This window comes from Psittacula echo (genome assembly GCF_963264785.1).
Source record: "Psittacula echo genome assembly, chromosome: 1".
Classification (NCBI taxonomy): Eukaryota; Metazoa; Chordata; class Aves; order Psittaciformes; family Psittacidae; genus Psittacula; species Psittacula echo.
In genome coordinates, this window is record NC_137735.1 from 136,209,112 (window position 1) to 136,497,469 (window position 288,358).

At 43.0% G+C, this 288,358-nt stretch overlaps 1 protein-coding gene across 1 annotated transcript; it reads left to right on the forward strand.

Annotated features, from left to right (window-relative positions):
- Positions 1-7,211: 7,211 nt before the first annotated feature.
- On the forward strand, positions 7,212-187,313 carry LHFPL3 (LHFPL tetraspan subfamily member 3; the record flags this gene model as incomplete). The annotated part of the gene is made up of 4 exons (XM_080610263.1): positions 7,212-7,680; positions 180,563-180,799; positions 182,318-182,564; positions 187,256-187,313. 4 exons carry the CDS (start codon positions 7,212-7,214, stop codon positions 187,311-187,313), a joined length of 1,011 nt encoding a protein of 336 aa, XP_080466389.1.
- Positions 187,314-288,358: the final 101,045 nt, after the last annotated feature.

Genomic DNA, 288,358 nt, shown 5'->3' on the forward strand with positions numbered 1-288,358 from the left:
CAGAAGGTTCTTCTCTTGCTACATCCTCACTGGTCTGTTGTTTTACCTTTCAGGAAGAAATATCTGGAAATAAATGTAACATATATTTAATTGAATTAGAATGTTAATCTATTAGAGCTTCATTTTTTAACCAGTGTGAGGTATTTTCAGTCATTCTCCACTATGAAAAAAATTAACTGAAAACATCGTAAGTCACATCCTGACTGCAGTAATATTACCTTGTTAAGGGCAACGAAGGGACTCAAGCATTGGCAGGTACAATTTTGAAAGCCTCATCAATGTTATGATTATCAGCATAGAGTCCTTATTCAAATGATTGATGTTCATGGTAGTAAAGTTGCAGCCACCTGCACAATGCCTGGGGCTCTGGAGAGAAACACCTAAAATGCATCTTATTGGCAGAAGAGTTTATCTACTTAAACTATCTAGAGAAATATATATAGGTCTTTCACCATGTGAATTTCAGTCTAGGAGACATATCTTAACTAAACTTTTATTATACGAAAAGCATGACTAGACACCAGCCTTAACTGTACAGGTATCTTTGACGATGTACAGTATATAGCCTGCAGCACACTATTTCACAGTTCCTTTTGTATTGAATCTACTGACCCTCTGGCAAACAGCTGCCACAGCAAGAGAGGCGAAATCTCCATCACTTCAGGAGTCTCTGATGGTGTCTCTGAATGGCACAACACAGCAAGCCACCTGAAAGCTCTGTCTGAGCTAATTAGCAGCACTGACAAGCAGGCTATGCTACTGAGGCAGAGAGCTGCACAGTGTGCTGTTGGGAGCGAGATCACTTGCTCAGAGAAGCCCTAAATACTGCCATGCAGAAGGCTCTTGGCATTGTAAAATAGCTTAGCAGGCCCCAAGAGGCAGCATTTCTTGGTGGGCTGGGACTGGAAAGTTTAGGTCCCAAGCTCCCAAGAGGCCCATTAAATGCTTTAGTTTAGCCAATGTATTTCAGAGTTCTTCTGCAACAACTCCAAGTTGGAGAGGCTGAGGAAAGAAAGCTGAAGGAGGTCTTAGCCGAGTTGTATGTCAGAGTGCACAAAGACTTTTTCTCCACCATGGATCTTAATAGCTATGTTCCCACTTTCCCTGTACTTGCTTCATCAGGTTCATCTGTGCTCCCACCTGCTTTATCCTTCAACTGCCACTGTTCATCCCACTTCTTTACAGGGAAGCCTATCCTGGATTATGAAGTCCAATCTTCTGCTGTCACTAGGACCCCTGCTACTTAATCCCTTTCCCATGCTTTTCTTTCTTTTAAAGGCCGATGGGATCTTTTCTTCCTTTCAATCTTTGCTTCCACATACATCCCAGGTACTTCTCACCTGCCTCACATCCTTTCCCCTTCACTGTAGCCATGACTCCTTGCCTGACCACCAGTCTCCCACTATCCCCCTCTCTGTTTACTGAAGTAGACTTTTGTCACTTGCAGCCAGCTGCCTTGGTTCAGGGTACATTTTGGAATATGTGACTTTTACCTGATGATTGCAGGAGGATATCGACTCCTGCAGCCTGCTTGTGATGCAGCTCCAGCAGGGACATGCTGTGCTTCCTGGCTCTGCCCTGCTTTATGGGTGTCCTGCAGGACTCCTCCTCTGCTGTCACCAGTAGGAGCAGGACTAAATTCAAGAGAAGTAGGGCAAATATTCTATATTAATCACAATTTAAGGTAAGCCTAAATCAGACCATTTCTGGCTGAAACACTGACAGCAGCAGCAGTTTTTCTGACACTGATAACAGTAATTCTAACCATCCCTTTGCTATGGCTCTTCCACAGTTGTAAACACTACAGAAATAGAAAGAAATGCCATTTCCCCCTCCCCAGAAAGGAACATTTCACCAGTGCAGCTGGGCCCTAGGGGGCAAGAAAGCCAAAGTGTGCAGAAACTATACTAAAAAAGACATCATGTAAAAATTAATGCGTTTTGATAGACAGCAAGAGCTCATCAGTGGTGAGGCAGTCGGTTGCCACGGCGACAGGGCTGCACACCAGGGTTGCCCGTGCTCCCCGCGCTCCCACCAAAAGGTCTCGAACAGGGAATCACTCCCTTGCTCAGGAATCACTCCCCTGCTCCAGGAGAACACACCCGCAGCTGCTTGCAGCCAGCTCCTGAGACAAGGGAAAAACTGATTTGGACTGACACATGTTTAAGATGCTACCTACCAGTGCTGGCACCCGGTGAAGCTGTAATGAAGCCCAAAACATGCTTAGGTTACGTTGGTCATCAGTGAAATGGCACAAAAAATCCTACTTGGCCTTTAGCATTGTCCTAGCTTCAGCTCATACTGAGTGCAGGAAAGGGGGGAGTGGAGATTTTCTCCTTCTTCAGCTTTTGCTTTGGATGCCTGGGTGCCCTTGAACACCTCAAGACTACCATGACTTTGCCTTCCTACTCTTCCAGCCTGAGGACTGAGGTCTGTCCAAATTAGAGGACTTTGTTCTTTGGACATATCCATATCAGTTGTATTAAATGGTTATAATAGTTGTACGTAGCTATTTAAGTAGACTCAGAGTGAAATTCCTAGTTGTTGGCAGGCATTGAGTGAACGTGATAGCCAGTGAGTGATACCCCAGAAACCTGGGAGGAAAGTCCCAGAGAGCCCATTCTTCCGTGCAGTTACAGACGTGGTAGCCAGATCCGTTAACAGGAAGGTGGGAAAAAAAGCCCCCAAGGCAGAGCTGCATTTTATGAGGGCTGGATGGGGGAAACTGCTCAGAGGGGGAGCAGGATGCAGCTGTGTGCCTGAAAGGGGCATCTCCCCCAAGTTTCCCTGAGTCTGTGACTTGGTGCATGAGAACATAGAATCATAGAATATTTAGGGCTGGAAGGGACCTTAAGATCATCTAGTTCCAACCCCCCTGCCACAGGCAGGCACACCTGGCACTAAACCATGTCACCCAAGGCTGCATCCAACCTGGCCTTGAACACTGACAGGGATGGAACATTCACAATTTCCTTGGGCAACCCATTCCAGTGCCTCACCACCTGCACAGTGAAGAATTCCTTCCTTCTAGCTACCTTGAACTTCCTCCACTTCACTTTAAGCCCATCACCCCTTGTCCTCTTGCTACAGTCCCTAATGAATAGTCCCTCCCCAGCATCCTTGTAGGCCCCCTTCAGATACTGGAAGGCTGCTATGAGGTCTCCACGCAGCCTTCTCTTCTCCAGGCTGAACAGCCCCAACTTTCTCAGCCTGTCTTCATGCAGGAGCTGCTCCAACCCCCTTATCGTCCTTGTAGCCCTCCTCTGGACTTGCTCCAACAAGTCTTAACTCCCCACAAAGTTCTGTGTAAGCATGTTCTCATGTATTCTGTTTTTTTCCCAGTTCCCTCAACTGTCACCCTAACAGGGTCCAGCCCCACCAAAACTGATCATTCATTGCCACACACCTTTATTGTTATTTATTCATTAGTACATAACTTCTTACTACCCCATTTCCTCCGCACAGGCATCCTTCTCTTTTGGGTAAGTCCTCTTTTTCTAGCTCTTCTCCAGCCATGCACTTACTCCTTCTTCCTTCTCTCTTTCTCTTAATTTCCCACCACATGAATGCCCAGATGTGCATTTCTTGCCAGACATTGCCCATGGCCCAGCAAATGCATTTGTCTGTTGTTCTAACCCACCATATCCAAAGGTTTTCCCAGTACAACACACAATCCTTCCCTGTAGCTCTCCAAACAAAATGTTTAAGCAGTTCTCCACCACTGCAAGTAATTGACTAGTTCCAAGGAGAAATGCTGTGATTAGAAACATTAACCAAATAATAAGCTTTTATTTTGTGCTTTGCATGATAATCTATATATATAACAAATGAGCACATTTGTTGTCAGATAAAATGATCAATAATACGTTCCAAGCTAATTTGGGGCACAAAGTATACTTTTAAATATTTTATAAAATCTCTTTAAACTTGCTTATTTTAGCTACACACACAAATGTTTTTAAAAACAGTATTACGGATGTAAAATTCAGCATGGAAGAGGATGGGACAAAAAAAGAGCTGTCTGCCACTTGATTTACATCCCTTTTGTTCTGTGTTGCATGCTCACATGCTAACTGCTACACAGGATCCTGCCTTATCAGGCACCTGAGAGAGCATCTGCTGCCCAGAAAGATCAGGATGAGGAGAATCCTGTTTCACCTGTTGAAGAAGCCTTTGGCAAAAATCCTGCCGTAAGACCTGGATTTTTTTAGATGAGACTAGACTGCAGCCACAGGGCTGTGCCACAGTTAATGTCCAGAGGGAAAAATAGTAGAGGTACAACACAGTTGTTGGAGAGAAAGGATAATTTCCCGAGGATTAAGATGATGAAAGCTGTCCTGAAGAGCTGGAGACTATCCCTGTTTGTGCGACAGAATTCTTCTGTGGTGCCAGGCAAGATGCTTAAAACTTTTTATAGATGAGCAGCAACTCAGTACAGCTCCTTCTGAGGCTTCATCTGCAGAACCGCTGCAACCAAAATCCATGGGAGTTCTGCTTTGAAGAATGAGGTCCCAGCTGCCTTTTAAGTGTTCTGTCCAGAATATACTCACCTTCTATCTCATAGAGACATGGTATTTTCTAATACTATAAAGCACACATGTAATTGTGATAAGAACCATAAAAACACATCCTGAGCCTGTCTTTGGGCATTCTCAAGAAATCTGGTACCAAAGAGTGAGACTAGAGGATTCAAAGCTCGAGAGGTATGCAACTGGAGTGATTCATGTGTCCCCCAAAACAGGCATCTAGTACCACTTTTCCATTTTCATTGCACTAAACTGAAGGACTAGTGGGCATCACTTAGAGAAATCTGTGCCCCTTTGGCATCAGGCCAGAAAGGACATCCTAGGACAACCAAACCAGCCACTGCCTGGACACAGGCAACTGTGTCTTCTTTGTCACACGCTTTTACTCAGCTTGTCAGAAGAATCCTAGTTTCTCCTCTACTTCTGGCCTTTCCCTTTCTTGCTCCCACATTTCCATATCCCAGACTTGACTCTCTTTCCCTGGCTTCTCCTCCAATCTCACTATTTCATCCTTCTCAGGCCCATTTCTTCTTTCTCCTCTCCTGGCTCCTTCCCAGGTCCGTATATTTTACTCCTGCCATACTAATTCCAGGTTTCATCTTCTTTGTGTGCACATTCACAGACCCATCATCCCTAAACCGGCCACTTGGCCCAAACCCCTTCCCCACTACCTCCCTTTTTCTCTCAGAACTTCTTGCCAAAGAAGTTGGCACTTCACTCCAACATCCATCCCTATATTGTTTGTCTTGGGCAACTTAAGGCCTCCTCCTGCCTTCTAGGTCTGGCTTGTATTGTCTTTACCTCCACATTCAATGCCCCTTAGAGGACAGGGAAGACAGGCAGCAGCCATGGGGCACAGCTAGCCTCTGCCAGGAGAAAACAGGATGGCGCATGGAAGGGAAAGGCCATCACTGCTGTGCTGCTTGAGGCTAGAACAAGTTCAGTTGCTCTCTGAAGACAGCGTATGAGCAGTCTGGTCACGTGCAGCAACTGCAGTAGGAGCACGGTGAGGCAGTGGAACATACACAGGCACCTCTGTCAGCAATGGACAAAGCACACTTGGTGGGTGCCAGATCTCCAGGAATTTTAGCTGTAGTTTGCACGCTTGGACCCACCTCCCTAAGAAAGTGAGGCAAATGTGAGTACTGGGGGCACACAGTGCCCTCACTCCCTGTGCCCGAGCAAGCCCATGCCATGTGTGCCACCGTACTGCCCTCCAAGAGGGGAGCGTTCTCACATGCGGGGCAGTAACCACATCGCTGGACCGAGGCAGCTCCCTTGCGCTCCCACCCTTCAGCAGCTGCTTTCAAAGCTCTGACTCTGTTCCAGATATGAGTATGGGGTCCCAAAACCTGTTGTCGGGTGCTGCCCCTTCCTAGCCCCTCTGCGGTGCACTAGGGGAGGGCTCGCCGCGTTGGGCTGTGCCTGGTTTTTGGCAGAAATCCAACTTGGTGAGAAATAGATGGAATTTTATTTTCGATAGTGGTTTCCACAGGAATCTCCCTCCTCGCAGCCCCTGACGAGCACTAATATTCAATTGAGTGCAGCCCTCTGCCGGCACCGAGCAGAGCCTGCTGCGGCCGACGTGGCTGCTCGCTCTCCGGAACCTCCCTCTGCTCCATTCCGGGTGAGGACAAGCCTGAGAGCACTGTGTGTATGTGCCACCGATTACCCCTGTTAACTCAGTCTCAGCGCATAGGTCGGGGACTGCAAATCCAAGTGTCACTGGCATAGGAATTATTATTACCAGATGCTAATTGCTCATTAATATATGCTAATCACTGCTGCATGCCAAAACGCTCACCGCGTCGAGTGCCAGGAGGCCAAAGTCACTGGGCTGGAGCGGAGCTGCCGTTCTCCACCAGTGCCACCTCACGCACCCTCAACAAGAGCCTCATGGTGGTCTTCTCCATGGCCGCCATCCCACCTCCTGAGGTGAGGAGCAGCCCCTGAAGATTTCTGCTCCCCAGGCTCAGGACTTTGCCCCCGCGCGGTTTGCTTCAGCAAAGACAAGATTCTCATGGCCCGGGGCAGGAGGCGCTGCTCAGCGCGGGCAGCAGAAGCAGCCCCCGGCTGAGGACGGGTCGCTGTTTTGTGAGGGAACAGAAAACCACACACACAGGTTTTAAACTTGAGAATGCGCTGCGTGAACACTGCCTCCCAGGACACACAGCATGCGCAGCGCCGGGACCAGCTCCACCGCCCAGCCGCTGCCCGAGCCGGGAGCCCGCCGGCCGATGGGCTGAGGGGAGGCCACGGCTGCAGCAATCCCGCCGCCACGGGCTCGCCTTTCCCGCCCCTCGCCCCTTCCTCTCCTCAGGGACGGCGCCTCAGCCGTGCCCCCCTCACCCCTGCGTTGCTGCTCGCGGCGGCCCCGCAGCTGCCGCTGTGGCGGCTGTCGCTCGGCGCGGAGCCGCGGGCGGCGGCAGGAGGGCGGGCTGCGGGGCGGGCGGTGCGCGGTGGCCGGCAGCGCTGCGCCCCGATAGGCGGCGGCGGGCCGTGGTGGTGCTGCCGCTGCCGGTGCTGCTGCTGGCGCGGAGCCGCTGAAGCCCGGCGGAGGGGCTCGCTGGCTCTCGCACCCAGCGGCGGAGAGCGTCGCGTAGAGCGGAGGCAGCGGGGAGGAGGAGAAGGAGGAGGAGAGGAGGAGGAGGAGGAGGAAGGGGAGGGGGGATCTTCTCGGTGAGGATGCCCGGAGCAGCTGCAGGGACGGCGGCGACAGGAGCAGGCTCGTCAGGAGCGGCAGCAGCGGGGATGCTCCCAGCTCAGGAGGCGGCCAAGATCTACCACACCAACTACGTGCGGAACTCGCGGGCCATCGGCGTGCTCTGGGCCATCTTCACCATCTGCTTTGCCATCGTCAACGTGGTGTGCTTCATCCAGCCCTACTGGATCGGGGACGGCGTGGACACCCCGCAGGCGGGCTACTTCGGGCTCTTCCACTACTGCATCGGCAACGGCTTCAGCCGGGAACTCACCTGCCGGGGCAGCTTCACGGACTTCTCCAGCCTGCCCTCGGGAGCCTTCAAAGCCGCTTCCTTCTTCATCGGGCTCTCTATGATGCTCATCATCGCCTGCATCGTCTGCTTCATCCTCTTCTTCTTCTGCAACACAGCCACCGTCTACAAGATCTGTGCCTGGATGCAGCTGACCTCGGGTGAGTGGAGGCAGCGGCTTCGTGGAGGGGGGCTCCGTGCCGCTCTGCCCTGCCCTGCCCGGCTCTGCCCAGCCTGGCCCCACGGGGATACAGGCGGCGCTGGGGAAACTTGCGGACGCCCGCGCCGGCAGGGGACAGGGGGAGCGGCAGGGCGGGAGGCGCGTTCCCGGGTGCCCCGCCGGGGCGGTGATGCTCGGGGGGGAGCGGGGAGCATCAGCGGCGTTGAGGAGCGGTGCCGGTCCCCGCCCCCACCCACCCGCGGGGGTATCGGGCGTGGGCCACGGTCAGGCTCATCCCTCAGCCCCCGAGGAGCCGGGGTGCCCGGAGAAACTGTCCGGTTTCGGCCTGCCAACCGACCCGTGAGCACCAAAAGGCTCCAGGAAGGGCTGGCGGGCAGCGGCAGTCCCAGGCTGTCCTCCAGCGCTTGGGATGGAGCTTAAAGGTGAGGAGAAAATGGCAGTGGGGGCCGTGGGGACGCTCCGAGCAGGTGATGGTGGGTGAAGGCAATTGCCAGCCTGTTGAAGGTTAGTGCTGAGCCCAGGTTTCCACCTGGTCAAGGCAGAACCCACTTCGGTTCAATGGGAGGGCATGGAGAGGTCTTTTGCTGGCCAACTGGAAGGGCAGGTGAGGTCATTGGATGTTACATGCATGAGTTTTGGCTGGGGTCTGTTCCCCCAGTTGACAGGCAATTTTTTCATCTGTACGTTAGGAGTTTAAAGAAAACAAAATTCATTTCAGTTTCTGGTTTTGACTCAGAGGTTTCCTGATTTCATTTGCCTTTCCCCATCGCATCCAGTGTCTCCCTGGGGGAAGCTGATGATAAGGAAGAGGGAGAACACCAGGACATCCCTTTTTGCATTTCCAACACAGCTTTCCCTCCGAGTTAGTACAGAACTGGTGATTTGTGTGCAGCTGGGAGACAGAGGAGGAGAAAAGAACCGTCTGTAGACTTGAGATAGTAATAAAATCAGCTGTAGTGTGATAGAAAATATTAATTCTTCAGTAATTTGAGAAAAAAAAAAGTCTAAAATCAAATCATACCTTCTACTTGTCCTCATGATAAAACCCTGAAATTGAGAAGTTTTGGCTTTGCAAAAACAAGCTATTTGGGAAACAGAGAAAAATGTCTCCTAAATAGTCTCACAATCACTTTTTCAGTCCCCTTAATTGATCTACATTCATTTCAGTTTCTGAGCAATAATTCTTCTGAGTTGTTTGCTGAGCATCTTCGGTGTTCTTCAGTTTGCCACCTAGTCCATGAGGCTCAGTGGAAATTTCTGGTTTGTATGAAACAGCTTTAACTGCTTTTCTCTGTGATGCTGTTTTTAAGTGTGTTACATATAATTTCATGCTGTTTCTGTCACTTAAGTTTCTATATGGTTTCTTTCTTTATCACTTGGGAGTTGATCTGCAGTCACCTGAGGTTGATAGATTTTTCCCTGACTCCAGCAATAGTAGCTTTGGGCTCTTCATCTCTGCATTGGGAATTCTCTTTGGTACTGGTGGCTATTTTGTCTGCTGAGTAACATGCATTCTGATATGGTCTTATTCATTGTACGCTGTCCTGTCACTTGGCTCCAGGCAGAGTAAACTCTTCCATGTTTGCACCACTGATGTCTTCTCTGCTCCATTAAGGACTTCTGCTTTCAGCTGTTTCCTCTCCTTATGGCTCTGCTGGTTAAAAGTGGCATGAATATTCACTGGTTTGGTGTATCCTCAGCCTGGTTTGTTCATGTCCAGAATGCAGTGGAACAACGCAATTTCCAAATCCCTTACACCTTCCAACATCAGAGATAATGGTGTTTTATTTATATGGTTCCACTGCTTCATGCCAACAGACATGCAAGGTAGATAAAAATGAACCAGATTCCTTTACTGCATTTCTGCACGGGTGAAGAATAATGTTTAGAAACCATTGCATGCAGCTGATCTACAGGAGCCCAGCCAGTCCACACCATGCTGCATGTGTGCAGGTGTGACACTGAAGATATGTTTTCAGGCAAAATAACACAGAATTTTTGTCATCTCCAAAGCTGGTGGATGCACTGTTGATATTAAAAGTCAACAAAAGAGTTTTACATCAGGAAGGAATCACTTTTCAGGCTGCTTACCTCCAAAATTAAAATATTAGGGGAATACATGTATAGCCAAGTGGTTACTGGCTATCTTTTCTGGTTTGTACATGAATGCCCTGCAAGAACTGGAGCAACATTGGGTGTTGAAAGAGGCTGACTTCGTTGTTTACTGAATGTTGTACCTTAATTCAGCATTTACCTGACTCTTCATTTCTGTACTAGCCAAAAAACCCCACGTTTCCTCAAAGGAAGAAAAAGCTATCAGAAAATCCATGTTGGTTTGGGTTGCATCCTTTGAAGAAGAAAGCAAAGGTGGTGGGACAGAAGGAAAACTTAGAATAGACTGTGCAGGGCAGGAGAGTTATAATGAGTTCTGACACCTTTTCTAAGAGCTATATGACCTACATCCGTTATTATTTTACTGTTCTTAGTGTATTAAGTAATAAGCTTAAGATGCTTATCTCATAGATAACAATATAGTAATGTCATCTACATATGCATATAGATCTGTGTTCAGTTCTGTGAACTTGAAGTTGTAAAATAAACAAGTATGTTAGTATAGCTTTGATTTTGCTTATTATTAGTAGTGTTAGCATTCTGTTAGATCATATAAGAATACTTCAGATTGATGTGATTTAAATCTCCGTATAAGCAGTTTTTCGCTGTGGGATCGTGCTTGGTTTAAGATTGCAAATAAAAGCTTAGGAACTAATTTCTTTTCAAAAAGGCTTTGATCACATTCTGTCCTGCATGAGTCATTATAAATTGTCAGCATGATACAGCTCTTGTTTTGAAGAGGTGTTTTTTAAATAAGGAAATTATGAACAGTATCTCGGACACATGCATTTTCAATCTTTGTTGCTGTCTAATCATGTCTATGACATGATTAAGCAGAAAAATCCTCAGAAAAAAAGCTATTTCCTTTGTGTATGTAAGGCCAGCATACATTAGACTCCCTTATGATTTTGCCATGGCTTAGGCTGCTTTTCTTGGTCCTTGTGCATAATGCTGTAAGGGTGCACTTTGTATCTTGAGGGGTAGTGTTGGCAGTCTTGTTCTCCATCCCCTAGCCTCCCCTTCCTCAGTTCAAAATGATATGTATGAACACTTACCTGATCTGAGCAGCTGCATGAACACAAACACTTGGTGACAGCATTAGAAATGAGGTATTATTGCTCTTTACTGCCCTACATCTAGTTTGCAAGAAACCTCACAAATAAAGATATTGCTTGAGATTTATTCCTTTTGTAAGTTAAATAAAGGTTTCAGTTCTGTCATTGTGATTTTTTTCATTTTCAGACATTTATCATTACTTATTTCCTTTACTAGGACATTGCAAGTTACAGTAAATAGAAAAGCAGAGAAAGCAAAAGGAAGGCATAGAGGTGTCCCATGGACAAGTAGAATGAAACCCCTGTACATGTTTTTCAGGAGATGCCTGAGTCCCTGCCCACAATAAGAGGACAGTTGAAGAAACACCAACATAAAACCTTGTACTTTGTCAAACCAGAGGCCCATCTAGTCCTGTGATGTCAAGCAGTGGTCTGTAATGTGCGCCCATGAAGTATCAGAGCAGTAAAAGGACATTTTGCCCTCAGTACTCTCTCTCCTCCAGCGTTTCTGTTCAGGGACTTCTGAGATAACTCCTGGCATTTAAAAGCTCTTGCTGAAATTTCTTTTTTATTACTTTGGTCACTTTTTGAACCCATGTAAACTTTTAGGGGTTACAGTGCCCCAGAGCAAGGAGTTCCACAGCTTTATACGTGTTGTGTGAAGATTCGGTAGGAATTTTTGTGTTTTAAACCTGCCCATCTCATTTGATTCCCCACCACCTCATGTGTTAGAAGAGACTGTATACAGAGGACTCCCAGACACCTTCCCTGTGCTGGTCCTGATTACACCTTCACTGTATCCCCTCAGCTATCTGCTTTTGAGACCTGATGAATCTTTGGCTTCTTAATCATTCCTTAGTTGTTAGGTTTTACCATAAATGTGATTATCCCTGCTGCCCTGCCTACAGCCATGTCCAGTCTACTGTATCCTTTCAGAGGCAGTGGGACCAGAACTACATGCAGCATTCAAGACAGACAAACTAGCCATTTATACAGTGGCATAATACTCTCTCATTCTTTACTTTCCAAGTAATTTCTAATACTCACTTTTTCACTGTTAGTAAACAGTAGAATAATGTTTTCATAAAACTATCTATTACAACACTAAGGTCTCAGTCCTGAAGTAGTAATAGTCACCTTGGAGCACATCATTTTGTTAGGTATTTTCCCCTCAAAGAAATTACTTCATATTTGTTTATCTACACTGACTTTAATTTGCCTTTTTATTGCCTAGTCACTCAGTATTGTGAAGTCTTTCGCCATAGTCAGCCCTTATCTTAGCTACCCTGAATGAATATCAGCAGCAAAGTTTGTCACCTCACCATTTATCCTATTTTCCAGCTCATTTATAAATAAGTGAGCAGCTCCCAGGTTCCAGCACAGATCCCTGCAGGACTCCGCCATTGACCTCTCTCCACTTGAAAAATTGACAGTATTTTCCTACCATCTGTTTCTAATTATTTATCCTTGCAAGGACATTTATTTTTGTCCTCTGGGAGTTTAGTTTTTTTAAGGCTTATGAATGACAGATTCATCAAATGTCATTTGGAAATCCAACAAAACTTTGTTAATGAAAATTTCCATGGTATGCATTACTTTTTACTTCTTTGGAGTTTTGTGGAAAATGACTTGAAATATATGTGTTGGTCCAACCTTACTCACTTCCTTTCATCACACAAACATGCCGTGTTTGTGCATGTGATGGCATACTCTGTGTGTTGCCTTTCATAGTTCTTACCAATTTATGTGGTACAGGTACCAGTCTTTCTGTGATTCCCCAGGTTTTCCCTGGACCTGTTTTAAACTAGTTTTAAAAACTGGTTTCATATTACTCAGTTGCTAGTTCTTTGGAGCCAAAGCAGCCTTAAGAAAGAGGTTACTAGATGTCACAGTTAAAAGTTCATTTGAAACAAGGAACTGTTTCAGAATGAAAAGGTGAAATTCTTCATGGCAGCTGTGTGCTGTGTTGTTTGCCTTTACACTTGAAATCAGTCTGCAGGACCAGGTGACTTTTATATAAGAGTCTTAAAAGGCTTGACCTTGATGCTCTCAGAGCCTTTGTTGCTGCTGTTTGTTAGATCTTGCTATAGGGGTAAATTCCGGAAGGCTAGAAAAAAAAGAAGTCTTGTGCCAGTGTTTGAGTAGGGTGTATACTGGAGTCAGGCAAGGATCTTGTTTGTAGCCTTGGTATCCCTAACTGTTAGTTGGGAGGGTGATATGCATTTATGGCTGCTGAACTTTGCAGGTGGCACAGAAATAATTTGTTTAATAAATTATAGTAAGAATAGCTAATTCCATAGACTGATTTGGATATCATAATAATCTGGGCTTGCTTCAACAGCCTGTATTTTTTAATACACCCAATGCAGAATATGACTTCTGGGGATCAAAGTGTAGGAGGTGTCCTACTGATGGGAGAATTATGGAAATTACGTGTTATGGAAAACTGTTATTTAGAAGAGAAATTAGAAGCTGTGGTAGATGGGCATCTGATGTGAGCTCTCACTGCAGTGCTGCATTTAAGCCTAATATGGTCCCTAAGTATGTATGTGAAAAATGGGACTGTCGTTGCCCACAGTGGTTCCCGTTCTGTCCAGGTCAAACATCTGTCAAGACTCCCTTTCAAGTATAAAGTAGAAAGGATTTCAGGACTGATTTAGATAAATGAAAGCAGAAGAACTAAAAGGATGAATTTTCTTGCTATTCAAAAGAAGATTAAAAATTGACAGATTATGGCATATGAGGACCTACAGGGGGAGATTTCAAGTCATGCAGTGCTCCTTAACTTGACAAATGCTGTGTTTGGAAGCTGAAGTTACACAAATTTGCATTAGCTATGAGGTATATACATTTGTAACCTGTTAAGTTACATTTGTTAATTTTCTTTACAGTGGTTTCTTCTTCACTTGAAGTCTTTATGTGAGATTGAGTGCCTCTTTCTAGGAGGCATGGCCTGACTCCCCAGAAGCAAAGGACCTTAACCCATGCTGCTGCCAGCTTTTGTTTCCACCATGTACCCCGGCAGTAAAGTGAGAGGCACACGGGAGGCCAAAGGGAGAGGAAGGGAAGTCCAGGAACATTGAGCAGGTTTTTGAACTGGGTGTCAGCATTGATGCTGACTTTAATAAGAGCATTAACACCCCCACCCCATAGCAGGGTGATGTGACTGAGGTCTGTGAGCAGTGGTGGGTATCAGATCCCAGGCAGAAAATTCTGAAAACTCAGAGATACTGGGGGCTCTGACCATGGTAAAATGCAGATTGCCTTCACGTCTTTGTGAAATGGAGTGCTTGGAGCTGTGCAGGCAGACAGGGAGCAGGGAAATTGCTGAGTGCTGTGCTTGTCAGTGTACTGACTGCCTCATCCAGCCTATAAGGACTCTCCTAATTCAGGAGGGCCTGGTGCAGGTGCTGCTTTTTCCCAGAGGAGAAATCATGCTGCCAATATGATTTTCTCTGTTCAGATCCAGAAGAAAGTTTCCCATAGGGCTTAATAGAGATCTCCAGGGCTTCCCTCATTTGTGAGCTGGGAGTACCCCATGGTAGCCTCTGCTCTGCTGCTGCCATGCTGGCTGAGATGAGTATTGCTATACTGGTTTGGGAAGTGCTCGTGTCCTAATGTGAGTTGGAAGGGTAGCTGGGTAGGTTGGAAAGGTGAAGAACTGAAGGCTTTATCTGGGAGTTGTGTGTGAAAAAAGTGATGGGGCTGTGGAGCCTTTTCAGTGTCATGACATTGTTTGAAGTAAACATTTTCATATATTTCATGCTTTGGCTATAAAAATGAAAGTAAAAGGTATATCCTGTGAACAGTGGAAATGAGGAAAGAATGCTGTGCCCCAGACTCCCCCCTCCAAGTCATTACTTTCCCTAAATACCCTGTGGCCACAATACCGAAAGTCCTCTCCTGCATCCCGTCATCCCTTGCCTTCAGTAGCTAAACTGTCTGACTCCTCACAGGCTCTTCATCTGTGTAGCTGACAGGGACACATTGTGTATTATAGCTGGCAGAAAGCTATTTGTGTGTTGATTTGATGTCCTCAAGTTGCCACTTAGATTTGTTAAAGAATAAACTATCCCTGTCTTTCCACTGGTGGGAATTTGGGATACTTTCTGCTTTGCCCAGGCACCAGCTTTTTCACAAAACTTGCAGGAGTTTAGTATCTTGGAGCCTTGTGGTATCAGTCAAATGTGGTTGAGATTGGTCATCAGGCTCAAAATGACACAGCAACATCAGTCTTGATCCCCAAGGGAACCTGGCTAAAATGTATCATGTAAGAAGCGTATATCATTTATTTGTATGATTGATTTGAGATTTTGATAGCAAAACTTATTTTTGAAGGATAAAGGTGTTTTGGGAATGGAGAAGAGATATTTTATTTTGCTTTAGAGTGTAATAAAAATTTCACCATATTCTAACTCTCCCAATTGCCTTTTATGAACATCCTGGGGGATGTGGTCCACTGTTTGAAAAACACTTAAGATACCAGAATAGTTAGGTATAAAAGGAAATGCATGAAGTTATCCAGGGAATTTGAGGACGAATTCCATTTCATTGGAAATAAAAAAAATGTATGGGAGGGAAGAAAAGAGGGGACAAAGAAACTAGGAGAGACTGTAAATGAGGAGAGTATCACCTATTGAAATGTGAGGAGCTGAGAACGTGAATGCTGTTGGGAAAGAGAAATGGGAGTGGGATTTGGAAAGCAGCTGGTGTTGGTGCAGCTCTGCTTTCTTGCACCTGAAGGAGCTTCACATAGGGATATGGCTGCTGCTGAGTTCTTTCGAAAAGTTTGAGAAAGAAAATTCCTACATGGGAAAATGAAGCCAGGAAGAGGAAAAACATGTGGATATTACCAGCAGTAGAAGTCACAGAATAAAAGAAGGCTAGATTTCAAACACAAAGGTTATTTTACCTTTTGAGAAGTGAACTTTTTTAGCACTGTGGTATAAACAGCATTAGCTTTGATCTTGCAAACACAAAGACAGCAAACATATTAGAACAGAAAATCTGTGGTGTGATCAGACAGTGCGGACTCAATATTTGAAAACTAACAAGATCTAGCTGTGCAGAATGGCAGGGTCACAGTAGTGAGGCATCACAAAGGAAAAAATAAAAACATTTCTGCTCAGAAATGGTGAAATGAAAACAAGAAATGAACAAGCCTGAGAAGTCTTCAGAATTTGATAACATCGGTCGCTATCAGCAGTGTTAAAAATGCAGTGGCAGCATGACAGAATGAGTAGCTGGAATATGCATTGCTCTGTGGAACAGTGTGCAAATCCCAATTACTAAGAGAGAATTACAGCTAGAATCCTTAAGAAGGGGAATATAATAGACTTCAGGATCTGTCTATTCTAAGAAAGATATTATGTGTCTTCACGTTGGCATTCGGAGGTGCAGAAGACTTGAAACAAGCTGGCCTTGGAAAGAGAAGGTCACATGTACCGGGGGAAAAGGTTCCTTTATTTTCTTCTTGAGAAGAGAGATGCAAATTTATGAATTTCATTGATTTTAAAAGGTGGCTGATGGCCTTGGTGGAGAGCCTCTTTGACACAAGCACATCATGTGCTATTTCGGAGAATATTATTCAATCAAGTAATTGAGACTGCATCAGAAGAAGAGAGCTGCTGAATAAATGGTTTGAAATAAATTATTACAAACAGTTGATGGATTGTCACACATTCCACTTATTTGTCTGGTTATCTTTCAGATAGGAAAAATTTATAGAGAAGAAAGCTAGACGTGCTGTACTTGCAAGGTCAAATATTCTGAGTTGAGAGGTTTAGAAAACTCTACTTGTGAAACCTTGTCAGGTTCTTTTGTTTATTGCTAAAAGTCAAAAGTCGTGCACCTTACTTGTAGAAGTTCATTGAATAAGGTGAATGATCTCCTGTGATTAACATAGCCAGAATGTGGCTGGTACTGCCATGCTAGACTGTATCTCTGCAACCTCCACCCTGCAGTACTTTATTTGTCATGATGAACTTTATGTGCAGCTGAAGTGTGAGTAAAATAGGACAAGGTCTCTTAAGATCAGGGAAGATTTTAGCAGGAAGGAGAGGAGGGCTGTCTATGAGCAGTGTATTTTCCTCCTGTCTGACCTGCCTCTTCCTCTGCAATAGCAGGCTTCTGGAGTGGCTGCAGAAAAGCAAATGCTCCTCTGCTGTTTGTAACACAGAGTCTCTTGATGTGGGCAAGAGGAGTCTTGGAGAGTGTTGTTTTGCAACAGCCCAGATCGTAGAATCATAGAATTGTTTGGGTCGGAAAGGACCTTAAGATCACCTAGTTCCAACCCCCTGCCATGGGCAGGGACACCCCACACTAAACCATGTCACCCAAGGCTCTGTGCAACCTGGCCTTGAACACTGCCAGAGATGGAGCAGCCACAGCTTCTTTGGGCAACCCCTTCCAGTGCCTCATCACCCTCACGGTAAAGAACTTCTTCCTTATATCTAACCTGAACTTCCCCTGTTTAAGTTTAAACCTGTTACCCCTTGTCCTATCACTACAGTCCCTGATGAATTGGCCCTCTCTGGCATCCTTGTAGGCCCCCTTCAGATACTGGAAGGCTGCTATGAGGTCTCCACGTAACCTTCTCTTCTCCAGGCTGAACAGCCCCAACTTTCTCAGCCTGTCTTCATACAGGAGGTGCTCCAGTCCTCTGATCATCCTCGTGGTGTCCTCTGCATTTGCTCATGTCCTTCTTAAGTTAAGGGCACTAGAACTACACACAGGACTCCAAGTGGGGTCTCACAAGGGCAGAGGGGCAGGATTACAGATGACAACATGTAAGCCTGAAACGTCTACATAAATAATCTTGTGCTTCTTGGAGACTAACAATCTTCAAAGTTAGGCTCAGACATTTCTGTTTCAAGTTATCTCCTCAGCTTGCCAGGGCCCAACAGAGGGATGCAGTGTCTGTGCCTGTACCTGCAAATTAAGTGTGTCCAAAACCACCCTCTGGTATAGTCAGCTGACACACTGGCCAATGTCCATACTATTACATTCTTTTTACCATTTAAAACTGGGTCACCGGACTCATACTGCCTATTGGGAACCATTCCTGGCATGTCCTAACTTGCAAACTGTGCCCTGGCGATATTTTGGAAGATGGTTATTTTGGAACAGACTAAAACCACTCCTGTGACACATGCTGTGGGACAATTCTAATGATTTAATAGTGTTGAGTTTCAGTACATGGGAATACTCCCTGGCACTGCTTCATTTTAGCTATTTACATAACCAACATGTAGCAAAGTCTCAAAATGAGGCGCTCCAGAATTATCTCTTCAAGGAAGTTAAGGTGATGTGGGATTTAGTCCTTTAATTTAAACTAGTCTATAACTGAAAGTGCCGTACTATTCATTTCTGATTTTCTTTGTTTAAATTAACAATAAAAAATCTGGATGAAAAATTTGCATGAAGCATAATTAGCTTTGAAACTAGACTTAGCAATGACCTTGAAAAAGAAAGATGTTTGCAACCTTTGGCTAGAGGAAGAAGTGATCAAAAACATAGGACAAGCTACAAAAAGTGTTTTTCACATACAGATTGTGGGAGAATGTTACCTGTGAGCCTAAGAATCATAAATGAATCTTCTCTCTTATGCAGACTTTGTGTTTCAAAATCAGATTTCCCCCCAGTGTCTTCAGTTTGGCTAATACATCTTTGAACACTATCAAACTGTTATGCATTGAGTTTTTACTTGAGAGATGTTCAGTGTAGCTTCAAAAAGAGTTAATTTCAAAGTGTTAAGATTAATTCCATGAGAGAAGTCTTAGACTTTCCATGAAATGAAGTTATTCATCCTTGTAGCTTTATGTTCCGCTAAAGAAAGTTAATTATTACTTAGTTGCTGTGTCTTAGTATTTAGCCTTCCTATTACTGGTGAAGTTATATTAGAACATCAGTAAAATAAAAAGCTTGAAATTGCAATTCATGGTCATTATACTAGGAAAATGGAGTCTAAAATAGTCCAAACTTGCTGATGGCTCACCAGTCACAATTGCTTGCATTTAGTTCATGTCAGGCATTTGTATTTTATCAAATTCATCATTTAGTGTGGCATCATCACCTGGCTCACCAGCAATCACTTCCAAGCCACCACTTCACTACTGTCAGCCTTGAGGAGTGAGGTGGTGGTGGTAAGTACTCACTGGTGCACTGGAAGGCCACGCAGCTGAGGATGGATAACAAGGAGTGAAGTGAGGACCTTGACGTATCTGTTCACCAAAGAATGGCAACGGGATGTCAGTGTAATGTGGCTGTGAAGAGGCTATACATGATCCTTGCATGTATTTTGTTAAGTATTTCCAGCTGATTTAGGGTAATGTTAGTGTCATTACGTGATGCACTGTGACATTTCTTGTGGGATTCTGGACACCAATGTCCAGTGCTGCCTGAGACAGTAGCAGCTGCTATAAGGAAAACCAGTGAGTGGTGGCATTTCTCACAAGGAGAAAACCAGGGAAGCCCTGGTTAGTTTAATATAGAAAAAGGAAGGTTGATAAAATTGCTGTCTAAAAACTCATGGAAGGGATGAAAAACAAGAGGAAGGGAAAAAACCCCATTTAAGCCAGTGATTTTCACTTTGATTTGATTCGATTTTCGTTTGGAAAACGTGTAGCTTTCCAAAGATGATGGTACATGCTGTGTACCATTGTTAGAGCAAATTGAAGCCTGTTAGGCGTACTCAGAAGTAGTAATCTCAGAAGTAGGTTATGAACCCATGGATCCTAGAGTGAAAACTAAGAATTGTAAACTCGTGGTTGACAGTGGGATAAGAACAAATGGATATTATCTGCATATAAATCACTTCAGCCTAGAAATTTAAAGAAGGTTTCTAGCTATTAGAGCAGCAAGGTTCTGCAACAGCTTTCTAAAGGGAGGAGATTTTGTAAAGTACTGAGCTGTACACTGGAAACAGATGAATGTCTGACAGAGATTACAGAATGTTTGTAACAGCATAACTTGTTACCCTCTTTCCCATTTCTCAGAACTAATTCATCTGAGTGAATGCTCTTTTCTATTTTACTCCGATTTGTTCCTTTTTTTTTAAACAGTATCAATCCTATCTCAGTGCCTTCTAGGATTAGAAACAGACAGTGACTAAGATCTGTAGATCTGTCAAGTGGGGCTCCACTCCTGCCTGGCATTCTGACCAAACAAGCAAGGGTTTTCCTTAAATTCCCAGCAAAATTGTAAAACTGTGTGAACAACAGCTGCTGCAGGAATGTGCTTTACAGTTTGTAGTCAACATTTTCATGTGACTTGGATATTTAATTTCCTTTAAGAAAATTTAATGTATGTCAGCTAACTACGGATGCTTAAAAGTTAAAGTAGTTGAAAAATACATCTTTAAAATACCGAAAAATGCCAGGTTTTAGGGAAAATAATTTACAAATTATGAGTTTTGTAACTAACCTGAGATCTAGTTTTGCTGAGGATCTTTTCTTGAGAAGTTGTCCCTTGTTACCTTTTCATGCACCTAATTATTTTATGATGCCATGCTGCTTCGTAAATGATCTTCCTAAATAGCTAAGAAACATGTAAAATCTCTTCATCTTTTTGAAGATGATCATGTTGACATGCCACTGGATGCTTCATTGTTTGTGTGAATAGGTTTGTGTTGAACGCATTGGATATTGTAGAAAGAATGGGCTTATCAAGTGGTCCTTGCTCATGCAGGACAGAAAATGGAGCAATGCAGAGTTCCCTGCTCGGTCCTTGCTGCCTTCTTTCCTGCCTTCTGTGGCAGCTTGAGAGGGAGAGAGATGAGGGAGCATTTTGTCAATGGGATAAACAAGTATTCGGTGCATCAAACAACTGTATATAAGGCACACCCTGAGCTTCAAATGAAACACTTTTGATCTTGTACATTGCATGTAGTGTGCATACTTAAAAAAATCTGTTTGGGATTTTATATCCTTAGGGACAGATCTGCAGATACAAGTATCTGGGTTTAAATTTAGCCTTACTGACTTCAGTGCGTGCCTGTGTGAACCTAAGATGGTATATTTAATAGCTGAGAGTTCAACATATTGCACAACATTTTGTTTAGTTTTAGTTGTTTGGTATTGTGAAGGAATTGTGCCAAGGCAGAAGTGAGGTTGACTGGGAAATTTTAACTGCATTTTTGTCTCTTCCCCAGAGATGTAATATTTTTTATTCCCTGGGGTTGCTTCTTCCCAAATCATGTCTGAACCAAATGCAAAATACGCTTCTACAGACAGCTCCATTTTACTTTATGTTACAGCAGGTGCTGTGCAAGCATAGATACAACAGCAGGGATGTGCCAGAGAACATGCCGTGAAATACCTGACTACAGAGCTGGCTTAGCTGGTCAGACTGCAGTAGGGTGGTATCACCGTTGACCTTGGCAGACTTAACATGGCTCTGACAAGGCCAATCAAGTGTTCTGCAGTGAATCTAGGAGTGTTCAGGGTCTTAGGATATATCTTAGTCTGTGGAAGCTGACCCGTCAAGTAGTTGCCTACATCTAGGTGTCCATGGTTAAAATGCTTCAAGGATCCTGTCTGACATCTAACTGCTTTTCCAGAAACACACAGGTCTTCTACAGGTTCTCTGACATCTACACATGGATATCTCATAAGCAGTAAAACAGTGTAAGCAGCATTAAGTGCCAACGTGCTGGCAAGTGAATCAAACCCTTGCTTCTACTCTTGAACTTGCCTGTAGAACACATTCATTCAGGTTTCTCAGTCTGGAGCTGAATCCCGCCCACTGTGGTTATGAATCCAGCCTGATCTCAGGCACCTAGCTAGCCCTGGATATGAGCTGTTCTGAAAAGAGACAACATGCATGGGTGGCATGGCTGTTCTGTCATCTGGAGAAGCCGTCAGAGATGCTGGAGTTGACTGAGTGCCTCTACAGCCAGCTAAAACTGCCTGCCTTGGCCAGTGGTCTGCCGCAGACCATTGATGGGACTGACTGTAAGGGTGTTTTAGTTTTGGTGAGTGCCTTTCTAAAGTTAATATTGCAGTTGTCCCAACTTACTTTAATTTGATTCACATTGTGGAGCAGTCTTGGGATAGGCAAACTGTGTTTCTTTCTAAATAAATTGAACCAGATGTCCTTCAGGATTACACCTGATGTACCTGATGGCCCAAGACAGCCCCTGCCCTGTAGCTGTCGCACAGAGGTAAGGGACCAAAAAGACGATGAAGGCTGGAAGCAAGTTCCAGTTCGGAGTCGTGGGCAACCTTCCTCCCTTCCTGCCCTGCTTCCCCAGGTGCCCCTCTGTAATAGGTTTGAGGCCCTGGATCTTGATGGAGAGGTAGGTGAGGATGTGATGCAAGGCCGGCCTACAAGGTCACATAGGAAAAGGCGGTCGACTTCGCACCTCAAGACCGCCTCTGATAAGAAAGAAAGAAAGGACATTGTCGTAGGGGATTCCCTTCTGAGAGGAACAGAGGGCCCGATATGCAGAGTTGACCCTCATCATAGGGAAGTGTGTAGTCTGCCTGGAGCCCGGATCAGGGATATCACCAGGGCGCTCCCCAGCCTGGTGCACCCGACAGACTACTACCCGCTGCTGGTCTTCCAGACAGGTGGGGGGGAAGCTGCTTCCCGCAGTCTGAGGGGGATGAAGAAAGACTACAGGGCCTTGGGGCGGATGGTGAAAGAGTCTGGGGCTCAAGTGATCTTCTCCTCACTTCTTCCATCTTCCGGTGATGATGTGGGACTGAATGGGAAAATTCAGTCTATAAACAATTGGCTACGAGACTGGTGCTGCAGGCAGGGCTTTGGATTCTTTGATAACAGCTGATTTTATAAGGCTCCAGTCCAGATGATGGCATGTGGGAAAGGTTTAACCCACAGAGGCAAAAGGATGCTGGGGCATGAATTAGCAGGGCTCATTTGGAGAGCTTTAAACTAGATTCGAAGGGGGATGGGGTTGTAACTGGGCTTGCCCCAGTGGGGCAGCACTCTAGAATTGATGAAGACTGGGAGGCCTCCTATAATCCTAGGAAGAAATCGGTGAGCTCAGCTCCCTCCTTGAAATGCCTATACACCAATGCGTGCAGCATGGGAAATAAGCAGGAGGAGTTAGAGACCTGTGTTAAATCAGGAGATTATGATCTGGGGGCAATTACAGACGTGGTGGGACAGCTCACATGACTGGAATATACTCATGGAGGGCTATGTCCTCTTCAGGAAAGACAGGCCAGCCAGGCGGGGTGGTGGGGTTGCTCTTTATGTGCGAGAGCAGCTGCAATGTACTGAGTTCTGTCCAGGGACAGAGGACGAGCGAGTTGAGAGTCTGTGGGTGAGAATTAAGGGGCAGGCTGGCAGGGGTGATACTGTTGTGGGTGTCTGTTACAGGCCACCAGATCAGGGTGAGGAAGTTGACAAGGCCTTCTACAGGCAGCTGAGAGTGGCCTCACAGTCACAGGCTGTGGTCGTCATGGGGGATTTTAACTTCCCTGATGTTTGCTGGAAGGACTACTCAGCAACCCAGCCACCGTCCAGGAGGTTCCTCCAGTGTATGGATGATAACTTCCTCAGGCAAATGGTGGATGAGCCAACCAGGAGAGGAGTGCTGCTGGATCTCATCCTCACTAACAAGGAGGGTCTGGTCGAAGCAGTAAAGGTTGAGGGCTGCCTTGATTGCAGCGACCACGAGATGGTGGAATTCAGGATCTTGTGTGGTAGGACCAGTACAATAGCAAGTAGAATTGCAACCCTGGACTTTAGCAGGGCAAACTTTGGCCTTTTCAGGCAATTGCTAGGGGAAATCCCATGGGCAAGGCTGCTTGAAGGTAAAGGGGCCCAAGATAGTTGGTTGGCATTCAAGGATTGCTTATTCCGAGCTCAAGAGCAGATCATCCCGACACGTAGGAAATCAAGGAAGAGGGCCAGGAGACCTGCGTGGCTAAATAAGGAACTGCTGGGTATGCTCAAGTGGAAGAGGAGAATTTACAGGTCATGTAAGGAGGGGCTGGCCACTTGGGAGGAATATAAGGCTGCTGCTAGAGGATGTAGGAAGGCAGCTAGGATGGCTAAGGCCTCCTTAGAATTAAATCTGGCCAGAGGGGTCAAGGACAGCAGAAAGAGCTTTTTCAAATACATGGCTGATAAAACTAACACCAGAGGCAAGGTAGGCCCACTGGTGAACAGGATGGGTGCCCTGGTGACAGAAGATACAGAGATGGCAGAGTTATTGAATGCCTTCTTTGTCTCTGTCTACTCTGCCGGAGGCAGTCCTGAAGAGCCCTGTACTCCTGAGACCTCAGATGAAGTCAGGTCAATGGAGCGGTTTGCCTTAGTCGATGAGGAATGGGTTAGAGACCAGCTGAGCAATCTGGACATCCATAAATCCATGGGTCCAGATGGGATGCACCCGCGGGTGCTGAGGGAACTGGCAGAAGTCATTGCTAGACCACTCTCCATCATCTTTACCAAGTCTTGGGAAACAGGAGAGGTGCCTGAGGACTGGAGGAAAGCAAATGTCACTCCAGTCTTCAAAAAGGGCAAGAAGGAGGACCCGGGTAACTACAGACCGGTCAGCCTCACCTCCATCCCTGGGAAAGTGATGGAACACCTTATTCTTGATGCCATCTTAAGGCATGTCAAGGATAAGAGGGTTATGAGGGGCAGTCAACATGGCTTTACCAAGGGGAAGTCATGCTTGACCAACCTCATAGCCTTTTATGAGGAAATAACATGGTGGATGGATGATGGCAGAGTGGTGGATGTGGTCTACCTTGACTTCAGCAAAGCATTTGACACAGTCTCCCACAGCATCCTCATAGCTAAACTGAGGAAGTGTGGTCTGAATGATCAGGTAGTGAGGTGGACCGCGAACTGGCTGAAGGAGAGAAGCCAGAGAGTTGTAGTCTATGGGGCGGAGTCTAGTTGGAGGCCTGTATCTAGTGGAGTGCCTCAAGGGTCAGTACTGGGACCAGTATTATTTAATATATTCATCAATGATTTAGATGAGGGAATTGAGTGTACTGTCAGCAAGTTTGCTGATGACACTAAGCTGGGAGGAGTGGCTGACACGCCAGAAGGCTGTGCTGCCATCCAGCGGGACCTGGACAGGCTGGAGAGTTGGGCAGGGAGAAACTTGATGAAATATAACAAGGGGAAGTGTAGAGTCCTGCATCTGGGCAGGAACAACCCCAGGTTCCAGTATAGGTTGGGGAACAACCTGTTAGAGAGCAGTGTAGGGGAGAGGGACCTGGGAGTCCTAGTGGACGGCAGGATGACCATGAGCCAACACTGTGCCCTTGTGGCCAAGAAGGCCAATGGCATCCTGGGGTGTATTAGAAGGGGGGTGGTCAGTAGGTCGAGAGAGGTCCTCCTTCCCCTCTACTCTGCCCTGGTGAGACTGCATCTGGAATATTGTGCCCAGTTCTGGGCCCCTCAGTTCAAGAAGGACAGGGACCTGCTGGAGAGAGTCCAGCGCAGGGCAACTAAGATGTTTAAGGGAGTGGAGCATCTCCCTTATGAGGAAAGGCTGAGGGAGCTGGGTCTCTATAGTTTGGAGAAGAGGAGACTGAGGGGTGACCTTATTAGTGTATATAAATATATAAAGGGGGAGTGTCACGAGGATGGAGCCAGGCTCTTCTCAGTGGCAAACAATGATAGGACAAGGGGTAATGGGTACAAACTGGAACACAAGAGGTTCCACTTAAACTTGAGAAGAAACTTCTTCTCAGTGAGGGTGACGGAACACTGGAACAGGCTGCCCAGGGGGGTTGTGGAGTCTCCTTCTCTGGAGGCATTCAAAACCCGCCTGGACACATTCCTGTGTAACCTTATCTAGGTATTCCTGCTCCGGCAGGGGGATTGGACTAGATGATCTTCTGAGGTCCCTTCCAATCTCTAACATACTGTGATACTGTGATACTGTGATACTTGGACCGCAAATGTGTGTGCCTACCACTGGACCAGACTATGGCTGGTCCAGAGTGAAACCTGATATGTTGTGGATATTAGGTCCTAAGTGCTGTTTCACTTTTTAGATCCATTTTGTTGCAATACACAACTTGCTAATGTAGATACAGGCTTTTACATATTGTATTTTATAAAATTAGGCTTGGCTATCTCTTCGATTTATAAAGTTGGGTTTAAGGATGATTAAACAAGTATTCTGTTCTAAGTTAGCATTATACTGTCAGTCATAGTTCCTTCTTAATGTGTTTTTGCAGGGATTAAAATAAAGCCACAGTGTCATAAATGCAAGTATCAGAAATACGATAAAGGAATTTGAATTTCCTGATGCTGAAGGAGACTACTGGATACTGTATGAAGAGCTTCAAAATAGGTTTTGACAATTGCTAAACAAAGCAGTTGTTATTTATTGCTTCCATTTAACATAGTACTACTAAAAGTCAGGTTCTAATCATGTAAGTGAATACCTCATCTCTCTTGAGCTTCAGACATACCCATCAAAGAAGAATAAATGCAGGTAGTAATGTGTACCTAACATCATTTTCTGAAAAATTTTAATAGTCTAAAATGAAATTGCATTTATATTTTTTACATAAGTTATGCAGTACCTCAGTTTTTGATGCTGTATCCTCAGCAGACATTGTGATAGTTCATTAATTTGTATGTGGATTTAGCCAGTTGAGAATAGGCACAAGGAAAGTAGTTGTAAATAAACGTTTTCTTTTGTTCTGTAAAATAATGTGTTTAAATTGTGATTTCTCAAGCTGTTTTGGAGTACAGTATGGTGTTATTGTGCTGATCTAGAATCTGTTTGTGTCACTGAAAAACTGCCTGTTTGTTTCAACAGAATCCATCAGCTGGGCAAAGGATTAAGCACATGCTTTGATGGGTTGGAAACATATTTTAAATGCTTGGCTTAACTGAAATCCAGAAAAAGTACTCAGACACCTGAGGTTACGGGTGTCAATCAAATATTTCCTGAATATTCTTTTCCGTTATTTATACAAATATGTGCATTATAATAAATAATGAGGCAGCAGATCCATACCAGAAAACTAAAGGGTTAACTTCTAAGTACCATTCAGCAGTCCTGACTTGGTACTGAGCTGTCTTACTTTTGCAAATGATCCTATTGTGTCTATGCCATTCAGTATACAGAGGTGCTATTAATTCTTCTATTATACCCAGTTGTCTTTTCATTGCTACATGCTCATTTCGTACATAACATGGCTAGCATGGAGACATATTAGGGTGCAGTAAGGTGGGAGTTAATACATATATTACACTACTGCAGAGCTTAGTGAAAGTTAGCATGAGTGAAAGGATTGCATTACTTATAGCTAGTATACCAAATTGTCATGTGTTGTAAAATGTATAAGCACATATTGTATAAAAAGGTCTACAGCAAGAATTGTCCTAGCAGTAGATTAGGGAGGGAGCCGTAAGATTAAGTATAATATCATTCTTTAGAAAGTACAGTGTAATGTAAGTATGGGGTTAATGCAGTGTGAGTCAGTCCCCTAAAGAGTGAATAGTAGGATCCAGTTGCTGTCTGGTGGTGTAATCAAAGAACATAGGAGTGAAAGTAAAGCGTTTGTGCAATTAAGATTATGAAGATAAACTGCTACTTAAGCAACTAGACAGGTGGTTGTCAGTAATGCACTTACGTTTCTTATCCACCTAAATAATTTAAGCTTCCAAACTTCATAGTTAGCAAAACAATATGAAACCTTACATTCAGGTTGCTGCCTTCTGTCCCTCCTTCCCTCCCTTTCCTTTGCATTTTGTGTTCCCCCAGCATTATGTCCCTACTGAGTGCGAGCCCCATGGAGCAGGGTCTGGATTTGATTTGACGTTTGAACAGAGCCCAGCACAAGCTGAATCCTGACTGTGGCCTCCAGCCTTGACTGCTGTACAAATTGCAGTGAAAATAGCAATTACTGTTTGGATTTTGAGTGGTGTGAGTAGCATGAGCTTGATTAGCTACCCAGTTTGCAAGAGTAGTAACTATGTACTGAAGAGAGCCTGCTGTGTGACCTTAGGTAAGTCATTTCACTTTTCAGAGTTTTCCCGGCTGTAAAATGATAGTGAGATAACTCCCTAAAAGATGCTCTGCATGGGCTTTTACTGCTGCAGAGAAGTGATTGCATGTGGGTTCTGGGTCTGCTTTGTGCAACATAGCCCCTGACCCTTAGAAAAACTCAGAGAACCCTAGGCAATCTTAGCAGTAGTCAGTGTAAACAAGGAAAAGTGGTAATTTCCTAGAATAGGAAAAAGCAAAATTAAACATATTTGTGGATGTACAGCACTGTGAGCAACCATCTGTAGGATGATAAATAGTGGCATACATATATAAACATACTGGGTTGTCATTCCAAACAACATATTCTGTGTGTTTATCTCTGCATTAATGAAGTACTCAGCTTGGTTTTGACATCTGTCACTTTGCAGTCATGGCAGTGCAGTTCTGAACTTGAGAACAAAATTCATGAGGATTATTTTAGCTTTTCATTCCGTGCACTGCAAGTACATGTGATGCAACACATTTGGCCAAACCAGGTTTTCCCCTTGGATGACAAAACCAAAATGACTGCATAACATAAGCAGATGACATAGCTTGAAATGCGTCAATTCAGGAACCCAAACAAGTACTGAAGCCCTGATCACCATGGGCAGGCTTGAGAGGACTGCTTTCAGAGGGGGAGGAATGACTGACAGATAAGCAATATTTAAGCTAATCCTATTTATTTGGTCACTCACTTCAGCATTCAGCAGAGTGCTATGCTTCCTTTTTGACTTGCATTTTCTTTCAGGGAAGAACTGCAGCATATCCAGATATATAGCTCATGGCTCATTTACTCACAGTGCCAGCAAGTGCCACCACAGTGATGCTGTTTTGAACTTACATGACAGATTGTTCAGACCACTGGTTCTCAGCATCCCCAGCACACTGGCATGCAGAATGGTTTTCTGTTGGCAAGAATTGCTGCAGGGAACAGAAGTACAGTTGATACCCAAGGAGTTACCAGAGATATTCAAGCCACATCCTGGGACCATGCAGATGACTGCATTAGCTTTAGGTTCCCACAAGACTTAGCACTGCACTTTTTCCTTTTTCCTGTACGTGTTCTGGTTGTTCAGTTATGACTGCTTTGAGTAGATAGCTGGTGACAGGCAGGAAAGACAGCATGCATAGAGAAGTGGATCTGCTTTAGGGGTGACTTAAAAAAACAGCAGACAACACTGATTTTCTTCAACTGGCTGGAGAGGGGCAACCTCACCTTGATCAGAAGGACCAAATCTTGGAGACTTTCAGTGCTTTTCACTATAAATCAGAATTCAGTTTAGTTCTCAATAAAGAACTTTTTCCTTCTTCACTATTGGCTCCATTTACTGAAGTATTTTTCTTAGAAATATTTTTGCCCTTTTTGAAAACAGTCTGTGCCACTGAGCCCATTCTTGCATAAGGCATGCTTGTGAAGAAATGCAGGTAGCACAGAGTTACAGGAATGGGTAATTAAGCACCCTTGTGCAGTCATGGTTGATGGCTGCCTAAGTGGGTTCCACTGTAACATTTTAAAAGCAAATGGGTAGTCAGTTGTGGTGCATTGCTGCGAGCTGGATTCCTGGTGTGTGAAGAATAGAGAAAAACCTGCAAATTGTCTCCTGGAAATTCTCAAAGGCTGTTCTTGCTGTGTGTGCTCTGGTTGTCACTTTACTTGTGCTTCTGACAGAAAAACTGGTAGGAGCCTGGAAGTAGAGGGATAATAGTGAAACCCCAGGTAAATAATCCTTTCTATTGTACTGCAAGTATATCTGTTTGTTCTCTAATGCTAACACCTCATCTGGGAAGACTTTCCTTCCAAAAAAGCACGAAAGCAATAAGAAGATAACAGTTTTCACCCAAGGGTAGTAATCCAGCAATGATCTGGCTATGGATCCTGAGCTGTGAGTTTTAGTGCTACCTGCAGAGATGGTGGATAGATAATTTCAGTATCAAACACTTAGAGAAGTCTGACGTGAGGCACCATTCAAGGGAAAGCACAAGGAGTTTTTGGGTGGTACTTACCTTGTGCACTGAGAACCCCCGATGGATTAATTCTTGAGCCACATTTTGTTGAAACCGCTGCTCCAAAGCCAGAGAATGTTTCTGGCTGGGGGGAAAAACATTCCATAGTGTTGGCAGCAAATTTTATGACATATTGGGTGATGTCATTAAGGGAGCTGTTAGCAATCTGTCATTCAAGGAACAGCTTTGGTTAGTCCAATGTAAGGCAGGTGATTTAATTTCATGTCTGCTTGGATTTCTCATATATAATCAGTGGAGACCCAGGAGAATTAGGAGGCACAGCATGATACTTTCCTGATTACTCTGCTGCCATTTCCAATTTACGGTCTAAAATGCATGAGAATAAAGTGTTCATGCCTATAGGAGCTCATGAGGGCTTGTTACAGGGTGCTCCCCCAGTTCATTTAGCTATGGTGACTGCACAGGGTAAGCACTCATGCACAAGGAGTAACTGGGATGACTTCAGCATCTAGCTCAGGTTATGCAAACATAGTTGCTGAAAGATGCCAGGGGTGAGAGAACTCTGCAGGAGTGTCCATGAAGAGGTACATGAGGAAGTTCTTCCTGGTGGAGGGCTGGCGGCACATTAACCCAGCTTGTGCTCATCCCCTGAAGTTTACAGTGACTGTTATAGCTCTCTATAAGCCTTCATTTCATCTCCAGGTGACTGATCTTGTCATCTGTGGTTTTTCCCATGATGTGGGGAAGTGAAGGTATGGATGTCCTATAGGGAGGACAGCTTACTAGAAATGAAAGCAGGGCATGTTCTTATACTGCCTCTTTGAAAGTGCTTCACCTCTTTAGTTCAATATTCTGTTTCTGTTGGTTACTTGTGTTTTAAGTCAGAGAACAGAACAGCAGAAAATTGTCCCAGATTGTGGTTTGGACATGCTGCATAGCACATCCAGCCTCCTCCTGCTTTTACACAGAAAGCTGATTTGGGAGTGCCACCATCAGGAACCAAGCTGGTCCTTCTCCCCATCCCTGCAGGGTGCAGAACACTATGCTGTGATGCTGGTGTGGAGATACAGGCTGATAGTTCCAGTTTGTTGCCAAAGCATGTGGAAAGCAGAAGCACCAGTTGCTTCAGGAAAGGATTAGACAATTAAGAGAGAAGGGATCCAGTGATGGCTACTGAATTTACTGGTCTGCATGTTAGTCACTGATTCACCCTCTGGGGAGCAGACTGGTGGGAATAAGGAAGGTGTGATAAGGGAAGAACACTTCATATTCATCTTTCTTCAAACGTTCTGATACTGTCTGCTGTTGGGAATGTCACTCCAGGTTAGATGAACCTTTAGTGCCACCAGATGTATTTATTGTTGCCTATTAATTGCTCCTTTGCAAGTAGGTTTAACAGAGATTATTTGTTCTTTCTGTGAACCGTAGCATATTCCAGCATGAAGTGCCAGTCAGAGGATTGCCTGACCATAAGCATCCTGGTTTGAATCTTGAAAGTGTTTCAGGAGTCTTTTTCTCTTCATAAAATAAATCCACAGATCTACAGACTTTAAGGCTGAACAGGTCCATTAGTTAGCTTTACCTGGATAACACACCCCACAGAGTTCTACCAAGCTCTTTCTGTACAGAGCCCAAGTATGCTAATATTTGTTCCTTTACTCTGCTAGAAACTGTAACGAGATGAGTGAGTGTTTGCTGCCAGAGTCAGGATAATTTTTTTCCCTTCCCAGGAGATGGCTACTGAATTTATCTTCTCCAGATACCCTGTGATTTAAAAAATACAGTTGTGGCTGATTTAGTAAATGGTTTGTGCATAATGTCTGTGAATGAAAAAGTATCCTGAAGTAGGAGCAGTATCTAACAGTATGTAGTTAGCATTTATATAGTGGCTTTCAACCAACTATTTCAGAATATTTTGTACAGAAGGATTGGCATGATTATCACTTTCCCAGTTTTTTCAGTCTCAGCAACTGAGGAAAAAACCACTTTGCTGTCTGCCCATTCTTGTGTTGTACATCAGTAACAGAGCCCAGAATAGAATCTGGCCACTTCTTCTGCTCTGTTGTCGTCTGGGTCTAATCAAACTTGTACAATTCAGACACAGCCTTCTTATAGGGCCGGTGGTTCTGCAAGTGGTTGAGCTTGGCAGGATTGGAGGACCATAGATAGCTTCAGTGACTCAACTGCCATGGCAGATAAGCCCTTCTGAAATGCAGCTGAGTCAACTAACCATGAGTCGTCATGAGTCAAGACCCTCTCAAATCAAAAGTCTGCATAAAAACCCCAATATCACAAAACCCAATCACATTTTGTAAGGACTAATTGCCATTTAGAGTCATACTCATTCAGATTCTAGAGTTTGGTCTACAACTCCAAAGGTTCACATGACATTCTTGTGTACTCATAGTTCTCCAATGACTGTCTCTTTGATAAATCACAAGATATCTGAGATATTTGGTGAAATACTGAGGTGAGCAATACTGGGGACAAAATAACAAAGACTAGAAACTGCAGGCTAAGCATCAGTGGCAAACAATTCCAAAGGTACTTTTTGGGGAAGGAAGAATGTTTTTTAACCTAAGTAGGAAAACTGGTTAGTGACACAAAAATGTGGAAATCTAGGTAAGATGGTAGGGCTGGATGATGATCCTCTTTGAAAAAAAGGGTTTATGTGGAGGACGGAAAAATGGCAGAAAGGGTAAATGTGTCTATGGTAGAATTTATGACAGTTAAGTGCTAGCATGGAGGGGAGTGTTAGAAAGTGGAAGAACCCCTGCCCAAGAGAGATAAAATGGGCTATGCAATGATTGTAAAAGCAAAGTTTAGTACAAAAAGATCAGCTTTTGTGGGTTTTTAAAATCTTAATTGTGTAATTTCTAGTAAGCTTCAAGGCTTACATCCTTATCATGAAATTCCTCTAAGCAGGAATTTAAAGAAAAAAAAGAAAAGTCAGAATGAGATTTTGAGTTTCCAAAAATAGTTTGCCAAGAGTGGAGGTTTTTTTCTCCTTCTGATTGCAAGAGAAAGCACTCTGCAGTGTTTTATTGAAGAACAAGAGTTATTGAGTAAAAGAATAATTGATAAGTGATTTTTCTCCCTTTCTGTTCTCTAAGCTGGATTGTGTTGTGCTGTGTAGATGAAATATTCACAATGGCACTGACCCCTTTCTTGTGCAATTTGTCCAATGTTTACTTAGAGATGTTCAGAAGTAGTGGAGCAGAAAATCCCTAGCTACAGCCAGCATTTGCTGGGGATTACTCTTCACACTGGTATATGTTGAAGGAGATTCAGTGGATGAAGTGATGAAACGGCTGTATGGCTTCCAGACTAGAAATCTTTTGTGAGTGTGATCCAGGATCTGGCCAAACACCCTGCCCAAGGATGGGAAGCTGTGTTCTGTTTTTATGAAAGGAGCGAAGATACAGAAGATGTTGAATGGTTCTTTCAAGCATGCACATTTGAGCTTCTGATTAATGACAGAAGTGAAGACAGTGCTGCTTCTTTGCTTTTCAATTCCTATGAAGAATACGTTTGGGGTTGACTGGGGTTCCCCATTTCCTGAAGTAATGCTGAATATTTGCTGGTGCATTGCATTTGACAGTGCTGATTTTGCTGCATTGCCATTGTGAGGGACATTCCTAAGCATGGGGCAGTTAATTGAACTTTCAGAATAAGTTCATGTAGAAATACATGTCTTGCAGAGTGACCAAGGGATTTGTGTTCTCTCTTTTGATAAATGGCCAATTTTGCTATAACTCAGCCTTGGGAGCTCGTTAGAACAGTGACTTCTGATTTCTGAGAAGCACATGCTTGTTTTTGTGTACTCAGAGTCATACTTCAAAGGAAACTGCAACCAGAACACTTAATTACTTACTAACTTCTCCTGCCTTCATAGCCTGTCTCTATTACTGTATTGTCACCTTTTGCTCATTACAGACAGCTGACAATGGCTGACAGCATAGCAGGAGTGACCTGCAGCATGAGCGAGCCCCTTGCCTGCTCTATTCTGTGTGGGATGTGCTACAATGGCCACCTTAATCCAGCACTGGTGTTCTGGGAGCTGGAAATGGCCCAGCATTACCCCTTCCAGCCTAAGCAGCTGTGTCAGAAAGGCAGCAAGGACAGCATCTCATATCCCGCTTCCTCCCTGAACTTCTGTTGTGTTCCCTCATGCCATTTTTATTCCTCTGTACAAGCCTTCCCAAAAAGTCTTGTCTATTTTTTGACTCTGTTCTGCCAATTGGTCAAAAGGATTTGTGGCAAACACCTGAGGGGGATGAATTAGCACTAGTTACAGGAACTTACTGCCTGTCAGGATAAAGAATGTTTCCTGAGGAGAAGGGTACCCTTTTGGTGATGGTGGAGGTCAGGGAAGCTTTCAGTCATAGGCTTGCACCCTGCACTCGTCCTGGGACTGTAGGCAGGTAATGTTCTGAATTTCACTTCTTACAGTCAGCCAAAGAGTAGAGGGTGTTACTCTGGCAAACTCTCCATTATGCCAGGTAGCGGGGAGGTTGTTGAGATAACCTGGATGATGCAAAAATACACATGGTATCAAACATGCAAATAGGGCAGTAGGAACATGCGTGTGGAGGAAATGCAGGCCTGTGATGTTGTTGGTTGCATGGTGGAGCAGTCCCTAGGCAATCTCAGGGTAAGTACATAGAGCATGGTGCTGTGTGAATGTGGCTGTACTGTTCCTTTGTGGGATACCCATGGTATGCAGAAGGCATCCAGTTGGGATCTGAGACCTGTTGTGCTGAGCTCTGTCCAGAAGGAGGTATGGAGAGACCACTGTGTCCCCAAAAGTTCCATGTTCAGATCAGGCAAGGCAGGAAGGGAAGCAGTGGCAGAGGGAGTGGAGATGACTTTAGCACAGTGCCCTGAAGAGCCAGGAGCACAGCCTCCATCTCCTAACCTGTGTTCCTGCCCCAGCCACTAAGCACCACTGGATGAAAGCGGTCTTGGGAGGGCTCTTTGGGCTTATGTCCATGGACTTTGCTGAAGTGTTTGTAAATAATGTTGTACCAAACTTTGCTGAGAGGTATTAGTGGTAATAACACACCATCTTGCTCTGCAGTCCTCATTTCTAATTGCTTGGTCTCTTTCTCGATGTAACTATACTGCAGCTTGTCTCTGTGTCTAGTCCATCTCTGCTCCACTGTATTCAAGCCTGCTAAAAGTTCTTATACTGAATAGCTGCCATAAATGTACAGTATCAGCTTTCCTAACCTGGTTAGCTCAGAATTTTTTTCATTATTTGGTTATTACAATATCAAAAGGTCTCAGTGCCTTTACAGAGCGATGACTAGAGAATATATTTTTGTGAAAAGGATCTCTTTTTTAGTTAGGAAGCACTTCTAAAAAAGCTTGAAAAATCTTTAATGGTATTTATTTTACCCATCTGACCTAAAAATAGCAAAAGCAATTTGAGTAGGAATGAAAAATCGCTTGCATGTGGAGTTTCAGCTCTAAGTGGAAGGCAACCCACTCTCAGATCAAATAGTGAGGTGAAAGATTTCCTAGGTTAGAATCGCAGTTTTGATACTTTGCAGAAGTACTTCTTGTGGCTTTGAGCACATCAAACAGTTTCTCCTTTAATGCACCTGTGCAAATTACTTAACTACCTAGGTCTGTTGTAGAAATGTGATAGTTAACATTTCTAAAAGTGCTTAGTAAACCATGGCATGCTACTTTATAGTTGAGATGTGTTTGGCTATAACCCATAGCTTCATTTCGTGTAAATCACACCATGTTGGTTTGGTTTTCTTGGGAATTATTGTTGGAGAACAACAGGTGAATATGTAACATTCTAAAAGATTGTTTGGTCCTCAGGAAGAAAAAGGTTTCTCACCTCTGCTTTGCCTTGTGATCTGAGAGTCTTGGAGCACTTTGTAAACGTCTATGAGCTGAGCTTCTTAAGCCTAGACAGAGAAGGGCAGCTCTGCTTGTACTTAGTGAGGAAGAAACTGAGCTTCAGAGAAACTTACACCAACAGACTCAAGAGGTAAGCCTGAAGATGCTGGTTTTCTGAGACTGGGTCAAGGTTGCCTGGGAAAGATCCTACATGACCAGGTTGGTAGCCTGTAGCTCTAGTCTCTGAATAACCAGATTATCCCATGCTATGGCTGCCAAACATTCCTCTAAGTGGAGCTTCATGCAGAGTTATAACTGCTTGTACCTGGGAAGATTGACACTGTATTGGCTAGAACACAGCCAGTGACTCTGACATGAAAATATGGCCTAGATTAACCAAAAATTCAGTGCTGTGTTTTCAGTGAGGTATTATTTAGTATGAAATGGCCTTTCCATCATTTTTTTTTCCATGACTTATAAATGGAGATGAATCAAGGTTTGTCTAAGGTCACAGTGCTGTGGTGCAGCTGATCTTACAGTAAAACTGTGTAATGAAAAGCCCATTACCATGAAATCTCTCAAATGACAGTTCTGTCATGTGCAGGCAGGGAGGTGGGAGGACCCCTGTGTAGTGAGGCTGATGCAGGGAGGCTAAAAAAGCAGCACAATGTCTATCTGCAATGCCAGAAGGACCTTACCTTAGCCCAGTGTAAGAACCTGGAGAATAGTTCAAGACTGCAGTACAAAAGAAGTGCCTATTTATGTTGCTAAGACATTGGGCACTGCTATTCCAGCTGGTCTGTATGCTAAGAATCTAGTCCAGAGAGTGAAGTGCCTTTTCTTTCATCTGGAAATTCCATCTTCATTGATTTGCACAAGCAACAATAACAAAGGGGACAGCTTTGAACACCTCCTCTGGCCTTCTGGTTAATGTGGCCCAGAGGGCTTCTGTGAATTAATTCAGGTTTGAATTAAAGAAAAAAATAGACCCGGGACCCTGGATTCTCCAGCCAGTGCATCAGTTTCCTAACAAACACATATTTCAAACTTTAATTGTACTAATTCTACTGCAGCTAGTGCCTCTTTTCCACTTCCTTTCCAGTTTGGATCTGGGTTGGAAAATACTATTGAATGTGTGGTTTCTCTATTCCTACCAGAGTCTTTGCATAAGCAGGAGGCTGTAAGGAAGGACTTGTTGCAGAAACACTGGAGGATTGAGCAGGGGAGGATGAATCTAGTTCACTTTGCTTCATGTAGCTGAGAAGGTATGAGGAGCAAAGACACCCTGCACAGCATCCTGGGAGCAAAGAGCTCTGAGAATACAGAAGCTGGGCATGCTTACAGAGAGGTGAGCTGGAACTGGAGATGAAGAAGAAAGCTACATAAGTAGTTGTCAGCTTAAGATTAGTCAACAGATGAAATGTGCTAGGGAGAAGATGCTCCGTGGTACAGCAATTGCTGGGTGTCTGACCAGAAAACCCAAAGCTCATGGACCTCAGAACCTACCTACAGCTTCAGCTACCAGCAGCAGCTGGACTGGCTTCAGTGTCAGAGGTGTGTTTCCCATTTCTGCTCTTTCTTATTTCCTCTTCTCAGGAGAACATGATTCAGCAGCCCTTCAGGGGCAGGCTGAACTCAAGCTTGAAGCGTGAGGTCAACATGCCTGGCTTGCCTTGGCTGCTGAAAGCAGTATGTTTCTCTTGACAAGAAGCAGCAGGGATCAGACTGCACAGAAGTCAGTGTAGTCTAGTCACTATGTGAGATAACTGTCTAGGGTAAGCATCTGAACACTGGATTGTTGTTTACAGTATGAACATACTTTAATTGCTATATATAGGATAGCTTTTTCCACTGATGTGTGCTTCCCAGCAGAAAAGGGGGATGCAAACCAAAGTTTTCATAGATGGAAGGGTGCTGGGAGCTCCTGTCCTGCGATATCAGTCATAATCAATTTTTCTCCTCTTATAGTTCAACATATCCTGAACATGCAGCCTTTCTGTGCACCCGATTCAGCTGCCAGGATTATCCAGCCATCACCCTGATACCAAACCACTCTCTCATCCTGCCCACGTATCTGAGTCACCCTGCTTTCGGTGATGATGATGCGTGTCCTCATTCCTCTGTCTGCCATGGTCAGTGAGCTACCTGGCTGTCAGGTCTGTCCAGCTGAGATACCAAAGAAGTCCAACATTAATCATTTGTATTTTATAAGAATACCTTAACTGTTCAGTGAGTGAGAGGTTTTCTGCACATAGCAGCATTTAAAAGTGTTGCATCAAATGCTGGCTCCTAAGAAAGACCTGATTTCCAAAATAAAAATTGATTGTTTTTCTTGACTCCATTTGCAATATATTGATTTCCTGCAGATCCCTAAAGTGATGAAAGGTCATGCAAAAAAAAAGGCCACAAAATATTTGCGTTAGGACACACATATTTTCTTCCTGCTAAATTTTAGAAGCTTGTTTAGAGGAAAAGAAGTCTTTATTTAAAACTCCAAGGAGGCTTATGGCTACCCAGCTTCACTGCAGTAGGTAACGGAGCACTTGCAAATGGCGCTGACAGCTTAAGGCAGATTGCTGGGAGTTAGCAGTGTTGTGACAGAGCACGTCTAACCTCTCAACTGACTGTGCTCTCCAGTCTCCATCCCGTCTAATTACTGTGTAGCACAACTAAATAAATAATGCATACTGCGTTTCTCTGCACTTACAAATAGGTGAGTGTTACACATACAGACCTTCCCATTAGTGGTGCTCTGTAGTGTCCTATCTACTTGAGCAGACAATTTGTTAAGGCACCAGTCCTGCTGTTTGGTGAGAGACTCAGTAAGAGGTGATGCATTTCAGCTTTTCTGCATTTCCTGAATGCTTGCTAGTAATGGTGTGTCTCACATCCCTAGTCTATAATGATAAAGCTGGGAACATGTTGATTTACATGAATCACTCGCTTTCTGGCTTTGGCCACTCTCAGTTCACGTTGTAAAAGGTTTGCGATTGCGTTATCCAATGATGAGCAGCAATAAGGAGGCATTTCCAGTGTTCTGTTTATAGGATTTAGTGACAAGATTGGTTCAGAAGTAATGTATGCAAAGGCATTTCCAAACCCATCAGAGGAAACATCTTGGGAAAATTGGTTTTCTCAGCTAAACTCAGGTGTAATTCCAAGGTAATCCATATAGCTGATGGGAAATTTTAACAAAAAGAGTTTTCACTACAAAATGCTGATTTGCAATAAGCAAAGCCACATGTAGCACTCTGCCAGTTCCAGCAAAAGTAAAAAGTAATGGGAAAGGCATCTCCTGTCTAAGGCAGAAATTACAGAGGGGAATACTCATGAATAGCCCATTATCTGAGATGCCAAAAGCCCACTATCAAGTCTTTCCCTTGAATCAGACAGCCTAGATAACTAAATCTGCAAAAGTCCTTCCTGCCCAGGAGAATGCCCTTGCAGGCACTCTGTTGACTGTCCCAGGATCTCTCCCATTTATGGAAAACTTCAGACAGGTTTTGGTTGTATCGCCATGAGGAATAGGCATCGCTTTGGTTTTGCAGAGAAGCCATTCCATCTCCAGGGTAACAGCACACAGACAAGACCACCCCGCAGTGCTGAGAGCCTGCCTGTTGTTTCCCTCTTGGCCTGCAAAACAGAGTCACTCGTGTCAGCACAAAGGGATATCTACGATGTCATTTGCTGCTGGATGTCTGAGCCCAGGGTAATGGGGCAGGCTCCTGGGCAGACCTCTGCCCCTGACTGTGCTCCCTCTGGCTATGCCTCTGCTCCTGCATTGCACATAGGGAGCAATCCTGCCTGTCACTCAATAGGAAGCTGGGAAAGGAGGAGACATTTTTCTCGCAGGCACTTTCCTGATGTGAAGCTTGATAAATCCAGATTTTAAAGCTATTGTTGTTTTTGCCCCTTATGGAGGGAATAAATAGGCCAAATAAATAAATGGAAAAGGCCAAAAGCTTTTTGTCAATGGGTGTTCCTTAATTGTGTTTGGATCCTTTTCCCTCCTGCCTTCTAACTTACAGGAAACCCTTTAGTACCGGTTCTCATTAATAAATGCATTAGTCCTATGAATGCAAGTCCTGAAGTTCCTAATGCAGTTCATAAATTCAGCTGACTAGTAACCAACCTGTTGGGGTTGCAACAAGCAAACCTGTCGAGGTTTAACATAAGGCAGTGTTATAAAACCCAACCTGCTGATTCATTTCTTCTGTTTCAGTAATGCCAACAGCATGCTAGGTATTGTATGGGCAGTATCTACCCCAGATGGTTTACTTTCTTAAGCCAGCAGGCAACAGTTAAGGAGAGGGATAGAATATATTTTCAAGGGTGTCTCTTTTAAAAATATTTGAATGGTTTCTTTACCTCATGATCATTGCTTGACTGTTTCTTGTATATGTCAGTGTAGAAATGAGTCTAAGGGGGGTGGGAGAGGTAAAAGGGAGGAGGTTGTACCCTTGCAGAACAGGCAGATAATCTGCTGTGTAGCCAAAGGATGGGGCCTTAATCACAAACATTATGCATTGGATTATTTTTAACTTTCCATAAAAATATGTGGCAGCAGATCTCTAAGCCATTTGTATTGATCTAAAAAGGGCTAGGCACAACAGCGATAGCCATGTTGCAGAAATGAATCACAGAAGTTTGCTTTTTCAATTTGCTTTGCTGTGGCTGATCCAGACCCAACCATCTGTCTGTGGGCCTCCGTATACAGGGTGGGATTTTGCAAGTTAAGCAAGTGTATAAAGACTGTCCTCAGGGATGTCTGAGCAAACTGGTGATTTCCTTTTTGTTTGTCTTATTCAATCTTTATCAAGGAAAATAGTGGCTGCAGTGAAAAGTGAGGAGATCCGACTTCCTCAGTTGGATTCATCTTCTCTACCAGTGTGTAAAGAAACCTAAAACCAGCCATTCTGGTGAACACAACCATTGTGAGTCTTTGCTTTGTGAGGAAAGCATCACATTGAAGAGAAAACCACACCAACTGCAAAATTGCTAATACTTAACCGAGCTCAGCTTTCCAGTGTCCTACATTCACTCTTGGCCACAGCCTATTGCAAAACTTTTAGTGTTAGGTTGAAATCTGTTGGATCTGGCTGACTTGGAGACTTATCTCTGCCATTAGCCTGCACTGTATCTGCTGCAGTGGGTTGTTGAGAGCACATAGATGAAGGGATCTTGTCTCTTCTTTGTTCACGAGCTGCTGCCAACTTGATGAGGAGCGTTGCCTCCCCCAGCATCTCATGCTCTTTTCTTTCTTCTCCAAACTGTGCGTCCTTTTTCTCTTGAGGCGAAGCAACATCTAAGTCTATGAGACCAAAGTCTGAACAGGGACTTCTGAATGTCACATATGTGACCATCAAAAGCCAAAATGTGCCGAATGATGTATGCATTTCTATTGTAAATGCTGCAACTTTGTGCTTCCCTGCTTATAACTGTTCTTTTCTCCTTTTAATTATTTGTATCTTTTTATATCAAAACAGTTTGTATCTATTTCTGTGGCAAGATGGTGTAGGGTAATGATAGGCATTTGTGAGTTTCTTTGTTGAGCTGCAGAAAGTGTTTTAAAAGCTTTGTAGCTTTATTTTTCTCTTGGAATGTCATGCTACTTACTAACTAACATCTTCATCAAGGCTCGCTTATGAAAGGACAATGCAACTTCCTGTGCTCATTGACAGTCCTTGGAGCTTATTTCACTCCCTGCTTTTTTCTGGAGACTATATTTCAAGTAGGTAAGATCACTGAAACCATGGTGAGATATGAGAAGCTCCAGCTAAATTAGATGGCTGAAATAACAGTGATTGCTTTTAACTTGATTTCTCTTCTTCTCTGTTTGCAGGCAGATGGGAGAAAAAGTCTGTACTGCAGTTATTTACATGATTGCCTACTTTATCTCTTGACCTGAGAACCTGAGTAGTGGTAGGTAGCATAAGCTCTAGTCAGGCAACGACAGGCCAAAGTGAGCAAGAGTTCTCTTTGTTTAACCCTTCCCTGCTGCTTTTACTGAATACAGTTAATTTCTGTCACTTCCATACAGTGGCATTTTAAAGTTGAATAGTGATTAAAGGGGACATTTTAATCTATCCAGCATTCTTTGTGTGAAAGATCTGCATTTAATAGTTGATTTTATTAACAATTCAGATGTGACTGATGAGTTTTCTGTGTATTGTGTCAGTCTTTGTGGCAAATAAACATTTTTGCAAACACTAAATAGCTCAGAAGGTGCATGTGGTGTATGTTTATTACTCATCTGAATTCATCTTTTCTCCACTTGTAAATGGTGGAAGATGGGAGTCTTAGAATTGAAAACAAAAGTATTTAGCAAGGTCAGTTTGAGATGACAGCAACATTCTGGATTTAAAGGAAAAGATACAGAAGCAGAAAAAATCAGGGAAGAAAACTTGGAACAGACTCTTTGGGAACAAGGAAGCTGGAAGAGAATTGGGCAGGAAGATCTCTATTTTCCAGAAATCTAGGACAGGTGGTGAAGTTGCTTTTATAAACAAGTGTGTTTGATTTCATGCCTAATGCATATACAGAGCTAGGAGTTATAGAAGTAGGCTGAGTCACATCAGCCATAGCATCGCTGAGCTGCTGTTCAAAGATGCTGATGCCTACAGAGATTGAACCAGTGAAAGAAGGAGCCTGCTAGTCAGGAGGGAGCCCACCTGAGGACAGCCACAGGGGAAGAAGTGCACACTGATAAACATGCCTTTGAGTGTGTCTCAGGTTGACTGTAATGCACACCACATCTGCATGTTGGAGTAAAGGAGATGAGCTTTTCGGCTACAGGCAAGTAACCCAATGGTAGTTATCTTGCCCAGAAAGGTTTTTCTGTAAAAACCAGGATTTGTTTTTCTAACCACAGCTGAGAAGCTAAAAGGCAGGTTGGTTGCTGCTTTTTTTTTTGCCACAGAGCTAATGATTTGTTGGCTGCCTTAAAAGAAGTTATGTAATAAAAGAAGCCACAGTTTAATTAATTGCTGCTTTTGCGGTATATGATGGGATCTAATGTTGGAAAGGAAAAGACCATTCTCATACTTCATCACAACCCATAAAATTGCAGCTATAATTTCTGCTGCTAGGGCCAAATAACTTTCTGCTGCTGGAGTGAGATAATTATGTACAATTCATGGCTTACTTAGGTAATTTGATATAAAAGCTATATACACAGACATGCTTGGGTATAAGACAAGAAAAAAGAACTGATGGGTCTTTTGGATAATGACCTCCCGTTACTTTAAATCTGAACATGATTCTTAAAGTCCTGGAGCAAGTAAGTGTTAGACACGTGGGATGGGTGCATATTTATATAAATCATAATCTTTGTCAGTTTAGGTGAAGGTAAGTATCTTTGATGTCATATCCAGGTACTGTGTAACTATTTTTGGGTAACTTGTAGGAATGTGGAGGACTTTTGTTAGGTCCAATTTTCTGAAAGCACACAAAAGGCCTTCAGAATTTACCATCTCTGGATGGACAAGCACTCCTTTGCTTGAGTAAAATATTTGGAAGCAGAAATTACATCTCTTCCCGTTAAAGTCGTTCTTTTGCTCATCAGAGTGGTCCATGAAGACATCATGCAGTTTACCACATTGCTAATTACATTTATACAGTTGTCAAACACAATTTATTTCTAAACATTTTGAAATACCATGCAAACTGAATGCTCTCTTGCTGACACTGTGAATCTTAAACCTGGAACAGCAGAATCTGTACGAGTGAAGTGAGGATAAACAGGGTCAGCCACCCACTAGCAACCACCAGTCATGTCCATGGTCAGGAGGCAGCTCCAAGCTCAGGCAGAGAAGTCCATCAGTGAGGGTCAGCATGGCTCATGGCCAGGTGCTCCCATCCCTAGAGTATAGCCCAGCAAAGGCCAAGAGGAGAGGTCTGAGCCCAAACACAGCCGAGCTGCCTCAGCTTCTTGTGACAGCCACAGCTGAGCTGTTTTCACAGCGGTCATGCCCTGGATCACATCACCACACTGTGCCAGAGCAGACCACAGACAGAGCAGCTAAACCCCTGGGAGGAGAGAGGCATTCAGAGCCTGTTGGGGCATGCAAGGCACCAACATGTAGCATATGGTGCCAGTGTGCATGTCCCTGTTCCTGAATCAAACACAACCACCGCTTGCATCTAGGCTCCTCAGATAACTCTCCTGGCAGGTGACATCAAGTCTTGGAGCTTCCAGGGTTGCTTTCCTCTCTCCAGACTTGTGCCACTGCATTCCCTTCACCCCCACTGCAACAGAGCAGTAGCTCTTCACCTGCCTGTCCCTGGAGGCTGCCACTCCAGAGACATTCATGGGTGCTCCCCATCCCCAGAGGAGACGCCTGCCCGCTGCATCACCTGGATTGCTGTCTAAAATAAACAACAGTCAATATTTGTCACTGCTGCTGTTTTCCATTGAGAAGACTTGTGTAACCTTCAAACTCTTGCTGGTATTTTTTGGGAATCTGTAATCGTTTCCAAAGTGCTCTGTGTGCTGGTTGTTATTCACACCAAATCACTGTTCAGAGAGGTTTTAGTTGCTTCCCCTCTGGAGCACGTTTGCTGAAATTCATTTGAGCTGATACCTATCTCAAGGTACATGCTGGTCAGGAAGATTAAACTGCTCAGTTTGTGGGTACATATTTCACAGTGGATTTGATCCTGATTGTGGATACAGTTTCCATCCTTTAAGTAAAAAGATCTAGCTATCTGAGTAGGCAGAAACTAGAAGTGCTAACCCAGAAATTATATCCTCAGAAAATAACCTTGACTGAAAATGTGGCTGAAAATGTACCTTTAGGGAGCTGGCAAATTCAGTTGATGAGGACTTCTTTAAAGACCAGATATGCAGAAAAGGCATTTTATTCATTTTGTTCCAGAGCATTGCAGTGGTAAAAGGTGAGGTGTCTCAAAAAATGAACAGAGCAACTCAGGGTTCATTAAAGAGCCAAGTGAATAACCGTGCATGATTCCTTCCCGCTGCTTTTCTAAAATGCTCTTCATTAATTTGAATGGAATCCAGGAACAAGACCTGTTGATGGGCACTGAACATGGACATGCCAGGGGAAGGACTGGATCCTTGCATTTTTGTGGTTCAATGTTTTCCATTTTTCCCAAACAGGTGATCATAAGATATTTTGTTTAAGAATTCAAATTTTAAATATAAATAAAGCTAAATTGACTTGACTTCTGACAAGTCTTCGATTTGCAAGGGGAAGACACAGTGAGATTTGAATGTTGTAAAAACAACAGAACAAAATTTCTATGCACAGGATTGAGTAGGTCATTTTCTCCAGTCTGTTTTGGGATGCCTCATGACTTCTCCACCTGAGCTCTCACTTTCTTATTTCCTCATCACACTCATCCCTGTCCAGAACAGTGCCCTTCTGCCCATCCAAGTCCCTGTGCACACCTTTGCAGATCAGCTCATCTGGGTTAGTCCTAACCAATCTCTGCACTCTGTTTGAAAGGCACAAGAGTGGCTAATTTTGCCACTTTCTGCAAAGCTCAGTCCAGATGTCATAATCAAGGCTCCTCCTTTAGTTGCTGTCATTGTCCACTGGGCCTGGAAGGGTTATATCATGAACAGTTGCTGAACAGAGAGCAGAGAAATAGTTCAGAACTCAAGAGGTGGAATTAATGTGCTGACAGGTTCTGTCTGCCAGATGATTTCTTCCAGTGAACCCAAACAGCCCAAATCACCAAAACCTCTGTAGGTACTTTAATTCCCTGCTTAATTCCCTTCCAGCTTCCAGAGAAGTGAAAGATTCCTTTTCTGGGTCTGACTGCATGGCCAGCGATATCTTGGTTGTCACACAGACTATGGTACTTAACTGTAAAAACAACCTAGCTAATACAGCTGTCAGTGGTCATGGAGACAAAGCACTGATTTCAGCTTAGAGCCCTTGTCCTTTGCAAAACCCTCTTGCACTCATCATCTGAGTGTCTGTCATTTGGTTTATGTTATCAGAGGCTGTCCTGTCATAAAATTCCCTGTAGAAATCCCCAGCTCTTCAGTGGTTTTAAAATTATATAATTCATAGTGTTGTGAGAAGGGAAGGTGTTGCACTTGTGTTTTTCCTATTTCGTATGCAGTCCTGAAATTGGGGCTCCTATACATGGGAAGCATCTCAGTGCTCTGGCATCCATTCTTCCAGTCCCACTTCATCACCAGTGGATACATCAGCAACATTTCCCTTTCTGCAGATTACAGGATGAGAGAAGACAGTAATCTTTTTCCTGACTATGCTTGTTCCTTTGAGAAATCAGGTTTTAGTTTCCTACCTAAGGCAGTGTTTGCAATCCATCACTTCAACGAGGCTATCTTGACGTGACTTTGCTTTCTTGTGCCTGTGTGAGGCTGCACAGAGTGGTACGGTTTTCCCAACTATGCAGCAAATTACTCCTCAGGTTTGGAGAATCTGTTGGAGGTGTTATTGGGGCGGATGCTCAGTCATGATCAGAAACTACCTCCTCTACAGGCCAAGCTGAAAACAGTCTATTACTGCCACCACTGTTAGGCGTTTGTTGCAGGTTGTACAATCATTTTCCTCCATGGAATTGCTCTTTTGCTGTAATCAGTTGCCATCCACTTCAACTCAGCATGTACTTAATGCTGTTATTTTTCCATATTGTTGCTGGTTGCCAAACTAAGCCACAACAGGGAGAATCACAGGAATCTTTGTAACACTGAAAGCGGCCACTTTTGGCTGGAAGAGTGGGCTAACAAGAACCTTATGAAGTTTAACAAGGACAATGTAAGGTCTTCCATGTGGGTAAACTCAAACCAGTTGTGCAGCACAGGCTGGGATCTACTTGGCTTGGGAGCAGCTCTGTGGAAAGGGAACTGGGGATCCTGGCTGACGACAAACTCGATGTGAATGGTGTGTTGCTGCAGCAAAGAAAGCCAACAATAAGTATTATATGGAGGGGCGGGTTTTTTTCTCTCAAATGAAGAACATTTTGTTTGCTGACATCTAGTTGTGTATAGTTTGTTTCATCTCACCCACATCTCTCCTTTTTTTTTTTCTCTTTTTTCTTACAATACAACTACTTACAATTACTGTAGTGATAGGACAAGGGGTAACGGGTTAAAACTTAAACAGGGGAAGTTTAGATTGGATATAAAGAAGAAGTTCTTTACTGTAAGGGTGGTGAGGCATTGGAATGGGTTGCCCAAGGAAGTTGTGAATGCTCCATCCCTGGCAGTGTTCAAGGCCAGGTTGGACAGAGCCTTGGGTGACATGGTTTAGTGTGAGGTGTCCCTGGCCATGGCAGGGGGGATTGGAACTGGATGATCTTAAGGTCCTTTTCAACCCTAACTATTCTATGATTCTACGAATCTATGGTTCTACAAAATCTAGCCAATTCTCATGTATCTCAATTTTGGTGCCCTATCTTCCTCCATTTAACCACCTGCTTCCTGAACAGAATGGGAACTTTGGACATAAACAAGTCTCTTTTCTTATGCTTCTTATTTTTCTAGCTATTTTTCCACATTGCAGGCATTAGCTAAATGAGTTTCTATAATTTTTCTACTAGAGCCCAATTCCCTCTGGCTTAGAAACCACTTTTAGCTTCTTTTTTTGGTCTACTAAATATAATGAATCTTTCTTTACCTTCATACGTATTAAATGCAGAGCTATGCTTACAGGGCTTGTGGCAGTTGGTTTTTCTCACCAGTGCTGCCTTCCTGTTACAGAATGCTATTACAAGGAAATATTGAACGTCCTCTTGGAGGCCTTGGTTTCCTGATACTCACCAGCAAGTCCAAGCACAGCTGGTAGAGTACATACTGATTTGCTGGCACTTCATCCTGTACATTCTCAATGGTACTGGGCAAGTTTTCTGCATCCTTTAGCCTCCTTCGCTCTCACTAGAGAGTTCTGCTTTAGAGCACTTTCCCCTATACTTAAAACTGTCTGGCTGGACCCTGTTCCTTGCACATGCGGAAGCTAGCCCCATGACTCACAAAACTAGCTCCATGATAGGATCCCAATCTGCATCATTCAGTCACTTCCTAAAGCTTCCTGTACCTAAAGCTGGCCTACATGAAGGCCGGAGAGGGGCTTTTTATGAGGATAAGACAAGGGCAAATGGCTTTAAACTGAAAGAGGGGAGACTTAGATAGGAAGAAATTCTTTACTGTGAGGGTGGTGAGGCACTTGCACTGGTTGCCCAGAGAAGCTGTGGGTGCCCCATCTCTGGCAGTGTTTAAGGCCAGGTTGGACAGAGCCTTGATCAGCCTGGTCTAGTGGAAGGTGTCCCTGTGCATGGCAGGGGGGTGGAACTGGATGATTTACAATGTCCCTTTCAACCCAAGCCGTTCTATGATTCTAAGTGGGTGGATAGATTTCTTTTAAAATGCAGAGAAAAAGTCAGTTGTACACCAGGATATAAATGAGAAGGTTTGAATATAAATGAGATGGCACAGTAAATGATAAGGGGTAAGAAGAGGAAGCTTTTGCCAACAAAAGTAACAGGTTTTGCTCTCTTAGTCTGGAGACTTGAGGGACTGAAAGAACAAAAATGTAAATTGGGTTTAGTGATGGGTACACTGTGCGTTTTGCTCAGCCTGATGTAAAACCAGAGGTACTGAACTGAAATTAGAAAAGCTGCATTAACTCAAAGCTGACAAAAGCAAAAAACAGGTTCTGTACAAACAGTCTGGGTTCATCATCAGGGAGTGGAGCCATCTCCCTTATGAGGAAAGGCTGAGGGAGCTGGGTCTCTATAGTTTGGAGAAGAGGAGACTGCGGGGGGACCTTATTAGTGTATATAAATATATAAAGGGGGAGTGTCACGAGGATGGAGCCAGGCTCTTCTCAGTGGCAAACAATGATAGGACAAGGGGTAATGGGTACAAACTGGAACACAAGAGGTTCCACTTAAACTTGAGAAGAAACTTCTTCTCAGTGAGGGTGACAGAACACTGGAATAGGCTGCCCAGGGAGGTTGTGGAGTCTCCTTCTCTGGAGACATTCAAAACCCGCCTGGACACATTCCTGTGTAACCTTATCTAGGTGTTCCTGCTCTGGCAGGGGGATTGGACTAGATGATCTTTTGAGGTCCCTTCCAATCTCTAACATACTGTGATCATGGCAGCTGAAGGGTTCATACTAGACAAGAATACTTGTGGTAGCAGTGGAAGCAGTTCAGAACAGGCTGGTTTAGCCAAGGAGGAGATAATTTATCTAAACATTGTCATACATTTTCTGTCTTACACTAACGGCTGTAAACATTCCAGTAGTGAGTCAGTAAGTGACTGCCACGGCCAAGTTCATTAATACAGAGATCTGGAACGTCTGTTTGCACATGCAAATTAGCACTCCTAGCGTTGGTCCCGCTGAGCTCCATAGAAATGTTTGTCTAAATCAGAGGCTGGGAAAAGCACTTTATTTTTTACCCTTACATGTCATTCACCCTGTAGGATATTGTAGTTAAAAAATGCTATTGTTTGAAATTCTTTGCCATCTTTTTCTCTTTCAGATGTAATTCATGTGGAAAGTGGCGGTGGAAGGGAAATGGTATCAGGCTTGACACAGCAGTGTGACTCTCATGCAAAATTGTGTTACACAAATAATCTATAATCAGTACTTCTGTTATTTCAGAGATTGTGCTGAAAATTTTCAACTTTTCTAAAGGAGGATTCTAATTCTAGGAAGACTTTGTAGATTTTATTTATTTTATTTTGTTTTATTTTATTTTATTTTATTTTATTTTATTTTATTTTATATTTTATTGTAATTTTTCTTATTTTTACCACAGAAATTGTGGAATGAAGCAAAAGCCGGAGTACAGTATGTGTGGTCTTGATTTGTGATTTTTTGTTGAAAGTGTGGTTAAGGGCAGGATGAGTGACAGTAAAAGTTACTCTCTCCAGCAACAGAATATTCATTTTCCTTTGTGCCTGAAAAGGTTCTGTTGAGGAAATGGGAACAGAGCAATTCCCCATGAAATCTCTGTACCTTTTTCTTAATCCTTTCCTTTTCAGTGAGGTTCCTTTCCAGTTATAGCAGAAATAAGTCTTGCACTGTTCCATACAGGACGTGTGATAGAGCAGCCTGGAAATCTACTTTTTGGGGGTAGGTCTGCAGTCTTCTGCAGTGTGGGTCAGTGAGACATACACAAAATTGTCTTCATATTTTGGGAAACATCAAGAATTATTGTTCCGCAAATAAATTATTGGCTGCAGGTTGCTTTGGTAAATATTTACCCTGAGGTCAACAGATCTTGATATTCATCTCACCAGAAGTCAGGATCTACTTGCTAGTATATTTTTTAAAAGAATATTATTGCTAGGAGTACGAAATAGGCGGAGGTGAGAGGCTGCTGATAAACATCTTGAAGATGTTAAATCAGAACTGTAATGCGATAGAGAGGTAAGCTACTAATATCTAGAAGATACAGTCTGTGAACACAGAATACATGTGCTTGCACCTCAGGCATCCTGGAAAAGAGGGAATTACTTAGATACTGTATGTTTACCAAGTAGAAACTTTACATGGAATAGATTTTGAAATTCAACAAAATAATAGTATGTTGGATGGTTCATACATTCAATGGTATTTATTGCTGTGACTGCTTCATATAAAGTAACAATAGCAAAGAGCCATAAGGTCATTTAATATCTTCAATGCTATTTTCCCCCATAATGTGGCAAATACTGTATCCACAGATATTCAAAAACATTGTGCTTACAGCCAAAACTACAAAAAGCCTAAAGAACTAAAGATGTCACCTAATGGATCTTGTTGCCATTTCTAGTGGACCTTTCATTGTTGAAACTTTCTCAGAAGCAGGATGGTTTCTGGTCAAAGCAAGGAGAAATAAAAAAAAGGAGAAATAAAGAAAATAACCTTACATTTTGCTTTCTTTTCATCAAGTAGATCAATAAAATGCTTGGTTGAATGAATTTGCACTCCCTCACCCTTTCCTTCCAAAAATTACAGAAAATAAGGCAAATTTTATTTTGATGGTTGCTGTTTCTCCTTAATGTACAGAAACCAGAAATATTTACAAACCATCGAGATCCATCCTGGACAAAAGCCTGTATGTTGTTTGAATTGGTGATAGGCCTATTCCGGGATACCTTTTATGTTTATAGAGCATGAACATCTATGAGGGAGGTAATAATGTTATTTCACTGTATTATATGCATTTGTTGACTTTTTTGCAAGTCACGAGTGAAGAAAAAAATAGGAAATACAGGGTTTGTAATGGTGCTATGCTTCTGAAGGTAGAATTTCTCAAGAGAAGGGTCCAAAGTAGTAATTGAAAGAAACTACCTCATGTGATAGCTTTGGTAATGTAGAAGGAGGTGAAGTAATTATTTGCCTTTTAAAAGACACATAAAGATAAAAGATTTGTCACAAGGATGCAAGAATCAAAAGCATTTTGAGTGACAAAGTAAAGGAGAAACTTACTATATACTGACTGAAGACTGCAGCACATAGAACCAGCTGAACCACATTTTGTGAGGAGAGTATCATAGAATAATAGAATCATAGAATAGTTAGGGTTGGAAAGGACCTTAAGATCATCCAGTTCCAATCCCCCCTGCCATGGCCAGGGACACCTCACACTAAACCATGTCACCCAAGGCTCTGTCCAACCTGGCCTTGAACACTGCCAGGGATGGAGCATTCACAACTTTCTTGGGCAACCCATTCCAATGCCTCACCACCCTCACAGTAAAGAATTTCTTCCTTATATGCAATCTAAACTTCCCCTGTTTAAGTTTGAACCCGTTACCCCTTGTCCTGTCACTACAGTTCCTGACGAAGAGTCCCTCCCCAGCATCCTTGTAGGCCCCCTTCAGATGCTGTATCAAAGCTGATAGCATTCTACTGAGCTTATCTACTGTGAAGGAGAAATCATGAGGAAGAAATGTATTAAGTAATAGCTGAAAGAAATGTGATAAGTCATTCTAGATCTATTTAAATCTGCCTTTAAGTGTTCCTCACAAGTGTGTATGTACTGAAACAGAAAATCTATGTGAGGATTTAAAAAAGAAAAGTTTGGAGTTCTGTCAACCACGAGAAAGTTCCAATTGCTTTAGAGAAGTCAGTAGCTTAAATTGAGACTGAAAGGGTTGTAAATAGTTTAAAATTTGGGGAAAACCCAGGATTTTTTCTTCTATGCAAAAACAGTCTGTAAAATTACAGACCTAATTGCACCAGATCCTTGTTAATGTTCTCACCTAGAAACCTGCACTAGAAACATGCCTAGAAACATGCACTGACTTACTATGAGGTGTCTCACAGGAAAATAATGTCACAGATCAGAATACTTTTTTATTACCAGTGTCACAGAAATAATTAAAAAGAGATTTACACTGTATGCTGGAGAGAATGGCCACTGGCCTTGTGACCACAGTGGGGCCACTCGGGTCTTAAGACATCTCCAAGGTAGATATCTGTATCTGAAGTTTCTTTTATAGCCAAGTAAGAGAAAGAAATTGCTTTGTCCTATTTTCAGATGAGACAAATATGTACTCAAGACACCTCAGAAGTGTGTGGTTTTTTCCATTGCTTCTTTTGTTACCTTAAACAAAGTCTAGACAGCAACACAAATGTATCTGTTTACCACATGGAAGCCTACATTTGAGCAGGTGAATCTCTCTCCAAATGCTTTAGACTTCAAGCATACTTATTTCTTGGAGCCACTTTTCAGATAATATATAATACATACTGACCTGTAACCTTATAACCAGATCAGAAAGAACAGGTCAGCTTTCACTGTATTCTCTAGATGCAGTGAGGGACTTTGACTTAGTCAAGAGACTGATTTTGAACTTTAAATCTTTCTGTCTGGGCCCTGGTGCAACAGTAACTTAATGTTTTATACTCACTCTGAGATCTAATTTTCTAGCAAAGGTATATTTTTTAAAGGGAAAAAGAGTAAAGGTGATCTTCTAAAATCTTTTATTTGCCTAGTTAGTAGAACATTTTGGGGGGTGGGGGGATGAAGAAAGACAGAGAACTTGTGTGTCTGTTAAATCATCTGAAACTGAAATGTAACACAAAATGACCTTAGATTTAGCTGGCATTTTACTTCATTTTACCTAAATTGTATCTTCTGTATCATCTCCTTTCTAGGACAATTTTAGTTTTAGCTAAATATTGAGCTATAAAGTAGATATTTCTTAGAAATGTTATCACTTATACTGATAAAGGAGAAAGTCAAAGTTCAAAAGTTTCATCTCATACTACATAAGCCACTACAAAAATGATTATTTTAAGTATGTCATTTAACAGACTACTTACTGAATAGACTCCTTTTCTGAAGTGATCACAGGAGGGAAACCTACTATCTAGAATAAAATATGTATACATTGGCTAGGCAGATAACATACTCTCTGTCTGAATTATCTGCCTCGTGTCTTAGGCTTTTCCATGGGGTTTTGACACCAGTAAGATTTCTACCTGGAAAGCAGAAAAGGAGCTTGTGAGAAGGAGACTGCAAACTGAATTTAAGCTGCCCATGGCAGGGGGGTTGGAACTAGATGATCTTAAGGACTTTTCCAACCCTAACTATTCTATGAATATCTTCTATTTTAAGAGTCATGGTTTCTGAAATAAAGGAAGAAGAATGTTTGACTGTTTCCAGGAAAATCATTGTCCTTTGGAAATCATTTGACCAGCATTCAGGTAAGGCAGATAATCATTTAAGGAGAAAGAAAATACACCACCTGGTTAGGAAAAAGTAGGCAGCTTTTTGTATAGTGGTGGTAAAACATCTTCAGCCTCCCCACTGTGGCACCTCAGATATTATAAAGCATCTTTTTGAGTCCCTGACTTTACACTATAATTGGCTCGTAGAGGTTGTGTTGCAAAAGGACTGGGTAGGTCTCAGAATGGTAGGTGTGATTTACATGCCACAGCCTTTGCTTGAAGTAAATGACTACATAAATTATGGCATCTGGGGTTATCTTTGGTTAAAGGAGATAATACTGTCATTGAGCTCATTATATTTGCTGTGTTGGTTTAATACAGGCATATGATGCAACAATATGCTTAGACATTGCTTTTGAGTAGGTAGGAGCCAAAGCAAAGTGTTTCCTATGTTAAACAAAATGGATGTGCTTATGCTGAGGCCTGTGATATTCGATCACAGCGGCTGCTGGAGGGGCTGTGGTGCCCTCAGTTAAAGAGTAAATCAAGACACCTAATAGTGTGTGAGATTTCCAGTTCTGCTCTGCTCTTATGGCCTTCCTGTGGATGATTTGGTTAAAATCCTGAATAAGTAGGGTTTACTTGTAACTTGGCTTACAATTTTTTCCTGAAAAATTAAGAGGATCAGCCTCACAAACTTACTTCATTGAGTTTGCTTCTGGTGAAAACGGGAGCTGTCCAGTCTGGAGAAGAGAAGACTCCGTGGAGGCCTCATAGCAGCCTTCCAGTATGTGCAGGAGCCTACAAGGATGCAGGAGAGGGACTCTTCATCAGGACTGCAGTGATAGGACACTACAGTAGTGATGGGTTCAAGCTTGAACAAGGGAAATTGAGGTTCGATATTGTTGTGGTTTAACAGCTGAACCCAGGACAGTATATAAGGAAAAAATTCTTTACCGTGAGGGTGCTGAGGCACTGGCACAGGTTGCCCAAAGAAGCTCTGGCTGCCCTGTCCCTGGCAGTGTTCAAGGCCAGGCTGGACAGAGCCTTGAGCAACCTGCTCTAGTGGAAAGTGTCCCTGCCCATGGCAGGGTTTTGGAACTGGATGATCTTAAGGTCCTTTCCAACCCAGACCATACTATGATTCTATAATTCTCTGGTGGTGTTTTCCTGCATTGGCATCAGTCATTCTATGGAGCGAATGGAACCGCTGGCTGTGTGGTGTCATCTGCTCATACTGCAGTGGAGTTTCACATGCCATTCTGCTTTATTCCCAGATTAGTCCTTCCAGGCTTCTGAATGTGTTGCTTATAGCCATTGCAGCTGATGAAGCACTCTGCTAGGACATCAGCTTAGTTACTGCCATCTATGATGTACGAAGAATTCAAACTCTTTCTACGATTTCTACGCAGGGACTGTGAGAATGAAGACCCTAGGCCCACTGTGGGAGAGGATCTGGTTCGAGACCATCTTAAAAACCTAAACATACACAAGTCCATGGGACCTGACGGAATCCATCCGCGGGTCCTGAAGGAGCTGGCGAATGAAGTTGCTAAACCACTGGCCATCATATTTGAAAAATCATGGCAGTCAGGTGAAGTTCCCGATGACTGGAAAAAGGGAAATACAACCCCCATTTTTAAGAAGGGAAAAATGGATGACCCAGGGAATTACAGACCAGTCAGTCTCATCTCTGTGCCTGGCAAACTCTTGGAGCAGATTCTCCTGGAAGACACGCTAAGGCACATGAAAAACAAGGAGGTGGTTGGTGACAGCCAGCATGGCTTCACTAAGGGGAAATCCTGCCTGACCAATTTGGTGGCCTTCTATGATGGGGCTACGAAACTGATGGACAGGGGCAGAGCAGTTGATGTCATCTACCTGGACTTGTGCAAAGCGTTTGACACTGTCCCACAGGACATCCTTGTCTCTAAATTGGAGAGACATCAATTTGATGGGTGGACCACTCGGTGGATAAAGAACTGGCTGGATGGCCGCATGGAAAGAGTTGTGGTCAATGGCTCAATGTCCAGCTGGAGACAGGTAACGAGTGGTGTCCCTCAGGGATCGGTGTTGGAACCGGTCTTGTTCAACATCTTTGTCGGTGACATGGACAGTGGGATTGAGTGCGCCCTCAGCAAGTTTGCTGATGACACCAAGCTGTGTGGTTCGGTTGGTACGCCGGAAGGAAGGGATGCCATCCAGAGGGACCTTGACACGCTTGTGAGGTGGGCTGATGCCAACCTTATGAAGTTTAACCATGCCAAGTGCAAGGTCCTACACCTGGGTCGGAGCAATTCCAGGCACAGCTACAGGTTGGGCAGAGAAGAGATTCAGAGCAGCCCTGCAGAGAAGGACTTGGGGGTGTTGGTCGAGAGGGAAAAAATGAACGTGAGCCAGTTTCAGTGTGCACTCGCAGCCCAGAAAGCCAACCGCATCCTGGGCTGCATCAAGAGGAGCGTGACCAGCAGGTCGAAGGTGGTGATCCTGCCCCTCTCCTCCGCTCTCTCCAAGTGAGACCTCACTTGGAGTATTGTGTGCAGTGCTGGTGTCCTCAACATAAAAAGGACATGGAACTGTTGGAACAAGTCCAGAGGAGGGCCACGAGGATGATCAGGGGACTGGAGCACCTCCCGTATGAAGATAGGCTGAGAAAGTTGGGGCTGTTCAGCCTGGAGAAGAGAAGGCTGCGTGGAGACCTCATAGCAGCCTTCCAGTATCTGAAGGGGGCCTACAAGGATGCTGGGGATGGACTATTCATCAGGGACTGTAGTGACAGGACAAGGGGTAACGGGTTCAAACTTAAACAGGGGAAGTTTAGATTGGATATAAGGAAGAAATTCTTTACTGAGAGGGTGGTGAGGCACTGGAATGGGTTGCCCAGGGAGGTTGTGAATGCTCCATCCCTGGCGGTGTTCAGGGCCAGGTTGGATGAGGCCTTGGGTGGCATGGTTTAGTGTGAGGTGTCCCTGGCCATGGCAGGGGTGTTGGAACTAGATGATCTTAAGGTCCTTTCCAACCCTAACTATTCTATGATTCTATGATTCTATGATTCTATGATTCTATGATTGTGCAGCTTGTTCTCCTGATTAACACAGTACAACATTTAGGCCTGATTTTGCTTAATAAAATTTGCTACATACGTCTGTTGATAATCTCTTTCTGAATCTTCTGGAGGAAGAGATGTAAACTCTTGCTTTTGTTCTTTAAAGACTGACATTTGTAAGGGGTTGGGCTACATCCATCCCTATTGACCTCTGCAGGAATGGGTGCTGGGCTTCCCCCCAGCATCCTGTGGGCAGGGTTGAGCTCACCAGCTCTCACTCACCCCCTGGCCTCAAGCAGACAGAGCGAGTCTGCAGACTTCAGAGGCAACACTGCCAACAGCAAGTTTAGGTGAGATTAATTGCCCTTTTTATAAGGAATACAAATCTCTTCAGCTAGATGCAGGACTGTTGATGAATATATTCTACTGTTGCTGGATGTTTAATGTATCATGTCATTTAATGACTGCCATTATTTGTGTAAAAATGGTGCCAAGAAGCTCAAATTTGGCATCTAAGCCTGTCTTAGTTTTGGCATTTCCTGTCTATGGAATGCTTGACTTTGCAAGCCTATACCTCTTATTTATACCTTGGGATAATTAGCATTATAGCCCATAAGGGAATACACAAGAATAAAGGATTAAACAGAAAGTTTTATCTTTAATTAAAACAACGATTTAACAAATATTCTTCCATAGCTTTGCTTGCATTAACAATGCTGGTGGGCAAGGTTATTGGAGCATAATAGCAACATATGCATTGAAATTGCTAAATAAAAATAAATGAGTCGTTTTCAGTTAACTCTAATGAAATAATTACCATTTATTGAAGGAAAAAAGACAAAAATCAATATGGAGGAAAAATGTTTACAGAAAAATGAAAGGAAAAAAAAATCTTTAGAAAAATGCACTTTCCAGTGTCTCTGAGAAACGTTCCAGAAACAAAGTAAAAAGCCATTTAATGTTCAGAAATTCAATGTGATGAAAGTGAAAATCTTTAGAAGTAATTAAAGTGAATAAAACTGCCTTGCATTGCAAACAGTAGAAACAAAACCTTAATTACAATAGGAGTCAAGCTTGGTAAGACAAAGACATCAGTAACAGTGTCACAAATAAATCATTAGTGGGCTGTGATCTTACTGTCATTCCACAGATCCAATTCTTAGGGTTTTTAACTGGGAAATTTATTTGCATGGAGACTGCACAATTCAATTGGACATCTTTAGAGTGTTGCCATTCATGGAAGGAACGTACAGAAGCCTGGATGTAAAATAAAACTCAGGGGCATAAATGAAAATATATCAAAGATACCTTAATAGGAATTTATCTTCACCCCAGCAGTGACCATTTTGGCGAATTTCGGTATGCTGAAGTCAGAAGTGGTCTTGAAAAACTTGGCCGAAAATTGTGGGAGTTTGGGGTGGTTTTTTAGAGAACATACTGGTCAAAAATATTTCATGGCAAACGTAATGCATACAGCTCAGGGAGTTTGCTCCAAAGAAAATCTATTCAATCGAGAAGCATCAAAGTGTTCAAGCAAGACCTTGAATGAGTTATTAAACAGTAAATAGTCTGGGAATGAAGGTAGAAAAATAGATATGAAAGGGAAGGCAGTGGATGCGAGGAGCCTTCTGCAGAAGCTGGTTTTTTTTCTCTCAGACTGTAATTTAGATGTGAATTTATTCTACACTGCACATATTGTTTATATCTTTTCTCACCACCTTTTTACCTCATGCTTTTGGGTTTGGAGTGACTTTAATGAGAGCAAGGAACAAGACTTAGCATAAAATAAACATGTCATCCTAAGAGGTAGGCCACGGTTTGGCCCCTGTGAGTATCAAGCCCTGAAATATTAAGGACTTGATTGTCTCTTGGAATTTCCCCTAAATTATTGTCTTAAAATACTCCAAGTTTAAATGGAAGGAGTCGTTTTCCCCAAGTAAGCTATTTCTCTTTAGTCATTAATTGGAGGAAGAATACTGTGAGCCATCTGTTATTCTGCTCAATTTCTGCAAGTTATGTAGCAAATCTGAGAGAATTTTTTTCTCAGTTCACTGATTTCTCTAGCGATTCAATGTTTTGGGGTAATTATTTCAGCTGCTAAAGAGCATTTAAAATACAGGGTTGCTATAAATATACATCTGCACATAAAGCATAGGGCAAGGAGAGAGTATTAAAAAAGCATATGAAATTGTTAAATAAAAGACAGTATTAAAAAAGTATATGAAAAGCATTTAATCCCTGGGTTATCGATATAAATCAGGCCAAGCCCTGTAATAACTTAAAGCTCTAAGACAGGCATTTATCAGCATATTCAGCCTTACTTAGTGAAACAGCTTATTTTCAAACAGCTTGGGAGCAGGGGTCAGAACTACGGTATCTTGTCTACAGCATTCCTTTCCGTCTTAGCTTTCTCTCTTTGTGAATCTTGCAGCATTTGTTCTTGGTAACCCATTTTCATCAGGACTTTGTAGCCTTTTGGACATTGGGATTCTGAATCATTGGTCTACAGCTGTTGTCTTATAACTTCAGGAGTGGGTGAAAAAGAAGACTGTTAGTTGAGTAGGCTTTTTAACTGGAAATAAAGAAACTTTTCCAGGAGAAGGAAACAGGAAAAGGTAGGGTGGGTTTTTTTGGGTTTTCTTTTCTTTTCTTTCCTTTTCTTTTCTTTTCTTTTCTTTTGTTTTGTTTTGTTTTGTTTTTGGTTGTTTTTTTTTTTTTTTTCCCCAGGAGAAATTTGCATTGCTACTGCATTTTTGCCTGATAAGTAGAAACTTTTGTAGAATGGCAGGTTTTCAGGCTCCAAGAACACACTCGAATCAGCTAATCTAAATCCCTATAGAATATGGGCCACGTGTTTTCTCAAATGAGCTTAGGTTGAAATAGGACATACCTTTTAGAGAAAAATCCTATGAAGTATTTGGTTTCTAGTGATATGACATTTATTAAAGAACTGGACAGATGTTTCAGTGGTAAATCACCCTCCCTATATCCTTCCTATAATAAGTATGCACAGGATGTCTGAATGGACGCTCCTAATTCAGTTTCCCATTCTTGGGTCTGTTTGCCAGATTGAGGAAGGAACCCTCTAAATCCATTTTGTGTTTGACTTGGTGCATCTTGGACTATGAGAAGATATATTTTGTTCTTAAATATCTTGAGCACCTTGAACCTTTTCATATGAACCATGTTTTCCAACTCTTTAATCATTCAGCTCTTTTCTGAACTGACTACTCAACATCTGTCTTGAACTGTGGGCATCAAAGCCGGACACAGTGTTTCAGTACTGAGCACTAAGGTAAACCTGGTTTACCCCATTTGGCATTTGCACATACAAGGATCACATTCATTCTTTTAGCAGAACAGAAGCTCGAATGCCTGTTCAGCTGAAACCCCCTCAGTATCCCCCCTCTTCTCAGATTTGTTTTTTCCCCCTCTGTTAACAGCGTGGTCTCCATCTGGCTCTCTTGGAGTTGATGTTGTCTGGTTGGGCTGGTTCCCAAAGGAGTCCAGTCCCCTCTGTACTGCTGGCCCTGTCTCCTCACCATTCAACCACTCCTCCAATCATTTTCTACCTGCCAACTTTATTAGTAATGATTTTGTGATTTTCTTGCAGATCAGTGATAAAATGTAAAGAATAGGGCTAAGAACTAATGGCTTTAGGATCCCACTGGAAACACATGTTCAAGAACAATTCCCTAATGAATGATCAATTACTCAGACTTTAATCATTTTAATGTATGTCATGTTGATTTTTTATATCATTCAGGTTAATCAAAACATCATGTAATAAGCACCATCTAAAGTAGCTTTAGAAGTCTATTATACCTTCATGGTTACTTTTAGCAACTTGAAACCCCATAAAAATATCAAATTAATTTGACAAAACCTGCTTGCTATAAGCCTGTGTTGATTGGCAGTAATTACATTAGCCACCTTATTAATCAAGTCCCTCTCAACCATTTCATTATTTTCTCTGGGATCACTGTCAGGCTCACAAGCCTTTCATTACCTGAGTTGCCTGTGTACTCCCTACTGAAAATACTGGTACAACAGATGTTTTCTTCTGGTTGTCTGAAAGTTGATGTCCTCATGTATGAAGAACAGTATAAATGGCACAAGGAACTCTTAAAATTGTAGGTGACATGAGGAGCAGAGTATTTAAAACACTGAAAAACCCCCAAGGAGGGGAATATAAAGCTTTGTTGCTTCCAGAACATTAGCAATCAGAGCACATTACAGGCAGGCAGAAAGATAGCATGTGGCTTATATGGAAAACAATTTTCTGATTGCAGAGGTTTTTAACATTACCTCATTCATTTGGAAATATGAGAGACTTGATAAGTGGGGAAATGTTACATGAAAGTAGTATTCATGAGTTATTACTTTCTGAGCCTGTCTCTGCTTATCTCTGGGCCTGTCAATCACCATTTTTTTTTCCCACTCAGTCATCAAAAATATAGACAGATCAGAAATTTGCTGAAGATTTCTGCCAGAGTAACTGTACTGGAAGCCCTTGCTTATACATTCAGTTTTGCAAATATCAGAGTCTCGCTTCAAATTAAAGCTCTTTTTGCTCTCTAATGGAAGTAAAAGATTCAGCTTTAGTTACATTTATTCATAGTCAATAGATACAGGTTTCCAAACCCGCCATCCTCAAGGCTTTCTTCCTGCTCTCCTGGCTGCAGTGTCCTCATCCCATGAACATCATTGACAGGATCCCATCAGGACTGCAAAAGGCTTCAGAGCCTGGTATCCCACCCACACTTGGCCTGTGTTAGTGCTGGTTTTCTCTGGCAGGTGTACTGGGCAGTCAGCAGGTCCCAGACCAGCGCAGGGTGGCAGTTTGCTTTGATACAAATGTTAGCTCAAAGCTACGAGCTTTCCTGCTTTGCTGGAGACTGCAAGCCTGGAGGAAAAACAGGCAAACAAGGGTGGGACTTTGGGGGACGTGTGCTGATCTTCTTGCAGACCCACAGAAATTAGGTTAAAAAGTTCAAAGCTCTGCTGTTCTTCACCCCAAGCTGAGTAGCCGTTCACTGAGGACCTTTTCCATGAACAGCTTGTGCTGGGGCTGTCCTCCCCTGCCTGCCCAGTGACCAGCCAGGGGCAGGGTTGCAGCCACCTTCAACCTGCAGGCACAGCACAGAGGTGAGGCTGGAGCAGAGCCAAAGTCAGAAGCTGGGGTTTTTTTCAGAGTCTTTGGTGAGATATGTCCATCTGTGAGCTGGAGCCTGAACCCACGCAATGGGAAAGCAAACCCCATGCTGCTGATGGGGAGGAGACGCAAAAGCAAATGCCTGTGAGGGCATCTTCTGTCTTTTTGCTATCTCCCTCTCTCTGTCATGTTCTGCTTTGCAGATAGAGGGGTTCATCTTCATCCTGATTCATGTCCAAAGGAAACAGAATACCAATAACATAGGTACCCAATTCCATTTCAAAGACTCCACTAATGCTGCTGCCCCACCACTGCCAGAGGACATCTGCACAGTGGGACTGCATAACCTGATGCTTCACTGGGAGTGCTGAGCAGTTAGAAAACAGGTGGTGGAAAGGAAATTGGTTTTCTGAGGCTGCTCCACCTTTTACAATATCAACTGCTGCAGTTAATGCAGTGTTTTCTTAATACCTGAACTCTCATGCTGGTTTAGGATGTTTGAGCCAGAGGAAGATGCTGCTGAGAAGGTGGCTGCCCTCATGTTGGATGTTTGCCTGTTGTTTTCCTTAGCTGATAGAAGGTTTTTGTGCAACACCCTGCCAGGCCATGTTGTACTTAGGAACTGATTGTGCCACCATTTGCTATGATTGCACCAAGGTCTGCAGGTCTCACAGCATAAAAAAATCTACTAAGCCAAAGTGTGGGAGCAGTAAACTAGTGTCAGTTAATGGATTGATTATAATCTATGTTCTAAGTTGTCTCAATGCTCTGGCACTTACAGATATGCAAATATTCATTATTTCATCCGTGCCAGCAGAAGAGATACAGAGCTTTAAAAAACAAACAAGAAGTGGTATTTTTTTACCTTCAGGATACTAAAACCTTATTTTTATAATATCCTTACTAAGAAGACATTATTTAAAACTTCAATGCTTGGTCTTGATGTAAGCAGACAGCTGTGCTCCCTTTGAACATCACCCTGCCCTGTGTTAACTGTTGGATGAACAAAAAGTTGGCCAAAGGCATAAGGGAAAAAGCCCTCCTAAAACCATATATTGAAAGTCTTGTCTTTGCATCAGGACATGGTGTTATCTTTGTGGTGGGGAGTCTTTTTGCTACCTCCTGGCCTGCATCACCACCATTCACTTGCAGCAACTATGACTTAACCATGGCATTGAAGAATCCTTCTTGCTTAGGAACAGGTTTTATCAAGTGGATGCTGATTTGCAATGCAAGATCATTGTGTTTTTCTTGTACTAAACATGGGCATATATATATATATAAATTTAGATACTTTTATTTTAAAATGTTCATTCTTGCATAAAACCAGGGTTTAATCCCTAATTATTGCTTAGTTTTTCTTATATCATGGCCATTATTTTTATCTTACAAATAAAATGTGTTCAGGGACAGACGTTTGCACAGATGGTGTATCTTAATGGGCTTTGTACCAGCCTGCTATTAGATACTCTTGCCCATAATAGTTAACTTCCATTTTTGAAAGTCAGAGGTAGCAGCATTTTACCATGGCTGGTCGCATACAGTGACATTGGGATCCTGTAAAGTTTATTATTATACTCCCTGCTCTTTCAACTGGATTTATTGGTTGTGTCACTTGGGGGTTTAGGTTACCTACTTGACATTTCTTTGTGTATAGCACAAAATGTGCTAATTTTTGTATTCATAGAGTAGAATGTGCTGAGAACGTGACAGGTTCTGTGTAGCTATACCTGAACACAGCATTTTTCTTTGTATTTCAAGTGAAGTCAGTACTCATGCAAAATGCCATGTTAAGATCTCAATCCAACAGCTTTGGGAATCTGCTATTTGTGGGGGTATTTCTAGCACTATTCCCTGTACCCCCTGTTCTCCTCTGGCTCATAGACTGGTACAGCTGGAGCAGCCAATCCTGCACATCCAGAGTATGCCCAGGGCTAAAGGAAGAGGGGAATGATGCTGCTATGCTCATATTCTGATTCCCTGTTGGATGTCAAGCAAGTATTTCTTCCACTCCATAAATATTCAAAAGCAGAGGGAAACTCCTTATCTTTGCAATTATTTGTCAAGCTATCAAAATTTATAGAGCGTATGGAAGATTTTTTACAGAAACTGTTTTCTGCATAATTCACCCATCTAATTTATCAGATCAGTCTTGCCAGATCTTTCTGCTGACTCAGGCTGTAGCGATCATGTAATCCTATGAAATGGCAGTTTCAGTTTGTTGCAGAAGAATGTACAGGGTATATTATGTTTGATATAGGGATCAATAGCTGTTCTAATAAAAGGAAATCAAATGTTGAGTGGTTTGTCTTAATTGTCTATGAAAATGGCTTATTTGACTTGATCAAATTCTCCCTGAAACCTCATCCAGTCCATTTTACTCAGTGCTTATTGCAAATGACTCCAATGAGGTTACCTGTGTAAATAACAGGACATGAAGGACTTGGCTCTAGATACCAGGAAGACCCACCATAATTCAGTAGCTGGGTTATTTCCATCTAACCCTTTCATTTTATTTCTGGTACTCCAGAGCTAGCACCTGTATGCTCATGTTTCGTGCTGATGGGTGCACAAGAGATCTCTTCTTAAGCAGCATTTGCTGTGTTTGGGCTCATCGTGGAGAGCAGAATCCACCTGGCAGTGAGTGGGGTCTGACAGCAGCCTCCAGGTCTGCAAGGCCAGGCTGTGATTTCTTGCATTCATGCATAGAAGTGCTTCCGCAAATGAAATCAGAACAATGACTCTGGTGTCCTCGCATTCACTGGTGTGGAAATTGGGCTTGTTGCATTCTCCAAGTAATTCCTGTTCAAGACCCTACACATTTTACTGACATATCTAATAATGTACATTGTGAGGTCAAATAATAGATTATTAATTTTTGTTTTCTTATCAACTTCTTTGGAAACCAGTAAAATACTTCCTTGCAGGCCAGATCGTGAAAAGCTGTCTTTGATTTTATTAGGGAGGGGTGTAGAGTTTAAAACCCCCAAACTGACATCTTTCTGATGATATTGTACCTGATTTTGGTGTCTAGGAGAAGGCTACGAGGGGAAGCAGGGTGTGGTTTAATCTATCAGGATCATAAATCGACACTCCTTAAATGAGGAAGAAGGGTATAGTTTGGAAAATATGTTTGATTTCTAAGGCTTCTTCAGAAAATACCACAAATGCAGTGAGAAGATGAACCCCAGCCTGTTACCATAATGCAGCGTAGCACTACACTGGGTTTTCGTTCATTCTGTTAATTACTTTGGGAAAACAGGCTTTCACAGACTGGGATCAGTTTGGCAAGCATTTGCAATGCAGACTTTTTCTCCCCAGCACCACTGCAGAGCAGGCAGACACCCTTGCAATCCCGATGCCACTAACCTGGTCAGGGCTGCACCCCAACACCACAAGGGACTGGTGATGCAAGCTGAGGCAAATGGCAGGGACTATTCTCTCTGGCATTTGTCAGTGCACAGATGGGATGTGCTACATGATGGCTGATGGAGCAAATACTGTGACCTATACTTCAGTGGACCATAAATACAAGAAATGATGGCAAAGTTCATTGCTGCTACCGTCCCTTCAGCCCATGCAGGACAGCACTGCTCATGCATCTTCAGTCTGTCACTGGGATGATGACCCTGATTGCTGCTGATGCATTTGAATAGGAGGCTCAAAGGGGTCGCAGCTATGCAGAGGAGTGAGGGGTGCAGGCTCTGCACAGGAGGGGACATTCACTTGGGTGGCCATCCTCACCCACAGCCTGGTTTGTCAGTGAGTCCCACAGCATCTGCTCCTAAGGGGTGCTGACAGACTGGGAGGAGGCACCCAACTTGACTTCAAGGGATGATAAAGCCAATTGCAGCCAAGATTCTGTATTCCTTCTCCCATGTAATAGCTGTCAGTTGTGTATACCCATCACTGGTTCTAATGAGTTCCTGTTTTGTCTTGTTTTTCCTTTGTTGCTTTTCTCTGTATTCTCTCTTTCCTTGGATATACCTTCCAGAATGCCCAGGGAGTGGATGTGCGGGGCAGAGGCACACAAGCTGTGACGCAGGCACTGTGGAGCTTGCTCCATGCTAGATGATCACCAAACCTGCTGTTTTCACCTGCATTTCAGTGGTTCACTCAGGTACAGTTTACCACTGTTCTTCAATCTTCCCCACTGCAGGGCAGGACCCTTAAGCATGTTCAATAGGATGCCTTTAGGTCTATCACAGGACTACGTTACCTAAACACAGATGTTCTACTTGTCCAACTCACAAGGCCAAGCAACAATTAGTATCATACACATGGTTTTCAACACCCTAGCTGCAAGTCACTGGAGCACATTTACAATTATCCTCGACAGTCTTCCATTATTTGATGCACTTTGATGCTGCTCTTGGCATCAGCCTCGTTGCACTTATGTTAGTGTGTAAAAACAATGAAAGACTAAAGTTTGCTTTATTAACATTGTTTTATGGGATAGGGGCATAGATGTTGCAGTTCTGGAAAACACTGCATGGGCAGTCAGTGGTTTTTTCAGCCTCTAGTTCACCTTCTTCCTTTTTAGTGTTTAAGTCTTGCTGCCAATGAATCTAATTGAATAGAAACCTGTGATGGAAATTAAACATTCAAAACACATGCTGGTCACAGCAAAATAACTATTATCCTTAATGGGAATTGTGTGTGCATACTGAGTGAGGGATTCACCTCTTTGCTTTTAATTCCATGTCATGTAGAATTACTGAATGAATAGGAGTGTGTGTATCAGGGCTTGTTTTCATCCCCCTAATGTACAGAAGATCAAATCCTAATTAAGGAGAAATAATTATCAGTTCATCCTCTTGCAGTTCTCTTTTCTGTGTTGCACTGAAATGGTTCAGAGGATGTATAGGTGGAGTCAAAGATTAGCAGTGGTTCATAGCTAAATTCTGACTTTTAATCCTGCAACAGGTCTGTCTCGTTCACTGGTGTGCTCATAAAACAGTAAATATGATGGCTCCATAATTAGCCTGGTTTGTAAACAAGTACTACTATTTAGCTGATAGTGCAAAATGCTCTTCAGCAGCATTTGTCAAATAAACACTTATTTGAGCATACTGTTTGAAAAATGTGGATTATTTGTCTAGCGGACTGAGATTTCTCATCAAACCACAGCATGGAGGTAACTTGCTGCTGTCTGGCTACCCTGTGCCTTCAAACCACTGCTGGTGGTGAGGGGAGAATAGGGTGCTGGAGGGCCATCAAGTCATTGGAGGGTGCACCTACAAGTACCACATCCTCGGTAGGACACCCTGTTTAAGCAGTACAGTGCTCCTGTCTATCCCAGAGCTTATGAGGCATGCCTGTCTGTACTCAAGTCCTTCCATCTTCCAGTCCTCTTGCTTCTTATCAGCGCATGCCAAAGTCAGCCTGCAGCAAAGCCAAGATGTGTGGGTGCCTCTCCCTCCTTCAGGCACCTACTTGCCTGTCAGAGGTCATGGAAGCACCCACGGCATCTCATTCTGCTCTCATTTGCTTCTGCACGACAGCACTGACATGAGGTGCTGTACCACAGAGAGTGCTGGAAGTAACAATGAGTTACAGCACCTGCTCTGTCTCACAGCTTTAGAATCATGTCATAACAGAGGCTACAACGCATGAAGCATCTCTTGACTTGTAGTCATCATACTGGAAGACTACAAATTATTCTGAAAAACAGCTTTAAAAAAATGGATCCTCACTGACAATCAAATATATCAGTTTTAATAAATGTTTGTAAGTGAGCTGGAAAGGATTTGGATGGAGATGTGTGCAACACAAGCACCTTTAAAGCAGCACCACGACAGATGTAGATGCCCCTAAATGCGGTCAGGATGACCAGACTTTTTGCAGCTTGGAGTATGGCAGTGACATTTCTTTTGCAAAAGGCAAGTCATTTTTGTTTTAAGAGAAAGGACTGGGTCAGTCTACCTGGAAGAAGACACATGTCAGACCCAGGGGATTTTTCTTAGAAACCTCCAAGAGACACAGAGGGAGAATAAGCTCACATTGCCCCTTTAAATATTATAGATGGGGTGGTTCATGGAAGAGTGGGTTCAGCTTAATTCTCAGGTTGCAGAGGGAGTTTGTGAGGTGCAGGATTATGAAAGGAAGTTTGCTTTTGTACTTTGTAAAATGAGCATATTTAAAATGGAAAATAAAACTTGAAATGCCGCAGACCATGAAATGAAAATTCCAAATATGTCAGGACAGAATTAGGCGTTGGATGCTGTGCAGTCTGGGGATTGTGCTGCAGTCCTACATCCCACAGCCACGTGCGCTTCTGGGTTTCTCCAGCTAGCAAAGATGTTCTTGGCTGGTGCCACTGATTTAGTAGCCAATCCAAAGAAACCTAGGAGTGTATCAACATGAAAGCAGGGGAGCATTACAATGCTTATGATTTGTCATTATTTAGGAAACACTGGGAAGACTAGAAATGTGGCGATGGTGGGCACAGAAAAGCAGGGTCTGGAGTCAGCAGGTTGATGTGTGGCTGTCTGGTGTTTTGCTCCCATGTAGAGGTGAGCAGTGAGGGGCTCAGCAGGATTTCAGTCTTCACACTTTTGGCAGTTGTCTCTAGCTGTGGGTACAGCATGTTTTTGTGTTCAGTTGCTAGTCGGGGTGAAGAGAGCATCTTACGTCCATGCACTTCAGCTGTCTTTAACTCTCTACTGTTGGAATGAGAGCAACTACAAGGTCTTAACAAAAAAGGACTGTTGTCTGAAGGTTGTTCTCTTCTTGTGGGATCCCTTCATCCTTGGTTATCTTGTGCACTGTAATTGAAAGAGCCCTCTGGAAAAATTAGAAAGAGGTGGGACCAAAACCTCTCCTGGAGGACACTGAAGGCAAGAGCATTTAGTCATGCAAAGGCCAACACTTAATGTCACAGAGCAGGGTATGTATTTGCCACTATACTAAGAATTATTGCTAAAATATTTTTTAGAGCCTCATTTCTATAATATCTAAGTGCCTCAAAATCCTTATTCGTCTTCATTCCCAGTTAGTGAGGAACAAAGCAGAACAGGTTCTGTGTAGACATAATCGAAAAGACACAGTAGACTTGAAGACTACCATAGACTAAAGGTAGATTGCTGAAGGTATTTAAGCACATAATTTTCTTTGGCCTAAGAGATCTCTCTACATTCATAATGATGATTGGACTGTAACAGGGAGCTGAATCCAGGTGCACTAAGTCCCCAGTTAACCCCTAGATTATCATGCTGCCAAAGCAGGGCAGCTCAAAAATCCAAAGATAATGGATGTCTGCGTGATCCTTATCCCAGTCTGATACAGTGAATTTAGAAAATACGGGGTTTGGGTGCAACCTTTGATTTTGTAATGTTGTGATCAGCATATTTAGTACTTCTGATCTGTGCTGGTAACACAAGAATAGTATTTCAGAGATGTGGAGCAGCAGGCAAAGTTTTGGTTTTCAAGCTATGTTTTATTTTTAATCAAAGCAAGGGCAAATAGTCCATCAGTATTCCTGCCCTGCATCATCTGAGCAGAGAAAGTGGAATGAATGATGTGCCGGTGATGAATAGGTCTATTACCTTGTAAATTGTACTGTATAGTACCTCTCATAACAACACAAGATGCTGATGCATTTTTTTGATTTCATGATTTAATGCCTATTACATTATTTTAGTTCTCATTCTGGAGGCAATATGGACAGGAAACATGAATCTGGTATATACTGAAGTTAAAGTTGAAAAGTTTGTTTCATGTAACTGTGTGAAAAAGAGCCATGCTTTATATTAGTAATAATAATAACAGTCTATAACTTACACTTTTCTGGTACCAGCTTGGGAATATTTCAAATAAAGCTACCTGTCTCTGTCACTGTGGGATATTGCCTAGTTATAGACAGTGGAGAATTTTCAGGGCTATGAAGTTAGGATACAAGTTGATGATCTAAGCTAAAGTTTTGTCATCCCTACCATGTTTGGATACTCTCTGTTCTGGGATACCATTGCTGCAAATAATTCCAGAAAAGAATTCTAAATAATCCTTTCTATAGATAAAGTAGTAGTATTTTGGTCTACTTAACTCACCTGGCTATGAGGTAGAACTAGCTGATTTATTGCAATTGGTGTAGGGAAGATATTACTAGATTAGGTAAAATGGCTAAATATGATGAATTTCTTTCATTCAGAAAGCTCCTTCAGGGGAAAAAACCCAAACACAACAACAGAAAAAAAAAACCCAAACACAACAACAACAACAACAACAAAAACCAAACCAAACAAAAGCCAAGTGCAAAACAACTTCTTTATACGGAATCATAATAATGGAATTTTTCTAGGTCCAAGTGGCATCTGCAAGAGGTCACATGGGAAAAGTCCTGCTGGACATCCAGGCTTTCTGCTTGAGCTCATAGTGGAGCTCAGGTGCCAAAAGATGCTCTGAAGGGGCCTTCAGCCCTGCAGTTGCTGGTGGTCATCTCATGCAACTTCTTCCATATCTGTATCGCCTTCTGTCTCAGAAGTAGTTAGCTTGGTGGCCTCACTGCTCAGCTCATATGTCAGTTAGAAGTGCTCCTCTTACTTTTGGTATAATATCTTAGCAATATACCTGTACCTGTTTGTTTTCATAGTGTTCTCTAGTTTTACCAGCTCTTTTTCCTCCGTGATAATAAATACGCAAATTCTCACCCCATTACTGTATTTATACTGAATAATCGTAATCTGCTCTCTACTGCCCCTTGCTATCCCAACAAACCCTGTTCTTTCAGTCTCTTGTAAGTCAAACATCTAATCTTCCATAGCGTCATAAATGCCCTATCTGTGTTCTTGTTCCATTTTGAGATCATCTTTCTTAAACATGTCAGCATGGTGTATTTTCCTACAGAAGGTTAGGGGGCAGGTCTCACTATGTCTTTGTACAAGGTTGTTAGTGCTTCCCCATCTCTGTGGAAACGCTTCTGATATGTTCTAGGATCTTTTTTGTCATTTCTGCTTCGTGTTGTTGGATTGCAGTGATTCTGTGATCAGACAGTGCTTCTGGATATCTGGAAGAGCCTGTCCAGACATCAAGGTGTCTGTCCTCTACCATTTCCAGATGATGAGCTCTCTGCTTACACCAGAAATGCTCATTATTAGTCCTTAGCCGTATGGCCTCACACTTTGCACAATTGATTTCCATCCGTTTCTATTAGTGGAGACCTCAAGGTCATCTGCTTAGTACTGTGTGAAATCCCAGTCTCTTCTGAATTGACAGAACTCCTCCTAACTAGGCATCATCAGCAAATTATTACCACCCTCTTGCTTTTGGTTATAGACTTTAATCAGATTGATCCCCAGAATGAATCTTTGAAGAAATCCCTTGGTAACCCAGAGGTTTTCTCTAAGGTTTCGGTGCAAAGGCACAAGTGGCATGTGCTGGAATTTATCTGCATGTTTTCAGATACTGCTCTCTGGTTTGTGGCAGTGTCTGATAACGACTGGCTGCCTCTTCTCCCCTCTCCACCATGCTAGCAATCCACAGAGATTTGGGAGGACGGAATGGGATGCTCCACCCCAACCTGGCCACCCCTAGCCAGGGTTTGCAGGCACCTCCTTCCCTGTTCTGTTTTCCCTTGCAGACAATTTGTTCTTAACATAAATAGTTACACTCTGTGGTAACTTTTAATTCACTGTAAATATCAAGATTGACTTAAAGTCAACACATTTTGCCATAAATAGAGTGCCTTTCATGACAAGTACATAATTAACTTTTCCTAATTAATCGTTGGCTGCTTGCCAAATTAACTCAGTCACAAAATGTATTATTATTTAGGATGATACCAAGCAAATTACTGGTGTGTCAACTAATTGAAAATGTTCAGATGTCACAACTGCAGCAGCCTGCAGTTTCCATTTGAAGGCAAGTTAGAGTGGTGCTGCGCTCATTAAAACAGCTTCTTCTATAGTTTTCATGTGAGCACCATTTATGACCCAGGATTGATGCCATCCTCAGAAGTTACAATCTATGTCTGTAACTGGCTAAAGCTCAATCCTGAAGAAACTGATTTCAATTAAGTCAGCTTACGGGTGAGTTTAGCCTTCTGCTTAGATATGTAGAGTGCTTCCAGCATGACATGGTAAGCCACTCGCTTTTCTGCAATGATGAACGTTATTGCCAGGCAGTGAATGATTGACTTTTAGCTACTAAAAAATACAAATTAAATTAGTAATCTTAGTTTCATTACTTGAAAATAATAGTGTGATTAGGTGTGGAACAAACCTTAGTTACTGCTTAGCTGGGACATACAGGGCTTTCCTTTCCTGGTCCACTCCCAGCCCTGACATTCCTGGCTCACACCAATGTTCCAGCAGTGAAGTGAGGCACTGGCAAGACATCTGAGTGACCTGGTGACCTTCAGCTACTGAAGAAATCCCACCCTGCTGTGCTTTCCATCCATTTCATCGCAGCAAGGCTGGCGCCTGGTGTGCTGTGGTGTCCCTCTCCGACAAAGCTCAGCTCTGTCTCATGCACTGCTCAGGCAGGGTGATGTGACCTTGGCTTGTTTCTCCTTCACCCCTTGGATGCAGGGGCGGCTGGCAGCTTGCTGCCTCCCCCCAAACTGCTTTTGGTGCAGTACAGGCAAAGGATTTCACCTGGAGAAAACCTTTTAATGCTTAGACCTTTCTGTGGGGTTTAGAGCAATCACTGTCCTTTAGTTTTCCCATCATCCTGAAGCATTTAAAAACTGATGAAAGGGTATTAATGTAGGTAATGCACTGTTGGTGTTGATGGGGCAGTTACGGTGATCATTTTTTGTGCTTCTGCATATGTTAAATTAGAGGGCAACAGGGAAGAAAGTGTATGCAGCAGTTGCAGACCTATATTTTCTTCCATTTCCCTCCTTTGCACTCCACCAGCCAGGGGTGTGTTGACATATGGCCACAGGAACATCCATCACATGAGACACCTTTCCTTTTCTTTCACGTTCTGAGTGCTGGTGTCTCTTTGCATGGGCTTGATTCACCCAGGCTGAGCATTCTTACAGCTGTATCTTGGCTAGGCTGGAGAGGAGACAAGTGCTCAGGGCCATACAACCAATAAGTGTCTCCTGTCCCCCAACTCAGCCATTACCTGCCTGGGAACTGGAGGAAGGCAGACGTTAGATAGCCGTTAAGCCCAGCAGGCAGCAAGCATTGAAGTTCATAGATACAACATGTATTACTTTGCCAGTAATTGTCATTTCAGTGAACACCAGCAAATCAGCCAGAGAGCTCATGTCATTTTCTTAGGAGCTTTCCTGTGTAGCTAGAAAGTTAGTAATGACAGGAGGTAGCAGAAATACACTAAGACCTTAGAAAAAGGGTAAAATCCAGGTTGAAGGGAAGGATCTGGATAGAGGTATGCTGAGTTTAACGTCACTTACAAACCCACACCTTTAATTGCCGCTTACAGTAAAAGGGTGGTACAATCTGAGCAAAGTCTGGCACTGCAAGGTGTCCAGAGGAATCAGGAATTGTTTAGAAGCAGGAGCCTAAGCCTTGTTACTGACAGGGGAGCTGCACCCTGCGGTGAAGCAGATATCCCTGCAGGCATCAGCTGGCTTTGGAGGAGGGGACCTGGCATGCACTGGGGCTTTTCCTTGGTGAGGAGGTGTTTTCATGTGACATATTGTCTAATTTCATACGGTAGCTGTAATACCACATAGGTTGGTTGAGCTGATCTAAATCTGGATAAACAGACTAAACCACTGAGACCATTATTTGGCTGCAGTCATCCCTGCATGCAGCAGCCACCTGCCGGAGTTGCAGTGTTGAACCTGGAGGCTTTGTGCTGCTCTCTGAGTAGATCTAATCATTCAAAGTCTCATCACTTTAGGTGAAGCAAAGAACATCCCGGAGGGCTGGATACGGGTCCCTGCTGCTTCTGGGTGGCTTCATAATCACCCACTTTCTGGGCTCTGGTTTTCACCTCAGAGCAAACCCACTGATTTCCACAATCAAAAGCCAGTGTCTACACAAGGTGTGTGCCTACCCATGTGAGCGGAGCCTGTGCTGACAGAGCACAGTGCTCCCCTCACCTTGCATGCCTGTGCACGGCAGGATGTGCTCCTCCAGGAAGGCAGGAGGTCTGGCTGTTAGGGTTGGCAAAATAGGTGACTTTGGATTTTCTCCTAAAGACGCCTTTTGCAAAGCGGAGATCAGATGAACTGCATCCTCAAAGTGTATTTCTTTCTATTGACTGTATGGAGTCCTTGAGTGATTTATACAATTTAGTGGTGGACTTGGCAATGCTGGGTTAGTGGTTGGACTTGATGATCTTAAAGGTCCTTAACCTAAACAATTCTATGATTCTATGCTTGAGTATGGAGTTAGGTAAGGTGAAAATACGAGTTCGTTATTGTCATTGTGGATATGATAGAAATATCGTATCTGCCTTACATCTCTCTTTTGAAGTATAAATTATAAACATTTTGGACAAAGTCCATCTCTTAGGGCCCTGTGTACAGCACCTTGCACTGTGGGTCCCTGAGCTTACTGGATCTTCACCTATTCTATCAGTTCTCTATGAAGACTAGTATTATCGTAGTATGATTAGTAGAAGTGATACATTACACATTTGCATTCTTTCAATGACCACATCAGTCTTTAGTCATAAAGAATCATAGAATCATGGAATGGTTTGAGTTGGAAAGGACCTTAAAGCTCATCCAGTTCCAATCAGGCAGGAACACCTTCCAATAGACCAGGTTTCTCCAAGCCCCGTCCAAACTGGCCTTGAACACTGCCAGGGATGGGGCAGCCACAGCTTCTTTGGGCAACCAGTGCCAGGGCCTCACTTTGGAAGAATTATAATGAAGAATTTCTTCCTAATTTCCAGTCTAAATCTGTTGGGTTTAAAATGTTTAGCGGATGGTTTTTAAGGCAATGTGCTGTAGGGGTCCCTTTTAATTTAGCCACCATAGTATACATTAAATGTCAAAGTGCTCTGGACTGAACAAAACAATGTGTCAACATTGTGCAGCAGCTGAATGCTAGATGCATTTTAGATGCCCGGCAAAGGAAGAGAGATCATTGGGAATTCTTTCTGACTTTCAATAAAGTAGCTGATCTGAAATGCCAAACACAAACTGCATTTCATTTAAAAATGCTGATGGTGGGTCTTGATTGAACACTTTGAACCTGATCAGAATCTAATTTGGTTTTGTATTATAAAAGACACTTAAAATAGCACCTCTAGGAGATCAATAAAAGGTTTTAATGCATACTAATAAAAAAGGTCCTAATTCAAAATACAGCCTTAAGTTTTACAAAAGCAGCACAGTTTTTACTAGCCAAGTATCCTTGTTGAACAAAAAGCAATGAAATGGAGTACTGTTTTCAGACAAACATCTCAGAATCGTACTAATGCCACAGAAGGAAACCACACTAATTTATTTTCCACAGTTGTGAGTGCAATTAAATGGCAAATTTGAGGGGAAAGCACTTCCTCATGGGGGAATCCTGACTTTTTCTTGATGGTTAGTGTTGTTGCTTGGTGCGTGCTGCTGTAAAATGTTTCCCTTTATGACAATAAAACCTGTCATCATTTGTAGAATTAAGAAAATATGGAAGAAATTATGTCCATACATGATTGTTCATACTAGCAAGCAGAGTATTGACTGGCAGAATGATTTTGCTCAAAGGATTTGCCATGGTTATATAAACTCCATATTCAGCTAATTGAGAATGAAGACAACCCTTCGTGTCTCTCTTCCGTCGTACCCCAGCCAATGCTTCCTTGGCAGACTGGAGCCCTAGGAGTGCCGCTGCAATAATAACTGTGTGTCAATTTAGTAATAATATGTTCATTCAAATTCTGTATAGATAGGACACAATTTGGGTTTTTAGGATTTTTTTCTCATTTTCTCCATTGCTCTCTTAATTACATTACTGGATTTGGTGAGCAAAACCTCAGCATGTCTCCCAAATTTCAGCAGCCAATGCAAAACTCTAGGAATTGATCTTGGCGGTGTTGTGTAGCACTGCAGGCAACTCACTGTGTGGGAGGTGGAGGAGGATTTTATTGATCCTGTAATGTCATTTCCCATAGTTCTGTCCTCCCGTTTCTTCTCCATTGCAGTCATCCGCATGTTGCAGAGCCATGCTCCTCTCTTTGGTGTAGCACCAGCCTCTCAAAGATGCTCATGACCCCCCTTCATTTTACTGACCTACACCTATTCCTTGGGACTTGTATTCTGACTCCATGTTGTGGCTGGTTGAGGTTTTCGAGTGGTTTTGGTTGCATAGAGTCATAGTCATTCAAAGTATCCAAGATGATTTTTGGTGGGCCTGCAGGAAGAAATATACCTGTATGGTTTATCATAAAAAAAAAACCAGACATACCTTTATCGAAGCAAAAAAAAAAAAAATACCTTGAATGCCAGGGATTATATTCATCATATGTCAAGGAGGAGGCAGACTGTGTGAATATAAATCAGTATGTATACATTGAAGCCCCTGCTTCTGTAGCGTAGGCTTCTTCATTCTAGAGAAAGCTATAGTGATTAGCAAGGTAAAATTATGTCTGCAGATATGTAATTGAACCTCACAGTACAGTCATGTTTCCATGGACCGGGGCTATGGTGAGTGGAAGGCTTGTGTCTGAGCTCCACCAGGCAACTGGGGACGGACAGGCTGGAGGTTGCTGCTGCAAACGAGGAGATGGGGTATGGCCTTGGGTTTAAAATGCCCAACCTTTTCCCTTCAGGAGTAACAAAATGCCCTACCTAATGTTGTACCTGGAAAGCGTCAGTGTTGTCCTAACAGGGTCCTTCTGAGGGTGCTCTCCTTCCCTAACTAGGCAGCACCCCTTCCCTCTGCAGCTGGCACTAGAGGAAAAGGTGCTAGCTCCATTCTCAAACACAAGTTTGCTGCTCAGCTCTTGGCTAGCTTTTGTATGGCATCACTATTAGCTGGCCTGGACTTCACTGGAAGAGATGGCCCTGCTACCATCAGAAATGGTCTCTGCAGGTGATGGCACCACAGTGAGCACCCAAGGTCTGCCAGGCGGGGAAGCTGCTTACATCTGGAAAAGAGGAAGAAATGGTCCCTGGAGAAGACATTCCTCAGGTCCAGTTTGGTCTCACTCCTCTCCACCCTTCCATGACCAATCTACCAGGCTAAAGTTACAGTTACCAAGGCTGAACACAGGCTGGTTTGGCAACCATGTCTCTGTCCTGACAGCAGGCTGGAGGACCCACCAAGTCCATCCCCACTCAGGAATCACCGTGTGCAGCACGTCCAGCAGTAAAATGCACCAGGCATGTCTGTGGTTTTGTTGGCTTGTAGATTCACAGACATTTTATATCATAAAACATCACCCATTTTGGCATAACTCAAATGTGGGCTGCCTTTGTAATAAAGCTACTGTGGGATTCTTTCTTTATACAGGTACTTTTTGTCACTCTACCTTAAAAACACGAACCAGAACAAGGACAGAAAACATACAAAAGATGTGAGGCTTGCATATGCAGTAGGATGGTCCTGACTTTGCTTGAGATTACAGGCTGCACAAATGGTTACAAATCTGATAAGGAAGTGTCACTGATGGAGCGATATGTTACAGCCAAATGTGCATCGATTTCATGCATTTCATTGTGGATTTCTCAACACTATTTAATATTATTTACCCACTGATTTTTTTTGTTGTTGTGGTCAGGAATGCAGTGTTGTTTTTGCTTTCATAGTTCATGTGAATGAGAATTTCTCACTTAAACTTTTTTCCTCTTGCTGTTATTTGCTGTACTGGAAACTCTGTTCTTTGAGAAAAGATATTGGTTATTGTTCGTTCTGTAATAGCAAGGTTACTAATACAAAAAGAAATGTAGATACAGTCCAGAAGTTTTTATTAACATTTTATTTGATGATGACTTAGATCTAGAAAGGTTATATCAAGTTTAAACTACATTAGCATTTGTATTGAGCACTGACTATTCCCTAATGACTTTAGAATTACAGTTTACTGCCGTGAATATTTAATCTTGCTTACTAGCTTTTAAATTAGTAGAATAAATGCTGCTAAAAATTAAAAAAAACCCAACCAATTCAAGTTATGTACGTGGTGGAGGTTCCAAAACTATACTTTATGATTAAATTTGCCATAGCATTTGAAGTTGATGTAGGACTCAAAGGACATATTTACTCTTCATAAAGAACTATGTGTGGAACATAAATAATTCTAAATACAGTTCAGCCAGATATAAATCAGTAAGAGCAGAGGGGAGCCCTAAATTATATCTCATTGCTTTGTGCTGCTTTCTATATACAGAAAGAAGCACCAAATCTTAGCTTTTATTATTTCAGGCATATATGTTGTCTTAATACTCTGATAGAATCATAGAATCATAGAATAGTTAAGGTTGGAAAGGACTGTAAGATCATTCAGCTCCAACCCCCCTGCCATGGACAGGGACACCTCACACTAAACCATGTCACCCAAGGCTCTGTCCAACCTGGCCTTGAACACCAACAGGGATGGAGCATTCACAACATCCTTGGGCAACCCATTCCAGTGCCTCACCACCCTTAGGGTAAAGAATTTCTTCCTTATATCCAATCTAAACTTCCCCTGTTTAAGTTTTAACCCGTTACCCCTTGTCCTATCACTACAGTCCCTAATAAAGAGTCCCTCTTCAGCATCCTTATAGCCCCCCTTCAGATGCTGGAAGACTGCTATGAGGTCTCCACGCAGCCTTCTCTTCTCCAGGCTGAACAGCCCCAACTTTCTCAGCCTGTCTCCATACGGGAGGTGCTCCAGTCCCCTGATCATCCTCGTGGCCCTCCTCTGGACTTGTTCCAACAGTTCCATGTCCTTTTTATGTTGAGGACACCAGAACTGCACACAATACTCCAAGTGAGGTCTCACGAGAGCAGAGTAGAGGGGCAGGATCACCTCCTTCGACCTGCTGGTCATGCTCCTTTTGATGCAGCCCAGGATACAGTTGGTTTCTGGACTGTGAGCACAGACTACAGCCTTCTCATGTTCAGTTTCTCATCAGCCAAGGTTGTCTGTGTCCATCTGCAGCTTATGATCCTGAATTTCCTCAAGAGAGCATAGTTGTGTTGTTAGAGGTGCATGTTTCACTCTGCTAGCAGTGTATCCTCAGGATGAAGGTTACCAATTTGCTGCATCTAAGCCACAGAGCAGATTGCTTGAAATCCTACCAGCTTGTTCAACTCAAAATCTTGCTAGATGCAAAAGGAAGCCACATTAGATATTAACCTTAAAATTTAGTCTACTTAAAGTCTTAAGAGCCCGATGAGTTATTATTACTCCAGTTATAATGATCACAATGAACATGTTTATATTATTAAAATTACATATACACAAAACTTTGTAATGCACATCCATTTCTCTTGTGTTACATTCCTCCTTCCATTATTCTCCTGATTCCCTCTGTTGCTGGTTTTAGCCTTGGCACGTGGAGCATCCTCAGCATCCTGAGCTGCATGATGTTGGTGATTTCCTCCTAGAATCCTCCTGGGATTGATTTGTCTTTGCTAGCAGGTACTGCAACTTGCTGTTTCTTCACTGGCTTGCAAGTCCAGATTAGAGCAAATTTTATTGTCTCTTAAATCGGATATTTGATGTTGGTTCTTCTCATTACTCTGAAAACTGGTTTTACTCACCTCCCAGCTTGCAGTCCTTTGATGACCAGTAATGCTCCACTGGTGAAGTGGTTGTTGCCTGGGGGCCACTGATGTCATTGCTGTTAGGAATTTGTGATCATTTAGAGGGAATTTTAACAACATTATTACCTTCAAGTGAGTTTTAATGAGGGGCTGCTGAGAAAACTGATGTAACTGCTTCATTAGGCTGAGAGGGAGATGTCCTAAATCCTGGAACATTCTGAAATTTTAATTGCAGGTAATTCTTCTCTCAGTGCTTATCAGGTTAATTGTACATATTATATAATGTGAAATGCTGCTCTAATCATAGCAGTGATTATTATGCAAAGCCTTTTTCCGAGGTAGGTCTTGAAATGCCCTATGGACACAGCAGGGAAGTGTTGGAGAATTCAGGATGTATTTTCACACTTTTATTTCATTTTATTCACTCACATTTCACACCATCCCATGACAGTCATTTGTTAATGAGGAATAGGGACTTTCCTTGTTGTTATTTGTTCTTGAAATTGTACCTTACCTCTGAGATGTACACTGAAGGAAGAACTCACCATTCAGATGTTGCTTTTCCTTCAAGCAACCTTTGTAGATCAGATACAAAAAGGTGACTCTGAAATGCAATGACCTTCTTGGTGCTGCAATCTCAAATCAACATACATTAGAAAAAATAATTAGGAACTCTTTTTCAGTATCATAAGGCTGCAGTATTCAGTTTGCTTCTTTTTTTTTTTTTCCAGTGGAAACACTGGAAATTATGATACAATGATGCTCACATAGAAAAAGCAAGCATAAGAAGTTTAAGGATGGTAACACCACTGCCTTCTATGACTAGGCTAGCATCTAGGTTTCACATAAATTGGATTATTCCACAGCATCATCACTCTAAGTAGACTATTGACCTATACCAGAAGTGGAAGCTGATACGCGGAGAGACTCCACAACTCGTAAAAGTTGTAAAGTAGGTATGCTTTTATTCAGCGCTGAGGTGCATCGGGATCGCTCCTCCAAAGTATGCACACCTCAGTGTCGTTTTCCCGCTACATTTATCCTCCAAAGTTACACGCCTATACATATTCATGATCTATCCCCGCTTCGTATTATAATGAGCTAAAAGGTCCTTTGCACATGCGCAGTGCCTCCCCGAGGTCATGGGTGAGGGTCTCAGGATGAAGTAAATGAGTCTTCCTCTTGTGGGCAGGGGTCTTCAAGATGAAGTAAATGAGTCTTCCTCTTCTTAAACTTTTCACCTTTGGCACATCTGGATGCCCCAGTGATTACACAAGTAGCTGAAACCAGCCATATCTGTCTGTCTTTGGATTAACTGATAAGTAGAGAAGAATGAGAAGGAACAGTAGAATGGGCCAACTGATATGTAGATGTGGTGAGGAGAAGGAGAAGAATGGTAAGGAGGATGGGTCAACTGATAAGGAGGATGGGCAGAAGAATGGTATGTAGAAGGCAATTTATGTTTAGTGGGGCCCCTAAATTCCACAGCCTTCCAGGCGCTAGCGTTTCTTATATCAAGCCCCCTTGTATCAAAGCCTCCATCATGCCAGTGTGCAGTGAAACCCAGCACTGGTCACTGTGGCAAGGCTGTAACTCAGGACAACGCAGGTTCTGCTTCCAGCTGCCTCCTGGGACCCAGGAGGACCCCAGTCTTTCCCCTCCACTCACTGTTGAGTGTATTTAATTTTTCTGACTGCAGTAATTCCCAAATTTGTACTTATTCTGAATTCTTCCATGTGAAATGACTGTACATTTGTACCATTAGAAGACAATTTATTCACTTGCTCAGTGCTTTTACTGGCATAGCAATGGAGTTGATTCTCTGGCCAGTTATTTATAGGAGTGGATAGTTAAGTACACAGGGAATGGACATCAACCATTAAGTCAATGTATTTCCTGGGGCACATGGTTGCTCAAAATTCAAAATGTGGGACTTAATACTGGGGATTTTTTAAAAAGCTTATCTCTACTTGTAAGCTTGCTTTTCTCTTCTGTTTCATTGCTCAGTTGTTGAAACAATAGTAGTCAATCCTAAAATCTTTCTTCAAATCACAGCTGTTGTGGCTTTTGGTTAGTGATGTCTTTGCCTGGAGGCGGTAAGTAAATGTTCATCTAAGCATGCAATGGTTTACAGATTAGTGTTTGAGAGTGGTGTAGGTATCCAGTCTGCTTGGAGGTCCAGACAGCCTGTGGGGTGATCAGACTCACATTTCTCACCTCCCAGGAAAGCTTCCCACCTCCTTCACTGTGGTTCTGGTGATATAAAGCCTTAGCCTCTGGGGAAAGGTGAGAACTCAGGCGTCTTGCTCCTGGACAAGCAGGGAGACAGATTCCATTTTACTCACTGTCTCTGCTCCTGCTAGTCTTCAGTTACTTCTTGCTAAGTACCAGCATTTCCCATGAGCCAGAGCACCTCCTGCCTGCTGAGGATGTGATTGCCATCATCCACACAGGTATTCCAGATCCTCTGTGTCTTGGACTAATGCTGTCATCCCATGCCATTTCAGAATGGGGAAGGACTCAAAGATGTCCCTGGCCCTACCAACATCAGCCACATTCATCAGGACATCTCTCCTGTATAGGGATCTCTCCAGGCAGGATGGGTCAGGTGCATCCAGAATGTTGTTTGCACCCATCTTCTCCCAGGGCTGGCATAGGATGGCCTAGCTGAGGGTCTTGATTGGCTTAGGTCCAAAGGAGACACTAAATGTGTAAATGTGCCAGAAGAGCACTCGCTGTAGGAAACAACTCCAGATGCAAGCACCTCTCAGAGTTTGGCCTGATACTGAGTTTTGCATCCATAGGCTGAGGAGCATAATTTAACTATGGCCTTTTCTTGACATGGGCCCAATCCATAACAGGGCTTGAGCTTCTAGCTTCCGCTACAACTCCTGATGTCCAACTAACCCCTGTGAGGATGGCAGGCTGCCCAGGCTGGCATTAGGAACCTGAATACTGTTGTGGTTCGTGGCCCCAGGGAGTTAGCTTCCTACTGATAAAACAGCCACGGTTGTTCCCAGACATGCACTAACACTGCCTGATATCTGGAGCATGAGGGTGGACCATGTTCCATCCATCTTCCCAATTCTAGATAGGATAAAAACCTGCTCCAACATTTAAAGCCTAAATAAGCATGTTTGTCAACAAAACCATGGGCACTTCCCTCCTCCTTTGTCATTGTGGAAAATAAGTCTTTTAGATTCCTCAACTCGTACTTTGTATTTTTTTTTTAGTATATCAGGATTCTCCTGTTGTTTTTAATGTGAACATTTATTTTTGTGCTGTTCCTTTTAGCCATGCATGCAGGGATGCTGCGGGATGGTAACCATAGCAACTGCAGAACACGGAAGACATAATTTCACCCAAAAAATGCATATTACTGGGTTTGTGTTTGCTGGAAGAGAATCGCCTTATTCGCTGGACAATAAGAGGAAGTGAAAAGAACTTATTTATTTCACAGTGATTAAAGGAGAATCTCAGACAGTTAGCAGACAGTGGGAGAAATATGCATTAGGTGCTGTTCTGATACGTCCAAGAAGCCAGTATGGGCAGATAAGACCAAACAGAAATCTAAGTTACTTCCATACAGTGTGTAATAGCAATGAAACAATCTAGTCTGAGGCTTTCTTATGCACACTTCTTTGTCATCTTTGTGAACACTGCCAGGTGACCTCAGGGGTCTGGTGCAGGGAGCTTTGTTGATATGATGGAAAAGCTGTGGTCTGTGCCACAGGCAATGGGTATCAACTTGCCCCTTACTCTAAAGCAGCATAGGGCTCAGCCCCCTATCTTCCAGCTTTGAATGTTCACTTACAGCAGGGGAACAGGGGTCTGCCAGGGCTTGCTCACAGGTGATGGACCTCAGCAAATCATCCCTGAGCACTGAGGCCCCAGGAAGAGGAAGTTGGGGAGTTAGAGCTGGTGTTTGTTTCATGAGATTTGAGACTGCTTGGGAGGACACAAGTATGAAATAATACTGGAAAAGCCAAGATGCGGTTCTGCTGTAATGACATCTCCAGCCTGATAAAACTGGTCTCTTGTGTGAAAGGTCAGATATGATGTTCTATGCACAACGAAAACCTTTTACTTACTTGACAGAGGTCCCTATTTGACCCAGGGTGTTGTATGTATGATACTGCTGCAGAATCCTCAGTGCAAATAGACTAGTGCTTTCTCTCCCACCCCGTTTCTCTGTATAGTCAATCCTATTTCCCTTGTTCACAAATGTCCTAGAAAGAGGCAGTAGGGGCCCTAGGACTGCAGTGGTTTCCATTTCCAGCTACAAAATGGACTTGTGTATTTTAAGGAACAAAACCAAAATTGTGACAGTATGTACCAATGTGAGCTGTTAGCGTCTGCCTTCCCCTTGATAGCACTTAGATAGCCACATTTATTGTTGAATAGAATCACTTATTACAGAAGCACTTCAGTACTAAATAGTTCTAGGGATTTATTTTACATGCATTTGAAAAATTAATGCCTTGATGAATCGCACACCAATAAATAGTTTGTTTTCCTAGAAATACCTTTATTCAGGGGACTGCTAAACCCAACCCTGAGGAACTTAAAAAATTACTACACTGCTTAAAGTAATGAGATTGTAATACCAAATTTGTAATAACTTAAAAAATAAATTACCCTTTGCTTTTGAACTGATATTTACTTTTCCTTCCTCTCAGAAGGAAATAAACTTTAAAATGAGAGAAGCTGAGTTTTACAGAATAATGAGACTCCATGAGTCAGATATTAATGAAAAACAATAGTGGCAAGAGCTGTAATAAGAAAGGAAGAAATGAAACAGCTTGGTACTCCTTAGCTGATCTAGCACTGAAATTGGATTTATTTATTTATATTTTTAGGAACCTGCTCCTATTATGACTTTCTGCAGACTTCAAATTAGTATTAGTATTTTCATCATGTAGAAAAACTTGTTTCTCTTTATTATCCCCAAGAAACATTACCTGGGGACAAATAAACATTTTTCATAGAATAATAGAATGGTTTAGGTTGGAAAGGACCTTAAAGCTCATCCAGTTCCAACCCTCTGCCATGGGCAGGGACACCTCCCACTAGAGCAAGTTGCTCAAAGCCCCATGCAACCTGGCCTTGAACACAGCCAAGGATGGGGATTTTTGCCAACAATGGAGAAGCACAAGAAAAGCAACACATTTGTAACAACAGGCACCTTTCATGGCCACACTCTCCACTACCACGTGGATAAGCAAGGGACCTACAACTCCCCAGTGACTGTTTCAGGGTTTTGCATGTTGCATTTCTTCCCTACATGGACCTCCGATGCTTGTTATTTCCCCAGGTTTTGCTTACGGGCCTGAAAACAATGAGGTAATTCTCTGTTATCCAGGAGAAAAAGTGGTAGGATACTGCAACAGCTGCTACAAATTCAGTAATAACAACAATAATATGAATGGTTACTCACTTGATAAAACAATTACAATGAAACTGCTAAAATTAGGTTTTTTGCCTTAAAGAAAAATATCCAAAGACTTCCAGTGTACAGAAAAGAGTGAACAATGCAACAAAAATGTTTAAGAAATACAGTAATAGTTGTTGAATAAACTGGTTACAAGAAATTGTGCTTTAAAGATTGATGAATAAATACAGTTCACTGAATCACTCACCATCACAATTAGCAAACAATGTGTGAAAAATGTGTTGTCAATTAAATGTTTTCTAAGTGAAATCAGTAAAGGAGATTGGCTCTTGTATAAGGAAAGAGAATTAATTGGTACTTTTAACTGAATTGAAGAATATACTTTGTTCTCTGGAAGAATCTTGATTTCTTACCTCAAGCTTCAGAGCTGTTCCCTTTCAAAAGATTGTGAAAATATTTTTTCCAGCACTCAAAGGATGTCTTTCTATGTCCCTTCCTCCCAGCAAAAAACAACAAAAACATCTAAAGTTCAGGTGCTTAGAAAAATGTTGCCTGAGGTCTGAAACCAAATACAAGAAATCTCCTGCTGAAAGCATTCATTCTTCCTACAAAACAGAGGCAGTGACAGGTGTATTTATTTAAAAGGGAAGGTGCCCCAGCCTGTCTGCAGCACAGCTTGGGAGAAAACACTGATAACTTCAGCTTCAGTAGCTGTGGAAAGGGAGGCTTGTCAGTTAAAGAGGCTCCTGTGTAAGGAGTAACATCACAGGAGTAACTTCATAAGCATCCACTGTATGTGGATAGGCAGGAGCATAGCAGGTTGGATGTCAGATCAACTGCTGGGTTATTTCCTGCTCTTTCTCAGAGCCTGTCAGGGAACAAGCAGGACCTACCCTAGCTTTGAAATCTCTGAGACAACTACTACATAATCTACTAATCCATCTGATAGAGGCATTAATTTCAGTGGTGTTTGTTTCTTCCTAGCTGGCCTTGACCCAACATGACCAAAATGGGAGCTGGCTGCTGTTTTGTGTTTGTGTTGATTACCTTGATTGCCTACCATGCCTTCTTGCTCAGAATGAATCGAAGTGTGGATGGGCGAACATGTTCTTAACATGGAATTTCTTACAGTAATTGGAAATATCCCCAAAACTCCTTGATTTTGGGAGCTCTCCACACTTGCCCTCCCTGCTGGTTTAAGACTTAATATTCAACTTATTTTGGTTTGCAGTGTATCATTTGTGCTGACATCGTTTGACTTGGTTTCAACATTGTAGTGTTGTCTTCCCAGCCTTGCACTGCTGGCTGTGTGAGTGTCTGATGATACTCAGTGGCATGCAAATAAATAGACAATTACAGTTGGTACAAACACCCATTGTATTTCACAATGTGCAGGCTTCATAGCTGATTTCTAAACCTAAACATATGTAAGGGGTTTCATTAAGCTGTTTCCTGAAAATAGCCATTACTGTCAATCCAGGCTACCACGCAGAAAATATCCTTTTTAAATGTCTTTATCCTGTAGTTAGCCCTTGATCAGCTCAAAGATCTGCGAAGGGTCCTGCTTTCCTGCTGCAGTGCTGCGCTGCTCCTTCAGCATCACTTTCTCATTTGGCTGCTTACCCACAGGCCTAGCTCCCATCCCAACAGATGGAAAGCTCCAACAACTTTCCATGTTATGTTTCATTTACATTTATGAACTTACAACATTTTGGTATGTTTCAACCCATTTATACTGTGAGAATAATCCCAGGTATCCTTCTTTGTATGTCCCAGTTGTGTATGAAAAGATAAGAAATGGAGTTTTTTCAGAGTTTAAATATCCAGTCCAACATGCCAACAGGCTTTTGTGTTTTATTACCAGTCTGAAGTTGTGATTCTCCATGCTGAGTATTAGTTGGCCTGGATCTGTTGTACAAGATCTATTTCTCTGCCTCTACGCAGTTCATAAAGCATGAAGGCTCTCAAGAAGGGCTGACCAAGTCCAAACCTTAGCCAAACCTGGCTGTTCTCAGAGGAAACTTTCTTCTACATGTTGGTTTTAGTTCTGCCAAGAATCTCCAGCAGCAGCAGCTTGATTGGTCTGAAGGACACCTCCATCCAAAGAGAAGCACCTTTGCAGTCTCAATACATTTAAGTGAATGTAATGGATTTAAATGAAAGTAACTGTGAATCCACAGTATGATAGCATTAAAATGAAGTATAGTTGTGTACAAGCACACCATGGTCTTGTACATAGACATTTGTGTTTCTTTCCTGTTGATGTAAGTTGTGAACAGGAGAGGTAGGATTCACCCCAACTAGCTATTTGTGTGTTCATCACTGCAGGTTGCCCGAGGATGCTGTGAAGAGCAATCACGTCCTGAAATAAGAAATAACATGATATAATGGTGCTATTTTCCAGTAGATCCCAGGATTTTTCCTTGGCAAAACGTGTAGAGAAGAATCTGACTTTTCTCCACGAAAGGTCAAGTTGTTTTAGAGAGCACTGCCAGAAAGCTGTAATGTTAGGGGATGAGATTCAGGAAGCAAACTGTATGAAATTTTCGTGCTATCCACCAGAACTAAATGGTGCAGCCCATCTTTGTGCTAGTTTTATCCCTGGGCTTAGCGGCATTCAGCCAAATATGATAAAAATTGATGGGTCAAATTATCTGTTCCACATTAAAAAGTTGTGCGTGCTCAGAGAGCTAGAAATAGTGTAGTTAAAAAAGACAGCCAACTGAAATGTGGAATTGATTGAAAAGCTTTATAAACATTCAAGTTTCACTTCCCTGAGTGAGAAAGCTCATCACACAGGTCCTCTGGCCTGTAAATCCTGCCACATGCCCTGTTCTGCCTCGCCTCATCTCTATCACAAGCATCTTTTCATCTGCTATAAGTAGGATCCTGGCTCTTCATTGTGATTTAGCCTCAGCCAGCAACTCAGCCGCACACAGCCTCTCACTTCACCTCCTGCGGTGGGATGGGGGAGAGAACCAGAAGACCAGAAGTGAGAAAACTCATGGGTTGAGGTAAAGGCAGTTTAACAGGTAAAGAGAAAGCTGCACAAGCAAAGTAAAACCAGGAATTCATTCACCACTTCCCAAGGGCAGGCAGGTGTTCAGCCATCTCCAGGACAGCAGGGCTCCATCATGTGTAATGGTTATTTGAGAAGACAAACGCCATCACTCCAGATGTTCCTCTTTCCTCCTTCTAGCCCCATGCTAGCTAATATGAAGAAAATTAACTCTTCCCCAGTCAAAACCAGCACACCCATGAAGCTCAGCTTAGCGACAGCTTTCCTCCCTAGCTATCTTCCAGTGCTGTCTGCCTGAGTGCAGGGGCTGATCTGCTGGTCTTGTGGTCAGCTTGAAGCAGCAATGACACAGCTGACTGAGGTAAATGGCACTGATTCACTATCAGTTGTCTGTCACTCAGTAAGCTGAGATGGAAAATGTATGGAGATCAGACAGAGATTTAACATGAAGGCAAAATTCACCTTGAGGAAGCAATGAAAGAAAACTGAGGAAGATTGAGTTCAGCCGGTCAAATAAAACAGTCAGCTCAAAGGAGAACAGTCACAAGGGAAAATAAACCTGGCAGGGGCGACTGGAGAAATTATGGAATTGAAGTTTTGAATGCAAAGACAGTGGGAAATAAAAAAAAAGAGACAGAACCACTGCCAGGTAGTCAGAAACACAAAGGAAAGATGGAAAAAAGAAACAGAAAAAGCACAGAAGAAAACTGTAGCCTAGTTGAAAGCCTAAGCTGTACCTAATTAGTGTCCTAAATTGCTTCACTTGTAAAATAATTGCTGGGAACCAGAGTAACATATTTTTACATAGGGATTTGCATCAGTCTGAGTAAACTGATTTAGTAGAGATTGGAAGGGACCTCAAAAGATCAAAAGATTTAAACAAACCTCCAAACTCCAGACAAAATAGTCTGAACAGTTTGAACATGGAAGGGTCCTAAGAGACAAGAAAACAACAGATTAAGTTGTCCTTAAAACTTCCTTCTCGTTCTGAACGTGATTCTGAATCCCCTGCAGTGGGACTGACAGTTCATTGTGTGAAAGCAATCTTTCAATAAACTAGTTGATATTTGGATTTTGAAGCAATATGTTAAAGTCTGCACTAACCTTCATCTTAAATTCCCATCTGTGCAGTAGAATAGCAGAAAACAGGAAAACTTTTCAGCAGAAGTCTCCAAGGCTTGGATTCAAACACAGCATTTCCATGCTCCTGCTCCCTTTTCTCTCCCCTGCTAGATTTTCCAACCCCTAACAGAAAATTTAAATGGTAATAACTGTCCCTAGGTCAGCCATTAACCACGTCAAAGAAATGCAGTTTAGTGCTAAATACGTGTTGGTTGTAGAAAGGTCACCTTGAATAATGAAAGCCCAAGCACAATGGCAGCAATGCTCCTCTTTGTTTTGCAAATATTCCCCGAGGCCTTTTTAAATAAAGGAGCTGAAAGGTCTTCTGCAAACATCAGGTCTTCTTTAATTTCTTCCTTCATTTTCCCTCCTTTTATAACCACCATCTATTTTTACTTTCCTAAGTACGTGCTTAACCTAGTGGTTTGAACTCTTTATAATGGGCTTGCAAGGTTAAATTTAGCAATTAACAAGCCCTGCAGCCCCAGTAAGGTCAGTTTGGCTATGTGAATGTACATTTGTGTTTGTTTATGCCGAAAAGGTTACCTTTGGAAGAGGAAAACCACTGTTTGACTGCCCAGCAGCTGATTGATTCACTGAGAAATACAGAAGGTCATTTAATTTGTTGTTATGTGGTTGCAAACCTGTTCCTACTTCTTGGAGGCTCTTGGAAGATGCAGGCTAATATCCCCCCTTCCTTCCCCTCAGAGTAGTGCTGGCTTTATGGAAGTGTATTTTTTTTGCAAAGAAGAATGGCTGTGTAATATTGCTGTTCATGCTCAGAAGTCCAGAACGGCCTCCAGAATTGAGTGGATCTGTGTTGCCTAAAACTTGGGACAGTATCCAAGTCTTAAAATACCTTTGAGCATAGTTATAATCAGAACCAATATCAAAAGTGCAGGATGAGTTTTCAGCCACTGTTGATAGCTCAGTTTTAAATATTGTAATCTAGAAAAATACCCATAATGGTTAGGGTATTTCAATTAGTATTCAGATTGGATGCACTTTCTTACTTGATCATAAAGTCACAAATCAAAGCTTACGCATGGTTGCCTTTTGGGATATTGATCCATGTCCATGCAGGCAGCCTGGCAAAGCTTCTGTTAAATTAATGCAGCTCTCAAGAGTGACTGAGCGAAGGATTAATGGAGAACACTGTTAATCAAATTAAGTGTTTCATAAAATTCTGTAATACATTTTATGCACAAAGGAAACTTTGGTAAGAACTCGTTATTACAACAGAAATTATTTATTCTATTGTATTTCATAATACCAAATAGAAATTTTTTCTCTTCTTCAATGAAATCTGGTGTTCAAACATTGGAAAAAAAGTCCGTATGTGTAATGATTTGCAGCAGGAAAAGTGGATATGTAATATGGAGAAGAAGGTAAAATGGAGGTTCGTCTCTTTTTTAGTCACTTGTATGTCACAGGGATAAATTTATGGGTGTGTGTCTTTATAGATGTTATAAAGCTGTGTTTGACCTGAAGGATGAAACCAGACTATGGCACAGTGGTGTTGCACAGCTGCTCTGCAAAGGCTTGAGTCCACGTGGTAGCCTCCAGGTTCCCAAATTGTACAGGTCGTATTGGGTGATGACAGCCAGTCTGGTAAACCATGCTAGTCACATTGGAGAGAGTCGGTTCCAGACTGGCAATAGCTGCAGGAGCAGCTATCCATTGACCACGTGGACATGTGGCCCAGCCCTAGTAGTGGTCAGAGTGGTTCTCCTGGTGGTGAATCATCGAGGTGACCTTGTGGACCCTGAAGGCCATGTGAATCCTGGACTGTGTTAGTAAGAGTAGAGAGAACTGATTATCACCCTCTATTCAGTGTTCATGAGGCCTCATTTGTTAGGCTGTGTCCAAGTGACACTGCCCTGTTGGCTGAGGGGGTGACCAGCTAGGGATCAGGTCAGGAAAGCTAAGGCCCAGTCAGAACCGATTCTGGCAAGGGATGTGAAAGATAACAAGAAGGGCTTCTATAGGTATGTAGCAAACAAAAGACAGACTGGGTATAGAGTGGGCCCTCTCTGGAAGCTATCAGGAGAACTGGCTACCCTGGATTTGGAGAAGGATGAGGTTCTCAATGATTTGTTTGCCTCAGTCTTCACTGGCAAGTGCTCTGACCATGCTGCTCAAGTCTTGGAAGACAAATGCAGGGACAAATGCAGGGACTGGGAGGATGAAGTCTCCCTAAGGAGATTTCCTGTTCCACTGTAGGAAAGGATAAGTTTAGAGATCATCCTGAATGTGCACAAGTCCATGGGACCTGATGAAATCCATGTGTTGCCAAGGGGTTTGGCACCATCTCTCAGTGACAACAGAGTCACAGTCACCCCTGAGATATGAGTCTTCAAAGTTGCCCTCTGGCAGTATAACACCCTAACATGTTCTTCAGAGCATTCTAGATCACCTGGATCCCAATGGGATCGTCTGGTTCTGCTTCTCAGCTCTTGTATAGTGTTAATGGACTGTTGCTGGTAATTATGCCTGGATTAGCAAAGCTAATAATGCTCATCTGGTCTGGCAGGTGGATAAATGAAGTAATGCCTGTAAAGAAATGCAAAAATGAAAATACTGTTCAAGTTCTAAATAGTAGTATTTCTGTTATCAAAATCCTAGGAGAAGTATAGTGTTGCGGTGTGTCTCTGTGAGCAGAGACTACCTGCGCTGGCCAAAAGGATGACTCAGATATATCACCACTTCTGACTTCACTGGTTGTTCTGGATGCTCACTGCACACTTGGGTAACCTTTTCATGTCTGGCTTCATGTGTTGGAACAAGTTCATTCATTATTTTTCTTTCATCACTCCTAAGAGGCAACATTTGCTTCAAGCCCTGTTTTTATCACTCGTATTCCCAGAGTGTGCAAAAATACATTGAACCTTGTGAATAAAATTCAGATCCATGTAATCAGTATCCTCTTTGCATATAGGAAACTACTTATTAATTTTAAAGGTGGCCATTTGATACATGAAGAGCTCGTAATGTACATGAAGTTTAAGCAATTTAACAATTACATATATCTGGGTCTGAGGTTGACAAGCTTGACTTATTTGGGCTGATAAATTACAGGCTGCATTAAGTAATTGGAATGATTTAAGACTATTCTGCAGAAATGCAGCTGAGGGACATTACAGTGGGTCTTTTTAGTTTTAAAGTGCATATTTTAAGAGCTTAAATTGCTACCATAAACACTGTTTTAAACTTTAACCATACAAGTAAGTCCGTTTTCAAAGACAGTAATTTATTTGTCTAGCAATAAAAAATAATTTATGATACTCAGTGTTGTTTTTCATTGACTCCCCATCTCTTTTGCAGTGACATAATGCTGTTTACTTGCTTTTGCAGAGAAGATGACATCATTAGCATTTTGTGTTATTATCTGAGATAGAAATGTTTCCTGTGTTTAAGAAAATAGTCATTTGAAGGTTGGAGAGAGGCCTGGGATGTATTTTGGTTTTAAATCTCTGTGGCAGAAGTCTGGGAGATTGTCCCCTTCCTGCAGGCTCACATTGATTATGTGAAGAGCTGGAGGACAGATCCTCCCACTACTGTAGCATCTCTGGGGAGATCAGACGAAATCTCAGCTCTTGGGGCAGATCTTCTCCCAGTCCCACACAAGTAGCGTCTGATGGACAGCATATGTCTGGTTGTGGGTTCTGCGCACTATTTTAATGTATGAGTGCTAGCATGGGATTTTTTTCTTTGATACATAAACCACCTAATAAATTGCGTCTTAGTATCATAGAATCATAGAATGGTTAGGGCTCAGCTTCTTGAATGCATGCAGTATTTAAGGTCAAGTTACACCACTCTTTAATAAAATACAATCAATAACCATTGCAAGAAGCCTGCAGGGTAACGTATCATTTTATCTTGAAACCTTCTGCTCTGAATAAGAATTCTGACTTCACTTTTCAGTATAAATTGTGAATTCTCATAGTTTGTGCCAGGGATACCATAAAATATGTCGTTATATTAATCAAAGTCCCAGCATCCTGGCATCCAAACTATGAATTATTGCTGTAGGACAGATGCTCAAGAAAGAGTACTGCATCTTATCCTTGCCTTACTGAAAAGCGTAACATTTACAGTGTGATGGCAGAGAGGGCAGGAGACTTGGTAGAAATGCTAATTAAACCCTCTCTCTTTAGAGATTAGATTGAGTTGATAAATACACTTTAACACTTACTTATCTCTTTATTACATGCCCATAAACTGCCTATGACCCTTTCTAATGCTTTATGAATAAATGAATGGATTAATTAAATATTTCCTATGTACCTTCCAAATAGACTCATGAAACTCTTAAAGTTCAACGAAAAGATTTACAAACCTTGCTGCATAATGCAGTACTTGATGTTATTGTTTAAAATTTTACAGCACTTGAATAGATGTTCAAAGGAGTTTGGGGGCAAAATCAGAGTTGTAATTTTTGGAGCTAAAGCCTCCTCAGCCTTTAGAAAAAGCTCTCCAGGATTTTCTCTGAGTGACTGGCCTCACAAAATTAAGTTTCCACTTTTAACTTCATTTGCAGGGAATTATCTTATTTAACTTGTGCAGGGCACAGCTATGTGAAGCATTTGTGTAGGTTCAGAAAAGATCAGAAGAACACAATAATGTGTCTCTGTGTAAATATTTTTATGAACTCTGAGTAGACTGCATTAAAGATTAGGTAGGAAATATTTGGTCATTTGATTTGTGTATTTATAAAGTTCTTTTATGTGCTTGGAATGCATTACAGAGGGATAATACAGTGTCAGGATAAAGCCAACATCAATTTGTCTAGAACAAATCATGTAAAAATAAGTAGTTCCCTCCTAGGACAGAGGCAAAGACTTTGTGGACAGAGGGAAAGCAAGGAACATCACATAAGGCTTTCAGTGCCATCTCACATCGGCATCTCAAAGCAAGCTGGAGGGCGAAGTCTCCTCCTGGGGAAACTGTGGTAGGGCAGGTGAGCACTGGCTTTGATAACCATGCTCAAAGAATAAAGATCATGGGTTAATTTTCAACAAGGAGCTCCACAAGGCTGTCCTGACCCTAAAACTTCTCAATGCTTACATTGATGATGTGAGTGGGGGACTAAGGAGCATGCTTATAAAATCTACATGTGTCAAAGGATCTGGAGAACAGGTTTAGAAGTCAAAATTATCTTCCACATTCAGACTAAACTCAGAAATACGTAGCATGCAATTTGGCAAGCTTCTGTTACTTTTTTCCCAGCCTCCCTCTCCCATCAGCCACAGTCTGCATGGCACATTGTTCACTCTCCAGGAACAGGTACCTCTTCCAGGTCCTCTTTCTAATTCAGTTCTTCTTGGTAGGGGCCTGTCTCCTCACAAAACAGCCTGGTTTGGCACTGGACCCATCACTTCGATTTCTTTATCCAGACAGCGTGGCAATGGTGAGCTTGACTCTCTGCAGGAGACTGACCAGAACATGCTGGGCCCAAATGTTCAGCAGTCTGAACAAAACTGAGTCCAGCCACAGCTTCCGTTCCTGTACCTCTGATGAATTCCATGTATGTCATGTGCATTTCTCTCATGTGCTTTCAAACCAAGTAACTTTGTTATCCACATGCAACGCATACAATCTCTTACCAGTAGCCACACTATTTGTTTGGCTTGTCCAGTTAGTCTTCATGTTTGAACATTCCCTGGGTGCATGTCCCTTCATGCAGTGGTATATGTGTCTGTGTAAACCTCTGTCAGTCTTTTCATAAGCTACACACATCCTTCTTGTCGGTACATAATCCAGTTGCACAACTATAGTAACAGGCCTGCATGTTTTTCAAGCTCCATAGCATTGCTGTGTGGAGCAGCAGCACCTTTTACAAAGCCCTGAGCACAGGCGGGATCCTGCTTAACTGTGACTTTGTTACACAAAGAGTCCAAAATGCAGCAGCAGAGTCCTCTGGGGAGCAGAAAATGATATGAGAGATGCAGTGGGTCTCGAGCAGAGCACAAGTCAGCACTGTCATCATTCTCCAAAAAGAAAGCAGCCACCATTGCAGGATGCAGAGCCATGGTATATATAAGTCATTAAAAAAATAACGAAAGAAATGTGCTGCTGAGAACTAGTGAAAACTTAGCTGGAGTAATCAGTCAAGATTTGGGCACTGCACTTGCAGAAATAGGTGGATTACACCAAGAGAAGCAAAGGCAAGGAGACTAATCAGAGATTTAGAAAATGTGGTGTAAGAGGGAGGCTTGAGACAAAATTGGTTGTTTAGTCCAGAGAAGAGATGATGGAAGCTACGTGTCACTTCACACCAGAAACCTCCTGTTCCCTTTTCTTCTGCCTCTCCTGGGAATGAGACTCTGTAAGCTGGATAAGAAGCTATTTGCTTACATGGAAAGACATGGAGAGTTAGGTTTTATTTTGAAATACTGAAGCTCTGCAGGAGTTTGCTGAGAATTGTGGAATCTCCGTCACTGTATGGTCCTGAAAATAATTCAAATATATCTGTGTTCATTAGCAGGTTAAAAGAATGTTTCAAATCTCATAGTTTTCAAGTTGAGATTATTATTTTTCATGGGACTTACTCATGTTTTTGAAACGTCTGGAGTTGCCAGGCTGGTAATCTGGTGCTTCATATACACAAACACTCCATGGTCCAACTGAAAATCAGAGGCAGTATCCCTGAATAAGAACTTGTGATTTGTGTGATTTGGGTCTTTGCAGAGTTAAACCCTTCTTTGCAAATTTGTGATTTGTGAGAACTGTCATCCATGGACTCCAAAGCAATTTAGGAATGTCATGGATTCAGCAGTAACAGTCATTTTTCTCCTTCTTAGTAGTTTTTGACTTTCAGCCTGGGAACAGCGCTGATAACACCGATGTTTTTAGTTGTTGCTCAGTAATGTTTAGTCTGACCAAGGACTTTGTGAGTCTCATGCTCTGCCAGGGAGGAGGAGAAGCCGGGAGGAAGCAGAGACAGGACACCTGACCCAAACTAGCCAAAGAGGTATTCCATACCACAGCACGTCATGCCCAGGATGTAACTGGGAGTTACCCAGAAAGGTTAGATCACTGCTCAGGTCAGGCTGGGTATCGGTCGGTGGGTGGTGAGTGGTTGTATTCTCTTCCCTTGTTATTTCCCTTATCATTATTATTATTGGTGGTAGCACTAGTGGTTTGTGTTATACCTTAGTCACTGGACTGTTCTTATCTCAGCCCGTGGGAGTTGCATTCTTTTGAATCTCTTCCCCATCCCTCCGGGAGCAGGGGGAGGAAGGGGGGGAGTGAGCAAGCAGCTGCATGTCTCTGAGTTACTGGCTGGGCTTAAACCACGACAGTTCTTTGTGGCACCCAATGTGGGGCCCGAAGGGTTAAGATAACAACAGATCTGACCGGAGTGTGTCTAATTGTATTTGTGATAAACATTCACTGTTTCGGATTAATAGTCACTTGTCACAATGCTGATTTATTGGCTCTCAAAGTTGTTGCTCTTGATCTCACAGTTTCAGCATGTTGTACCTTACCTACAGCCAGTATTTGCTGTTTTAGTGTTTATCAGCTGGGGGCCTTGGGCTAAGGTTCCTGTTTTGCTGTACTTTATGGTAATGACTTGTAATACAATAGACTTATTGATCATGAAACTGGTCTGCCTTGCATTCCCAGTGTGGTCATCACCTCTATACTTTAGGAGGTATATAATGGAAGTGTTTAGCAATTACACATCTCTTTATCCTTCCTTGGGTAGTCGACCTGTAAAGGAGACCCTTACATTCCCAGCTCCCCCACCAGACTATTTACAGCATCATTTGAGAGTTCTGAAGGTTTTGAATGGCCTTTGGATACCCTTGAGACCTGCCTGCTGATTGTGATGGGGATCAGCATGTTGGCACACATACAGAATGTGTTTTACCCAAGACCATTTCATCTAATATCAAAAGTTAAGCAGAGTTGGGTTTGGGTCTTGTCTAGGGTTAGACGACGATATAGGAGGACCAAGAGATTTTCCCCAAGGCTGGACAGTCGTGAGTGGCATGGTGTGTGGGATAGTATGGGCAAGTGTCTAGGCCAGTGGTCCCCTCCAGTGCAATGTTATTGTGTAATTAGTGCAGCGCACTTACTCCATGTAGCATCGATTGCATGATGTGTAGAGGAGGGTATTTAATGTTAGAAATCATCTTGGCTCAGGCCATAACTGAGTTCAGGCAGCTTTGTGGAGCTGGCTGCCTTTCAGTGGAGAAAAATAATCCCTTTGGAAAGCAATTGAGCTGAGTATTTGTAGTATTTGGAGTGCTAAAAAAATTTAGGGCAGATATTATTAGATCCACGCTGGCAGCCATCTAAACCAATTCACTGATTCAATGAACTTCGGGTAACCATGTCAGGGCTTAGTCCCTGTGGTGAATTGATGCTGGCTGGAGGTCAGGTACCCACCAAAGCTGCTTTTTCGCTGCCTTCATCAGCTGGATAGGGGAGAGAATATGCAACACAAGGCTCATGGATCAAGATAAGGGCAGGGAAAGATCACTCACCAGTTATCATCAGACAGACTTGACTTGGGGAAAACTCAACTTAGAGAAAAAAATTAGTTTACTATCAATCAAATCAGAGTAAGATAATGAGAAATAAAACCCAATTTTAAAAACACCTTACCCCCAGCTCTCCCTTCTTCCTGGGCTTAACTTACTCTAGTATTCTCTACCTCCTCCCACTCAGCTGCACAGGGGAATAGAGAATGAGGGTTCCTTATGTGATCGGTTCATCACACGTTTCTGCTGCTCCTTCCTCCTCAGGGGAAAATTCCTCATACTCTTCCCCTTCTCCAGTGTGGGGTTTCTCTCCACAGGAGACAGTCCTCCATGAACTTCACCAATATGGGTCCTTCCCATGGGCTGCAGTTCCTCATGAAGTGCTCCAGCCTGGGTCCCTTCCATGGGTGCAGTCCTTCAGGAACAGACTGCTCTAGCGTAGGTCCCTTACACAGGTTGCAGACTGCTCCAGAGTGGGTCCCCCGTGAAGCAAATCTGCTCCAGCCGTGGCTCCTCTTTCCACTTCTACAAATCTGACCAAAGGGCGTGCTGTTGTCTCCTTACGATCATTGGCACAGATGTTAAACAAGTTGTGTTCCAGGATAGACCCCTGTGTTACCCCACTTGTCATTGATGTCCAGAGTGCAACTGATTAACTGCTACCACCTGAGCCCCACCACCCAACCAGTTAGTTTCCTATATAGTTATCCATCCATATTGTATCTGCTTGGATACAAGGACATTGTGGGACATGGTGTTGAAAGCTTTGCTGAAGTCAAGCTTGATTGCATCCCTTGCTCTCCTCTTATCCACAAGCCCAGTTATTTTAATATAGATGGCCATCAGGCTGGTTAGATATGATTTACCCAGGTGAACATCCTGGGCTACCTTTTTTAAGATCTCTTTAACTATTGTGAATGTTCACTGCCTCCCCTAACATTTCTTCTGGCACTGAGTTAGTGTGAACCATGATTCCTGGTATGCAGAAGTCAGAGAGCTTTTTCTGACCACCTCAAATACACATTTCTGCTCCAAGATCTAAAGAAAATCTTCATGAAACAGACCTGTTAGACCTATTGTGTTTCTCCCACTATAAACTCTTAGGGGTCCAGAGTTAAGCACACCATGAACCTGATGTACCCTTGCCTTTGTTCTTCAAAGAGCAACTTCCTTACTGGGTTTAATCGTCTGGTATCTTTGTCAAACATTCCCTCAGATATATCATAAGGGAAAGAACATTTCGTGCTGCATTGAAATAGCAAATTTTGTTTGTTTATCATTTGGCAGCAAGGAAACTCTGCAGAGAGTAATCCTACCAGGGATTACAGAGTATTTTGACAAGTAGTAAGTGTGCAGATTCAGCCAAAGCCTGCTTCTTCCCAGGCTCCTCAGTAATCCTAGTTTAGGCCAGCAGAGTAATTAAGATGTTGCAGAAAAAGAGATTCCTCAAAAGGAAAGATACAGATGACTTTGTAAAGTTCAAGAGTAACTGGACCGTGAGATGTAGAAGAAATTGCAAAGAACAGTGCCAGTCTTGAAGAAATACCATTTGAGGGAGAGATTTCAAATTATTTGTTCTGAAAGAATTCAGAAATCCTAAATTTTTTATTAGAGCAACTAATCCTCCTTCATCCCAGCACTAAAAGTCCAGTTGTTATATATGATTGCTATTAAAGTAGAAATTACAGTTTACTCTCTACAAAGTGCATGTTGTATAAAGGCTGGATGGAGAAGCAGATACCAGATCCAGAATCCTTCAGAGAAAGTTAGTTTGCATTTATTTAGAAATTCGCTGAAGGAAAACAGACATTTGAAGCTCTTTATCCTCAAGCTGTGGTTATGGTATTCAGCCATTCTTGACATGTTTTGTAGCAGTTACTGCAAGTGAAAAGATTTGATGGTAGATTCAGCAATAGATTGTTTAGAGTGTAATTACCAGTCTTACAAAATTTTAAACAGGGTTGTTGTTTGTGAAGCTGAAATTCTGTCTAGCATCTGGACACACTATCCTCATTCCTCTTTTTCCTGCCTTTTCCTATTCTTCAAAGAACCAGTGTAGCACGTTGTTATTGCTGTTGGGAATAAAAATGATGAAAATCGTGAAAATATTTCCAGAAATGTCTTTCACTTAAAATTTAAAAAAGCCAAACAATGGAATTTCCCAAATGGAAAACAGGACAAAACACTTAAAGGCTACCAATACCTGCGACTGGCTTCCATCTGTGGAAGGATCTTTTCTTACTTTTTTCATTAGTGCCCATTGATAGTGTTTGACAACACAGCGTTTATCATCATTGATGGTGTATAACACACAGAAAAGCAACCAGCTACCTAGTTCTGGGGTTTGCTTTCCTATGAAGAATCATATTATTTTTCCAGAGGGCATGTGAAGTGGAATGCTCATGCTCTGATGAGTTCAGCCCAAACCCATGGATCTATCCTTACTCCTAGTGAACACAAGTATGATGCAGGTTCAGTAAATGATCTGTGGTTCTGGGGGACAATCACTCTTAAAAAGATGGTGGTACACCTTGTCAGACTATTGGGTGGTCACTGCATGGCCCAAAACCTCATGTGAAGGCACAAAAGATTGTAAATGTTATTTATTAAAGAGTAGGCATCACAATAAAAAGGCATAAAATATGAATAATAGCTAGGAGTTGAAATGACAAGTAGGTAGGCATAGTTGACAAACCAATGAACCTGAAAGAAGGGGATCCAAAATAGAAACTAGGAATACTTTATTACATTGTAAGTAGTGAGAATTGACATTCCTGTGCAATTAAAAACTGTTGAAATGAAGAGTTTAGTAGGATCCAAAACCAGATCGTATGTTTATATGGATGAAACTTGGAACAGTACGGCTTTACAAGTTAAGGCTAAGAACAGACTGTTGGGAAACTCTAAATCCTCAAGTTCCAGGACTTGTTTTCAGGCCAGCCAGAAAGTTCCCTAGGAGAAAGATCATCTAATGACTATTTAACATCAGGTCTTCTTGTAGATCATCCTTAAACATCTGTTATGTAGCATTATTGGCAACAAGATTTAGACAAAGTGGGCAATAGTGGGCAATGGTGTGTTGTAATCTGGAAATTCTCATGAGAGAAAGGAGGTCCAGAAAATATTTGCTCTTATGCACATGATTTCAGTTTCACGTTCCCCATGTGACTTGGTTTGGCTGGCCGAAGTAATAGGCCAAAAAACCCCGACAACCCAACAAACCCTCAACAGAGATAAGCCAGATATTTTAATCAGTCTAACTTTATTCTTTAAATATATTTTGAAGCAGTATAGCCATACCAACTTTACAAGCCAAACTGCATTCACAAATAGCAGAAGGAAACTGTAATGGAAATTATGGTTTTCAGACAAGTTCAGAACTAAAGGAGAGGCAGAACAAGCATTTATTGGGAAAACTATTTTGATCTGTGCATTATAATATTTTGCATCTTTGGCAAATGTAGTGTGGAATATTTGGAGTGCTGATTTCAGGAAAAGCCTCAGTGCTTGCCAGTCATCAGAGCAGGTTTAGGTTTATAGTCTGAAGAACCATGTACCTACTATTTTCTAGTTGGTGTGTGTTCAGGGAAAGCTTGCTTTTTTACCTGACCTACTCTTTACCTTTGCCTCTGCCTCTGCCTCTTACCTGAGCTAACATAAGAGATCAGGACATAATAGAGTTTATAAATATCTGTTTCTACCATTTCCTTAATGCATTATTTTAGCTTAAGCTGGAGTTCTCTATGATATTCAAGTCCCACTTGTACAGTTTATGCATTTTTCAGATCACTGGAGTCTCTCATACACATGCGATCTCCTCAGGCTGGTTCCTTCTCCTTTCCGTTTGTCCTCTGTGTCCCCTGCCCTTTCTCTGTCTGGCAGAAGCTTCTTTTCTCTTGCTTTGTGCGTGTCTTAAAGTAATAAGCTTTGCTACATGTCGATCCACAGTCACATAAGATCCGGAGGCAGCTTAGGGAGTTTAGGCAGGATGTCAGTACCTAGTAGGTCCAAGAATCTGAGTCTCCCTGTCTTGTCTTGTATTTTTGTATGGGTCTGTCTATTGACACCTGGATTTTAAATATAGAGGTTCCCTGGAGCCAGGAACATGTCCAGAATGGCTCCAACCTTGGCAGCATTGGGCAGTTTGGTGCCCATCTCATGTACAAAATGGGAGAATCACAACATCTATGTGACTAAAGTGACTGAAGGATTGTACCACACTTTCATGTGTACATCTGTTCCTACAATTTCCCACAGGTCTTGTTTGTCTTGGCTGGTTTTCTCCTGTGATAGGAGATAATGCTGCCATCCTTGAATCCAAACATTCAAATGCTCAAGAGTTTGCCAGAACTTCCAGTGTAGATGGTTTAGTCCGAGATTTCTTGTCTTCAGGAGGATGGGAGTGAACCACCATCAGCGTTGAGGCTATATTGCTTTGCAACAGTGAAAGAAGAATGGATATGATCCAAGGGAATCTATCGCAGCCCGAAGGAGGAGATTCCTGCAGTGCTCTCCACAAGCCTCTGCCAGGAAGCAGTACCTGGGTGAAAGGCAAGTTTCTGATGTGCTCTACCAGCCAGCTTGCATCACTGGCCAAGAGCCACTCATGGTTGTTCCTTTCGAAGACATGTTGAAAGCTTCCACCTCCCTGCTGCCCAGCACGAAGGGCATGGAGGGCAAGGCTTCTAGACCTGTGAAATAGCATCAGCACCGACCTGTGGGCAGGCCTAACACTTTATTTTAAAATGTATTTTTATTTAAAGCTTTTAATTTGGTATTTTTGGCACAGTGAAGACACATTCTTTACTGGATGGGGATTCTTTACGATAACAGAAAATTCAGTCTCTCACCTTTCGCACATGAGCGTGATTCATCCTTGAAATTGTCTAGATTGGTTGCCAAAACTCAGGGGCTTGCCACTCATTAATTACTCTTACAACATCAGAAAGCACACAACATTAGAGTAATGCACATCACCACTCTTTTAATCTTAGACGGAACTTTTCCAATGCAGCCAAGAAGGAAGTATAATGAAGGATTTGGACCAGATTCAGAAAAGGAGACATCTACCAGTGAAGTGCTGCAGTGCCTACCATTTAAAGTGACTGATCCTGGCACCTGGATCTAAAACCCAGAGTCATATATCTCCGGTTCCCCTGCAATTCTTTGCAAAAGACAAGAAACAGAAGGAGATACATGATTAACACTGTACAGACTCAAAACATACTTCATCTGTCCCAAGGAGCCACCTCTTTCTGTGGAAACTGTCTTTGCTCTAAAGAGGAAAGGATGAGGGGAGTGTAAAGTGCAACAGAGAACAATTTATCTGTAAGAAGTAAGAGGCTGAAATCAGGAGAGATGATATTACTTTCCCTCTAGTTCAATGCCGTGTTTATGGAGAAACCAATTTGTCATTCATTTTATCAGACACTGCCATCAACTTTCCATGTAATGTCCTTGTCCTGTGCCACTTTCTTTGTGGGGACTTTGTTATATTAAGCATCTATACAAAGAATCACCCTGAATTCAGATCCAATTTAACAAGCAAGGACAACTCTGTGCAAGAAGATGAAGGAATTACCCTAGCAGGCATATTCTGTGCTCACAGGGCAGTGGATCATAGCTGGTAGCTACTCCCTCTGGGATTTTTAGAAACCTTTTTGATTTTATGCAGTTTTCTGCAGGTCTGAATCAATCCAGTATTTATCCCATTGAAACCAGTCTGAAATGTGTATTTCTTCGAAGTGAATAGAAACCTAAGTTCCTGTGGGACTGTGAGGAGTCAGGAAGTAAAAAGAAAGTGTGAAAATAGAACACAGTGGCAAATGGAAAATGTTAAGAAAATAAGGAGAACTAGGTAAATTGAAGAAGGACCTTACAAAGGCAAAGGTACAAAGTAAATTTTGTAGGCACACTTAAGTTCCACATCACTGAATTACGATGAGACTCAGATGAAAATTTCCTCTTGATTTCCATCCTGCTGAGCGCCTGTAATGAAACAGTATTCAGGCTTCAGGGCCCAGTTGATCCTTGCAGAGGGTTTCTGACTGTCTCCTATGGCTACTCCATTGGCCATAGCAGTACTGCCTGGAATCAGCCTGGGCTGCCTTTCCAGGAGAAATATCAAAACCCTGTAACTTTATGGGTAACTTTTCTATGTAGGCAGAGCATCCCAACAGCTGAAGCAAAAATTCAGCCTTTTATCTTCAGTGATGACTATGGCACCGCATTACAGAGGTGTTTAAGCCATCGAGATGGGTCATGCCCACTGCACAAACCTGCTGGGCACTTGCTGCTACAGGCAGGCAAAAAATTGAGGTTTGACACTAGAGGCAAGAGTTGGGGAAGAGTGAAGTGGCAGGGAGCATGGGAAAGAGAAACGGGCAAGGTAGAGCTCCTCAAATAGTGATGTTGGAGTATGCGGTTGATGTTAAGGGCCAGGGGAAGGAAGCCCAGGCCTTACAATTATTCTTTAATCTTGTTTCTTAATGTTTGTCTGGTATTTCTGCAACCTGAAAAACCTTTCTGAATCTCTGTGTATGTGTTTGCCATGGGAGCGTGACAAAAAGATGGTGAAATTGGCAGCCCAGTGGGGTCAGAAATGTTCCAGGGCAAATCTAACACTTTAACAACCCAGCTGCAATAAATTTGTTTTGTGCAGGGTGGAAATGGAAGAAAAACATTGCCCTTTTCAAGGCTTTTGGTGGGCTTTTTTTCCCCATCTGTTCACTCATTCCTGTGACTTACACTCATAGTTCAAGATATTTTCCCTTCCCAGAAGCCCATTTTGTCACTTTTCCTTGGGTTTCATTTTACTCTATACTGTGTATTTTACTGCAGTCAGAGTTTACTTCTGACCACAGACTTTAATGCCGAAGCATTTTTCCAAGAATAAAGCACTTTACAGTACTGTTCCAAGGCTCAAATAATGTTCAGCTTTCTGATAACATCGAGCTCACTTACTGCTACAGTTAGTACAGAAAAAAGAATGGTATGTTCTGAGAAGTAAAAAAATGAAGTTTAAAAATCTGCTTCAAAAAAGAAAGGGTAATAGAGATACTGCCAACTCATAAATTCTGCACCAACAAAAAGTGGACTTGAAAGCACACATAATTTCTCTGTAATACAAATGGATACGACATACTTTGCAAGAGTTTAGCTCCCAGTTGAGTTTAGAAGTATAAAGATCAGTTGCATAACTTCAGAGATGCATTTAAGCCCGAAGGATGACAAGTATATTACAGTGTCTTAAATCACAAGAAAAGCTCTAGGCTGGCCTGGGCGTCCTAAGTGCTCAGACTGAAATTAAAGCTGCAGAGAGAAACATTAGAGTCCTCCTGTACTCTCCAGAGGTCTGCTTTTCTCTTGTGCTGCTGTTCAGCCCAGGTAGGAGGACTCTCAGTGGTGGGAGCAGCAAAAAGAGCCCCATGGACCTGCTTCAACAGCAAAATCCACTCTGTACCTAGCAAGGTGATAATAGCAAGGGTGAACATGTCTCTTGCTGTCCTGAGCTTTTGAAAGGTGGTTTTAAGGGCTCTGAGCTCTCGGCAGAGAATTAACCACACTGTACTTCTGCATAGGGCAAAAGTCAGCAACAGGAAGGTTTATACTTAATATAGGTTCACTCACAGCTTGCAGAGAGCTCAGCACTATAATATGCCTAACAAGATGCTCCTGGTGATCAATAATTTCTACCCTGGTAAAATGCTGTGTTTCTACCACAGCCTGTTATTATTTATTGGCATTGCTGTTGTTCAGAGGAGACCTAATCACGCAGCAGGACTGGGTACTGCACAAGCATGGAGCATAAGGCAGACAGGCATAATACAAGGTAAGTCAGAGGATGTACGTATTCAGAGGAATACAAAAAGCAGTGAGATAATATAGTTCATCAAACGCCTTACTGCTCTCAAGTTAGATTTTTTTAAGACATCCTGATAAAGGAAAGGTTTTCCTTGCCTGGCCTCGCTGAACTGCATGGAGTTGTCTAAATCACCTGCTCCCTGTAATCCATGGAGAGAAATAGGGCAAAGAATAGTAATTGTGTCTCTCTGGCCAGTGTCTGAGCTGCTTAGGAGCTGTCTTGGCTAGGACAGGTCCTTGCCAAAGACTCTGTCTTGGGATCAGAGACAGCATTCAACAGGTTTAATTTTCAGCTGAAGTTAAAATGTGATCTCATACACGTGGGGGCTGCTGGTATCAACAACCCCAAAATGTCTTGACTGTCAGCCTCTGCATTCCTGTTCAGTCCTGTTGGTCTGCAATACCCTCTTGGAGCTGCCCAGAGAAAATTCCACAGCCATTCTGCCTTCACACCTTCTGGCTGAAGCAAATCTCCTCCCCGAAGAACGTCATGCTCTGCACTTCAGTGCTCTGGACAATAGGCTGATGATGTGCTCCAGATCCACTGCCTAACCATGTTCACTAACCTTGGTTGTGGATTATGGTCATGGTGGTTTGGTCTGTCACCCTTCCCGTCTATGGGGTATTTTGGTATCAGTCTTGGGTGCAGAAATCACAGGACAATTTCAGTTCCCGTGAAATTCCCCCTTTTGTGGGATTCCCAGAGATGTGGTAAACTCCCAACCAATGCAGCAGAAACTACTCAGACTCATTTTTTAATGAAATACGCAGCTAAGGCACCCTTGCAAAAAGGAGAGGAGGGGGTAATTAGCTCAGAGCTGAAAGCAAAGACAGATTGCAGCATTATTTGTCTGAACACAGGCACTCTATGCAGAGAAAGTTATGGTTCTTGGCTTTTATCCCTCAAAGACATTTGAAAAGCCACAAGCTTCTTTCGTTACCACTTCTGCAGCTTTGTGTCGGAGAATGTAATTGCGCATCCCCACAGACTGCTGGCAGCATTTGCTGACACCAGGGAGCAGACTTGGGCTCCCCTCCCTGTGCAAAGAGATGACGTGGTCCTGGGCGCAACAGCCACTCACCACATCACAACGGGATCCACCAGCCGTCTCCAGCTGTCTTAGGTCTAACACAGCAAGAAACCAAATGTCACTGGACTCTCTTCAGCTGTCCAGGCTCCTGCTCCAGTGCTTACTGAAGCAGGGGCTGTTGAGCCTTCTGGAGGGATCCATACAGCTTTCCCTATTTGCAGCTAAATAAGAAACCTGTTCCTTGGCCATAAGGAAACAGTGGGTGAAACAATTTCTTATCCTCTCCTGAGCTGGTGTGAGGCTTTCCTCCGCCCTGCACCACTCCCCGGTGGTGCTTTTCCCTAGGAACAGGGCAAATTGCTTTTAAAAGCCTTCAAATGCACTTGGGCTGCTCTAGCATATTAGTGGAAGCTGTTTAGGAGATCACAGCAGAAGAAAATTCAGATTACAGTCAGACTTTCTGAATAGATAATACTCAGAGTATAAAGAATTATCTAAGCCCCATCACAATGCCTTTCCTGGTGAAGATCCTATGCATGTTATATAATGTTGACAGTGTTTTCTTCTCTGCAGATATATACTGCTATTATGTTTTTACATTAAAAGATAGATTATACCCTTATTGCACTCAGGACAGAGGTGATCTCTGCTATGCCGAACGGGCAGCCAAAGCATGGAGGACACCAGGAATAGGAAGGCATTGTCCCTCAATGGTTTCCACTGCTTTCTGAGAACAGCTTGTATGGAGAAGGAGAAGATTTAATAAGCAAGGGGGAAACCCACTAGTGAGCCAGCCAGGCACTGTCACGAGCCCATGGCTGGGGAAGGTGAGCAGGGTACTGCTTGCATCATGCAATCTCTGCCTGCTTTCCAGCCTCTCGGCAAAGCTCTCCAGGCACAGCCTGGGCATGGTCCAGGGGATGGCATGTCCCAGAGCATCCCTGCCTGCTCTCTTGCTGGGGCTGATGGCTTCAGCACAGCTTTTGTGCCTTTGTATTTCAGAGAGGAGCCCATGTGTGGGTCAGCCAGGCTGCACTCCCCCTCCAGCCATATCAAGCATCCCTGAAGATATGTTCAGTGCCTCTGCACTGGCCTTGAGTATGAACAGACAGCAGAAGAGGTATAGATGGGACAGAGGTGTCCTTAGCTCTGGCAGTATCCTGAGGTAGATTTTCTGGGCTGTAGAAAGCAATTTTGCAGTGAGGCTTCTCTTGCAATGAAAAGTGTTTTTTCTGTGTTACCAGCTGTAACTGAGATGCTGATGGTCCCCTGTGAGTGAATGAGTCTCTACCAGTAATCCCACAGCATGGGGGATGAGATTGTTGTGGGAGCAGTTTCCCACCAAGGCCAGCTATGCTGTTTATCTGCACTCACAACACATGAGATTTGGTGAATGGCTCTCACACAAAATTGCTGAATATCCAGGCTGTTTCCTGGGGTTTCTAACTCTGATTAGTTCTTGTGAGGCTGTGATGTTGTTTTTTTTTTTTTCTTTTCTGCTCAGTAGCATTTCATTCTGGCATCTTAAATGTGAAAATATAAACATAAGAAATGCCATCCTATGTAGAAAAGGGGTCCGGATCCGGTTCACCCCGTCCTCTGTGATGGCAAAAGGACTTGGGGAGAGCACACGAGCCTGGCCTCTCTCTCCAGCCCGTCTTGCACTTCTCCAGCATTCCCTGCCTACTCCCCTTTCCCATCCACTAATGGTCCTGCCTAATCGCTTTGAAAACTTGCTGATGCTGCCACAGCCTCCTCTGCACAACCTCTACTTCCCAGTGCCTGTATTCAGTGTCTTCTCTGGCCGTGGTGGGCTTTGCTAAACACAGCAGCTCTGCTTTCATGTTCCCCAGTGCCGTGCCATCACTCAAGAACTTATCCCAGTGCTTTCCATCCTTTTCTTTCTCAGTCTTTCCCTGCACAGGTTGTGCTGAACTTCAGCACCTACCTCATTTCTGCATTGGTCCTCATGGCAACTGTGAATGCCTTCTGTGGGAGATCTCTCCAAGGACTTCCAAGTTTGGCCCCATTTTCAGAAGATGGTGTGATAAATTCCTTTACCTGACACTGTGCTTAGATACCTAAGATACCTGAAACTTCTACTTTTGTCAGCCTCTTTATTTTCACAAGTTTGATCTGGCAGCAAGAACATTCAGTGACAACCATCACCGACTAGACAAGTATAGGAAGTTTTAGGTAGAGTGCAAAACCCAGCTATTTTCCCATTGAGTCATCTTCAGAATGGGCATATATTAAAATTCTGCTCCTCTTGCAAAAACACTGGGATACCAAAGATTACATGACATTTTACACGAGCTGCTCGTGTTACATAGCTGATCCAAATCTGATCCAAGATATCCAGTTGATCTTTGTCAAACTTTGCCAGCCAGAAAACATTTGTGAGCAATCTGAAATCACTTGTGGAGTGGTTCACCTGTGCAAGGTTTGCAGCAAAAATGAATGGAGATAAATTCTATAAATTAATCAGGAAGCCTTTTAAATTATTAAAATGTTCTGTTCTTTCAATTAACTTCTTAATAGTATTTAAAAGCTGCAGAACATGTGAATTAGGAATGCAATTAAAGTAAGGCATAACTTATCTATTTATGCATTCATTTATACTTGATATTGAAGCTTCAGATATTTTCTAGGGTTTTGAATGACTTTTCAATGCTATAAATATTTTATTGTATTAGCAATAAATACTTATTTATATACTGGGAATTCACCTGTGTCTTTAAATGCTGTCGTAAAGATACAACTACTAAAAATATGAATTTTGTGCTTTCCTTTATTGTCAGAAGACTCAGCATGCTGTTGTGCTTTTCTTAGTACTGAATACTGATTTCCATCCTGGCAAAGACTTTGTTAAGGAAAATAAATTTGGTGACAGTGCACTAAAAAGCTGACAAAATGCCAACAAAGTGGAATGCATTTAACTTAGAAAAGCTACAGTTTTTTAGATAATGCCATTATCCTCTGAGGTCCAAAGTTATGGAATCAGGGAATTGTACCTTTGCTCTCCTGCATGTGTGAAGGGACAACAGTTATTAAATACAGCCATTTGATTAAGAAATATCAACACCTTACATTTAACCACAGCAGGAGATAACAAGATCACAGAATCATTAGGGTTGGAAGGGACCTCTGGAGATCATCCAGCCCAACCCCCCTGCCAAGGCAGGGCCACCTAGAGCAGGTTACACAGGATCACATCCAGGTGAGTTTTGAATGTCTCCAGAGACAACGACTCTACAACACCCCTGGGCAGCCCATTCCAGTGCTCTGCCACCCTCAGCATAAAGAAGTTCTTCCTCATGTTGAGGTGAAACTTCTTGTGTTTTAGTTTATGGCCACTGCTCCTCATCCTGTCGCTGAGAAGAGTTTGGCACCATTCTACTGGCACCCGCCTTTGAGATATTTATCTGCATTAATGAGATCCCCTCTCAGTCTTCTCGAGACAAAACAGATCCAACTCCAGCAATCTCTCCTCAGAAGAGAGATGCTCCAGACCCCTGATCATTCTTGTGGCCCTCCACTGGACCCTCTCCAGTAGCTCCTTGTCTGTCTTGTACTGAGGAGGCCAGAACTGGACACAGTGCTCCAGATGTGGCCTCACCAGGGTCAGTAGATGGGGAAGATCACCTTCCTGGACCTGCTGGCCACACTCCTCCCAGTGCACCACAGGATACTATTGGCCTTTCTGGCCTCAAGGCCACACTGCCTGCTCATAGTCAACTTATCCGTCAATAGTCCCAGGTCCTTCTCAGCTGAACTACTCTCTAACAGGTCAGCTCCCAACCTGTGCTGGTACTTGGGGTTATTCCTCCCCAGGTGCAGTACCCTACACTTGCCTTGTTGAAGCTCATTAGGTTTTCTCCACCCAGTTCTCCAGCCTATCAAGGTCCTGCTGAATGGCAGCACAGCCTTCAGGTGTATCAGCCACTGCTCCCAGCTTTGTATCATCAGCAAACTTGCTACTTTGATGATACAAAACACTCTAGCCCTTCATCCAGGTCATCCAGGATCCAGGATTGATGCAGAACAGGAAGATGCAGAACAAAACCAAAGGCAAACCTTTTCTTAAGTCTCTGGAAAACAGAATACTGCTCTCAAGTAAGAAACTGATTTTGTGAAGTGTGATAGTATTCAAAGCAACAAAAATATGAAGAGATAAGTGTGACAGAGTACAACACCCATGTGTCTGCAATCATGTCTTCTCCATTGCCTTCCCTCCTTCTTTTTATACTGGCCAGGTTATGTTTGGAACAAACTTTCGCCATGATCATTGTATTTGTTTGATTTTCCTTGCATTTTTGCCAGTTTTTGTGTATACCTAACGTTCAGAAAAAAGCAGGTTAAACTTAATAGCGTTCTTTACTATGGTATAGATTAAGAGCTTTTAGGGATTGTTGAGTAGTTTGTGGCCCATGATAGTCTACCTCTGTAGTTAAGATGAAAAAGCTTACAGTCATTCAAGTAGAACAGAGACAATCGGCCACCCCAGCAGAGGTAAGTGGAACCACTTATGTTTTACACTAGATGATGCCTAAATCCAGGCATTCCTTAATGCACCCAAATCCTTACCTAAGGGAACTTGCTGCATATATTTCCACAGCAACTGTGTATGAGTTAGGTCAGGGATAAAAATATTTTGGGGTCTAGTCAGTCCCAGTGACTCCCTTGGTAAGGTCTGTCTTATGAAGATGGTTTGAAGCTCTTGTTTTCTGAATGCCTAATGCTGAAGGTATTTGTACCCATACCTTACTTTAATGGAATGTGGTAGTGAAGTGCAACAAATATCTCATTGCTTCTTACAGTACAAAAGCTTTCCAAAACAACAGCATGAAAGTAGATCTCTACAAACAGTACATTCTGAATATTTCACTTATTTGTAAATAATCCCACAAATTTGAAAGTGTTGGTCATGGATGAAGATGTTCAGCGAATTTAAGACCTGTGCTTGTTTTACAGCACAGTGCAGTTGCTGCGTAAGCACTTCATTACCAGCATTTTGCTCATTTTCCTGCTTCTGGCTCTTCCAGCAGTTACATGCGTCTCCTTTGTACCCAAACCCACTTGAAAATTCTTACTTTAGATGAGATTGCTTCCACTTTAAGGAAGATTAGGGAACATGTTGTACCTCAGTAACCTGGTTTATTTTCCTTTCCCATCTGGACAAAAATTTTGGAAAGGGATTTTTAGTGTCAGTTGAGCATTAACTATATGTTGGCTTGGATTTTGGTGTTGTCTGCAAAGTGATCACAAAAATACATTTTAAAATATGAGTATATTACCATTGTCCAGTCCTTCACCTACATGTAGTCAACACTTAACATTAAAACCAGGTCTCATTCATTCATATTCCATTACAAAAAACTGTCTGTTGTGAATTCCACTTTCAAATGTTTAAAATTTATATAAAAACAGTATTGCAATGCACATAATTCATGATATAACATTTAAAAAAATAATAATACTCAAAGATATTGTAAGGGGAGACTTAATTGCCAGTCAGCTGATGCAAAGGCTGTGAAGAGACTTATAAGCTGCCTTTTCTAATCCACACCATATGGTGACTGGGAGAAAACTGATGCATGGTTAATTTATGTGATGTGCGTTGAGGTAACCCCATCAGTAGTAAGGGCTTTAGAAAAGCAGAAAGTAATTACAGGTGAATTGCGAAGCCTCTGTTAGGATCTGCTGGAAAGGAGGGAAATAAAGGGGCGTGAATACAGGAGAGGGGACATAGTTGAGAGGGGAGTAGCTGCAGGGTGGGCTCTGCGATGTCATTGTGGGTTCCACCAGCCCTGATGGCAGCCTTCCTTCTCAGTCCTCCTGCCTCCACGCTCCAGCCCACTCGTAATACAAACCCATATGAAATGTATTTCGGAGCCAGCATTTTGCTGTTTAATTTTGAACTTCTTACATTTTCTTTTCATCAGTGTTCAAGGGAAATCATTGTTGCAGTGTAATTTGAGTGCCACTGCAGCTGAAGCTTGCTGAAAGAAGTATATATGCATATAGGCACTTGAATTGACAAAAAAAAGGGAGACTGATTGGCACTGGAAATAAGCACTTGTTGTTTCCACTCCTTAATATATTTATTGATATCTCAGATCTTGCAAATATCATCCAGAGCTTTTTCAGGAGAACTCAAGAGCATCGTGTTTCTGTATAAGCTCTATATCCAGTAGGAATGCCACATAGCCGACAGTGTGTACATTTTAAAAAATTAGGAATTTCAAACAACATTGAAGTTTAATTAAGATAATGATGTCTATTTGTGCAAATTTGCTGTAGATATTTTTGTCTGTAAATATCTGACACGCTGCTATTTCCAAGACTTGATTGATATAGGAATATGTTACAGAATAACAGAAAAGCAGGCCTGGAAAAAGACTCATTTTCCTGCTTGTGACCGTTTCACTGCACTGACACAGAAAATTAATGAGCTAGACCATATTAATTGAAAATATATTTTATCAAATGAAGCAGGATTATTTATCCAAAAATTTTTCTCTGAAGTGTTTTGCTCATTATCTATTATTTTGCTATTTAAACTGGTTGAGTCAGGAAGCAGAAATAACACCATGTATCTTAGAAAGTGCGTATGATTATGCATTTTAATACATTGCTTTATGGAACTGATGTGTCAACACATTTAAATGAATATTAAACACAATTTGAAACAGTCAGACTCTTTTTTTTGGAATAGGGCAGAACAAACGCATGCTGTCCTCTCCTCAGCTAAGAACAAAACCAGGCTGGCCAGTAAGAAATCCTAACTTACTTCCGTAGATCAATTTCTCTGCATTGATCTAACAACAGGGCTCATTAGCAGATGTTTAATTGGCTCTACAGCTTGGCTTGTAGAGATAGCAACTACAAGAGCAGTTTCAAGATACGTAGATGGTAACTAAGGGTGGAATTGAAGCTGTTCTTGTGGCCAAGGAGCAAGTGCACAGAAAGCCCTGGACCCCTGTTATTATGGAATAATTGTCAACATAAATGTGAGAAGCAGATTTTGGTCTGACCTAACCCAGAGACAGCCCAATTAAGAAAAAAAAAAATTAAAAAATCATTCATTTGGGGTATCAGACTGCGAAATCATGAAGCACAGACTAAGAAGACCTTTTGAAAGTCATCATCCTTTCAAATGTGATCACTTTTTACCTTTGTTGCATCCTCCAATCAGTGGATCTGTCCCAGTAACTATAATGAACCAAGGATCATTGATGTGGCCAACTGGCTGAACATGACTTACAAACATATAGCTTATCTACCAGACCACATCCAACAGCCTACCTGAACTGGTGTTGGCTTGCTAAGCCTTGAACCATTTCTAGGCATTGTATGGGAGAAAAACATATGATCATGCCAAAACTATGCCGGGAATTGAAGTACCAATGAAAAATGGTGACAGGCCACTGCATGTGCCTGTGCCCTAGAATTTTACTTTGCTTGTATTGACGTAGCCTAAAGTATTGTTTCCTTGCCTCATATTAATTAGATGTTTCAGTTTAAAAGGTCATTGGCAGTCATTGCAATTAGTAGCCAGAGACTTCATATGAAATAAACACAACAGCACTCTCCAGCTTGCTGTCCATAATAGCTGACATACCAAATGTATTTGTAGCTGCATGATCTACAGCCTTAAAAACTAAACTTATATTCTGAAGGTTTCTCTAGAGTAAAAAAACCCCATAGCTTCCATAATCAGCTGCATGCTGAGAAAGATCTACAACCATGCAACAGCCTGCTGCATGCCATGCAACAGCCTCCTCCATGCCACCCTGCTGGAAGAAAGAGGGATGGCAAAGGGATGGGAGCATGGCAAGGGAGCACCTTCCAGCCCTGGAAGAAATCCTTCCATGCATGCATAGTTAGGGGGATTTTTCTGAGGGCTGACCAGACACTTCTGCTCTTGTGATGGCCACTGCCAACTGCCTGGCACCAGCTCACCCTGTTTGTAAGCCTCCTGATTAGCATGTCGCAGTAAAGAATGGGTTTTTTTTCTCTTATACAATGGTAATTGGGATGAATTTGCACTTCCTGTGGAGCAGCCATCCCTTCAACTCATCTTTTCTGCAGCAGCTCTGCCTCACTGGGTTAGCAGTTTGTCTTTGGAGCTGATGTGCTCTGGCATGGGTTAGAAGGACGCTTTCTACACATGCTGCCTCCATTAACGCCTGTTCCTTGGGGCATTTCTGTTTCCACTGCCCTTCAATATGTGCCATGCAAGGAAGCATGTAGCTTTAACTCCCTACTCTAATCTGTAATTTGAGCCGTTATTAACAGTTATGAAATTTTAATGAATATTGCTTTCTGCTACCCTTGAATTAATGCACACAGAAAAGAGCTGGTTGCCAGTACAGCCATCAGACATGCCTATGGAGGAGAAGTGGGAAATCTCTGCTAGAGAATTATTATCTGCAATTCCTTACACTGGGCCATTAATGCAACACATTGCTGCTCAGTAACGCTATGTGCCATCTTTTACACCATCACCATTCTCCAGCACTTTTATTTAAACACACAATTCAACAGCTGTATGTGACTCTAGTCACTGAAACTGCATTAACATGCCTCTTTGGTCTCCAAGAAGTTTTGAGGTTAGGTGAAGTCTTTACATGTTGACTATTTTGGCAGGCTATATTGTTCTACAATTTATCAGTTGATAACTTTTGCTGCCTCACAGTCATTGTGTTTTCCCAAGTGAAGAACCTTTGGCTGAGCTCTGGAAATATATGCGTTTCACAGAAATGAAAAGTTATTAAATCAGTACTGCAGGGGAATGCAGAGGAATGATCCGTTTGTAATTCTGGGAAAACCAATTTAGAACACTGTTTTTAAAGCTTAACGAAATTACTTAAAATCTTTCACAAAAACAACAAACCTTTTTCATCTGGTCTCCAAGGATTTCACTTATCTTTCAGATCTAGTTGCTGCAAAATAGAGATAATGCAGAAATTCCATGAGGCGTTAAATCTCCATCTACCAGTGGCTTGTAGAATTAATCAAATTACCTTTTAAAGTTAATGCAGTCGGTGAGAAGAGTTTAATGATATTCAAAACCTTCATGGTAATAATTACAGATGAAGAGGGTCAGTCAGTTGAGAATTAATGCAAAAAGTGCACAGAATGATAATCCGAATTAATGTATCAGACCATGCAGAAGGCGTTGGGAGAGCGAGCCATGAAAATAAAATTCATTTGCTTCTGCTCAGAAGAGGGAAATAAACTCGCATGTGTGAGAATGAACTTAGCTTGAGCTATTCTAGAGAGGAGGAGACGAGTTAAGAGAGGTGAAGGAAGAGAAAAAAGAGAAGATGAACAAGGATTAATCTGGATTATCCCAGAAAATTTGAAGCTGTCTTTCTGTCATGACTCAAAGACAGAAGCTTTTCCACAAGTTTCTCCCACCCTGAGGCTCTTCACCTTTTTGATTTTCTCTACTTTGCATGTGCATGTTTTCCCACTGTTTTAGAAGTGATCAGATACTTGGTGAGGGCAGGGTTTTAACTGTCCTTTTCCACACAGTTCATAGTTCTTTTAGTAGCAAAGAAATGGGACAATCCTGAAAGGACTTTCTTAAAAATTAATACAATATACTCCAAATGAAGTTGAATCTGGGTAAGCTCAGGCTGCACTTAGGTCTCAGAAATGGGCAGAAGAGCAGTCTGTGTCCCAACAAACCTGAGGCTGAGCATCTGTGTGACTGAAGACACCTCTGAGCACCTCTTCCTTCTGATGACTGGCATCAAAACCCATGGCTGTGCTTGATTTCAGGGGTGCTTGATTTGAGATACCATGCAGTGACATTGCTGTCAGAGGAAGGCTGCTGAGTGCATCTTGAAAAACAGGCCTCTGTTACAACTTCACTGCCAAAATATCTTCAAAAATTCTAGTCAGTTTTTGAAAATCTTTACCATCTTGATCATTTATTTCCCACTTACTGGTTTTATCACATGTATGTGACTCAAATATGCCTATGTTTGTTCTGCTCCTCTGAGAGATCTTGCCAGTTGCTGTCTTTTCCATACTAGTAAATCGGCTCAGGCACTGTATTATAAATGCTCCTAAAAACCGAGGCAGTGTTGCTTTTATGGTTAATTGCATATTGAACTTTTTGGGTGCTGTTTTCACATTTCAAGCTTCACTGTGTATCAGCCGTTCAGACCCTTATTTTGCAAGTATGAAGGAAATATTAAGAGTGCCCGCTGAGCACTCTGCTGAGCGCCTCTTTACATGGCAATGCAATTATGCAATTGGACTATGAGGGTAAAAATGGTGTTTCTGCATAACTATGTACTACAGTCTTCAGACCAGCAGTGCTCAGCTTGCAGCAGCCAGACACTTGCACAGACACTGGGGATTTCCAGACACCCAAGTTGATCTTGGATGGATCTTTCATCACAATGAGGAGCATAGAAATAGAATCATAGAATCATTTACGTTGGAAAAGACCTTTAAGGTTAGTGAGTCCAAGTGTTAACCCAGCACTGCCAAGTTCACAACTAAACCATGTCCCTAAGCACCACATCTACACATCTTTTAAATACCTCCAGGGGTGGTGGCTCAATCACTTCCCTGGGCAGCCCCATCTGATGCTTGACAACCCTTATGGTGAAGAAATTTTTCCTAATATCCATTCTTGAGGCTGTTTCCTCTTGTCCTATTACTTAATACTTGAGAGAAGAGACCAACACCCACCTTGCTACAGCTTCCTTTAAGGTAGTTATAGAGAGCAATAAGGTCCCCCATCAGCCTCCTGGTCTCTTTCTGGTCTCCTGGTCCGTTATGAACAGCTGCTGTTCATAAGACTCGTGCTGTAGACCCTGCACCAGCTTCATTGCCCTTCTTTGGACAAACTCCAGCACTTCAATGTCTGTCTTGTAGTAAGGGACCCAAAATTCAAGGGCGGTACTCACCTAGTACAGGGGGGCAATCCCTCCCCTAGACCTGCTGGCCACACTATTGCTGATGCAGGCCAGGATGTTCTTGGCCTTCTTGGCCCCCTGGACACAAGCTGTTCAGCTGGCTGATGACCAACATCCCTGTGTCCTTTTCCACTGGGTAGCTTTCCAGTGAATCATGAACCCAAATCAACTTATGATGTGCTATCATTGCAACTCGGGTTCATTGCTGGAGGCTGCCTTATTGTCCATGTTCCTCCATAGGGAACCACTTTTCTTCTGCTGCTGTTGTCCTCAAAGCATATTCCAAAAAGAAAGCTCAGCAGCTTCTTCCAACTCTTCCATGAATCTTACGGTGCGGCTGTGCCTTCCCTGAGGCTGTTCTTGCAGCTTTATGAAACAACCAAAGGACAAATTGAGCACATGATACTCTGGCTTTGTGCCGCAGTAGTCTCAAGTAGCGATATAAGGACATACGTTGCTGCAAAATCAGAGGTTGAATGTGGTTCAGCTTCCTTCAGTGGAGCTGACCTTGCAATAATACCTGACATATTGTCCCATGGAGAGTTATAACTTTTAATCAAAACACTTAAAAATACTGCAACCCCTGCTTTTGTGTTGCATTATAAAGAAACCTGGCACTTCCCTTGCTTTGCTGCAAATATTTTTGTTTGCGTGTTTGCCATTTGAGGTTTAGGGATAATTGGTTTGGCTGTGCTTGAGCTCACAGTCTGGCAAAAGAGAAAAAAAGTCAGATTCCTGTGGTGTAATCGGGTTTTTTTATGAACTGCTGAGAAGCAGAAATGATATAATTATAAAATGTTACAGTTAATCCCTTAGTGGTCTTGACATTTGCAAAAGGAAAAAGTGTGCAAATACTGTTGAAGCTCCTGTGATTAGAGCGTATTCAGCATAGTTAGGCAGTTGTTTTAAAAGTAAGTGAGAGAGTCGCTGTGCATCTCAGGTGTGTTACAGAGTGGCAGCTACTGGTCCTGGCAGTCCAGGCAGGTCTGTGCAGGCAGTACACCCTAGGGCTTGCAAGTCCCTGGGGTTACCTGGCTAATTCTCCCCTGGAGCTGGGACTGGAAAAGCACGGTTAACATCTGTTCTGAGAAAACCCTTCCAGCTCCAGCCTTAACAGAGTTTAATGGTTATAAACTCTAGCATGGTAGAAAGTCAGTGCCACAGCTGGAAGCCTGTGCTCAGCAGAACATTACAGGGTTATTAAATTTCAGGTGTGCTGGTAGGGCCCAGAGGGGAGTTTGTCCATCCAGACATGGAGCAGGTACACTTGGGTTTATTACTTTCTCAGTTTCATTTCTGATGTGCATGGCCATGACAGCATGTACATTTTGTATAACATGGTGCAAGTTCTTTTAACACTCACCAGTGCATGTCAGCAAAATCCATAAGCTTTATACCTTCCTATTTTTCATTTTCAGCCGGTGTTTGATCCCAGCCCTGCTCTTCCCTAGTACCAACTGCAGTACATGGGCTTCTGCTGCCTTTCTTTTTGCTGAACCCAGGAAGTCGGTTTTCATGGCATTCAAACACGTACGTTCTGGCATCAATTGTAGAATCATAAAATCATTTGGGCTGGAAGGGACCTTTAAAGGTCATCTAGCCCAACCCTCTGGCAATGAGCAGGGACACCTTCAGCAATATGAGGCTGCTCAGAGCCCCGTCCAGCCTGACACTAAATGTTTCCAGGGATGCGAGATCTATCATCTCTCTGGGCAACCTGTACCAGTGTCATAAAAGAACTTTTTCTTTATATCTAGTCTGAGTCTACCCTCTTTCAATTTAAAGCCTTATCCTATCACTACAGGCCCTACTAAAAAGTCTGTCTGTCTCTTAAGTATTGAAAGGTTGCAATAAGGTCTCTCCAGGGTCTTCTCTTCTTCAGGCTGAACAACCACGATTGCCTCAGCCGTTCCTCATAGAAGTGTTCAAACCCCACTGATCATCTTCATGGCTCTCCTCTAGACTCGCTCAAGCAGGTCTATGTCCTTCTTATGTTGGGGGCCACAGATCTGGATGCAGTACTGCAAATGGGGTCTCACAAAAGCAGAGTAGAGGGAGAGAATCACTTCCCCTGACCTGCTGCCCACAGCCTTTTTGGTGCAGCCCAGGCTTGCTGGGCTGTGAGTGCACATGGACAGTTTATGTGCAGCTTTTCATTCACCAGTACCCCCAAGTCCTTCTCCACAGGGCTTCTCTCAGTCTCTTCATCCCTCAGCCTGTATTGATACAGTTGTTGGGTATCTTAGCCTTCTCATTTGTTACCAGTTTGCCAGTCATGTTCACCAGGGGGGTATGCTTTTCTTTGACCTTCCTTTTCTGGCTGACATACCCATAGAAGCCGTTATTATCTTTGCATCCCTTGCCAAGCTCAGCTCCAGCTGCACCTTGGCCTTCCTGACCCCATCTCTGCACAACTGGGCAATGTCCCTGGGAAGAGGGATACCTATTCCCAGGATACCTGTCCCTGCTTGCACTGCCTGAGCATTTCCTTGCCTTTTCCATTTCCTAGTCTGCAGTAAACACCAAGCACAAGGCTGTCTTTGTTGCCTCAGTCTCTAATTCTTACCCGTAAGCTTTCAACCTGCTCGTGGCTCTTCTCCAGAGAAATCTCTTCATAATCTATCGATTTCTTGATGCAGAGGGCAGCACCTCCATCCCTCCTTCCTTGCTTGTCCCTTTTTTATTAAAAAATATTAATCTCATAGAAAACTTCAGCTTTCCCATGCTCCTTGGTTTCTCATGCCACCTGAATTGAAATCCAAAACTAAAGTATTCATGTCTAGTGTCAGTGTTTGAGATTTAAGCTTCAAGGAATCTTAAATAAAATACTTGATCTATGGAAAATAATACTAAAATCCACTTATTCATAAACAATATTAACTGAAAAATAACTTTTGATAGGAAAAATAAAGTCATTTTTACCTGGTAGTTAACGAATAAATTGTCCAAGCCTGCTGAAGAAATGATCTGTTGGTCTGAGTGATAATTAATTTATACCAGTTCAAAAATTCCTCCTGCGATGTCAGCTGTTGTGCTGCATTACAGCATGAAATATTTAAACCCTGTGGTTTCAACAACAACCCTAGAAAGTCACAAAAAGGGTAAGAGAGCTGCTCACTGGGCAGTGCTGTATTTCACTTTATGTTCAAGTTTGTGCATGGGGAAGAAGACTGCTCTTCTGTGCTGAAGGTGTAGCTGGACTCCCCCAGCCACACCTGCCAGACCAGCTTGGAGACCTGGGCATGGTGAATGCTTGATGGTGGCCAGGGGCACAAATATTTCTGCATTGGTGCAAGCTCTGGTGAGGTGCTGGATCTTCCACCGCTGCCCTTGTGCCACCAGGGATGTCTTAGGGGCAGTGTGTGATCGTGGTGCGCTTTCAGGTGCTGTTCCCAAGGAGCCCAGCAGAGCTGCAGGCAGATTTTTTGGGATGCAGATTGGATACAGCCTGTAGTGAAATGTAGTGCAGGGTTGAACATCTGAATGTCTCAGGTTCTGCAGCTGTAAAAGGCGAAAAGTATCTCCCTCACGTGAGGAGTTTAAACAGAATAAAGCTGTAACGTATTGTAGAAAAATAGACAGTACTATGGAAGTGTGCAAAGTATGACTTTTTGTGTGATAATGTCCTTGAGTTGTGCCTTTCTTGACATTAATGCAGGGTGAGTTTGTAGTAGGGAAGTCCTTTGTATTTATACCTTTGTGTTGCCATTCCATGTCCCAGCTAGCACCTGCTCCAAGCCTCAGCAGGCAGCTTGCAGACTTCAGGCTTCAGAAATAGTTTGTGTTAAGAAATTTCATTCTTATTCCAAATAAGCATCACCTCTTTCATCCTTCATGCAGATCCAGGGCCACTCTTAGGGCAACTACAACAGCTCTGTACTTGCAATGACCCAACCTTAGCTACACTGGCTGATACCCCTTCACTTCAGCATTGGTTTGCCTAAGCTGTGCAGGTAAAACTAAAAGCCTCATGTGCTTTGTCTGTAGGATCATAGAATCATGGAATAGTTAGGGTTGGAAAGGACCTTAAGATCGTCCAGTTCCAACTCCCCTGCCATGGGCAGGGACACCTCACACTAAACCATGCCACCCAAGGCTCTGTCCAACCCGGCCTTGAACATCGCCAGGGATGGAGCATTCACAGCTTCCTTGGGCAACCCATTCCAGTGCCTCACCACCCTAACAGTAAAGAACTTGTTCCTTATATCCAATCTAAACTTCCCCTGTTTAAGTTTGGACCCATTACCCCTTGTCCTATCACTACAGTCCCTAATGAAGAGTCCCTCTTCAGCATTCTTATAGCCCCCCTTCAGATACTGGAAGGCTGCTATGAGGTCTCCACGCAGCCTTCTCTTCACATGGGAGGTGCTGCAGTCCCCTGATCATCCTCGTGGCCCTCCTCTGGACTTGTTCCAACAGTTCCATGTCCTTCTTACGTTGAGGACAAAAATGAGGCAATGTATGTTACCTCATACAGTGCTTCTCAAAACATGCATTCCTCAATCTCTGCATCTGTACATGAAAATATCAATTTGGGGTTTTTTTTCAGAGCAGTAGTCTTGCTGTGTTAGGCTAAAAAAAAAATGTTGCTCTTTGCAATCTTGCAGCTCCTGGACTGCAAATCCCAAGAGAAGCTGTGGTTTTACAAGGGATGATGCTCCAAAGCTTCCTCTGTCCCTTGAGGAGGAGGTTGTGGCACTCCACCATGGTTGTGCCAGGAGAACATGAGCATGCATGTCACTGTGCTGGGTGTGAGGTTGCAATGAGAGGGCTCCCTGAACCATGCCCTTGCCTAAAATCAGGGAACACAGACTCTGAAGTCACCATTGTTTCTAGTTAATTGCTTGCTGAAAAAAGACAAGTTAGATATTGGAGCCATTTCAAGGTCCCAAAAGACCTGGTGTTTTCCTTGTAACTAGTGAGCCTATTACATGGTTGGGCTATTGCATTTCCTAAGGGTGTGGGGTAGGGTTTAATTAGTTAGCTGTACCTATCGAGAATGTACAATACTCTGGATGTGATACTTGGTACTAATGGTTACAGAAAATGGTTATATCAATAGGAAAACTTTAAAATCAAGTCAGGAGTGTGAGCTCAAATTTATATTTTTTTTGCTTAAATCAAAAATAATTTAGCTTTTTGTTGGGCATGCTACAAAAATGAGCAGAATAGAAATGTCTGCTTGCATAATACTGAGCTTTTATCCTCATCTCTGCATATTGAAATTAGGGATTAATTAATTCTCTGTAGTCTGGTTTTTAATTTATTTTTGTGATCAATTTATTGCTCTGGAGACAGATGCCTTTTTAAAGCAGAGAGCAGGCAGGGTTTAACAATGACTGTGTGGATTTCCCCAAAACACTCTGCCAGTCAATTTTAGCTCCAGTATTTTTGATTAACAGGTTGTTTAGCATTTGTGCTCTCTTGATCTTTGCCTCTTCACTGAGATTGTCAACACGGCTGCAGGGAAACATCACTTACAGCAGTGTGTTGTCAGGGGACCATTGTACTGGCAGTAAATCATATCTTAAATGCAATTCACCTGAATGTAAATTCTCAAATCCTTGGTATGTTTGCAAAAACAAGGTTTAACAGAGTAAATAAAAAAACTCCATTAATTCCAGTTCTTGAAAAGAAACAATTGGAATTTGCCTTTGTTTGGGAGAAGAGCTCTGTGTTCGGATTGGAGGTGTACACAGAAAAAGAGGAATATTGTGGAAATGCTTCAGTCCCTCCCTGAACCCCTTCTTATTGACTGGAAGCTGAAGTGCCACCCTCCTGGCAACTGAAATAGCAATGGCTGCACTATGGTGAGGTTAAGTGGTAAGGGCAAAGATAAAATAATGAGTTTAATTAAGGTAAGCACAGTTCCCCACCAGGAATGAGCACCCAGACCTCAGTACTGTTGAGGTGTTCATTTTTCACGTCCCTGTGTGCTTCATTTTCACATGTGCACCCTGTCCCACAGGTAACCATCATGCCTTTGAAGGGTCTCTTCCTTCAGGATTAACAAGAAGGGGCTGGCTGTAAGGGAGCAGAAAAAAAGCAGGAGAGATACTGGGCAGAAAGAGTGCTCACAGTAAACCATCCCTTGTGAGACTACACTTATAACCCCTTTTTTTGTGTGAAACTGTAGAGAATCAGTTTTCTCTGCGAATCACTTGTGGTTTGTATGCATGAAAATGCAATATTTCTACTGCAGTGCAGAGCTTTCCCACATAGTTTTACAAATTGCCTTGTTGTATTCATGCCTTTTTTATTGCTTTATTCTCTTAGAAAGAGAAATAAGGTGACTATAACTCCTTGTAAGCTGCCCACAGATCACAACCCACAATCCACAGAATTATATCCCTTTGGGTCCTTCATGAATCTCAGTAACTTTGGACACACAAAGTAGTAGATCTTTTGTGTGCACCCAGGTTATAAAAGTGCCATGTGATAGTCTACCACATCCATTGATCATGTGTTCCTATGCTATACTACTCTGCCAATTACAAATGTGTGAGTTATTTAGTGTTCTGTTTTCACCAAAGATTCATTTTTAGGAATGGAGACCATTTTCTAGAGGAAAAACCCTAGAACTGAAGTACTTTCCTTAAAAAAAAAATGAAAACCCTGATGGGACAAACAACTCCCCATTCTCTGCGTGTCAATGGATTACAGAACTCTTGTGACCCAGAAAACCAACAGGAACAATCATTGCACCCATCTGCTCCTCTGCAGAGGAATATGCTTACATATGGTGTGGAGAGCATTCCTCCATCAGGGCCGCCTCATGGTCATGTTTTCTGTGGCTTGCTAACTCCCAGAGGCAGGGATCTAACTTTTGGGATGGAATCCGCATTTTGCAGCAAATACGTAAATAATATTCAAGCCCTGAAAACATCACCTGACTTTTTTGTATGTACTTAAATCCATGTTTATTGGAATCTGCAGTTATTGAAATATATTGGTTTATCCAAAAATCCTAACATCCCAGAACCATGCAATGAATTGCATGAATACAGCTGTTATTTGACTAGACTGCCTAATTGCTCATAAGCTACCTGACAACCCCCCTCCCTGCTGAATTCAGGGAAAGACATTATTTAGTATAACCAGTCCTTTCTTTTTCACAAAAATGGATCAAATAAACTCATACTGCCTCTGTTCAAACACCCCATTCTCTCTTTGGCCTGGAGGAGGTTGAGTTGTTCTTTGCTGTTAAATGAGGTATTGATTTCCTATTTCTGCTGGCTGGCATCCTGTCATATGAAAGACTTTAAGCAATAGATCATGTGTCAGCTGTAGTTATTTCACATATCAGATTATTATTAACATCATCATCATTTTTATTAGTTTGCATTTCTGCTTGGGCTGCTTGAGAATATTGGTGTGTCTTTTCCCATGCTTCTTCCTGTAGTTCCTTTTCAACTAGGAGGCCCCACAACATTAACTGCAAGGGAATACATTCGTACCACCTTATGCCAAAAACAGGTAGTAAAGTGAGGGATTAAAGAGAAAACTGCCCTTCCCAAAATAATCTACTGCTGTCCTACCTTTTCTGCATCATCCTGAGGAAGCTGTTCCACCTTTGCTTGCCTGGTTTTTGCTGTACCAGGGAAGAAATGAGCTTTTCTCCTTCATATCTGTGATCACGGAACTTCTTCTGGCAGGGTAAGAGCATCAGCCTGTCCTGTGTGAGAGCTGAGTTGGATTCCCCGCTCCTGTCAGCAGCTGGTGCCCACTTTCCCATTGCCCATCTTTGCTGCCCAGGGGCCAGCTGAAGCCCCAGACCTCAATTCACCACAGCATCATTTTACTGGAGTAACCACACCAACATGTCTGTATATGCTGCAAAGAGCAGTAATTAGCAAAAGGACATTTGCCTCTTTATTCTGATCTTATTCCCACTAGTTTTTCACACTAGCGGGTCCCATTAAGACACTTCTCCATTACAAAAATATGGTTGACAGCTGGATCGAGTCTTCATTTCTGGAGAGAGACATTCTGCTGCCTGTGTTATCAATCCACTCGCCTCATTTTTGATGGGATCCACTGGGACTCCAGGCTGCCCAGAATTAGCCCATGTAATTTGTCATATCTCCTTTTCTCAGGCTTTTCTGTAACGACGTATTTCTGTTGTGGCTAACATGTTTCTGTCAATTTTCAGGTCCATTATTGGCAAAAGGCACAGCTGGAACCTCTAACAGGAGTAGCACGCAAAAATTCATTTCTACAGCTGCATCCTTTTTTAGCTGTGGTGTCCCTTTGCTCATAATTAATGGCAAGTTATTCTTTCAGAAAAAAGTTAATGGTTGGTTTTGAGCACTTCAGAAGATATGGATATTCAGTGAAATTTATCCTCCTTGTTATGAATATAGTTCTTTTTCATGGACAGATATGTAATCTTTATTTTGGTCAAGAAAACAGTGAAGGTTTATGTTAGAGAAATAATTTAGTATAATAAGAATGTCTTATGAAAACTTGCATTTCTGTTTTAAACATTTTTGTGGCTTCCATTCAAAATAAATTAGCTGCATGATGAATACATTTTAGGACATCTACTAATGAGCTTTATGAATCTTCCTATAGATTCATAGATGTTCAGCTTCTAATTAATAGCAATTCTACCTTCTCAGGCTTCCAAGTGAGCGAAGCATAGTTGTCTGAAATACACAGAAATACTGTACAACATCTGACCTTCAGGTCTTGAGAGAGACAGTTATCCAAAACATAAAGCTTTGCACTAGAACCCAGGGCAAGTCTTGTGCCTCAGAAGCAAATCCTTTCATTTCACTGTCTGCTGTTGATCAACTGATAATGAAATATTTTAGTTTCAGGCTGTTTAAAATTTCCATTTAATGACAGAGAAATTCTCTGACTTTAAATTCTTTGGCTTAGGAAGAAAAGAGGAGCTATCAAGAACCTAAGAAACTTTAATCGTGTATATGAATAGTTTAAATTTACTTTATAGGTGAAACTGTACGTTATGTACTCACTCGTCCTACATTTTCACGGTTTGTTTTCAAGTTATCACAGTGGACTTCTATTTCAATGCAGCCATGAAAAAACTCTGTATCTGTAATTTGATGTGATTAGGCTACAACCGGGAGCTAATGGACAGATAAAATACATTTTGCAGCTTTTTAAAATTCGTGGGGAAGGGAAAATACCTGTTCTTTTTACATAAATTCCTCTATGACTAACAGTTGTGATTATGATGCTCATAACTGGGGGAAACACAGCTTTTTACAGGGATTACTCCTACTGAGCTGAATGACTCTACACAAGGAATAAATCTCCCCAGTCTGAAAAAGGGATAATTGGACATTTTAGCTTTCCCACTTTCATTTGATCTTCAAAATCAGATCCTCTTGCTTTTTCCTTCTGACTTTGCAATGAACCTCCTAATTTCCCTGAAATTCTTCCTTTCTCTCCAAAAACTGTCTATTTGTGGACATGAAACCTTTAATTCCTGGCCTTTCAGAAGGCATCAGTAGTCAGCTAGTGATCAACAGCAAAATCATTTTGAATATTGGTATGAAGTAATTAAAAATGTTGACTTTCTGAGGTCAGTAGAATTTTGTCTTCATTAGTGTTTTAGGATTTGTCCCCATAGTAGCTTAGTTACATGCTTTCACAGGGAAGGAATGTCCTTTCAGATAAATCCAAACCCAAGTAATGCAATCCAAGCGAGTCATGCAGGTTGTACATTTCTTTGTAAAGTAAGGTCTTGTAAAGTAACCTTAGTTGTTAATTCAGTCAAAACTCCCCATAACCTGGGTAAATCTGCATTGTTTTTAAACTGTATGATTAGCAACTTTTTTGGATTATCATTCAAGATCATAGCCTAGTTTAGCAAAACTCTTAAGCACACCTTTAATAGCATGCTCATGGGTGTTGATAACTTAAGGCTAAAGTGCAGTGCAGAGCTACTAATGATTTCACTGGTATTAATACTTCACAGACGAAACTCCTGTTTGAGCTAGTATGAGAAGAAAAGCCAGCTGGGTTACTTTAGTCTTCAGTAGACCATCAGGAGGAACATGCAATGCTGTCATTACCGCTTTATCATGTGCGTTTTAAGTTACTGTTTGGGTCTGTAGATTCAGGCAGAAAATAAACACTCACATGGAGATTATTCACCACACATAGAGAATGACTTGAAAACTTAATTTGCTAACAAACAATTTTGCAGGCACCTGTTCTAACAAAGCCTCATTTCCTACAAATTTATGTCTCTGGTTTGATTTGCTTTGTGACTGAATTATAGTGAGATTCGCTGTTTTCCCTGTGTATTTGTTCAATCTCCTTCTGCAGAGTAATTCAAGATCAACCTATAGACAACCATTGCCTGTGCATTTCAGCCAAGATTCACAAGTGATGGGGGCAAGCTCGTGGGTATCTGAACCATGCTGTCTCCTCTGTGTAAGCCTGCAGCTTTCTATGGAGTCTTGATTCTCTTTGCAACCTTCTCTCTTTTTGTCCAGTATGGTTGAAACTGGCCAATGGATTGGGAAGTTATTGGCATCAGAGGAAAGATGAGGGCCCTTGTAATTATGCTTTTCAGTGCAGTCCAAAGTGATGTGAGAATAACCAGGACTGTTAGTAACAGACTCCTTCTGGTCTCCAGAAGGAGTATTTTCCAGGACTGCTGTAAGATGAAATGCTCAGGATCACTCAAGATGTGGAAAACCATGGCACATATTACCAGACCTCCCAGGGCAGAGCTGTGTAGCTCCAGCTGAGCCAAATCACACTTCCTCCCCCAGAGGTTGCTGCTGCTGACGTAGATGATGATGCTCTGTGGCTGGTGGAGACCCATCTGGCTTTTCTAAGTGATATGCAGCCAGACCTTTTGGAGGCTTTACATCTACCTACTTTTTTGGCACAGAGGAGGTGAGTGACAGGAGGCAGCACTTCACTCAAGCTTGCTCTTCCTTTATATCTCTAAATGTTTTCTTCCTCCATCACCCTTTTCCAGGCTGAGGACTTTGAAGGTGTCTCTCCCTCCTGTGAATCTGCTGATGTCTTGTACAATTAGCACCTCAGCTCACCTGCTAGACTTGTTCTCAGTCCTGCTTTCATTCCTCCATATCAGGGAAAATGAGGCTGCAGCTGATAAACTTTGCCTTAAGATTAATCATCTCTGCTGCATGGTGAAGTTTCCTTTCCTAGCCTTAGCCCAGCTGCCCCGGCAGTCCCACAGCTCCTGATTGAGGAGGTACAACTTTATTAATCTGAAGGTTTCTCTCCCCTAATGTAGTCAAGGTCTTTCTTCCTCTGGATCACATGGGAGGCCCAATGTAATATTCCATTCAATTTAAATAATTTATCTAGAGATTTTAAGACATTGTTTAAGAGAATACTCAATGTAAGCTTTGGATTTTCTTCAAGCAGTAAGCTTGCAGTAAACCAAGCAGCAGTTTAGATTTTTATTTATTTCTCTCTCCTGGACATCCATCACTTCACAGGTTTCACAGCCAGAATGGGTTTCAGAGTGATGTCTGCCATTACTTCAGTGTTGTCCCTGACACTGAATCATGTGGTATATGCAGGATTGTAACTAAATTTTGTTGCTTTTTAAGGTTCTCTGTATGACTGCACTTCACCAGTCTTGCTGTAAAGAGGCAAAAATCTTTTCCAGTTAAGATTATAAGGATTTGGTTTATTGTCATGCCAGTTTTAATGACTCTACCTGAACATATGTCAGAATTAAGCCACTTCATTGTAAATGTTTCTCCTAACTGAGGAAGCTGCGGAGGAATGTCAGGCCTACTCAAAATCAGTTTTCATCATTTACAACCCCTAACACATACCTGAGTTTTCCACCTTTGGAAAAAGTATTGGAAACCTTCATCTTTCTTTGTTGCTGCTAATAGCTGGAGGAAAGGCAACAGAAATCTTGTCTCAAAGCTAGCTACATCTAATAACTATGGCTTGCTACCTTAGCTTGAAGTGGAGCCTTTTACTATTTTAGTGATATTGTTGGGCTAATTTCAGTTAGGTACTCCTATAGGAAGTCCCCTGTACATCCCGACTGATGGAAATCTATTTCCTATGCAAAGAAGGTTATAAGAATTGCAAATTTCTTGGTCTATGTTTATGGAATTTCAATAGTTTCTGGAAGATTTCGGAGGTCTTCACTCCCTGGCTGGCACTCCTGCAAAGCTTGTAAATGCTGAAAGAGCAGAGACCTTCTGGTCCAGGTAGCGTATAGAGCTTATAAATTTTATAGCAGCAGGGAAAAGTGCTGGAGGCAAAAGTCTCTCTAGTATTCCAGCTTTATAAATGCCACTGCTGTCATTAACTTGTTGGGTATTCTTGATCCTAGCCAAAATAAGATCAAAGAGGGATACCTTCTGATACTTCAATATGAATACATTTTACTCTCTTCTTTGTTTCTCAGTCCTGAACTGTAAAATAAGCGTCAGCTACACTGGAAAAAAGTGCTGTCTTTCAGATTCTCTACAAGAAGAGATTTCTTGTGAAATCAAAATAGACCATGAAGAAAACAGACCTTTTTGTAAGAAAATTCTTGTATACTATATATGACTATGGATGTTTTCATAAAGCTGCAATGTGATATATTCCTGTTTTAAGACGAGACATAAATGAACAATATCAGATATCTCCCAAATTGCCAGACTTGTGCAACGCATTTCTTTCCTGGTAGCTCTGAGGCTCTTTTACAACATCCTTTTTCTTTAGGTACATTGATGCCATTGTCCCAGTTGTAAACAGGGCACACTGGGACACACCTGATCTTGATCCAACCTCCCATGGGTATTGATGGCTGGTTAGTTGCAGGAGCACAAAAAATAGTGCAGGCTTGACTATTCTGAGCAAGTTTTGCTCAAATTTGAATTGAATGTTCATGTCAGCCAGTAGAGCTACCTTGAGTATGCTTACAGTAGGGCAGATGAACCCCACCATACAGCTGCAGGGGTGAAGTTAAGTTTGATATGAGTAAATACACACACAGCAGGCATATGTGGCTTGAGCAAATAAGAGCATCAGAACTGTGGCAGGGAAATGATTGAGGTAGAGACTTGCTGCTTAATTTTACATACATTAATTTCTCAAGCAATAATCAACATTTGCATTCGACAGAATCCATTCAATTGGAGGTTACAAGTATTTTGTGGAGTTGAAAGCATTTCATTAGTACTGTTTAGAAAGCAGAATACTATGCCATATAATTTATCAATTTCAAAGGAACTTGTGCACTCTGCAGTGATCCAAAAAAAGTTTTTGACTTCAATAGGGCTGTTAGGAGGAGGAAGCAAACAGGTTTGAGGCAAACCAGTTGTAACAGCAAGTATGATTTTTGGTGAGATGGATCCCAAGAAATAGGAAAAAATGTTCCTGGAGATAGATTGGCTTTTGTTACGTACAGTGCCCGCACCTTCATCTTTCACACCTCACTTCACATTCTGCTGATACTATACCTCTCTGTACCATGGTACCTCCTTATTAGTCGCACACTTACCCTCATGGCTACATTTCTGTGCTCTGTTGTACCTGTCAATTTTCAAGCTTTTAAGTAGAATTTCAGGTCTTTCTTACTGTCATGTAGCTGCTGGAACTCCTAAAAAATGCTGGTATTCTGGAAATTTCAGTTAGATATTCATAACCAATTCTTAGGCCCACACTAATCTAATGCCTACATATGCTATTGAAAATTAATCACTCCTTGCGTTAACAGTCCCAGAACAAAGATATGCTTCAGTTTTCGGTCTGCCTGTATCCAAGCATTGTGTTTGTTGTAGCAGATGATTTTGCTTCCCTGCTGGAACCAGGGAAAGCCAGAAGGATGGCTCTTGCTTCACTCCCATATACGAATTGCCATTCTGGGGACCTCATAAGAGCATTTTGTGCTCCCCCTTTACTCAGCTCATCCTTTCTGGAAACCGCTCCTCTCCTGTGTCCATCCAGCATGATAGATGTCAAGTGTAACCATGCCTTGGAATTGTGCATCAGGTGGGAAATTATGTGATTCTGTCATCTGCCACTCTTCACTCATCAGGGACTCTGGGAACATCACCACTACCAGGGAGAATGGCTGGGAACCTTCAGACCATGTGTATTTCACACCATGATCTGGTACCTTCAGTGAAGAGACATAACAGCTGCAGCTGGCTGGTGCAGATCTGGTGCAGGAGAAAGTAGCTGGGGGGAAATGGTTTCTTGAGTCACACTTTCTTGAGCTTTTCAGGCATAGCTAATGTAAGTGAGGGGAGACAAAGCTGCTTTGAGGGCTGAGAGATATGAGTTACTTGAAATATTTCTGAAGTAACAAATACTGCCCCTTTGAAGGCAGGAGCACAGGGACAAATTTAGCAGGGAAGTTAAAGGATAAAATAAGAGCTGGTTTCCAGGCTGAGCTTCACAAAGCATGTGGGGAATGACCCACTGCAGTGTACCAGAACAGGGGAATTCAATGAAGAGCAAAGCCCAAAGCCTTTTCTAGATACTTCAGGGCCACATGATTAAAAGAAACGGGGGATATCCCATTGTCCCCATCAGAGGTGTAAGAATCAAATAATGAAATATGTCCTCTAAGATGCACCATGAGGTGCTGTGAAATTACATCTTAAGGACCTGCCCTAGAAGCCTCTGGCCATGTTATTTGTGAACAGGGGGTTTCAGAGTGATTCTCCAGGGTGCCTGTCTCTCCTGCCAGGCACTGCAAGGGGAGCACAGGATAACCAACCTGCACTGCAGGCTTAGTGTGTGCCTCCAGTCCACCAAGCTGGGTAAAGGTTTTCCCACCAGTTATACGGGTGCATAAGTGCAGCATCCTGCAGGTAACCATCCAGAATCAGTGCTTCTCCTTGGATAAATTTGATCTGCTGCACAAGTAGATAAACATCACTTCAGCTCTCTGCTATGGGCTGGAGCCATAGCAGTGCCAGCCCCATAATGGCAATGAATCAAGTAAAATAAATAATGAAAATAAACGTGTTTCACATCCTCCACGTGCTTCCACAGGTAATGCTATTGGGTGCCACTGGGGCATCTGTCAGCAAGAGTGAAACACGAGGGTTTCTGGCAGATATTTTGTGTGTGATATAACATGCTCAGTTGTATTAGGGATGCATTACAGAAAGCTGCACTTTCTGTATACAGTAAATATACAGAAAATGAGTGTGCAAGCCTATTAGACAAGCAGCCTGTTGTTCTGGCTCCTGTGTGACTCTGGTATAAGCAACTGAACACACTGCTTTTTGGCTGCTGGCTCTAATAGGTGGAAGAGAGGTGAGGCTGGAGGTCTTTGAGAAACTGCCCTGGCAGGGGCCGTATCTTTCCGCTAGGACATGGCTCCATAGTTCCGTTTGGAGAAAAAATATGTAATTGATATTGTAGAAAAATTGCAGGCAAGGTTTCTGGTTACAGGAAGATCAGGCAGCATATGAACATCATACCATATGGTCTCCTTCAGATCAAAGTATATAACCTGTTCCTCATCCCCATAAAGTTGGGATCAAATAGATCAAGCCTTCACTTGAAACCTCTGAGAGTTTCCCTAATGGGCATCACCAACAGACAGAATTCAATAAAAAAGGTTCTTCATTAAACTGAAAAGTAGACATGAACCTTTCCAGGGGAAAGGCGCTTGATAACTGAGGAAGAAGGCTAAAAATACCAAGAGTCCCTTGCCGTTCAGGGGGCAGAGGTGTTGGTCCCCCACTGAGCATCAGGTCACAGCTCTCCCCAGCCCCAACATGGTTGGGACCCCAGACCTGACCTTCCTTGAGACACGTGAAAGCAGGCTCCTTGTGCTTTTGATCCATCTCTGAACATGGCCAGATCCCGTTGGGGTTCTTCTCAAATCTGCCTTGCTACGAGGCTGCAAACGTAGCCTTGCTGGGTTTTACTCCCCAGAGACCTTCAGTGTTTTTCAAGCTTCTTTGCTACGAACAGAGGGGTTTCTGGGTCAGCTGTGTCACATGATCCTGGTACTGGAGGCACATTTTTATCCATAAGACAACTTATATCAGTTTCCCTAATGAAGTTTTAGTGACAAAGGACTTTTTTTTGGTATAACTATTTCTGACCTTATTTTCTTAATTGTGGGAATAATTTCCTTTCTGTCGTGGTTTAAGCCAGTTGGCAAGTCAGCCACGCAGTTTCTACTTCCCCCCCAATCCCCCCCGAGGGATGGGGAGGAGAATCGAAAGAATGTAACTCCCACGGGTTGAGATAAGAACAGTTTAATAACTAAGGTATAACACAAATCACTACTGCTGCCACCAATAATAATAATGATAAGAGAAATAACAAGGGAAAAGAATATGATACCACCCGCCGAAAATGAGCCCGACAGAGAAGAGGACGTGCCCTTCCGGGAAACTCCCAGTTACATCCCCGGGCATGACGTGCTGTGGTATGGAATACCTCTTTGGCTAGTTTGGGTCAGGTGTCCTGTCCCTGCTTCCTCCCAGCTTCTCCTCCTCCCTGGTAGAGCATGAGGCTCAGAAAGTCTTTGGTCAGGGTAAACATTCTGACCAGCAACTGAAAACATCGGCTTTATCAGTATTATTCCCAGGCTGAAAGTCAAAACCACAGCGCTGCACCAGCTACTAAGAAGGAGAAAAACTGACTGCTGCTGCTGAACCCAGGACACTTTCACACTACCAGTTGGGTCATAGCAATAATCATTTGAGCCCAAGTGAGTTAAATAGACTTTCCATTGAGCCTCATGAAGTTCAACAAAGCAAAGTGCAAGGTCCTACACCTGGGTTGGAGCAATCCCAAGCACAGCTACAGGTTGGGCAAAGAAGAGATTCAGAGCAGCCCTGCAGAGAAGGACTTGGGGGTGTTGGTCGATGAGAAAATGAACATGAGCCAGCTTCAGTGTGCGCTCGCAGCCCACAAAGCCAACCGTATCCTGGGCTGCATCAAAAGGAGCGTGACCAGCAGGTCGAAGGAGGTGATCCTGCCCCTCTACTCTGCTCTCATGAGACCTCACTTGGAGTATTGTGTGCAGTTCTGGTGTCCTCAATATAAAAAGGACATGGAGCTGTTGGAGCAAATCCAACAGCTTCCACTCTCAGCACTTCCAGGCATACCCAGAGGTGCAAAAGTTTGGAAACCTGAGAACTTACAGTTTGGTTAAAGGCTAAAGGTCCATGGGTGACTGTGGGGTGCTGAGAGGTTGCCGTGTCACTGAAGTCCTAAGGATAAAGCCTCTAAGATACCTCTTAGGAGATTTAACTCATTTCTCCAGACCCGTATAACTGTTTAGCTGCTGCACACCCCATCAATATACTTGCAACATTAGTGGTGCTCTTACAGTGTGCTGTAAAAGAGATGGGAACGTTTTCCATTTTCAAATAGCATTTTCAGACTGCTCCAGTGATTGCAGGAAAGTGATTCCCAAAAGTAGGAATTTACATAATTTCCCCATCTGACAGGGAAATGGTACCTGGAGGATCGTTTTGCAGTCATAGTTTTTAGACAGGAAAATCTAAAAAGATTTATTTTAAAAGGTAAGGGGATGACATTCACCTAGATGCAGGTGCCCCCGAAATTTAGGCTTGTTTTCAGAATCACAGATATTCTTCAAAATTCATGTTCATTCCAAATGAAGCCATATCTCCAGCTTAATACATTTTTTGTGGTAAGCTCAACCATCCATCTCAGAAGTTGAATACTCTGATTCAGAGCATTCAAGATTTACTAATGTAGCTCTCAAATTGTAATGCAGATAACAGTGCCTCTCTGTGCAAGCATTCAATTTAGAGATAAAATAGAAAAGGACTCTATTCTGCATTTCAGTATTGATATAATTTAAATGCCACAACAGTGCAATTCATTCTTGCATGGCTTTGGCTAACTGCCAGCACAAAAATGATGTGTGGGAGAGGGAGAAAAAAAGAAGGTGTTATAGAAAAATACAGTGATTTTTATGGGAACTGTACCTATACTATGGTTTCATTGCACCACTTCTGGAAAACTCTGCTCCTGAATTGTCCACTGGCAGGTTTGACCCGTAAAATGCATAATTTTTCAAGGTCTGCCAACTATTTTCCTATTATTTTTAATAGGAAATAATAATCATTACATTTGCAAGCAAACAGTAGAATTGAGAATTGAAGAGCAAGACTCTGAGAGATTTCCTAGGTTCAAACAGAGCTACCTTCGATAGACAGCTTTAATGTTCTGATCTGGAGTAGTACTGAGGGGGCTCTCACCTACCTATGTTGCAAGGCTGGGAGTATGGATGAACCAGCTGTTTGAACAGGAGAAGCTGGGATGGTTTGCACTGAGATTTCCCTGGCTTCATTGTTTTAGAATAGTTTGTTCAGATTGGAGTTAGTGCAAATAAATTCTTTTTAAGTAGCTCTAAATATTGTGATTATAAATATTCACAATATTCACCTGGGGCACGGATCAGGGATGTTGCAGAGAGGCTGCCTGCTCTAGTGAGTCCCATGGACTATTACCCACTTCTGGTGATCCATGTGGGTGCTAGTGATGTTGATAGCAGTAGCCTGGAGAACATAAAGAAGGACTACAGAGCCCTGGGAGAGGTGTTTAGGGGCTCTGGAGCTCAGATTGTCTTCCCATCAACTCTCCAGGATACAGGGGGGAACCTTAAAAAAGCTAGGAGGATTGGCCAGGTTAATAAATGGTTAAAAGGATGGTGCCATAGTCAGGGGTTTGGGTGTTTTGAATACAGGACCCAAGTTAGTAGGCCAGGTCTACTGGGGGCTGATGGAGCTGATCTGGCTGATCTGAAGAGGAAGAGAGGAAGAGAGGTTTTGGTAGGAGGCTTGCCAGGCTGGTCAAGGTTTCCTTAAACTAGATGTGTTGGGGGAGGGGGGCATCGTTCGATCCCAACACACCCAGTCAGTTGCCAGCACCTACAATAAATGCTCGGAGCAATGCAGAGATATTCCAGCCGGTCCAGCCAATGAACCGGCTTCATTTGGAGCTCAGCTCAGATGTCTCTATGCAAACGCCCGTAGCATGGGGAACAAACGAGGAATTAGAGATGTGTGCACGACTACGGGAGTATGATATAGTAGGCATCACAGAAACATGGTGGGATGGCTCCTACGACTGAGTGTTGGAATGGAAGGTTACAGACTCTATAGAAAAGACAGGCCTGGCAGGTGGGGAGAGGGAGTTGCTATTTGTGTTAGGGATAGGCTGGAGAGTATGGAACTCTGTCTGGGGATGGGTGAGCAGTCAAGAGAGAGTTTGTGGGTCAAGGTTAAAGGGAGAACAGCAATGGGGGACATTACTGTAGGGATCTGTTACAGACCGCCTGATCAAGAGGAATCTGTGGATGAAGTGCTCTATAGGCAGATAGGAACAGCCTCACGCTCAAAAGCCCTTGTTCTCATGGGGGACTTCAACCACCCTGACATCTGCTGGAGTGAAGGTACGGCCCGGCACAAGCAATCCAGGAGGTTCCTCGATTGTGTGGAAGACAACTTCCTTCTGCAAGTAATAGAGGAGCCAACAAGGAGAGGTGCCATGCTTGACCTCGTGCTCACCAACAGGGAAGGGCTGGTTGGAAATGTGACGCTCCAGGGCAGCCTTGGTTGCAGTGACCACAAGATGGTCGAATTCGAGATCCTCAGCACAGTGAGAAGAGCGTGCAGCAAGCTCACTGCCCTGGACTTCAAGAGAGCAGACTTTGGCCTCCTCAGGAACCTGCTTAGTAAGGTTCCATGGGATACAGCCCTAGAGGGCAGGGGGGCCCAAGACTGTTGGTTGTTATTCAAGGATCACCTGCTACAAGCTCAGGAGTGTTGCATCCCAACTAGAAGGAAGTGCAGCAGGAGGGCCAGGAGACCTCCTAGGATGGATAAGGAGATGCTCAGGAAAATTCAAAGGAAAAAAGAGACTCATAGAAGGTGGAAGCAGGGACAGGCGGCCTGGGAAGAATACAGGGATGTTGGCCGGGAAGCTAGGGACCAGGTGAGGAAGGCTAAGGCCCAGTTAGAATTGAACTTGGCTAGTGATGTTAAGGATAACAGGAAGGGATTCTATAGGTAAGTAGCGAATAAAAGACAGACTAGTGACAACATAGGCCCCCTTCGGAAGATATCGGGAGAACTGGCTACCCTGGATTTGGAGAAGGCTGAGGTTCTTAATGACTTTTTTGCCTCGGTCTTCACTGGCAAAGTCTATGACCACACCACCCAAGTCTTGGAAGGTGAACACAGGGACTGTGAGAATGAAGACCCTAGGCCCACTGTAGGAGAGGATCTGGTTCGAGACCATCTTAAAAACCTGAACGTACACAAATCCATGGGACCTGATGAAATCCATCCGCGGGTCCTGAAGGAGCTGGCGAATGAAGTTGCTAAGCCACTGCCCATCATATTTGAAAAATCATGGCAGTCAGGTGAAGTTCCCGACAACTGGAAAAAGGGAAATATAACCCCCATTTTCAAGAAGGGGAAAACGGATGACCCAGGGAATTCCAGACCAGTCAGTCTCACCTCTGTGCCTGGCAAACTCTTGGAGCAGATTCTCCTGGAAGGCATGCTAAGGCACATGAAAAACAAGGAGGTGGTTGGTGACAGCCAGCATGGCTTCACTAAGGGGAAATCCTGCCTGACCAATTTGGTGGCCTTCTATGATGGGGCTACGGAACTGATGGACAGGGGCAGAGCAGTTGACGTCATCTACCTGGATTTGTGCAAAGCCTTTGACACTGTCCCACACGACATCCTTGTCTCTAAATTGGAGAGACATCAATTTGATGGGTGGACCACTCAGTGGATAAAGAACTGGCTGGATGGCTGCATGCAAAGAGTTGTGGTCAATGGCTCGATGTCCGGCTGGAAACTGGTAACGAGTGGTGTCCCTCAGGGATTGGTGTTGGAACCGGTCTTGTTCAACATCTTTGTTGGTGACATGGACAGTGGGATTGAGTGCGCCCTCAGCAAATTTGCCAATGACACCAAGCTGTGTGGCTTGGTTGATACGCCGGAGGGAAGGGATGCCATCCAGAGGGACCTTGACACACTTGTGAGGTGGGCTGATGCCAACCTTAAGAAGTTTAACCATGCCAAGTGCAAGGTCCTACACCTGGGTTGGAGCAATCCCAGGCACAGCTACAGGTTGGGCAGAGAAGAGATTCAGAGCAGCCCTGCAGAGAAGGACTTGGGGGTGTTGGTCGATGAGAAAATGAACATGAGCCGGCTTCAGTGTGCCCTCGCAGCCCAGAAAGCCAACCGTATCCTGGGCTGCATCAAGAGGACCGTGACCACCAGGTCGAAGGAGGTGATCCTGCCCCTCTACTCTGCTCTCGTGAGACCTCACTTGGAGTATTGTGTGCAGTTCTGGTGTCCTCAGCATAAAAAGGACATGGAGCTGTTGGAACAAGTCCAGAGGAGGGCCACGAGAATGATCAGGGGACTGGAGCACCTCCCATATGAAGAGAGGCTGAGAAAGTTGGGGCTGTTCAGCCTGGAGAAGAGAAGGCTGCGTGGAGACCTCATAGCAGCCTTCCAGTATCTGAAGGGGGCCTACAAGGATGCTGGGGATGGACTATTCATCAGGGACTGTAGTGACAGGACAAGGGGTAACAGGTTCAAACTTAAACAGGGGAAGTTTAGATAAGGAAGAAATTCTTTACTGTTAGGGTGTTGAGGCACTGGAATGGGTTGCCCAGGGAGGCTGTGAATGCTCCATCCCTGGCAGTGTTCAAGGCCAGGTTGCACAGAGCCTTGGGTGACATGGTTTAGTGTTGGGTGTCCCTGCCCATTGTAGGGGGGTTGGAACTAGATGATCTTAAGGTCCTTTCCAACCCTAACTATTCTATGATTCTATGATTCTATATTGTAAATATTGCAAGAAGAGATGTACACTTGCACTTTAGCAAACCTGGAAACAGTCTCATAAATATTAAAGAGTGGTACACTTCATGCAATGTCCTTTTCAGCGAGAGTGGCCATTTCCATAGGGTACCTATGTCTCAAGTCTATTTGAATGAAAATTGGTGAACATGTTTCGTTTAAAATAAAAGGTGGATTAAAGGTTTCTGTTTTCTGTAAGAGCTCGTTTCCAATAATGCACCCATTCTCAAGACAATACTGTGGTCCAGAACACATGTTCAGATCATCCACAAGGCGTTTCTGTCAAAACTATGAAACAGCTGTCAGTCTTCACCATCTGTTTTCTTATAGTAATTCTTCTTTTCATTTGAATTCCCATCTTACGAGTCTTTTGAGTGGTCCAAAGACAAGTTGGTTCCTGCAGTCTGCAAATGCTGTGTATTTCACTTAAAGGAAGCCCCAAGGGTGATCATTTGAAGTTAGCAAATTTTTAGAACACAGAATTAAATTGCAAAATATTTTGTTACAGTGAAGTTTGCAGCAGTAAGGAGTGATGTTTATTTTTGTTAGGAAAATAAAGTGACACAATAGAAGAGTGGAGCTAGGAGGGTAGACTTGTTCTGATTGTGTCCCTAATGGAGTCTGGCTACTGTTTCTGTGTCCAGCAGTAGGGTTACTATTGACGTAACACTGATTTCTATTTGGAAACGCAGGAAGTGTCATATGAAATCAGGCTAGCTGTTAGCCCGATCCATCAGATATTCCTGAGCGCTTGTGCCCACAGTCAAGTGGAGCACAGCAGAGGGTTGGTATGGGGAGGGAGGTTGGTAGAGCAGCTCTTGGTGAGGTCCAGAGAGTTCTGCACTGCGCTGCTGTCATGGTTTAAGCCCAGCTGGTAACTCAGAACCACGTAGCTGCTCACTCAGTCTCCCCATTCCCCCACGGGTTGAGATAAGAACGGTCCAATAACTGAAGTATAATATAGAAATAATAATGATGATGATGATGATGATGATGATGATGATGATGATGGAAATAACAAGGGGAGAGAATATAAAACTAAAATGGGAAAAAAAAAAATAATAAACACAAGTGATGCATGATACAATCGCTCACCACCCACCAACCGATACTCAGCCCGACCCAAGCAGCTCGGTTGAAGGCAAAGGTGAGCGTTTTGTGTACCTTGGGATCTTATGAGTTAATAATTCTCTGCCCTTTTCCTTGTGCATCCCAGCAGTTTGACTGTTTCTGAAGGCAGCAGTTCATACTGAGCACGGACATGGATTTTTTTCCTTTGTGGCTGCATTACATTTCCAAAGTAGTAATGCAGAGGAGCCATTCAGACCATTTCCTTCTCATTTGTCTGTGTCCTAGCTGTCACATTGCCTCATCAGGACTCCCATGAGGACTTCCTCCTGGTTTATTCTAGTTTTGATTAATCTAAAGATTATTTCTTCTCCTATTTGTCTATTCTCTAGTTCTCTCAGGCCAGATATAAATATAATCAGCACCACTAGTTTCAGCCTGGGACTTAAGCATGCTCAAGTGTAACCTTCCATCATATAGAGAAGCAACCCTTTATTGATGCATCTGTTGCTACAGTTGCAGGCCATGCCACTGCTTATCTTTCACACCATGATTTATTTATCTTCTTGAACAGAACTCTTCCAGTGGCTTTTGAAAGTGCTGCTGAACCATGTCAGCAGCGTCTGTTTCCATCCTCTGTCTCATAGGGTGGTGAAAAATGAAACAACCCCTCTGAGTCCCTCTGAGCAGCAGTTTAAGGAGTACAAGAATCACAGTTGTGTCCAAACCATTTGCCTTTTGTTCCTCTTACTCAAGGAAAGGACAGCTGAAAAATCTTGCCTGCTTCATCATTTGACTTATGCCTTTCTTGTTGATTGATTCTCACTTCTACAGCCTTGTCTTTCTCTATCTTAAATTAAATCAACATTAGGTATCTTTTAAACCAGCACCTTTTGAAACTTCATGCTGATAGGCAGAGGCAGATTTCAGGTAAGCAGCAGGTATTGGAATACCAGGATCAACTTTAGGAAAGGAAGATACAGCTACTTTATAAATGCATTTTCTTTTTTTGTTGTTGTTGTTCTTTCTTGTGCTCCTTTTTGATCTTAAAAGACTGCAACATGTTGATGAGTGTAACAAAACTGTTTCCTTGCATACTGTAAGAGACAAAATGAGTTATTCTTTCCCATCATTTTCGTATTAGATTTCCCTGCGAATTTCAAAAAAAAAAGAAACAGCTGATATTAAAAAGAAAGAATTCATCTTTGCTCATTACATCATTCAGAAAACGACTGAAGAAATGCATGGCATGAAAAATCCATTGCAGCCATTAAACACCACTTCTGGCTCAAGAGTTCCCTGACCCGCCATGTGCAGCAGAGTGAGGGAATATCCCTGTGTATTTTCCCTATGCAGTCTTTCTTTTCTTTCCATCCTATCTGCTATTGGCATCTGTAGAAGAGAAGGTACTGGGCAGAATGGAGACCTTCTGCTCTTCCAGGAGATGGAGGAAGGACAGTTACAGAGTGGTGGCGTCTGTCTGGGTACATGGAGAGTCCAGTTTGCCCCAGAGAGACAAGGGTGAGCCAGTACGCCTTGCTGTAAGGCACTCGGATGTTTTCTCTTCCCTTACACAGAGCACAGGAACTGGAGCTGCTGGGCAATTACCTGATCGCAATTACCTGATAGCAAATGCTACCTAAGAAAGCAAAGACTTCAGGACCAACACAGGATATTGTTGCTTTGTGAAATTCTTTAACAAAGATTATAGAGACTGTGTTCAGCGTCTTTGAAATATGACATCTTTGATCAGCTGCATGTGCAAAGATGGGCTGAGGTAAAAGACAGGGAGAGAACGCACGGTTCCTTTTAATTAAAATGATTGATTACTACAGTGTGTAATAGTCCAAAACTGATTAATGTCCTTAATGAATTACTTAATCTATGTGTGGGGTTCTTTCTCAGTGTGTTGTGGGTATATTATCAATACGTTCAATGCCTTTAGCAAAAAGCAAATTATTTTTCTTTCTTTTATAGGATGGTTTATCCAGATAGCCATATTCAGAATGACAGAGGTTGGAAATCTAATGTTGCTTTTTCATAGGCAGGAGACTTAACTAATTATAATCTAAACCATATGACCTTCTAATAACCTTCCCCAGAAACACAAGATGCAGAACGAGACAGTAGTAATTAGAGAAGTCACAAATGTCAAATTCTGAGTGGCAATTTAATCACTAATCAGTTAATGCTGGTCAGTGCCTTGCCCTTTAGAAGGACAAGGTATAAATCCCAGTTGATGACTGACATTACTATTCTCCTACATGATGGGCTGGGGCTCCTTAACAAAGCCTGGTCCTGACAGAGCATCTTTTTCCTCCCATGGTGTTGCCCAGGAGGTGGTGGTCCTGCGTTCCTCCCCAGGACTCAGCAGCCCTTCTCAGTGGGGTGATGCTGAGGGACCATGGGCTTTTCAGGAGTTGCTGCTTTCAGCTGAGTCAAGAAGAGGTGACATGTCCACACCTGGAGTTTGGCATAGGTGATGGCAAATTGGTCTCCTGATTGATATTGTTTCTGCTGAATTAGGAAAGCATGAAGACAGCATGTCTTCACTGCAGTCTCTGGTCCCATCGCACATCCTGTGCATAGTGGCAGCGCTGTGCTCTCAGACCGAAGGTTCACCTCTCTCTGGGATTTCCTTCTCTTCTCATTAATGGAAGTTGCTGGAAGAAAAGAGCTGTTAAACCTAAGTCAGGAACAAGATCTTTAAATCACCCTGCAGCTTAACACCTGGTTAAACACCACTTAACAACTTGGCAATAGTTAAATTCCCCTTCATTACTTGATGCCAGTGCCACTCACCCTAAGCTGCAGTCATCGCCAGTCATCATTGCTCCCTCTAAAAGGAGGATATCTCACCAAAGGGACTGTCTTGGGTCAGTCATTTAAGGGAGGACAGAGAATCCTATAGTTTTTTTCATTTATCACTCATCCTTCCTTCATAAAGCATAGACATCTCCTCCTGTGTGGTGCAAAAGCTCATCTGCTTCCTTCAGGCCGTCTCTCCCATTTCTTTTTTAATATGCCTCTGTGCTTGCAGGAGCCTTTCACAATACAGACATGTGATATCTGCATATCACATCAGTGTAACTCTGGAACTTGGCTGTGGAAAGAACTACTCATTCTTCCCAGCACAGGGTGGTTTGTTGCTTCCCCATGCCAGCCAACCGAGCAGCAGGATCTGCAACTGTCAGAGCTGCCCATAAGTTTGGATGTCTCATTTCACCTGTGGTACTGAATCCAGCTCTGGAGTCCTCAGCACAGGAAGGGATATGGACCTATTGGAGTGGGTCCAGAGAAGAGCCACAGAATGATGAGAGGGCTGGAACACATCTGCTGTCAGGAAAGGTTGAGAGAATTGGGGTTGTTCAGCCTAGAAAAGAGAAAACTCCAGGGAGACTTTATAGCAGCCTTCCAGTACCTAAAGAGAGCTAATAAGGAAGATGGGGACAGACTTTTTAGTAGGGCCTGCTCCAATAGGACATGGGGTAATGGTTTTAAACTAGAAGAGGATAGATTCATAGAATAGTTTGGGTTGGAAGGGACCTTCAAAGATCATATAGTCCAAACTCCCTGCAATGAGCAAGGACTGACCTGCCCTTCTGACAACTTCAAGTGCCTGCTTTGGGCACTGGTCCTTTGAAGGAACATTTGAAACACAGAGATATTCCTCTGGTGGTGACCAGCCTCTTTATACAGGTTAGTTTTTTCCACATCTGTAGATGTGCACTTGTGAAGGGAGTCTGTATTAAAATTTGCTGCAAGTAAAAGACACAGATAGTTTTAAATTAACTCAACACTCATTTCTAACTTGTTCTGCCTTTGTGATACCATTTTATTACTATTTTATATATCTATTTTTTAAGTTACAATAACACTTTTCTCCAAATAAATGAGAACTGAAAATGCTGTTTTGCTTTTCAGTTTTAAAATACAGCTGGATCTTTTTTCCCCTGCTGTCTTGATTCCAGTACAAGAAACCCAAGAAGCAATGAGGAAATAAGGATGGTAAAACACCAGTACAGGTTGGCCAGAGAGGTGGTAGATGGCCCATTCTGGAAACATTCAACGTCAGGTTGGATGGGGCTCTGTACAACCTGATCTAGTTGAAGATGTTCCTGCTTACTGCCAAAGAGTTGAACTAGGTGACCTTTAAAGGTCTCTTCCAAACCATTCTATGATTCTATGATTCTGAGATTGCTTTGTGCCTCTGACACAGAGGCTGCAGGCAGGTATTTGGTGTTTTGTTGGCTGGCGAAGGAACTTGACCACATCCATCCATTCGGAAGCCTTCAGCATTAGACACGTCTTTTGCTTTAAATTCATCCTATAAACCTAGTACCCCTGCCTAAAAGGGTAGTGCCCATGGTCTGATGAGTGCTCATGTCCGAAACTGGCACATCCCAGCTGTGGTTCCTTGTGCTGTGAGGCAGTTAAGGAATATCATATGGTGAAGAAGCAGGCTGCTCTCTTTTTTTTAACCCCTAACTTCTCCATGCTCATCAAGTTTGAAAGCCTTGGGCAAGATTAATTAAAATCAATGGAGCAAAGCAAATTAAGCACTTAAAAGTACTCTTTGGGGGCTATCAAACCCAGAATAATTAAAAATAGATATTCAAATGTCTGGGGCTTGTTACAAGACTATTTTATCATTCAGTCTCTTCATCCTCTCTCTCCCCTGCCCTTATTTCTTTATCTGTTTTTCACAGGGCTCAGCAGATGCTCTTTCCTCAGCATTTCACACCAGCATGTCTGTGTGCAATCTCAGGACTCCGCTCCCACACACCTAAAATAAAAATCGCACTCCAAACACACAGACTAATCCAGTGACTCTTACTCACACTAGTAAGCCTTGCAGTGATATAAATAGCACTGTTCAGGTTAATGGGATGGTGTGTGAGAAAAAAGAATAGGCTTTCAATCCTAAGTAGCAATCATGGGATGAAAAACTGCATTTTGTTCTGACTAGAAGAAGCACAATTTTGCATTGTGTATATATGATTATCAGGAAAAGTCCTACCACTTGCAGGTATCTCTGATTGACTTAAGCTGTCTCCCCAGTTGTCTTCCAGATTGAAGCCTAGACTAGGCTCAGCATCCTCCATACCTGAGGATTTGTAAGGGTGGATATTCACTCTATGGAATCTCAGCTCTGTTTGGTTTTGGATTTTAATTGTATGTGCTTCCGTGCCACCTGAGTGGTCCCATATGACCGTTTCAGGTAGGAAAATCTGCTGATTGATATATGCCTGCTTCTGTTTGAGGTCTTAGTGAGTTTTAAAGTGATTCCAGCCACAGAGTCTATCACTTGTGGATGGACTTATTCAGTGCTTCCTAGTACAATTCCAGATGTTATGGGAGAACTATGAAGGTGATCATTGAAATCTCTAGCAAAGTTGTCATTGTCTACTTAGACTGTATTCAACCTGATTACACAAGGTGAGCAGTGGAATTCAGAATTCCATTGCTTATTTATCAGGCCTGAAACTGAATTTATCACTTGAAGGAATAGGGATCTGGAGGTAAGTCCTCCAGATAACACTGTGTCTTTGGCTCTGTGTGGTACGAAACAGACTCTGAGTCCCCAGGGTCCTGGCTGCTTCTCTGTCAACCATGTGCTGTACTGGGCTGTTGTCCTGGGTTCAGCAGCAGCAGTCAGTTTTTCTTCTTCTTAGTAGCTGGTGCAGCGCTGTGGTTTTGACTTTTGGCCTGGGAATAATACTGATAAAGCCGATGTTTTCAGTTGCTGGTCAGAATGTTTACCCTGACCAAGGACTTTGTGAGTCTCATGCTCTGCCAGGGAGGAGGAGAGGCCAGGAGGAAGCAGAGACAGGACACCTGACCCAAACTAGCCAAAGAGGTATTCCATACCACAGCACGTCATGCCCAGGATGTAGAACTGAGAGTTCCCGGAAGGGCTGGATCACTGCAGGGTGGGGGTGAGGTACTGGTCGGTGAGCGGTTGTATTCTCTTCCTTGTTATTTCCTTTATCATTATTATTATTGGTGGTAGCAGTAGTGATTTGTGCTATACCTTAGTTATTAAACTGTTCTTATCTCAACTCGTGGGAGTTGCATTCTTTCGATTCTCCTCCCCGTCCCTCCAGGTGCGGAGGGAAGAAAGGTGGGGGGGGAAGTAGATTGCGTGGTTCTGATTTACGGCCTGGGCTTAAACCACGACAGCTGTGTATATTCTGAGTCAACCAGGCTTCTCTCAATGCTAGAGCAGTGGTACTGCATGATGAGTAGGAAATTCTTCCAATCACCTGCAGCCTAAACTATGCTTTAGTTATTTTTGTGGTATCAGAAAGCAGATCAACACATATTTCAAGCTGCCACACAGACATGTTACTTCAGATCTTTCAGGGCTTTTTTCCTCTCTTAAATCATTTTCTGAGTTCTCTCCATTTGGCTGGGTGATTGGTGCTGTGCTTGTGCCAGACAGAATGAAAGCTTGTTTTCAGAAGGCTCCTTTGCTTCCTGAATATGAGAGATATTGCTACTCACAACAGAGCTACTGATCCCCTGGCTCCTGCGATAATCTTGTAGCCTCTGAATACAGTTTTTATTTTGGAATCTAAATGAATGATGGTTTGCTCTAGACAATGTGGAGGCATCATAAAAGCTGTGTGATATGAGCCACTGCACAGATAGACTTCGCTATGGAGATGGTGCAGCGCTGACCCAGGACTTGGTTATGAGGATACTATAGTTTTGATCCTTACTGAATTTCTCTTTTTCAAATGCAGACATCTAGAAGTGTGAGGTGCAATTGTGTACATGAAGCTTGAACAGAAAGTAAACTGAGGGCTAACGTGTGGCTGGGGTAAATGAATACGTACACTAAATTCTGCTAGAGACGCACCAGTCTAAAACTTCAGCTCAATGATCTACAATTAACAGTTTCCGGATGAATGCTTTTCATCATGAAGCCTGATGGAAGGCTAGCAAAGGTACTACTGCTCCCAGGACTTAGCAGTTCTGATAGTTTGTTGGATTTTGTAGGTGTATTTGACAGGCAAGAGAAAAGAAAGAAGTTACCAATTCAGCTTAAAAACCCCTTTTCCATGGCAGATTGCACAGCTGTTACTTTACATTTAGGACATTTTGGAAGAAAAATTATCAAGTTGGTAAAAAGAAAGTGGATGCTTTCAAGGTTTTAGTTGTTGAAAATCTGAAGAATATTGAATCTGAGTCTTCAGAGACCTTTTCTTCTAAGGATACCTGCAAGTTGTTTCAAGGGACATTGCAGGAATATCCCTGTTAGCTATCTACATGGGAGAGAAAAAGACTTTTTGCCTCTCCTTGCTACTTTTAAAACACAGGAAGCTAAAAATAAGCAATTTACCCAGATGTATCTCTGCATTAGGGACTAACAAATCCTTCTTATTTCTAAAGAGCCTTTTCAAGATTTGGGTCTTTTATTGGTGTGTTACCCCTCAAATCCTCAGATGGATAGGGAAGGGCATACTGAGAATTTGCCTTTCCGGGGAAAGTTTAGACTTAACTCCAGTTAATAAAAATCAGTCAAACATTATGGAAAAAATCTTTCTGATCAATATGTATTTCAAATAACTAATGTGGACCCTGGGTCAGCCCTTAGAGGGCAGAAACTGCTGGGAGGGGTCCATCTCCCCATAGCAACAGTGGCAGATCACTGGGGAAGAACCTGCTTTGTTCAGCAAGACAAGGCTGAAATAATACGCAAACAGTATTTGCTATTTTCCCTAATCTCGCTTTCCTGGTTATCAAGTTGCTGCTGGTGTTGTTGCCTCTGTGTGTGTCTGTCACAAGAGAGCACTACAAACTATGGACGATGCTCTCAAAACTGCTGTCAGAGCAGGGCTCCTGTCCTTCCCTGCACTACTGGCTTTAAAAGTGGCTGCCAAGAACATGTTAAACATGTTTTCATGATTCAGTTGCAGTTGAGGGTTGCAGAGAGGAAGGAAAATGGCTCATAGTGGTAATCCTGTGCACAGCCAAGCTCCTATGTCTGTTAGCAGGGGACTCTGCTGTGAGCATCATCCCCTTGTGCTGGCCCAGGCAAGAGTGTCATCCATGATGGTCTGTGACAAAGGTGTTTTCACCCATAGCAAATCTGATCCATTCTGAAACTGTACAGCCATTGCCACAATACTGCACTTTGAATACTTCACCGTAGACACAGAATTCTTCCTCTCCACCAAAATAAAAGTAATGTTGAAGTTACAGTGAACTGCTGTTGTTCAAAGCCAGTATCTTGTAAGAATCATATTAATTCTCCCCCATCCACGCTTATATGAAAACCTGTCCATGCCACTGTTTGGTTTCCCTGGTTACGGTGGCTTTCTGTTATTCAGGTGCACATTTCTGATGTTAACATGGTGATGTTAACATTGCTTTTGTGCTGTGGTAAAGGTTAGAGAGGATGGGTGAGCTTTTGTCTAAGTAAAAACAACATTCTCATTAACTTGCATAAAAATGGTAGCATTTATACTGTGTGCATATGTTTATATTTTTAAACAATTAGAGGATGTTGTGGTTTATCCCCAGCCAGCAGCTCAGCCCCACACAGCCACTTTCTTACTCCGGGGAAAGAATTGGAAGAGTAAAAGTGAGAAAACTCGTGGGTTGAGGTAAAGGCAGTTTAACAGGTAAAGCAAAAGCTGCACAAGCAAAGCAAAACAGGGAATTCATTCACCACTTCCCATGGGCAGGCAAGGTGTTCAGCCATCTCCAGGACAGCAGGACTCCACCATGTGCAATGGTTAATTGGGAAGACAAACACCATCACTACATATGTTCCCCCTTCCTTCTTCTTCCCCACCTTTACATGCTGAGCATGACTCCATATGGTGTGGGATATCCCTGGGGTCAGTTGGGGTCAGCTGCTCTGGCTGTGTCCCCTCCCAGCTCCTTGTGCACCCTCAGCCTGCTCGCTGGTGGGGTGCTGTGAGGAGCAGAAAAGGCCTTGGCTCTGTTTAAGCACTGCTCGGCATTAGCTAAAACATCCTTGTGTTATCAGCACTGTTTCTAGCACAAATCCAAACTACAGCCCCATGCTAACTACTATGAAGAAAATTAACTTTATCCCAGTCAAAAGCAGCACAGAGGAGTACTTCTTAATCGACAGAGGAATTTTTGGTTACCAAAGATACAGTTTTTGTATAAAATTTTATGAATATTTCATTTACACCTTTGTAGTCTTAAGTAAAGCAACTGCATTTTCTGAATACATACGAAAATTATACTTTCGGTGTTTGTGAGGAACAATCTCTATTGCTGCTTCAGCAACAAATGAATGGTGGCAGCTTTGTTACCTATAGTACTGCAGGTTGGGATGGCTTGGGAACATTTTCAGAATCCCCTTTGCTGGTCAGATGAAAGTAATGGATTAAGCACTTTCTCAAGTTTATACTTCCACCCCACCACCTCTTCCAGTGCTGGTGTGGATGCAATGATTTCTCTTGCCCAGAAGCTGCATTTAGACTATTCCATTTTAGAAGGTCACAGCTGAAATTATTGCAAATCTCATTCCTTCTTCCCTCTCAGAAAGTATACTTAACAGCCATTGCCTTTCATTCCACTTGGACTGTGATGATTGTTTACATGAGGAGTTTTTGGAACATCTACTCCAGCACTGGAGGAGAATGGTTCAAGTAAGCATCCTTCAATGCTGGCACTATGTGGTTCTTTCCATCATACTTCCATGATAGCATTGCTTTGGCCAGCAACTGTTTTTGTACTTAGAGCTTGTTTGTGAATTTTCTAATTTTGCAGATATTTGTGCTGTGTAAAAGGAAAAACTTATTTTAAGTTTCACCTTATTGTATTACATAATCCTACAAAAGACAGGAATTAATGTCTTCAGTTTTGTCAAGTACTGTATGCTGCTCTGACACCAACATTACCTACCATGTTCTGTCCTGGCATATGCCTATTATAGAAGCACAGAAACTGCCATTTCAGATCAAAATGTAATTTCCTCCTGTCCAGTATCCTGTCACTGACAGCTGGGTGCAGAAAAAGTATAAATCAAGATGAATAGTCCTTCAGAGAATGCACTGTTGTCCTGGGTTCAGCAGCAGCAGTCAGTTTTTCTCCTTCTTAGTAGCTGGTGCAGTGCTGTGTTTTGACTTTCGGCCTGGGAATAATACTGATAAAGCCGATGTTTTCAGTTGCTGGTCAGAATGTTTACCCTGACCAAGGACTTTGTGAGTCTCATGCTCTGCCAGGGAGGAGGAGAAGCCGGGATGAAGCAGAGACAGGACACCTGACCCAAACTAGCCAAAGAGGTATTCCATACCACAGCACGTCATGCCCAGGGATGTAACTAGGAGTGCCCGGAAGGGCTGGAACGCTGCGGGGTGGGGGCAAGGTACCGGTCGGTGAGTGGTTGTATTCTCTTCCTTGTTATTTCCTTTATCATTATTATTATTGGTGGTAGCAGCAGTGATTTGTGTTATACCTTAGTTATTAAACTGTTCTTATCTCAACCCGTGGGAGTTGCATTCTTTTGATTCTCCTCCCCGTCCCTCCAGGAGCGGAGGGAAGAAAGGGGCGGGGGGGGGGGGAAGTAGACTGCATGGTTCTGATTTACGGCCTGGGCTTAAACCACGACAACTGTGGTTTGGGATTTCTTTTTTTATCTAAAGGAGTGCAAGGTGAACTTTCTGGATTCGGAAACACATGGTTTTCCGAAATCCAGGCGTGGCATGGGGTTATTGACCAATGATTGTTTATTCTTAAGCTTAAATAAAAATGTTCTCTCCAGAAATAGTAAGGAAGTTTTCCTATGTGATGGATCAGGAGCTGATAATCTTTAACTTTTTTAATATGCAGCTCCTCTCTCCTAAGCAAAGAGCTAACTTCTCAGGGGATACAGCATTGAAAAGTCTGCTCTCCATCCTAGCAGTTAAAGCTTGAAGGCAGTCAGAGGGTATGGATGTGTTGTGCAAGCACTTCTGTCTTACACCATCTTACAGACACCCAAGATAGCTCCTCACAAGCTCCTCTGTGCAACATAGCACAGTGCTACACAAAGGTAGTGGCTGGCTTTCTAAGTCATGGCCACATTAGTTCAGTGCTATGCCCAGGCTCAGCATCTCTGCTCTTCAGCAGAGCGAATATCCCCGGAATTGGTCCACATTGACAACTTGTGTTGCTCCCCATCTCAGAGCTTGCTACATCAGCACTATCAGGGGAAACTCTGACCCTTCTTGTACTGTGCATTTTCAACCTACTTCTGCATACCTTGGAAGAAGTGTGCTTCCTGACAAGTAAGCTACAAAGCAGCTGTGCAACATCCCTGACCAGGCCAGTATAAAAGATCCATCTCCAATTGAGGGTCACTGTTTTCCTCCCCAGTGCCGTTTTCACAGTGGAAGTGGGTAGCCCATGTATGCCCAGCCATGCTGGGTTGACCTTCCTTCAGACATTCACCAGTTTCTGTAAGGTCTCTGTGGCTGCATGTGTTTGTGTTAAGTACAATAGTGTTAAGAGGAAGCCACAGCTGGAGAGCTGGAGGCAATGAGAAGGACAAGGAGATAGCAGTAGAAACAAAAGTCTCTGGGAGCATTCTCATGTCAGTAGCTCATAGTCTTCAAGAGGCATCTGGTGAGTTGTACACACCTGTTTGGCAGGATGAGAGCCTTACTGGTAAAAGTAACCTTGAAAGTAATGCAACAAAATGTTACACCAAATAATTTTTTATAATATAATTTTTTCTCAACACGTACACAGCCTTCTGTGCATTGAAGACACTTTCTAAATATGTAAAATTCAGTCACGAGTCAATTTGAATGAAATTTGTTTCACCTAATTGTAGCTGTCTAGGTTGCTGTCCTCCAGTAATTACTGGTGGGAGAGAGGAAGGTACTTGGAGGATGATGCATTCAAATGACCTCTGATTTGGGTTCCCCTACAAGTGCTCAGGTAGGCTGTTACATTCAGCTTATCGACATCATCCAACACTGTGAGAAACACATGAAAATCAGTTAGATATGCCACATAAAGCAAGGGATACAGACAGCTTTCAGTTTAGCTTTGTGTGATGTTTAACAAAAATGCCCTATGGACTCTTCTGTATAATGAGATTTTTAGCCTGGTTTCCCCTTGAAATAAGGTATATGTGATCAAGCTGTCTTCCTATTTGTCACATCCTTCTCAGGGATTTTATTATCATTGGGTGTACTTCAGTCAGATCTAACAGAAGAGACCCAAATGTCACATCTTCCTAGGAGGCCTGACACTGACTAGTTCGACAAAAGAGTATCAAATTAGCATATTCACTGGATAAAAAATGGTGATGAGAGCTCAGTGGTTATCAGTTTGACCTTGGGGTTGGCTGGTGACAGCCTATGTACTGACAAGTCAATGAACACTCATGGAGCTGAGAACCAGTTACAGCATCTGCTTTTTTTAACCTGTTAAGCAGTTAAGAGATAAAGGAGTAAGGAGATCTCCTTATGCTTGGGGAATTTGAAGAGAAGGAGTAAGAGACTTGGAGATACTGAGGTATGGCCTCTGAGGGCTAATGATGTAGGACACAAAGGCATGAAAAGATTGCATAGTTCTGCTGCTCCCAAAAAAAACCTTTTAGCCTGTCTTTTAATGTCACTGGATTAAATACTAACCAACATTTCACTTCAGAGAACTTACCTGAGAACTAACACACATAATGATGAACCCACACAGCTGTTTGTAAAATATTGTCAAATTACCCTCTCATGTATCTGTGTGCACACTGTTCATGTTGAATTCTCTGAATTCAGCATCCTTCTAGAACATGATTACTTAAAGCACTGTCCGTTACCAATTTCTCAGTATAACATGACTGTTAATATTTTGCATGTTTGAAATGGTTGAATGTCACCAGGATTTATAGAGTCTATTTTAATTATCTTGAACAGTTATTTCAATTCTGTAACTATGGAAATGACAAGAATAAGACAGGTTGGAAAAATAAATGACAGAATTACCTGCACAGAAATGATAATACATGGGTTAAATACAGGCCAAGAGAGCAGAACAGTGGAAAGTGCTAAATGGGGACCTGGCTTCTGGAAAGATTAATAATAAGGGCCATTACTGTGCTGTTCAGTTTGAAATGGAATTCCCTGTTGACGTAAAAATTGCGCCATGGTAATGCCAGGATATTCCCATTATGGTTTTGCTTATCTTTGGCTGTTCTTGAGGAGTACCCTCTTGTTGGCATATTTTTTAGTGTTTTTTTCTTTCCTCCCGTATACCTTCTCCTACCTATGCATTTTGAGTTTCTTTTACCACTCTTCTCTCCATTTCTCTAGCAGAGCCACCTCTGTAAAGAGAGCCTCTCATTCCTTCTCCTTCCCAGTGTACCCAGTACAGTCTCTTTTCCACTCTTTGCACTCTCAAAAGCCAAAGGGTTTGTCAGCAGTTCAGCTTTTGCCTTCCTCATTCAGTGTCCTCCCGAGGATTTATTTCTGTCACCTTCCCTATGTAAAGTGAGACAAATTAAAGCAAACAAATGTGGTAATATCTTCATGCCCCACTGAACTATCCCATCATCTTCTTGCTGCCACTGTTATCTTTATTAGCTTTCCCCTCTGCCATCTCTCTGCCTTGTCTTGGATAGTAAACCACATGCAGTCCTAGGCAGCAAACTCTTCGAATCAGCAGAAGTATCTTTCAATTTCAGTGCTCTATGACAAATAACGTAAGTGAGAATGTATTCCACACTGCTAACTACTACATATTTCACAAGCTCTGAATCTGATGAATCGACACCAGAGAAACCCACTATTTTTCTATTCCCCACACAGTGTGTTTAGATTTTACTGTTTAATCAAGTGATGCTTAGCTCATTTGAACTGACTTATGTACAACTCTTAATCGTCAATTCCCACAGTCTAATCAACAGCTTAATAACACAGTCATCATGCTTGATCCTAGCAGCATACTGCACATTGAGGCAGCGATCTTGAATTCAAGGACAAAGCTTGTTCTGGATCTACCCTTGCCGGGACAGAGACTGCTTTTCAGTTTCCTCAGCAACCAGGAGGAAATCTGATCATGCGGTGCAGTAGATGAGTAAATTTGCTTTTGTTTTTTGTTTTATTTTAGTCAAAGAACAGATTTGGCATAGGTTTGTATTTTCTGTACAAAAGAAATAGTACCTGGAGGTAGCTAAATGAATTTTGGAGAAAGCTGCTGTAGCTGAGTAGGCTTTATGGATTGTAGAATGTTTGGGTGAAAGCCTGTCTGAAAAGTGCTAATGCAAGTAAATGTAATGGTGACTTCGGAAGCTGAGTTCATCAGTTATTCCCATGAGAGTTCACAAATTGGTAACATATACCACTCCCCTGAAAACACATCATGTAGCTGTTTCTTTCCATTGCAGCATTAACTGAAACATCCATATGAAAATATTTCAAATTCTTTGTAAAGAATACACAGCTTTTTAATTTGTTCAGACTTCTCATAGTATCACGTTGTAAGACTAGTTGTCTGAAAGAATAAATTCACCAGATGAATATACCAATGACACCAGGATGTACTTTTGTGTTAAGCTGTAATGCCATCATTATGCTGTAATGACAGCAGTGCCAGTAATATCCCAGTAGGCATTATTAGTTAAGGAACACTAAATCCATGAATCTACAGGTTATACTGACTTACCGTATTAGTAAATATACATCACACATATATCAGAGGCAGAGCTGTGTGCAGGTGCTAAAGCCGAAACAATGCCTAGAGTAGCCTGCATTTAGTAGTTCAGAATCTGTGTGTTCCAGTTGTTAAATTAGAAATGTTGCTTGAATCCTATCTTTAATTTTCTAGTTCTGAATTACAGTCAAAGTCATAATATTGTAGTTAATAACTACCAACAGTTTGACAAACACTTTGACACAATTTGTTGCCGAGATAAATATTTTCTTCCAATGTGAAAAATAAGAACATCACTTATAATCTGAAAGAATTGTGTACGGATAATGTATCTTTTAATAGGAAAGCAGCACTCATATAATGAATAATTATGCTTTTAAAAATGATTTGCCAAACTACTCTCAACAGTGGGATGCCTGCTTGGACTGGCATTTATATGCTTTTTATTGTTTAGATCCTGCTCCGAGGGGGTTACCTTTGCATTGCTCACAGACAGAAATTACTTTCTAGTCATAATTTTCCATTCAAAGAAAACAAATTTGTATCAGAGGAAATTTTTACTTTTTCAGAACGTAAACTCAAAAAGCGTTAGGAAGTTAGGTTAGGGTCTGCCCATCTGGTGTGACTTCTCTCCCTTGCTGTTTCAGTGCATTGTGCTTTATTGTTTAAATTTGCTTCAATGTTTGCATGGGATGTGACTGGGATACCATGAGTAGTTTGGTACTATTTAAAGAGAAAACATAGTTCTGAATTACTCTAGGCCATGGGAGGTAGCTCAAAAGAACGAAAATCTGAAGTTTACAGAATTTTTCACTGCGATTTTGACTATATTTCTGTATTTGGAAGTATCAGACAAAATGCATTTGCATTTTAAATGTTTGGGCACTAAGTACCCAGAAGCAAATAGTCATTTGGGGGTCATATTGAGCATTTTAACAAGGCTGAAGGATAAGAGAATATGCATCCTACTTAAGTCCATCAGGGACAAAAAAATTGCAAAACCATGGGGCCAATGCCTGCAGGAATGTTTTTCTTTTCAGACACACTGTAACAAAATGGTGCTTCTGTATTAGAAATACTGGCTTAACCAAATCAAATATTAAAATCTGTTTAAGTTGATACTGCTTCCCATGAGCACAACATGCAAACCTATCTAACACAGTTAGACGAGTATAAGCATGTAGCTTATGACACTGTAGATGATCACAGAGCTTGTGATGGAGAGTGACATGTTGCCCAAATCCCTCTGAGGTATCTACCTGTAGCTGAAGATGACTTTGACCAGATAGATAGAAAAAAACAATTTTTGAGTAAAAGTATCTGAAATCACCCTTGGCTGAATAAGATGAACTGCCATCCTCTATCTCTAAAGCTATCTGTCTTGTAATTCCTTCCGGCCAGATCATTTTTCTGTGGCCCAGATTCTGTTAACATTATCTTCAATTTATTGCACATTCGTTATACTATTTAAAGTATGAGACTAAACTCCAGGGTGACTGCACTGTGTCAGTGATCAGAATTCTGTGACCAGAATTTCTGTATGGTTGGTGTACAAATGGAAACTCACATACTTTGGAAACAGATATGCTGAGGGAACTGAAAACTCTAAAGATATAAAGAGAGTTGTATGTAAGATGGCTGAAGTATGCTTTACTTTTAATCCTGTTTTTAAAATTAGACATGCTGAACAATTATTCATCCAGAAATGGTAAACCATAAAAAAAGACAATGCTGTAAAGATAAAAACTACAAATGAAATAAGGCCAATATCCCTTCTAATATGATTATAGTTACACATTAGAATATTCATGATCTACCAAGAGCATAAGAACATCCAAACCCTAGCTTATCTATACTCAGTTTCTGTAACAGAGCAGAGATAGCATTTAACACAGATAGAGCCCAAGTATTTATTTTCTTTTACAATTTTAAATGTCTTCCTTTGCTGCCTGGCTTATTATTTCTACAGCAAAGGAAAATAAATCTCTAAACCATGAGGTGAAGCAGAAAAGAGTCATGACAAAACCTCTTAGGGTGATGAATAAATTTCTAATTAAAGACAGGCCTGTTGGTAGTGCATGAGTACTCTGGCCTTCCCCACCTACAGTTAGCACTTTGTGGCTTTCTTTATGGCACTTGATGTGGTTTGGCTTTACACCAAACAAATATCGTGTTAGACAGACCAGAAGAAAGATTTCAGAAAAGCTACGTCAAAAAAAAATCATAATGCACCATGGAAGAAAACTCAGGTGTCTTCCAATTCACTGGCGTGTGTATAGTACTTCAAAAAATCCAATTAAAATCACTTGTGACTTGCTCCAGCTAATATGCAGGAATTTGTTCCAGTTTATCATCTTTATCTTGACCAAAACTTAACTCTGTTGCAGGCAAAGTCAGAGCTGTATTATCCCTTATTTGCTCAAATGCCAGTGTTAATAAAAGCAGGGGAGATGCACAGGGCAGGATTCAGGTTGCATTCTATTTAGATGTCTATATGTGGAGTCCTACATGTGCACTCAGTGTCCAGTAACTCCCAGTAGACTTACTGGAGATGTAGTCAATACAGTCAGCGGAACCTGGAGAGCTGTTCAGCTCACCTGGAAGCAGGCACGTACAATTGATGAGTGAGTTACCACCTCGACTCCACTGTATTGACCACATCTCCATGGACTATAGGTGGAGTGTAAACAGTTCAATTTAGCTGTCTTAATCTCTGTGTACAGTGCTGATGTGAGTGCTGGTTGTTCTTACTCATGTCAGAATGAATTACTGACTGAAGCTAAAAAATCCTGAATTATGTCGATGTTATTTGTTAACACTATGAGCAAGCACCTTTTGCATAGCTACCGAGTTTGGCTGCTTAACCAGACCTCTGGGGAATGTTTGAAACACCCAAAGCTGATATGATTAAAATCACCAGCTGCAATTTTGTATCTTTCCATACCTAATTTCCCATGAGTTTAAAGAGCAAAAGGACCATAGTGATCATCTACATTGAGTCTCTGCTGAATGTGTCAGTAGAACAAAACCAAATATTTAAAGGCATCGTTCCACCTAGTTGCTCACTTTAATGCTAGTAGATATGGATCCACTGCAGGTCATGGACTAAGGAGGACTCATGCAGCTGCACGCCGTGTACCTCCCAACATAAACTATGGCTATAGTCAACCCTTCACCTATGGAACAACTGCATCTCAAAAGTTTTTGGTGTCCCTGCACTGGTTAGGGAAGGGCACGAGGGTGGGGATGGATACACTCACATTAGAGCCTTTGAAGCTCCAGTGTCCAAGACAGGGATTATATTTCTGCAGCTTGAACCTGAATGCTGAAATACCAAAAATGTCCCCATGGATAACTGTTCATTTTGGGTATTTTTGAGTGAAGGGACTTAAAAAACATGGATCTTGTAACAATTTGTATATGAAGTTGATGAAACAAACTCTCTGTTTCTTCGTAATGTGTGCAGAGGAACTGATGCTGGTGCTATTTAATCAATTTTGCATTTGACTTCAGCAGAAGCAAACATGGGCCCACAGTGAATGCACACCCTGGGGAAATTACACTCAGGTGCTTTTCAACGAAATGTTTATCCAATTTAGAATAAATTCCTTATTTCTTTATTTTGACAGGCAGTGCTCGCAGTACTTCAGGCTGGCTTATGCATGTTGCCTTTCTCGACAATGCATTTACATAGAAAAATCCAAGCTCAGCTGCAGACTTTGATGTTGAAAGAGGTGTTCATATGTGGCTTTACTTAGTAAATTCCTTCCCAGACAAAGGTACTGAAGTACCAAAGTGTCACACTGTGAAGCACAGTCTGAGTAGTTAACATTACCTGAGGTGCACAGGGGAAATAATGTTTTGACGATATTCATGCTTGCAGCTTTTTAAGGCCTTGTGCATATGTATTTACAAACATTAGACACCTTGCATGTGTTTAATGAAAGATACATTACATTAGAATGTATGGTATCAGTCATAATATAAATCTTCCCTGAGCAAATTATACAATATTATCTTCATAGTAAGTAGAATTACCTCTGGAAGTGTTGCCTGGAGTTTGAAGCTGTTACAAGCATTATGATCTTAGACACTATTATTAACCTATCAGGGTATTTAAATATGTCAAATTAGAAGTCTGACAGCAGAAGGCTGGTTAACATTGCAGAAAGGAAAAAGGCATGTGTTCAAACATTTCTCCTTACATAAAAGCTTTAGCAATAGTGTTTTGTACGGGGCCTGAAATTAATATGCTCAGGTCTAGTGTGTTTTAAAAGAACAATGTGTCAATTTTATGTGTTTGAAAGTGAAGCATTGCTAATGCTGTTTGTGATTCCTCACCTGCAGACCAGCCCTGTGTATGCTGACACCAGCATGTTCACACCTGCAGGTCACCATAGCAGTGCAACAAGGGTCTGCCCACCTTGAGAAGAAGCTGTGCCTCCAGCACAGGTTTTTCCAGGGCAGGGCTGAAGTGCAGTCTCTAGATGATGTGTTTGAGATGGATCCAGAAAGTTTCCCACCACAAATATCAAGATTTGGGGCACAAAAACACAGTGCACTGAAATTTTCCCTTTCTGCACAAGGGTGGGGTTTAGGAACAAGATGTAGTAAATAGAGTGGACCTACAGGGTGACTGCTGGGTCACACTGTCTGGAGAAGGAATGATGCTAACAGTGTCAGAAGTGCTTTCTGCTGATGGCGAACATCTGCATTGAACATCTAGTTCACAGGTCTCTCTGGCTGTGGGAGACCAGGCTGGGCACAGGTGTCTGATGCATTGGCCTCAGTGTGGGTCCCAGCAGAAGGCTGAAGTGGTGGATTTGTTTTAATTTACATTTAATTCTTTTGTTTGCATATACCACTCTTCAGGTGTACTTCCAAATCTTCTCTTTCAGAAAATGCCAAACCCTTTCACATTGAGGTAACTATTTAAAAACATTGTGAGATTCACAGCGAAATCATGAGATGATGTGACATCCTGATGTATCGTGTGCTTGAAATGAAGGCTGCTATCAGGCCCTGAAGTGCTATCACACAACATTCCCACACACTGGGGGCGCTCAGCCAGAGGAGACGTTTGAAGACACTGTGATTTTTCTCCAGCAGAGGCAAACACGTAGTTTCTCTTATGTTCTAAAATAAACACTTCACTTATTAATGTGTCTCTCAGAATTTACAACCGCTGCATCAGAAGAGATAAAATGCAGCAATCATGGACTAAAATATTGCATCTCCTGTAACAAGGGGTAGAATAGCAAATTTATTAATTGTTCTTTTCTGTGTATCTTGGTAGATGCAAATACTGAACAGCGTCTGAGTTTGCAATCTCTTACTGTGACTGCTTATAAAAGCAAACAGAGGCCTGGGCCCTTAACCAAGTTCACATATTTCCTTCATGTTGGGCCTTCAGCTGAAATATATGAATGTTGGAGCTTGGGAAAGAAGACAGCTTTAAATCCTGACAATTTGACTTTGAATTCAAGCACAACAAGGCAGAACAAAAAAAAACCCCAGATTTCAGGAACAATGAGTAAAAGGCATTAAAATTACTAATCCTTCTGGAAAAGGCATCAGAAGGAGGAAATCTGCCAGAAATCCAGGAAGATGATCGAAGTATAAATTCTCTGAGAAGTCTCTGATAAAAGTGTCAGGAAAGACAGAGATATTCTAGGAAAAGAACTTTAAAGAAATCTGTACGCATAGTTACTTCGGAGGAGTTTGGGGAGGTTCCCACACTGGAAATCTTCCTTCTGGGAGAAGTATTTGACATTTCAACAGCACTGTCTAACCTCTTCTTTTAATTGAGCACTCCTCATGGGAAATCTCTGGAGAAATCTCAGCCATAGAGATGGGGACCGTCATCTTCAGCCATCTGGACAGCTGCCAGGTGAATGCTTATCTACCAGTCTTGTGATTAAATGGATGGTTATTCACAGTCAGCACTGTTTTGGTACCAATGTGCCAAAACATGAGAGGATCTTGACTTGCTGAGTTTAAATCACAGTGGTTTAGCTGGGTGACATCCATGAGACACAATTAATTGAGTCATCACCAGGCATTCATTCAAGCTGGAGGCTGCATAGGTGTCTCCACCTTCACAGATAAGATGCAGGTACCCAAAATATTTCATAGTGGCACACATCTCTGAGAGAGAGGTTTTTCCATTTCCCCAATTCAGACAAATATGTTGGAAAATGATGAATCTTGGATACAATCTGTCTGTTGTGTTGTACACAATCTATAAAACCTATCCAATGTGTGCTGTGTGGTTGGCAGACAGAAAAAATGTCATGAACAGCAGATGGTAGGTGACGTGATAACTGTCTGAGCAGTGATAACCTCAATAAATAAGTTTCCTAATCAACATTAAGAAGACACCAAAGGTTTGAGAGGTGAAGAAGAAACCTGTAATCTATAAAGCAGATATAAGAGGATGAAAGACATGCTGATGGTTAAGATGCAGGAGAGTACAGAAATCATGAGAAAAAATACTGTGTATTACTGTATGTCTTGTCAATATGAAAACAAAGTAGAGCTTGCACCAGCAAACATGCACAGAACAAGAAGAAGTGGGCTATTTGACAAAATTACAAGCCATTGTCTGGATAGCCGAGTGGCCAGGAAGGGTCAGTGAGTTAAGCAAAGGTGGTAAGTATTCTTTAGGGCATTTTATAAGGTTGAATGGTGTTACAATTCAAACACAGCTGGAGGTCACCAAGTTTCTGCTGGGGCTGTGAGCAATGGAAATGTAAGTGAAAGTAGAGGCTGAGGGATACTGAAATGAAACTTTTGCCCCAAGCCATGCCTGCACTAGGAATTGTTAAGAGGACCATTTCCATCCTTGTCCTTCCCCTAGGAGCTGTGTGCATTCTGCTCCCCTTGACATGCTGCATTTTTTAGGTAGAAAGGTATCCCAACAAAACTCCCACTGCTCCATCAGCACCCTGTGTAACCAGTTCTACTGATTAGCTTAAATCTCTGCAGTTGCATCAGATGAGCTTTCTTCTCATGTATGGGACAGATGAGGTGTTTTATGCAGCTCTCGTAACTGCTACAGCATCTGCTTGTACAGCACTGGGAAGGGGTACATGCAGAAGGTGCAGAGCACAGACATTGTCAGCTTTAGCTTGCTGCAGGCGTTTGGAGCAGAGCACGTGCTTATGAACGAAGCCTTGGCAGGTGGGACCAGGCCAGGGGCCACATCAGGAAGACTCAGGAAGGGCTGCAGAGAATTTCTGTGTGGAAAGTGCCATTTCTTTCTTGACCCATGCACTGGCAAACTTGGCAGGAAAAAATCAATTGCTGATAAAGCTCAAAATTACATCTTTTCTGCCTCTGATGAAAATGCACTTTATTTTCAAGGGATTCTCAATACAGAGCATGCACTTACAGTTTTTCTCAGAAATGCTTCTGGGTTGTGGTTGGTCGGTAGAGTTCACGAGGATCAACCTGAATGTTTGAAATGTTCCCACTGACCTACTGCACTCTATTGGCAAAAAGGTTCAGGCAAAATATTTCAGTCAGTACTGCCAAAACTGAGTGTACTTTGACACTGGTATGAGGGAAGGCATTAGCGGGCTGGCAAAGGCTGTAGAGGTAGCAAGTCTATACTGAGAGAAGCTAAAATCCAAGTAAGCAAGGCCATTAGTGAGTTTTTCTGCACAAGACTGTGAGTATGACTTTGCAAGAAAGATCTACTTACTGTTGGATCAGGTTGGTTAGATTCAGTAGGAATGATTACATTTCTTAGGTTTATTTCTAACTGGCCACGAGGATATTATTACAGAAATAATGGTTCGCTTAAGCAGAAAAAGACTAATTTTTTATTATTATTCTTACTAGTAAAATAAGGATAATTAATTGCCTTGCTTATCATAGCCCTGCTAGGCAGATGCAATGCACCCCCCAAGCTGGTACTGGGACATCTCAGGTGTCCCAGCATCACATAAGGGAAAGCTCCAAAAAACCAGTTCTTAATTGTGGCTTTTAACTAACTCATGCATCCATTTTCAAGAGTACATAAGTTAACACATGACAACATAATTCTTGGATACACATATTACTTCCACCAAATTTATATCAGCACTTTATTATCCTGTTCCCATGGTTGCACTTTTAGTACTAAATAACATAGCACTTTCTTGCTAACCAAAAATAATCCTAGCAATGAACCCAAAATAAAATACTTTGTTGTTATTGTCCGGTTTAACCAGTGGGCAAGGTCAGTATGACTTCTCTGGTCAGTGAGGTAGCTCTAATGAGTATACCAACAGCTGAGGTTACTTTCAGCTGGCACTATTAGATGTCCATTTCTCTGGTCTTCGGTTGCTGCAAAGGTGCAGAGTCCCATCTGCACTGGGTCAAATCACTTGATGCAGTAGGTTTCTAGAACTGTTGTATGTCATTAGTTATCATTTAAACTGGGACGTGTCAAAAGGAAACTCTCATGTTAGTGGGTGAACCACCATGGATGAACCACTATGGATGTTACATAGGCACAAACACAGAGTGATATGGAGAGGTTCATTTTTAAAAAGGCAGCATTGCAAATAAGGATGTTTCTTCAGAGAAGCATGGTCGGAGTGGGGGGTAGCAGCACCAGTTGTGCTCCAAGGAGCCCAAGATGCTCTTTGCATCTGTGGCTCAGTCTGCCTTTCAGACTTGACTAAGAATAAAGTTCACTGTTGTCGGAGCAGTTGCATGGTTGAATGCTAAATGTGGTTCTCATTAGGCTGAAAACATATTGAGCTGGTCATGTTTCAATAGTTGTGAATCACATACTTGCATCACTAAGACTGTACGGTGTACCCGTATGTTGTACTCATGAACCAAGATGGGAAACATTATTGTCATAGTAGAAAGTCTAAGAGGAAGGACTGTCTGATTTTGAGGGCCTCAACAGCAAAGTAGCTGAAGTGCTGAGCAACTGAGTGCCTCACCAGCAGCCCTCTCCAAACACTTTGAGTTAATTTATGCTATTCCTGAATAAACCATACTTGCCTGGGTATTGTAAACAAATTGTTAGCACATTTGTAGAAACCTGAAGGACTTATTCAGAGACCTTGAGATGTCAAATGCCAGCTTTCAAGTACAAGCATTATACAGTATTTTAAACCATGCAAAATTAAAAGTGCAAAGTGTTGGCTGCTATTCCTGCATGAATTATAGGTTGTCTCTGCAATCTTTATTTTCTCTTGGGCTTAATGAAAGGCAAATTGAGACATGGTATTTTGTCTTCAATCCAAAATAGACAGAGTCCATGCAGAATGACTGCTACTGTACAGGTTTCAGGGAAGTTTGATTTTACAGTTTCTATTTTTGATATCTCAGGAGTTGCATAGCATTTTGAACACTTTCCTGTGGTTTTCTGTGTTTCCTCTGGCCCAAGCACTCCAACCTCTCCTTTCCTCCAGAGTCTGAACTTGGACGTTTGGAGAAAATTACAGAACCTGTTTTCCATATGCCCATGTCTTCTTCATCATAGTTAGGGTGTTTGTCAGCAGACTGAAGAAGGTGCCTCCCCAAACTAGTTTTCCAAAGAAACTGTCATGAACTCTGAAATAAATTGGATTTACTTCCAATACACTTGTTTGCAATAGGTCAGAAGCTCTCAGCCCCTTCACTTTGTAGTACCACTTTCCAATACAAATAGTCCTGTGAGATTGAGAAATTAATTCACAGATGTCACTGGTAAAAGAGGTGGGAATAATGCATTAAAGATTGCTGACTTACTATAGCCAGTGTTGATTCTGATGGGCTGAGGTCTTGAAGTTTATGTCTCCTCTAGACATTTATTTATAAAAATCAATGACAAGATACTGGATTGTTCACAAGGCAGACATTATATTTTCTGTACATTTATTCAAACATTCAAATATCTCTTGAGCTGTATTTCAACTGCTTGCAATGTAGTAGTAGAAACACTTGCTGCCTGATGTATTCAGGAACATTTTGTGTTGCTCATGGAATTTATTCTCTTTTTTGCTGGTGCCCACCAAAAGAGATAAACTAAACTGATTGCTTCAGAAAACAATTCTATTATGCATGATTTCAGCCATTATTTATTTATAGAGTAGTAGAAAAGGAGCTTTGGCTTCAGAGCCTATGAACGTTTTTGAAAGAAGACACAGTTACTGCAATCCTAGTTAAACTCTTTCCTTTGGCTCCATCTCTGGATCCGTTTAGGGCTAGAGTGCTCTTATTCCCTTTGGAAACACCACATCTCCTGGTTCACCCTTCTTAATAAGCTGATGGGCAGCAGGCACTTCTGGGGTTTCAGAGGTCATTTAGCAAGCCCTCAGGCTTCATACCCAGCTTTGCAGGTGCCCAGCTTTTCTGGCAGCCCATGTCTCATTGTTTTTTGTGAGACTGTTGGATTTTCCCTTTGTTTTGCGTTGCAGCCTTGCCTTACATTATTGCAGTCCTTTCAGTGTTTGAACAGACATCTTAATTTCTAAGGCAGAAATCACCAGCAGTGTTATATTAATAGGCATATACCAGAAATTTTAAATGGAGGGAGACCTACTTTCTCTGACTTCTGGGCATAAGTGCTGAAAATCAGCACCAGAGTGGTTGTTTGTTGTGTTGGAAGTACTAAGGATTACTTTACCCCAGAGGCATTGCAGCACTAGAACAGTACACATGCTGGATTGAAAAAAATATTCAAAAACATATTGCAACTTGACATCATAAACCTAGATGAGACTTGAAATTGCATGTGCGTGCACACAAGGATTTGCTGACAACTATACTGGTAAACTTTGCTGTATAGTGCAAATCTTGAGGTTAACCAGCAAGACTAAGAAAACATAAGGCACAGAAATGTACTTCTGTAGAAGGGGAAAGAAATTAACCTTTCTAGTTAGGTATGGGTGGGAGAATCAGGATTACCCAAGTACCAAGGCAGGGACTGTTGCAGTTATACTGAACAAAATAGGACATGTTATTGATCAGACAGACTTGATAGCAAATGGAAGATGAGATGTGCTTGCCAATATAGATCTATTATAACAAAATATTCACAAAATGAATGCAGGTTTCTTTCACATTTTTTTGAAGATTTTTAATTTTCTCAACTCTGGCTCATCAAAAAGCAATGAGTTCAGGAGGCTCAGCAACATCATAGGTTTGGCCCTAACTAAAAGGGTAGTCTTCCCTTTAACAGAAAAAAAGCAAAAAGAGAAAAACATCACCTGTGTTACTGGTCTCATTCCCCAGGGCTCCCTCCCACCATCCAAAGCTTGGATGCTCAGTAGAGAGACATGGCTGCCCTGATACCTCTGCTGCTGTTAGCTTCAATGAGACATCAGCTCCTGAAAGGCAGTAAAGTCTCACTGCCAAATGTCGACTTTAATGAAGAAGCAATGCAGCTGAGAGGTCTAGGGGCCTATTGTCCATTTCTCTTTTCTTCCGAGCAAAGCTGTTAGGGGATCAGGAAGAGCTATAGCAGAGATGAGTGAAGAATAGCACATGACAAGCTGTGCAGGCATAAAGACGTATGCGTATGCCTCAGGGGCATTGAAAGGAACTGTACAAAAGTCTATGCCTTTATCATCTGCTCAGAACTTGTTTTGCCTCTGTGCCAGTCCATTTGCAATATTGGCTAGCACTGCTTTGGAAATGAGATTTACGTTGTTGTAATGACTTCAGTTGAACCTTAACATTTCCAGCTCAACAACAAGGCTCCCTCCTCCTGCTTCCACCTCTCACTTTCCAGAGGAGACTGTCCCATATTGCTGCTTCCCTGCTTCCTGTCTCCTTCAGTTATTGAGGTCTCTTCCTCTGAGGCCTTTAGCCCTGCATTACCCACTTCGCTTGCCTGCAGCATAAAGGTGCTTCAAAGCCTGTCTCACTTTTTTCCTACCCCACAAATACTCTAAGGTGCAATCATGGATCCCCTCATTCAGAGGAGGTGGGGAGCAGGGTGCAGGCTGGCTTTGGGAAGGCTGCTGGTTTTAAAAAGGAGAATGTGAAAACAGTCTGGAGATGGATCTTTCCATACAGAGGTAGCTGGAATTCTCTGGTAGAGTACATTGAGAGATCCCCAGCAATGAATCCTGAACAGATTTTTATACTTGGAGGATGAGCCAATGTCTCAGAGAGAGTGAGTACTGTTCCCACTTGTCAAGGAAAGCATGGGATTTAGTCAACTGCAGGTAACGTCAAGCGAAACATTAATGCTTTACAAAAGACAAGAGAGATAAGAGCCTTCCCCTTTCTCTCACAATGCACTCAATTGTTTCTTACTCATAACAGAATGTTTCCTTGTCCGTCACATCATCTTTCCACTTGACTTCAGTTACTTCCTCTGAAACTTTGATTTCTCCAGCAAATACATGGGGAATACAAAGCTCTAAATGAGGGCGAAGGGAACGTGACTGTGATGCCCACAAACAGGGGCTTGAATGCCTATAAACTGTATCTTCAGATCTTAAGCCACTTTTTATTTCAACATTAAACCACATTTCCTTATCATGACACATTATATTCTGGGAATCATAGCTGTGCTTTGGCAGAGAACAAAGCAGTGACCATGAACCTGAATCTCAGCTTTCATCAGAGAAATCTCACCAGTAGCTCTTTCTTATCCACTGCCAAGCAACTTCTTGTGTCTCTCCGTCAGCTTCTGTAGGAGAGGTTTCTCCAGCTGGCCGGTGACCAAGAGCAGGAGCAAGCATCTCCCAGGCAGCTGTTTGTACTGCAGGTGTTCACTGCTCCAGCGTGCTGAGTCAGTGTTCTGCGCCAGCAGTGCGGGCAGGGCACAGGGATGCAAGGGAGGCTCGGTGTATTTAAAAGAACTTCCCCCCTGCCCTCTCCTTTTATTTAATTTCCTCTTGGAAGTGATTTTGTCATTTCTGTTCCTTTCATGGCATGAGAGCTAGTGAAGCGGAGGTCAGGTAACAACTGGTTGAATTCTTGATGGCTATTTTGAAGTCACTTACTTGGTTGTTGGCCACTAACCTACATTATTTCATGTGCTGGATGGGTAAGTTACCCCATTTTCCAAAGATTTCCAATCATGACTGACAAATACCCTTAAATAGTCATGTAAATGAAACTGCGAACACTACCAGGATGTCATACCAGATATTGCTCTAAAGCAATAGTTTGGGGAGGCTGCATTACCAATATGCTGTTGCTGTGTGTTGCTCAGCGTGTTCCATGACACATACCAGGTGAGACGTAGACAAAGCCCCGCAGCTGATGGTTGTAGTAGTGTGAGTAGAATTCAGTAACAGGGTAGGGAAGCCTTCCTGGTCGTAAACTCAATGGTTGTGCAGCGTAAGCTGATCTGGTTTCACAGAGTGCAACCACAGGATGAGAAACAGTCAGCAAGAGGCTTTACTGACTACAATACAAGGGAGGGTTTATCCAGGTAGAGATTTGCTAAATTTATGGTCAAAGAAAAATAAATCTGATGCTTTTTGGCAAAATGACCATGGTGCTCAAGCCTGGAGTTTGCCTTCAGTGCTGCTCCTGCCTATGGCTTAAATGGGCGCTGTTTGCATTATCCTTGTGTCCAGCTCTGCAGCTATGGCAAAGCTCAGGTGCTAACAAAAGTGACGGTCCTGGGGTTTGGATGTCTGAAGATCCACATTGTAAGACCTTTAAGTTTTTGCAGTCATCTTAAAGGCCCGAAGTAGCTGAATTTAGCCTCACAGAGAAACACATCCTAATAATTTTTTAATACGCTGATCAAACTCCTCTTTAATAACTATTTAACAGCATCAACTTGGACAACTTAAAACTTTTTGGCCTGGCTACAGATACTGAGTTTGTGCCAGAACCTCTCTCCCAACAATTCAAAACTGCCTGCTACTTTACAGCTTACATATATTCCTGGATGGTTTATATCTATTTGTTCAAGTGCCAAGACTGCCTTTCCAGTTAATAGCTCTTATCCTCTCTGGGGTCCATTCTCTCGTGTTTTACAGAGTAGTCATAAAAATCTTCAGTGCACCAACACCATCAGAGATGCAGATGTGTTTTCTAGGCATCACTATATGTTTTTTATAGGATTTCACTTCCTTTTTTCAAATGAGTACTTACTGGCTGCAATATTGATAGTTTTTAGGAGCAAAAGACTAAAACGATTGTATTTATTGTGCACTCTACTACAGACTTAGTTGTAGAAATTCCCTTTTTGTATGAATATCTTTTGCTTCTGCATCTTGCTTCCACTTCAGAAGCTGCAGAACCTTGCCATGTTGATCCTGAAGGTGGTGGCTGGTGCACTCCCAGACTTCCCCACTCATCATCACATTTAGATTTGCTTGCAATTGCAATAGCTTCAGAAATAAGCTGGAGGCATGCACTTCCCCAGTAAAAACCAGGCTGTTATAGTTGCTTGATGTTTGGCAGGGAAATCAGGACAGCTTGGATGAGGACTGGCAAAAAAAGAAAATCACTTTATGCCTCTTCTTTTTCTTTGCCATCACATTTTCAAACATTTAATAGAGCAAGGAAAAAGCAAATTTCTACAAAGACCACAGTGAGAGAGCCAATAGTCAGCTTCTTCCTTGCCTTTTACCCTATCTAATCTCAGAGATTTTCTTCTTGGTTTGGTTTAGGCAACACTATTTTTGCTCTTAGCCTTCTGTAGTTTCATCCAGTTCCTAATTCTTTAGCTGTTGCTCCCCTTAGATATCCTTCTTTATTAATCTCAAATATGTCTATCTTTCAGCCTCCTCATAAGAACATAGACCTGGAAAAGACCTACTAAATCATCAGATCTTGTCCCCTTATCATGGACATTAGCATCATCATGTAATAACTTTCCTAAAGTACCGTGTTACATTTTAAAATTATCTTAACCTGATTAGTTGGTTGTTCCAAATATCACTCTTCTGGAGATGAGAAAACACCAGCAGAGGATGGCTCTAGTGCATGCATTACGCTGAGAAAACTTTCCCTGGTACTGCCAATGCTCATGTTTACCTTTTTCATGGGCGCATTTTACTGGAGTTTCACGGTCCTCCAGGGGCTGTTCAACATATTCATATGTTTTCTCTTTACCATTTGTCCCCATAGCCTTCTGCATTGATACTGACCTCCCATCAGTGGACTTTACTACCAAACCTCTACTCATGCCAGAACTTCCAATGAAAACACTAAATGATCCTTGAGCGCCCAATGTATCCTCACAACAGCTCAAGACTTGCCCTTCCAGCAAAAATGTCAGCTCCCCATGAGCAAGCGCCATAAGGATCTTAAATGCTCACATAATCTCTGTATTCTCCAGGTTAATAAATGCTTTTGTATGACACACTATTAAATGCTTTCTGAAAAATGTGTTACTTAACTTTCTGTTACAAATTTACGGCTTCCTAACTGTCAGAACCATGCTAACATCATCCCACTTTGCATTTCTTTCCTTCAGTAATTCAGAAGAACTGGAATCAAACTGATGAGTGAGTGTTTGCTCCAATTACTTTTCAATTCTCAATTTTCGTTGGTTTTTTTTTCCTAATATTATGTAGCATCTATGCTGTTCACCATAATCTCAACAATAAATCTGTTTTAAAAACCTTCCTACCAGCTTTGCAGTTCAATGTGTTAGTTGTTTCAGTATTTGGCGTTGGAGGGTCCATTCCTCCAGCTTGAGCATATTATGATCATTTTAGGTTTGCTATGGGCTTGGAGGCACAATTTCCTGTTTCTGAATGCTCATTCCCAGCTGTCAGGGCATTGTCCTCCTGTTCTCTATTATCCTCCTCACAGAAAAATGAGGCAAATTAGGTCCTAGCCCCAGACTCACTCCATATCTGCTTTTCTTCTTCTTACTTTATTAACCTAACAGAGGATTATTTGACTTTTTGTTTCAATTTGTCTTGAAAGATTTATCACAGCTTGACTTTTGGCAAACTGTCTTCTAGACCTGCATTATCTAGCCTTCAAAATGTGTCTTTCTTTGCTAACAAGTCCCTTTTCTTGTAATTTTTAAGGTCTTTGCTAACACCTTCATTCCTTTTTCCAAGGCTTTTTTTGGTGGATAGGTAACGAGGGTGGAAGGAAAATGAGTTTGCTGCTCTTTCAGACAGAGCTGGAAGTACCCTGGAACTTTATTCATCCTGTCAAGAAACTTCAGCAAACTTACACCTTTGTCTGAAAGAAATTCAAGGCATTTCCGACAATTAAGTATGAACCACTTCAGTCCAGATAACTTGTTAGGTATCTGGACTGCATTTAGGTTTCTTTAGCTTATCAAAGTTTATCCCTCTGAAATATGCATCTTTTAAACCCAGTTTTGGGATTATTTTTATTCCTGTACTCATTTTATTTAAATTGAATTGAATCATGGTCACTGAAGGTAAGATTATTTTCAGCTTTTCCTCCTCTTTCCAAAACCATGTTTAAAATAGCCTCACTACTTGGATCAGTAACTTGTGATGAAATGTCAGCTGTATAAATCTCAATTGATGTCTAGCCTATGCCATTCACAATCACACCTCTCCCACAGTCTATTTGCTGTAGCCTACACTGTATTTATATTGAGTTTATTCATTGATTAAATCTAGCACATTTCAGCATGCTACTGTTTGATATGGTTTGGCTGAAGACCAGGTTCTATGAAGAGAAGTTAACATTAAATTAGAAAGCTGTAACAGGCCTCTGTGACAGCATTCAAAATAAACACTTTCAATAGTAAGTTCTGTTAACAAGTAAAGCCGAGCGGCTGGGAACTGACAAACAGCAAAGACACAATATAAACAAGTAGTTCCTTCATTACCTATACAGTTCTTTTTCAGGAGACCCTAGCATATAAGAAAAGTATATCCCCACATTGTCAGACAACCTGGCTTCATGACAGTTGCCTCTCACATTGTGACCCTCTGAGCACATGCATTTGCAAGCATTCCTATCCTTTGTTGTTCCTGTGATCTCTGGGTATGAACCTTCAGCTGACATACAGAGCTGCTAACACACATTCTGTGACACAAAGACATGTTAGACAAACTCTGGTGGGCTGTGATAAGGTTTTCATGTTATTTTAGACACTTTAAACAGAAAGATCAGAAGAAAAAATTGTTAGATCCCAGGGCCAGTGGACACCACAGGAGGTTATACAGCATAAATGTAACTTGACTCATACCTTCCTGTGGGCTTCTAGCTCTGTGACCTCCCATACCTGCTTTATTGTAAGGAAGTATTTTTATCTCTTGTAGTATATAATTTCAGTTTACCCATTTTTCATCAGTTAGTCATCTGCCTCTCTACAGCTGTTAGCAATTCGTTGTCATGACATTTCTAGGGATTTTTTGCCCACATGGTGATTAGGCCTGCATCCATTAATAGTCCCCATTTTCCATAATTTTTCTGGACAAGGCACTATAATTATGTGGGTGTATATATAATGGCTATATATATTACATATAGCCATGGCTGGAACAAGACAAGTTGTGGAGTCATTGGGATGCACCTAGTGAGTCACCTGGCACACACTCATAAAAATCTATAATACTCTTACATTGTTTTTATGCTCAAGCTAAGATAGTTGTACTAACTAAATTATTCACAGAATTGCATTAATCTCAAAGTTTAATTATCATGGGTGATGGTCGAAACTTGGAAGTTAAATGCTCCCATGGTGGTAAAACCCCTCACAGAATTTCTGTCTCTATCATGTCAAAGAAATCTCTATCCATTCATGAACCCGACACTTGAGGTCTTAAACAGGCCCCCTTAGGGCAGTAAATTTTTTCTTACAGTTCTTCCCCCAAGTGATCTTAACTAAAGTAGATTGCACTATCTATCTTTGCTATTTTGTTCTACATATTTATAGCTTAACACATTCCTCACATAGAACATCACTTTCACAGTTGTTGCCATCTTTCTGAACACATGCTCTTCATCCTTATCTTTGGGAATGGCTGCTGGTCAACCATATTTCTGGTAACCAGCTTCACAACTCAGTCAGGGTATGGTGAGTCTTCCCTCTCTGACTGTAGCACCTACCTCACTAACACTTTCCACAGTATCACTTTCTTTCTCTTTGCTGTCCAGTCACTAAATATTTGGTCTTCTTTTTTCCTTTTCTTAGAATCAGCATGCAGAATACACTTACCTATTGATATGTATATGTGTATATATATATATATCTCCTTATCAGATTTGGCATCAGAAAGTCAGTGCCCTAATAAGTCAACTGGTCATAATTGTGTCAAGTCTTTTATGTTATCATAGGAATGCAGACAGAGGTTCTTCTCCATATTTTTCCCCCTTAGCATTGTCAATAAATGTTCTTAATCCTTTGGAAGGGTTCAGCGTTTTCTACACTACCAAGTAAGACAATACCAAATAAAAGGATAAGTAGATTAAAGCAGTTACTGCTGAAGTGTCGCCTCTCACACCCTCATTACATGGGGCTCTAGAGCTTTACTTCAAATAAGAACTAGTCTTGTCTCCTGGACCAAATGCCTCCATTATGCATGTTGTTTGAAGCTTTCTAAAGGATGATGAGCCCACAAACATTTGCATCTTCACTTGGTGGGGGGAGCATCTTTGGACCTCTCTAGGAAGGTCTGCTTTTGTCCATGTCACTTAAATTGAAGTGGCACGTCAGTGTCCTTGCATAATTCTACGGGGCATCTGCCTTGTCCCACATAGGAGCCCAGGGCACAGATGTTCAAATAATGCTTTTATCACTCCAGCTCTCCAAGAACGCTGACCTTGAATCTTGAATGTCATGCCATTTTTCTCATTGGCTATCTCATGCCCAATAGCAATCATGTGGTTAGTAACCCTGTATGAGCACCACCAAGATATCCTGCTGCCAGAGGAACTTTCAGTTTGCTTATGGCACAAATTAACAGGTTGTGTCATCTCCTTGGGGAGCCAGTTAGCACCTCTCTGAAGAACCTCTCCAAAGCTGAAGACTGGATCTGGCAGTCTTCAAACAACACAGCAAATAAGTCTTGTATGACATTTGCCTCTTTGTATTGCACAAGAATCATTTCAGGTGTCAATGAAGCTCTGCATGGTTCAAGAGCCTTCTCCTAGGCACAGGTTTTGTGTTAATAAAGCCCACACATTGAGTCAGAATTTAACAGCCCCTATCCAGCATTGAAGAACTTTTGGAAAGGAACGTCTATGTTCCTCCAAAAATAATCTGGTTTACCTGCACCAGAACAGTTTCAGTGAATGGAATCAGTAAATGAAGAGAATAAGGGCATTTGCTCCAAAATTGCACACTTGTCCTAAGCCAGAACATAAATGTAAACATAGAGAATTTTTATCCTGTGCATTAGTACAGTCCATATCACTCAAATCAATCTCAGCTACATCAATGTGTGCAGCCTCTGTGTTCACTCAGGACTGTATGTGACCATGTGTCTTCAGCCACCTTCCCTCATCCTTTCTTTCTTTTCCAGGTTCAAGCTGCTGAAAGACCATAGTCCTAGTGAATGTCCCTTGCCAGAGCCCTCAACTTTCCTTTCACTGTGCCCTAGAAGTTCACTCCACCAACACAGCTGGCAAAAAGCTCCATTCCATTTGTTGGAGTTTAATGAGTCACTGGTTTTGTAAATACCATTTACAAAAAAAGCAAAAAACAAAGAACCTCTCAGATTTTGGAACCATGGAGGCTTGGAGACTCTTGCATGTGTGGGTGTAGAAAGAAAATAGCTGATCAGTGTAATTCCCGTTCCATTTTTTTTTTACTATCAGGAAACTTGCCATTGCCATACTCTACTGTTGTCAGGAAAAGAATGAAGATGAGAGGGAAGTCTTGCCCATGGGAATTTCTAAGCACTGGTTTCCTGTATAACAGTCAGCCTTTTTATAAATGTAACCTCATTCCGTGCAATGATACAGCATTAATCTGTCACCATATTTGGCACAACCGTAGGATCATGAACTACTTGCGTACTAATTGTCATTTGAGCTCATCCACCAAGCGCGAGCTGTGATAATATTAGCTTGGTCAAAGCCACAAGTCTGTCAGTGCCAGCAATAATTCAGTGTCTGTTTCCAATCTGTGAAAGTCTCATATCTGCATCCTTTCATCCCAGTAAGTAAAATCCTGGACTTCTTCTCTTAGTATGAATAATTTGTCTCATTACTCAGAGCCCTGAAGGAAAACCATGTGACAGTTTCTGTTAGCTGTTTATATGAGAAAAAAGGTTTTGAGAAGTAAATGTTTATCAGGCATGTTTAACTACCATGTATTAGACCTTTAAGACTACTGAGTCCCACCATTAGCCCAGCGATGCCAAGACCACCATTAAACCATGTCCTTGAGTGCCACATCTACACGTCTTTTAAATAGCTCTAGGGGTGGTGACTCAACCACTTCCCTGGGCAGCCTGTGCCAGTGCTTGACAACACTTTTGATGAAGAAATTTTCCTAATATCCAATCTAAACCTCCCCTGGCACAACTTGAAACCATTTCCTCCCATCCTATCACTTGTTACGTGGGAGAAGAGATCAACCCTTACCTTACTACAACCTCCTGTCAGGTAGTTTTAGAGAGCTGTAAGTTGTAGAGAGGTTCCTGTGAATGTCCTTTTCTCTAGGCTAAAAAATACAGTTACGTCATAAAACTTGTTCTCTAGACCCTTCACCAGCTTTTTTGCTCTTCTCTGAACTCCAGAACCTCAACATCTCTTGTAGTGAGTGGCTCAGAACTGAACACAGTATTCAAGATGCGGCCTCACCGGTGCTGAGTACATGGGAACAATCTATTCCCTGGCGCTGCTGGCTATGCTGTTTCTGACACAGGCCAGGATGCTCTTGAACTTCTTGGCTGCCTAGGCACAAGCTCGCTTGTGTTCAGCGGCCATCAGTCAACACCCCCCAGGTCCTTTTCCACCAAGCAGCTTTCCAGCCACTCTTCCCCAAGTCTGTAGCACTGAAATGGGTTGTTGTGACCCAAGTGCAGGACCTGGCACTTTGCCTTGTTGAATCTCATGCAATTGGCTTTGGCCCATTGAGCCAGCCTGTCCAGATCCCTCTGCCGAGCCTTCCTACCCTCAAGCAGATCAACACTTGGAATCGTCTGCAAAATTACTGAGGGTGCACTCAGTCCCCTTGTCCAGATCATTGATAAAGATACTGAACAGAACTGGCCCAAATACTGAGCCCTGGAGAGCACCACTTGTGACCAGCCACCAGCTGGATTTAACTCTATTCACCACCACTCTTTGGGCTTGGCCATCCAGCCAGTTTTTACTCAGCAAAAAGTACACCTGTCTAAGACATGAGCAGCCAGTTTCTCCAAGAGAATGCTGTGGGAAACCGTGCCAAAGGCTTTGCTAAAGACTAGGTAGACAACATCCACAGCCTTTCCTTCGTCCATTAAGCAGGCCACCCTGTCATAGAAGAAAAGGAAGGACTGAAGGAAGCCAGTCATTACTTGGCCATCACTACAACGGCACTATTCCTGCTAGGAGTTTTCTCAAGCAACCAAAGGGAAAATGACATTAATATGATTCTTGTTAGTTTTATAGTCACCCAAATAGAGGCAAATAGAGAATGGTGTCAGTGACACTAATAAGTCTTCTATCAATTTCCCCCTGCTGCTTCTCATAAAAGGTCTTGATTAGCTACAGAGGTCCTAGGCTGGGCTGTCCGCAGGGTCAGAAAGATGATGCTAATCCGATGTATTCAGCTCACACACAGAATACTGTCTTCAACCAGTATAGATTTAACTTTATCCTTACTGTCATGGTTTAAACTCTGACAGCCATGCAGTCTTGCTTACTCACTCCCTCCCCTTCTTCCCTCCCACCCCGTTCCCAGAGGAATGGGGAGGAGAATCAAAAGAATGTAACTCCCACGGGTTGAGATAAGAACAGTCCAGTAACTAAGGTATAACACAAATCACTACTGCTACCACCAATAATAATAATGATAAGGGAAATAACAAGGAAAGAGTATACAATACCACCCGCTGACCGATAATACCCAGCCTGACCAAGCTGCGAGTCAGCCCTTCTGAGTAACTCCCAGTTACCTCCTGGGCATGATGTGCTGTGGTATGGAATACCTCTTTGGCTAGTTTGGGTCAGGTGTCCTGTCTCTGCTTCCTCCCGGCTTCTCCTCCCTGGCAGAGCATGAGACTCACAAAGTCCTTGGTCAGAGTAAACATTTGAGCAGTAACTAAAAACATCGGTGTTATCAGCGCTGTTCCCAGGCCGAAAGTCAAAACCACAGTGCTGCACCAGCTACTAAGAAGGAGAAAAAATGACGGCTACTGCTGAACCCAGGACACTTACTTTAACCAAAATGTCTGTAGGAACTGATGATTTCATTCTTTTCATTCAATAAGCATCTTTCCAAATATGAAAGTTTCTGAATTTATTAGAACTGGATAGTAGTAAAACAGTAGTAGCCTTTATTGCATTTCCACTTCAGTCACATTAGAGACAGTGGAAGTTTGGATAAGGATGTGGGACCCATGCCTGTGTTATAAAATCATCTCTTAGGAGTTTCACTGAAATTGCATAAAATGGTTTCCATTTTTCAAATTTTTATAAAGCTGAAAGTAATTTCCTTGTGGAGAAAATCTTCTAATCCTCTTCAGAAGGATTAAAATGTAAAAATTTCTAGGAATACAAAGTAGATCTGTAGGTGGATTTTCTACCTGTCTTTTCAGTCTTGTAGCTGATAAATGAATCATTATCTGTTTCATATTGTTGAGTAAGTCTGTATTCTTAAAGGCATTCAGTGTGAAATAATTCGCTCAGCAAGTGAAAACTCAAGGTTGATTAATCTTATTTATGTTAACCTCTACAGGTAAAGTATGATTCCTGCATCTGTTGACCAAGTAGTCATTCAGTAGAAAGCATCTAAACTTTATGCAAACGGATATAGTCTAGCCATCATTTACCTGTGTGTCTAATTACCAAAAGAAGTCCAACTGCAACCAACAGAATTACTCCAGAAAGTTAAACAAGTATATCAAAGCATGCAGGAACAGAATTCAGGAAAGAAGAGTTAATTGGAAATTTGAGGAACACAGCTGGGAAGCTGTGCACTGAGTTCCTGAGAGAAGGGCCCATATTTTTAATTACCTAGGTGGAAAAGAACAAAGTTAAATTATATTTAGGAAATACTAAGAACATATGCATGATGTGATATGCAATAAAAAAAACCACGGAGATGTCAGTATTTGCTAATTATTCTTGCACAATTAGCAGAAAAATCCCACATCTATTGATCATTAACTGAGCATTAAGCTTCCTTTCATTTTGAGGATGGTTAATAAATGTAAACTGGCTTTGGTGGTTGCTGTTACATCGTAAATCAAACTTTTGTCAACAGTCACCTGGGTAAATGTAGACATTTTTACAAATACCAGAAGTACGCAGATTTGCTGCATCACTCCAGTGGAGTCCCTCGTAAGTGTGAAGGCAATGCTTATGTGTTGTCTGCAAGAAATAATCTTTCTGAAAGTGTATGTAACCAGCTCAAGAAAGTAAATTATTGCACAGTTTGTCTCTAAGATCTTTGGAAGATCTTATAAAATTGTGCAAGTAAGTTAAGGCAGGCAATAGGCAACTTACAATTTGTCCTATCTGCGTGTTCTGAGTAAATCAGTCCTTATCTAATTGTCCTTGTTTCTAAGCCTAATTGTCCTTGAAAGTATCATAAGCTGTTATATTTTCACACAAATCAACTGCTCAGGAAGAATTCGTCAAATGCCTTAGGTGCAGCTTTTATTGTACGTCAAATGCTTTCTGCAGACATGCTTTCAAGGCTTTGTTAACAGCAATTGTGTAGTTGTCAAAAGGGAACAGCCATTCCTGAGCCCTGTTTTCACATCTCTCTCAGTATTTCATTATATTCATTCAGCGCAGGTGTGTTTTTATTTTGTGGGCATTAGAGGTGTATAAAAATGACAGTGCTTATGCTTGTCCAGAAAAGACAAGAACTTACTGCATTTCCCACAGTGGTGGCAGCTATTAGTTGCACAAACTGCTTGGTGTATAAACTGTGGTTTCCAAACAGAGGTTTGGCTCAAAAACTGTCTGAAAGGATGAAAGCCACAGAATATATTCTTTAAATTAGCAGATTTACCTCCAATTTAGATCACAGTGCACCAATGCGATATTAAGACTTATAAAAGACGGTTTAGGATCCATTGTATCTCATAAGCCATACTAACAAAGACGGGCTAATGATGAAAATATGCTTGCTTCCAAGTTAGGAAAGGCAGTACAGACAATTACTCAAAGCGTATGGATTTTCTAGTTCTCCTAAATGCAATAAAAACTGATTTTACTTAATTTTTATATCCTATCCTCCCCTGCTGAAGATGTCCCTATGCCATTGCCGTGGCTAGTGCTGCATTCTTGTTGTTTGCCTCAGTGAAGCCAACAAATCCATCAGTATGACCAAGGGCTGCAGTCAGTTATATCTGTGTGCTATTCCCACCGCTTTGGTAGGAAATGTGCCGTGAGTTCGCAACTGCTCTGTCCCCTGTTACCAACATACTGCCTTCCTGCCAAAGATTAGGTCAGGTTGGACAGGACCTCTAGAGACCACCAGGTCCCTCACCCCACTCACAACAGGGTCTACCTGCATGGGGTTTCCCAGGGAAAGGCATTGTCCAGAAGGATCTGGCAGCATACAAGTCATGCCTTCAGCTGTGCCCAGTGACAGTTCCTGCAGGCAGTGAGAAGCCAGGTCTGATGCAGAGGTACATTCGGTCCGGCCCTATGAGGCTGGTATACTGGCATGTCTTCTCAGCCCATGGATTTTCTCAGACAGTGACTAAGTGGGGAGGGACCATGTTAGTGAAGATTCAGTGTATGGGTTTGCCTTTTTCTGTGTGTTTTCATAATGACATGTCACCACCTCAGGACATATCGTATCCTCCCATCCTGGTGCTGCATCCCTGTCGTGCTACCCTCCACCACAACACATACACTCCAGTAGGAAAAGGGGTAAACAACCTCCAAGGAGGCTGCTCATCAGTGACCACAGTTTGTGTCTGAACTGCAGGTCATGTGCCAGACCAAGGCTATGGCCTTGGTCTCATAAGATGCTGGGGCAGTGGTTGCGACCTTGAGGTCTCTTGCCCAAGAGCACACATGTCCCACCCAAGGTGCTGGTGGCTGGGCACAGCCCTCACCCTGGCACCATCTAGGCAGGGGACATCACATCAACTGCTGGCCAGTGGACACCATTGACTCCGGTGACTCAGGTGGCTTCAGGTGATGCAGCACGTACAGATTTGTCACACTGTTTTGCCACAAGAGCCACATTGGGCTATGGCAGTACCTGGTATCCCACAGCAGGGCAGTTTCCTAGGGAATCAAGGGTCAAAGCAGATTTCTGCTATTTAAAAGTGAAGTCAGCCTTTAGCAGTCACACAGGCTGAAGGATGAGCACTTGAACACCTACTCTTTGTCCCCGTCACAGTATGGCTGCCCCTACCCACAGCAGCTGGTGGTCGGTGTCGGCTGGCTTTCCATGTGGGAAGAGGCTTTTCATTTCTTTTGCTGTTGAAATGATTAGCACTTTTTCATGTTTGAGATGTCATGTGGTGATTCCTCAGGTAAACCGGATCAGAAGTTGACAGCAATGTTGACAGCTTATTTTTCCTTGCAGAACAATGTCATTACCTGTGTTTTTGAGGAGCATAAACCTTATGCATAAAACATTTTTCAGTTAAAGAGACAAAAAAATCCCTTTGCTATTACCTATGCTTGTTACAAGTACTTAGATTACCAGAAATAATAGATGGAGTTTTCCTCTATTTTCCTCTGGTTAGTTTGCCTGACCATTTGACAGTAATCCAGTGTTTCCTTTGAATATCCAGGTTAATAATTTTTCCCTTTTCTCTTGTGTGAGCCTTTCTTATTACAAATGAATAAATCAGCATCACAAGGAAAGCGAGATAGTTCTGGAACAAAAACTGTCCATGATTCAGAATGTAACTTTATTTTTTTAAGCACCTTTGATGTTGTATCTTAGGTTTCTTTATATTATATGCTCAATCACAGCTTATCATTCGTGACTTGTTTTTAAGTAACCTAGCTTTGAAGCTCAGGATGAAAAAGTGTGTTGCTTTATTGATAACAATGTAGGTTCGTATCAAAACGGAAGTTTGGTCTCATTATCCCATTGTTCTCCTTTTCTTTTTTCTCCAAGCTGCCTGTCTCGTCCTGGGTTGTATGATTTTTCCTGATGGCTGGGATTCAGATGAGGTAAAACGGATGTGTGGTGAAAAGACAGACAAGTACACGCTGGGGGCTTGTTCAGTCCGCTGGGCATATATCCTGGCAATTATTGGAATCTTGGATGCCCTGATCCTCTCATTTCTGGCATTTGTGCTTGGCAACAGACAAGACAGCTTGCTAGCAGAGGAGCTCAAGTTGGAAAACAAAGGTAGGACTGCTTTAGAAACACTATTATTGGGTGGCCTTGAGGGCAATTGCTTAAAAACAATTATTGGTTTCTTTTTATTTTATACTTAAAAAGTGGTATGGTGGCTTGCTTCATAAGTTGCTGGGTAAGAAGAAATGAAAGGGGCAGAGGAAGTTTTGATTTTCAGCCTCCAAATTATAAGAGCTTGAAATTGCCATAATTGCTGCACTATGCATGATTTAACTTTAATTTTTAGAGGTGTAGGTAGGATGTTTTTGTGTTACCCAGTTGTACATTATTTCATTAGCATTTAAATTTCACTATCTCTGTCTGTTTCTGTACCCCATGCAAGATTTGTTCATTTGGTTCCTTTAGGTTTTTTCACTGTGATATGGCTGTAACATGGCCTATGTGTTAGCACAGTACACAGTAAAGGAGGTATTGACTTGCAAGACTGGCATTGAGATGTGTAATGGGACCACCCATACAGCAAGGCACCAGTGGTCTAAGATCAGAGCCAGGAATGAAGAAGAATACTAGTTCTTGTTTGATTGTGTTGCTTTGAGCTCATTAGTCAGCTCATGGGAATCTCAGATGTTGTAGTAACTCAATATGCATGCAGTGGGCTGGGGATAAAACACATTTCTGGATTAAGAACATGAAACTTGCTCAGGCCAGTAGTTTTATCATGCAGTTGAGAGAGGAGAAATGCTGTTTGGTGAGTGTGTGCAAGCCTGGCTGATTTCTGCAGCCCCTTCCCCTTGTGCTCCCCCAGCATCCACAGATGTGTAGCTAATGTGATAGACATCACAGAAGGCATGTCCCTGCTTTGTCTTTTTAGTGGGCCTGTTGTCCCTGGGTGTGTCTGGTCCCTTCTGAACCTGCTGGCACTGTTGGCTTCTACAGCACTGTGTGGCAGCAAGTTCCTGAAGCTCACTACTGACTGCTAAAGAAGTACTTTCTTTTATCTGTTTCAAATTGATCCCCTGCTAGTTTCACCGAATGTCCCCTAGTGAAGGATTCTGCATTCAGCTCATCCACCACCTTTGTAATATTGTAGGTTGCCTCTAATAATAGCACGGATCTTAGGAGCCCTTCACCACTGGATTGGAAGTCAAAAGCTGTTTGGCAGCCTGGGTTGTACAAAAATAGCTCAGTCCTGCTCCAGGAGAACCATTACTCATGTACCCGAAAGCCACCACACAGTTGCTCCAGGTTGCTGAATTGCAGACAGTCAGCGCACTCAGCCCAAAGATAAGTGGACTTGAAGACTGAACTTCACATACAATTCCAGACCCGGTTAGAGCCTGCTAACGTTGGGGGTTAAGGAAAGTCCATGTTACTTGCAATTGCATGTGTACATCTGTTCTGCAGGTAAACTGAGGGCATAGGTTTCAAGGATTGTCGCTGTGGCCATCTTCTGTAAGGATAATATTCATCTGCATTTGAAAATTAAAATACTTATCAGAAGGGCATTCACAGCTATGCCACAAGTGCTTTTGGCCTCAGCACAGCATCTGATTTGTCTATACCATACAGAGCTCATGAGCCCTACAACTACTTGCATCAAAGAACCTCATCTGTTTTGGCATCTTACAAGCAAAAAGCTGCTTCTGGAGACTCATCACCTCTCACGTCGTTGGCACAAGCTCCTGCCAGAACATTTGGTCCTCAGCATGTCGGACAAAATCATTCAGCAGCTCATTTTTCTTGGATTAAACACAGACGTGTACCACACCACTAGCTTCAAAGCAAACCAGAACTCAGCAAAAACTTTGCCCTTCAGGTAAACCTATTGTTCACCACTTTTTAAGCTGTCCTTCAAATAAAAATCAAAAAAGGCAGCTTGTCTTCTAAAAAGAACATCCTTTTCCCCTCACATCACAAAAAGCTTCTTATAAGCAACAACAGGACAGGTCTGAATCCCTCTGGATCCCCCCCAGCATTTCCCTACCTGCACATGCCGCTGCCACCACCACTGCCCTGGAAGACACAGCAGCAGCACGAGTGGACACCAGCATCCCCATGAATGGTAGGGACATGGCAGATACCAGTGCAAGCAGAGCACCAGCTCTCCACTTTGCTGGAGTCCTTCCTCTGGCCTTTTGGATGCCAGGAAAGCCTGCCTGCATCCTAGTGAGCAAATATCCTACTGAAACAACAAGACATGAGTACTTAATTCCCTCCAGTGGTCTCTGATCTCTGTACAAGGTGGGCTGCAGCTTGCCATTCCCAACACTGTGCTGATGGAGCAAGTTGATGGATCTGATGCAGACCACAGAGAGTTTCTGTCAAAAAGGCTGCAGTCTGAAACAGGCACTGGGATGTGTAGGTAGAGCTCATCCATTTTTGCAGCTGGAATTCATTTAATAGTGTTTAGGAAGAAGATTTGGGGTTCATATAGCCAGGATTGGGAGGCAGGTTCTGTAATCTTGCCTGTCACTGGCTGCATGCTTAGATGACCAGTTTGAGGCAGTGGTCTGTGTTAGAGCAAGTGTTGATTACTTACACCATAATAAAGAACCTGGTAGAACATTAGGGCGAACACTTCTCCTGAAGTTTGCACCAAGCAACATCCTGTCTGTACCCCTGGCATGCACTGCACATGCATGAGGGCTTCGACACCCCATAAATGACATTCCCTTGTCCCCTTTCAGGTTAAGAGATGCTGGAGAACTACTCATCAGCATTAATCCACATGCAGAGTATCCATGTGTCTCTTGGAAATGGTCAGGATGTGAAAATACTGAAATAGGCAAATATCACTAGCATGCTTCCCATATAGACAAGAAGTTAAGACTAAGGATATAAGCAATACCTTATAAGCAATACCCTCAGCCTCCCAAGCTACTCTTACAATGTGAAGTCAAAGCCCTCATAACAAGTAGCCCTGAATGCTAAACACCCCTCCACTGCCCCCCGTCCCTCTTTCCCCCTTCTCATCTACATGATGTCTGTCTCTGGGCTTGTGCTAGCTCCTGCTTCTAGATTAGCAGGTATGGATGAGGAGCATCCCTTTCTCAAGGAAGAGTCCCTGTGCTGCTGCTGTCATCCAAGGGGCAAAAAATGTGGCTGAATGGTCAGGGCTGTCCATTGGGCTTGACCCCATTGACTCCTTCTTTTTGCTGGTGGCAATGTCACAGAATCATAGAATGGTTTGAGTTGGAAAGGACCTTAAGATCATCAAGTTCCAACCCCCTGCCATGGGCAGCAACACCTCACATTAAACCACGTCACCCAAGGCTCTGTCCAGCCTGGCCTTGAACACTGCCAGAGATGGGGCACTACTTCTTTGGGCAACCCATTCCAGTGCCTCACCACCCTCACAGTAAAGAACTTCTTCCTTATACCTAACCTGAACTCCTCTTGTTTTATTTTGAACCCTATCCTCTGGTCACAGCCCTGGACATCTCATAACGTGTGATAAGCAAGGTGTCCCCTTATGGGACAGTCCTGGCTCCATCAGGCTTTTCAGCAGAAAGCACCTGGGGAGCAACCAACACCAAGAAAAACCTCTGCTTGCCCTGTCAGCTTTTCCTCTGCTTCTGGGGCTTTGCTCCCATGCCTGTAGGTTTTGTTATGTGGTAGCTCAGCGGGAATGAAGAGACAATAAATTAAGTCACAACAGTGTTCATGTATGTGGAAAACCCTTTTAGAACAAGAAATGAGTAGACAGTGACCAGACAGCTGGGCAGCTGCTTTCTTAATCAGGTAATTGTTCTGTCTGGAGGCTTCCTGCAGATGAGCTCCCACAGACTCAGTGAGAGTGTGGTGGCTGTGCAAGTTCCTGACACCACAGTGCTTCTGAGCATTGGTGGCAGGGAAACAGTTAAAAGTATATGAAACACAACAGGATGGCAAAAAGGTGAGAAAATGTCAGAAAAAGGGCAAGCTGCGCTGCTCTGTAGATTGACCATGCTGAATTGTCCACCTGCTCTGTGCTTTTGATGTCTGCAGTTCTGCATATTTACATAGGCTAATCAAAGCTCGTGAGTAAGGAATTTGGCTGTTAAAATTATTCATGGCAAAAGACAGCCCAATTTTTGCCATAAAAAACAGTTAAAAAATAAAAAAATAGTGCTTACTTATTTCTTATTTGTGTAGGTTTGAGAGCAAACTTCTATGCAGGTTTCATGTCCAAGAAATGTAACTCAGGCTTAGCAGACTTTCTTCAGGTTATAGGCTATTTATTTAATGCAGTTTCCTAATCATGCAAATATTACACAACAATATGTACCTTTTTGAACTAAAACCCCTGCCTTTTGAAGAAGAAAAAGGTTTTTCTAAAAAGACTTTCCCATTATGTTTATGCCATTTGAAAAAGGAGGGAACAGTATTACATAGTTTTCTTTAATTTATGGGAACTAATGGTAATGACTTAAAGGCCTGTATGTTATTAAAATAATGGCACAGAGGGTGATGACAAAAATAATCTGAATAGTCTGAATTCATCCTAGTTTTAAGCTTTATCAAGAGCATTTTGAGAGAGCCATCAACATTAGGCATAAATCTTGATGTGCTGTATAATGACATAATTTAACATTTTGAACTATAATGTCTTAATGACATAAAATTCATAAGGTTCTGGACAAAGGGTGAAGAGACCAAACGAGAAATTTCCAACAGAAATTGAGAGTGCAAGGTTATTAATTTTACAGTAGAAAGTGGCAATATAGTGTGCATTATGAGTGATAAGTATAAAAGCATTCAAAAGAAACTATCCTTGTTAGGTAATATCAGTCAGAGCAGGTGGATGATGCACTTTGTGGACAGCTGTGGCTTTTCTGAGGAATAGAACAGCTTCACAAGGTGTTTAACATTTGACTCATCTTTGGGGCCCGTATGGTCACAGATAAGCAAGTTGCACTGAAGATTTCCCAGAATTAAAAGCCTGGAGCTGAAATAGATAAAAGGAGCCAGGACCCAGACTTGAAGGTTTCATCTACCTTTTCAACAGATTTGAGGGATTCATCTACCTTGCAGTGATTGCAGCTCTCACGGACTCAACAGCCACACTGCAGAGAGCTTGTCACAGAGCTCAGTGCAGGATGCCCAAGCCAGGACTTGACAGTTGGTTGACACTTACACCTTCATTATTTTCCATATCAGCGCTGTAAGGGCCTGATCCAGGTTGTTGAATGGTGGCTTCATAGATCAGCCTGAGCTGCAGTCACTGTGGAATAGACACACTTAAAGACAGAAGCTAAAGGGAAGTCGTTTCTTGGTGTCAAAGCATTTTTCTGTAAAAGAAGTAAAATAGTCTTGCACAGAGGTTTGTGCACCTTTGACTGGAGAATCATCTTCTGTAAACAGAAATAGTCTACCCCCATGATTGCTCGAAAAACATCTGCAATAGCCTTCGTATCTGAAGCTGTGTGACAGGAGGCCAGCAGCACAGTCAAGGGCCTACATGACAGAGTATGCGTCAGCTGTCATTCTTCAAAATGAAAATAGCTCAGGTCACAACGCGTGTGTAAACTGCTGCAAAATTGCAAAGCCCAGCTTATCGGCATGTAGTTCTCCTGGCATATGCACACAAACATTCAGGATAACTTGTTCAAAATTAGGTGAATAAACATGAATATTGATACCTGGTTTAAGTTTCTTCATATAGCTACAATGCTTAAAAGAATTATCAACATCCCAGGTAGTAATAAAGAGAACTAATCCAGTCAGAACACCTTGTATACCCCGGTATATTCTCTATCTGATATATTACATATTATCTATCTGACAAAGTTATATAGTTCCTTCTTCTCTAAAGGCCTGTGTCCCCTGGCTCCTCGTGATAAACAAGAAGTCAGTGCATGCACCTTTTCATTTCAGTTAGCATAGACTCTTAAAGAATAAAAATACTGTCAAAAATAAAATGCAGGATTTCTCTTGCTCTCTTCCCTTTTGTAGACTGGCATTTCTCTTCATGTCCGCTAGTCTCCTTCCTCTCCATCCTTTCTTTCTAAAGCGTTCAGGAGTCACCCGCTTCAGCCTGTTGCCGCTTGGGTGTGTCACTCCATGTTCAAAACACTTAAGGTGACTTTGAACTCAGAGCCAATTTGAGCACTTGAATTTCCATTTGAAAAGGGAAATGTTGAAGAATCTCACTGGGGAGTGATCAGTGATGGACTGTGATAGCCAGCCCAACCACATGCGCTTACCCAGCTGCAGCTGGCCAGCGGAATCTGGAACTACATCAAAAGGTTTATGCTCTTGCCTCAAAGGAGTATTTAGGTACTCTGCTTTTCAAAGGCAAAATCAGGCTCTTCTTTGAAGCCCAGAGCTAAGGTTCCAGGTTGGAAATTCATCGCCCTCATTTCTAGCTTCAAAACATGGTTCTCTGCCATGTCAGCCAAGGACATAGTCTTGTCAGAGCTGTGAAGAGCTGAGTCTTTCAGCTTCAATCGACAAGTGGCTCATCTGTCATTGCAATTTGCTCCAATTGTTAATTTGTTTGTTTAATTAAAACTTATCTTTATTCAGGTATCACCTCCACAATGAGCTGCAAGGAGCTCTGAGTACAAGAGCAGTAGGCAAGTAGTGCAAGACATATTCATGTAGAAACCCGCAACTAGAAGCCAAACTAACAGGCTTTTTTATAGATTTTCCCAAAAAAAAATTCCTTCTTTAGATAAAGGCAACCTTTTGCCTGTGATTTCATCTATGTAAATAGTATTTTTTAAAAGAAAATATAAAGATAAAACATGGACTATTTGACATCAGGGGGAACTGACTCTCCAGACTAAAGGTTCTCATAGCACTGCCTATCGGATCTATTCCCGAGGTGTGACTTTCATCCAAGGACTGTATGAACAGTCACTGTATCCAAATGCAGGACTTTCCTTTGCAGCGCCTTAGTGTCTTGTCATGCATTCTCTCCCAGTGTATGTTGAATTCTGTAGCACAAAGCAGAACAGCTCCAGACAGAAGATTTTTGGTCTCTCCCCTCCACAGTAGTTAACAGTATGTTGTGTAGGACACATTAGAGATCAGAGCTGGAAGTCTGAGAACCTCCAACTTGAGAAGAGAACATCCTCAAACCAAGATAGGCAGCAGATCAAAGTATATTTGAGGTTTCAGTAGAAACTGGGGATTAAGACCAGAAGGCAAGGTTCTTTGAGACAGACTTAGAAGACACTTCCAGGTTTTCCTTTTGAAAATGCCTGCTTTTGTGTTTACAAGCATGTAAGAAGCACACGTATATGCATGCATGTGAGAAGCTACTTAGATTTTTCTACTGTTATTGAGTGGCAGTAAGGCAAAAGCCCAACACTGGTGTTCAGAATAGCTGAGTTTGATTCCTGTTTCTCTTACTGAGTTTGGATCTACGATTTAATTTCTCTATTTCTCTTTCTTTTATATGAGGAGGAATGAGACTGACTTTGTTGATAAGGTATGTTGTTGTTCAGCAATGAAAGGTGAATTAGAAAGGTATGTATTCCGAGACTAAACCCTGATAAAAGAATTTTATCAGGGAACTACTTTACCAACGTGCTAAGTGATGATACACTTAAGGGGAGGCAAATGAGGCATCATAACTGAAAGTCGAAAGCTGATTAAAATACCTCATTAAAGGTCAATCTTGCAGTAGTGCTGATTGATGCATCAGCTGATCCAACAGTTCCTTTCCAGCTCTACTTTCTATAATGAGAAAGTAAAATTAGTCCTAAACATATGCATTAATTACTTAACTGAAGAAGTCAGAGATCATGAATAAAGAGTCCTAGTTCCCCACTGATTAATTAAGGAAAAACACGGTGAACTGCTTTCTGTCTTATAGAAAGATGGATTCCACTCTCTGTGCAACTCTAGAAGGAGTCTTATACAATATCTCAGTTAAAGAAATCGTCATTCTATTTAATGAGGTCATGATATGAGGGGCCAAGTATGGGGACTTCAAAGCATGGAAGCAAAATGCTAGGCAGCCTCAAAAAATGCTTCTTAAACAGTACGGGGAACTCAGCGCATTGTGTGGGCTCTATGCTCAGAGGAAAAATTCTGTAGGGCAGCAAGCCACAGAGGGGTTGAGGATTAGACAGTGCTACAAGCTACAAACAAATCTCTGGAATGGTCAAGACAAGTCCATACAAAGTCTGGACATATTTGGAGACCTGTATTGTAAACTTAAGCATATGACCTGTTACAAGCAAGACCATATTTACTGAGCTAGAAGGCACCAAGTCTGACTGTGCCATCGCTAGTAGTTGCATTAGAAATGGTGTTTTGAAGTTTTGACCAAAAAAAAAATATCAGAAATATTTCACAATACATAGATACATAAAAGCAAAGTAGTTTGCACATATTTCATTCCAGGTAGGGCTAGTCACACAGAAAGATTATCATACCCTACTGTCCATACCTTTTTCCCTACTGATAGGAATCATGTTTGTAGGAGGAACCGCAAAGAAGAGGAGAGCTCATGAATCAGCCACTCTCGCATGAATGTTTTTGGAAAAGATGTTCATGCGGACTAAATAATGAAGGCAAGTTTGTGCCAAGAATCTGGACTGTGACTGGGAACAGCTGATCGGGAGGACATTTCTGCTGCCCAGTCCAGCCTGCCACTTCAAGAGAGCTGTTCATGCTGTCCATACGTTCATACCATCCCTAAAGTCCTGTCCTCGCCCATAGAGGCGTAATTATGTAATTATTCATTCTGGAGCAAGTTCCAGTAATTTTCTTTGAAATCTTTCTCACAATTTAAAAAGCCATTAGTGTCATTGCCTCATTTCTACCGTGAATTTGTTGTGACTCTTCTTCAGCACCTTCATAAAGTCAGGATCATTTTCTATCTGCAACCAAAATACCTGAAAAAACATGCAGGTAACCTCTTCCTTTCTGGGCACAGTGTCAGTAGAAACAAAGGATGTTGTTAGTAGCTTTAGATTAAAGGAGCTATCAAAAAATCAAAATGAAAGCAAGGCAAACAAACAGCCCTGTTTCACAAGATCATATTCAATGAGACTTTTCATACCTAACAAGATATTGGAGATATCTGACTCTTCCTGGTTTCTGTTACAGGTAATGTCCAAGACCACATACTACAGTAACAAGTAAAAGCTGACCTGTTTGCTGCTGGCAGTGTAGATTTTCTCTATTAAGCCAGTCCTTATTACATGGCTTTATTCTAGAACCTTGAAACTGTTCATGTTATTCCTGACTTGATCTGCAACTTTGTGTGGAGTCCCTCATGTTCTCCTGAATGACAAGCTTGGTGGACTTCAGTTTGTCATTCCCACTGAGCTCTCCCTGGGTGCCTGGAAAACATGACCTTGGGACAGGCCCAGACAAAGGCACTAGTGTATTTTAGTTCCTTGGCCCCACCAGCCCAAGTTTGCTACAACAGAAAGTTAGGGTTCTGCTCTTGATGCCAAGATCTTTGTCTGTTGACATTGGTATGTCTGTAAAGTTTTACTTCATGCAAAACAGAAGACAGCAGTAGAAGAGAAACAGGGACATGATATTCATGAGTAATATTGCACTAAAGATTGCTATAGGCATGTACTAACTTAATTTGCTAAAAAGATACACAACAGATAACAACAGAGATTATAATCCAAAGATATTTTACCAAGGTTTTGCCTATCTCTGTGTCTGGACTATTTTTTTTTTTCTTAATTAATGTTTTTAACTGAAATACATTATTTTGTTCATAGCACGTGGTCCATGTTATTATGTTTAATCTTTCAGGCATTTGGCATGCCCTCACTACAGCTGTCAGAAATATTTTTATGCACCTACTTCAGGAGCATTTAGCATGAAATGTACTCAACAGACATGGCGAAACAAAGTAGAGGTTTAGTTGCAATCCTGTTTGACTAAATGTATTTACAATGCCACAGCACATTTGATTTTACAAACCACCTTCACCTTAGTTTTGTAAATCTAAAAATTTTCAGGATCACAATGAGTTGGCATGAGGGTGTCATTGCATAAAGTTATTCATCTCTTTCATCTCAAAGCACTTGCACCCTTCTAGGTGGCAGTGTTTGACACAAGACAGACCATTGCTCTATTCCTCTTTGTTATTTCCCTCAGCCTGCCTTCTGATGTTCCCAACTAATTCTCTTTTAGTCACTAAGTGTATTGTTCCTGTCTAGCATGTGCACACTGAAACCACAACTCACTGCTCTTTGTATAACTCTGTGTCTGATAGAGGCTGAAAGGACCAGCGTGCTCATTTAAACTGCTCTCCAATATCACACAAGCTGTAGGATGGCCTGAGTCCCCTCCAGTTTATCAGCACTGCGTAACTGTGGAATCAGATCTGGACACTGTTCCAGGAGTGATTCTGACTCTACCATACCCAGCAGTGTTACAGCTCCTCTACTGCTCAGTGTTTTCTCTTCTGCAGCCAGGACACTCAGCAGCCCTTCTGTCCACCAGCACTGCTCCGCGGGCTCTCTGTCGGTGTGTGGCTGCTTCTCTTGCTCTTTGACGTATCATTTTGCATCAGGCCATGCTTACAGAATGAGCCATTCGGCAACACACATGAAGACTTCTTTGGTACCTCTTCACCAGAGCACTTGAGAGGGAGAGAAAATGGACATTTGCACTGGCTCCCAGCAATCTGGGAGAAAATCTGGATGTTATAGGTCTATCTCCTTCTTCCTCACTAGAAGGAGATGAAAAGATGTGAAGAAGAGACCAGGTGCCACCTTCTTTGTTTTCTACACGTGCACTAAACTCAGAACCAAAAGCACCTGAACATAAGCCCTGTTCTCTGCACTAACAGTGTCAGGGCAGTTTATGACTCCCTATGACTTTGTTTTCTTTCCTTCTTACTTTTCCTAGGGTCTCATAACCCCTCACTGCACTTGAAAAGTTCAGTCAATAAAGGCAGATCTTTACCGGATGAATACTCCCCACTGTCTGGTGCAGCTGAAGACCCTAGTTGCCTACTGTAGGGTCTAATAGGTGGACAACCATCATGAAATACTGATTAAATCCACCAGCATTGCTACCAGCAGTGAGATGTAAAGGTAGATAATTTCTTGCTTCCTGAACACAGAGGTAATAGTTTAGCTGTACTTCTTACCTTTCTAACATAATACTACTTGTGAAAGATAAGTGCACATTGGATGAGAATTGAGAAAAACAGCAGTGTTATGTAAGTGGCTGCTAAAATGGATGCATCTAGAATCTCTGCAGAGTACAATAGTTCAGTTATTTAGTGGTTACTTCCAAAAGAACACATCCAGAAAACAAATTAGGTTGGCATAGCTAAAATGGACTCATTTTATACAAAATGTTTACTACTATTCTTTTTATTTTTAAGCAGCTTATTGAACCAGAATCCTCAGATCTTTTCCACTGGGCATGTTGGACATAATTATGCCATAGGGGTTTTATTAATCCTGTGAAATCAGTAAGAATTTTAGAGGGAGGGAGTAAAGTAAATCCATTAAAGCAGTTCATACACTTTTTAAATGGTCATGAATTTTAGTTATCCTTGAGCACAGAGTTTCAAACAACGTTTTTCAGGTGTTTTAATGTTTGATATGCATCAAATACATTCACATTTCCTTTTAAAATGTATCATTCTGACAATAACAACTGGCTGACTCCTTGCAAATAAAACTCTGATAAAGCAGTAGTGATCAGACCTCATACATCTTACAAAGACAAATACTGGTCTACTAGAGGAAGTGGAAGTGTACTAAAAATCATTCAGTGTGCTTCAAATGTTAAGGAGAAGAAAACATTGTCAGAGAGTGGATTGGAAATTCAGCACAGAAGCCATGCTGGCAAAGTATAAAAGTGACGTACTTAGGAGAATAGCCACAAAAACCCAGTATTTGTATCCTTAATGGAAATGCTGGATTTGGCAACATGGAAAGAAGTAAAGCCAAATGGTTAAGGAGCAACTTTACTTGGGAGAATAAAAATATGAATTAGCATTAAGGCTGCATTTCTGTGCCCTTTCAGAACTAGCCTGCAGCATCTAATTGTTGAATATAAAATGATAGCTGAAAACCTCTGAGCATTCACTGTCATGTGGCCTTAGCACTTCCAAGCCAAGGCAGCAGCTGTAAAGAGCAAAACTGCCCTCCGTTGTTCTGCCTCAGTTTTATACATATATTCCCTGCTGCTCTGCAGAACTTAATTCTTAGTCCGTATGGGCAAAAATGACATGTTGTTAAGTACAATAGATCTTCTCATATAACAATAAACCTAACTATTTTCCTGAAGAAGACTGACAAGCTTATCTTAAATATCTTAAATAAATCCCTAGAAGAGCTTTGTGAAATGATTAGAAGTTGTATGTTTACAATAATGCCAGAAGATCAGTGGGTTTATACGCTAATCAATCATTTATACACGTGAGCAGCTAGAATCAGAGACTGTATCTGCTCATCTATCAAGCAGTTCTCACAAAGGTTAGAGGTAGTAAAGTTGTACTCAGATACAAATACAGGTATAAAAATGTTCTGAAAATGATAAGTACTGAGGATTATGGCATTAACTGATAGTATTTCATATTTCAGAATGATTTCTATATAAGATCCTGGTCACAAACAATTTGCCAAGGTGTCATCTTCTTTCTTCACTAAGTCCAGATGAGGCCCATTCATTGCTTTTCAGTGCAGTTAATGTCCTTGCAGATAGATACAGAGCATGTGCTCACCTAACACCAGTCTCAAAAAACTCCTGTGGATAGGGTAATGTTGACCTTTGCCCCTTGCACTGAGCAAAATGTTCTTGAAAGAACAACATGGGAACCTCTGGGGAAGCTGGAGCTGGGTTCAAAGAAGAGATGCAAAGGCCACTGCTTGGGTCTCTGGCTCTGACAGGCTGTCCACCTTGGAAGGGACCAATTCTCCCTGTTTCTAGGCAAAGACTAGATCTGACTTAGTGAAGAAATACGAAGTGCAGGAAGGGTAATCCGTGGTGCTGTGAGGTCCAGCAGGAAAACAGAATGACCAACAGTCTGGGTCCTGTTCTTCACCTGAAGGGTTTAGTAGCAGCTTCATATTCTTTCCATTTCCACCCAAATCCTTCCTTTATGCCTATGGATGTGAGTACACATGCTTTCAACCGTGCCATCCTTTTGGCTTCTGTGCTTGTCACTTCACAGAGTGCCTTCTTTAGCGTGCTCTTACAAGCCTTGAAACATAGATGTTTGTACATGTATGGGTTTCAGGAAGATGCAGGACCCTCCAGAGCACTGGGAGCACAGGATACTTAACACAGCAGGGAAATGGGGTAAGTCCTGCAAGAAATCCTGGTGACCTGTGCTGTTGGCTCCCACTATGGCTTACTATAGGCTACTTACATTCTTTTTTAATATTCTGGAGCTACACCTAAAGCTTGTCAGGTTAGTTCAGCACCATCTATCCCTGCTAAACCTGCATTATGTTTTGTCCCAATATTCTTCAGGATATTCTCTAAAGCTCTGCATAGCATTGAAATTGCAGTTATCAGCTTAAGTTTGTCTAGACCTATAGTTAGATTGTCTTCTGACATAAATTAAGTACCTCATCTAAAAAGTTGTAGAGAGAAAGTAGAATCTCTTTCAAACTAAGCATTTAGAATAAAGACTATTAAACATTCCGTTTTCTTTTTCTGTCAGTTTTCCTGGGTTGTGCCAGATTCATCTTGGCTCTCCTTTCCTCTTGCTTTTTCCTGCCTTTCTTCCCTTTCTTTTCATAAAGCATGTATTTGTATCTCATTTGCTTAGCAAATCTCTTTATTTCACTTTCATTTCAAACCTTCAGCTTTCATAATCCCAGGAGTAGGTGTTTTCCTAATTTATGTTTTCCTAATTGTAGAAAAAAGATTATTTCATCATTTAAGCAGACGAAAAGCAGAAGTTAAATGGATTTTATTCTGTTTAGTTTTGGAGGTTTTTTGTAGTTTGTTTGCATGTTTTTTTAATGTATGTCTAATATTACTTCTGAAACTTTAACAATAAAAGAATTATAAATGGTATTGTCATTCTTCGCCTGCTTGGGAAGCAGAGGTGAATGTTATCATATAATAAGTATACATGGGCTGTTATAGCTATCACTCAGATGAAAGCCCACTGCATTGACCAATTCCATTTTTTTAACAGAAAAGAATGCAGCAATTCATCATTTGTCCAGTCTAGTTAATGTTTTGTGCCTGTTTTCTAAGAGTGAAATTTGTGAACTGGCTAGCTTTGACAGTTTGAGGTGCTTGGTACTTTTCATTTTTAGATCATTGACTCAAGTATAGCACATATTTGATGAAAATTGACCAAAAATTGAATCTGGAGGGTGATGGATGGATGAAGCCTGTAAGAAAAAAGGTTGGTTTCTGCTCAGCTGAGAGTAGACGAATGCCAATAGCAAAAAAAACCCCAACAACCATATCTTAACCCTGTACTAACAACCATTCCCGCTAGGAAGACTCAGAAATAAATGGAGAACATTTGGATGCCTTCACCATTGGACTCCTAACTTTGGCTATTTACTACCGATTTCCAGAATTGGAGTTTACCTAGACATGCCTCTCAGATCTCTGAATTTTGTGTGGTCAGTACCAAATAGCGTGCACCAAATAAGTGAGTTTTTTCCTAAAGAACAGTAACTGCTGACTGTTCTGAGAGCACTGTCCTTGCAGCTGGGCACATACTGGAGATGGGTATGGTGTAAATATAATTTATATTTATTATATTTTTTTATATTTATTAGGAGAGAGCTGATGCATTTTGTCAGAGCTATGCAGTAGAGCCAAAGGTCAACTTTCAATGGCCTTGGAAAGTACAGCAGTCTCTTGGCATTTCCACTCCACCTTGCCACTTGAATCCTATTGAATTAGTAAAGTGAATTAACCTAGTATTTGGCAGTTCTTTCTCTAAGTTTCCAAGAAACTTAGTCTCCAATGGTTACAACTTTGCTTTGTCTGCCTTTTTCTAGTGACAGATTAGCTCCCAATTCCCAACGAACATAATGAAGTATTTAAGATAAAAATAGTCCTCCTTCTTGCTCCACTCTCCCATTTAGATAACCTGATTTTTACTTGCATTCTCATTTAAAGAAAGAATTTGTGCCTTAAGGGAATGAAAGGCTGGCTTTCCCGTCCTTCCAGGACTGCATTAATATTGTTGCCTTTAAAAGACGACAACAAGCAAACCAGCCATGGTTTGCATGCAAACCATGCAAAATCATACATTTGCACACTGCTCTAACATTTGGACAACACAAGTAAAGGAACTGTAGTTCCCTATTTAGATTTGCAACATATCCAAGTTCTGGAATTAAATTCACATACTTCCAGAGCTGGTAGTAAGGATGACATTTCTGATTTTTATGTTTTCCTGTCCTCAGACAAATAGCAGGACTTTCTCAATGACAATCAATATATTCAGAAATTTTACTTTAGTTTCAACAACATCACCATAATTTTTTGTGGCATGGTGCGTACAAATCTCAAACGAACACAAACCCAATTATGGATCCTTTTTGACAAACTGCAGTTTCAAGAAATAAAGCCTTTTAGTGGATGGCTGTTGAATTTAGTTTCTGCTAGTACAATTCATTTTGATGTCTGAAAGCAAACATTTCTTATTTTCCCATCAAAATAATTTCTTTATGAGGTTACATTGCTTACCTCCCTCCTTTCCTAATAACTTTTAAATCCATTGTCCAATTTCAACAAACTTTAACAAACTGTAACATTGTAAAAATATCAAAATCCCTGAAATGTTCTAAAGATCAATGTCTGGGTAAAAGAAGAGAGCATTAGTGATCCCACTAAGGGAAAGCCAGGAGATTCATTGCTTAACAGCACTTGGCTGACCAAGTAAGCACAAAGCTCATTTCAGATACTTTGCACTACTTGCCTTTTCTTGGTCATCTGTCATGCTAAATAAAGTCAGGTAGGGTACATGGGAAATATAGCAAGTATTTCTGTATGTGTGTGTATATATATATATAAAAAAAAATGTAGGGAAAGTGGAATGAAGCCAAGAGTCCTGTAGGAGAGAGGCTGTGAGAGACATTTGGGACATGTGGGAAGCATGGAAGTTTGGAATGGTCCGGGGTGTGAAGGGAGCTGGAAGTATTAGTGAAGGATCTGAGGACATGGTACGAGTGATACAGTTGTGGGGTCTATTATAGACCTCCTGATCAGGACGAAGGAGTTGATGAGGCTTTCTACAGGCAACTGAAAGCAGCCTCGCAACTACACGCCTTGGTCCTCATGGGGGATTTTAACTACCCCAATATGGTCCTGGTGGATGGGAGGATGATCATGAGCCAGCACTGTGCCCTTGTGGCCAAGAAGGCCAATGGCATCCTAGGGTGCATTAGAAAGGGTATGGTCAGTAGGTCAAGAGAGGTTCTCCTCCCCCTCTACTTTGCCTTGGTGAGGCCGCATCTGGAATATTGTGTCCAGTTCTGGGCCCCTCAGCTCAAAAAGGACAGGGAATTGCTTGAAAGAGTCCAGCGCAGAGCCACAAAGATGATTAAGGGAGTGGAGCATCTCCCTTATGAGGAAAGGCTGAGGGAGCTGGGTCTCTTTAGCTTGGAGAAGAGGAGACTGCGGGGTGACCTCATCAATGTTTACAAATATGTAAAGGGTGAGTGTCAGGATGATGGAGCTAGGCTTTTCTCAGTGATGTCCAGTGATAGGACAAGGGATAGTGGGTGTAAACTGGAGCATAAGAGGTTCCAGTGAACATCAGGAAAAACTTCTTTACTGTGAGAGTGACAGAGCACTGGAACAGGTTGCCCAGGGGCGTTGTAGAGTTTCCTGCATTGGAAATATTCAAGGCCCGGCTGGACAAGTTCCTGTGTGATGTACTCTAGGTTACCCTGCTCTTGCAGGGGGGTTGGACTAGATGGTCTTTTGAGGTCCCTTCCAACCCTTGGGATTCTGTGATTCTGTGATTCTGTGACATGAGAAAGATGGGTATCATAGACAGAAGGTACGTGAGTGTAAGGGGAAACCGGGTATTGCTATGGAGATGTCATGAGGCTGTGGCAAAGGAGCTGGGTCGTTGTACTCTGGCCATGTAGGAGAAGGAGGACACATGCAGTTCATTGAAAGCCAGGCTTCACTGACTCCTTGTACTACTCATACAACATTAGGCTTGCTTAAAACTGACCAATGAAAAGTTTATTCAAGTATCTACATAACTCACAAAGTATTTAATGAAATATTTCAGTTTAAAGAAAATGATACAATAGAAAGTATTGGAACCCTCATTTCTCAAAGGAAACTGTAAAAATTCGGCTTCAGTTCAGCCCCAAACTATTTTTTCCACTGTTTGCTTCAGCTGAAAAATTGGTTATTTACCTAACAGTTACACTTCAAAATATTTGCAACACAGGCATGGCCGGTACCTTTCACTCAGCTTTGCTGTGGGGGAAGCTCACAAAACATGCCAGGAAACTGGAGCTGCCTATTAAGATCTCAGGGTAAGATCTCAGGCTGCGCTCTGGAGAATTTGTTCCCTTGTTCAGCCAAAGATAAACAAGGTAGAACCGACCTGCCTCCACCGATGATAATCTTCCTAGGAGATACAATCACTGCAGCAGCTGCTGTAAGAAACTTTTCTGAAGGTCAGCGCATACAAAATAATCAATTCTTATCTACAGATTCCAGTTCAAATGTGCCAAATGCTACCAGGGCTTATGATACCATGAGATGAAGTCTACAATACTGATTGAAGAGATACTGTTTGCTGCAGCTGACAAACTGCATGGACCATGGGCCATGTCTGGGAAATTTCTTCTAGCTTCTTCCAGATATTAACTATTCCTAATAAGCAGTAGGGAAGCAGTGCTCACAGTATAAGTGGCTCGTAGATAAGCCAAAAGCTGTATTCACAAAAACTGTCAGTCAACACTTTGCAGCAATTTCCTTTAAAGAGAGAAAGAGAAGAGATAGGGAATTCAGCATTTTGAAGATGCAGCATTTCTCTTGTTATGGCTGAGGAAAACGTGGAATAAAAGCACATGCTGCAGCACTGCACCAGGCTGTGCTGTATCCTGATCCGTCCAGGCTTCAGCCAGCTTTTATGCTGAACCCACACCAAGCACCTCCAAGAGACAGTGAGGATAAATCTCAATCACCTGACTCCTCCTGTGGCCACAACAAACTCCTTCAATCCTCACAGTGGTGTGAGCAAGACCTGAATCAAGTCTGTAATCTTTGTCCTAACAGAGATGTGCGGAACAATTTTCTTCTCCTGAAACAAAAACCTTCTTATCCTCTGTCCAGCTGACTAAGCCTAGAGATTAACCTCAAGTCGGATTATAAATCCCGGTTCAAAGCATCAAACAGAAAAAAAAGATGGGCAGAATGCAAACTTGTTGGTACCCAAGGGAAAAATCTTCTTAATTCAATTGCTTCACATGCTGAGACAGTTTTAGGAGACCATTAGGTACAGCTAAACTTAGCCTGCGGCAGCATATTCCTCCATGCACGTGCCTCCCTCAGTTTGAGAGGGAAGGAGGTCGCAGCAGTGCTGTGGTGATGTGGTAGGGTTTGGAGATGCTGGCCCTTGAGGGACACGGTTTGCTCCAAGCCTGGAAGCAGCTGCAGCAGCATGGCTCTGTACCAGCACAGAGCCCAGAGGCAATGTGTGTCAGCACAGCGCTGAGCTGACACAGCATATTGAGTTCAGGACTCCGCTAATATCCACACAGCACCTTGTGCCAAGTGAATGTGCTTTGCGCTGCTGGTTTGGCCCCTGCACTTCAATTTCTGTGTGTTGTTTCCCTCCTCTGGATGTCACTGAGACGGAAAGGAGCATTTCAGGTATTTTTGTGGTTGGCCATGTATACATCACCTAACAGAGCACAGTGCACAGATTCCGTAAGCTCACAGCAGCCCACACAGACATGGGGCAGATCCTGGCTCATGTCTTCACAGTCTGGTAGCTGTGTTATTGGAGTACTGGCTAAGCTAAGAAACCCTGTTGGTGTGCAGGTTTTATAGGCTTGAGCAGAGAATTAACCCCCTGTTGTGGCTGCACACACCCTTTCAGGTACAGACAGCTTAGTTATGTAATTTTGTGTGAAGAACAAACACCAAGTGTCCCCCAGCATCACTGCCCAGTCTCCATGTCAAGAGCTTATCTATCCCTCTGCAATCAAAAGAGATACAGCTAGGTGCAGGAAAGGGAGAAGTAATTCAGTATTGGAATAACTACAGCTGGCTAGATTCGAAATGAACACTGTATTTTTGCTCAAAAGCACACAAAAAGCAGAACAGGAGGAGGCTGGAATCAGTCCTCACCTTGAGGTAGAGCAGAGGAGTGGGCAGTCAAAAGGCTTTCCAGTTCTGTATGGCTTTGGACAAAGCACGTAACTCTCTGTTCCTCAGTTTCCCCGTGTGTTCTGCAGAGGCTTTGGCACTATTTGCTTGCCTCCAGCATTTTCTGTAAGGATTTTTCAATTAACATTTCTGAAATGGTTGGAGTTCCTCATGAGGAAGATACGGCAAAGTGCATATTGCTGTAAAAACACAATTTGCTAAAAATAACTCTCATAAAACTGAGGAAGTTAAAATCAGACAATTTTATGTTCCAATAGCATAAGGGAGAGCCAAATAGGGAATGGCACAAATCTAATCCTGCCCAGAGGGACAAGGCCAGGCAGCTTTACCAGCTCTATGTCCCAACCCAACCCATGTTTCCCTGGCAAACATGAGGGCTGAGGGGTGTCTGTGTGCAGCGAGCAGGGCAGGATGTGATGTGGGTGTTGGGGGGGACAAGGTGACACCTGCTCCTTGTGGTGCTGAGCAGGTTGGCAGGCAGCTGATGTGCTCCCAGATGCAAGGCAGGATCCAGGCAGGGCTGAGCGCTGCTGTCATTAATGCCATGCTCTCATTAATGCTGTGCTCTCGTTAATGCCACGCCAGGCTCTTCTGTGCTCAGGTTGGCTCAGGGCTTTTGCTTTCTCACTTATACAAGCAGCAGCCCCCAAATGTGTACTGTGCACACAGTAAAAACTCTCATCGATCAGCAGGTTCAGCAGGACCTGTGCACATTGAGTGATTGTCATGAGAAATTAGAGCTGCTGTAGCAACCATTCTGGCTGAGCTGCTGGAGATTGGCAATAGGAAGCATACACCAAGATACACACAAATAAAAGTCATACAGCTGCTTTGATATTTCAGTCTTTGTTTGCTACAAGCATTCATATTAGTGATCACCTAACTCATAGCAAATTCCAAGGAAGACAAACTCTGACCAGAAAAGTTGCACGTCGTGCAGAGGTTTTCTCTGTGTGGCTTCAACTCATTAGTTAGAAATCTTTGATTTTGTTTCTCCTCTCTCCAAAAGTGTCAGATATTTGATCAGGAAGAAGAAAAAACACCACATGAAGTTAGGAACCATCCTTCCAGAACAAATAAGAACAACGAGCAGAAGATGGAGCAGCTCAGAATAGCACAAGCAGAACAAGCAGGTTGAGCTGCAAATAGCAAATGTGTGGAAATCAAACCCCATTACCACAGAATTCACCAACAGAAAACACGGAGCTAAATTCACTGAATAAAACATTTGCTTGGACAAGTTTTCTTCATCTAGCAGTTGATTATGGAGTGGTTTCCATGCTGTTTTACAGCAGATAATTGGTCCAAGTCAGTTTGTCAGGCAGAGAAATGAGTGGGTTTCTCCACAAGCAGCCGTTTCTGCCCCCAGATCAGTTAGGGTTGGAGCTGCAATGTGCTGTTGTGCACCAACATCTACCATCTCCCCACTACTACCCAGACAGCTTTAGCCAGGAGAGAGATAATCCAGCTGTCTTCAGCAGATAGGTCTTTCTATGATTATAAGTCTGGCATGATAAAGCAGGTGAACTGACAATGTTAAATCATGTTCTAAACAAAATGGTCCATCAGGATGTGCCTGCAGAGTGTGTTGGGTTTGTGTGGCAATGTTTCGGTAGTGAGGAGGCTACAGGGATGGCTTCTGTGAGAAGCTGCTTAGAAGCTTTCCCCATGTCCCATAGATCCAATGCCACATGATTCCAAGATGGGACCCACTGTAGGCCAAGGCTGAGCCCATCAGCAATGGTGGTAGAGCCTTGGGAATGGGAAAGGTCACTGCAGCCAGAGACAGGAGTGAGAATACATGAGAGAAACAGCCCTGCAGACCCCCAGGTCAGTGCAGGAGGGCAGGAGGTGCTCCAGGCACTGGAGCAGAGGCTCGCCTGCAGCCTGTGGTGCAGCCCATGGTGAGGCAGCCGTGCCCCTGCTGCCCATGGAGGTCCGTGGTGGAGCAGATTCCACCTGCAGCCCAGGGAGGACCCCACGCTGGAGCAGGGGTATGCCTGAAGGAGGCTGTGACCCTGTGGGAAGCCTTCACTGAAGCAGGCTCCTGGCAGGAGCTGTGGCCCCGTGGAGAGAGGAGCCCAGGCTGGAACAGGTTTGCTGCAGAACTTGTGACCCCACACTGGAGCAGCCTGTTCCTGAAGGACTGCACCCTGTGGAAGGACCCACGTTGGAGAATTTCATGGAGAACTGTCTCCTGTGGAAAGGACCCCATGGTGGAGCTTGGAAAGAGTGTGAAGAGTCCTCCCCTGAGGAGGAAGGAGGAACACAGACGTGTGATGAGCTGACCACAACCCCCATTCTCCATCCCCCCTGTGCTGCTGGTGGGGAGGAGGTAAAGAATTTGGAGCAAAGTTAAGCCCAGGAAGAAGGAAGGGGTCGGGGGAAGGTGTTTTCAAGATTTAGTTTTTATTTCTCATTATCCTACTCTGATTTGATTGGTGATAAATTAGTTTCCCCAAGTCAAGTCTGTTTTGCCCACGACAGTAACTGGTGAGGGATCTCTCCCTGCCCTTTTCTTCACCCACGAGCCTTTTGTTGTATTTCCTCTCCCTCATCCAGCTGAGGAGGTCTGTGATAGAGCAGCTTTGGTGGACACCTGGCTTCCAGCCAGGGTCAACCTGCCACAGAGACCCAGGCATTCTCATGCTCCATAGGAAGATGGGCACACATCTTGTGCGAATGGAGTTTCCTCTGAATGTATATACCTGGATTTCCTTGCAGGTTGTCGCATAGCAAATGTTTTAGTAGCACTGGAAAACTCAAAAAGCCTGAAAAAAGCATCATAATACATATCATTCTGTCTACATCTTCTTAAGTAACAGAGAACTATGAAATGGTTAGAAATTAATCATTTTCAGTGCGTGGCAGTGTGGCTTTTCATCTGAACCACTATTATTTTCAATTTGGAGGAGAGGAGAAGCAGCTTTTTCCTAACACAGTAGCTGCACAAAAGTAAGATTTTGATTCTAGAAAGTGAACTAAAATAAAGATATTAGATCAAAATTCTATTTACCTTTTGTATATGCACTTTTAGTCTGCATTAGAATGTATAGTCTCCATTAGCAGTGAATGTGTTTTGGCACAGTAGGGTGCTTTAGATGATCTCCTGGATGCTCATACTAATGATGTGCAGTGTATAAGAGCTGATCCAACAGCTCATCACCTACCTAATGATGGAGGTCCAGTTGCCTTCCCCACCTTGAGCCTCTGCCCCTGTGTGCAAGCTCCATCCTCCTGCCTCATGGCTGCTGGGCTGCATGTGCCTCACAGGGCAAAAAGGGTGAATACATTTCTGTGTGTTAGTGGTCAGATCAGATCACAGAAATCCTCTGCAAGCTCCAGCAGTACCCAGACTGTTACTGCTCAACACATGGTCAGGAGGGAGAGGAAGGAGGGTGAGTCAAACCTTCCCTTGGTGGCAACAAGCTGTTATGTTGACCTGGCTTCTTGCTGGCCTTGAGAGTATCTCAGACTCTTTGGAAAGACTGGTGCATCTTGCAGTGATTAGTGCATACTGCAAACGAGGTGTTACCCAGCTGTGCTGTTCCATCTCAGACACCCTTAGGAGGGGTTTTCCACTGAGGTAGCTGTGCAGAAGCCTTCCAGCATTGGCACCTGTTTGCATTGAGTGCTGTATTCACTGTAGTTAACTGCAATGCCAATGTATGACTGAAACTGGGTCCTGCTTCTGCAAAACCTAAATAAGGCATTATTAACAGGTCCATCAACTACTGAGGATGTGGTACATTTTGCAAACTGCTCATTAATTCCGTACTGACAGGTAGGGTATTGTTTCTGCAGCTGGGGGTGAAGGATGTCCCCCACACAAACCTGCAACATCTGCCTGGTTTGGGGACTTACCCCCTTTCCTTAAGATGAATAAAATGTAGATGAACATTGGAGACATTCATGCGAACTCCTCAAAGCAAGTCAGTAATTACTAACTATTAATCCCTTTGTACTTTAATTCTGTGAATTATAAAACACTTTTCAGTGTCACGAAACAGATTGTCTGATCCACATGGGAGCTGATGAAACTTAGCAGCAACAAACTCTTTCTTTTTGAGACACATTGCCCTGGCTTAGAAAAGTACATGAGCCCAAGCCTTATACCCCTGAAACCAAGCCTGACTTTGCTAGAGCAGGGGCAGGGGGAGCAGAATAAGGCACTGATTTCCCACATGCGCAAGGAGCCTTAAAGGCTTTCACAGCGTGGATCAGCCTCACAAGGAGTGTGAGCCTACCCTGCTGAAACCAATGGGAGTGCTTTTACTGACCTCAGGGAGAGCTGGATCAAGACAGCATCCAGTTCCACTGTAAGGAAAAGAGAGTTAGACCATGTCATAAAAGCACTGTTAGCCTTTGCAGTGACAGTGTCCATGCAGGAATTATAATCACCTCTTTAGCTAAATTCCCTTGCACGTTTCCTCAACATCTGCCTTTAGACAGGTCCACCTGAGCACAACCATTTCATGTTAGCACCATACAATTTAATGGAGTTGATTTCCAGAAATATTTGGTGTCTCCCTTGCAGCCTTACAATAGCATATATTCCTATACTTAAACTTCCATGATTGCACAAGGAAAACCGAAGTATGTGTAAGGAAATATTTACAGACACTCTGGGACTTACAGTTATGGTTTTGGACATATAGGCATGGTTTCTCTGGGTTTAAAAAAGCTGTGTATAAGAGCACTACAATATTATTACACATTGTAATTACACAGCCTAATTGCATCTATGATTATATGTCTTTACACTAATTACACAATTAAATATTAGACAAATATTGTGAATGTATTTGAATCAATTAAAATATTTTTAAATCCACTGAGGCAAATGACTAACAGAAAACTATCAAGGGGCAGCAGGCAAACCTGCCAAATACGTTTTATGATGTCCCACTGGGTCCTATGAGAAACCCCTTGGTGCTCTTTTACTCTCAGATGCACAGGAGGGAACGTGGAACGTCACAAGTAATGTTAAAAAGAACCATTCTGTGCTCCATGTACCTGGAGCAGAATATTGTAACACCTTCTATCACAGTTGCTCTATAGCAAAAGATTTATAGCCAAGATCTGGTGCCAGTGTCTTGAGAACATGGAAAAGACGTGTCATTAATGGCGTGTCAAGTTGCTGATTCACTTGATTGAATCCAGGCCTGTATGTCATGAGCTGGAATCAAAGAGAATGTTTGTGAACATGTACACAGAGCAGAAAAATTATAGAGTAGGGTTATAGCATCTGGACAAAAAGCAGCCAGTCTGTGGGATCTGGTGCCACCAAGGAAGATGGGGAAGACAGAGACAAGGCTGGGCTAGGTGCCAGTAGCAGCTCCTCTGCAGTCAAGTTTGCCAGGGGAAGATGCTGGAGACCATCATCGGGGCAACAAAGCATGAGCACAGGTACAGGTGGACATCCGCTCTGTCATAGGATGTCCCTACAGTGAGGAACATGACTGCTGCCTTGCCGTGTTGAGGAGGGTCTGCAGAACACACAGGGATGTCCCTTCTGCTGTTAACAAGAGGCACGGGAGCTGAGAATTGCATGGAAAATCCCATTTTCCAGAGTACATCTGGCAGCCTAGTGGTGGGAAATTGCAGAGAAATCTGTTTCTACCAGGCATGCTTCTGCTGTTTGGAAACAGACTTAATTTTTCAAGGCTGTCAATGTAATATTTTCTCTAAGCACAAAACTCACCTGAGAACATTCTAAGCCCTAGGACATTTCCAGAGTGAAAGAGAGTGTGACCGGCTCATTTATCCCAAATGTTGCCAAGGAACAGCCCCATCATTATCACTAGCATAGACAATGCATAGCAAACAATAATTTATCTGTTTGTCTTTATCTTGCTTTATTTCTGTTTAAGCACTAAGGGATGTTATGCACTAACAGGATTTGTGTATAGATTAACAGCAGATCAGTTGCCTAACTGACGGAGAATTAAGCATAGGCTCCCAGCCCTGCCAGCAGTGAATGAGTAGGTATTTTTCTTGTTTAAGCCTACTTTGGGGGATCCCACTCCCAGACTTTACGTTTCCTCTTTATATCTGAAAGCAAGAACATTGTTTAGGCTTTGATAAGCAATGTCTTGTACCTGCAGCATAACCATTAGAAGCTCAGCAGATAATGTTACATGAGATATATAACCCTTTCAAGCTCCTTTTTTATCCTGAAGGTACAATAAAACCTTCACACAAGATGAAGATAGTGAGTCTAACTTCCTTGGTTTTGTTCAGCTCCATGTAAATCTGTTCTGTTTGCAGTTCATTTTACAGTTTCATTCTCCATTCATTACATATCGTTATTTTAAAACATCTGTTTCTGTGTCTCCCCGTATCTCCCACTCCAGTCTGGGCTTTACTTTTACTTTCCGGAACAGCAGGGCTGTTCTCTTCAAGAATCTGTTCCCCTTTCCTCCTCATTTCTCACCACTCAATCACATTTTAATAAACTTCAGAACACTCCTGCACTTTTCTGACAGTGACTAACAAACATCCCCCATCAGTTCAGGCAAGGTTCAGACAGCAGTACCCAACATGGCATAGATATGAAGCCTATATGCTGATTTCAGGCACATCACAACACATCACACCAGCAATCTGATTACAGCTTTATTTCTCTAGGCCAACTCTTCACACACCCAATGGGTCCACACTGCTTCTCTCCCTGTTTGACCTGAGCAGAGACGCAAGCAAACCAGAGCTAGCTTCAGGCTAGCTTGTACAGGGAAAAGGCTAAATGTGTGCATGAATAAATGCATATGGATGCTGGATAATACTGGTGAATCGTTGTGTCTGCCACTTCTGAAAGTCTCACAAGGTAGCAGATAAGCCACAGCTATCTTCATTTATCTTTGATTACAAGTTGCAATCACATTACCAGATAGCTGCCACATAGGTGTATATTCATTTGGGTTTGCCTTGCATCCCCAGTATGTTTCTTCTGCTATAGCATGGCCAGTACCAACACAGCCACTAGCACACTTCAGGTGGGATTCAAATCCAGAAAATCCATCTACCTGTACATAGATGTTTACACATGTGAGTTACCTAACATCTCATGTCAAAGCAGATGTAGACAGTACTTGTCAGTGGAGAGCAGAGCGCAGAGTGAACTCATCCTTCATGGGATGCACATCTGATGCCCATGTTCAAGTGCCTACTGCCATTTGACATTCCTGAGTTGATACAAGAGCTCCACAGTGGTCTGGGGATGAACTACTATCTGGATATACCTGTTTTCATCCAGTAGCTTTCGAAGGGGCCTAAACTGCTGGGTTTTATTAGATTCCTGGTTTTTTAACAGTTAATGAACACTACAACTTTCCTCCTGGTGTAAATGAAACTGAAATACAAGAGCACATCATCCAGTTTATCCATCAGAGTGGGGCAAACACATCTTCCACATCTAGTTTGGGCTCCCTGGCTACAGCTTTATTAATAAACTGTACACAAACAAGGGCTGAAACGCTGTCCCGGCCATCCAGGCTGTTAGTGTCCTGTTGGTGCATTTCCTGGCCCAGTTTTGACTCACTTTGGATAGTAATGTCTGGAACAAGTTTTGGGAGTGTCCTGGTTTAGCAGTAGCTGTCATTTTTTCTACTGGTGCAGTGCTGTGTTTTGACTTTTGGCCTGGGAATAATACTGATAAAGCCGATGTTTTCAGTTGCTGGTCAGAATGTTTACCCTGACCAAGGACTTTGTGAGTCTCATGCTCTGCCAGGGAGGAGGAGAAGCCGGGAGGAAGCAGGGACAGGACACCTGACCCAAACTAGCCAAAGAGGTATTCCATACCACAGCACATCATGCCCAGGGATGTAACGGAGAGTTCCCAGAAGGGCTGGATCACTGCAGGGTGGGGGTTGAGGTACCAGTCGGTGAGCGGTTGTATTCTCTTCCCTTGTTATTTCCTTTATCATTATTATTATTGGTGGTAGCAGTAGTGATTTGTGCTATACCTTAGTTATTAAACTGTTCTTATCTCAACCCGTGGGAGTTGCATTCTTTTGATTCTCCTCCCTGTCCCTCCAGGAGCGGAGGGATGAAAGGTGGGGGGGGAAGCAGACTGCGTGGTTCTGATTTACGGCCTGGGCTTAAACCACGACAGTTCTTTTTGGCACCCAACGTGGGGCAGGAAGGGTTGAGATAACAACAGATCTGACCGAGGCACAATGCTGATTTATTGGCTCTCAAAGTTGTTTCTCTTGATGTCACAGTTTCAGTACGCTGTAGCTTACTTAGAGCCGGTATTTGCTGTGTTAGTGTTTATCAAGTGTGGGCCTTGGGCTAAGGTTCTTGTTTCATTGTATTTTATGGTAATGGCTTGTAATACGGGCGGGCTCCGGCCGCAGGGCGGGATGGACGTGGCCGTGGACTTGTACCTGGCCGTCCCGCTGCTCTTCACTGTCCTGGCCCTCGTCCTCGTGTCCGTCTTTGTGAGGCTGCGGGGAGCTGAGGGGGAGCGGCCCCGGGAGCCGGCGGCGGCCGAAGCGGCCCGGGAGAGCAGCCCCGGGGACCAAGCGGCGGCGGGAGCGGGGCCGGAGGCCGGGAAGGAGGCGGCTGCCGAGGAGGGGAAGGAGGCGGCTGCCGAGCAGCGGGAGGAGGCGGCGGAGGAGCCGAGCCCCAGAGCCGAGCCCAGCCCCGCGGTGGCCGAGAGCATCCCCCAGCAGCAGCCCACGGAGCCCCATGAGCCTGAGCCGCAGGAGGATGCAGGAGACCACGCAGCACTTTCCAGCAAGGCAGAGGAGGAAGATCTGGACTCAGAAAAAGGGAAGCTGGTGGTGAGAGAGCCGGCAAGCACAGGAGCTACAGCCCCAGTGACAAGCACAGCAGCATCATTTGAGAGTTCTGAAGGTTTTGAATGGCCTTTGGGTACCCTTGGGACCTGCCTGCTGATTGTGATGGGGATCACCATGTTGGCACACACACAGAGTGTGTTTTGCCCACGGCCATTTTGTCTGATCCCAAGAGTTAAGCAGAGTCAGGTTTGGGTCTTGTCTGGGTGTAGACAATACAGGGGGACCGAGAGGTTCTCCCCAAGGCTGGACAGTCATGAGTGTCACGGTGTGTGGGACAGTATGGGCGAGTATCTAATCCACTGGGCCCCTCCAGTGCTTTGGAAGCGTCGGAGATGGAAGGCAGCTGTGTGGAGTCCCCGACGACAAGTTGCAGAGACTGCTGCAGGGGAGGGTGAATTATTTTGAGCCTGATGAGCCATGACACTTCAGGCCATCAGGGCAGAGATGCAACACAGAGATGGACTCATGATCGAGGGGTGGACTTTGCAATGGGCCTCTCCTGCTCTGAAAGACTATTACAAGAGATGGAGCCCAACATCATGGACCGAATGGACTCAGCAGCTTTATAGGGATTGGTCTGTGCACTAGGATAAGAGTGCACTGAGATGAGAGTGAGGGTATATTGAAAATGTGGGATCTGAGCATGACGTGAATGGTATGGAATAAGGGGTGGATACTGTTCTGGTTTAGCAGTAGCAGTCATTTTTTCTACTGGTGCAGTGCTGTGTTTTGACTTTTGGCCTGGGAATAATACTGATAAAGCCGATGTTTTCAGTTGCTGGTCAGAATGTTTACCCTGACCAAAGACTTTGTGAGTCTCATGCTCTGCCAGGGAGGAGGAGAAGCTGGGAGGAAGCAGGGACAGGACACCTGACCCAAACTAGCCAAAGAGGTATTCCATACCACAGCACATCATGCCCAGGGATGTAACGGAGAGTTCCCGGAAGGGCTGGATCACTGCGGGGTGGGGTCGAGGTACCGGTTGGTGAGCGGTTGTATTCTCTTCCCTTGTTATTTCCTTTATCATTATTATTATTGGTGGTAGCAGTAGTGATTTGTGTTATACCTTAGTTATTAAACTGTTCTTATCTCAACCCGTGGGAGTTGCATTCTTTTGATTCTCCTCCCCGTCCCTCCAGGAGCGGAGGGAAGAAAGGTGGCGGGGGAAGCAGACTGCATGATTCTGATTTACGGCCTGGGCTTAAACCACGACAGGGAGATAACGTGACCCAGAGCTGCTAGGTGTTGGGGAGAAAGTCATATTGGGTGGAGAGGATTGGAGGGAGGCAGGGCTGGGGAAGCGAGGATGGACGCATGCCGTGCTGTACCACTTGCCCTCAGGGCTACAGACAGGGATGTGGCCTGGTTTTATTTACTGGTGCAGATGTAACCCTGGGTCCCAGCAGGAAGACCTGCTCTGGGAGGTTGTGTGAATGCTGCACATGCTGCAGTAGTCTCTGCTGCTGGGGCTTTTCCTGTCATCTCTGCTCATTATAGATCCCAGCACCCTCTGGTAAATCTCCCTCTGCATCCACTACCTTACCACAGTAAATACACCCTGCATGTGGTCTAAATTCATCCCTCCTGCTGGAATTTACCCTTGTTTACTTAAATAACAGCACAACATAAACCTTAATCTGAAAATCCTCTTGACCTTGGCAGTTTTCAGAGTCTTTTCCTCTGCAGGGCTCTCAATGAGACGAAGAAAATAGTTAGCCTTTTGGGCAAGGGCAACAGGCATTGAAACCTGTAAATTATTAAGTGTGTTTAGCAGGTTGGCCTGCATTCAGAAAAGCACAAGTGGCAAGTAGTTGGAAATAAAGCCAAAGAGCAAGATGTTGTGCTTGCATCTACCTCACTGAAAGACAAAGACATTTCATAAACACAATGACATGTAGAAGCCAAGTTAAATTAGGCATCAAATGTATCTGATAATACATTGTCACAAAGAAGATTGGAGAATGAATGAATGATTTCAAATGGCAGTTCTTCAGATGAGAAATGCAGCACTTTGGGGATTCCTCTTTGTTGTAGGCTTTTTCTCAGGGGCAGGAGGGTGAACAGGGGAGCTTGTAACACCTTGTGTCCACAACCGAGGTCTCGATCCTGCATCCTTCATGCAAACTAAATTCCTAGAGCCAATTTTTTAAGTAAACAGAGCAGGACCTTTCCATATATGTCTGCTCTCTGCTGACTCATCAGTGCTGGAGGATGAGGTTCTCTCTTGGCTTGGAAGCAGCAACAGGATTAACACCCCCTCTCTGGCTGCTCTCAGCCCCTCCTGCGCCTGTTCATCCATCAGTGTCAGTTCTGCTTTTCCCCCCAAATTAGATTAATCTGTCATTCTGGAAGTGGTAGCTCAAACTATTTTCATACAGTATTGCTGCAAAGAAAATGTCTGAAGAACTTCTTTCCCCACTGACTTCTTGTACTCCTTTGTCCTGTGTGAGTGGCAGTGACTACATCGGGCTGAGACCAGACCAGATCCATCTGTGTGATTGCACCAATTTCACTAAAACGAGACACTTGCCCTCTTTAGTTCCTGAGCACCCCAATACAATTTCTTCAAGGATTAGATTGTGCTACTTACACAAACTGAACAGGTAAGCCTCCCATAACTTTACAAGGCAAACTTCGTCCCTGGCATCACATCAATCCAATTTGAGAGAAATTGACCCCGATATAATTGACCTACTAGCTAAAGCACTTTAATACAGTCCTAATTGATTTAAGCTGTGTCAGTAGGCAAATAATGTGAAAAATTCTGGCACCTGAATAACTTGTGGATAAACGTTGTACATCTCAGTTGCACAGCTAAATTTGGAAAGTAAGCTCCTCAAACCACATGTCTGGCACTTGGTTTGGTTTCAGCAGGTTACCTCAAACAAGGTTCCCAGCCACTCCACTGTGTGTGATGTGTTTTCTCAGCATGTGACTCTTACAGAAAGCTCCAAATGGTTGCAGGCTCCCGAGGAAATCTGGTACTTGAGCAAGTGATCGTTAAATCGCACAGCAGACATCGGCGAGGCTGGCTGACATAAGAGGCAGCCCACCACTGACCTTTCTGCTTTTCACGGCTTAGCAAGTGTGTTGTATGCACAGAGCACAGATACCATTGCTTCTAAACATGGTTAAAAATGCAGAAGAAATGCAAATGTTACGTGGAGACCTTTTCTGCCTGTTGGGACTCCTGACAAGTGTGATATAAGCATTGTTGATTTTCTCCTTTCCCCAAATTCATTTTTTTCCAGAAGAAAAAAAGGAAAACTTCCATTTTTATTTCCAAATAAACATAAAACCAAGGGGATGATGCTGTGTGTGAGCGCAGTAAAATAAAATCCAGCTTTACTTCCTAGTAGAAAAACAATTTATGGCTTAAGAAAGAGAGTTTTTCAAAGCTGTAACTAATTTGAATGGTATTAACTTTAGTAAGGTTAGAAATTTGTTCCATGCGGATAGAAAGATTATTTGTGATGGTGAAAAATAAAGGCTGCTTACAAATAATGATGGATTTATTGATACTAACGATTTTTCTTTCTTAGACAAAAATATTTACATTTAAATTTAGTTCACAATATTTGTCTTGTTTTTAATCCATTCACATACAAAAGCTAACAGCAGTCTAGACACCTTAAGGCTATCTTTACGTGTGTATTTATTATTAATGTACATAATAACTTTTATTTTCTTCTAATCTGTTGGCATTCTGGAGAAAATGCACTGAAACATAAAAATTCTCCTGAGTTTGCAGGCAGAAAACAACAAGATTTTCTTGACATGAATTGGGGAAAGAGAAAACTTCTCTAAATAAATATTTAATAACCAAAGGGCCAACGCTTACTTTGATCCCCTGTCATTGCTCAGACTGAAGTGAAGCAGAACTAGCCCCAAGTGTTCATAAGCCTTTGCATTCCAGGAAAAGAAAAAAAAAAATACAAACTTTGTGCTTTCTCCAACCCCAAACTAAGAAAAGGCAGAAAAACGTTTTGCTCATCAAGGACAAATTGGGTAGATCCCAATCCACAGCAGTAAACTTGCAGCATTTGGGATCTGGGGATACACGGACGCTGATGTCCTGTCCACAAAGGCTGCTTCCCCATTAATCTGAGCATCCAGGATCTCAGCCTTGCCCCTGAGAGGCAGAGTATGCCCATCTGTCCCTCCAAAACAAGAAAAAAAATATTAATATGCTTAAAAGAGTAAGGAATTTTCTACTAAAGAAAAAAAATGGAACAATATTTAATGTGAGAAACACTTAATAAAGAGCAGATGCTTTGCATTGATTAGTCACAGAAATCTTCCTGCCAGTGTAAGTTATGCTGGCAAATAAACACAGAGGAGAAGGGAAGTTACGGAGGGCCTGACTGTGGGAAGTGACATATCCATGGCTGCCGTCTCTGGATATCACAGCTTCACCAAGCTCCACCCAGCCGTGCACAGGACCATGCAAGGAGGGGGCTGCATTGAAACATGTTTGAGCTCCCTTGGGTACAATTCTGTCACCCCAGTTCGGTTCAGAAGAAGGTGCCGTATTGAAGGGGAGGCTGGGGCATGGGGTTTGTCACCTGGGCCGGTAAAACCTTGGTTTCTTTGTGCCTTTCTGCTCATCTACGCTATTATGGATGAAATGCACATTCCCTGAAGTCTTACAGACCCCCGGTCTCCCTGGAAAGCCCCTTTCCTTTCCCTCTTGCTCTCACCAGGTGAGTGAGTGAGCTCTGCATTTCATCTCACAAAAAGGGGTCAGTAACACTGAAGGAGAGAAGAGAAGCCACTGACCCATGGGGAAGCCCTGGGGAGGTGATGGGGCAGGAGGCATAGGGAAGTAATGGGCTGATGCTCATGGGACCTGCCAGTAACATAGACAACAGGGAGAGCAAAAACCGAATCAAGCTACAACTTGCTATCAGACAGTAAGAAAAACACAGGGTCTCTCTTTGAAGAAGGTGCTTTATTCTCGCTTTGGTGTGTGCAAATAAAGGATGAGTCCCAGCACAACCTGACATGGTGAAAGATGTCTCTCCTCATGGCAGTGGGGTTGGACTAGATGATCTTTGAGGGTACATTCCAACCCAAACCCTTATAACTCTAGGTTTCTCAAGTCCTTTGCTGATGATGGGTAGGGCAACAAAGAATTGTGGTGTTATGGTTTCATCCCACTTATGCCACCAGGCTCCATGTCATGAGAGTAGGGTTGCAGAGTGAGCCACTGGCGCTGGTGACCCTGAGCAGACCTTGGTGCCAGCTGGTCATCACTGCTCCAAGGGCAGATCCTGCAATGTCATGGGCATGCACAGATCTGGTGTAACCAGAGCTGCAAGAGTGCCTCCTGCTTCTGCCTTGATTGAAACCCTCTCACTGCTGTGTAAATGGACTCACAGTGTTGCAGGGAGCAGAAATCACCCACAACAGTAACTTTATTGCAGCTCTGCTGCCCCAGCTGTTTGCAAATCTAGATTTTATGAAGCCTGATCACTTCAGTGAATGACGTCTTGACCCTCATGTCCATCCATCACACAGAGCAATGTGTATGCCAACAGGAATATCCAGTTGGACAGTCAATGATTTAATAAGCTTTTCTTCCTACACAGTTTATTGATTTTCTCTTTCAGTGAGAGCAAAAGACTGTATTTGCAGAGTAGGTGTTCTGCAGCTCTTGTGTTCTTTCCTCATGTATCCTTTGTTTTATTTCCCTCTGTATGATTTCCATCATCCCTTATTGCCACAGATATGATTCCTGCCATCCCTGTGCCTTGAAACATCTCATTTTCTTTCACTTTGTATCTTGATTAATGTCTTTGTGAGTTTTGCTCTTCTCTACTTTACTGTGGAGTGGTTGCACCAGAAGGCTGTTTTCTGTGGAAACCATTGGGGTTTAGATTTTTAGGTTTTGTTTAACTGTTGTTAAATCAGCTGATTTAAATGTTCGCCTCTACCAGCCAGAATGCTGTGCATTGAATTGCTTGCAAGTGTACACTTTGGGTCTAATTTGCCCCTCACTTCTGATTGTTTAATTAGGACAATTATAGAAAAGTCAATGGATTATACCACGGCCAAACTGGTAGAGGCTCACAATGGAGCCTGCAATCAAGCCTCTCAATTTTCTGTCAAATAACTAATTCTCCATCCTTTTGAAAACACATAACTGACTCATTAGTTCTACCATTCGTTACCCCTCTCTGCCTCTTTAAAAAGAAAATAATAGTCAGAAAATACTTCTGTGCTTAACCACACATTAGTGAGTAATATTGCTCAAGGAAGAGCTTTTTCCCTTGTAACTGTTGCATTGCCAGGAGCAGCTACAGCAGCTGCTTTCACTGGAAAGTCGTGGGAAGAAAATATGCAGGGAGTCCTGGAGGAGGGAATTTGGGTTAGGAAGAAAGCAAGATCTTGAATTTGTTACTATCTCATCATAAGACGAGGTAATTGCCTGCTGAGCATCCATGGGTGATCTGCAGCTTGTCAGTGGAGATCTGTGTGGCAACCATTCATGAGCTGGAGGAAAGATACTCTCTCCAACTCATCCTTAGGGATACTAGACATGCAGTTGGGATAACACAAGGCACTGCAAATTCAGTGACAGCCCACACGTCTTTCTTCTCCAAGGACTGCTCACCATTGCTGGCACTGTTCAGATTTTTGCTTTTCTATGGTAACTGCATGGAGATTTTGATAATTTCTTTAAATGGTGAATAAAAAGACTCTCAATCCTCAAAATGTCTAGAAGCATCATGATAGGGTGTTAGCATTCCCTCCTTATTTCCAGCCTAGCTTTCCTCTCACAAAAGAAATGCATTTTGTCAAAGGTAAATTCATGAAATCCTGAAACATCGTTCCATGATGCACTAACATTCCTGTTGCAAAGCCAAGTGTGGGAGTTAATTTTTGCCAGGATTTTGCCATGACACCGACAACTTAAAGTAATAAAAAATAGCTACAATCAGCTTCAAGGAAGGTGGGGATTATTGTTTTGCCACAGGTGAAATCATACTCACCTTATTTTGAGCCTTTTAGCCCTGTTGAGTTCAATCCTGCCTGAACTGACTGAAAATATTATCATTATCTTGGAAACCATTTGCTAGATGCAAAGGCACAGAGACCGCACAGCGTGGCTAGTCTGGGCTGCAGGATTGACTCACGTACAGAGCACGCACAGTGCATCTCCGCAGCTAAGATAGGCATTTGAAGGATGCAGTTGCTCCACTGGGGAAAGAGTAATTTTTGTACCTCTGTGGAAGATGGGAGATGAAGACAGGAGGATACATATTTCAGTTAAGAAAAAGAACTACATTTCAGATAGACGGTTCTCTCAGAATGAAGAGAAAGGTTGTTCTCCTCCATAACCCCCCCCAAGGAATGCAATGCCCACTGGAGTCGTGTCAGCCTAGCTCAGTGTCCTAAGCTGCCTGCCCTGCTGGGGATGGGTATGAGCTGGGGTGGTCACCCCTGCAATGGCTCTTCGTCCCCTCTGCTCATTATGCAGAGTTTCAGTGAGGTCGAACAAGCAAGGGGTTCATTGTGCTTCAAAGCATTTTGGAAACCCAAACAACCAGGCTTTTAGGAGTGACTCCCAGCACTGGTTCCTGGCATGACTGTCCTGCTGGAAGGAGAAAGAATGAAAACAAAGGCCTCTTCTCCCTGCACAGACCCCAGCTGGCATGGACACCACTGTGTGCCTTCTGAGGGTTCATACAGGATCCCAGAGTTGAAGCTGGAAGAGACAACTAGATTTTATCACAGCTCTTAAAATCTCACCCAGTTGTGCCCATATTGGGATGGACTGAAACACAGCACCTGTACGAGAAAATTCTCTCTTTCAGAAAAGCATTGTAACATCTTCAAGTACTGCAGACTCCTTCCCTTCCCTAAGCACTTGTTTCCAACCCTCACTATTAACATATTTTACTTTATTTCCTCTTCAGATATATCAAGTTCCAGCTTTCAACCATTCATCCTTTTCCACCAGATTAAAGAGCTGTTTTCTCCCTGTGAAGATGTTTTTTTCACTGTAATCAAGACCTTTCTATCTTGTTTTTGATAAGCTAGACAGATAGTGTCTTTAAAATCTCTCTCCCTGTTAGGTGCCTTTTGTAGTCCTTGGCCCACTTTTGCTATTTTTCTCTGCATCTTCCCCAGGTTTTCAGTATCCTCAGTGATACAAAGATACCAAAACTGCAGATAGCACATGTCTGGCAGCCTTGGCTCCTGCTCAGTCTCAGCATTCCCTGTTTAGCCATCCATGGTCTGCTTAACTTTCTCAGCCATTAGAAAACTTGAGGTTTCATCTTCTTGTTTGGCTTCTAAATCCTTTAGAAGAAAAATAGCACTCAAGTAGAGCAGCCATTATTTCTTCTTTTGTGGAGTTTAACTCTGTATTTGGCTGTACTTAAGAACAGTGGATCCAGCAGACCAAGCAGATCTCGTATAGCTGCTTTCTCTTCATCATTTAAACATAACATTGATTCTCGTGCAAGCTACAGATTTTATCAGCCATGATCTAATGTAGCATCTGCACTGCTGATGAACAGTTTTAGGCCTAGGAACAATCTGTATACATCCCTACTGAGAACACCCATGTTTAACAGTGGTGGCTCATTGTCAAATGGTGCTCAGGGAAAGCAGTTCTTCATCTTTGTTTCCTATGTACTTTATTAAGCCCATATAGTGCTAATGTTATACCCTGCCATATCAAGTCACACATCTTAGAAAGTCTTTTATATTGCATAAATCCACATTTTTTTATAAGCTAAGTTGAAAGCTGGGGCAGTAGCAAAACATTTGCCTGTGGGCTTCATTAGCACTGTGTTAGTTCAGCACCTGGAGGCAATCTCCAGCCATAATAGCAGAGAGCGCTGCATGTGCCTATTTACCCTGGTGCCTTGCCTACCTTGTTAGCAGCATAATTAAAGAGCCAGTTCAAGACAGTAACTTCTCCAAATCAGTTCACTGAGAAAGTTATGACAGTGTTAGAGAGAAACAAATGTAATTTGTTAATAAGCATTTTTCTGGGCAAACACAAGCGTTTACTCAATGATGATTCCCTTACTCACGTGGAAGGAGGACTTACCTGCAGGGGTTTTTTATTTAGGTGTGAAAGGGAGAGTGTCCCCGCATACCCAAAATCTTAGACAGCACCCTACAAATCTTAAGATGGCCAAAGGAGGCAGCCTTGGCTGGGAATGAGAATCGCAGACAGGCACCAAGGCTTCATCCCCTCCTGGCCTTGCAGAGGTCTCTGTGTGAGCTATGAGATGTCCCAGCAGACTTTTAATTACAGTAGCCACCTGAGAAGATTTAATACAGTAGAAGGGAGGATGAGCAATAACTCCCTTCCTGAAACAAAAGGGTAGGAAACAGCAGCGGTCCATAGAAATGCTCTTGAGTGGAAGCTCTCTACCAGCCAGGAAAAGCTGAGCATTTCCTGTGCATTTTGTGTATAGCTTATCAGGCTTGCATTTCAAATCATCCTGGCTTTTTAAGTTTCCAGCATAGACAGACCTTCTGTGTTGTATTGGCTTTTCTGGATCCCAAGCTCAGGAACCCATCTTTCTCCCTGTACTGCAAGCTCCATACCTATTACATCCTGCCTTGCGAATGCTTGAGGAGAGTTAGATCCCTGAAAGGTGGGTGCTACAGCATCATGGCATGACCCTATGACCACTCTGTGAATCTAACCCATAGGGCGCGAATTGCCCCAGAGCACGAACCAGCACAGCAATGGTGGGATAGGTCTACACTGACATTTAGTTGTCAAGGTCTTTATGACTGATTTTCACAATCAAAACTCAGAAAAACTCCATCAAAATACCATTTATTTAGTATTTGGGTACTACTGTTCCAGCCAGAGTAAAGCTGGTGAATTTTGTCTGCCCTCGGAGTCAGGAACTCCTTAGGCAATGATACAGGTTGTCAAAAACTGCTGAACTGCTATGCTGAAACCTTAAAGGAAAAAACCACAACCAGAGGCAGAAAGAAGTCTCAGAAGAATCCAGCCCAAATTATTAACACTGGGGGTATTTGTTAGCAACTCAAACAGGAGTGTGCAAAACACTCAGCAAAGAGCACAGCAGGCACGGCACTCAGTACAGCAGCCTCCGCGCTGCAGCCGCACCGAGGCTGCTATTGGGCTGTGCCACAGGGTCTTCTCCTGCACCCCACTGCTTCCTGCTCTTGCTGGCTGCCAGCCCTCACCTCTTGATGATAAAGCAAATTTTAGGAGTCCCTTTGTTTAAAGCAGTTGTTAAGGCTGCAGCGGTAACCAGCTTTCTTCAAAGATATAGGTGAAGTCTAGACCTAAGGCATTCCCACTGAGCTGCAAGTTTTCTTTGGGTTCCTTTGAAATCTGCCTCTTTCATTGCAGAATTTCAGACTAATAATTTGTCCTTCTTCAGCTTTTCCTGCTGGGATAAGGACTTTTCTCCCTTCACATGTGTCAGCGATGTGGCTGCTGTGGGGCTGCAAGGAAGAAAGTGGTGAAGGAGGCTGGCAGGGGCTAACCTTTTTAAAAGGAGTTTTGGCAAACCCAGTTTGAACTGTCTTGAATGTCCAACAACATTAATTCCTGTGCTGAGAAGCTTAATGCACCAAATATCATCAGCTACTTTCAATAAAGCTAGTCCCAACATTCAGCAGGAGAGAATGACGAGGCGCAGCTCTTCCATCCTGCGAGAGCATCCACCCAGCCCTGGGATGGCCCCTGGCCTGTGTGTGTTGAAGCACAATCCCACAACCCCACAGATAGCATTTCTCCTGTGTCGCTGATGCTCTGTGCTGTCCTGACCTGTTACGTGCTCAGCAGTGCTGGGGTGACCTTTGCTGCCCTGCTCCATGGAAGCTGCTCCACTTTTTTATAAATATCTCAAAGTTTCCTGCATGGGGGAACTGAAACTAGGGCTTCCTCTTGCTGATGAGAGGAGTAAGAACAGCTGCTCTGAGTCAGCCCCTTTGGTCTGCAACCACTGGCTGTTAAAAGAATGATATTTTCCTTCTGCACACAGGAGGTGCTTGGGTTATAGTTTCTCTGAATGCTTTATGTTGCAATTTTGCCTTTGAAATACATACCTTTTAGAAGCCACTCTAAATTCTGATTATGTCTCTGTTTCTCCCGAGGAGATGAGGGAATGCGCTACCTACGTCCAAATTACGGAGTTAGCTACCAAGGTGCCATACACATGCCAAGCAGGATGAATAGTGGGAAGAGGAGCATGGGAGCAGTTTGCAGCCATTGCTGTATATTTTACTCCTGCTACTGTTACCAAATTAAATTGCTGCTTGCAGGGGCAGCGGGGAAGCCCCTGAGAAAATGTAGACACAAGGAGGGAGCAGGAGTAGCTGTGACACACGAGGTGGCTGGCAGCTCATGACATCCAGCACTCGTTCCTGTTCATGCCAGGATGCAGTTTCAGGGGATGCTGCCCATCGCAGGGTTGTATTTGGGTCACTACTTCTCTTTGAGCACTTTCAGTGATTGCCCACCATGTTTGCTAATAATTGCTCAATATGGGGGAATTTACAGGCAAGTAGAGAAGGTGCATGGCTGTGACTAGAGAGGTGGCCCACATGGTTTCTGGGTCCCTGGCCCTGTGCAGCAAGATGCCAGTGCTGAATAGTGCTGGCAGTCCCCAGCTCCTGATGAAGAGAACAGAAAAGCTGGTGGCCTCCAAAACACAAAGTGCTGGAAGGACGTTCAAAGAACCTGCACTTGGATAGAGCAGGGAAGGCACTCGCCCTGTGCAGAAGTACCCTCCATTGGCCGTGCTAGCCAGAGGAAGACCACCACAGTAATGTCAGCTGGAAGACCTTTGCTCTCACGGGGTGGAAACTCTCTTGAAGTTAATGACAATGGCCCTAGTATTACAGCTACAAGTGGCATTTATCCAGTTTTCATCTAAATGAGTTTATACTGGTCCTGCTTAACTGTGATTCCCGTTTTGTACTAGTTTGAGGTCCAAATCTGACTCTTTTATCTAGTGTGCTGCATACGATGGTTAGAAGAATAGCCTGGTTTTGCAAGTGAATGTTGCACTTAGACACTTTCCTTGTATAATAATTTTGCTTTAGAAACTGATTACTCACAATTTCTATCAGATCTGAACTGCAGATATCTGGGGGAGTGTAGCACTGGGATATTTTAGATTGAAATCTCTCTGCTATCTACTGCAGCTCTCTTCCAAAGTAGACTTTATGTTATAAATTACTTTATAGATTTGTAAAGCATGACATAGGAACATTATATACCCTTTAAGTGCTTTAAAATTAATTTGTTCTTGAATGTGTCTATGTATGAATGAATTTGACATAAGCCTTTCAATTTTATGCTTCACTACAGAAAGTGTACGAAGTACAAACTGTAAATCAACCACCACACTTACTGAAATGACTACTCAGCTGTGAAAAGAGTCTGCCTGATATTTAAAGGAGATTTAGATACAAAAATAATGTGTACATGAGAGCTGACATACAGCCTTGGGACTTTCTGACCTAAAACGGCGAGATGAGTGAAACAGCATCAATGCAATTCTTCAGGCTAGGGCTGAAGAGATCACAGGGAGGCAGTTGAGATAATCATATTGTCTTGACCACCATGTTGGTTGAGCTGAAGGATTCACCAGCAGCCCCTCTGCAAGTGCAGGTAGGGCTCACAGGCGTGGGCTGTCATGGAAAGTGCTGGTTCCAATGTGCATGATTGATTGAGGTTCAGAGGTAGTGAGCAGCATTTAGCAGCAATATTTTTAGTTCTTTTGTTAATTAAAACATAGCAATTCTATATGAATTTGGGTCACTTCAGCAATAGTTTTGTTGGATAAATAGTTTGGATCTTGGTGGTAGTTTCTCTTTTCCCTCCCAGGTCAGTGGTGATGGTGCAGGACCTGTGGCTCTAGACCTCCATTCCCTGGGAGAGAGAAGCCACCGCTGCCCTCCTTCAGGGCAGCCACTGCTCATCCATTACACTGCCAGAAATTTTTAGGGAAGGTGTCTGAAGTCTTTTAATATGATTTAATTCAGTGTAAATGGCTTCAATGGCTATTGCTACCAAACTAAAAACCAGTGATGCTGTGTGTCAGCTAAAGGATGTACCAGGCTGCAGTGTCACACAAACATACGGTCATCTCCTCTCGGCTGCTGAGCATTTGTACAGTTGCAATGAAAAGTAAAATAGGACTGATGGAGAAAATCTTATTTCATGTGACCTCTGGCTGGAGCTAGGGAACAGCACTAGTAAAAGAAGGGCTTTGGCTCATATCCGTGTGTGTAGCAGAGTGTGGTTTTGACCTCAGTGAACACTTTTTCCTTTGAGTACCAGGTCAGGGAAGGAAAGCTGCCATATCTGACGGTTGTGCTTTGTGATGCCTGGCTTTTTATCCTCTGCTTTTATACCATGTACATCAAATTGTGGGGTTTGCTGATATGAAATTAATTTTTTTAGAATTGCATTTCGGAAGGTTGACAGATTTTTTTTTTTTTTCACTTGTTCTGCTGCTGAACCAAATAAAAATCAATGACTGTTACAGCTGCCGTGGTGAGAACCCTCTGCTCATGCTGCTGTGGCTGATGGTGGGAGTCTAGGGAGACCCAAAACAAAAGCAGCAATTTAAAAGGGAAAGAAACTAAAAGGGACCTCATCCAAGTGCCATAGAGATAAATATTGAGATTCCCACTGACTTAGTGATTCAGCAAAGAGATCTTTGTCTTGAACGTCACAGGTAAGTTTACTATCTAAGTATAAGACATACAACTTAGAAGCAAACCCAATCCTTTTGATGGGGGGAGTAACTTCAAGAACAGATCTTCTAAAATCATGCATTGACAATAATAACATGAAGGGATGAAAACTGAAGATGTGATTAAACAGATAAAGTGCAAAGTTCATTGCTTCTCTAAGAAGACAATGGAAACAAGTTTCACTCAGAAAAAGATGTAAGAAGTACATTTTTTCGTTTCAATAGGATGTTAAATGTTGTGATCTTATAATAACAGGCACAATGTGGTGCTTTTATTCCATAGTTTAAGGATGTTTAATAGCTTAGGTAATGGAGGTTCCAGCACCCCTGTGTTGCGTGACTTAGATACCATCCCTAACATATTTTCCACACTAAAGAGCTACTTAAATGAAAGTAGTATTATGACTAATACCATATTTCTACTAAAAACCCAACAATGCTTTTTATACAGGCAATTAATATTATTACTGCTAGCTATCCTAGTATGCAACTAACATCACTACTACTATTAATAGCTGCTGGCATTAAAAATGTTGTTGAGGTTTTGGGTGTTTCTATCCTCCAAGGTCAATAAGGAAACCTTTTCTCCAAATGTTTTCATTAAAAATATGACAGAACTATTAAGATGTGGTACACTTCTCAGCTCAGCCTTGCTATTAGCCTCCTCTCAGGGTGAGCCAGGATCCAGGCAGGTGCACTAGTCAGTCCTCTGATGCAGAAACCAAGCCAGCGCTCTCCCTGCTTCTCTTGCCCATCCGTTTTCCATCCAGAATGTGTGAAGGAGAAAAATGTCTTCTCCTCCTCCCTGCAGACTCCACAATGAAGATAGGTCTGGCTCTAGAGTGCAGGTCTCTATCCAGCAAAGCTTTTAAGCATGTGATTAATCCATCCCCATTTAGAAAACTGCAGATGCAGCTACATTTTGCCGAGCGAGGCCTGGGAGCATAAGCCAGGTAAGGCACTTTGGTAAGTGCTTCGGTGAGCAACGATGGGCAGCTGATAGGGAACAGGGCAACAGTGAACAGGAGAGAGGGAGGACAGTGGCATCAGGGCAGTGGGAGTGAGGAGGGCTGAGAGTCAGGCCATGACTCAGAAAAGCCCACTTCTATTTTGGTGCCTTTGTTGGCTCCAGTGTCACCTTCTTCAAGTCACTTCACTGTGTCATTAGAGTTAATAACAGTGACCTTCTTGACAATATCCTTCTGAGATTTACACATACAAAGAGCACATTGTGAAAGCCAAGCGTTAATGATGACATCTTTGGTGAAATTACCTGGCTTCAGTGATAATTTCCATTATGTCTCTAGAAGTTGCTTAAAGTCCTTGATTCTAACCTTGGGGACACAGCTGGGATCTCATGACTGTCTTCCACTGCTTCACATATTCACAGTCAGGATCTGTGCCATCAGCTCAGGGACATAAAGGAGACACAAGGGCAAAATGCTCAGTTCATGGGCTCAGACTAACTCTCCAAACACCATGGGCAGATATAAGGGCAGGCAAGAGAAAGTAAAGCACAGCCCCTGTGCTAGCAGCAGGCTGTGCATATCAAAATCATGGGATCCAGCATCACTGCCCACAGGTAAAACGACAGCTTTCAGGCAATGCTATTTTCAAGAATGAAAACAACTGTGTGGATGGGAATGAGAGTGAGATTTCTGTTGCTGGGAATAAAAATGAGTCAATTAATAAAAGAACAGATAGGATGAAGAGGACAGACTCTTTCAAGAGGCACACAGCACTGCCAGGGGCCAAACCCCAGCTCGGCAGAAGACAGCGGGCACAAATCCAGGTGTTCATGTTGTCCCAAACCACACTCTCAGAGTACTCCTTGATACCCAGGCAGCCTGTCACTGGGACTGCTGCTTACCTTTGGTACATGAGCTGTTAATTCACTGGTATGTTTGAAGCACCTGACAAAAATGTCTCTGATGATCTCAATTTGAAAGCCCTTCTTCTACAAAATGCGTCAAAGGCAAGTTTCTTTTTAGTAGATGTACATACCCAAAAAGTGCTAAAGATTGTATTGTTCAAGACAAATGTATGAATTGCTGTCATCTAAAATAAGCAGCTAGTGCAGTTTGATGTACAGCAGAAACTTTCTGGATGTTACAAAAATAGCCCCTTGTATTAATCTGACAGGTCTAGCCCCTACAAAGGTGTACAAAGCCTTAGCACTAGCAAATGCCTTCTGATAATGCCTTGCTGAGTCACTACATCACCAGCTCCTGACAGAAAGCCTTCATCTAAATATATAATATACACTTCATTAATTGCTCTGATGTGTAAAATAGGGCATGTGAGGATGATACATGTTAGAGGGGCTGGTCTGTGATGTTTAATTATAAGCCACAAAATCTCAGCATCATAGAGATTGTTTCCATCTCACAAGGCTTCTTACATTTCACTGCAGGATGTCTGTGGCTGTAACTCATCAAGCACTTTCTTTTTCCCTCAGGAACAGGAGAATTTCATCTTAAGAAACAAATTAAGCAAATACTTTCTATACTAAATATGCTTAACCTAAAGCTTTCTCCCTATTATTTCATAAATGCTTTGAGATTATAGAGGCTCAGCTAGCTTAGTAAAGATGAATTGCATGTGGTCCAGGGAGTACAGCCGTTGCATTAATTATTCTTCCTTTCCATTACATTAGGCTTTTTGTAAATAGTCTGCATGTTTAGTCAATGGAGACTAACTGAGAAGACAGGGCATGCTTTACTGTTGTATTAAAAACTGTTCATTGCCTAAGCAAGAAGTCATCAATATTTCTAGATGAAAATTACTACTTGTGATACACATAATGGAGATTTTACTGTAACCAATAAAAAAGCTAAAAGAATATTTTGTTACTGGGTAAAAACAGGAATATGCAGATTTACAGCTGTGTAACCAAGTGCATAATTCACCCATGTATAAAATACTTTGGAAGAAAGGGATTATAACAGATTTGATTACTTTTTCCTAAGTCCTAAATTCAAGGATCCAAAAAGACAAGGATCTCTTTAAACTACCTCTACACATCTAAATAAAACCAGTCAAGTCCTCACATCAGTTATTCCACTGTAAATACATACTTTCTTCATTGACTTTAATAGATTTTTCCTAAATTCACAGCGGTAACAAAACAGTTACCACTGCCCCAAACAGCTGATATATATGCCAAATAATATGGTGGAGTAAATGCCACTTACGGCCAGATCTATCAACTTTGCTCATATAATCACATTGATTCAAACAGGATCAATCAAGTCAGCAGCATTCTTTCAGGCAATGTCTACATCAGCAGCAGGAGTGGTGCTGTGGGGTGAAATACCTTGTCCTGAGGAACTGATGTCTGTGCCAGCAGCACGGTGGAGGGAGGATGTTATTCCAACCAAGTTCCTGCTTGGCCCTACAGGTGTCCATTATCAGCTGGAACAAGCACAGTCTACTGAAGAAAAGAGGCTGGGAATTGATATTCCTAATTCACTACAAAGTGCTGTCATGCCCATGACAGATCTTGTTCAGGAGACAGCCACCTGCTATATACACTTAACCTGCTTAGAAGGTATATAGCAGGTTGTATATTTTGGGGTAATAGACAGATGCAGAAAGTAAGGCTCAGTGAAAGGTACGTATCCTGATGAAAGGTGCCAAGGAGAAACTCAAGGAAGGACAAGAATTTTACCTCTGACCAAATGAAAACATTGTTTATTATCCAATTAAGGGCCAGAAGTTATTCCTACTGTGGCTACATGACACGTACATATGGAGGGGAAGCAGTCCTTGACCTAACCAAAATGGTGGCAGGAAAGTCTCCTGTGGAGAGGAGATATTGCCTGGGACAACAAGCCTGTGCAGATTGCCCGGGAAACTTGAGCAGTGAGGTTGGCTCTACTCATGTATGTTTTACTTTAACTGGGTGATAACTAACCCTTCATCTCCATGGGGATGGTAAGCCTAAACCAAGGCTGTTGGGACTTGCAATAAGTGCTCAAGATCCCCTAGGTCTTCTCCACAGCATCCCAGGGGTGGGACTGCATATCCCATGCCCCTTGGTGGCTGCACAGCTGGTGTGTCCCATGGGGCAGGATAGGCAGGGACATCCTCTGGAGATCCTGGGGAAAGCTCATGTGTCTGGGGAAAGGCAGATGGGAAGCATAGGAGCCTTTGTCAGTGCTTGAATAGGATCTGGGTTTTCCTTGGATATTTCCCAAGTATACCCAATTGGTGTAATGCTGCTGAATTGTAATGGCTGTTGCCTAATCTGCATGAAACTGCATCAGTTCCATTTAACCAGGATATGCAGGCAGGAGGCAGAGAGGCAAGCACAATTACATTGCTACAAATTCTGATTTCTCTTACAATGCAGAAGGATCAAAATAAAGCAGGAGAAAAGTTAAATGATGTCAAAATCATTTGTTTAATAAGCTATTTTACCTCATTTTTTCCAGCATTACAAATGAGACAGCTACTCAACCGGTGTGCATATCCCTCAGCACCTCTGTCTGTTCCATGTTTCATTGCTGAAATAATGGTAGAAGGAAAGCCAATGGAGGCACTGAATTACCAGCATACAAACAGTCACAACTTCCAAGAAAGACAGGAATCTAGCAAATTATTTAAACATATATATGTGTATACACACACAGGCATACAGAGCCTTTTCTTACTGCCTACTGTGAATCTTTAGAAAAGTTAATATATTGATCATTTTCACCAAGGGCGTGCGAATCATTTAATCAGTGCATTTAGATACTTCTAGCTACTGTGTCTAATTTCTCTGCTGTCTTTTACAGTTCATCTGAATTAGACCCAGCTAGTAAATGCACCTCTGGTGTTATTATGGCTATTTGTGATTTCTATGTCAAATCTACTTTAAAGTTTTTCAACTTTTTTCAAAACATGTTTCAAGCAACAGTGGAACCATGAGGCTATATTCTTAGTTAAGAAATGATTGCTTTAAGATAGTGTCTCAAATGCTATCTATTTTGGCATCTCCTTTGAGGCTCCTTTCGAACAGCAGAAGTTTAGGCCAACTGATTACTCTGCCACTGCCTCAGGAAAGACTCTTGTTTCTTCCATTCTTGTTACAGATTTTTAGCTGTTCAGTAGTATAATATAAAGATGTGCAAGTACACATTTTTTCTTGATACAAATCCTTCACTTATAGGTGACTTTCAGTATCTGTCCTGGTCAGACACAAAGGCTTTATATGCTTATGCAAAGTACAGTGAATTCACAATCCTTTCAGGTCCAAAGTATCTCTGGGTCCCCTTGGGCTTTCTCAGGGCATCATGGGCATAAGATCTCACTGGAGCAGGCTTCTGTGGGTGCATAATTAAAAGCACAATGCATGGCTGGCCTTAAGATCTAAGCCATTAGGAGAGTTTGTGCATATAAGGATGGTACCTGTGATTTCAGAAGTATAATCAAAAGTGATGAGCAATCAATCAAGATGATCAACAAGATTTAGATCCATTATTTTTTATTACTGTAATTTCTCATCTAGAAGAAAGACTTCTGTAGATCTGTACATACTTGATAACTGATGTATCTTTATCTCTAACCTAACTTATTGTTCTGATTTGTGTTTGATTGCTTTTTGATTTTCCATCTTTATTCCAATATTTTGGAAGTAGCTGGATTAACACAGTGTTTGAAATTGCCCACTGATCAGAAGATGTTACTGGGAGTTTTGATTCTGTCATGACAGGAAAAAAATGCAGTAAGACACAAAAATTCTTTGCTTTTTTATTTGTTTGTTTATGTTCTGTCACCATTTATCCTATGTTAATCCTAGTTTTTTCACCTGCCTCCTTAGTAACCCATTGAATCAATCACCTGGCTTTCAGAAAGTTCCCTGTCTAGATAAGCTGAGACAGAAGCCTGAACCATTCACACTCTCCATGCTACAGCCAGTAATGAGATTGTTTACTACATTATACTACAATGTGCAAGATCTCATTTGATTATACCTTAACTATTCTGTTTTTCCCTCCCTACCTCACAGATGATGGAAATGCTTAAAACAAGTTAAGGTAGTATGGCACAGACTAATGTAAGTGTGAGCATGGCATCCAGGGGACAAGCTGTGAAATGTTTGCGCGCTTCTGCCAAATACGTTGCATGGCTTTCTGCTGTTGTCTCGTGTTTCTGATGTTAGGCAGCATGTCCAGCAACATGTAAGCGTCTTGTTTGATATTTATATTCCCAGCTTTGGTTTTGTATAGTCTTAATAATGCGCCTTCTTCAGTAGCTTGTGGCAGCTGCTAGTGGCAAATCTGCAAGCTGTGTGTGTTATTCCTAAGTAATGTTCAGAAGCACCTACAAGGATCAGGGCCCCATTGGATGTGGCTGTTTAGAAATCCACTGTAGAGATGTTGAAGTGTGCAGTTCAAATGGGTCAGAAACAGTACTGACACGTCTGTGCTTGCAAGTGGACAGCAGCAGCTTCCAGTTTGCCTTTTCTAGAAGTCAAGCCTAGTACTAGTGAAGCTGGCTGCTGTGTACAGCTCTGCTACCCACATCTGCTTTTGTAATGTGAATGCTTCATGGTGACTCTGTTGTCAAACTCTTAATTCATGTGACAGATGACGCACTGGAATTAAAAATGTTATGTTTTCACAGTACTCTGCCCAGTCTGTGGGCAAAACCAATGTTCTCCTGTGTTTATATGCTTGTTCAATCTTAGTGTATGTGATACTTACGAAGGTGCGACCAGCCACAGCATCTTGAAGCATACTTGCCAACACAGGTCTTCTGGTGCTGCCTGGTATTGCGAAGCATAACTTAGTTATTCCCTGCCTGGGTTTCGGTTCACCATGTGCCACTCATGTTGGAAGTGCACTGTAGTTTTTTGTCATGTCAAACATTGACAAGGTTGCCCAGTGATGTAGTGTCATCTCCATCCTTGGAGATACTTAGAACTTGACTGGACGTGACCCTGAGCAACCTGCTCTGGTTGGACCTTCTTTGAGCAGGGAATTGGAATACATGACCTTCAGAAATCTCTTCCTACTTACAGTTGACAATGATTCTACAATTTCATGACTGTACGGGTGGGGAGTAGAATGAAGCCACCTGAATAACTTTCCCTATGCTGTAAACTATCATTCAGTGGTGATTAGTGCTCTTGTCACTGCTTCACTTTTATGAATACTAAAATAGAGATTACCAAATGCTGGTTACTACTCTCAGTAGACCCAGTTCACCCACATGCAACTGAGCGGCAAAAATAGGTATTTGTTGTAAATTCTTACCATGCAGTAAAAATATCCCTTCACTCCATTACACCCACTACGTGTTGTGTGAGAACAGGATGACTTCTGAAATATATCTACTTCTGAATTGCTGGAGCTATGCCAGCTGACACTGACAGCTGTCTATGTGATGTTTTTATAGCTCTTCTCAAGTTTCCCATGTAAGATACCTGCTTCTGTTCCAAAGACATTAATGATTAGACTGTCAGAGCTGAGAAAATCCACCTGGGGAGCAAGGTCACCTTCACTGTTCTCAGTTACAAAGGAAAACACCAGGCTATGGAGGATGTGGAAGTCCTAATTAACGTCTATGGCAAACTCAAAGCAAGGGAAAAATAGAGCTGGGAAAATAAGTGTCTACAGAAGTAAGATGGTTTTTTGAAGCCATTGCAGAAGAAGCCTGGATGCTGTATTTTCAAACATGGTTAGTGCTAGGGATGGGTTGCAGAAAAGAAGGCAAGTTAGTAACAGGTTTATGATTTCCCTGCCTCCTTCTCCTTGGTGAGTTCCTGCCAGCAGTCAGAGCCTCTAACACTTCACTGAAGCCCCAAGGCAGGAGCGCTGTAGATCTCTGTTCCCACCATGCTCCTTCTTCAGCTCAGCCCCTTCAATCCCCAAGAAATGTGCTTCCTCGGGAAGCTGGAGTCATGACACACACACAGAGCCCTACAACCTCCCACCTCCTCCCCTTGCTGGCGGGACACTCATCTTCCCCCATCCTGTGCTGTAAAACAAAATGCCAGCAACATCTACCCACAGTTGTGTGTGGTAAATGGATGTCCCACACCATTTTTATAGGAACCAACTCACAGATCTGAGAGCACCACTTGACGCCCATATCTGGCAAAGAACTGCTGAGTCATGCAGTATTTCAGCCTATTCATTTGTATAATTTGGGTGTTTCACACTGATCTCCTTAATCAGGTTTCTGTGGGTTCTGTGTCAGCCCAGTGCCACTGGAAGAAACCCGGTTTCACTACTGATTTCCCTTGCATGGCAGGGATGTCTCCAGCTCAGTTCTCTTATTTCACAAGCGTGAGGGAGCAGACGGTAAATGATAGCGAGTATTTTTGGTTTTCAGTGCCTGCATGTGGCTAGTAGCACCTGCAACCATGTTTTAAATTCTAGGAATAAATATGCAACCCAGATGTGATGAACAAAAATCCCACAACGTTTCCAGCAGTGGGGAGAGTGAAGCCTAAGGGTGTCATGAGCTTCGAATGTTGGAGAGCCTTAGGGACAAATTACTCAAACACATCAGAAGTGGTACTGGTGCAATTAGCCTACCTTAGGACAAGGAGTGGTCTGCCTGACCTCCTGAAGTTCTCTCCTGCTGTGTTTTTTGTGTGATTCTATTATTTTAAATGATGCTAACAGGCTCAGCCACAAAATTTAATCACTGCTATAAATTGCAAACACATACAAACATCTGTGACCAGGACAAATTCTCTGGTAAGAGAAGACAGAACTGAACACTGTTGAATGCCACATTCTTGCACACATACACCCAAGGGTGTAACTCCACTGTACACTGCTTGTGCCTGTTAGTGTATTACACACTCAGGCAACTCCAGCAGTGTCCACAGAGCCATCATGGCCCACTGGATCATGCTGTCGTGTGTTCTCTGCAAACTCTGTTGTCTTGGCTGGCTTCCTTCTTTGAGTTTCAGCACATCCTGCATCACTAAATCCTGTACCACAGTTACCTTCTCCAGTTATATTCTGAGCAAATTACAGGAACAGTTTTTCTACTGACTTACAGCACAGTTTTATCTTCCATACGAGGGTTAAATCCTCAGAAAATTATCCACAGACTGCCGTCATTGATCAGCATGGTGTCCTACAATTTCATTCAAACCTCAGCCACACACATCTCTCACCAGTGATCACTGTGCTGCTCTCTTGCCTGCTATTCAGTTTCCTCTGTTCCTGTGTTTAGACACTCCCTGCATCACAGAGTTAGGCATGCCCTCATCTCAACATTCAATGTTCCATGCCCTAATCCCTGGCAGTCCTTTGCTGCTAGATACTTATGCTGGTCTCTGTCATCTCCTCAAGATCTTCTATCCCAGTATTTCCATTTGTTGTGCTCACTCAAGCTGCTGTTGCAATGCCACCTTTGGGGCTCTGGGATCCATCCACAGCAAAAAAGGTAACACATCATGTCTTCCTCTGCTTCCATCTGCTGTTGTCAGCTATGTGCCGATCCCCTCCAGCATTTTGAGCTCAAAGTCTTATTATTCAAGGAGTAAACAAGAGTACATTTATTTATCACTGGAACAGTGCATAGGCATAGCTCCCCTCTTGCTGATGCTCATATTCTCACAATGCAAAAGAACGGTGCTTTTTACGTTTAAGCAAAAGTATATTCTACTCACTTGTTTTCAAAAATGTGGCTATGACTCAAATGGTGCAGTCCATAGCCCATCCAGCATATTAATATGGCTTCAAGGGATGTGAAAGACCTTTACACAAATGGGGACATGAGAGAGATGCTGGACCCAGCCCAGCAATGCATGTTGTTTCCTGGAAGTGCAGATGGAGCCCTAACAAATTCAGCAGGTTGATCCATGGACTAAGAGGTGTGCTGCCATCTAAGTGCTTTGCTGGCTGAGGGCCACAGTCTAACTTGCTCCTGAAAGCCCACGGGACAGCTGGGAAAGCAAAGTCTGCCCATTGGAATACCAATGTCTCCCTCACCCAAAGACTACCTGACTTCCTAACATGTGAAAATTGTAGGCTCTTTATCAAAGACATTGAAAAGCTCAGCTGACCTGCAGCTTTTCTTTCTTCACAGTTATAATCCCTCATTAGGGCTGGACAAATTCCTGCATTGTGAGTACCCAAAATGCCAACCTTTTCCTATGGCAAGCAGCCACCAGCAGACCATGAAGATCTGAAGCAGGACAAAGATCTGAAGCAGGACGAAGATCTTGGGGTTGATCATAGACAGAGCCTGGTTGCTCTCCCAGGCTCACCATGGAAGACAGCTTGGCTAGGCTGGTGTCTGAACCTCAAAGCTTGCCTTACCACAGGGACTTGTGTCAGGTGGATGTTGTCAGTCTCATGGGAACCACAGTGCTTGGGAATCAGGGCTGAACCACTCATCAAACGTAGCCAAAGGATCAGAAGTTATCCATGTTCTTAAGGGTTGAATTTGCTGCATATCCTTGGCTTCCTTTAGAGTGGCAGCAAGTGATAGCCCTTCTCTGCATTCAGACTACCCAAAGAATTAACAGGCAGAAACCTAAACAGATCAGTAGCATTTTACAACATGGCAATGTATTAACCTGGCAAGTTATTATACAGGAGTTGAGCTAGAATTGGCTGATGCTATTGCACCCACTGCTTAACCTGTCTTCCTGATGAATGGCTATTTTGGATTTTTTCAGTTGTTCAACATCTCACCTTTAAGAGCATTTTCTCATTTCTGAAGATATATATTGCTTTTATAGCACTATTGACAATCATGCTAACACCGTGAGACCTCAAGTGCTCATCTTCTTAACAGCAGAAAATGATCCTCTGACATACTAGAGACAAAAAAGTACTCTACACTGGTGCCCCTGGAACCAGTTCTTTTCCTGTTCCACATTTCTGTTCAGTATCAAAACACGTGCTGGAAGCCATACCTCCTGCTGTAGAGAACCATCTTCAGCAGACTTGGAGTGGTGTAAAGGGTAATCCATGGGTTATTCCCACCTCTAACTTCTGCGACACTATTGCAAAAATTGCAAAATGCAGGAATCTTTCCCTGCTGACAGTGAGATCTGTCATTAATTTTGGTCCTCACTGGGGAGGAAAGAGAGGTTAAAGGCAAGGAGAGCATGTATGGCTGTAGCTCCCTTTGTCAACCAGCAAGAAAGGGCAGCAGCGTTTTTTCACTTGGGTATCAGCTCGGGACACTCGGAGCACCACCATCTGGATGCCAAGGAAGTGCAGGAAAAAAGCAATTTCATTGAACTGAAGACATACAGCTATCTTCAGCCTGTTATATGTTAAGAGGAGGGCAGTCATTCTCCAGAATGCCTGAAGGCAGCTCTGAAGGCAGAGCTCATATATTCTCAGAGGTGCTTGAGCTCAGATCAGCTTTGAGGGGGAGAAAATACTGCTTCCATCCAGTTCGTGCCAGAGGAGATCTCATGAAGTAAATCAAAGGACACTAGGGACAAATCTTTGATAAAAGCATATCAAAACTTTGTTTAATTTGTTTGCACTGCTGTTGTAAAGCAGACTCACCAGAGACAACATGATCTACAAATGGAATATGTTACTAAATCAGGACACAACTTACTGGAAGGATAAGTAATGATTTCATCTAAGTCATTACATCTCCCTATCAGTAGCATATCTCTGCAGAGAGCATGCTCACCTCTGGCTGAATATCATATAATCCTTGTAGGAAAGGCTTTAGATGCCTGACTTAAGGACATGACAAACTCAGCCACCCAAAAATCACTGGGTCAGGTGGTACATACATATGTACAATCAATGGTACATGCAATATTCAGCACATAATCTCTCTGGTGTGTAAAATTTGCTTCTGCTTAGATATGTGAGAAAGGAACACTTGTTAAGACAGCAGAGAAGGGGGATGTTTCTCCTGGATACAGGCATGTTCATGGGCACTGTGACCTCCAAGTTTGGGACATACTTATGGGATCAGTGTCCAATACAGATTGGACCAAATGAGCATGCATCACAGTGTATGGACCTGCACATGTGCACCTCCAGCCTGCTAAACTTTTGGGGCAAATATCCAAAATTCTCAAATGCTGCTCAGACAGCGTATCTGAACAGAGCAAGAGTACGTGGACATGGGGGGCGAGGAGTGGGGGAGAGCTGCACAAGGTTAAAAACCAGGATGCTGGGTAGCTTTTCAGACAGCTTTTCCTTCTCCCTGCATCCCCAATTTCTGTCCTTCGTACTGCCAGAGTCTATTTTGTTCTCTTCTTCCCATACTCATTTCGACGCAGCTGCTGTCCATGATCTTCCTAAATCCTCCTCCTTAGCAATGTCAGCTTCTGGAAACTACCTTCATTTTCCCGCAGTCTCCATCTTTGTCTGCTTTTTAACATAACCTCCCTCCCTCTTCTGCAGGCAGGTCTCTGGGACAGTAATGCCAGATGGTTTCATTTAGTGACACAGCTATAGCTAAAACTGACCCCGTTATCTTACCTTATCACATGCCTACCCTCACTGTAGTTGGGAAACCTATTAGCGTCTGCATCCAGGCAGCACACACCCTCAGTGCTATTTTCAACATTATCATCATCTTCCCTCTTCTCCCCAGGGTGATGCCATCATTTAATCCTGCTGATATTCCCTCAAGAGCGTCCTACAGAAATATCTGTTATTATTTGCTTCCACAGTAAGGCCCTGATAGCTTCATCCTCAGTCTCTGTAACCTTCTCTGTTCTGACCCTCTTGATGCTCGCCTTGTCTTCCCTCAAAATGTCACAGTTAAAATTCATTCCTTGCTTCAGTTCCTTAGCAAACCACACTAAGTCCTTTCATTGCTTCACCTTCATCCTCTTTGTCAAGTTCATGGTCCAGCCTTTCAAAAGTTTCCCTGAAACTACTCCTAAGGCCTTTCCTGCTTATTTTCTCCTTGGCTCTAAACTACCCATTTCACTTTCCTCTTCATGGTGCTTCCTTCTCCCATGTCAACACAATGCAACAGAAAACCTCTTCCCATAGTGCCGCCAGAGAATTTGAGACCTTACCAATCTTCAAGCTTTCCATAGGTTTGAGACATTTTCAGGAAATCAGGCTTCTCTGTGCTATTTTTCAGTCATCCTTTGGTCTCCCATCTACCACTTCCTCTATTTTTGAGGTATTGCCTTTGATGAAACACATGCAATAACTCTCTTGCTCTGTAGTCCTCTGAGGAGGCAAAGTATGTGCAGGGCAGAGAGAGGACAAATCAATGCCATGCTCCTGCCCAAGTTGGCCTTGCTTGGATTTACCTCAAAGTAAACCAGAGTCAGTCTTCATTTGTTATTTGTTCTTGTAGTAGGGGACCTACGGATCATCCTGAGTTGAAAGCAACCTTTTTTTTTTTTGGGGGGAGGGGGGAAACACTGCTCCTGCAGGTTTCCTGCCTCCATTCTAAATTATTAGGAATGGAGAGTATTTAAACATCTGTAATAGACCTGGTATTACATTAAAATCACATTGAGGAAAAGATCCCTCTGGAAGGTGGAAAGGAATTTATGAATGAGGTTTGAAGGGGAAAGTGCCTCAGGATATCTGTGTCCAGAATTAAGTTTTTTCCCCATGGGTTAAAAAATAAAGTGACAACGTGACCACAAGATGTTTTCTGATTAGACTCCTTCAGTCAGAGTTTAGCATATTAGCCACCATCCAAAGGACATTCCTTCACCTCTAACTTGTTTGTGGTGCATGAGCTGGATGTGAGGCTTAAAAATACTTACTGTAACCCACGCAGTTTCCCAGCAGCTTATTTCAGCTCTCTGATTTACAAAACATTATTTGCCTGACAGCAGACGCCTCTGAAGTATCTTTTAATTAATACATGCATTTTCTGATTCCTTAAAGACAATGTTCATAATAGATTAGAAAGATCAGAGATGCCACAAAGATTTCTAAATAACAAGTTGTGATTAAATAGATTAGAGTGGCAAATAAACTTCTCAAACTGCTAACAAACAAAAAAGGAGTACAGCTATTTTATACTGATGATTTAAGAAAGCATGAACAAGACTAATTCATTCAGCTTTGTGACCCAGAGTATTTGTAGATGGCTGGTGATTTGGGGCACCCTGCACTAGATTTAGAGGGTTAAGTTTTTTGACTCTGAATATTCAGACTTCTTTTATAAATGATGAAGATGCTACAAAAAAAATACATGCAAAATTAGAGGGTTTGAAAAGGCTGATTCCATTTTGCCAATGTCAGCCATGATGGACGTTATAGCCTGCAGCAAAGATTGTCAAGTCATTTGCAATAGGTTTTCAATAATGTTGCAAAATACTTAACTGCATTGCTTGTATATTTTATGTCTAGTTAATTATAGCTTATATAAAATATTATGATGCTCCATTCACATGCTTAGAATTTAATTAATTTGTAGTTTACATGCTCCTAATAATGAATGTGTCTTCATGATCTTGGTCCGGAGACTTGTAAAAGGCACAGCTTTTTACCAGCTTTAAAGGCAACTCTGTCACTGACAGTGATAAAGTTTACTGAGTCCTACAAAATCTTTCTCCTTCACATAACCTTTGATAAGCATTTGTTGTGCAAAGGGCAACAGACAGTATTTATAGACTACCCACATGAACAAAAGCGCAGGTTGCACTCAGACTCCCTTGAAAAGCCTGTGAACCAGGTAGCAACTTACTGGTGCTGGGCTGAGGATTTATATTAATGCAGCAGATAGCCAGTGTCACTTCCCTGGTAGAAAACACAAAAAAACACCCACGTTGGCTGAATATGCTTCATCTTAGGGTATGACAGTCTCTTCTGTCTGTTGGGATAGGAGCTGGTTTTCTAATGTAGAGCATCCTGAAGACTTATTCCAGCCTCTTTTCAGGAACAGTAAACTCAGTCAGTCATTCATATATGTTTTTAAACATTGTCTGATATAAACAAATTGGAAAACACATGAATATTTTGCTCAGAAGGATAAAAAAAAAACAGGGAGCATGTATACCTTTGGCAGGGTTTGCTAAACATTGTGCTACTATAGACTAACACAGCCATGTTTCTTGCTAAGGATAGCAGCTGTCTATAAGAACCCAGTTAGGTAACTTGGCCATTTATCCAGCGCATCAGAAATCCCCATGTTCTTATTTTTCCTCACCATCAGTGACACTACGAGAAGGTGCAGCAAACTGTTTCCATGATCCGCAGAAGGTCTCCTCTCTGATTTAGCATGGGGACACATGAGATCACTGTAAGCCATACTGTTGGGATTGAGGAACCAGCCTTTTTCTCCTTTTAAATCAGAAGCCACACACACAGCTTGAAGAACTAATGACTAACTGGGTGAATGTTGTCTGCTGAGGAGTTTGGTCAATGCACTGTGTCAGTTCTTTCTCATGCAATAGAGATCTCTGTTTTACTAACATACACAACGCACATTTACTTGCCGGAGTTACAGAATACATAAGCTGATAAAACAACCTGTTTCTACCAAGGCTAGAAAAAGAGTTGTACCTTTCTACGAGAGCCACAGCTCCATCGGAAAACAGGAGGTTTCACATGAGGGAAGCACAACACGTAACCACTTAATAAAAACAACCCCAGCCCACCAGGGAACCAGCAGAATTTACAGGCGCTGCGCTGGGAATGGCAATCGAGCTCCTGCGGTCAGCACAGCACCGTTAGCAAACACACAGAGTAGTTAATATTTGGAGGTTGTTTTAGCTTTATTTGTGTATCTTGATAGGTGGCATTTCCAAGACAGTACAAGCCTCTGCTCAGTTGGACTGTTATTGATTGTGAACACACAGCTGAACTTTGAAAAATCCTTACATGACAGAGAAATAAAGAAGCAAAGCTCCCAGAGTCATTTACGCAGTGAAGGTTATTCCATGAGGTTTTTTATCAGCCTTCCAGTCCCATTCAACTAGAGGTAAATGCCTTGTGCTATTACTAAAAAGTGATCTGGAAACCATCCTCTACCTTGGCCAGAGATGAGTTCTGCGCCCTTTGCCCAAGTCTATTTTCTCATTTGCTTCTAATGTGGGTGGGAGTTTTCTCCTGGGTGATGTTTCCAGCAGGTACAACCTGGTGTGGGGTTTTGTTCTTCAGTGGCTATCTGGCTCTCTGTCCCTCAGCCGTAGGGATGCCCCTATGGTCTCTTCTCTGGCAGCACTCTGGCGAGGAAAGCTAAAATCCTGCCAGGCAACAGGCACTGTACCTGCTCCCAGGCACCCTGCAGATGGCTGTGAGTGAGATTCTAGACACAGTTAGGCCTGCAAAGGGATAAATTCAAACATTAATGTGATGTGGGAGTTGGACAACAGGTTTCAACAAAGTCACAGCTGGAACTACTGGAGACTCAGGTGGATGTGCCAACAGTGGCTGTAAGACCAACAGCGGTCTTGAATAACATCTGTGAATAAGTGTCTGAGACTCCTGCAGACAGTTTACAGTAGGGAACTTCCTGATGGCCACGTATGGAAACAACCTGGGCAATTGGAGCCCTCCTGCAAAAGATACCAAGAGCAAACTCTCCTCCCCAGCATCATGCTTGTCCAGCTCTTTACCATGAGGAGCACAGGAAAGCCCTAAGAGGCTTAAAGCTGTTGTTGCCCAGAATGAGACAAATAGAGGGAAAATATACTAAACAGTTGTTTCTCCAGCTGCGATGACTGCTTTGGTTTCTTAGCAACTGTGGGGAAAGAAGCTGCTTGAGATCTGAGCTGTGTGGTCAAATCCAGCAGGCATCCCTCCACCCTCCTCTCTGCTCATCAGCACAGGGAAACCACGTGGCTGGTGAAAAGCCCTCCCTGCACAAGGCAGTATGGTAAACAAGCCCACTCCTCTCCACTGAGGGATGAGGGGATGAGCTGCCCATCAGAGTCTTCACATGTGGTTCCTCCAGATGTGGAAAGGTTGCTTAGGATTAGATTGCTTTTCATTTTCATGAGCATGGAAAAGAGGAGGAAATCTTGCACTAAGAGCTGCAATCTGTGATGTTTCCAAGTTGAAAGCAAATCAGGAACCCCAGCAGAGGAGAAGTTGGGCTGTGGCTTTTCTGTGCCTCGGCGGCAGGGCCGGGCTGGAGAGGAGCAGGAGGACACTCCTGCAGCACTGGCCATCAGCCACTCAAACTCTGCACACTAAAAATGAGCCTAATGGCTTGGTGCAGCCAGAGCCCTGTATTCTTCCACACCATCCACTCGCCTCCTCTCCTGGCAATGCAGGTGACTCAGTTACAGCATCCTTCAAAGACTGCTGCTCTGTGATCACTGCTTTTGAGTGCATGAAAAGCTGTTTATGGCTGTTTTCTCAGTGATCAGCAGTATCTCTCAAGTCCCTTGAGCAAATCCACAGAGAGAAGGGGCTGATTTTTGCCAAACAGTTTCAGATCTCAGTGAACGCCTGTGCTGGAGGAGGTTTCAGCACTGGTGAAGTGTTTGTGCGTGTCTCTGTACTGGAGCAGCCATTTCATTGTTTTGGTTTGTCAGGGATAGTGTTTAAATTGTTTAAATTCATGTCTGACATACTGGTTGTGCTCATTGCTAATAGCTTATTTCCATCCGTATTAACACTATCTCATTCATTCAGACATAAGTACAAGGATGCTGACCTGTAGTTAATCCTACATATCCCTGACTTCTAATTTAATGACTATTAAATATTAATGGGAGCAGAGAGTGGAAGTCAGATCACCTTTTCAACAGCTTAGTGCTCCTGTCACCAGGCTACAATGTCATCCTTGATCTTGCTTTCTTATTCGGTTTCTCCCAGTCTCACTAACAGGACAAAGAAAGCTGCATTTTAGAGAAGACTTTGCAGTCAAGCAGCTATGGCAAGGATTAGAGCTGAGCCAGAATCTCCCATCTCCTGGGCAGATGTTCAAAACACCATGGTGTTGGATAAAAGGGGTTTATTTTTTGCCCAGATCCCTGGAGAGTGCCCTCCACTCCAGACCAAAGGCTGCAGTAGAGAAGAGGGGAATGCACACAAACACAGACACTCCTAAACACGCCCCCCACACACACTGATGTTGTGCAGAAAATAATTCACTATTCAAGGAGGGATGGGGGGATGTCTGGTAGTTACAGCCCTCTCCACAGTGTGGGAGTGTTGGTCATGGATCTAACAGGGTCTACTTGTGCAAAGTTCATTAAATACACCATAGTCTAGTGCAGAGCCCAGAGGCTCTGATGCAAACCTTCACTGATGCAATGCCATGTGTCCTGCTGTGTTCCTGGCCTGGTCGTGGGAAAACTCTCCTGGCTGGTTTGAGGTACAAAAGTGATTCCTCCCTTCCAGAGGGGAGAGCTGGACATCACCCTTTCAGTTCCTAATGAGTATTATAATGTCTTGACTCTCACAAGGAGGCACCATTGCTCCTTCTGGTCATGCACCAAAGAAAGCCATATCCCCCACATGATCCTCCAGAGAGCACAGTGGGTGACAGTGATGGTGGTGGTGAAGTGACCTCTTTCTCTACATCTTCCTACACCTTTTATTTTCATGGTCTTTTCTTTTGCATCAGGCAGTTGTGACTGCCTCCTTACAACAGCCATACCCAACTGCTGGAGGTATTTATCTATGCTTAAATCTATGTATCTTTAGCTGATGATATTTTTCTGATTATAAATCTAATGAGATAAAGCAGAACTCAATTAAAGCAGCTTGGCTTGAAGCGCATTAATACTTAATACTACCTTTTACTATTGTAATTATGACTTATTTACTTTTTAAATTGCTATCTATCTGGTTTACTTAGCTCTACGAGAGACATTTCTCAAGAGTATCTTTCTGACTATAGTGTTTTACTTTTGCAGAAAAATGCAAGCATTTAGTGAGATGGAAATTACTTCCTTATTATTTAAAATTAATTCAGCCTGTCAAAATGAGCTCATTGCCATGCATCGTGCTTCCTTTTTAATTCAGTCTCAGCCTTTCTAGCAATTGAAATTCTCTGCTGAGATGATGTACATAGCAAGCTTTTTATACATATTAAACACTACATATTAGGAGGATTAAGGCTGCATATACTTTTTAGAATAAGGCACACAATTATGAAACAAGTTTTGCAGCAGGGATAAAGGAATGCCAGTTTTCCATCAGTCTTATAAACTGCTTTGCTAGCCAAGAATGAAGCTGTGAGGATGCCTGATGGGAATAGAAAGGGCTCTGTTTCCTGCTCCTGCAGGACTTCAAATTTTGCTAAATCAGGACAAAAGCAGAGAAAATATTTACATATAAATAATTGGGATGCCAGTGCTCCCTCCTTTCCTCAGAATGAAAAGAAGAGAATAGAAAGCAGAAGAGGACAGAGGAGATTGAAACTTGTGATGGATATAGGAAGAGAAAACCTTAATAATGGGAGAAAAGTACCTGTCAACTGCAGAGTGAGCAAGGAAAACAAGGGGGAAAGAGGAGGAAGGAGAGGTTTCTGACAGCAGCACCCTGACATTTGGTTGGGCCCATAGGAGCTTCTTCAGGACTGAGAATCAATTAAGAGAGAGGGGAGAGAAGAAAAGGCAGCTTTAAAGATCTTCGTATTTCCCACTCCATCCTCTGAGCCACACGGCTCCCACTGCATTCCCTCCTCACAGCAGCTGAACAACTTACACCAGAGGTTCAGTCCTCTGGAGTCATTCCCAGTGTGAGAGGAAGCACCCAAGTGATTCACCTGCCCTTGGCTGGTGTCCTGGTCACACTCTCTGAAAAGAGGGCAGCAGGAAAAGAAGAGCTGAGAATAGGGGGAGCACTCAAGGAAAACCCTTGCTTGGGAGGGCACTTGCAAATATTGACATTCCCATAATAAGATGGTGACCATGGAAATTATTTTTCTATTCAGTGACTGAAACAAAGTAGTTGCTAAAAATTTTCAATCCATTTGTGTACAACATAGACAAGATATTCAGTGTCATTCCTGTCTTCAAGAGGAAGGGTATGAGGAGCAATAGACATGGCAGTGTGACCTCAGTCCCTGGGGAGGTGATGGAGCAAAAAATCTTGGAAACCATTTCCAAACACAAAGGATAAGAAGGTGACTGGAAGCAATCAGCATGGATTTACAAATCGTGACAAACCTGAAAACCTTGTATGGTGACATGACTGCCTCAGTGGTCAAGGGGAAAGCAGTGGACATTGTTTATATTGACTTTAGCAGAGCTTTTGGGTGTGTTTGCCATAACAACTTCGCAGACAAGCTAATGAAGTGTGAGCTAGCTAAGCAGACAGTGATGTAGATTAAAAAGTGCCTGAGATGCCAGGCTTAGAGGTCTGTGATCAGTGTTGTGAACTGCAGCTGGATGATAGGGCAGAGAAACAACTGGAGGAAGTGGCTGATGCACCAGAGGTTTGTGCTGCTATCCAGAGGTACATCTGCAGGCTAGAGAAATGGATCGACAGGAACCTTGCGAAGTTTAATACAGGGAAACTCCAAGTTATGCACCTGGGGAGGAACCCCATACACCAGTATATGCTAGGGGCCACCAGACGGGAAGCAGCTTGGTAGGAAAGGATCTTGGGTCCTAGTGGACCCCAAGCTGACCATGAACTATCAATGTCCTTTGAGGCAGAGCAGGTCCACAGGATCCTCTGCTCAGCGCTGGTGAGGCCACACATGGAGTGCTGTTCCCTGTGTTGGGCTCCTCAGTACAAGGGATGTGACTATACTGGATAAAGTCCAGTGAAAGGCCACTAAGATGATGAAGGGACTGCAGCATCTCTTCTATGTGGAAAGGCTGAGAGAGCTGAGATTGCTCAACCTGGAATAGGTAAGGCTCAAGGGGAACCTTATCAATGTGTAATTAAGTATCTGATGGGAGGCAGTAAAGAAAACAGACTAGACTCTTCGTGGTGATGCCCAAGGACAGCAAAAGACACAACTTTTGGTGTCAGACCAGGCACAAACTGAAGTGCAGGAAATTCTATTGAAACATCAGAAAAAAACCACCTTTTTATGGTGTGCATGGTCAAGTGCTGGATCCATCCGTGGAGATACTGAAAACCTGACAGAATGCGTCCCTAAGCAGCCTGCTTAGCTGACCCTCCTCCAAGCAGTGGGGTAGGACTAGGTACCCCAGAGGTCCCTGCCAACCTCTGAAGTTTCCTGAGTCTACAACACTGAGACAAGAAAACAGCGGAAAATATGAATGTTGGTTTAGGGACTTGCAGTAAAAGGTTGGTAAGACACAATGGTGCAAACAGGCGCCCCCATGATCACCACTGCAGTGTTGCAGCCCACCCCATATACAGCCGCATCACAGCAGGAGGGTAGCATCTCCCACTAGCGCTGTCTTAGTTGGTCAGTAAGAGCTGATGCAAGTAACGCTCTGTAAAGTAAACCTAGAGGCAGGAGCAGACAGCTTCACACCCAACCCTTGGGACCACCCATCCCAAAACCGGCTCCTTTGCCAGTGAGCACCAACATTAACACACTCCCCATCCCTGGAATTTAAAACCTCAATAACTGCAGGTGTGCTTTAACTTGTGTTGCTTTAGTGGATGCTTCTGGTGAAACAGCCACCTAGGAACTGCTGAAGTGCCAAAACTGTATAGGTAAGAGGACATGAGAAGAAATCAGATTTCTTTCCTCCCATGTTCAGAGCCCTCTTTGTCCCACCAGCAGCACACCTGAGGTGGGAAGCACACCTGGGCTCTTACCTCCCTCTCTAGGTTTTGTTTGAGATGTTGGCTATTAGCTAAGGATCCTGACACCAAACTATTTTGGGACACCAAGGTGTTGGCTTTTGCAAATTTAACATGAATTGCTGTGAATCGTCAGGAACGTTTTACAGATAAAGTTTCTGAAGTTAAACAGACAGCTCTTTAATTTAATGCCTTTCATCTGTGCGTTGCAAAACAATATAGAAAAGCACCCCAAATTTTTCAGATAATCTACTAGATTTTAATCTTTTTTTTTTTTTTTAATAAAGTCTGGTAGCTTAGAAATAGTTTGATGAGGGATCCTAAAGTTATTATTTTTTTCATTTTGAACATTTAATAACTGTCTTTGGCATATTCCAATTTTATATTGTTTCGAATTATATTAGAAGTAACGGTCATTAATTTTCTTAGTAATGCCACTTCCTCTGCCACTGCCGGTACCGCTGTAAGCGAGCCGGTGACTCTAGGTACAGCAGTCCCCTCTAGCGGGTAAAATCAGAGCGGCTCAATTTTGCAGGACCAGCTGCATCCTGCCCGTTAGCTCTGGCTGGAAATAAAAGCTTTGCTTTTCTCCAGGATACCCTGAAGATTCCGAGTCGATTTTATCTTTTTTAATTATTATTATGCATTTGCGGTGCTTTATTTTTGTTCAGAATTATCACAGGAAGGAGAAAGGGGCACATGAGGCTCAGGTGCAGTTACTACGTGTGAACCTTTGCTCAGAGCAGGTATTCCCTCCACATCCTAGAAATCCTCCTGCCACAAGTGCTATCAAAACTAGGGATTTCTGATTGAAATGCCTTATTTCCACAAAACATTCTGGAAGCTAAAATTGTTGGTTTTAATCAAAAGTTGAGTAGGTGATTCCTGAAGGACAGGTTGACCCGAGATCACCGCCCAGCTCCTGGCTCAGCAGCTCACCTAAACCCACTTCAAAAGCTTTATACACTGGCATTTTCTGATTGAGAATTATGCATTTTTGTAGTATTCCACTCTTCTGTGAGCAAGAAGCAGTGATGTTTAGGTTTTAGGAAGCCATTATGGTCAATAGAATAAAGAATACCCTGTCCCCAAAAACCATGGCTGCCCATTTGTTACAATTCTTTTTTGCAGCAGTTATAAGGGAGAACTGCTTCTAACACCTCCCATCTCTTTCTCACTTTTCTCTTTCATAACTGTGGTAATGTTTTTAATTAAGTTAAAAGAGAATGTTGCACCAAGCTCCTCAACAGCTTCCTGAATTTTGTGATCTATCCCATCAATCGACTGAGATCAGAACACTGTCTCCACTGGTACCACGTGCACTGAGTGCAAGCCACAGATATTTGCATGAACCAATTTATCTCTTAAAAATATTTCTTCTTGACTGAAGCATAAATTGCCTTTACTCTAATGCACTAGGTAATGAATTGCATTTGAAATATGTTTATTTTTAGCAAACAAATGCTAATGGCAGCTTGCTGTTAAAAATAGGCAGTATACTTGGCACAGAAATAAGGGCTGGGGAATCTTTCTTCCCCTGAGCAGTTGAAATGCCCTTTGTGTAAGTCATCTGTGGAGAAAGCGTGATGTCCCTGTGGAATTTAGTCCCTCCAACTGGGGAAATTGTGAAGAGCAAAGCACCACTTGTCACCTGAGCCCTGGCTTACAAATAGCCTCTGCGGTCCGCTGTCCCCAGGGGGCTGTCGTACTTCCTGCAGGGCAAGGGTGTAGGATAGAGACAGCACCTTCTTCCTTTCCTCTCTCCCTGCTGGACATCAGTGGGTGCAATATGGGGGTTTTATGTGCCTCCAGCCTGCCTGGCTGCAGGAGCAGGAGCGTTTTGGCAGGGGGAGCATGTTGAGGCCCTTGATGTTGCTGGCTCCCATTCCTCCTCTCTCAGCAGCTGCTATGCTGGCCAGCAGGCTTTATCCTAGATAGGCTTTTCCTAATGCCTAAGTGAAATTTCCCTGGCTGCACTATAAGCCCATTACTTGTCACATCCCCAGAGAGAATGATTTATCCCCTTCCTTTTTGCAGCAGCTTTTTTCATAGTTAAGAGTGTTATGTCCGGTAAGTCTCCCTTCCTCTACACTAAACAGCTCAATTGCCCATGTTTTCTCTTACATTAAGATTTCCAGGGTTTCTTATCTCTCTCGTTGCTATGCTCTTGTCTTTATCCAGTAGGCCCACTTCTGTCTTATAGTCTAGTGCCAAAAATCAACCATGCAGCTGACACCTTGCAGAGTAGCCTGGTAGATAAATTTTCCTGCTTGTACATCCTTGTAGGGCACTTGTCTTTGGCCCCATGAAGTCATGTGGTCAGTTGATCCCTAACATATTTTGTACAACTCCTTCTTCCCATGCACACATTGCTACTGGATCATCACTACATCACTACGCTAGAAATGGCTCTTTTGAGGAGAGATGATGTTAACCTTCCTGTGGGAAGTTTTCAGTCACAGACAGGGAAGTGTTTTAGGAGTGAAGATGTGGCACAAGCTTGCTTGTACAGTCTCAAGTTAGGACTGGCAGCTGCCACCATTTCACTGCAGAAGCACTTCGGCGTTTTATGTCCCCTAAATTTGTACAAGACACAAGCCCTGCTAAACAGAGATTACAAATCTAATTTTTAACATTATTTTCCAGCATTTTGCTTGTAAGGTGGGTTCAAGAAGGGCAGCATCTCCTGCTTGCTGCCAGAAGATCTAACACACTGAGCTCTAGCCAAAAAATGCTGCCTTCATTTGACAAAAAGGACCCAGTTTTCATGGAAGACAAGAGAAGAAAGACTAGTTTGAGCTGCTGCTGTTTGAAAATTACCTAAAAATGCTGAAAATTATAAGCTTAACCAGGGAAATCCCCAAATCCTGAAAAATAACCTAGTAAATATGATTTATTTATCAAGAGAGTGTTCTAATCTTGGAGAAAAGCAAAAAAATCCCAAAGGGAAGTCCTTGATAGACCTGCAGTGTTTCTCATTATCATCTTAGGAGTTGAGTTGGTTTTAGAGTCAAAAAAAACCCAGAAAGGTCCAAAAGGGTTTCCAAGAGATGTAGATTGTAACAGAAAACATGATTGGGAGTCTAGGTAAAAAGTACTAGAAAAAGTAAAGTAAAGAAAAGTAAAACTGATTCCTTATTTGCTGGCTTTATAATTGCCTGGGACCAAACTCATTGCTTCATAGTTCTTAACTGCAACCTAAATTGGAGTTATAACAATCAGAAGTCAGGAATCCCAATTAAAGAAGATTTATCCACAGTGGCATGTCTTTCATTAGCAGGTGACATGAAGAATCAATATTTTATGACCTGCCACATATTTGAGTCATCTGTCATGTGTTATCCTTAGATGTTGAAGTTATTTGACAGCTCTAAAGCAGAAGGAAGCAAAACAGAAAGGAAGTTTTTTGCTGGTGTCACTTTCAAATAAATTTAACAGGCAATAGTCTACAACAAGCAATTAAAACACATTGGTCTCTTATTACAGAACAAATTCTATTCCATGGGGCCTGGGGGAAATGCATCTCATAAAATTTGCAATTTTTATATGAGACAGCACAAACTATACTTTCCCTGCATGAAGAAAAGGGAAGATAAAAAGGTAGAAATGCTGCCTCTCAGCAATGTGTAGATGAATACTGATTCTGGCACCTTGCATAATAGGGAAGCAGAAAGATCCACCTGCAAAGCTTCAATACTTGTCTTCTGCTGGGGTCCAGCTACTGAGTCCTCAGCTACTGAGTCCTCAGCTACTACAGTCGGGGGAACCACAGACCTATATAGGAACCTACCGATGTGGAAGATACCATATGTCTGTTGTCCAGATAAAAAGCAGAGCAAAGGAAGGAGATCAGATTATACAAAAAGGAGGAAAAGCTGAAATGCCTGTGCAGTTACCTGCAGTTTTAGAAATGTCATGAGTGCTCATGCTGGTTTTATTGCAAGTTCCAGTTCTGAATCAGGCATTGTACTTGAATCTCAGTTTTCAAAAAAAAACGCATTTGTTCCCCATAATTGCAAAGAGAATCCCTGGCTCAGGAAATGTGAGGTAAATAAGGCAGAAATCAGACTTTTCAGAAGCTCATGTTTGTGCATCTCTCTGGTTTGCAGTGGTTTGTGGCTCATTAAGGTTCTCTGGAAAAGAAGGACTTCATTTCATGAGCAGTGTTGACAGGATGGGTCTTCTCTCTCTCTTCTGGTGTGCAATAAAATAGGAGATGTTTTCATTGGTCTAAAATTGCCAGTTTTCAAAGTAGCCAAGGCATTTTTTTGTCAGAGCATTTTCTTTCATTTTCCACATCCCCCTAGAATAGCTCCTTTGATGCGATAAAAACAAGAAGCATCCAAGAAAACTTCAATCTCAACAAATTGGTATTTTGCACTGAAAATCCCTTCAATATAAAGTTCCTATGGGCAATACCAGGAAAGCCTGGGAAAGTCAAGAAATGTGAATAATGGCATTTTTTGCTGTCTTCAAGCAATTGATAATCTGAGATTTTGCTAGCAATGGGGTTTGAAGAACACCTTGGCGAAGAAAGAGGATGGACACACGTTACTGCAGGGGCTGTAGGAATGACCAGAAAGCTCATCTCCAGGGTTCAATGACCCATCCCTTAGGGAACACTATGAAACAACCACATTTACCTCATCACAACCACGGCTGATGCTTTCCATGGTGTTACCCACATGGAGCAAGCCACTGCACCACCGGAGATGCTCAGGCCATGTCACTGGGCACTCAGCATCGCTCAGAGGCATCCCAAGATGGGTGCTAGGCCACCTCTCCATGTCTGAGCAACAGACGCTCAATGGCCTTGCCAGGCACATCAGGACTAAAAAAAGCAGGTTTTTCTCTTTCCTTGAGTTTCTGCTCATGTTTAAATTTGTTTGGCTCACCCCAGCTGCAGGGACTTTGCCAGCAGCAATCCCTTGTCATGCGACCTCAGAAACCCAGGCAGCCTTTGCTCTTCTCTGGGGCTGGGGCGATTTGAGAGGATGTGACTGCGAGAAAAGGGTTCCAAATTAGGAGATGTTTCGGTGTCTGAAGCAATGAAATATTTAATCCCTGCTCTATCTTGGATATGCATCATCACAGATTTACTTATCAGCTGCTCACTGACAGCAGCAGCTGACAAGGACGATGACAACTGACATACATTAACCCAGCTGCACAACACAAGCTATCACTCCAAAGCAGAAATCCATCATTATTATTTAAGCCCCGAGGTGTCTCAGTTGGTGCCTGATACCATAGGCAGGTGATCCCTGCACTGAAAAGTCGACATTGCTGGGATCTGTCAGAGGCGAGGGGCTCTCATCTGAGCCGTGGTAACCCCAGGACAGACACCAGGAGCACCAGTCCCAGGGCAGCCCAGTGATGAGGGTACACACAGGGTCCCCAGTGCTCCCACTGCTGACCTAGCCATACATTAATGGAGGAAAATAAAAGGGAAGGATGGACAAAAATGACTTCTTTAAGAGATGGAAGGGCAGAAGCCTTTCTTAGAGCTTTGCTAGAGCTACCCAGCAGGATAGCACATTACCCCCTGTATTCAAGGCTGCAGGTAAAGTGAAAGGGTTATTGCACAGCTCCTCAGGGAGTGCTGCTGTGGATGTCCACTGTGCAGACCAGGCTTGTTACTCTTTTGTCTAAGCTTCCCCCTTTTTAACAGATGGGCTTGATTTCTGAGCAAATCTATATCAGTCTTCTTTATCTAATGGGTTGCACTCAACTACTGCTGTTTCTGAGGAAGTAGTGACTGAGCTTTGAGGAATCCTGGTGAAAAGGGGGTTTGGTTTGAGATGGTGGAGTGGGGTTTTTCCCCTTCCTGTTAGTGTTTTCCACCAAGTCGGTCGCTTTTTGACACCACCCTGCTGTCTCTTGCTGTTACAATGGCATCCTTACCTAGATAGGTGGCATTAGAAATTGTCCATGTGTGTGTGTGTGAACCAGGTGTAGGGAAGAAGGGGGAAAGAAGCCACCAAGGCTCCTAAGCACTGGAGCGGATCTTAGGCTATATGAGGTTTGATCCTTCTGGAGGACAGAATGAGGGAATGCAGCACCACACGGATGCCACATCCAAGTGTCAGAAGGCTTTGCTGGAGAGTGAGACCTTGTAGAAAGAGCTGCCCTTCAGACCACTGATGGTCAAGAAACACCACAGGTTACAAGTGAGGTTCACATGGTTAAGGCTTCTGTATTCATACCTTCATATAGACAGGCCTCAAGGATAGGGCCAGAGAACACTGTGTAGTGAGATGTAGTGAGATGATTACAGACTGATTACCTGAAGAATTATTTGTTTAATGTGTGTTGTGAGGATATCCCATACCAGAGCCATTACCAGGAGGGACAGTGCGTGGGAACCATAGCAGCATGGAAAAATGGGACAGTGGGGAGAGTAGGAAACAGCTTTGAGGTGGAACTAGGGAGATGAAGCGATGCTGGGCACAGAGGGTGGCATAAGGGGAACACCTCTGTCTGCCAGGCCCCTGCAGGAAGTGGAAAGAGATGAGAGCCAAGAGCTTCCTTCCAATGATCAGCTCCCACAGACGAGAGGAAGGCATTGCTAGGAGTGATGCTCTGTTCATTGCCATCACCATTTCATATGCACAGCAGTTGCTAAGGCTCATGCCTTAAACTGCAGGGCTTGTTGGATATGCCAGGTTGTCACCTCCCTGTTCTGATGCAGAGGAGAAGGAGCACAATCAGGATGCTGTATCAGTCCTATCATTCAGGGCTACTGCAAACCAGCCTGCCTTCCTGCATGCTTTTCAGCTGGCAATTCCCTAACACAGCCCTCCCTTCTCTGTGGAGGGATTTTTTTTCTCTGCACTGTTAACCACAGTCTGCCTTCTGTACTGAAAGCTCTTCAGGGAAGGAATCTCCTCTTTTTCTTTTACAAGAGTGCACTTAGCACTCCTACAGCAACTCAGAAAAATGTTTAAGGGAATAATATAAATTAATAGCAATAATAAATCTTTATATATTGTCCAAAGCCTGAAGAACTGGTTTTACAGCAATCCTGCAGGACAACTGGAAAGGGAAGATGACTGAAACAATGCCTTCATGAGCATCCAACATGCTCCTTGCTGCACATCAAGCAGGTTTCCATGATGGATGGTGGTCACCAAGAACCTTGCCCTCTCCTTAGACCCTGGCTTTGCCATCTGCCAAATTCAGCCTTTGCTCAAGCTGAATATCACCTAACCCCATAGAGATCTTTTCAGCAGTTTAACATGTTATCTCATAGCCTTGGAAATTACTATGGGCCTTAGGCACAGCCCCAGATATTTCCTGTTTGCCTAGAGAGTATATAGCCAGTTAATCAGTATTCCTGTGCTCAGGTAAGCTGATCATTAAACCACTGTTTTGAAACCTCAGACTAAAGCTTCTTCAGATCATTATCTTTCTGTTTCCAATAAACAAGTAACTTGGCACCTGGGTCTTTTTTAGAGGCACAAGTGGGATCAATGTTCACAGCAGGTTTTGATTGACACCCAGCATTACAGCAGCCAACTGCTCCAGGAGGAGTTTGTGCTCAGGGTGAAGGACCCACAGCCTTGCCTTGGCGAGCCCCTGCTCCAGATGTGCTCTGGACAAAGCCCTCCAGCCACAGGACCCTTCCCCTCCACAGCGAGCACCAGCAGAGGGGAGCCCAACCCTACCCACTCATCACATTCTCTTTTCCAACCAGCACAAACGCCTGCAAAGAGAAAGTTTGGAAAACTTCCGGAACCCCCTGGATGTGCCTTTGCACAGCAGGGAAGCAGGTGGGGTTTGTGCCGTGCTCCCAGTTCACACAGCTTTGGCACTGGCCAAAAAACAGAGGAATTCATTTCACACAATGAAAAGAAAGTTTAGAAGTTTGTATTATTCTGCAGCATGTAAGGTTCACCAGCACTGATGGTTTTCACTGTGTTTTCTGAGGTGTTTAAACTGAACTTCTTCTGTATGGTCTAATTATTATGTTATAATTGAAAATCAGCAAACTATTTCAGGAAATGCCATTCACAGAAGTGTCATTATAACATGCCAGTATGGGCAGACAACTGTCACAGCCCTCCTCCTTTCTGCCAGGAGGAAAAAAACCTCATTATATGAATTGGGAAATCATTCTGAGAAATCCAGTCTGTTGAAAAAAAAAGAGCAGAACTCCATTTGTGTCACACCACTAAAATAAGCCCCATCGTAGCAGCTTCCTTATGCAGAGATTCTGGCTGGCGCCTTCAAGAGTCTGCTTTAATATCTTGGCTTTCTCCCAGGGCTGAACTCCTACTCTGTCTCTGCTGCACAGACATGCAGGCTCAAACCAACGTGAAGCCTGAGCATCACACTCAAATAGGTGACTGGCTCTTCTCAGGCTCAGGCTTGCTCACAGCTCCCCGCAGGCGATGCTGGCCCTGGCACTGCCTTCTGCCCTCCCTGATGACAGAGACAGGACAAGTACAGCTTTGTACCAATGTCAACGAGATTTGTTTTCCCAGACCAAATGTGTGCCTGCATCAACTTCTGACATTGTCCAGCACAAGAGATCTCCTGGAAGACGGAAAGCTAATGGAGCTAGATATAAACTGATATTAACAAGATAAAAACCCTTTAAGAGTACGCAATGACAATCCAAACATTTTCTGGCCAAGCTGCCCAGGACCTTATTGAGGTACCTCCAGCGCCATGGCTGGATCCTCAGACGGGCTGTCAGTAAACAAGTACAGATCAAAGTTCATTACACTATTAAATAAAGACAATGCAGAGCTTTCTGCAGCTGCATCTGATCACGTGGCTTGAAGGCTGACAAAACAAAGAAATATACCTCTGAATCCTCTGGGTTCCAGGAGAGAAGCTGAAAAACAACTCCAGCAAGTGTGCAGAATATAAATAAAGTAAAATATTTTCTCATTAAACAGTTAAAGAACAGGAAGAGTTTGGGAACCACTGTTCAGGGACTCCTGTTTAGTGACAGCAATTTATTTGGCCATCTGGGCAAAGAAAGGCTGCAGCAAACCACACAGAGGAAATAAAAATAGATGAACAACAAGTAACTGATTTTGCTTGACTCGAGCCTACAACTCTGTGGCGCAGGAAGCTATTTCATGTGAAAGACATTATTGATGAAGGCATTTCAGCCTCTCTCCAGTCCTTCCAACAACATACTAGATCTCCCATGCCAGCAAACCTGTCTGGAGACGTGACTCCCATCCCAAACTTGCCAGAAACATCACCACGTACAAAAGACAAATTGATGAGCCTTCTGGAAAGGAACCACCAGAGGAAGGAGCATCTCTGTGGTGCTCCACAGTAAAAGAAAACTCTTTAGGATTAAAAATAGAAGGCATTTTTCTGTGTTTGTTCATTATTGTAAAAATCTTCCTTTCCTTGGCAGGCACAGAACAAATATTGAGATGGAGGAAAACACTGCCCACTGTTCAGCAGGATCTGATCACTGCATCTCAGTGTTTCGATACCCACCTTGAGCGGACACACAGCCTCCTCCCCTGTTCGGCTGTGTGTGATGGCAGCAGAGGGGAAGTGGTGCCCGCTCAGGAAGCACAGCACTGCAGCGCCAAGCCGTCCAGCTGAGGGACTCAAAAGCTGTTGGTAGCGAGGCATGGGTAACACAGCCATCATCCAAGGGAGCCCTATTTCCATCAGCTCAAACTGGTGCCAGCAGATGATAGGGATGACAGCTATGACTTGCTCCATCCTTAGATAGGTCTCTCTTCCCTCTGCCTGTTGCTCTCCTCCTGTTTTTCTCACTGACACATATGTGGTATTTTTGGAGCTGCATTCCAACCAGAGGAAAGCCACCTGAGCCAGGGATTAGGAAGGGTGGCAGGGAAGCTTGAAGCCTGCCCCTGTTCAGGATTTTGGAGCCTGTCACTCCCACTGGGTTATATTTAGGTGTAGTTGAAGGAGGATCACTGGCAAATGAGAAAACTGCTTTCTTTAATTTGCTCTAACCCTGGTTCTCAGGACCAGCAGTCAAAATTCACCTGCTCCCCCAGGAATGGTCTCACTGACCAGAGCAGCTAAGCTGATTGTCATACATAGCTTGGCTCGCACCTTTCCACCAGGCTGCCCTGCTCCTTGCATTCCTAGACCAGGCCTGTCAGCCCTTAAGCTGTCTAGCTTGTTTTACTGAGCCCTCCAGGGCTGGGGTTGAAATCTCAGACCCACCTTCTACAAAGCCATTTCCTCCCCCATGAAGGCAGTCGTGGTGCTCAACTGCACGCCCCAACAGCACTAAAAATACCCATCCTCAAGCTGTGCTCAGACAAGATCTTTGACAGCCTGTTACAAACAACTAATCCAAAACTGCCTAATAATTTGATATTTCAGGCTGAAGATTATCTCCTATGCGTGGGAAGTAGTTTTTCTCTTCATGTCTCCATGCATGCTGTTAATCACTGTGTTCAGGATAATTATAACTCCAGGATTCCCACACCTCACTTAGTCCATCTCAGACTTTGGCCTCCAGTCTCACCCGGGTTTATGCCCCACAGGAGCCGATGGCCCTCATCCACCCTGGGAACTGTTCTGAGATTAAATGAGTCACCCCATGAGGGCTCTGTACCTTTTCAAGGACTACCCAGAGCTGCACAACTGATGTGTGACTCTCAGAGAGCTGACATTATGTGAGATACAACTCTAAACCAAATTTCTTCTCTCTCCTCCCCAAAACTCTCCTCACCTTTCTCAACATTTCCATCTGGAAGACAACAGGCACTTGAAGACGTCAAGACCACAAATGGGTATTTCAGACTGAAAGACGGTCCTGACACACCCTGGGCTCCACACTTCGTTTCCAGATACATCTCTCTGTTGATAACTCAGCACAGGCTGGTCAGACTTAATTGCTCAATCCTTTCTTTTTCTTTAATCACTTTGTCTTGACAACCACAATTTTCTCTGAAGTCTTTCACTTATTGTCGTAACAGCTTCAAAAACCATTCTATCAGGAGAAGTAAGAGACAAAAACCCAGAACATAATGATTCCCTACTGTGTCACTGCTCTCCCATAGCACACTTGCCTACAGCCAAACAGCCTCTGAAGTGACAGTCATTTCCTCCTGTTATGTGTCAGTCTCCCCATATAGCAACAGCAAAAGGGGAAAAAAGAAATGTAAAAATAAATTACATTTTAAAACTACAAGGATTGGCCAAAGCCTGGCAGGGAAGGGCAGGGCTTGGCCAGCAGGGTGGTCACTGGCAGCATTAAGTGTGCATTCTTGTGAATGACAGTATATGAGTTGCTGATGGCAAAGGTCTGTCCAGCTGTACGTCATACACAGATACCAGCAATCTGGCAGGACTGATCTGGCTGGATCCTTCAGTGTTTTTCTGTTTCTTCTTGGAAAAGCATGTCTAACAAAACATCATGCTGTCTGTTCAGTGGGTAACTCTGACTCTCATTGCCCTCACGGCCCTGCAAGCGTCCCCTCAGATGCTAGAAATGCCCTTGTGCTGCCATGATGTGAGTCTGGTGCCTGCAAAACAGCCAGGGCCACCTTCTGACAGACATTAAGAAAATTCTTGGATGCTCTTGCAACCCTTTCCTACAGCCCTGGGAACACTTCTTACAGCCTGTGCCCAGGAGTTCAGCTGCTGCCGCTGACAGGGTGCACAGAATACCACTCAGCAGATGGAGGGAGTTCCACCGTTCCACTCAGCTCTGGCTTCACAGGGCTTAAAAACCTCATCAGTTTTTATGTGATTCAAGTCTATTTTATTGCAAGGAAGTGCTGCAGCAGAAGAGCCAGCTCGCACCCTTTTGCTGAGATGAGCTTCTCCTCTAGTGCCATGTGGACAAAACCATCACATAAGTTTCAATAGCAAAGTTTTGTCAAAGTTGTAGTAAGTCCTCAAGGTTTGCTGTGTGCTGTCTTTAACCCCTGCCCTTTCAGGTGGTCTTCAGTAGCTGCAATGCCAGATCCTGCCTGCTGAATTGCCAGAAGGACGAAATGCACTGTGGCAGCTGTGGTGTGGACAGGTCATTTATTACGTTGTTGAGAAGATGCTGAGCAGTGAAACATTGAAATAGGGCTGGTACCAAAACAGTTAGGGAATTTCTGTCCGTTCTTCCTTCCACCTCCATAGGGCAGCCTTGTTCCCCCCTCACTGGGTCTAAACTCCAGGTCAGGGGCAGGCACCAGACAGCATAACTCCTTCACCTTTTGGCCACACAGCTATTTCCAGGACAATCTGTGGACAGCATCCCCAAAACATTTGCTAGAGTTTCAGCTTGGATCACCAGGACTCTTACAAGTTTGGAGAGGACCCAAGCTGGTGCCTGGCTGCTTACTGATAGCACAGTATTTGCTTTGGGTGGCTTTCTGAGCAATGCATAAGCAGCCCCCCAGTGAGGCCAGGGCAAAGAATGCTCAGTGCATCAAGAGTGAAGAGGCAGCCAGAGCAGGTAGGCAAAAACTTAAAGACAAACGGGAATATACATTATTCCTCTCTCATCAAGTGGAAAACAAAATGATTCTCTTGGGCCACTCAAATAGGTTTTGTTATGTGTGTTAAATGGAGTATCTTCAAAGAGATGTGACTATCCAACACTGACTGCCCCATGCAGGTAGGCATTTGTCTGCTTTTCATGCCTTTTATTACACACATCTGGACATCACCCAGGCCTTGAATGCATGTTGCTATTTGAATTCTGGGGTGCAGTAACTACGAGCGGAGTTTTAACACACTTAGCATTGCACCGACTTTGCTGTAAACAACAAAACCACCCACCTGTGGTTACAAGGAGCTGAGCCAGATCATAGGCAAAAAGGCAAGAACTCCAAGCACCTCATTAAAACTGAACATGTCCAAATTTTTTTGGCCTACTGCCTGGGCAGCAGTGTTATCCAAGGTGCCTCAGCATGTCTACTTTCAATTGCAGACCTTTCGCAGTAATGTTTCTCTCCTTCATCTCCTCCTGTACACCAAACACAGCGACAGCACTCAAGAGAGATAATGTTGCACTCTAGGCTAGAGGAATACTGTGGAGGCGCTGGGAAGAAATCTCTGGTCCTCCATTAGCCCTTGGGCCTCTGCTGGCTGATGTTGTTTTGGAACAGCACCAATGTTGGTGTGACCAGGAATGCCAGTTGCTCTTTAGCTCAGTAATTGTGTGTGTTTGGAGACAGAAATAAAACATTAACTCTTGGAAAGGTGCTATTTTCCAAATGCCACTCAAATAAATGGCAAAGAAAAGCACATAAATATGGCTGGTGACAATTAATGGTGTAAAGTGTTAAGAATGTTGGAGAAAAGATATATTCAGACCTAGAAGGTCTGCCTTCCTCTGTATGATTACTATCTACCTGACTGCCTTTATAGTAACAGCATGTAAGGGACTCTCTCAAATTCAGTACATGCTTTATACCTTGGCAAGGAGCAACCTGGACATTCTTCCATGATTCATCTTCAAAACAAAGAAATATAATTGGCATCTCTCTGAAATTGTACATAATCACTAAAATGTGCAAATCACTCCAAACTGACTCTTGCCTAGCTCTGCAGTCGACAGAAGCAACTGCTTGAGTTGAAAGGGTCAAATATGAATAATAACAGTGTTGTCAGGATTTGAGCCTAACAGGCAGCCTGTCAGGACTTTAAATAGAGAATTTAACAGCAGAGCACCTGGGTAGTTTGGGTAATACGGCTTTCATGAAGACTGCTTTCATTAGCTGATTTCTAGGCAACAGCACTAGAAAAGGGTTGTAAGTAGCTCTAAGAAAGGAAACTTCAAGGAGTCAAAAGCCTATGATGTGATACGAAGCAGACTGAGGGGTGTTGGATGTGAAATACTTATTTCTGCCTTATCAACTAGGCACCTTTGGCATTTATTAAATTTCCTTTCCATGTGTATAACACTTGTGCGCACAATTTGTCAAAAGAACTAATAAAGGTTTCAGTATGTTACAACTGAGACACTGAGCACTGCTGGAAATCCAATAAGCGCTGTTAAGGATTTGAATGACACAGGTACATGAAACTGATTAAAAATAATTGAAAGAAATGGTTTATTCAGTTCTATTTAATTTAGATCGTTCCTAGGAGTATCAGGGCATATGCTCCTCATCATGCAACTTTAGCTTTCCCTGGATTTCGGTTTTACCAACTCTGGATTGGTTTAAGAGGCTCGCAAAACCCCGTATCTCGCTTAGCAAATAAACAGATTGGACCCTAAATCACCTTTTCTTTCTTTTCTTTTATCTAGTAGTGCTATTTATCTATATTAATAAATACCATACTAATTATATTTAAAAATATTTAAATTTTATTAGTTAATTATTTAAACTTTATTATTTATTAGTTAATTATTAAAACTTTATTTAAATATTTAAATTTTAATATTTTTAAACTATTTTAATTTTTTTTTTTCCCATGGCAGGGGGGTTGGAATTAGATGATCTTAAGGTCCTTTCCAACCCTAACTATTCTATGATTCTATGATATTAGTAACCATATTAGTAAAATACACCAAAATTCCTGAAACAGACCATTTTTAATAGATTTTATTTATCACAAATGTGTGCATTTCTCATCCATTGTTTATCCTTGATTTTTGCTACATGTTAAAGAGAGAAAGGAGGCTCATGGCGCTTTCAATAGCAAGTTTTCTTTTACAATTGGAAACTACCATCCCCATTACATTCTTGCATCATAAGAATGTTTTTGCCACACTGAGCACTATATTTCATATTCATTTTCTGACAAAAGCAAAGCTGATCCATTTGTCTTCTGCAGGGCCCTTCTTAGCTCAACTTACGCTTCTTGCAAAGCTTGTTACTTTCTAGTCTCAGCAACATCAATTAAAAGTTTCTTTGTAAAATATCTCTGGACTACACATATATGTTGAGTAGTTTGGGCTATAATTTTCCTCCAAAACAAACTTTCTCGAAATAAAAGTCAATTTGTTGGAAGATGATGGGGAAGCAGGCATCAGGGTCTGCAGCTGAAGGGCTAGCCACTGACTGTCTCAACAGTTCATGGTACCACAACCCGAGATCTCAGGTTTGGGTATTCTACTCTGGAGTGTCATACACACTGGTGCCTGTGGGTGAACTGGCAGCAGGGCAAGCTGACCAGGAGAGTCAAGGTGTGTGAGGGATTGGTGGGAATGGGAAAAAAATGACTGCTCCACATAATGATGCAATGGAGGGGAGATACATTTCTTTCAGTCTTCTTATAGTACCCTTTTTAAGAGTTTCTAGCCCTGAAACTCTTAGTTCACTGTCATTTCACAATGAAATTAATTCTTTTTCTTTTGTTTTCACAAAAGTTGTGGTTTCCTCTAAGTTCCGCGTTCCAGCTGTATCCTGCAGAGGCTACTGTGTTACGATGATGGTAGTGGTGTTGTGATGAACGTGGCTGTTCTCTCCCCCAGGCTTGTAGGACCTGTGACCCTTTCACAGGAGGCAATGGAGAGGCTGCCTGCCAGATAACTTCATGGTTTAGTCTGAGTGATGCAAGAGAGTTTAGCTAATGATGAATTTGCAGAGCTCAGTGCAAGAAGAACCTTCTGTTCAATGCCAAACGCTGGCATTGGGGTTTATATTTACATGTACATGGGTACTTGCAAATAGACTTTCTCATTAAGACCCTGTTCTGAGGAGCTATCTCCAGTGCCAACTTATGGGCAGTAACCTCCAGTGAGGAGTGAGGAGGGAGGAGCCTTTATCACCCTGTTTCCAGGGCCACTGCAGCCCCTGTGCGCTCTCCTGCATATACAGCTCTGTTTACAGTCTATGGAAACTGGATGGGAATTAGTTTTTAAGGGAGAGTTTGGGTTGAAAATACCTCTGTCCCCATTGCGGTCTGCTCCTTCAGAATTCAACACAAGGAATTATTTTGCCTTGTTTATGAATGGGGATTGTGTGCTCAGGGGAGTGAAGGAAGTTACTGATACAGAACAGGAATGGCAGGATTTTAACTCAATTCATAATATTCATCTAGCAAATGTCATTCTTGCCCCATACACGTTGCATATTTATTTTCATATTGTTCAAACTTTGGATTAAATAATCTCATTATTTTGACTCCCCGTCGGTCAGCTGATAAAAACTGGATTTTTAAGAATTCCAGTTTACAAACCCTTGTCATATCTAAAGATGAAACTTGCCACGTTTCATGATAAATGCAAATGCAAATAATTAAGTCTATTAAAATATTGATCAGAGGCTTGCCCTGAGCCAAGCACAGCGTGAACATCTCTATGTTTGCTGGCAGTAAACCAGCTTTTCTCTTCTCTCTGTTTTGCACAGTCCTACTAAGCCAATCCTCACTAGAATGAGCACAAAACAAAACGAATAACAGCTTTTGTACATCAACATTAAAATGGGAAGAAGCTTGGGAAAGGACCTCCGACAGAGAAGAACGCTGATGAGTGCAAAAATGCCTGATGGGTGAGCGCCACCTTCTAAATATAGATCAGCCAGACATGGAAGTGATTTTCAGAAGAGAAATGCAATCATGGATTACACACCAGCTCATTAGAAACTGTTGCTGAATACAGCATCCAGAAGACATGCATGAAAAGTCACATTTGGGGAATAAATTAAAAGGGGTGTAGTTGTTGCTAGATAAACATATGTAATATATATGCATTGAAGAGGTTTGTAAATGTCATTTTTTTATTCAGATGGAAAGCCAAAAGCTTTAAAACCTTTCACAGTAGAGAGGCAGTTAACTCCAGACTATTCCTATCCCAGTAGCCAAGAAGCAGATAGGACATCTCCCTTAAATTAGCATTTATAAATAAACTTTCTGAATGTTTCCATCACATAGAGGGAAAAGCATAACTTTTACTGCTGCATTGCTGCACTTCATCTACTTCACTGTACAATAAGTTGACTAAAACTGTAAAGCTTCTCAATTTTTACTGCATATGTGTTCCAATTAATCTATGTCTGTAACAAACTTAAGACTGAAAAATTATTTCCGACCTATATTCTAGTTCTGTGACGCATATATACTATAAGGTATGTCTGAATATCATGATACTATAATTGCCCAAGACGCATAGAATTCTTTGTATTTGAAGTGACAAAATAAAAGCACTTGATTTCTTTTTCTAACAGGAGAAAGTAATTTACCCCTTAAATGTAACATACAGCTGCTCACTGCAAGGGCATTTCCATTCTTTTCCTTGTCCTGCCATATAACCGCTGAGTGACATTCTCTGGCCCATGCTAATGCCAATCAGGTGAAGTGATCCAATGGTCCCTTTTGGCCTTAATCTCAATACATTAATTAAAAGACTGGCAAGCAAATACACATTGCAAATAGCTGTGTGAGCGCCGGGTGTGCAGAGCCCTGGGACACTGGTGGGGTGATGCTTCCCTTCACATGGGGCTCTGTGGGTCACTCCCCAAAGGGCACCATCATTGCCAGAAGCCACTAAGCAGTTAAACAAGGGAGGCACAGGGTACCAAGAAAGACTCCACAGGGAAACGCCTGGATGCCAAGTGTCAGGCACAGAGCAGTGGAGGGAAGCAGAAGAACCCTTTCCTCTGCTCTTCTCTGAAAGGTCTCAGCATGGCACGCCTCCTCCTGGCGCAGGACCGGGTAGGAACACGCTGCTCCCTGCATTTTTCCTGTCCTCTTCTGCATATCAAAGCTGAATACAGCCCAAAATGAACACTCCATTGCTGAAAACCTTTAGATTGCTTAAGCCTGTTGCTTCATTCTTTGCCTTTTGGGGGAAATGACTAAAATAATAATTCATTGCTAATGTTGATCCCAAATAACACAATACATTGAAGGCACGAGTGAAAAAACTGGGTTTTAACTACTGGCTGCACAGTAGAGATTATTGCAGAATTTAGTGTATGAATCTCAGAAAAATTATTTTATTTTTGAATGAGAAATTATCTTTAAGAGAGCTTAAGTCAATAAACACAGGGAATTAGAGAACTCTTCTATCTGACTACCAAGGTACCCACGTGGCACTCTTTGTCTTAGAGACTGAACGCTGATGCAGATGTCTGCCAAGTAAATTTATGTGTGAATCTGGCAGCATTATTGGGTTTTTTTAGTTGTTCTAATTCAAATCTGCTCTTGTAACAGCGCATAGGAGACTCTTCTCCTAACACCTGCAGGACCAGTATTAGAGCTGGTCAAAAACCCCACCCAAATCAATCAACCACCATAAACATATTCCCAGCACCTGCTGCTGACCTGAAGGGGATGTAAGTTAAAATGAAGTAGTTTACACCTAAGGCTGCATAAACTCATTAAGGTCCCACTTCTGACAAGTTTTTAAATCTGTGATTAGACCAACCAACGCCATCTGGAAAACGCACATCCTGAAGAGCCGGATGCATTCAGGAGTCCCTGGCATCTCAGTAAAGCCCATCCTCACTCAACTGCTCCTGTTGGCTCACAGCCACACTCTCACCTCCAAAGCCAAGCTCCGAAGGGTTTACTATTTGGATTTGCTATCATACCACCGTCTTCATTTGCTCCTTAGATTTACCTCTATCCCACGTTATTGCAGTCATGGCACTTTTGCTGTGACAGAATCACTGAAACAGGGTTTCTCTGTATTAAGTTACTTTGCTATGGACTAGTAAGTTTTACTAAGTTTTGCATCATGGTGACTGTTTAATGTAAAATCCCTTTCTAAATATACACAAACGTTGCAAAAAAGGTGTCATCACAAGACCTCGCAACCCTGCCAGGGCAGCGTGGTGAATATGTACCATCTGTACACAGCCAGGAGAGACATACCAGAATGACCATCACTAATTGTTGACTCAGTATGAATAGTATGTTTTATGTTTTTAAATGTTCCCGCTTTCACATGCCAATCCATTGTAACTTGTCAATTGTAATCTTTTTTTTTAAGTCAACAAACTGTAAAGAAAACTGTTGAAATACCTGATTTTCTGTAAAAAGTAATAATTTTTGTTACTTTAAAGTATGCTTGGTATTAAAGTACCTAATAAAGTTCAAGAATGAATTTTGTAGCATACTAAAATAAAGCGTGATACTGCTTTTCTCCAGCTCACCTGTGGTAATAGCTGCTGTTGTTGGGATTACTGTCCTCTTGCCAAACACAAGCTTGGCCGCCTCCTGCACACCTGCACCTACACAGATCCCTAAGATATGTAAAGTCCAAGTAAAATCTGATCCCTCATTGAGTGCAGAGATTTCTATGCGTGGATCATATTCACAGTATAAGAATCTTGGTAATGCCTGACTATGCATTTATGGACAACAATACAAAGTTCCTGATTACTTTGGTATAAAACTTAGTGTATAGCAAGAGAAAGAAGAGTGTAAATGATTTATGAGTTATAGTTAAATGGTGAAGTCCTGTTCATTTTTACAGGCAACATACCTCAGTTATTCCTAAATAGATTGGAAATCTCAAACAAGTGGTCAAACAAGTGATTTGGAGGACACAGTAAAGTTCAGAAAGTGATTCCTCCTAATTTCACTACATGGAGAAGAGAAGGCTGCACGGAGACCTCATAGCAGCCTTCCAGTATCTGAAGGGGGGCTATAGGGATGCTAGGGAGAGACTAGTCATTAGGGACTGTAGTGATAGGACAAGGGGTAACGGGTTAAAACTTAAACAGGGGAAGTTTAGATTGGATATAAGGAAGAAATTCTTTACTGAGAGGGTGGTGAGGCACTGGAATGGGTTGCCCAGGGAGGTTGTGAATGCTCCATCCCTGTTGGTGTTCAGGGCCAGGTTGGATGAGGCCTTGGGTGGCATGGTTTAGTGTGAGGTGTCCCTGCCCATGGCAGGGGAGTTGGAACTAGGTGATCTTAAGGTCCTTTCCAACCCTAACTATTCTATGATTCTATGAAGTTACACTGGAGCCATCAGGGGCTGTCACAGATCTACATCATCCCAGAGCTTGCACCAAAAGGTAAGTACTTTCTTGTCAAACTGGATTTGTCTCCATGATGCTGGCACAGTGATATCTTCATCTGGAGATGATCTAGAAATGATTGTGACTGGGGTCTAATTATTCCCAAACTTGCACACTCTGCCATCTATCAACTGGAGTAACAGATCAGCTTCCCTCACACCATCCGGCTTCCCCTCTTCTGGATAGGAAAATGTAATGCTGGGCCCAGCAGCTTTCTGCCCATTTTCACTGTGCTACTCCAAAGTCACAGAATCACAGAATCACAGAACATCAGGAATTGGAAGGGGCCTCAAAAGATCATCTAGTCCAATAGTTTCAGATGATTCTCTGAGGATTTGAAATGGAGTAAGAAGTAGAAAAGAATAAACTAAAAAAATCAAAACAGATTTGTCCTGACTGGTTTATACATCGAAAAGCCAGACATATGCTGGGTAGCTTCTGAGGCAGTGCCAGAAAGCAACATAGATTCTTTTTCCAATGTGCTAAAGTCTAGAGGTTTACACATTTCTCCTTTCCAAGGAGCTCTGCACAGAAGGGAACAGCTTTGCCTGCTGCTGGAGTAGCTGGCGATACCTGCACACGAGTCATACTTGCAGCCATTCCACCTTGATCTGTGATTTACATTAATATTTCAAGAAGAGACTTTCAAGGAAGGCCCAAAATTCTGCAGAAAGTAGAATATGTAGTTTAAAAATTCATGCTTTTCCCTTTATATCAAGCATTAGTCCCATGCTGCTGAAGACACAAAGCCAAGGCTTGCTGTGATCAGATACCACCTTGACACTTTCTATTACCCATCTGTCTCTCTTAAATTTTTGCTTAGCGTCACTTTATACTGCCTTCTGAAATGCCTCTTGCATTTTAAAAAGTAAACTGATATATCCTCACCTTCTTCCAGATAGTCCCATAACACCACTGAGGGCACTTACATAGCTTTTCCACTTCACAAAGTCACACTGTCTGTGCAAAGACACACATTTACGGGGAATAAAGTATAAGCAGCCACATTGCACTCATCAATTCCCAAGAGGAGTTGTGGCCTGTAATTGCCTATGAGACACTAAAAAGCTCCTTTCTTTTTGGAGCAATTCCAAAAGTTGCTGCAAAACACTTCCCAAGACCACTGATGTGAGACCAGCCTCCAAGTTTGAGCATCAGCTGAGGGAAAGCAGCCTGAAAGGAAAGATGCTCCACAAAGCTATGAACTGGGGCTTTGAATTTACTGCCACAAATTGGTTTTAAATTAGCATAGCAACATGGATAATTACTCCTCATTTTGTCAGGTGCAAGTTAGCTTTATATTAGCCTAATATAGTTGTAAGGATAATTAATAAGTAAAATTATTTATGTATTAATTGCTAATAATATTCAAAATATTCAAAAAACAAATTCAAAAAATACTCCCACAGTTTAACAGCAGAAGATGCTCTAGAATTTCAGTTACATTACCAGCTACACAGACTCAGGATCTCCCCATGGGGTCTTAGCACAGAAAGGTGGGAGTTTTGCTCTGCCATAGGCACTTCATTACTTTGATGATTCTCAAACACGGCCTCCTCACAACATATCAGGTGAAGTACCAGGATGTCAGCAAAATGTCAGGCTTACGGGTATGAAATTAGCACCTTGATTCTCCTTCATCTGACTTTATTCCAACACAATGCAAAGTTAGTAGTAATGGGCTAGGTGGGAGACATTTAAGTCTGAAAAAGAAAACTAGCTCTCCTCCCTGTTTGCTCCAGGTTTTTTTCCATTAATAGAAGGAAATTAGTGGGAGTGTCACTGGGACATTCTGAGGCTCAATTAATTGCCTGCTGTATTTGTCAAGTTTCTCAAAAGGCAATTGAAAATAATGTAAAACATTATGCTCCTCAGGCAATGAGCTGAGCTGGTTGGTGGCATCAAAATGAGGGAGTTTTCTAGAAGAGCTTTTAGCATATAAGCAGCTATCTGTGCCATCAATAAAGGAGCTGGCTTAGTCAGGGTAGCTGAATTCCTTCAGAAGGATAAGGAATAACATCCCTAAGGAATTCTGAAAGAGCTTCCAATTTAATACGTGTGGTTACTGGATTTTAATTATTATTTTATCTGCTGTAATATAATATGAAAGTCCTAATTTACAGGTTTTAATTAATTCTGCTTTAAATAATGTGAAAATTTTTCAGACACACATACCTTGGGGATGCTGAAAGCAACGGAGAGGCTTTCCTAGAGCAGCTCCTGGCAGCGATGGCTATTGAGCGTATCTGTGCTGCCATCTAATGGCTAGCCTCTTCGGGGGTTATTACTTGGGAGTGATTTACAGGCAGTTTGCATTTGCGTTCACAGAGGTCAAGGTAACAAAACCAATGCACAGGTAACCTCCTGTGCCTCCCACAGACCAGGCAGAAATCAAGAGGTGAAGCCACCAGTGGCACTGGTCAGCTATCAAGTTTGAGAACTTCTACACTTTTATTCGAATTTCTGAAGACTGAAGAGAACAAGTTCATCTCTGTAAATGTGGATGAGTACTTTGCCACACATGTTAAAAGTGTTTACCAGAGTGATACAGCCCAGCGCTTCCTAGGGACAGGTTTCTACATTTCCCAGGTAGGACAGAAACTAGTTGTCTATTTACCTTCTAAAGGAACAAGTAGGCGATGTTAACATCCTCTTCCCTCTTGGCATATGACTTCAGTTCAGGCTTTCACTGCTGGTATAGAGGTCTCTCTGAGTTCATTGTAATCTCATCACTTTATTAGAGAAAATTTAGCAGACTTCTACTTTTTCCAGTTTGTGGATCCCAGAAAATTTTACAGATCCCTTTCTAGATTTCATACACACATGACCCTACAGAATATCAGGACTTGTTTTCAACAAGTGATCTTTTGTATATCACCTAAAAGCCATCTATCAATCCTCAGACTGAAAATCATTGTTCCAGAAACATGCCTTTTGGGACTCAAGTGCATTCCTACACCTCCTTTCCCAAGAGTTGTTAATTCCCATTGTTCTCCTCCCTATCCCTTCTTTGCTTTCAGTTTATCCCTACTTAGATTTTCTGTCCAATTTAATGAATCCCTTACCCAGAAAACACAATGCTTAAAGCTGGTATGGGGGAAAGGGATGGTCTATGTTGATCATACAGGTTAACATGAAGTGACTGCTAGGAAGACTCACCCGTAAAGGCCGAGGAATGCTTTCGTGATGGCTAGCTAAGAAGAAACAGATAATCTGTCCATCATACCTGAAAATCTAAATCCTTTGGCCATGGGACCCCACTCCTCAAGGATGGTTTAGCAGGGTGAAGACCACCTCTGAGAAACAGGTAGGACACCAAAGCTCACAGGTTATGCCTACTCACAGGGCAGTGTGAATTACAGAAAGACATGGCAGGAATCAGAACCTGGAGAGCAGAATGGGAGCCCTGAAGAAGGAAGTTCTCTATTGCCATGCTAAACCTTCCTTTGTAAATTCCATAGCCTTTCAGACCACTGCCAGCTCCAGTGTAAGATGGGCAGGCAGGCCTGATAGCAAGGCTCTCAGTGGTGTTTGGGAGCATGAAATGGAGTGATGGAAGTGCAGAAGCAGCATGCATCAGAAAAAGTCAAACCCCCGTACCAGAACATAACCATACCCAGCCAGCATTCCTCCACATTGCTCTTGTTGAAAACAAAGGTTAATGAGGCTACTGAAATTATGACTCTGAGATGATAGTAAACATAGCATTGATGAATTACAGTCATGCAATAGGAGACTGATGAGCACCTTCAAAGGTGGCAAGAACATGGAAAATCGATGGTCCCTAAATGAACAGGACATCAGATTTAGGCCACCCTAGATAGCATTTGCTCTGAGTATACTAAAATCTGATTAGATTATGGATTACCAGGCTGAAGGCTGGGAGCAGCTAAAGCCCCTAATCCCAGAGGAATGAAGCAGGGACTCTAGAAGTCATTAATACATTAACTGTGAGCAAAAGTGTGCTGTGAGGGTGCAGTAAGAACACCACGCTGTGGCAAGCATCCCAGTAGCAAAAAGCCCTTCCTCCCTAGTGAGGCTGCACAGCCTCTCAACCCCAAAGTGATGTCACCAGGCCCCTACTACTCCATGGTAACTCCAAGGGAGTGTCTGGACAACAGGAACTGGAGGCAGAGCCATCCTGCTCAGGCACCATCTGAGGAAGGAAATGGCTGGGGATGCAGCAAAGCCTAGAGAATTGACCCAGAGAAAGTCCAAAACCAACACTGGGGTTTGCCAGGGTTTCTAGCAGAGAAGCTCCAAAAACAATAAGGAAAGTATCACCACAGACATGTGTCCCGTGTATTTCATACCAAGGCACCTGATAGTTTTCTCAGAGGCCTTAGACAACAGGCCTCCAAAATGAGTTTCTAAAATAAAATTACATTACATGTATTTGTACTTAAGCCAACTCCATGACTCTGTCTGCTGCTTTTGCAGGACGGGAGTCACTGCTTCGTGTTGGGCTCTGAGGAACTACCATGACAGGCAATATTGACAGTCAATCCTCATTGGACTGTGCTTCTGTTGCAACACACCTCCAGCTGTCACCTTACCAAATAAAATACATGCTCATATTTCTTCTCCTTTTGGCTGCCCCTCTACCTTTACAAGCTTCTCCAAAGTAGAAAAGCAAAATATTAATAATACCTGCACTCGGCACCCATGAAAAACTCTGCACATTCTACTGCTTCTCAGTGGCATGGTCATTTTGTTTTTTACAGGAATTATGGAGGGATGAAGAGGCTGGACTAAGCTTTTAGACTGGAAAATGCAGGGAAAAATCTCAGAACCTGGGGTCCATGTGTAAGAGGCCTGGAGTCACAGCATCACAGGAATAGTCATGTTGGAGAGGCCTTGGGAGTCCTCTAAATCCAACCTCCTTCTCCTTGGGGTCAGGGCTTTATCCAGTCTGGTCCTACAAACATCAAGGGTGAAGAGTAGATGATGTTTCTGGGAACCTGCTCTGACGTTTAATTATCCTCATAAATGAGTCAATAATTAAGTAAATATCAACCAGGAGACACGGATACATGATATCAGAGCAGCTGCTACGTGCGTGGCTCTGCTCTCAAGGGAAACCATTCCAATCTTCTCAAAGTACATTTTTAACTCTTAGGCATGTGTACAGAGGTTAAATTTTAATAACTTTACAGTGCTAACTTGTCATTGTTACTGAATTACATTCTTCCTGTAGTTGGAAGGGACATATTTCCCCTAGGCTTGTCCATCCTGCCTGTAAGCGCTACAACCAGAAAATTTTGTTACTGTGTTGAGAAATAGTAAACGTACATAGACCAAAAGATAAATGGTTGTTCTGTAGCCCTCTCACTTGTAGCTGTGCTTTCTGCAGGGTTCCCCATCCAGAAGAAGTCAGGTTGAATCAACACACGGCTCACAGTCCCATGCCTGCAGCCCAGGCAGTAAGCAACTCTGCCAGCATGCAGTGCCTCTGTTTCATGTTGTGTAAGAATACCAGGTTCTGTGGAAACAGCTGTTTTGCAGGGATAGGTTAGGAGATCTGTAACAGGCTATCAGTGAAAACTGAAACATGTTGTTATGGGAAAGCTGCTGCTGAAATCCAGAATGACGTGAAAGACGGCAAGCATGAGTTCCTTGTGCTTCAATGCAACTTGGTGGATGCAGGAGCACAGATGCCGGCTTGGTGGTGTAGAAGACCGGTGTAACAGCCAGTGGTTATCTGTTTCCAGATCATGAATTCTGTTTGTCTAGGACCATTTATCTGCTGGAGGAGGAAACCTTTCCAGATACAGGAAAGTACTCAAAATCTGGAGACAACTGCGTGCATGTTACACCATCACAGACCCTGTTTCTTCCTGGACTTAAGCAATCACTTGAAGGTAAAAAGTCTTCTCTCCTGTTTCTCTGATTTTCTTGTCCCACTTTCTTCTACCTTTCTTAGCAAGAATATTGCTATTTTTATTGAGAGTTTCTGATAACTGGTGTTGTTCCGAAAGCCCAAATTATTCTGGACTTCTCAATTAAAAAAAAAGTGTATTATATTGTTTTGCTGCTTTTGTTGGTTTTGTCATTTAAAAAGTGACTGCTGAGCACTCACAGTCAGGATGAAAAGCACGAGAATGTACACATCACGTATTCTAAGGGTTTCCAAGCCATAAGGCAAACAAAAAGAACTCAAAGATCAACTGTACTTAAACCTCATTATTTTTAAGCCCATCTCATGTGATTTTTCTAGTCTGATCTACTGTATTTTACTGCAGTAACCAGCTAAAGAGAGCACTCTTCCTGGGGTGTGGAAAAGAACACGCCAGCCAGATGTCGTCCTAGGCCAGAGAATGAAGTAGCATGCAGCAGAGAGAACAACCTCCAGGCATGAGCTGCCTGATGCAGCCCCTGCCGGGCACTGAGCCAGGAAACAACAGCCTGAAGCAGTTTTCACAGAATCATAGAATAGTTAGGGTTGGAAAGGACCTTAAGATCATCCAGTTCCAACCCCCCTGCTATGGGCAGGGACACCTCACACTAAACCATGTCACCCAAGGCTCTGTCCAACCTGGCCTTGAACACCAACAGGGATGGAGCATTCACAGCTTCCCTGGGCAACCCATTCCAGTGCCTCACCACCCTTTCAGTAAAGAACTTCTTCCTTATATCCAATCTAAACTTCTCCTGTTTAAGTTTTAACCCGTTACCCCTTGTCCTGTCACTACAGTCCCTGATGAAGAGTCCCTCCCCAGCATCCTTGTAGGCCCCCTTCAGATACTGGAAGGCTGCTATGAGGTCTCCATGCAGCCTTCTCTTCTCCAGGCTGAACAGCCCCAACTTTCTCAGCCTCTCTTCATACGGGAGGTGCTCCAGTCCCCTGATCATCCTCGTGGCCCTCCTCTGGACTTGCTCCAACAGTTCCATGTCCTTTTTATGTTGAGGACACCAGAACTGCACACAATACTCCAAGTGAGGTCTCACGAGAGCAGAGTAGAGGGGCAGGATCACCTCCTTTGACCTGCTGGTCACGCTCCTTTTGATGCAGCCCAGGATACGGTTGGCTTTCTGGGCTGCGAGCGCACACTGAAGCCGGCTCATGTTCATTTTCTCATTGACCAACACCCCCAAGTCCTTCTCTGCAGGGCTGCTCTGAATCTCTTCTCTGCCCAACCTGTAGCTGTGCCTGGGATTGCTCCGACCCAGGTGTAGGACCTTGCACTTGGCATGGTTAAACTTCATCAGGTTGGCATCAGCCCACCTCACAAGCGTGTCAAGGTCCCTCTGGATGGCATCCCTTCCCTCCAGCGTATCAACTGAGCCACACAGCTTGGTGTCATCGGCAAACTTGCTGAGGGCGCACTCAATCCCACTGTCCATGTCACCAACAAAGATGTCGAACAAGACTGGTCCCAACACCAATCCCTGAGGGACACCACTCGTTACTGGTCTCCAGCCGGACATTGAGCCATTGACCACAGCTCTTTGCGTGCGGCCATCCAGGCAGTTCTTTATCCACCGAGTGGTCCACCCATTCAAATTGATGTCTCTCCAATTTAGAGACATGAGATATCTAGAGACATGATGTTTAGATACATGAGTTTTCCCACTTCCTACTGTTCTCTCCTTTTTTATCATGCTCCTATGGCAGGACTTTACAGATGAGGCTTTGACCCATAACCCAACACTCACTTCTTATTTTCACTGTCTTCTCTCCCAAAGCTGCCAGATGGTTAGTATCAACAAGAGACTTTTTAAGAAAAGGGATTTATTGAATAAAACAGGACATGAAGGGAAATTTGACAGACTGAATGATCATTCCAAAACATCAAGGAAGGAGAAGTATTTATGAAGACAGACAGAGTAGACCAGACCCCTGTACAGTCCAGCCCAAGATTAATTGTTTGCAGATTGTGGTAACTAGTTGAGAAGCCCAGTGATATCTCCAAGATCCCACAACCAGTCAATGTCAAGTGAAAGCCCAGTCAAAGACACTGATATGACACAGGTTTGTAAAGATTTGGGGGTCATCAGAGAAGGAAGAGAAAAAAAAAATCAGTAGGGCTTAAGCACCAGGACCCCAGGACTTCACCACCTGAGTTAAGGAGCATACATGTTACTAGAAAAACATACTTACTTAGGATGCTACAACCATGAAAGGTCAATACAATCTTTTCTTGGGACTAGTCAGTAATTTTAACTAGGAGAAGATAAGCAGATGCATTACTTAAACCAAGTGCAATTTCTGTCTCCACATTTGCCCAGCCATGTGGTCTTGGTAGTCCTGGTTCTTTCTTGTGTTTGCAAGGATTAGTCCATCCTATGGCCAGGCCAGCTCCATCAAAACTACCAGTTGTCCCAATATCCTAGTTACGACCTCTTTACCAGACAGAAGCAGAGGAATTTGTCCACTGGTCTCAGGTCTTCAGCAGCTTCATCAAAGCATGAGCTGCAGACATAGTTTTGCCTGGGCTGTCCAATGTACTAAAATCTCAGATAAATCACTGCCAGTGCAGTGTCATGGTTGGCTTATGTCAATCTAAGCAGGTGCTACTGACAAGAGGAGCAGTCCAACCTTCCTCTGCTCCCATCACCCCTTCTGTGTCAGTAATAGTTCCTGCGTATATGTACAGTCAGCTGCACCTCTGAGCTGGTTCAACCCACTCTATGGCCACATGATTATCAGTGCCAAAATGCATTATGGAGCACCAACATGGGGACTGAAAAGGAAGCCCACAGTAGACTGACATATTTCGTTCAAGAAACCTACACCTTGACTGTGTGTGCAGAGTAAATCTGATGAATCCTGATCCCATGATGACAGTTACTGTGCAGAGTCTGAAAAATCCACACAGCACTTGCACAGGAGGCCCAAAGCACCCCATGCACATCAGATCATCCAGTTCCAACCCCCTGCCGAGGGGAGGGACACCTTCCACCAGACCAGGTTGCTCCAAGCCCTGTCCAACCTGGCCTTGAATACTGACAGGGATGGGGCAGCCACAGCTTCTCTGGGCAACCTATGCCAGGGCCCCAGTGCCCTCACAGGGAAGAATTTCTTCCTAACATCTAATCTAAAACTGTCCTCTTTCAGTTTCAGGCCTTTTACCTTTAGGTACTGGAAGGCTGGTCTAAGGTCTCCTTGGAGCCTTCTTTTCTCCAGGCTGAACAACCCCAGCTCTCTCAGCCTGTCTCCTTAGGAGAGGTGCTCCAGTCCTTTGATCATCTTCGTGGCCCTTCTCTAGACTCACTCCAACAGGTCCAAGTCCCTCTTCTGTTGGGGGCCTGAGAGCTGAACACAGTACTGCAGGTGGAGTGTCACAAGAGCAGAGGCAGAGGGTTATGCCCCTCAACCTGCTGGTCACGCTCCTTTTGATGCAGCCCAGGACATGGTTGTGTTTCTGGGCTGCAAGCGCATGCTGTCGGCTCATGTTGTTGGGTTATCTATGGGAAGGGCAGTTCTACTTAGGAACCACCATGTGCATCCATACTTCTGCCTGCAGCTTCCCAAATTCCCTACCTTTACCTGACTCTATACTCAGGATTGTCCTGACAGCAATGCGTTTTTGCATAAGGTGAGTCAGAAGCAGATGAGTCAGAAGCAGATGAGTCAGCTGTAAATGCTACCCATGAAAGGGAAGAGAGACTGCAGCGGTTTTTAATCTGACAACAAAGCCTTCCATACACTTGGAAGTTGAAGCTATTCAGATAGAGAAATATGACAAAAATGTGGAAGTAGGAGGGTCATCCATTGTTAGCACGTGGAGAGCTGCCTCCATCTCAACTTCTGAATCCAGATCTTCAGCAAAGCAATGTTTGGCCTTGATTGAGGCATTTCTGAGTACAATGGTATGTGTATGGAGATTGTGTATACCACACCTAAAAAACAGACAGCCCTGACAGACAGGCTTTAGCAAATCTTCCTGCTGCTGTTGAAGTCTTGCCCCTAGCTCTTCCCTCCACCTCACTGCCAGGGGTTGCTGAGCCCATCACAGGGCTCACAGAAAGGAGTTTGCCACTTACATGTAAGTAGTCAAGTGATTGTCAGAAATTGGCTATTAGGATGAGTATACACCAGGACCTGGCCTGGGGGTCATCTCATGACTCCTCTGAGAGCATTAACATCAGCAGAGGAGTTAGGAAGGAGGGGGAGAGTCACAGAGTTAGGAGGGAGGAGAGGAGCCTCAGCCTGGGAAACTGGAGGAAGGGAGCTAACTGCAGTTAATTTACCAGTGCCCTCCAAAGGGCTCACAAAGCTTTCAGCCAACATGAGATACATTATGTGAACGTAGGATAATTAACATTATAGGACTGAAAAAAAATATTTCCAAGTTTAATTAGGTTTATATGAAAATAAACCCAGGTTTAGCTGAACTCTCCTGAGCAAAGAAAGAGTTGCAGATTCAAGGTCGTTGTTGTTGGCCAAGGAAAGTTATTTATGTGTAAATGCTAGTGAAATTACTTAAATGCCAAGGAGTTGGGAGAAGCAAACAAACAGGCTGAGTGTAAAGCACATGCACTACACTAAGCACCACCTTTCCCTCAGTGCATTCTGTATTCCCTCAGTTTCCACTTTACCGATGCTTGAACTCCAAGTTCACAAGAAATATGGGAGTGAGTCCCAGCAAAAGGATATTTTCTCCTTGTTTTCCTGTGTTGTACAGGAGCAGGAGCAATGAGAACAATGAAAAGCCAAGCTGCACCCTTCTGCTCTGCACAACTTCCTGAAAGTTCTCCAAAGCAAGATAAACCAGGCTACAGCAAAACAAGAGCTCACTCTTAAAATGGCATCTGTTAGTGGTGCTGTGGAATCTGGAAACAGCCACATCTTCACCCCGTCTGCTTCTTTAGGATAAATACCCAGGTGTATAATAAGGTGTAAAGCAGAAAATTAGGATGAATATTCTCATAGCTTTTAATAGTCTCATCAGGGAAGCAACAGGAGTCCTGTTTTCAACTAAGGAAGGACAAAAAGCACTAAAACCTGCACAGCACTGCACAGAATTTGGAGGAAAGGCTTTGAGGGCTGCAGGCAGAGGTCTGGCTGGGGAGCAGCAGAACCAGCCGCTCTTTGTGCCTGCCCTGGAGCAGCAGCCGACCTTCACCCAGAGCAGCACATGTGTGAGCGCGCTGCCAGCCCTGCCAGACAGACCGACCCGCGCGGATTAACCAGTTTAAACTGGGTATTTGCAATAAGCCGCAGGAACTCTCCTGTAGGGGATTAGCGAGCGCCTGCCCTGACCTGACAGCAGATCTGAGGGCATCCCTGGCATCACCGCCACGGCAAACAGCTGAGGAGGGGTCACATCTTCATCAGGCACCATCCAAGAGCACAGCAGACAGGGCAGCACTCCATGGGGAGCAGTGCCAGCCTGAGGTTTCCATTCCGAGCCCCACTGTCAGTGCTGTGCCACTTGCTGCTCCCTCCCTGCCCACAGAATGAACAAAACCAGGAGCTGCATCATGGGATGGGAGGAAGCAGTACGCCCTGTAAAAGCAGCAAGGATGACCCACCAACAGAGGCCCAGAGGGGCTGCCACATCCCAGAGCTGATGCCTGCCCCCAGCCCGAGAAGTGCCCAAGTCTGTTTTCACTTTAAACCAGTTTTACAGTCTGGACTGGACTAGGATTTATGTGTATTTCATGTGGCCTACACCACCCACTGTGCCTCATAGGAGATGACAGTCCCTGCCATGAACGGTTTACAGTCTCAGAGGGACTGCAGATGCCCAAAGACCAGGGCGAAGCCTGCTTCCTTCTTTCTTTCAGTGACTTTTTCCCACGGCTGGCCAGATCACTTGGTGGCTTCCATGTCCCTTCCCTGCCCTGGGGCAACAGCAGCTTCTATGTACAGGCTGAACTGGCTTCACATGCTTTGCAGTTTGGAGCAACTTTACACATCTCAGAGCTGCGCAAAGGTACAGGAAACATCCAGATGGCTTCTGCCACCAGCCAGGACAAGGGGTGGCCATCTATGAAGCCAAACAAGACTACCAGGGGCCACAACACCCAGAAGGAAGCCTGGAGGACAGGGGAACCTACTGGCCACCAAGTCTTGCAACATCTCTGCTGAGGACACCTTGTTTTCTCAGGTTTGTTGCTCATGTCCTGCTGTCCCTGGTCTGTACAATTCCACACGCTGAAAGCTGGGTTTTTTTTTCAGGTGAATCTAAAGGAATTAGGAACACAGCTCCCAAGAGCATCACTTCCCCAGGCCAGGACTGTATCTGCAGACTGATGACCACTCTGCACGCAGCCTGCTGACACATTGCTCCTCTGTAGCTGCCATTGGGCAGGGTTACATTAGTGCACACCAGAAAAGAACAGCATTGAAGAAAAGGTTTCTAACAGAGAAATGTGGCACACAAAATAGTGTTTGGGATCATCCAAGGAAGACAGACAGGATGGAGGGCAGGTAGAGCATGTACAGCATATTCCTCATTACCCTCTTGTGATGTTCAGCAATTTACAAAGGTACCAAACCAGCACTGGGTTCAGACTGTGCCTCACCAGGAACTGACACGTTACAAACCATAAGGTAAAAGGTAAAGGTAAGGTAAAAAAAGGTGAAAAAAACCCATAAGCCTCATCTTCTGGATAAAAACAGTGAGAGTGGTTTCTTTATATCTAATCCACAGATAAGGGACGAGATAAATGGTCTGGGACAGCAGAGCTGGAAACTACTTTATAAGGAGAAATATAATCCAAAGTACGATATGTTTTTAACCTGTTCAGCCCTGCCCTCTCATAAAGCAGGCACTTCAGCTCAAAGCACTTGTGTTAATTGAATGCCTTTTTAAATGCAAACAAGGAAAGCCACACTAAAGTCTCTCAAGACTCCAACTAAGCTTTGCAGCTGGTATAAATAAGTGAAATATCGCTCAGGCCACAGGAATTGCTCTGTTCCTCCCTCTCCTGCCACCGCAATCTCTGAACTTGACCCTACATTTCCATACTCCTACGAGGAGCGGAGCACAGCGTTGAGCTCCCTGCTGCAAGCCCTCCTTCCTCCTGCCTCAGTCTGCCTTTGCCATGCAGCTGGAGCCCTGGCCCTTCCCGTGGGACACCAGTGTGCCGGGCGGGCTGGAGGGAAAAAGAGACAGGGAGTGCCTGGCCTGGTCGGGAAGCGAGGCCCGAGTTCCCGTCATTTCCTCTGTGATTACTTCAAGATTTTTCAGCAGAAGTCTTTACAGGATGGGTTGGGCTGCTTTATCAGAGCCAGATTTTGGCAGAGCAGTTTCCAGTGAGGTCCTTTTCGCCCTGCAGACCCTGCCTCTCCAAACCCAGCACAGCCTTGCCCAAACAATGGGCAGAGTTAACCCCTCTGTGGGAGGCAGGATGGACTGCTGACCCTCCCTGCAGGAGGACAGGCTTTTGCTTTCATCCACTTATGCCTTGACTGGTGACAGGCCATCCTGATGGCTCAAGCATAAACGTCCAGGTCACTTAATTGACAAAGGCCAGCTTATTCCTTCATAAGCAATGAGAGCATGCATGCACTTGAAACTTTCCAGCCAGACCTTTGCTTTCCCAATCTCTCTCTTTCCGGCCTCACATTTTAAGCAGAACAACAGCTTGCAAAGTGAGCAGGAAACAACAGCTCCTTCCTGCTGCACAGCCCTGGCCACTTGTGTGGGAGCTTGCCTTCTCTGGGGCTGGGTTTGGGTATTGGCCAGCACTGACCAGCATCCCCATGTGAATCATAGAATCACAGATTAGTTTAGGTTGGAAGGGACCTTTAAAGGTCATCTAGTCCAACCTACTGTCACCCTCCTGTTGCCGTTAAAGTAAAAGGCTGAGAGAGAGATTATCCCAGCTGAATCCCAGTAAATGGCAGCAGAGCAGCAGCTCTGCGACAGAAGAGATATATAATTCTTTTTTGTTCAATTGTTTCTAAATCCCCTACATTTCCCATAGCTGTTCAGATATCTGGATATTTTATGTGGCACACAACAGCACAGAGTAGATATAATGATCTCAGTTTGGATATTTTTAGATAAAATCTTTTGGGGATGAACCCTGGCTTTTAAGGATGACATTACTGTTAGCTTATTATCTTCACTTGAAAGCTCCAGACACCAAATAACCTGAATTCAGCCTATTTGATTGATGGTGCCTTCTACACATTTGGGAAACAAATCTGAAGATGGCATTCAGAAAAACAACTAATTCAGTTAGATATATGTATTGTGCTGATGAAAAAAGATAGTTCTTGATGCGCAGACTTAAATGAGGTGGAGAGGTTTTCAACTGGGTTAGGTTTCATGGCGCCCAAGCAGATATGCAGAAGTAGAGGGTCTACCCCATATAGAATCATAGAATCATAGAATAGTTAGGGTTGGAAAGGACCTTAAGATCATCAAGTTCCAACCCCCCTGCCATGGGCAGGGACACCTCACACTAAACCATGTCACCCAAGGCTCTGTCCTACCTGGCCTTGAACACCAACAGGGATGGAGCATTCACAGCTTCCCTGGGCAACCCATTCCAGTGCCTCACCACCCTCACAGTAAAGAACTTCCTCCTTATATCCAATCTAAACTTCCCCTGTTTAAGTTTTAACCTGTTACCCCTTGTCCTGTCACTACAGTCCCTAATGAAGAGTCCATCCCCAGCACCCTTGTAGGCCCCCTTCAGATACTGGAAGGCTGCTATGAGGTCTCCACGCAGCCTTCTCTTCTCCAGGATGAACAGCCCCAACTTTCTCAGCCTGTCTCCATACGGGAGGTGCTCCAGTCCCCTGATCATCCTCGTGGCCCTCCTCTGGACTTGTTCCAACAGTTCCATGTCCTTTTTATGCTGAGGACACCAGAACTGCACACAATACTCCAAGTGAGGTCTCCCGAGAGCAGAGTAGAGGGGCAGGATCACCTCCTTCGACCTGCTGGTCACGCTCCTTTTGATGCAGCCCAGGATATGGTTGGCTTTCTGGGCTGCGAGCGCGCACTGAAGCCGGATCATGTTCATTTTCTCATCGACCAACACCCCCAAGTCCTTCTCTGCAGGGCTGCTCTGAATCTCTTCTCTGCCCAACCTGTAGCTGTGCCTGGGGTTGCTCCGACCCAGGTGTAGGACCTTGCACTTGGCATGGTTAAACTTCATAAGGTTGGCATCAGCCCACCTTACAAGCGTGTCGAGGTCCCTCTGGATGGCATCCCTTCCCTCCGGCGTATCAACCGAACCACACAGCTTGGTGTCATCGGCAAACTTGCTGAGGGTGCACTCAATCCCACTGTCCATGTCACTGACAAAGATGTCGAACAAGACCGGTCCCAACACCAATCCCTGAGGAACACCACTCGTTACTGGTCTCCAGCCAGAAGAATAGCCATGAGCAGGTTGAAAGCTTATAGGTAAGAATTAGAGACCAAGGCAACAAAGATCATGTGGTTGGTGTTTACTACAGGCCACCCAATCAAGGGGAGCCTGTTGACAAAGCCTCTTAGTCCAGCTACAGGAGGCATCACGCTTGAGGCTCTCATCCTGCTGGGGGACTTCAACCACTCTGACATCTGCTGGAAAAGTGGCATGCCTGTAGGAGATGCCTGGAGTGCACTGAGGATAACATCTTAGGCCAGGTAATAGACAGTCCTAGCAGGAGGGATGCATTACTGGAGCTGTTGGTCACCAACACGAGTGAGCTGATCAGTGATATCAAGATTGGAGGCAGTCCAGGCTGCAGTGATTATGCACTGGTTAATTCTCAGTCCTGAGGGATATGGATCAGGTGAACAGTAAAGTCAGAACCCTGAATTTTGCAGCTGTTCAAGGAATTAGTCAATAGGACCCTGGGAATCTGCCCTCAGGAACAGGGGAGCAGAGCAGAGCTGGCACATCTTTAAGGCACTTTCCATGGAGCACAAGAATTCTCAAACTCCAGGTATAAGACATCAGGAAAGGAAGGCAAGAGGCCAGCATGGCTGAGTTGAGACTTGCTGGTCAAACTGAAGGGCAAGAAGGAAATGCACAGGCAGTGCAAGCAGGGAGAGGTATCCTGGGAAGAGTACAGGGACGGTGCCTGGTTGTGCAGAGATGGGGTCAGGAAGGCCAAGGCACAGCTGAAGCTGAAGCTGAGCTTGGCAAGGGATGCAAAGATACGAAGGGCTTCTACAGGTATGTCAGCCAGAAAAGGAAGGTCAAAGAAAGCATACCCCTGAGATGAACACAACTGGCAAACTGGTAACAATGAATGAGGAGAAGGCTGAAGTACTCAACAACTATTTTGGCTCAGTCTTCACTGGCAACTGTACCCTAGACTGCATCAAAAGGAGTGTGACCAGTGGGTCAAAGGAGGCGATCCTGCCCCTCTACTCTGCTCTTGTGAGATCCCACCTGCAGTCCTGCATCTGCCTCTGGGGGCCCCAACATGAGAAGGACATGGACGTATTGGAGTGAGTCCAAAGGAGGGCCAGGAAGATGATCAGAGGGCTGAAGCACCTCTGCTATAGAGACAAGGTGAGAGAGTTGGGGTTGTTCAGCCTTAAGAGAAGGCTCCAGGGAGACCTTGGAGCAACCTTTCAGTACCTAAAGGAGATTTGTAAGAAAGATGGGAACAAACATTTTGGTAGGGCCTGCAGTGACAGAACAAGGGGTAATGGTTTTAAACTGAAGGAGAGGAGATTCAGCCTAGATATAAGGAAGACATTTTTTACCATGACAGTGGTGAAACACTGGAGCAGGTTGCCCAGAGAGGTGTTAGATCCCTCATCCCTGGAAGTGTTCAAGGTCAGGTTGGATGGGGCTTTGAGCAACCTGATCTAGTTGCAGATGTCTCTGCTTATTGCAGGGGTGTTGGGCTAGATGACCTTTAAAAGGTCTCTTCCAACCCAAACTATTCTATAATTCTATGAGACAGAATGTTAGGGCAATGTGTTATGCTGAAGGCTGACTCCATCAGAGAGCATTTGTTTGAAGAGAAATATAATAATAAAGCAATCAGAAGGGTTCCACCTATTTTCAAACAGAAAAAAAATAAACCTATGGAGAGGGGAGTGAGGATGTAAGGATGACATAGAGAGGCAGGACTATGGCACAGAGTAAGCTTTTAAACTCTATAACAATTTCACTGTGCACATGCATCAAAGGTCCCTCTACCTGCTGCTTTTATGTAAGATACGTAAAACTATGTGTCCTGGGTGAAGAGAGTGGAGTTGAGCCACATCCCCTTCCCCATGGCCTAGCTCTTGGAGTCTCATTGCTGTGCTCTACTACCTCACTGGATACTCCTTACTTTGGCTCTTACAAAGCCCACATGGGAGAGCAGTGTTGAGCACTTTGATATTTTCTGGGCTTTCCCCTGCCCAAGGGTGTCCTGCTTGTGAGGATGCCAGAACTCCTTCTGTTCTGCCCATAACTCACCATCTGAAGGGTCTGGCTTTCTGCCTGGGCAGCTGCAAAGAATCAGCCCAGCTGAGGCTCAGTCACGCAGGGGAGGAGTACAGAAAAGACTTTCTTTTTGCCATTCATTTCACTGGAGCTTCAAAAACCTCTGGAATTGAAGCCCTAAGTGTAAGTGTTGAAATTGCCTGTAGAGTCAGTGCTGCCTGTGGCGATATTGGTTTCACTGGTGCAGATTTGCATCACTTCAAAAGTGTCCTGAGAGTCCCTAGTTTTAATTTGTTCCTTGTATCCCATCCTTGGGATGTCTTTGGTGGTTCATATTAACATTTCCCCAAAACCTAAACAGTCTTTTTTTTTTTCTTTTTTCCATTACAAAAGACTGTAAGGAATAACCAGTTTTTCCCAATGTCAAGCTGAACAGTATTTTTTGTATAAGTTTTTCCTTCCTACATTATTTTCTGGCTGTTCTGGTACTTACAGATCTGAAGTATTTGTTTAGACTAAAGCATTTTAGAACGTACATTTCCCTTTCATCCTCATTGGTCTATGTCTTTTACAATGCTTGCGAGAGTTGTAACAATTCAACACTGGCCTCAAAAAATTCTGAAGTATCCAAACTTTCAGGAGTTCCAGAAAAAAAGCCAAGTTATAAATTATTCCCTGCTGAAGGGAGCTGCTCCCTAAAGAACTTCTATAGCATTGTTCTTAAAATCATACCTGAAAAGAACCTCAAAAAGTATCCCAGGCCACCATTTTCCCCAGGAAGGGTCAGCAATCCACTCCAGATATGTTAACCTCTTAGCCAGTTCCAGCAAAGATAATAACTTGCTGATGACCAAGTCAGAAAGTATTTCTCCCTGAATAAAGCAGTGGGTTATTTCTTTCTTGCCCTGTTACTGATTATTTTTAGTAGCTCTCATGTTTCATTTTCAGAGCAGACAGGAATTGGTTCGAGGTGGACCGAAGTATTCCCACATACAAAGGGGTTCGATTTCGTGCCTGGCAGGAAGCGATATAAACTGGAAAAGGAAACCTACTTGCAAGCAGAGGGAAACATAACCTTTGCTACTTCTTCCACTGTCTTCTTCAGTATTGATCAACATGGACATCTCCACCTGCCTGCCAGGGCTGATGCACAGATCTGCCCCATGGTCTGTCTCCATGCCTATGCTTGGCATTAACTCAGGGCACTCTTGTCCCCCTCCTGGGGTCTTCCCAGGCCAGGGCTAATACCAACACAAACCCGGCTCTGAAGATCATCACTGTTATTAATACCACAGAAGAAAAGTACCAGACGGTGGAGAAGATGGGGAAAAGTGTATGTCCTTGTACTGTCGCAGGGAAAATCTTTGTGGTGTTCCCACTTCTATTTGCCATCCTCCTCGTTGACTGCATCCATCCTGACACAAATAATCTACAACCAGAAAACATAAACCCCGCTTTAGTAGTCTGTCGCTTTACAGGAAATAAATAATGGCACAATTACTCAGTAATAACTCAAGTCATGCTAATTGCTTTCAATTGCTTTCACTGAAGCTGCAGGTTTCCTTATCAAACCTGCCAAGCTCAAATAACTTAAAGTCTATAAACGAGTAAATAATGAGCTTTGAAAACTCCGTCTTGCATCTCCTGGTGCCCCTTCTGCCCGCAGCAGGGAATGGTTGAGCAGGGGTGCACCGGATTTCTGCCAAGAACTTTTTTTCTCTTTGTGCCTCCTCAACGCCTGCTTTACATCAATTTAACACTTACAAAAACCTAAGTGTGTAAAAAATGCTCGATGGAGAGCAGGGGCTGGAGGCAGTGGGGATGTCCTGCAGCCAGGCAGGGCTCCTGGCATAGCGGGAACAGGGACTGCCATGGTGAGAGGGCAGTAACCAGCCCTACAGCCCCATTCCTCTGGGTAGGGTTATTTTGTAACACCTTTGTATATTTATTCTTCTTTGCAGGAAGGTGCCAAGGGCTGGCACTTGAGCAAGAGCTCCCGTCTGAAGGAACCACCACTCTCTGAGGTGCTGTGTCGGGTCCTGCGAGGAACCGCAGTGAGATGCTCCCCTTCCTGAAAAACATCTGCCTTCTCCCTCTCCCTTCTGTGGTTTAATTAAAGCATTTTAGCAATTTTTGCTCAGCAGCTTCGCACCATAGGAGCTCCATCAGCTCCAAGATCTTGCCTTAGGAGTGCAGCCACTTCAGGTGTTTGCCTGGGCATCAAGGCCCACCCCTCATTTCTTTTTACCAGCTCAAACACGCTTTAACCCACAAAAGCTCCTTAACGAAGTTACACATTCCTAGCAAACACAGCTCTTTCAAGACTATGCTGGTACCTTATCTTTCCAATCATCTTGTGTTCTAATAGGGCCCCAGTGCCCGCCTCCAAGTGTGTTTGTTTACACAAGAGATGCTGGTCCTCAGCAGACTCAGTCCTGCCTCAAAACACCCACTGCAAAGGTATGGCTGAGGGAGGTAGATGGGGTTTTGCCCCTGGCAAACAGTTCATGTGCTTACACAGGCTGTGCAGCCATAGGAACCATGATCTTTCCCATCCTGCCAGCCTACGCACGTCAGTACTGATGAGTTTATCAATAGAGAGCAAAAGCTGAAGTGTAGCAACTCCACTGTCTGCCAGTAACACAGAAATATGCCTAACAAGTGCCTTCCATCAATCACTGACATTGCTTACAGCTTGTCCTCATCAGCAAGTCTCAGTGTGAGGTCCTGCTCCTTTTGGAACCATGTACAGCAGGGTAACACTGATGTGTTTGGGTATTGATATAACTCCTGCATTGGTCACTCTGCTTCCTCACACCTCCTCCTTTGATTCCACACTATGCCAAAGCACCTGGGAATTGGAGAAGTGTATGGGGGCAGGAGACACTCGGCCCCTGTGCAAAAGCAGAGCATCCACGGAGCCCAAGGAGACCTGAACGCCCTGGGGCAGGAGGAAAGCCAAGGCAGCTGTTACGCCTGTCCCTCCAAGGCTTCACCCACATGCCACAGCTCCATGTATACAAATTAAAATTAACTTATTAAAGTAAATTAAACTTCTCTGGCAGAGAACGCCCCAAACCCTTATTTGTGAAGTCTCAGCTTCCAAAGCAGTGTGGCTTCACCCAGGCTGCCCACTGGGGAGGGGGCCTGGCAAATGCTAATTCTCAAATCTTACCCCATCTGAGAGACCATCTTTGACTGAGGCCAAAACCAGGCTAGGAACCACTGTGCTGATGTAGATGGCTTAGCTCCACTACACAAGAAATCTCCCTGATGCTGTTTACTTTGACACAGGACATTTGTCCACCCAAACTTACTTCCCTCCTATGAAACCTACAGAGAAGAGTTTTGACCCTGAACTCAGTGGGAGGTGACCCTGCTGGTTCACTATTCTTAGCACAGAGAAAACATTACATTTTGGTACATTATTTGTGGATTTCTCAGATCAACCCAGGTGTTAAAAAATCCAATTTAATCAATCAGCAAGACCAACTTGCCTTCCCATAAGATACTTCTTTATATACAAAACAGCTGACCTGGCTTTCGCTGTGTCTGGGACAAAGAGGTTGGCAGCTGACTTCTAAAGTAGGTTAACTTACACCTTGTTTTGTTTCTCCAGAACCAGTCCCTGGGAACACACAGCTGCCACAGAGAGTGGTCCATGGTGCCCCGAGTTCCCTCTAGGCTCTGCTCCGTCCTGTGGGTAGCCCCCCCAACATTGGGCTTTGCTTTCAGATGAGGGAGTATTAACCCCACAGAAAGCAGTTCCCTGTTAGGAAAGGCTGGTTTTAACTGAGGCATGATTAATCCTTTGACCTAAGTTGTGTTAGTCAGTGGGTCTTCTAGCAAAATCCCCTAAACAATCTACTTCTCTTTTACTTCAGATGGTAGCACATATGCTCAAAGCACCGAATGCTGGGAAACTGAAATAGTTAAGCATAACAATGGGATCAGTTATTAAATATATTGATAGGTATTTAATCAGTTATTTTAAATTTTTAAAAAGTGCTTCAAAACCCCCAAATTAAAAAATAGTCAAAGAATGTAAGGAGGACTAATTCTTCACTTTCTTGTGTACAGCATACTTTTAATACTAAAAGATGCTGCCATACCAGTATTCAACATCCTTGCTGTATACTAGTGATTACAGAGGTATAAAGAAGAAGGGAATTAAGGTCACTGAAACAGTACAAGTTCTCCCTTGTCTCAATACAGCTTTCCACCCTGTGTGCTAATTGTGCTTTGCATAGGACCAAGACACCTTGCTGAAGAACTTCTGAGGGAATTCATTTTAATAAAGAAATTTAAGTTTTAATAAGGATGCTAAGAAGTTTGTTAAAGGCTGTGGGCAGGCAAACTGATGCATGAAATCTGAGAATATATCTATATAAACCAAATACCCCCTGGTATTACAGAGCAGGGAGAGGACTGATTTTCAGTGGGACTTGGGCAAAACCCCCTATTATTAAAAAAACCCAAATGATTAACGCTGACTCACTGTCTTGGCATGATGTAGGTAGATTTCCTACTGTTATTTATAATTGTGTTCTGGTCTGGTTATGACATGCTGTCAGCAGAGGAGTAGTTTGAAAAGTGTTACCCTGGGGTCCAATAGTTCTTTTGTGCCACTCAGCGTCCTGTGAAACAGAGATCTTTTTTTTATTTCTTTCCAGAACTCAAAACTCAGCCCCCCATTTTCCTCCTGCAGCCCCAAGTAACCCACATAGTCCCTATAACTTGGTTTGCTAGGACTAGTGGAGTTCAAATAACAGGTTTCTTTCCCTGTTAGCTGTTGAGTTCCTGTCTCTTCCTAGCTGCTTGCCCCAGGGAGGGCCTCTTCCTTATCCCTGCCAGGAACAGGAACCCTTGTGAAGCACAGAGATTGTCCTGTTTTGTCTTGCAAATCCACAACCCAAGACCCAAGTTTCAGGACACTTTGGAAAGAAGCAGCTTTGGCCTGTGTTTCTAAAAGTGGTCTAGTACTTTAGGAGCTATTTTTGTGCCTAAATTTTTTGAAGGAACTGGGTGCTTACATGGCTTTCAGGACCTATGGCCCTAATCCAACACAAAAGAGCAGCTGTTTTGGTATTATAGGTTATCCAATGTGCATAAGGAGACTTAATAAAGAGCAATGGTATCTTGTGCTTCATCTTAAAGAGCATAGTAATGTATTTATAAGAGAATTAATTAGCATTACAGAATGACAGAAAAAAAGAATGGTTTGGATTTGAAAGGACCTTAAGATCACCCAGTTCCAACCCCCTGCCATGGCCATGGGAACCTCCCACTAGACCATGTTGGCCAAGACTCTGTCCACCCTGGCCTTGAACAGTGCCAGGGGTGGGGTATTCACAACTTCCTTGGGCAACCCATTCCAGTGCCTCACCACCCTTACAGTAAAGAACTTCTTCCTTATATCCAATCTAAACTGTCCCTGTTTAAGTTTGAACCCATTCCTCTTGTCCTATCACTACAGTCCTTGATGAAGAGTCCCTCCCCAGCATCCTTATAGGCCACCTTCAGATACTGGAAGGCTGCTACGAGGTCTCCATGCCTTCTTCAGGCTGAACAGCCCCTGTTAGTTGGTTACATTTGAGATAAATCCAGGGAATTACATTTTAAAGCACAATATTATATAGAAAACTTTATCTAAACAGAATACAGAGAATGGCCACCAGAGCTGTGCCTTGACTTAGGGAAAATGGATGCTTTGACCTGAATGGTACTTGGCCAAAGCGTCTCCGTTTTGGCCAGTATGCTTGGCTTCCTTCCATGGGGAGCCAGGAGAGAGGGAGAGGGGACATTCAGTGCATATGCATTTACTGTTGGTAGTAAAAAGCTAGGACTGTAACGTGGGAAGTGCTTAGGAGCTCCAGCATATATCTTGGTATGACAGGAGAATAAGCGAAAAAACCAGTAAAATAGAAAGCAAACCAATCAAACGGCAGGTTTGGAAGAGCAGAGGGGGATGAAACCTTTAGCTAACCTACAAAATCCCTGTCAATAGGTACTGTTGAGGTTTAGGATCCAAAACATCACTGGGTGGTTAAGCAGGTAATGAGGATGTTTGACATTTTTTAGGCAGGATCGAGAAATTGCTACAGATATAAACCACAGTGATTCAGAGACCAGTCCCTCATTAAAAGCTCAGAGGCAGAATTCAAGATTATTTCATATTTTTCCTCTGAGAAGCTTCTTAAACCTTCTTCTGAGGTAGCTGGTACTGGCTGCTCTAAAAACAAGATGCTGCAATCCCATGCGTTGGGTTGGATTTTAATCCCCATTTGAAATTTCAAGAAGTCCTGTAACTCGATTGAACAAATCCTGACCTAATTTACCGTAAACAATATTCTAGATAGCAAGGCAGGAAGAACAGCCTGGTTTCTGTCAGTAAGAGGGGTGGATTGCAGCATCAGGAGATACCATTCTGCTAGATATTTATGCCAAACATGGACATTTTGTGGTTTTCTCTGCACAAAACCCATTTAGATGTAATCCATCTTGGAATGAAAAAAGGTCCATTTGCTCTGTCAGAGCAGGGGCAAACAGGAGTCATTAACTGATTGATTTAATTAAGCATCATAGCTTCAAATAGGTGCTTTTCTGTGTCTGGGAATCAGTTTCAAGGTCATTTGGTGGCTGGCAGTGTCACATACAGAAGAGAAAGAGCTCAGTCCAACAGCAGTATCTTTCTCTTGGCAGTAGGCTAATCAGGAAAATGTTGATACAAGGTGGTGACACACTGCCCTCCTGAATATGCAGAGGAGTCTACATCATACTTGGATATGGAAAATGGAATGCTGTTTCCAGAACCACCTGACCCCACCATTTTAGAAGTTAAGGTGAATTGAGGCCATGTAGCCATGGAGAGAAAAGGCCGGGACAAAATGTATTGACAATAAAATATGTCTAGTATATTGTGGGCAGTTTCAACTGAGTCACTTGGACAATAATGGAGTAAATCCCAGCATTGTGAAAAGCAATCCCACCTACGTATTTTGGAACTATTCCAGTTTGCTTAGCACTTTCCACAAGGCATTTAAGCAGGGATGCCCTTTCACCATTTTGCTACATGAATCTT